The 288,358-nt window shown below is 37.8% G+C and overlaps 1 protein-coding gene, 1 long non-coding RNA gene and 1 pseudogene across 3 annotated transcripts; 1 reads left to right on the plus strand and 2 right to left on the minus strand.

Annotated features, from left to right (window-relative positions):
- Positions 1 to 29,981: 29,981 nt before the first annotated feature.
- LOC149237427 (iron-sulfur cluster assembly SufBD family protein ABCI8, chloroplastic pseudogene) lies at positions 29,982 to 30,610 on the minus strand (annotated as a pseudogene).
- Positions 30,611 to 81,129: 50,519 nt separating this feature from the next.
- Positions 81,130 to 215,517, plus strand: LOC149237428 (putative potassium transporter 11). 2 transcript variants are annotated; one of them, XM_089372653.1, is made up of 9 exons: positions 81,138 to 81,582; positions 82,094 to 82,319; positions 82,878 to 83,123; positions 178,805 to 178,855; positions 179,393 to 179,653; positions 179,771 to 179,823; positions 179,971 to 180,085; positions 180,173 to 180,427; positions 214,285 to 215,517. In XM_089372653.1, the coding sequence occupies exons 1-9, from the start codon at positions 81,442 to 81,444 to the stop codon at positions 215,316 to 215,318; spliced, it is 2,382 nt and encodes a 793-aa protein (XP_089228779.1). In that variant the 5' UTR covers positions 81,138 to 81,441; the 3' UTR covers positions 215,319 to 215,517. The 2 variants fall into 2 exon arrangements, with proteins under 2 accessions (XP_089228780.1, XP_089228779.1); XM_089372654.1 differs by lacking the exon at positions 178,805 to 178,855 and having other exon boundaries at positions 81,130 to 81,582.
- On the minus strand, positions 116,220 to 116,595 carry LOC149237429 (uncharacterized). The gene is made up of 2 exons (XR_016245267.1): positions 116,560 to 116,595; positions 116,220 to 116,416 (listed from the first exon to the last, which is right to left on the minus strand). It is a non-coding gene; the product is annotated as an uncharacterized LOC149237429 (long non-coding RNA).
- Positions 215,518 to 288,358: the final 72,841 nt, after the last annotated feature.

The following is a 288,358-nucleotide window of genomic DNA, read 5'->3' on the forward strand; positions in this document are numbered from 1 at the left end:
TGGCATTTTCAGGGGTGAAATGGGGCCATTTCTAAGTGCCACATGTCACCACTCATAGGGTGACACGTGGCAACAATGACGTCACCCAGCAAATCGGCAATCACATCTGTTAAGGGGAAAAGCTAAAGGTAAGGTGCCTGCGATTGCGATATGTGGGGGATCCTCCCGGATGCGATACGATATGTGTTATATTGTATAAGGATTTCACGCCCGGACTGTTGGCCCATGCTAAGGAAAAAGGTAAAGGGTCCCCCTCTCCTACAGTGCGATTGCAATGTCCTAGGTGGGCCCGATCCTACAGATCGGTGATCGTAGTTGTCTAGGGAAGAAGCTTAAGGTAAAGCATGGTAATGCGCCGATATGCAGGATTTTTCTTTACAAAAGAAAAAGGCTCCCAGACACAGGTCTGATGGCCTTAGTGCTTGAGGGCTAAGCCCCTGGTTCCAGCCCCGGTCATATGAGGAAAGCCACATGAGGGGCTATAATAAAGGGGGGCTAAGGGGGAAATCAAAAGTGCCTGTTTCACCTGTTTTAGAGGAAAAAAGCTCGCACCTGAGAGACTGTGTTGTTACACTATAATACATATCACCCACTACATCAAGGCACCAATAGTGCAGGACAGAGTTTTAATGGGAAGATGGGTCGATAGCTAAAGACTTAAATGGAGCATGGCGCAGCAATGGAGCAGTACACGGGACTCAGGAATATTAATGGCTCAGCATGGAGCCCCATCCCTCTACACAAAAAAAGACCGCAAATACGGGCACTTACAGTCGACCCAACCCCTACTCCACAGAACAAGGCATCCGAGTAGTAAAGGTAGAAGCGACGGGGTCAGTTGAGCAGCACAGGAGGCCATACCATGAGCAAATTACAGCCTGAAGCAGAGGCGATCACAGGATGGGCACAAAGACTCTTCATTTACTTTTCTGTCTAGTTATTTACTTATTTTTGTCCTGTAACATGCCTTCCTTTCAATGAGGCTTTTAATTCTGTAATGTTTTGGGCCACAAAGCCATCTCTGACTGAGACAGCTAGTCGACCTGACAACTGAGTCTAGACTAGAGATATTTTTTTGTAATGAATGTTCTTTCTCCCCTCTCCAGATAAATAGGGGAAAGCAAGACTTAACAAAGGTTCAAAAATTCTATAGAAAATACTACATGCCATTTTCAGATTATTTTTTCTTTGTAACTCAAATCTTTTTCAGAATATCAAGGATATGGTGGTGATTCCCCCTTCAATTATTACAATATGTGTTCCTTCTGTTAAATATCATTTTACATTCATCTTTCCTCTATGTATTCATGCAAATTATTTCTGCTAGAAATGTTTCAAGCTTCCTCGTAGATTTATTTGTATTGATATGTGAATGCAAGTGCCTGTAATTATATCACAGATTCATTTGTCTCAATATTGTTGATGCATATACCTGTGTGGGTTATTGAAACCATATCTTTAAATCTGCAACACATGAATTGTAACATTCTACCCCTCCTTCACCCATTATTTCTTCTTGCAACTCAAATAAGTATAGAAATCCTTAATGCCTCAAGGTCTATGTGTTAAGTGTAGGATGCTTGAAGCCTTATGCTCTATGGGATGAGTTGTTCCTTCTCTTTGTCCTCTATCATCTGCTTTACAAAAGCTTATTAAGTTGTAAGCCCTTGAATTACTCGGCCTCCACTATTTTTATGCATATTTCTGAGATCTGAACCTGTGAAGAAGTACAAGAAATCCATGTCTTATTTCTTTGGATAAATGAACCAACCTATTTCCTATATGTGTGTGTGTGTGTGTGTGTAGAACATAAGTGATGTCTCCAGTTTCCTGTAAATCATTTGAGACACACAAATCTAGATGTGCCCAGACACTGGTCTTGTAAGCAATTTGAGGTTGTCTCTGGGAGCCACCACAGAACCTACCCTCTTGCTTCATGCTTGGAAGAAAGAAGTCCTTAAGCCGAATTGAGGGCTCAACCAAGCCACACCTAAGGTTGCTCCTGCATGAGGAGACTTCTAAAACAAATGAGAACTAAATCTGAAATTACATCTAAAGCAATCCTACTTACTATTGCAGAAAAGTAAAGGAAACTAACCTAACTCGATGCCTAGGAGATAACTCCCAAATACCAAGTGCAAGAATTCAATTAACATGGGGATTTAACATGCTTTGAATGATGAATGCCCAATTGTTGAAGAATTTCTAACATCTAATATTATGAATACCATGTATGCTCTAATTTAGAAATCAACCTAATGAAATATTATCCATTAAAATGCAGGAATAGTTCATACAATTCAATGATAGCTAAATCGAATTAATGTGGCAAATTTCCGAGTAAATAGTTACTCAAAAATTTGATTAAGTACAATAGAAAATTGGAAATTAAAATAACAGATCAATGCATACACAAGATCGGGTAGTTGATCTTATAAACAATCATTCTCACAATTAACAAAAGTGTGCAATATGAAATAATTGGCACAGATATTCCATTGAAAAGAATGTGATTTGCATTAAGAAATAAAAGTACTTGGAAATATAATCAATAAAATCTAATTCCCTTGCTCTTTTTTTAATGGATCTTCAACAGTCCTTCCAAAATGATCAATTCTGCTAGAAAAAAGAAAAGTTGCAAAAGTGCAAGTTCTACCTCTCTAACAAAGGTTTAATTTTGAAAGGAAAACCCCCAATACACTCAAATCTAAGTATTCCTCTTGACCTACAACTCAAATTCCCCTCACAATAGTTCTCAAAGTCTCAAAATTTCATAAAAGAGGAACCCCTTCCTCCTTCTCAACACTGATATTTATAAATTACAAAAGAATCTTCAAAAGGAGAGTTGTTGAAATCAATTTAGATCCACCAATTTTGGAGCTACAAATCCTCTTTTTTTTCTTTGTTGGTGCAATTTCATTGCTTCAAATCCTTTGCTTCATCTCCTTACAACAATTCTCCAGCAAAAACCAATCAAAATTATAATTGAAACCAATTAAAATTGTACATGAAAATCACAATATCAAAATTGGGAAAAAAACTCTCAAACTAAAATCTAATTAAATAAATAAAACACAAATAAATGTGTGCTTCTCATTGATTTCTATAAAATATTCCTTGACCCAAGAAGGCATTCTTCGAACGAATTTGCAACAACAAGACTTTTAGCCAATGAAATTCCAAAACACAACTAGAAAATGGTTTCTTGTTGCAAATTTAGAGCTCCAACTTTTGCTAAATTTTATGCATATTAAATGACTAGATTGTTCTCCATAATTTTATCTTTCCAACAAACTATCCTTAATTTCATTTGGCTAAATAAAATTCAAGTTAGAGCCTTCCAAAATCTAGACATCAAAGATGTCAAAATGCTAGTAATTACATTTCTAAGCAATTTTATAAAAAAACGGTTTATTAAAACACAAAAAAAAATGCTAATAAAATTAAAATTTGAATAATAAAAATAAACTAATTAACATTAAAATCTATTTTATATAAATATATATAAAATAAAACAAATTTAATTAATCATAAATAAAATTACATAAAACAACATAGACAATATAATCGAACATAACATAAAGAATGAAAAATAAAACGTGACTCCTCCGAGATTAAACGAAATGGTGTCTTTTATTACGGTTAATGCGAGCGGAGGGGAGGGAGAGTTACAGCGAGTATAAGGGAAGTGAAATGTATGGGGAAGAAAGGTGGAAGAGTAAGAGAGTGGAGGAGGGGATTTATGTGGGACTTTCTTTATATTCTTAGGTTTTTTTAGTCTAACAATTATATAAGTTTCTCATTTAAAAAAGTCAGGCTTCTAACATTCGCGGATAGCAGCTAGAGATGGCTGTCCTCACTGTTGGTTTGATAAACTGAGTTTGATAGGTTTTTCCACCTTTTGAAAAAAAAAAAAAAAAAGTCAGGCTTTAGTTTAGTTTAATTAGATTATTTTTTTGTCTTAAAAATTATAGAAATTTCTGCAATATTTTGATAAAATCTGGCATGGATTTTTACAAATCTAGGTTACAATTGTCAAAATTCAAGATTTTGGCTGTTTTTAAGGTTTTTGATGGTGTTGAATCCATTTCCACCATCAAAAACATGATTCAAACATTGTTATTGCAATATTTCTAGAATTCTTTTTGCCCGAATTGTAGCCACTTTTAACTGTCCGGGCAATTCCTCCGCCTTAGTAGAGGACTTCAATATTTTTTTGTTGTTGTTTTTTTTAATTATGGGCCCAATGAAAATTATCCCATATGCGTTTTTTTTTTCTACGTAAAGGCTAAATCTATTAAAAAGAGAAAAATATTTACAGAGAGGTTAAGACCTCAGAGGAGGCTGTAGCCATTCCACAACCAGATATCTTGATAGACATATACCCCTGTGACAACAATCCCGGGATTGAGAAAACTCAAGACATGTTTTCCAGAGCCCTTACAGACAAAAGTGCGAACCAAAGTTGTGAACATCACTGCAAAACTATCGAGGACTATGGCGTTACTAATAACTGTTCTGCCCTGATAGCCATATACAAAATTTAGCAAAAACAATGGCTTTCTGAGCCATGACCTGATACAACGCATTAGACTATAATGGCTAGTATCGATACCCAGCCAGGACTTGATACAGAACAGAATTGACATAATCCAAAGAAGCATAGCAAAATGATATAAAGACCAGAAGGGAGACTGCCATCAGTAGGCGCTGTACCGTAAAAATCAAGCATGTTTCAGAGAGTCCGGAGCATCCTTTTCCACCTGGCAAGGAGAGCCCATCCACATGTCAACGGCATTGTCCCCATCTCCCATGTCGCCGCCACCTGGAGGAGCTACCAAATTCAGATTGCCGCGAGAAGGGTGATCTGGTTCGACCACAGGCAAATTGCGTTGAGCAGAATCAACTGGAGGCTGAGGTACCTCAGGCACATTCCCCGCTTCCTGCAAATCTTCACAATTGAACACAGTTCCAACCACGTCTCCCTGAAGCACACTGTCGTCCTGAGACTGCGACGGTGAGGTATGAACAGAGCTGCTGGGCTTATCTTCCTCCTCAGCCAAAATAACCGTAATGCTGGCTGAGAGAACGGGTTTATTGAGCCGACTGTGAAATTTGAAACGGGTGGTTTGAAAAGAGTTGTGCAGGAAGGGCCTGCCATGATCAGAGGACGGGGAAGCCGAAGCCAGCGGAATGATATTCTGGGGAGCAGGCTGAGAGACATGACCACGATTACCACTGGTGCCTCCACGGCGAGAAACACCACGGCGTCGCACCATCTTCAGAAAGACAGAGAGACCTGAGAAGGGGATTAAACAAGACCAGACAGAATAGGGCCAAGAGTGGGCGAACCAGGTAAAGAACAGACTCCGGATAAGCCCCCAAGCTGCCAGAGCAAAACAGGGATGCAGGAAAAATGGCAGACGGATATGGAAAGACCCGATGAGAGCGATAGCTAGAACCAGAAGCTGAGCCATGAATAAAACAGCCTGTGCGGGATCTCGAACAGGGCGCGCATTCATTATCGAATGCTTAACGATCAGCCTGTACCTCAATACATTCATATCAATCGCGGTGAGGTTGTGGGAGCCGTGCCGGATCGCCAGGTGCGAAGCCAGCTGCCGGCGGAGAGTTAACCCGCCTTAAATGCACCTCGGGAACACCCGCATCCGGGTTTATCCCATATGCGTTGTGCAAATAGAATAGGTAGAATTTATATAGCGAATGATATGGAATAACGACAAGGAATATGGAAAGGGTAAGCTTCATGTTGTGGTAGGCATTAGGTTGGTACCAGTCTAAGGGCCCGAGGTCGGCAAAATAACATTCTTGTTGGTTTGAATGTACAATATAATATAAATATTATATAGATGTGAAAAAAAAAATTGCGTTTATGTTTTTATATTTATTTGTTTACATATCAATATATATTTATATATTTTACAATATATTATTAAAAATATTACATATATAATATATATTTTTATATTATATTATTTATTTTTATATTTATATATTTTACATTATATTATTAAAAATATTACATTTATAATATATATAACATATATTTCTATACTATATTATTTAAAATAAAAGTAAAGTGTAATTAGTTTCTATACAATTGTTTATAATATAAGAGTATATGTGTTTTTTAATTACTAATTTGTCTCTTTTTAATGTAGGAATGTATCAAGCAATAAGAAAGGAGATGCCAATATATACACTCAAACACAAAGTATGAGATGATCTGGCAACTGAAGGTGCAATGTCACTTTTTTGTGACCATCAAGAGAATATTGTCATGAACTAAAATAGTGACCTTACAAGGAGAAAAGAGAGCCAAGAGATAGCAAACAAATCAAAAATCTAATGCAAGCAAAGAATTAGCCAAATTTAGTGAAGGATCCCCACAGATGTTTTGAAAATAGATAGGGGGGATGTGGCCACAAAATGTGGCTTAGAAAATCAACAAGTGAATAGTAACAACTATCATTAGATGTATCAGTGAAAACATTGTCAATAGAATGATAGCTACTACAACCACTGATTTGATTAGATTTGACATTTAGCACATAAGACTCTTCGTGGATTAAGAATCTGGATGAATCAAATGAAGGACTTCCTTGAACATTTAGAGCTCTAAAATGTTCCTCCTTGCATATTAAAAATGGGAAATTAAACAAATCATGAACAATGGATTCAATATTTCCATCTCCTAATTGTGAAACAACAGCATCTGTACCTAATCATAATCGTGGCGAGCAAGGTAGAGATCTAAAGGATTTAGAGAAACAACTAGTGTAACATACTCATCAAACATGTATGGGTACAATGAATAGTGTGTTAAAGAGGAAGGAGGATGTAAAGACTCAGGTGGGGAAACATCAATAACAATTGAATTTGATTCAAAATTCAAATTATACTCTGATATCAGCCTACAAAAACAACAGATCAACATGCATGTTATGCTCTGTGAAATTATTTGGACATCCATTGTCACCTAAGAGAAAACCTTAGTCATGACAGGGAGGCGAAGGTAAGAGCATCTCATGAAAAGATGGAGGATTAACTAGATCAACATAACTTTCTTCAACATCATAATCTAAAGGGACGGTAAACTAATACGGTTTTCATATTGACCTTTCCCTACTTCAATGGGGTTCACTAGTGCTCTAGAAGCATAACAACATGGTTCCTTTTCTTGCACAATTTCTTCATTACCTAATTCATTAGAAATAGAAATTTCAATGTTAGTACAAGAATCTATTCCATTGGGTAATGAAGATAGTGGAGGATGAGAGGAGCTAAAGGAAACCATCTCCTCTTCCAAGGCATGAGATTCCCTTTGAGTTTCATTAGAAACACAAGTTGGCATAAGAGAAGAAGAAATAAAATCTTGTTGATTTGTAGATGGAAAATTGTTAAAGTCATCAACCTTTAGTTCTAATTCAAACTTCTCTAGAGAAAGGTGAACCAATTTTAAACATTTTTCCCACAAATAATTCCAATCCACATCTCTCTTAGGAAAATTATAATAAATATTATTAAATCTACATAGAAAATCATCCAATAATTCACTTGGTTTCATTCTAAGCCCATTGATATTTTTGAAAAATTTATGGTAACTATATCCCTCAAAAGAAAAAAGGAACTCATCGATGAATTGTTGAATCAAATGAATAGAAGCAGATGGCAAAGTTTGAGACTATACTTTGACATGACCTTCAAATGTAAGAGAGAGAAGTCTACATATTACCACTTCATCCAATAAATTATTCAAGATACAACCTTCAAGAAATTGAGCAAGATTTCATGATGTAGAAATTTCACCCTCGCCATTAAACTTATCTTTTGACAAGAGACAAGTTTCGACAGAAGTTTGAGAACTTATTTCTCCAGAAACACAAGTCCGAACATAAGGTTCAGAAGAAGTCATTAGAAGACATAAAAATTAAACTAGGGTCATCTTGTCATCTGCCCTCCTTCTAGTGCCAAAAAGTGTTGACGGTGTTGGATAATCCGCCAACACTAACGGGGTCTCCTCGGTATGAAGTCGCAATAAGACCTTGCACTCTTTGGGATAGGAGCCCCATTTGGGATACCAACTCGACTACCACTGTGTCTGTGTTTTTCTCTTGGATATTGAATACAGAGAGTTGAATGTGAGACCAAGTGTAAAATGTTAGAAGAATGAGGACGAGATCAACTCTCCATTAATATCTTGTGAAACATAATATAAGAATACAACAACATAATGAGCAAGAGCATGCCTTAAGAAAGAACCAATACATACACATCGAGAAAGTGTTAGAAATTGACCGGAAATTAGTTCAACATCAACTTCTAGCACAAAATTGAATGAAGAGCAAAGATTCAAAGTAAAATCACAAGCTGTATGAAGCGAATTAGTTGATAAACATGTAACCAATGTGTAAACCACATGTATAAACAACAAAAGCATGGATATCCATTACAAGTGTCATTAACATGCATGAGAATCAATGCCATAAGAAGAAACATTCTTATTAATACTTCCACGCATTCAAATACATGTAGAATAAGCTCGTCAAAACCAAATAGTGGGATGAGAGCAATTCATATCATCTTCATAATATAGCACTAGCCTCACAATCCCTCCACCTATAAGCTACCAAGAAAAAATGCTTTCAGTTCTTCAAGCACAAAGTAGCAATACTAGTCTCGCTTAAGTGTTAAAAGTCCTATTGAATGATGCATGAGGTTACATTTATAGAAAAGAGGAGAGTGACCTTTCACCTTCTCCTATGACTCTTGGACTTCCCCAAGACCTTTCGACTTCCAATTAACCCTTTATCTCCCCTAAGACTTTCCGTTGTGCGTTGGTGCTTGCTTGCACAATGGTTAAAGGCAAGGGATCAAGACTAGGATTTGAAAATGCACAGTGCGCTTACATATGATGGCTTCCAATGCATTTGTTTGTGCAACATCTATCACATCGTATTATTTCAGCTTCTATCACATTCATAGAGTGTGAAAAGGCTCAGTCTCAATCGCACTATTGTTTAAGGCCCCCTTGTGTAGCTTAGTATGTAAGATTCATCGTATGCGAGCGCTAGCGCTTTGATATATTAGCATATTAGCGTTCAGTGAACCTTTTAAAGTCATGTTTGAAAATATCCATTTAACATTTGATTTAGGTCATTGTTGCAATCACAACGCAGTTGTGTTTGCACTTTGCATTTGGTGCAGTGCATCCTTTGTTTCAAACGTATGCTTGTAATGCATTTGTTTGTAATGGTTTCGATAACACTACACATTTCATAAGATTCCTCAACGCAGTGTTATATTGCTGCAAGCCGCTTGTTTGCATTATGAATGTGTCATTTGTATTTACTTTCCAACGTAACACTTTGGATATATTCAATGCATTTAGATTATCATATCCATCATTCCAATGGTGAATTTAATCTTTAAATATGACCTTTGTTGTGCCCTTTCATGTAGTGTTTGATATAAAGTTGCATTGTTTTGGCATTGCTCATTCATCGCATTAGTCCTCATTTCAACGCATTACTCAATATCACTTTTCATTACACCAAAATGTCATTTTGATGCCCCTTTTCTATTGTCCCCTTAATGCATTATCTTAGCGATTGATGCTACATGGGCGAACTTCTGAAATCTTTCATGGTGTATTCTTGATCAATGCCCTTTTACATTTTTATTGTATGGTTTCCTTCAAGTCTCCCTTGCACTATTGTGAAGGCATATTCGTGGTCACTACTATCACATTGTTTTTTGTTGCTTTTTGTTGGAGCCTCAAGCTGCCCTTACACTTTGATATATTATTTAATTTTTCATGTAAGATATAATTCCAACCCTCATTCTACATTGTATCCTTTCAAACCTATGGTGTTGTCACAATTATTAGTGCATTGATATACCATGCAGCGTTTAAATATCTTTCCAGCATGCACCATAATATGGAATTTCTTCACAATAGCATATTTTCCTTGGTTTATCTTCAATGCATTGCCCATTTGAATAGTGTAGCTTCCAATGTTTTAACGATGACCTTTCAATGGTTACCCAACACATTGTTTTAAATGTCTTCAATGCTACATTGGGTGGTATTTCGCTCTAATGGAAACTATCCCTGCAATTAAACAAATAAAACCCCTTTTATTAACTGAAATTTAAACAATCACATTCCTAAAGTGAACATTTATTCTTTCAATAAAGGGTTTCTTATGCAAGCTTTATGATATGTGGGTTACTCGTACAGTGAAAGCTACACATAGTTGTGGAGGGATGGCTGCTGATTAAAAAGGGAGTTTAACACAATGTGTCTATTTAGAGGCTTCAACTTTGAATGCAAGACTACATTTTACCCAAAACCACTACAACATTCAATCATGACATTGATATTCCAGGAAGCTTCTTAATATAATGGTGTAATAATATAACTAAATATGTTATAAATTCTCATGAGGGTCTGGGTTGGGGATGCAAATTCAAAATTGAGGATCAAGTCAAAATTCGCTTAGTCCCTCACTCGTAATCATGATAGTCTAGGTTTTCTTTAAAGATACATGGGAAAGATGACAATCTCATAAACCCTAATGCATTTGAAAAGATGAGGACCAAGGTGAAATATGGTTATCAACATAAGACACTTGCCTAACATTTGAAATGCCTCCCATGAATGCATTAGGCTAAAAAATGAGTTCCCTAATACATTTGATAGAATGATAATTAGGATAAATCGAAGGAATATGCATCATGAAGGCATAAGCATCAATAAGGTTTGATGAAAATGATTCATTGAAAAGCTTTACCAATTCAAAGACATAGACAGATCAGTTAGGCCTTGAGAGGCAAAGGAGGGGGGACCCAAAATTTAGATATGGTTGAAACTTTTTGGGTGTTGTTGTAGAGGCTACAACATGAAGGTAAGCTTCTAGGATTCATTGTATCCAAATTATGCATGATGATCGAGCCTGAAAAGATGGAAGCAATATAAAATCTCAAACTCCCTTGCAGTAAGAGAGAAATGCAGTCCTTTCTCGGAAAAATCAACTTTGTGAGGTGATTTATACCTAATTTTGTGGAAATAGTAAAGCCTTTGTAAGAAATGATTCAGAAATATGCAAATTTTAAATGGAAACCTAAGCAAAAATGAGGCTTTAAAAAATAAAAGAAGCGATCATTGAAGCACTAGCCCTTCTGAGTCCAGATTATAACTAAGATTTCATTTTATACACATTTTCCTTCGAAGAATAATATGCCATAGTCTTAACTGAAAAGGATCCAAAAGGTAATGAATTCCCGGTCGCTTTCATGAGTTCTGAACTCTAAGGGGGAGAACTCAAATGTCTAAAGGTTGAAAAAAAAGCCTTTCCAGTCTTTAGAGTAGTTAAACATTTTATACCATATCTTCTCAAATCAAAAACCAAAGTGATTGTTCCTTATCTTGCAGTTATAATTACCAATAAAAAATACTTAGATGAGCAAGGGAACATCAGGATGACATCGTTGCAAGAACATGACCTGCATATAAAGCCTTCCAAAACAATTAGAGGACAAGGTTTATGCAAGTTGGTAGTAGAAAACAAACATAGCTAGAATATTGATGAAGGATTGGAGGATGAAACATCCATGATTGAAGAAGAAAATTTCTACATTCCTGCCCTAACTAATTTATGGTATTATGAACTCAAGTATTATATTACTCATGGTTCGACCCCTACACGTCATTACTCCTAATAAATGAAGGTCCATAAGACTCAAAGATGCTTCATAACCACTTGTCAATGGGATCATTTTTTATTGAAATTATGATTATCTACTTCTCAAATGTTTATAGAATTATGATTTTGTTTACAATGTTGGATACTGCCAACATATAGAGGATCTACCCAATATGAGGTCCCAAATAGACCTCACATCGTTTGGTGTAGGAGTCCCATATGGAATATGGCTCAACTTCCATTTACTTAAAGATATGCCTTGGATTTAGTTGTTAGCGCAAGAGAGAAGCACACATGTGCTTTTGAATTAGCAAGTGAATGTGCCTTGTGAATGTTCGATTGCAAATGTATGAAGGTTCTTTTACTACAAAAGGGGGAGTAAAGTGAACCTCTAAGAGAGAAGTAATAGTACTACCCTAATGGAGACACACGTGAATGAGAAAGGCTCGCCTGACATCAAGTGAAATAGTTCACATAGATGTGAAGATCGTTATAAACATTACAACACATTTCCAATAGGTTAAGTATCAAAGTCACTGAAATAATTATATTACTTTTGTACATGTGAAAGAAAACATGAATCATAAAAATACAAAGAATAGTCTTAGAAACATCCACAATCCATGTGTGAAAATGTGTTGGCTTGAAAGGCTTCAAGTATTAAGAAAAAGTTCCAAGCACTAGTAAAAATGACTAATTAGTTACTAAAAAAACAACTAAAATTTGCATATAAACGACCATTTTTCAATTGGTGACCAATAGTAGCTAACTCACAATATCTTATAACGCGACCAACTTTTAGTCATTTTTAGCTTAGTCATTACTTCATTTCCTCAATTTTACGAACTAGTAGTATATTTGGTCATTAATTTTTCATTGGATTAGTCATTAATTGTCACAATTAATGATCAAATATACAACAAAATATATTACTATATGAATCCTCGAGAAAACCAATTAATGACCAAAAAAATATGACCAAAATGTTGGCCGTGTTATAAGATACTATAAATTAGCTACTAATAATCACATATATGCAAATTTTAGTCATCATTTGAAACCAATTAATGACCAAATAAATATGAATAAATTTTAGTCGTGTTATAAGATACCGTAAATTAACTATTAATAGTCGTATATATGCAAAATTTAGTCATCATTTTAATAAAAAAAATTATCATTTACAGTGGTCATTTATCTTTTTTTGATATTTTCATATTCATTATATAAATGACTTATTTAGTAGTTTCTATTCATTTCATTTAATTTAATTCATAATCATTATAAACGACTAATTTAGTCATATATTCATTTTATTCATGTTCATCATTAATTAATATAAACTACTAATTTAGTAGTTTTAGATTGATTTTATGTGTTCATTATTAATCAACATAAATTAATTAGTATGATTTTGCGACTAAATTTTAAAAAAATGTCATACAATGTGCATGTTTATCTAATATGATAACACAAAGTTACATATGTTAATTACAAGACTAAATAATATCAAGTGCAAATAAAAATAATTTCAACCATATAAAATTTATTATATAAAATATCAAGTATTACAATATGAGTTTCCAACTTAATATCAGTTGGAGTACAATTTACACATGAAATATTGTTTTATCATTTCAAAACATTATCATTATGTTGCCCAAGCATTTGTTGGGATGGGGTCCCCTAGGTCAGTTTTGGGGTTAAGATAACCCAAGTTTTGGTATAGTTTTTGTAAATAATGTAAAGTCTCCATGATTTGTGGATGCGGAGCGCGTAGATGAATAGGAGTCAAAGGGGTTTATCCCCTTGTTTTATGTAAAGTTTGAGTTGGTTTTGAGATTCACCCATGGTCTGTGGACCATGGCATTGTATGAAAAAGACTATAAATAGGTGTGTCTTAGAGAGTCTAAGGAAGGGAGGAAGTAGTATGAGGAAGTGACAGCAAAGAGAAGTGGGTAAGATAGAAGAAGAAAGGCTCTGTAGCTGAGTGCGCAGAGGCCTAGGTAGAGTCCGCAACTGAGTGCGCAGACCCCTGCAACTGTGTGCGCAGGGCAGTTTTGAGTCTGTAACCTTGAATTGAAGATCAATAAAGACAGTTTCCGAAGAATTATTGCGTATTTATGTTTATTCTTGTTAATGTTATATGATTTCGATGAATGATGTGTTTTATATAATATTGATTGAATGTTACGAGATTCTCTTGAATGAGTGTTAATGATGTACACAATGCATGTTTAAGTATTTTTGCAAAGACTGAAGAATTCTCTGATGTTTACTAATAACTTAAGCAAATCTACGCGAACCCTAATTTAGGACTACTCTTTGATGTGCGTAAGTAGACAAATTGATCGTTAAAGGTCCGCAAGGACTGATCATAGACCTTCACGAAGGTCTGGAGGCTATTTTAACAGAATTGCAGCAGTGTGCCCTAAGAGTGTATTGATATGTGCGAAGGTAGATCTGAGGTGCGAGAAGACATCACACTAGTCTATGGATGCAGAAACTTGGTTCTTTCATCCCCCCATACTGCGTTGGGTGAGACTGCAACCTGCGCTATGTAGGTTTTTGCCGAAAGGGCCAGTAATGTAGGGTTTTGTTGGTTGACGCAACTAACTCTAAACCTGGGTCAGGACCCCCTAATCCAACAAATGGTTATGTCGCCGGGACCAGAATCTTCTTGAAAGAGATGTGTGATGTTGCATCATTGGAATCCGACCAAGAAAGAAATTGAAAAGTGGTTGGATCAGAATCCACGCATGAAAACAAGAATCCACACCTGTCGAGTGAAGAGTGGTTGAACATGTATATGTATACAGAGATACACGAGATATTCTTATGCACTTTTCCCATTGAACTGTATGAATGATTAGCTAAATTAACAGACAGTCAAGGAAGGTGGAAGCTCAATAGTCCTATAGTATGGACTCCATAATTAGTGCGACGATTAGAAGCTTCTGAAAACAAGATTGTGTGGGTTGTTGATCATTGGGTCTATCGAATTCTGGGAGGATTTGTTACATAATTTGCAGTTGATACCTCGGTCATTTATAGTGAAGCGGAGTGGTGATTTTTCAAAGGACCACGAGGTAAGTATTTAATATCATTAAATACCTGAATTAAAATGATGTTATGTGAAAAACGGGTGATTCCATTACCTTGATGTTCAGAGCTACACGAAGTGGTCGATTCTTTAGAAATCGTGAAGGATCGGGACCGGAGTATAGTCCGTTGATTGGACCTCCTTTAAGTGACAACAAAGGGGCGGAACGGACCCTGCCATGAAGCATTGTTCATCTAATCACTCAGGGGATTCCTCGAGTAAATCGTCTGTCCACCCCACCTCCACCCCCACCTCCACTGCATACACCTTCGCCCACACCTCCACTTCCACCACCACCATTCAACATGGCGAACGCGATGAAGATGTTGATTTTCAAGGGCATAGGGAGTGAAGATACAAAGCAGTTTTGGTTTTTTGCGAATGTTGTATGGACAACGCAACAGATTACTAATGACAATATAAAGAAGGCACAGTTGGTTACTGCTTTGCAGGATCGCGCGCTAACTTGGTATATTAAGTATTGTTCTGATAATCCTCTTGCATCACTAGCAAAGACTAGGGTAGCTTTAAATAAGGAGTTTAGTAAGCCTAAGTCTAACTCACAGTCAGTAATTGGATTCAAAGAAATCATGATGAGGGTCGATGAGACGCCTTAGGAATTAGATCAAAGGTTGAAGTGTCAAATTCGAGAAGCTAACATGCAGCTCACAGATAGTTAGCATTGTGAATGGTTTATAGCTTCGCTTCTGCCCCACCTGAGAATTTCTTTGTCACAACAGAAGATAGGAACACAGGCAGAAGCCTTGGAAATCATGATGAGGTTACATGCATCACCTATTCAGGATGCAACCTTAGGGGTACAACAAATCCACTCTTAGTTATAGAGCTTACACTTAGAACTGCAGAGTTTGAAGAAAGACAAGGAGACTAAACCAGAAGAGTGCATGGAAGTCTCATGTTTGAAGTGCAAGAGCCAAGGGCGAGATAAAGACTATTGTCTAGTATATGTGAATGATATTAGAAGAGGGGGGTCGATTCCCCTGAAGGCAGAAGCCCTAGCAGGACCGAGTGTGGGGCCTACGCTATGGTGCACTATTTGTCAGGTTGTTGGACAACATGCGACGGCTAATTGTCATTTACTTCAAAAGTTCGTCCAGACACCACAGAAGTTGTTCTGTAACTTCTACAAATTGGTGGGCCACGATGATTGCCATTATTGCAGCTATGATATGATGATGGAAAGAACACCTACATACCAAATGCAAGTAGAAACTTGGCCTCCAGAACAGGGCGCCAGAGGAACGCATGGAGGTTATCAGGGTCAAGGACAGGGTCGAGGAGGAGGAGGACACGGTAGAGGTTGTGGTCATATCATCTGCTACAACTATTGGCAGTCAAGGCACTATGCACGAGAGTGTTAGAAGCAGACACGCTTGTTATGTCAATACTGCAGCCAGTTTGACCATACTATAGAAGAATGTCCGGTGTTGATAGCTAAGATGCAGGAGAAGAAAGCGCAGCCTCAGCAACCTATGCGGAACTTATAGATGATGAGAGCTAAGCCCCACGAGGAGGATCAAAGAATGAGTATAGTGTTGAGAAGTGGAATAACAACTAGCGATGATAAGGGTAAATAGCCTAAAGAGGAAGGATGGGTATGCAAAATGTCAGAGAAAGAAGATGGCTTTGATGTAGAGTGCGCTAGAGAAACATTTATGGAATCCAAGAAGAGCTTTGTTGAGGCCTCCCAAGACAAGGTGCAAGAAACCAGCGCGCCTGCAGAGGTTGATCCCTCTGTACTCACTACTTTTTTGGAGACTTGAATAAAACTATTGCGCGATAGCAAAGATGTGGAAGGCCTACAGGAATTAATAAATAAATGTGCCAATAAAGAGAAGGTCCCTGATGGACACCGAGTGGTCATAAAAATTGGCAAACATAAGGCATGAACAGGGTGTGAGATGAGGCTCACCGCGCAAATCGGTGATTATGAGGTGGACTGGATCATCTTGGATCTGAGGTTCGATGTGAACGTATTACCAAAACAAACATGGGAAAGAATGGGGAGACCTGCACTACAGTGGTCTCTGATTCAACTTAGAATGGTGAACCAACAGAAAATCATCCCCATGGGACGATTATATGGAGTAACCATTGATATAGAAGGTGCGAGTGCGATGGCTGACTTTGAGGTTATAGAGATCGTCGATGATAGTAATCCATACCCCGTGCTCCTGGGAATTGACTGGGCCATTGATATGAATGGGGTCATCAATTTGAAGAAGAGGACAATGTCGTTTGAAAGAAAATCACTTTGGGTTGTAGTACCGTTGGACTCTACAGAGGGGGTACGATATATTGAACTAGTCCGTGATTATGAAGAAAGTGAGGATGAACTAGATCAAATCTACAAAATAACAATGCGAGATCAGGACTGGATCAATCCGACGGTAGATGGATGGATTTCATGGGATCGGGAGAGTTCCTACACCTCTGATTCAGATGAAGAGTTGGAGCATTGGCATAATCGCTTGCATGAAGTATCTACACTGCGATGCAATATGATGACGAAGTTTCTACGCTGTGTTTCGTCAGAGGTAAGGAGACTACGCTATTATGATGGTTTAACTGATGTAGATATCATTTTGGATGAATTTGAGCGTGAATTCCATAAGGATCACCGCTTCCAAGCACTAGAATTGGCACTACGCACTATGCCTACATGATGGTGGTGAACTCATAAGGATAGCTTTGCTGGATGGCGAGATTATAGAAGAAGGATGAGGTTGCAGTTTGGGTGTGTTAACACCAGAATGACCGAGAAATATAATGGAAGGGACGATTCATGTGATCACCTAGCAAAATGGACTAAAGCATGGGGGACAGAACCGCAGCCAGAGTGGGTACACATATTTTTCCATACTTTGGATACAATTCCCATGAACTGGTATCTGGAAACGGAACTTTGTGAGGGCACGATGGAATGGGATATATTGAGGGAAGGGTTCTTATTGACCTTCAGCTTTGAATATGGCTTCGCAAGAATTGATGACGCACTACAAGATATTAAGGTGGTTATCTCCAGAACGTCACAAGAGCCTATGGAATGAACCCAACCAGATTGGAGCACCTAGTTGCGTCATGCGTTGGAATGCTATAATGTGACCGCTGAAGAGGAGGATGAAGATCTAAGAAAAATTAATATTCCAGAGGTAGAAGGACATCGCAAAGTCGAAGGCCCACAAATAGAAAACCCAAAAATATCTGCGTCATTGAAGACAAAGCAAGTAAACATCGGTACTGAAGCAGAACTGAAGTTCGCAAAGATTGGGGATTATTAGGACGACGCTACCGTGGAGAAACTTGCTGAGTTACTCCGCGAATACCAGGATATCTTCCCTACTAAGTTTTTGGATTTGAAGGGCATAGTTGGCGATTTGGGCGTTATGAAGATCACCCTGAAGCTGGACGCGAAGCCTATTAAATAGAGGTCGTATTGCCTTAATCCTAAATACAAGGAAAAGGTTTGCCAAGAGCTGGACAAGATGCTGGAGGTAGGCATCATAAAACCTGTTGAAGAATCTGATTGGGTGAGCTTGATGGTGGTTCAGGAGAAGAAACAAAAAGGTGAAATAAGGATTTGCATAGATCTGCAGAAGCTTAATGATGCGTGTGTCCACGACCCATTCCCAATGCTATTTATAGATGAAGTGTTGGACAATGTTGGAGGGAAATAGGTTTATTCCTTTACTGGTGGTTTTTTTGGGTATCATCAGATTAAGATCACACCTGAGGATAGGAGAAAAATGACCTTCGCAACAGAGTGGGGTTGTTTTCAATACACTATGATTCCATTTGGACTCAAGAACGCGCCTGCAATATTTTCCCGTGTAGTCATAGCAGTGTCTAAGGAGTTCATCCATAAGTTCCTGGAAGTATACTTTGATGATTGGACGGTGTTTGGATTAGTGAAGCACCATGTAGCAAGTCTACGCCTAATGTTGGATACGTGTCACAGATACCAGATCGCGCTGAACTTGAAGAAATGCATATTTTGTGTTCCTTTCGAGATCTTACTGGGTCATGTGGTGTGCAAGCAAGGATTGATGGTGGACCCTACAAATATGGCAGTAATAGTGAATTTGGAGGCCCCTAGGAATGTTAAGCAACTACACGTGACATTGGGGCATACGGGATATTATAGAAAATTTATCAAAGCATATGATCAAATTACTGTGCCCATGGAGAAATTGTTGAAGAAGGACGCAACATTATGTTGGGAAGAAGAATGCCAGCTCATCTTAGATGTGTTGAAGGAAAAGATGGTCACTGCGCCGATCTCGGTATCCCTAATTGGAAAAAGGAGTTTCACATACATGTGGATGTCTCTTGCATTGCATTGGGTGCAGTGTTAATGCAGGTCGGTGAAGGAGAAATGGACCATCCTATATCCTTCGCGAGTAGGAAATTATTGAAGGTTGAGAAGAATTATTCAACGACTAAGCGCAAAGGATTGGCCATGGTGTACATGCTGCAAAAATTCAAACATTATATGTTAGGAGAGCATTTCAAGATGTACACAGATCATTCTGACTTGAAATACTTGGTCAATAAGCCTGTGTTGGGGGGGAAGATCTGTAGATGGTTGCTATTATTTTAGGAGTATGACTTTGAAGTCATTGTGAAGCCAGGGAGGTTAAATACAGGACCTGACCATCTGTCATGGATCGAAATAGGAGAGGAGCCTAATAATCTAGAGGAAGGGTTTCCAGATGCGTAGCTCTTTGTGGTGTGCATAGTGGATGATCATTTTGCTGATATTATTCACTTCTTGACTACAGGGATGGCACCAGAAGGATATACAAGTCAGCAAAAGAAGGAATTAGTAGTGCGCGTGACAGATTTTTTAGTTATTGCGGGACATTTGTATAAGATGGGTACAGATGAAATATTGCGAAGATATGTGCCGAATTTTGGGCAAGATAATATTCTCACTAAATCTCATGGGGGAGTTGCGGGAGATCATTACACAGGTAAGGCAACTGCGCAAAAGATTTTACGCGCAGGTCTATGGTGGCCAACCTTACACAAGGATTCCAAGGTGTATTGTAAGGCATGTGATGCATGTTAAAGAACTGGAAGACCATCACAAAGGGATGAGTTGCCACTACATCCTCAAGTATCTTTGCAGTCATTTGAGAAATGGGTGATTTATTTCGTTGGGCCAATTCAGCCCCCGGGAAAGAAAACGGGTGCGCACTATATTATCACAGCGACAGAATATCTCACCAGATGGGTGAAAGCACAGCCGGTTAAGGATTGTACAAGGGCTATGGAATCAAATTTTTTGTTTGAGTATGTCTTAACCAGATTCGATTTCCCAAAGGTGTTGATGAGTGACAGGGGTATTCACTTTCTGAACGAGACGATTAGCGCCTTGACTGAATAATTCCAAGTCTACCATCAGAAGAGTACACCATATCACCCGCAGGCCAATGGAACTGTTGAAGCCTTTAATAATATTTTGGAGAATGCGCTTACGAAGATCTGAAACTCACAGTGGAATGACTGGGATGTACGCATACCTGCAGTACTATGGGCTTATAGCACTACTTGTAAGAAGCCGACAGGGCAAACGTCGTTCAAATTAGTATATGGGGTTGAAGTTATAATGCCGATGGAGTACATTGTGCCTAGTCTGCGCATAACAACTCTCACTGGTATGGCAGATCACGAGGTCTTGGAGGAATGGCTCGCACAACTGATGGAGCTCGAAGAAGATCAATTTTTGGTAGGATTCCACCAACAAGTACAAAAGGAATGTGAAAAAGCATGGCACGATCACCATATCAAGCTTCGCACTTTCAAGGTAAACAATATAGTCCTGTTATATGATAGCAAATTCACTAAATTTCTAGGTAAATTCCATATGCATTGGTTAGGGCCATATATTGTCAAAGAAATTATAGATGGAGGCGCAGTTCAGCTCACAAAGTTGAATGGGGAACCCTTCCCAAGAAGAGTGAATGGGAGCAGATTGAAGTTGTATACAGGGGATCCTTCACAATAATTATACGGCAGTGGGATAATCTTAGTGCTCCCAGCAGTTGCAAGGGTGTGTGGGACTATAAACTACACTGCCCAATTTGGAGAACAACGCAGTGAGCAGGCTACGCAGAAAATGACGAAGATACAACTCAGGAAGTTGCGCTCAGGAAGTTGCACCATGGGGGACGGTACCACGCAACACAACAGGGAAAGTGATTGTTGGAGTTAATGTTCGTGATTTTATGGCCAATAGATGGTTAAGAGAAGCAGGTTGGCGGAATTTAAGGCAAAAATATTTGAAGATCTACTTCCAAAACAACAATTATTATCAGAAATTTGGGGGAACGGTTAGATTTGAATTCAAAACTCCTTATAAATTGTGTGTGCCAGTCCAACAGAGAACACTTTGCACTCTCGGAATTGTTAGTGAATTTCGTTGTCTGTTGCCTATGAGCCAAGCGTTTTGGGAGGATTCATTGTGAGCCCCACGTTTGCTATGTTTCCTGCGATAAACCAAAAGTTTATTCTTGACAAAATGTTTGCACCAAATCCTATTGAAATTGTTAGCACTGGCGATGTTTCCTCTAAGACCATTGCCACGGAAGTTGTAAGTATGGAAGCTCCGGCTCCTGTGCCTATAGCGGCGAGGTCGCCTAGGCCGAAGCCTACCCCTCCTAGAGAAACCCAACCAGCCAAATCAAAGCAATCCACAAAGGACAAGTAGAAGAAGCTAGTGTCGGTGCACGCATCCCCAAGGAAGCATACAGAAATGCAAAAGCAGAAGACAGATAAGCAACTGGAGAAAGTAGTGGACCTGTAGGTAGAAGAAGCCCAGGGAATAGAAGATATTGATGTTGAAGGCATGGAACCCATAACAAGGCTACTCGAGTATATCCCTCCACGGAAGGGAAAAGAAAAGGTCACAAAGGACCCGGATTTTGAGAAGTTCACCATATCTATTCCCCTACTACCTGAGTAGGTTCCATTTGAAGGTCCTCAACTCGCGCAGATCCCGCTGTTGAAAATGGAGGATTGGGACCTCATAGATCACACTAGGTTTCCACACTTGGCAATAGACAAGTATATGAGAAGGGTCTATTATGCAGAATCAGGTGTTACAACGTTGGAAACGGAGGAATGGGTCCGTGGTGTCGAGCACTAAGGGTTACTCAATTTTCTATGGGTGCCACATTACCACTGCACCCCCATTAATATAATATGTGTGCGCCAGCTACTCACATTTGTGCATGATGGCTGTTTATGGCTAGGAGGGCCTATTCCCATTATAGACATGCTCATTCACAGAATCACGCACCTGCCTTATAAAGGTGCGAACTCAGCTAAGGATTTTGACAGAAGGACTGGGAAAAAGACCTCGTAGAAAGGATGAAGAGGGATTATGGCCTCCTTAAGAAGTCACGAGGGTATTCAATTATTTCTATAACAGACCCGACAGTTCAATTGGCTACCCATATTTTAGCAGGGAAGGTGATGAGAAAATGTTGTGCAGATGAGGTTCCAGCGCCAGCAGTTTCCCTTGGTGTGCATTGCACGAAAGGTGTATCGTTTAATTGGGCAAGATACCTCTATCAAGATTTCCTAGTGAACTACTGCAAGGCCCAAGATGAAACCAAGTCGTTTCACTACGCTTGGTTGTTACTGTCAATTGTGCTTGTTGCATGGAAATTGTCAGAGCATAGCCAATTTCCTTCCCTTAAGGAAGGATTATCAGAGGCGGCGCAATTCGCTTCCTTATGGTCTACAAAGGATGTCGCGCAGATTGCAGAGACGAAGATATTTTTGGTTCTTATGGAAATGGATCTTTGCATGGCTATTAATCAGCATCCGAGGTTGTCCCCAACCTTGTTCATGCAGCTGTCAGCCTACGTGGCATTCAAGGTTGACTTCCACAGAGTATACATCCAAGCACAAAAGGATCTAGAGAAAAAATGGCATGACTTTCCCTATTTCGTGACAGAAACGGATGTGTAGGAGATTGTAGCGAAATGGCTTGCAAAGTGGCGCACCCCGTCCAACTTAGCTGCTAGACCAAGCACAGGTGTGGGAAGTTCTGTTGCACATAAAATAAAGGAGGAAACTAAGCAGGTTACCCATACCCTAGAAGAACAGAAAAAGAAGCCACAAAAAAGGCTCGTGTGGAGCAAGAACGCACTGCCAAGGAGCAAGCAGAACAGGAACAACGCAAGTCATAAAAAGGTGACAAGTCACCTTCGCCGGAGACAGAGGAAGAAGAACTTTCCAGACAAGATGACGGAGGTGATGAGGGGCAGAGCACCCCATTTATTTTTAAACAACGTGGCAAGGAGAAACAGGGTGGAACACGGAAAAAGCAGAAATAAGATAAATCACAGGTTGATCTCATTGTGTTAACAGAAGGCGATCTTGATGAGATCAATGATAAAATTAGGGATACCACAACCGAAGTGTTGAAGAAGTTTGAGAAGAAATACATGTAGACGTTGGGGAGCATCCAAAAGGATCTGTGTGAGCTGCAGATCTAAGAAAGAAGAATATATGTGGGCACCAAATAAGCGAGTGCGAACCAAGCGAGCCTGGCAACCAGGACAAGCCAAGTAGCAGAGCTAGTAAGGACCCTAGACACCAGAACTATACCATTACCAGACGGGTCCATTCGTGCAAAGTCCGCTGAAAATCACATTATCCTGAGTACAATCAAGAATATTGGACTGAATATAGCGGCACTCTCCAATGAGACCCTCCACGCGCTGCATACAAGGGTGGCAGATGAATTGAGAACCAGGGAGCAGCACGCCTTCAACCTCATCAGTGAGTACAAAGTGAACAATGAGGAAATGTTCGATGAAAAGACATAGGCTTTGAAGGAAAATGAGGCACTTCAGACGCGTAGTTCCAGTCTGGAGTCAACAGTAGTAGAGGCATGCAAGACAGTGCCTGAGCTTCACATCCCAGAGGATGCACAACCAGAAACCAAAATCAGAAAACTAGTTGCTGGTGTGTGTGAAGCTAAAGCAGAAGTTGGACGGGTAACCTTTGAGTTCAACATGAAAATTGTAGAGCTGCAGTTGAATTTGCAGCCCATGACTCCACCTGAGGTATGGGATCATCGCAGAGCTGCAATAAAGGAAGGCATGGCTACCTTGGATGCCACAGTCACTGACTGTGTGACATTGTTTGAGCAGGCTATGGAGCTCGTGACCAATCTGCAGGAGGATCTGAACCTGCAGACATTGAACACAGAGGTAAGGGAGTTACAACAAAAATATGATGAAGTCAGGGCGATTGCGCGCTCCTTAGCACCAACGCAACGCCTTTCCAAATTACAGGAAGGAAAGCAGCTACTAGCACAGGTGGAGGAAGAATAGAAGAAGGAGGCCTTGCTAAAGGCCAGGTTGCAACCTTGGTTGGAGGAGGCTTATCAAGTCACAAATACCATTCAGGATAAGCTTAAAGGGTTGCAGCAGAAACAATAATGATGAGGTTGGCCGTAGAAGAACCAGCCACAGGAAAATTTATCGAGGAAGTCAAGCAGGAAGCAACGCAGAGCGCTGTCGAAGTTGCAATGATCCAGGTGGAGCTAGGGGATTTTTGTAGTAAGATCGCAATGCCGGCAGAGTGACACGAGGGTGAGTCATGATCTTTGTGTTGGGGGCCTACTGGGATGGGGTCCCCTAGGTCAGTTTTGGGGTTAAGATAACCCAAATTTTGGTACAGTTTTTGTAAATAATGTAAAGTCTCCGTGATTTGTGGATGCAGAGCACGTAGATGAATAGGAGTCAAAGGGGTTTAGCCCCTTGTTTTATGTAAAGTTTGAGTCAGTTTTGAGATTCACCCATGGTCCGCGGACCATGGAATTATATGAAAAAGGCTATAAATAGGTGTGTCTTAGAGAGTCTAAGGAAGGGAGGAAGTAGTATGAGGAAGTCACAGCGAAGAGAAATAGGTAAGATAGAAGAAGAAAGGCTCTACAGCTGATTGCGTAGAGGCCTAGGTATAGTCCGTAGCTGAGTGCGCAGAGCCCTATAGCTGTGTGCGCAGGGTAGTTTTGTGTTTGTAACCTTGAATTGAAGAGTAATAAAGACAGTTTCCGAAGAATTCTTACGTATTTCTGTTTATTCCTATTAATGTTATATGTTTTCAATGAATGATGTGTTTTATGGAATATTGATTGAATGTTACACGATTCTCTTGAATGAGTGTTAATGACATACGCAACGCATGTTTAAGTATTTTCACAAAGACTCTGATGAATTCTCTAATGTTTACTAATAACTTAAGTAAATCTGCGTGAACCCTAATTTAGGACTGCTCTCTGATGCACGTAAGTAGACAGATTGACCAAGGTCTGCAAGGACTGATCATAGACCTCCGCGAAGATCTGAAGGCTATTTTAACAAAATTGCAGTAGTGTGCCCTAAGAGTGTATCGATTTGCGCGAAGGTAGATCTGAGGCGCAGGAAGACATAACACTAGCCTCTGGATGCACAAACTTAGTTCTTTCATCCTCCCATACTACTTCGGGTGAGACTATAGCCTGCACTATGAAGGTTGATGCTGAAAGCGCCAGTAGTGTAGGGTTTTTTTGGTTGGCGCAACTAACTCTGAACCTGGGTTAGGACCCCCTAAACCAACAGAATTTCAAGTGAATTCACCAACTCTGAAGGCTTGACTATCAGTCTCTATGAGTGTGTCTTATGCAAGATATTGGCCCTAAGGGTATCACTAGACAAATTCTCTTCCCTCTCTCATTTTTCATTTGTTGCTCCAGTGTTATTGTTCTCCTCTTTCTTCAATTGTTGCTTCTTACCATCAATAATGAGTTCCTTTCCTGAAAATGAAAGAAGATACAATGCAGAGTATAAGACATAAAAGACAACAAATACTTGAATATAAAATAAAGTAGACTATAAAACATTTATATGACATATACCTCAACATTCGATAGTGGCCACTATGTGGCTAGATGGCCTATATAAACAAAACAAATAAAACGTCATCATAGAAAATAACACCTTAGTAACTTAATATTCAACCTTCAACAAAACCTTAGGCACAATCATACCAACTAAGTTACATGTTAAAAATATTAGGCAATAGATCACTTGTGAAAACAAATGGAAAAAAAAAATATCATTGTAAAAGATATCCTTATTGCTTGTTCTAAAAGAGTCATGTTCCTTAAATTTGGATATTCTTTTTCCCACAGTAAAATTTCCTCGCTATTATGACCTATGTTTTTAGGATCATGAGATTGATCCAACATCAGATTTGATTGTGGAGACAAAATGATTCAACTTTCCAAGATGAGTACCTTTCTTGATTGAATGAAGGTGCTAGTTGTGAGTAGTGTCAAAACCTTAGGGAAGAAAAACACTAAGGCCTAAGAAAATATATCACCACTTGTCCACTGAAAGAAAAAATTTCAATCCCACAATGGCCTCTGGGAGTACATTTCGTTGGATGGATATCACACTTTGAGAGATGATTATCTAATACAGTGAGAAGTGTACATATATTGTCACAATTCCCCTCACAGTCAGACCCTATAGTTGTGTCCTATAATATTAATCATATTATATTATTTAATTATAAATTATGACTATCAAATAATTATTAGTTTGAATAATTAGTCTGAAATTTCGTTTTAGGTATTTCTGTATACATGAAAATATTCGGAAAAATAAATAAATAAATAAATAAAATAAAATAAAATAAAAAAATAAAAAATAAAATAAAAATAAATAAAAATAAAAAATAAAAAAAATGGAGTACTTTTTGTGACTAGTTAATTTCGAGTGAATCTAAATAGACAAGAAATTATGGTGCCTTGGTGTTTCTCTAATGGTTATCTGCTCATTGTACCAATTTCTCCCATGTCCTCTACTGCTTTTGCTGAATTCCTCTTTGATGATGTCCAATGCCAATGCAATGGACATTTATCCTCAATGTTTTTCTGAGCCAAAGGGAGGATCCACAAGTAACAACCAAAAAGTAACCTGAAATATATTATTGGGGGCCAAAATGCAGTAATTATATGACAAGACAAGAAACACTACACCTTAATCATCTTCCCTTTAATATTGATTAATAATTTCTTTGCATGATCATGTAATACTAAAGTGTCAAGTAGGGACATTTAAAGTTAGTCATCCATCAATATCACCTTTGAGAGTGCTTAGTAGTTAATACTTCCTATTACACACACAGTATATCACCAACTTCAAGAATAGGAATATAAACACAACAAAAATGAAATTAAAAGAAATGCTAGGAAGTTGAATGCGACTAATCTTAAGAGTCAAGAAAATACCAACCCCTTCACATTAGCAAGGCATTCTTAGGCACTAAAACAGAAAATCCTTCCATTGTATCATTTTCACCTTTTCTTTAATTTCTTTAATTGAGAACATAACTTTTAGAAGAAAAAAAATAAAATAAACTAAATAAATAAAATTAATTAATTAATTAATATATATATATATAAAATAAAAAATAAAAATAAAAATTCATTGAAAAAGGTCTCAAAATCCTAACAAATGCTCAAGTGATTTTCGTATCAATTAAACGGAAAGGTAATTGTTCAATATGCTTTTAACTTGCAAATATATTGAAGAATATGAATCTTTCTCATCCCTTTCTCCTAATCAAATTGTAATCCGCGGGTTCCAATCAAATAATCAATTTTCCTCCAAGATAGTTAAGAGATCACTTTGGAGAAGGACTTCTAGAAGCATTGGGATAGTAGAAATGGAATTAACTAGGAGTAAAATGAAGCACTTTAGTGGGTTCTCCAAAATATTTGAACACAATTGAAAATGATTTTATATTCCCTCCACACATTTTAAAACAGAAACCATTCAGCTGCATCTCATTTATTTTCCACCTTTCTGTAATATGTAATTCTTTGAGCAAGAATAGAGCATTCATAAATATTGTCATGAAAGAGGAATCTTCATAATCCTAATAAGTTGGACTCTAACAAATAAACAATTTCATGTAGTGAATAAATCTTACATGGTATATTTTAGTGATTAAAATGACAACTTTATTCTTAATCTCATTACAACAAAAATAAATTCAACCCTAACTAGTTGGGATCTAACAAATCAAGAATTTCATGTAGTAAAGTAAACTTACATGGTAGATCCCAATTATTTGCAATGACAATTTTATTCTTGATCTTATTACAACATAGATAAATTCAAGAGTACATACATATTTCCTTATCTGAGACAAACTTTGAACACATTCCGAGATTTCATAGAAATATAATGATATGATTTACCTATAGGATATGAGAAAGCTATCTACATCTAGCACCCGTCACTGGACAATAGTGTTATTGAGACACCATCTCATGGAATTAGAATCATGTATATAGATAGTGTTATAGAGATACCTTGCAACACCTATTCAACACTACCTTCAAGCTTCAAATTCATCAATTGGTCTACTTTAATAGCAAATTCTAGTGGGATTTCATTAAATACAACCTGACAAAATCCATTTATGATAGCTGTCATTTCCTTCTCTGGATCTATACCCCTCTGGATATATAATAACTGATATTCCCCAATTTTTGAGGTACTTTCTTCATGTTCAACATGGGCTATTGGTTTCTTCACCTGGAAAAGGTTGCAAATATTAGATGTATAATCGAAACAAGCATGCAATTCAAGGTTGCTCCTAAAGTCTCTTGGGTGAATTATAATACACCATCTACTTAAAACATGATATATGGTAGTAACAAAAACCTACCCAAGATCCGACTTAAGAATTCAAAAGGTTGCAAATAGGAGATGTCTTAAACAATATCAACTATTTAATTATTTAATTGCATAATCACACTAAAGTAGACAAATCTTCAAAATGTTGAAAAGTGTGAAAAAAATGGAGTTGGAATATTATAGTTATGTAAAGGTAGATATAAAGATGTGAAATGTAACTTCTATCTAAAACATGTAAATGTAACTTATATAGCTACATGAAATGTAACTTCTATATAAGAAATGAGTTGGAATATTATAGTTACGTCAGGGTAGATATAGCTACGTGAAATGTGACTTTTATATAACATTCTAAATATCCTTTTTTTCAGTCATTTAAGAGACTAACATTTTTTTTATCTTCAATTAATAACTTAATAATCCACTAGAAATAGCATTGAATTGGTTCTTCACCAACCAAGGGGAAATTTTAAACCAGTGTGAAAATGCTTACTCATTCCCCTGTCATTCTGATATTTTATTTGTGTGCGTATTTAAGCTAGTGTAATGTAACTTCTACATATTTGACAATTTAAATGTAAAAAATTACCTAGATTGAAGTTATAAAATTAACATATGCACAATAAGATACAATATGCATGAGTTATAAGTAATATGATGTTTACATGTTATATCAAGACAAACTTTTTCTCATCTCATTAACTGTTATCTTATAGTTGGTGATGGATATAGCCTTTAAAATTATGAGTCATCCTTGTCATATCTTATATTTAATGATGGATATAGCTTTTAAAAGCATCAAACTTGTTTGTTATTTTATGTACGGTCAATTTAAATGGAAGTGCTCATAATTTTATTCAATATTATCTTGTACAACTGGAAATAAAATGATGTGGGGGTGGTGTTTCTAGTTATTTTCAAACTTGTTTTAATTACCTAAATTTAGCCTATTTAAAGTAAATAGTTGAACTCACCATCTTATCTTCAAGTCAGTTACTTTGCTTGAGGGCATCTTCATGACATCCACCATCTTTGAAAATTATGAAATATTATTAGTATCTTGCACTAAATAGACAATGTTGGCATAAAATGTTTTATTGTGTTTTTTTACTTCGTGTCACAAATTTATTGATATTTTATGATTCCTGGTTTTGATTTCCATGCTAAGACTGGATTCATCATGCCTACTAGGATTTTTAGTTTTGCACACATAATATTGCTCACTTCCAATTGTCTCAAATATAGAGAGTATGCACAATGACATGTAGTGACATGTAGGTGTCTATTTTAGTCAATGATATGCTTGATTTTTTAACCCATTCCAATCCTACCACAATGAAATTAAGAGAGACAAGGACACAAGGACTATCAATAAATGAAATTAGAGACTTTAGAATGCAACTCAAATTGTACCTAAATGTAACGATAAGTATTTACAACTGCCTAGTCACCGATGAGTATCGAATCACACTGTGAAAATTTCCTGGCATTATGAGAATTTGGTTGCACCTGCACTAATCCTCTATAGTAGTTACTTGACTTGCCTATAGATGTAATTTTAGAAACAATCCTACTCCTGAAATTCTCCCCTATAAGGATCATCTTTGTCCCCCTATTGATAGTTATTTTTCAAGGCAATAGAATAGAACTCACCAATTGCATCATCACCTTTTAAAACAATGCTTGAGTATTTACAGATGATTGTCGAACCAGTCTCTACTCAGGTCCACGAAATCCTTGATTTGTCTCCATCACACAAACCTCTTTTTGTAATAAAATTATAAATCCCACGTCTGCATTCCTCGTCCCCGACATACCAATTCTTCATAGTGGAATACTTTATTGTTGCTCCCTCGGTGCAATAGAGATCCACTACTGTGGCATGGAGATGATTGGTGTCATAAAATGGTGTAGTGCATCCTTCAATATATGTCACAGAACTCCTCTCACCTCACATAACTCCTCTCGTCTACAACAATAAGAGTCATCTCAAACTTCCTGGTCTCCATCTCATTCATCCTGGAATAAGTGTATATTTCCATGGGTGACAAAATGTGCTTGGGGATTTAATAGAAGGAGTTATCACTAAAAACAAAATACAATGCAGCATAATAGTTATCAGCAGGAGGAACAACCCTGCCAAGCTACTTCCTAACTAGATCAAGATACTCTCGAATTACCTCTTATAACAAACAAAAGATAACCTCAACTTCATATAGAGTCTACCTATGCATGGTAGCAATGAAAACATTACTTCCTAACTAGATCAAGATACTCCCGAATTACCTCTTATAACAAACAAAAGATAACCTCAACTTCCTATAGAGTCTACCTATGCATGGTAGCAATGAAAACACTGTCAAAAACAACATCTACAACAACGTTGGTCAATCTCTTCTTCTAGTCAAGGGCATGCCCAACTTTTGAAAAGTATCAAGCAGGTCAAGGTCCACCTCATCTAGGCTCCTCTTCTTCTTCTACTCTCTCTGTTTAGGTTCAGAATAATAGCAAAGATCTTGAAAATTGATGAGTGGGTAAAATTTATCAGACCATTTGGGTTCTTCCATTTTTAATCATTGTCTGTAAGCATTGAGTCTAAATTGCAAAAGCCATTCAGGTTCCTTCTTTTTAGCTGAAATTAACCTAAGATTTGGAGAGTTGTAAGGTTTAATGGATCTAAGTATATTCTACTTAAAATATAGTAACATGGTTTAAAAATGTAGGCATTGAGATCAAAATTTAAGGATGAAACAGAAAAAAATTAAGTTCATGATTACAAGAAATTTTAATTTCATGTAATGAAGTTTGAGGAAGGTCTAGTATTTTCATCCTACCAGAAAATTTGCTTGCATCACTCGATCCCTTTGAATTTGGGCATGGTAGAGTCCATTACACAAACAATCAACCACTAAAAAAAAAGGTGAAAAGAAAAAACAAAGTTTCATGCATTCTGACCCTAGAAAAGTTAAGGAGGAGTGAACTGATATGTACAATAAGGACATGCAAAATGCTTACTTGTCCATTATCTTTTGATGAATTGTTGGCTGCAATCAAGATCTGCATTATCATAATCATTAAACCCTTTGTACAATAAGGACATGCAAAATGCTTATCATAATCATTAAACCCTCAACTCTAGATGAAATTTATGCTTTGATCATATAAACACTCGAAATTTTTTACCCATAAGAACAAAAATCATCTTTAGTAAAAAGGAAGAACTCTCCAAAGTCCAAATTCATACCCATGTACAAATGGCCAAAATCTCCACGCCCAATGACCTTGCCCTTCCTCCATCTAATCATTGATGCCCTCCCAAGGTGTTCCATGTGCAAACTCCATCTAGGGTTCGAATCCCATGAAATCCCCTCCTAAGGTTTTTTTCATGCAAACTCCATCTAGGGTTCGAATCCCATGAAATCCATAGATCACGTTGATGGTCTTCCTTCTTCTGGAATTTCCACACAACTATCAACAAGGTAGAGAAAAATGCAGTGCTACATTGTGATGTTGTAATCTATAAATATTTTATTTTAACCTAGTGCTAAATTGGAAATGAAAAAGAAAAGAAATATTTATAATGGAAAAAATAAAGAAATATTTATAATATAAAATAAAATATATAAATTGAAATTGGGTTAAATGATTTATTTTTAATAAGACTTTGTTATTTTTGGGTAAGACGCTAAATTAAAATAAATAAATAAAAGGTTTAAAATGATATTGGGATGAGTGTAAACATTTAAATATGGCCACAATTAATAATAAAAAGTTAAATTAATAAAAATAATAAAATTCAATTTTTTATATTTTTATTTTGTTATTAACTTGTGAATAGGTTTTGTTACAATACCATGGGCCAATACCAACCATAACTTATTTCACAACCAAAATATTTTATAGCAATATGACAAGATGCTTAACCGTGGATATTCACCCTCACATTAAGGTAGATATTATTAACTTGTAAAAAATAGCCTTTGTTACAATACCATGGGTCAATACCATGGATTATCAATACCACATGCCCAAAAAACATAAATTATTTCACAATCAAAATATTTTATAACAATATGACAATATTGTTAACCATGAATATTCACCCTGGCTTTACCATGGCTATGAAGTTGTAAATTGGCTTTGTTACAATAGCATGGGCCGATAACATGTATACATTATTTTATTTTATTTTAACATGATTGATCCAAAATATAGGTTTAATAGTTTACAACCAATTAAGTTTTTATAATTTAGATAATATCTTAAACACAATACAATGTGATCAAATTTAAGAGAGAGTTGGAGACCGGGTGGAGAGAGGGAGGGAGATAGTGAAAAAGTTGGAGGGTAGAGAGAGAGAGAGAGAGAGAGAGAGAGAGTGATGGGGGGGAGAGAGAGTGAGGTGGGAGAGAGGGAGCGAGAGGAAGGAAGAGAGAGAGAGAGAGATGGAGTTGGAGTGGGAGAGAGAGGGAGGAAATAACAAAGACATAGAGAGATAGAGGTGGAGATCGAGAGGAGTGAGAAGGGAGAGATGGAGAGAGAGTGAGGGAGAGAGGAGAGGAGGGTAGAGAAATAAGAGGAGAGGACAGAGATAGGGAGAGAAGGGGAAGGGAGAGATATGGAGACATAGAGATGGAGAAGGACAGGGAGGGGGAGATAGTGATAGAGTTGGACGGAAGAGAGAGAGAGAGAGAGAGAGAGGGAGAGTAATTTGGGGGGAGAGATAGAGGGAGGTGGGAGATAAGGGATAGAGAGGAAGGAAAATAGAGATGGGGAGAGAGAGATGGAATTGGGGGGAACAAGAGAAGGAGGGAACAAGAAAAACATAGAGGGAGAAAGGTGGAGAGAGAGAGGGCATGACAAGGGAATCATGGAGAGAGAGTGAGGGAGAGAGGAGAGAGGAAGGGAATAGAGAGAATGATATAGATAGAGAGGAAGAGAAGGGGAAAAGAGATATAGACAGATAAGGGAAAGAGAGGGAGAGAGAGTGTGTGTATTTTTGGGGGTGAGATAGAGAGAGAGAATAACAAAGAGACACAAATACATGTTGGGTGTGGAGCCTGATTATCTTCTTTATTTAGAGGTATCACCACATTGGACCCCAGTTTGTAATGTGGCGGCAACACTGCCCGTAATATTTGTGCTGCAAAGGGGGTCCAGGGGGGGTGGCAGCGATCTTTAGGAGCCCCCCCCTGGTGGGGGATCGGGGGCAGCACCCCCCGAAGCCAAAAATAGATGTGAAATTGCCTTGTAAATGTTGTAATTTCGTAGTCAATCTGGGTTGTTCATTAGGCGGAGATCTGACGGTAAAAGTTATGTTTAATTTAGGGTTTTTTTCCCTAGAAGGAAACCCCTTGCTATATATGATGGAATTGTATTGCTTTTATGTAGATCTGTATTCTGAGTGAGAAAGAGAAAGGAGATTGTGTAAGAGCAAAGAGGGAATTACAACAGATCTGTTGTAGGTTGTATCTCTTCAGTTTGTTGGATAATATAAAAGGAAGGACTGGTTGTTTCTCCGTGGACGTAGCCCAAGCTGGGTGAACCATGTATATCTATGTCTCTCTTGTTTTATGTATTTTCTATGTTTATATTTTTGCAATATATTTTATGTGTTCCATTGCTCTGTAATATATAATTTCCTAACTGGTATCAGAGTCGAAGGTCTATTTGGCTGATAAACTCACAGGAATGAAGGGTTCCTGGTTCGAGTGAGAGAAATGACGGAAGATGGTAGGTTTAGGGTCGAAAAATTTAATGGCCAAAACTACCAGCTATGGAAGATGCAGATGGAAGATTATTTGTACCAAAAGCATCTCTACCAACGATTGAGTGGAAATACAAAGAAGCTGACGAGTATGACAAAAATAGAATGGGAAATTCTCGACAGAAAGGCACTTGGAACAATACAGTTGTGCCTAGCAGCGTCAGTAGCCTTTAATATTTCAAAGGAAACGACAACAGAAGTTTTAATGTCGACATTGGCCAAACTATATGAAAAACCCTCGGCCTCAAATAAGGTATTTCTTATGAAGCGTTTATTTAATATGAAGATGTTAGAAGGTGGATCTGTTGCTAACCATTTAAATGAATTTAATACAGTTACCAGCCAGTTAAGTTCTGTAGGGGTAACTTTTGATGATGAAGTTAGGGCTCTATTATTTCTGTGCTCATTTCAAAAAAGTTTGAATGGTTTAGTTATGGCCATTAGTAACTCTGTCTCTGGATCTAGGACTTTAAAGTTTGATGATGTTGTCGGTGCAATCCTTAGCGAGGAAATGCGACATAAAAGCTCCGGTGAGACATCAGGTAATGCTTTGACTGCAGAGACTAGGGGAAGAAAAATGGAAAGAGGAAAGGGCCCAGGATATTGTAGTAAGTCAAGGAAAGGAAGATCCAAGTCCAAATCGGGGATAGTGTGCTGGAAATGTAGGAAGAAAGGACACTTGAAGAAAGACTGCAAGTCTCGGAAGGGAAAAGAAGGAGACGCGCAACAAGAAAACAATCATGAAGCAAATGTGACAGGTGATGTGTTTCAAGATGCTTTGATTCTTTCATTAGAAAATATTATTGATGCTTGGGTGGTAGATTCAGGGGCCTCATTCCATGCCACACCTGATAGGAAACATTTTCATGATTATGTTCAAGGAGATTTTGGACAAGTTTGATTGGGTGATGATAAACCCTGTAAAATCATTGGAATGGGTACAGTTTTCATAAAACAACAGAACGGAAACCAATGGCTATTGAAGGAGGTAAGGCATGTTCCATATCTGAAGAAAAATCTTATTTCAAAAAGGCAGTTGAAAGGTGAAGGCTGTGTGACTACTTTTATAGATAAAACCTGGAAGGTCACTAAAGGAGCCCTGGTAATAGCAGAAGGAGAAAAGGTTGGTACATTGTATTTATGTAATGGTATTTCTAATTCTGTTAATGCTTTAACCTCAACAGGAGAAGATATGACATTGTGGCATCATAGGCTTAGGCACATGAGTGAGAAGGAGATGCAAATTCTTCACTCAAGAAATTTTTTGCCAGGTTTGAAGCATGTTGATTTAAAATTCTATGAGAATCGTGTTTATGGAAAATAGAAGAGAGTCAAATTCCTCAGAGTTGGGAAAGAAAATAAGAGTGAAAAATTAGAGCTTATGCATACAGGTGTATGGGGACCTACTCAAGTATCATCTCTCGGTGGCTCTCATTATTATGTTACTTTTATTAATGATGCAACCAGAAAAACCTGGATTTATTGTATTCGAAATAAATTTGATGTATTTGATACTTTCAAGAAATGGAAAGCTTTGGTTGAAAATGAGACAGGAAAAAGGTTGAAGTGTCTTAGATCAGACAATGGAGGTGAATATTGCAGCAAAGAGTTTGATAGGTACTATTCAGAGAATGGAATTTGCAGAGAAAAGACAGTTCTAGGAACACCACAAGAAAATGGTGTGTTAGAAATGATGAACAGAACAATCATGGAGCGTGCAAGGTGCATAATATTGCATGCGGGATTTCCTTTACAATTTTGGGCAGATGTTGTAGATACTGTTGTTTATCTAATAAACAGAGGCCCTTAAAGTTCCTTTGATGGTGGTATTCCAGAGGAGGCATGGACAGGTAAAAAGGTAAACTACTCATTTTTAAAGACTTTTGGTTTTGAAGCCTTTGAAGACTTGGATATGTTGTTAATGATTTTGGTTATCACTTTTATGATTATGAAAAACACAAAATTATTAGGAGCAGAGATGTCATATTCAATGAAAAGGTTTTGTATAAGGATCATATGCAGGAAAAGAAACAGGAAAAACTAAACAGAGAGTACACGGTGCTTGATGAGATCACAGAAAAAGTGAAGGTGCCTAGAGATCATAATGATCAACTGCCAGAACAACAACAACAACCACAACATCAATAAGCACCTCAAACACCTGAAAGTGGTGTTAGAAGCTCTACCAGGATAAGTAGACCCCCTAAACGATACTCTCCTTCATTATATTTTGTATTGTTGACTGATTCTGGTGAACCAGAATGTTATGAAGAAGCAGTGCAGGTAGAAACCAGGAAGAAGTGTGAGCAAGCCATGAAAGAAGAGATGGACTCCATAACACATAATCAGGCTTACGACCTATTCAGGTTGCCTGTAGGTAAAACAACATTGCAGAATAAATGGGGTTACAGGTTAAAGGAAGAAGATGAAGGTAGAAAAAGGTATAAATCTAGACTTGTGGTGAAGGGGTTTGCACAGAAAAAGGGTATAGACTTTGATGAGATATTTTCTCTTGTTGTTAAAATGAATTCAATTAGAACAATTTTAAGTCTAGTAGTAGCTCAAGATTTGCATCTTGAGCAGTTAGATGTAAATACAGCCTTTCTCCATGGGGATTTGGAGGAAGAGATATATATGTAGCAACCACAAGGATATGAGGTAAAAGGGAAGGAGAAACTAGTCTGCAGGTCGAAGAAGAGCTTGTATGGCTTAAAACAGGCTCCAAGGTAGTGGTATCTAAAATTTGAAAGGTTTATGTCTAAACAAGGTTATACTAGACGTCACTCTGATCATTGTGTTTATCTCAAAAGGAAAAATGATGGTAGCTATATTATATTGTTATTGTATGTAGATGAAATGCTTGTTGCAGGTTCTAACATGCAGGAAATAAAGGTGCTCAAAAGAAAATTGGCAAACTCATTTGCAATGAAGGATTTGGGTGCTGCAAAACAAATCCTTGGTATGAGAATAACTAGAGACAGAAAGAATCAAAAAAGAACATTGTCTCAGAGTGAGTACATAGAAAAGGTGTTGAAAAGATTTAATATGCAGAATGAAAAACCAGTTAGTATACCTTTGGCTAGCCATTTCAAACTAAGTAAGGAGGTGTGTCCTAAGACTCAGGAATAAATGGCTTATATGTCTAAATTTCCATATGCATCAGCAGTTGGAAGCTTAATGTATGCAATGGTCTGCACAAGGCCTGATATTACATATGCGGTGGGAGTTGTAAGCAGGTACATGAACAATCCAAGAAAAGAACATTGGATGGTGGTGAAGTGAATTCTCAGGTATTTGAGAGGTACCATAAATCAAGCATTATGCTTTGATGGTTCAAACATTGCTCTGTGGGGATATGTTGATGTAGATATGGCAAGTGATAGAGATAACAGGAGGAGCACAATAGGGTATGTGTTCACTGTAGGTGGAATAGCTATCAGTTGGGTTTCAAAACTGCAAAGTGTTGTTGCACTCTCAACAACGAAAGAAGAGTATTTTTCTGCTAAAGAGGCTAGTAAAGAAATGATTTGGTTACAAAGTTTTCTGGATGAATTGGGTAAGAAGTAGGAGTTGGGCAGGTTATACAGTGACAACCAAAGTGCCATACATCTTGCAAAGAACTATGCATTTCATTCCAAGACAAAACATATACAACTCAAGTATCATTTCATACGGTCAGTGTTGGAAGATGGACAGTTGAAGTTGGAAAAGATACACACTAGCCAGAATCCTATAGATATGTTAACAAAAGTTATAACCAGGGAGAAACTGAGATTATGCTCAGTTTCAATTGGTCTTCAAGTATGATGAAGAATATGAGAAACAACCAGGTCCAAAGTGGAGTCATTGTCCAACAAATGAAGCAGCGGTGGAGTTGCTATAATCAGTTTCCAAGTGGGAGATTGTTGGGTGTGGAGCCTGATTATCTTCTTTATTCAGAGGTATCACCACATTGGACCCCAGTTTGTAATGTGGCGGCAACACTTCCCGTAATATTTGCGCTGCAAGGGGGGTCCATGGGGGTGGCAGCGATCTTTAGGAGGCCCCCTGGTGGGGGATTGGGGGCGCTGCCCCCGAAGCTAAAAATAGATGTAAAATTGCCTTGTAAAATGTTGTAATTTCGTAGTCAATCTGGACCATTCATTAGGTGAAGATCTGAATGTAGAAGTTATGTTTAATTTAGGGTTTTTTTCCCTAGAAGGAAACCCCTCGCTATATATGAGGGAATTGTATTGTATCTATGTAGATCTGTATTCTGAGTGAGAAAGAGAGAGGAGATTGTGTGAGAGAGAAGAGGGAATTACAACAGATCTGCTATAGGTTGTATCTCTTCATTTTGTTGGATAATATAAAAGGAATGACTGGTTGTTTCTCTGTGGAAGTAGGCCAAACTGGGTGAACCACGTATATCTTTGTCTCTCTTGTTTTATGTGTTTTTTGTGTTTATATTTTTGCAATATATTTTATGTGTTCCATTGCTCTGTAATATATAATTTCCTAACAATACAAATATAGATATTATATAGTATTATATAACCAACCTAGATCCATATTAACCCTATAACTATCAAGTGCCGAGAGGGATCCAATCTCTCAAGGTGCAAACCTTTCCTCAAGTTTTGCACTAGAAAAAAAAGTTTGCACCTCGAGAGATTGGATCCCTCTCGGCGCTTGATAGATCCAGGGTTAATATGGATCTAGGTCGGTTAATATGAAATTAAAGTAGTTTTTATTTGATATTATAGTCTTAAAAATTAAAATTTCTCTTCAAATTAATTTCAAATTGGAACTAGATCCAATTAGATTCAATGAATAGATTTTTAAAAAATACATAAAATATTTTTTTTATTAAAAAATATATTTTTAAAATTACAAATTATTAGAGATAAATAATGCAAAGTTGGCTCACCTATACACCATGTGAGGATGAAGAAGTGTTTAAGGAAGGATAACCTTTCAACCAATATTTAATAGCCTTTCAATCCCCTATCACTTGTAAGTTTAGATTGCTTGACACAATTAAGATGACTAACATAAAAAATTGATTCATATTATTGTAGTACTTGTTAGGTAGTTGTACTTTTTTTCTTAGAATAAATTAGGCATTCATATTAGTCATTTTTAGTTGTATTACTTATTAGCTAGTCACATATTTTAACCCGTGACTAAATTAGTGATTTATGTTAGTTGTTTTTAGTTCGGTCACTTAAGATTGCTCATTTTTGGTAGTATTTCACTTGGAAAAGTTGTGGTGACTAACTTTTTTAGTCACCTAGTCACTAATTTCTCATTTTATACTAGTGAAATATTTGGTAGTATTTCACTTGGAAAATTTGTGGTGACTAACTTTCTTAGTCACCTGGTCACTAATTTCTCATTTTATACTAGTGAAGATACATAAATACAATGAACATCACTAGCTCCAATAGTGGAGCGTTAGAGCCACTACTTTCTCCCCAAAGTACTAATGTTGTCTTTGTAATGCTTTGTTGTAGAAGCCAAGGTTAAGGGTCCTTTACATGAGTAATTAGGATCCATTTATAACTTGAGGCATGACATTTCACATCCCCATGACTCTTGAATTTCCAACTCCTTATGACCTTTGGGCTTCTACAACCTTTGGACATCCAAATGACTTTTGGAATTACATATCACTTGGTATTTTATGTCCTTTGGACTTCCATGACTCTTTTGTCCATAAATGACTCTTGGACTTCCACTTATTTGTCTTTACAATGATTACATTATTACATCATAACTTCCACATCATCATGTGATGAAGACGTGATTTGTCACTATCCTTGATGACCGGGACTAATAGTGACTAATGACATAGAATTTCTTTAATCGAGACATGGCCACTACTCGTGTCTTCATTCTTCATGCGGCTACCAATCCTTGATGTCTTCACCCTCCAAAGGGTCTTTCATCTAATGGAGTCTTCAGGGTGCTTTGATCATCAATATTTCAATGTGTTCTTTGTTCTTCAACGCTCCTTTATTTTCCTTCTTTTCCCAGTCTTCCTCATGCATGCTTGTCATGTTTTTCCTGGAATAACTATATCTGCAATCACTCATAACAAGCAACCATCAGCCTGAAAATATCCTATTCTAACATTTTTTATGTTGATTTTATGTTCATGCCTAATCAATGCACTTAAAAGGAACAAGGAGTGCTTATGGGAACAAGGGCGCACTTTGAAAGGATAAAGGGTTGAAAGTAAGAGGCTACAGGCCTTGGCATGTGCTCATGCACTCAAAGGAAAAGGAAAACAAGGTAAGGTTCATGGCTCAAGTCTGAAGGATGAAGGAGAAGGCTTTGGGCTTCCCAAGTGCATTGTGCACTCAAAGTAGAGAAGGAGTTCTCAGGACGCACTCCTAAAGGTTGAAGTGGGAGGCTTTAGGCCTTTGTAGTGCGCTCATGTGCTCAAGAGACCTAAGAGGGTGCATGATGCAAGTCTGAAGGCTGAAAGATGAAGTTTCGTGCCTTCGAAGTGTGCACAAGCACTAAAGGGTCAAGGGACCGCATGGAACATTATGAAGTTTGAAGGGTGGATCTTAAGGTCTTTGCGGTGTGCTCATGCGCTCAAGGAGGGCGCATTCTTTTGGGTCAAAGGAGTGCACTCAAAGGAATACTTGGTCTCTCAAGGGCGCACTTCAGAATAAGGAAGGGGAAAATGTTTAAGGAACATGATTTTCACTCTTGGAGGGCATATGGCACACTTCCGAACAACGAAGGTTTCCTGATCAAGGCTTCAAAGTGCGCTCATGTGCTCTTTGCCTTAATGGGTTCACTTTGAAATCAAAGTTTGTTTATCTAGAATATAGGAAAATGGGAGAAAACAATGAGTTTAAACATAGAATCAAATGCGACACATATCAAATCATCAAGAAAACTTAGGAAATATTTTATAATGATAAGTAAACATAAAAACACCACTTTATAGACATTCCCCAAGCACAACAGGTGAAGTGTGTGCGCTACAACCAAAAGTGTCATTTTACAACAACAAATATGTTACAATCATGAAATACACCAAAGTTGTTCTAATCAATACGATGACACTTGAGAACACTCAAGAACATGTGAAACACATAGGATGACATGAAATGACACTTCACACAATGATAAAGTAGGCTCCAAAATTTGAATGTACTGAAATTTTGGAGGTTGTTGTAGTAGCAAGAACACTTGGCAACATAGTGGGCGAGCTTCAGTTTCTTTGTTTAGGAATATCTTTCAGTTAAAGTGTCAGTCCTTCAGGAAGTATTGATTCACCAATTAGAATCCCCCTACTTCCTCTTTTGACCAAGTTATACACATTGTACCTCACTTTCTTCGACTTGGTTGAACACACGAAAGATAAACCATATCACAATCATTTCAATCCAGGAGAGGGTAATGTACACAACAAGTTTATGATATTTAGAGTATGAGTTTTCATCTCTAGTGTTTCTTTACTGCCAATCAGCCTGGGAAGTGCCCCTATGGAGTCAGTTTAGGAGCACAAAAGCTGCTTCACTACTAGTAGGCATGTGTAGTACCCTAACGAAGTCATTTGCTTCACCTCACTATGCAGGAAGCATTTCCCTTATTTCACCCTATAGTTATTTATTTAATAGAATTTTCTTCGACACTTATTATTTTCAATGGGTAGAAGAGGGATCCCGACTTGTTGAGACCAGAGGAAGTTTCCTCTTCAGATAAGTATTTTTAATACCTTTGATATAGGTTTTCTCGCTTTAAATTTTCCCTTGCTCCTTTCTCTACTAGATTGGACAAGTGTTAACTCACAAGTAGACTTACACCAAGTTGAGTAGTTTAGATACTAGAATAGGTGTGGAACTAATAGGTTCCTTCAAGTTTATCATTTTGGACATATTGTGAATATGAGTGTGTCCAAATGAGGCTAAGTCACCTTCTATTTATATGTGACTTTGAGGATGAATAAACGTGACTTTTGGGCTTTTGAGCCTACAGAAGTTTGTTGGCCGACCTTGACAATTTGACCATAATCAAAATAAATTCATAACTTCATTTGTACATGTCAGAATTGGATGATCTTTAGATCAATCATACACCTCTCAGAGAGAGGAATCCAAGAAAAATATCAATTGTCATAAATAATATGACCAATGTGGAGTTTGGCCCTAGTTTCCAATTTTAAAAAAAGGTATATATTCTATTGCAAGTACTAGTTCTTCCAGCAAGCCCATTGAAACTCAAAATGAAAAACAAAGAATTGAGCTTTTCCATGTCAGAGTCATAACAAAACATAACAAAGTAGATACTCTGTTTGATAGTGGATCCCAAGCCAACCTTATTTTAGAGGCCATTTTCAAGAAACTAAACTTGGAAACCATTCCTCATCTTTGGGTTGGGTATGTGACAATGCACAATTTCAAGTGACAAGAAAATGCATACTTAAATTTGCCATCACTGCAAATTTTATTGATGCGTTAGAACTTGATGTAGTACCACTTGACATATGCGGGATTTTTTTTGGGAAGCCCATATCTATATGATAGGAAAGCCATCTTTCATCGCCATGAAAACAAGTATCATTTGTTTAAATATGGGATTGAATATATTATTAGAGCACATCCCAAGAAATTGAATTCGTCTCTTGTGAATGTTGGACAAATGAAGAGGCTTGTTAATGTTAGTAAGAATTTTGTACTATTGATGATCAAACCCAAAGATGATACTGAAAATGAAGCCTTATAAGGATGTGATGAAAAAATTAAATTTGATTTTGGTGAGGTTGTTAACACATGATATGATAAGATGTTTCAGGACCTAAAGGATTTCCTCCTAAAAGAGGAATCCAACATGAGATCCAATTGCAATAGGATGATCCTCTTCCAAACATTGGAATGTACGGGATGTCAGTTATGGAGAATGCAGAAATTAAGAAACAAATCCAAGAGTTATTAGATAAATGGGTCATTAGACCAAGCACATATCCTTGTGGGTCTCCTAATGTTTTGGCTCTAAATAAGGATGGTACATGGCGATGGCCATCACAGTGTGTGGATTTTGGAGCTTTGAACAAAATCATGGTAAAGAATCGTTATCCTCTTCCTTGCATTGATGTTTTGTTAAATCAATTGAAGGATGTTGTTTATTTCACTAAGTTGAACTTGCGAAGTGGTTACCATCAAATAAGACTTGTTGAAGGTGATACATGGAAAAATGATTTCAAGACAAAGCTAGCTTCATTGCATGCTTTGACAAGGGTGAAACATGTCTCTCAATGGGGAGGCAAGCAATAGAAATCCTTCAATGCATTGAAAGGTAAAATCAGTACAACATCAATTTTTGCGTCAGATCTTAATCAACCATTATAGATTCAATTGGTGAATCAGATGGTACAAGAACATTTGGTGAAGAGTCAAGCCAAGTACAAGGCTAGACATGATAAGTATCGTGTTGACCATAGTTTTCAAGTTGGAGATGAAGTAAGGCTTTGCATCAGCAATGAAAATCTCCAAGGTGAAGAAAACTTGAAATTGTGAGATCCTTATTTGATTGATATCAAGAAGAGAATGTTCATATTCCTTCAATAGAATATTTATTTCTTGAATATCTAAAATAATTGCAACAAGATATTATCCTTGACAGGGAAACAAGAACTTCAACAGGAGGGAACGTGGACTACCTTCGTGTGGTGCTAAAAGGAACAAATCCAAGCAAGGAAAAATGGATTAAGGTTGAAAGGGTGAGGGAACTGTACCCTCATCTATTTTTTGACTGAAAATGATCTTTTGGAGGTCCAAAAGCTTCCAGTGGGGAGGAGTGATCCAAGGGATCAATAAAGTGCTAAAAAATGAAAGTGTTCAAAATTGCTTGAAATTGGTGCCAAAACGTAGATCTCACCATCCTGAATCCAACACAACTTGAATCACTCAAAATTGATATTATATGCTCCAGATATCGCGTTTTGATCATTTTCCTAAACAGGTAAAAATTTTGTAGGTTGAAGTACAAGACTGCTGACTGGGAAGTCTGTATGATGACTGAGCAAGTTGATGGTGTACCTCGGGCCAAAGGTAGGTTGCCAAGTGGCTACACCTAATTGGTTCATGGCTGTCAATTTTTTATTGGATGATTGGTTTGCTTTGATGGATCAATGATTGGTGCCACATGGCCCAATCACGGGCTGCCACGTGGTAACCCAAAACAATGCAAAAATTTTTAAGGGTTGAGCTAGCCACCACTAGGTGCAAACCAATGACCTCAGAGCAAACAAGGCAGCACTTTACCAATGTGTTGTTGGTGGTTCTTATTAAACATTGTGGCGAATTAATATTTAAAGGTTCTGAAAATCATGTTTTGGGAATGGGGTTAGGGCTAAGCCCTGTCCCCCGGTCACCACACGCCCACAGAACCGAAGGCAAAGAAAATGAGGGCTCGAGGATTAGTCCTGAACCAAGGTCACACCACATGGCATATAACCAATAGCAGTGGAGATTGGCGTTAACGGGAAGGGGGCTTTGCATAGGCCCTAGGTCGAGATCTTATCCCTTGCCACAAAACCGAGCCCCAACGGATCTAGCACTAATGTGGAAGGGGGGTTGGGTAAGACCCGACCCTAGAGCACATGCAGAGTACATGACCAAGGAAGGAGGCTCCAATTGTTGAGAGGTGAGGTGGCTTGGAAATAGCCCTGGCCCAGGTCATATGTGATTGTCAGATCCCTAGCACGAAATCAAAAGGTGCTAAACAACCAGGTGCAAAAATTCAAGGGTCAGCCTAAGGTTTTGTGCGGCATGGAACCATGGCCAAAATATTCGAGGGCTATGCAAACGGGGGTGGGCGGTTAGCCTCGGCCCCTGAGTGCATGGACCCATGTGGTCCTATTTTTCCGCCATAAGGGGTCATTGTGCATTTAAACGGATCGACGATTTCCACCTGAAACGAAGGGAATCTCACCGACGCCAGGAAAAAATGTCGCTTCATGGTTCCTGGAATGGCAGAATTCGTAGAACAGTTAGACAGAGGAACCATTTTGTAGAGCAGTTAGCAGCAAAAATTCTCTAGAGCATAACTTTCTCAGTTTTTTGCCAAATTGAGCCCAACAAGAGCTCATCTTGGGGTTTTTGGGTGTTTTGGAGCCATTTGAGATATTATTTTTACATTCTAGTTATTGTAAATCCATGAAATCATAGATTTGAGCACTTAATGAAAGAGGCCCAACATTGGAAGTTGGACCAGGAGATGTAGCCTAGGAGGGGTGAACTCCTTTATCATTTTTTTGTCTTGTGTCACTGTGTATGGTATATTTGTCTCAATTTTTATGCTACAAACTGAGTTTAAAAACCATTAATTTATGTACTTTTTCAAATTGATTCATTTCCTAAAAGACATAAAAATTTACTTGCAAATTTTCCATAAACCTTCAAGTTTGTAATTCAGATCAGATATAGATTTGACATTGTTTTCCGGGATGCAACAAAATGATGTGTAACAAACTCTCTTTGATTCCCTTGGGGCTAGGCCCCATAATTATGGCTGACGTTTTAGTTGGTTTACTATCCTTGAAATGTGGTGAAGTACTTAGGGGTGTATATATATATATAACCAACATGCATCTATCGGAGAGGGATCAAATATCTTGAAGTGCAATCTTTTTTTCAAGGTTTACATTCTAGAAGAAAAGAGGTATGCACATAATGAGATTTGACCCCTCTTAGCCCTTGATAAATCAAAATTAAAATGAATGCACTTTTGCTTTCATACTAAATAAAACACTTTTCATGTCGTCAAAATACGTATATTTTATATACATATTATAAACACTTAAAATTTAGTATTACTTATGATATATATATATATATATATATATAGAGAGAGAGAGAGAGAGAGAGAGAGAGAGAGAGAGAGAGAGAGAATAGTTCTATAAATTTATAATGGTATAGATTTTTCTTTAATCTCAATTGAAGATATTATATTAAGAAATCTACACTTGGGAATGCAACATTATAAAAAGTAAAAATTTAGGTTATCAGGTCCTAAGTGTTCAAAACCATTGGTATCATAGTTTGATTTTGATAACACGACTTCCATATTATAAATCCTAGTAGTGTAAATTCTTCAATACAACCTAAATATCAAACAAAATTTAACTTCCATACAATACTAAGTCTAAGTATTTTGTTATTCTTCCACTTGGAGATTCACTGACTCCATTAAAGAAATTTTCCATATATACAAAAATGTCACTTCCCTGACAACTTTCCAATTCCAACACTCACCTCCATGTGCCATCCTATTATGGAATATATGCAAGTGACTCACCCTCTAATTTACAAGAAGAATGACAATTTCTAATGATGTCCCCTTATTTGTTAATTGGTCCTCTATAGAGTTTGTAACAACCCCTGGTTGATTTTCTATGTAAATAAAATAAGACCAAGGTCATGGGACATGTATTCCAAGTTGAATGGTGGGTGAAACACTTTAGTGGGCATCACTTTTGATTAATTAATGGCTATATAAATATGCATAGGCAAAGAGACGATAATTGAAATTTATTTATGCAAATAAAGGAAAATAGAAGAAAAGGGAGGTGAAGAGACACATATTTGCATGTAAGGGAAATTAGAGGAAAAATGAAGGAAAATGAAAAAAATAGAGGCAACAATGATTAAAAGGCATCAAAGGATCAGTTCACAGCTTTTGTCAGTTCAATTTTGGCTCTCTCATTTCATTCTCTCATACTCTTGCACACATAGAGAATTCTTGGAGCATTCTTGGAGCACTTTCGTATTCACTTGGTTTTGCAGAAAGAAGGAAAAGGAAAGCAGGGAGCACAAGGAAACAATTGGATCAACAACTACATTTTGATTTCTGCAGGTAACGGGTTGCATGCGTGATTCCTTTATGGTTTTTGGATGCATGGTATATGCATGTGATTCCTTGGTTATGTGTTGTCATTGGCATGGAGATTTTCATGGATTGATAGTGGTTTCTACCTTGCCTTGCCATTTTCTGGATAGCCATGGTGTTGTGGGTTTTTCCACTTGTTTTTTCAATTGGTACTTAGGTTCCCAATGGTTGTGGGTTAGAACAAACACTCTGGAAGTCCTGGAATAGTTTGAGTTGAGTTACTAGTTCTTGGAGCCGTAGGCTGGGACAAACGCTTTGGAGCCCTTGGTGCATTCAGTTACTAGTCTATGAGACTAAAAATTGGAAAAAATGTTCTAGAGACCTGGAAGTATATGGATTTAGTTACTAATTCCTGGAGCCTTGGACAGCTTGGGTAGAGATGGATCTAGTTGATATTAGTGATTTCCATACCGTAGAGGTGGAATCATTGTGGCTGAGGGTTAAGGTGGTTTGGCCTCTAGAAGCCCTAGTTGGTTTTATCTTGGTTTATTCCATGAGATCCCACATGTTGAAATATGGCAACAAGAATATTCCAATTTAATTTGTCCTTGAATTAAATTGTGAATTAAAATCGAATTTAGTCTTAACAGCTACTTGGAAATAATTAATTTATTATTTTAAATTAATTAGTTGGAGAAATTAAAGTTAGAAGTCTTTCTGAAGTCATGCAAGATTTATCCCTTAAATTAAGGAGATAAGATTGAGTTATGTTTGAGTTGTAATTAGTTAACTTAGTTTACTGAGTTAAGTTCAGTTAAATTAGTTCCAAACTGTTTGAGGAACTAATAGTGAGTTAACAGTCAGTTGATGCATGCATGCACTCAACTAGTGCTACTCCAGTTAACTGAAGATTCCCTCATCAGAAACTGATGCATGTCTATTCTAAGAAAGACCTAGTTGAGATTAAAGTCAAGGATAGTGTATTATCAGTTGCATGTGTTTTCTCATGGAGAAAACTCATGCATGTAGTCAAGGATTTATCCTTGAGGATTGCGCAGTTTTGGAGGAAGAGTTTTCCACTTGGTAATAGGAGATCATCCACAAGGAACAGCGCAATGAAATAGGAGCTTGGAGGGCAGAGAGGAAGGTTGGAGAGAAGCCAAGATTGCCTGTCAGCATCTGTGAGGATTGTACTAAGAGCTGGCTAGCTATGAGAGCTAAGGCTTTGTATAATTCCTATGTATTTCCACCATGTATGATATTACAATAGTGTGGGGTTTTTAGCTGAGGCTTTCCCCAAAGTATTTTCATGTGTATTGTGCATTGATTCTTCTTCTTCTGGTTATATTGTTCAGCTCGATATTTAAGCTTCCGCAAATTGATAGTAGAAGTAGGTTATAGCATTTTGCGTTGATTTATATCGCATTATCGAGTTAACCTACACAGATTTTTACACCACATTCATGCTTGGAATATGACATGGGGGTGATTAGCTGAAATAAGGATTTGTTTCAGCCCAATCTATGGTCGGGTGGTACGTGGAAGTCCCTAACTTTTTTGGAATTTTCATATTCTAATAAGAGTTATTTTAGTACTGTGATTTATGAATACTTGCACTAGTTATGATGTTGATATTATGGTTGAATTGCCATGCTTTCTATGTTGGTTATTTGTTGGATAAATGTTGGTTATATGATGTAATATATCTATGGATCTTGACATGTGTTTATAAGTTATTGAATGGTTGATGAATGCATGGACTAACAAGTGTTATTACATATTAGAATGTATATTTTCACAGCCATAAATTTGATGTAGATGAAATCGTATGGAATGTTGTGTGTTATCACTAGGTATACCAGTGATAACACACAACATTCCATAATATTTCATCTACATCAAGGGTTATTGTATCTATTTAGAGAGGGCTTAGAGGCTACTTGGTGATTCCCAAATGAAGACTATCAATTTATGATCAAATATGCATTCATGACCTGTAGCTTACATGTTTTGGATATGTTTGACAAAATTTCTGTTACAGAATAGGCATCTTTTGGTCAAGTTCTTGTTTGAGTTTTGATTGGATGGCTTTGTCATTACTTTTGATTGCATTATGGAAAGTTACAGGAAATTCTGAGAAGTGGTCTAGAGGCTAGCCTAAAAAGGTGGCACAGATCCTAGAACCACATGCTTAGAACTGGAAGATTTATGCCATAACTACATGGAAGAAGTCTTGTGCATGTAGTTGGGGCCTCATAACCACACTCTTGCCTTGTTGTGTGTGCAGTTGGGGTTTTAGGTTAGAGAAAAAGGGTTCCAACTCAGGGATTGATCACTTGGGGTGATTTTCTAGCTCCTGAGTGATTTTTAGTCCCGGTAGGATGTCAGTGAATGTTGAGTTTGTAGGCCCCACTTCCTTAACTCAAACTTGGAGGTCAGGCCATGCCATAGTGACACTCTTATCATGCTTACCCTCACAAGCTAGTGAATTTGGGTAAATGTGGAGGAGGCATTACAGAGTGGTATCAGAGCAGGTTTCATTCTATTTGGGTGATATATTGTACCACAGGGTGGTATCAGAGCTTCCAGATTCAAACACTTGGACTGGATGGGCTAGATGTGATTGTTATGCTTGCATGCTATTTGTTTATATAGTTGATATGCATGCATTGTGATAGCCATTGTTGCAACCTTATGTCGTCATGTTGATGTTGAGATGATTGATATGTTTATTTCATTATGTGTATATATATTATACTAATCTGGATTGATTGAGTAGACGAGATAACATCCCCTAAACTACACATTGAGGTTTGATTTTGATTACATCTATATTTTGTTTATCTAACATGGTATGTTTGCAGGAAGTAAAAGATCAAAGATGACGAGCATAATGGTGGATTATAGTTCATGTGACTCTCCTTATAGGTCAGTTGAGCAACAAGGAGATGAGTACTCTTCTGATATAGTAGATACTCTGAGAAGCTTAAAGGTAGAGATCAAAAGTTGTAAGGTAGATAATGACAGGATAATTCAATCACATGAAAGACTTACCAGAAATCAAGAAAAACAAGCAGAGGTCAATGCAGTGATCCTTCATAGCTTGTCAGGTTTGTAGAGACATGGAAAACCAAGAAGCAGTCATGGATATGAGTGTCACGGGCTATTTTGTCACATCCAATCAAATGGCCTCAAACCAAGATCATTCAACATCCTTTAACACTTAGCATTCATCCCCTGCAAAGTCTAGAACACCTTCTCTCTAAAAGGTTAAAGAATTTTGGGTTAAACAACTCAACATCCTATTTTTTGGCTCCGTCGCACTTTCCCTTCATGCAACTTGCAATGCTGCAAGTTGTACACATAGCATCTGCACTGACCAACACATGTTTCCTTCACAGTAAGTGTGATGGCTCTTGAATTTTGGTAAAAAAATAAAAAAATAAATAAAATAAAAATTGAATCTTCTCTTTCCGGAAGCTTCCTGAGTGGTTTTAACTATTTATTGTTAGACCAATATCTTGAAATCATGTAATTTAGGTCTTATCTCTTATCCCTAGGACTTATCCTCCCTCATATGTGGATATAGTTCCTATATTGGTAAATCCCAAACCATCCCATTTACCCTATAAATGAATTGCCTCCCATAGAGTTTGGGTTGGCTTTTGGAGACTATTAGTTATGCCCTCATGTTGTTGCTTTGAGCTTAGGGATCAATTATCCATCCATGCACTTGAGTTTTGATTGAAGGCTTGATTTGTGGCAAAGGAATGACAAGATAATTGGGAGACATCTACAAGGTCAAGATCTGAAAGGGTTGTATCTTCTCTTACATTCATTAATATAAAAAATGCTTTATGTTCCTATACTTATGTCTGATTTAAAGCATTTGTAGAAAAATGCCTTCTTGACTCATTGTTTATAGATGTTAGTATATGTTATTTGTATATGTTGGTTCTCTTTCTTGTTTTAGTTGTTTTGCAGGTTCCACTTATATCATTTGGAGTTGGAGCTAGAGCTTACAAGCAAGGAGAAGAGGAGATCTTGCATTGGATTCTAGGTAAGTCTTTCTTCCATATTCTAAACTCTCTAAGGAAAACATAAGTATTTTTGTCTTTGTTGTTTCTAGATCAAGCCACTAGATCTAGGGAGTTTGCTTCTATCCGTAGAAGGAAATTATCCACCAAATAACTTGGCGACTCCACTGGGGAACGATATGTTCCTTTAGTGGTTTCCTTTGCCTAGTCTTTTAGGACTTTTGAAAAATGCTCAATTTGACTTATTTAGACAGTTATCAATCTTAGGAAAGTAGTTTTTTTCCTTGCTTTGAATTATGTTTTGATTGTAGTGATTTTTCCTGAGTCTCTGAACTTATCAAAGTCTTTATGAAGCCGATAGTTTGTTTAAATTGAGTTTGTTTTCCTTTTTGATAAGAGTTTGCTTCATTTTTTCTTCTTATTGTCAATTAGGATTTTTTATCACTTGCCTTGATTGTTGATTTGATAAAAGACTTTCATTTTCAATTCCATTCTGTATGAATTCTTCTTATGCATTTCATTTGTCATTGCATCTGAAAATTGAAAAGGAAAGAAAAATAAAAAGAAAATCCTTTTCTTCATGCATTAGGGCTTTGAATTGAATTGGAATAGTACAATTGAATATATTAATTAGGAAGTTCGTGTTTTCTGCATCATTGTTTGAAACACCTTCCTTCCCTTAGATAGATATTCATTGAATGGAAAATAGTCTTTTTAATCATGCTAGCTGCATTATAGGAAGTTCAGGTGAATTCGTTTCATGAGCCTTGAAAGTGAAACTTAAATCAAGATCAAATTTAAAATTTATGAATTAACCAAAGGATCACTTGGAATATTAACGACACATTTAGTGGTCTAGGCTAAAAACGTGTTTCGACGTCATTAAACATAGGAGTTGTTGTTATTTTTCAGTGCTACATCTCGGGGATGATGATTGGTTTTCCACATACATTGGAGTATATCAGAATGTTCTTCCACGTACCTTTTGGTATCTAGGACGATTCTCCATGTACATTTGAGTATATCATAACGCCCCCATCATATGGTTATGCATTAAACAACACGCTTCCATGTACCTTCGGGTATATTTTGGAAGTCCCCACTAGGTTACAAATCCTACCATAGGTAACCAAGTTAGCCACCTTGTTAACTATGATACACCGAACACAACATTTGGGGATATTTCTTGCACGTGCCAACAATAGTATATTGCAGTTCACAATGGCTTGGTAATCCTTATATTCCTAGTTACACCTTTTTGTTTTTAATTGTGTCTTTAATTTCTAAGATCAATTAATCACTTGTGGGACAACATCCTCATCATGGAACAATTCCTTAGTGGATCTTAGGTTGAACCTGATGGCAACAGTTCTTGAGTCTACCAGTCAAGTAAACCCCACTAACGGGAATCCTGGTCCTTTTCCTCCTTTTGGAAATATTGGTGCTCCTTATATGGCTACGTTGTCCCTTTCCGTATTTGCCATAGGTTTAATAGTTTGGTTGTTTTCAGCCTCCTTGGTTCTAAACGTCCAAACTACTCCACAACCAAGTCCTCCACCTAAAAAATATCAACCTCATGTTGATCCTCAAGTTGACCCTTTGTCTTCTTCTCCCAATTTCTCTTCCTCCCATTCTTCTTCCTCTCCTCGTGAAAGTATTAGTGCTAGTAACCAGGAGGCTAAGAACAAGAAAAGGACAAAGAAAAAGAATCCAAATAAGCAAGGGGGCAACCAAGCAAACATTTTTATGAATGTAGCTAATGTCGAAAAACCTTCCAACCAACCTCGTAAAGTTAAATTACCTTACATGTTATGTAAGGGTGATCACCTTCTTAGAGATTTTCCTGGTATTCCTCAGGTATTAGAAGTGTGGTATGTGGGCTCATATAAGCCCTTGTCGTTAGCCTTTGGAGATCATGTTGGTGACCAATCATTGACTAGTGCTAATAAGGTCCATGAAAAGAAGGGTAAGGTTAATTTTCCATGTAATTTATGTGAAGGGAACCATCCAATTCACTTTTTCCCTTGTTTGGATGATGCCTCCAAACATTTGGAAACCCTTACTGCTTCTCAACAACAACTTCTAGCTGGTTACTGAAAATTTCCCCAAATCCTCCACTAGTTGATCAAGTACTTGACTCGAATTTGTCTTCAGCCAATCCCACTCTCTCTGAATGTGAATCCCATGAGTTTGTTCCCAACCAATAATTGGTTGAGAAAGCGATTAACCCGATCACACTTCTCTCATAGAGAGTGAACTTCATATTGCTCAAGTTCTTCTCGTTTCTTTTGATCCTACCAAACAAGGAGGCATTTCTCTCTTTGTCACGGAACACCCTACAAGTAATGTGGTCATTGCCTTTGAATTGAATCAATTGACAGAACCTCATCTCCCTTCTTACATTCCCTTCCAAATCAGGGTGATGTCTTGCGATAAGAATATATACTGTTGTAGATGAGGGTGCTTTTGTTAGCATTATGTCTGTGACCACTTGGAAAGCTTTGGGTTCCCCTTAGTTTGTGTCCACCGCTTCGAAACTGTTGGATTTTAATAGAAGAACAATCAAAATTTAGAGATCCTTCCTCAGTTTCATGTTACCATGGAAGGAAAATTTGTATGTATTGATGTTATGGTAGTCATGGGCCCCTTGGATTTCAATTTTCTCCTGGGGCAAGACCATGTTTATGTTATGAATGTTGTCGTGTCCACACTCTTTTGAGTGATGTGTTTCCCGCATGATGGAAAAATTGTGACTATTGATCAAATTTCATTCGTTGGCCTTGATTTGACTACCATTAATCCAACTTCCCTAAATGTTACAAATATGCAAGTGGTATATCCCCCACCATAGGACAATTATGTGGAAGCCTGCCCTATGCTCATAACTATTTTCAAAGAAGAGCCTCTCACCGATTACTCAACTTCTTTTGACCTTGATCCAGTAGGTGATATGGTACATCATTTACTGGGGGCATTGGAGCCTGATATTTCCATTAGATCCTTTGATACCTTCCAGAGCATTATTACCCCATATAATGAGAAACACTTGGAAACCATGGCATTTTGGGGGCCATGATCAAGATAAACCTATGAGCAAATTTCTTTTTCTTGTGTCAAGCTCGTTAAAAAATGAAACAAGGTTCTTGGAGAAGGGTTCCTTTTCTTGTGTCAATCTCATTAAAAAATGAAACAAGGCATTGACCGAGCATAGTTCTTTTACTTTGTTAAGCTCGTTAAAAAAATGAAACAGGTCACCCCGAGCATAGTTATTTTACTATGTCAAGATCATTAAAAGATGAAACATTTCACCTTGAGAATAATTTATTTTATGTTTCTACCTCGCATAAACATGAAATAACCCTATGAACATACTTCTTTTTCAGTGATAGCTTCATTTCATCCTCACATGATCCTCTTCCTTTCTTTCTGGTGAACACATTTGTATTAGTAACCAAAAACCTCTCTAAGTCCATGAGAAGAGTTGGAAGATGAAATGAAGCTGGGGGGGCATGCCTCTGCCATTATGTTGGGGTGAAATATATTTATCTCAAGAGTTGTTTTTCCTTTGTTTCAAGCTTGTGTAAAAATCAAACCACTCTCAAGCAAAGTTTTTCTCTGTTTCAAGCTTGTGTAAAAATGAACCTATTCTTGTGATTGCCATTTTTTACCAGCCTATTTTTGCAATATGAGCCTTGGTTTTCTCATTCCATTGTCACCATTTGATTGGATGATTATTCACTTTCACTTGGTGTTTTCCCCTTTCCTAAGGAACCACTACAACGAGTGGTCTTATTAGCCTGCCTCTTGATCTCTACGTGTTTTGAGCAGTTCCATCATGACCAGAACTAGTTGCTACCCTTTATACCACTCATTCCTCCACGTGGAGTCCTATTTAAGCTCTTTCCAGACTCCAAAAACATGAAAATATCGTCAAGCACTTGTCTTGTTGAACTCGTTAAAGTAAAAGAAAATATGTTTCCCCAATATAAGTTTAACCATTTTCTGGACAAGATAGACTATTTATGAAAAAGGAAAAATTTATTCGAACATGGCTAAAAGGTTCTCTTTGGTATTGTTTTACACCTTTTCAGGTCCAAGGGAATTTTTTTTAAAAAGGAACATCTTGGAGTTTTATTTTTCACCTCTTTTTCAAACTCTCTAAACATGAAAAAGAAGTCGAGTTATACCTTCGCTAGATTTGTAAAACTATTAAACAACATTGGACTCATCAAGCATGATGAGACCAACCACTTCTTCTCAGGGTTCATTAAAAATACTTAGAAGAATTCATCTGAAGGATGAACTTGTAGATCAAGCATATGTTATCCTCCCCAAGCTTGTCAAAAATAAAGAGGTACTAGCTAGAATTGGTTGGGAAGTTGGTAAAATAGGGCATCAAACCTATTAATGGTAGTGAGTGGTTTTTGAACATGACACTCTTTCACTTCATCTACATGACTACTTTGGGTTGGGGAATCTACTTTCCCCTCTGTTGATCACACCTTAACGAAAGAATTCATGATGGGTCTTTGAGTCAATGCTACCAACTCCATAAAGTGTCGCTAATATGTTCAAGAGAAAGTCCACCCTCAGTTAACATCTATTATAATATCCTTAATTCTTACTTCATGTATATCGATCATGAACCAACTATGCATCATCACATTATGTCACGAATCTTGATAATTGTTTCATGTTGTTGATGGGGGATACATAAAGGCCCTCCTGTGATGGGTCACTTCTTGTCAACATTAACTCATTATCCATGAAGTTGACTTAGAAACTCCCTTCGGCACCTTGGAGCTTGCATACCTCAATGGTAAGTTTCCTCACTTTCAGCGATAGGTTCTCATCATTGACCTTTGACTAAAAGATTTTGTGTGGTGTTCAACTTCAACTCATTTATTCACATTGCATATATTATACTGCAGTACCTTGAGATCCATTATCATTATCAGTGGTTCCTCTCGCATTTGTCAGTGGCTTACATCATTGGTTGGTAATCAGATGGTGTCTACCATGTTTGACTCCAACACATTTATTCACATTGTTAGACTCGTACTATCGAGTGACGAGGTAGAAGACTATTGATTTGAGGCTTCTGCGATTTATATTTTGTGTGGTGTCATCTTCCGGAGTCATTGCATTCATATTTTTGGAAATGACGTTTTGAACCATCCTCTGAGGTAGAAGACCATGGATCTAGTTTCATCCATCCAGGTTTCTATTTTAGAATTCATACAATATTACAAATTATGATGGCTATGACCATTCACAAATCTATCCAAGCATGGGTTCACAATCTATCATTAGTCGACGTGATTCTAATTCTTGTACATGTACATGTAAATTGGCTTTATGCTGAGTATGGGTATGCATACCTTAGTAATGATATCATGATGATTATGTCTTGTAACAAATAGTTGATGAGCTCGACCAATCTATTCTTGACCCGAACTTGTCACATAGTAAAGCACTTCAGTCCTTATAAGCCATTGCTTCTAACTTTGTACTTTAGGGGCAATCTATTACAAGTCATTTTTTCACATCCAATAAAATGGCCTGAAACGAGGATCAATAGACATCCTTTAAAACTTTTCATTCATCCCCTGCAAATCCTAGAAGATCTTCTCTCCAAAAAGTCCAAGAAATCTGGGTTAAACAACTCAAAATCCTAATTTTTGGCCCCATCGCACTTTCCCTTCATGAAACCTATACTATTGCAAGTTGTACACATAACATATGCACTGAATAGTGGATGTTGCTTTCACAGTAAGTGCGATGGCTCTTGAATTTTGGTAAAAAAAAATTAAAAAATTGAATCTTCTCTTTCTAGAATATTCCTGAGTGGTTTTAACTATTTACTGTTAGATCAAGATCTCGAACTCTTATACTTGAGGTCTTATTTTTTATCCCTAAAACATATCCTCCCTCATATGTGGATCTAAGTCTTAGATTGGTAAATACCAAACCTCCCCATTTACCCTATAAATTTGCTTCCTCCCATACAGTCTGGGTTGGATTTTGGAGACTTAGTTATTCCCTCATGTTGTCGCTTTGAGCTTGAGGATCCTTTATCCATCCATGCACTTGAGTTGTGATTGAAGGCTTGATTTGTGGCAAAGGAAGGACAAGATAGTTGGAAGACATCTACAAGGTCAAAACCTGAAAGATTTGAATCTTCTCCTACATTCATTAATACAAAAAGTGCTTTGTGTTCCTATATGTATGTATCATTTAATGCATATGTTGAACAATGTCTTCTTAAATCATTGTTTAGAGATGTTAGTATATGTTGTCTCTCTTGCTTTTTTTAATTGTTTTGCAAGTTCCACTTATAGCATTTGGAGTTGGAGCTAAAGATTACAAGCAAGGAGAAGGGAGATCTTGCGTTGGATTCTAGGTAAGTCTTTCTTCAATATTCTAAACTCTCTAAGGAAAACATAAGTATTTTTGTCTCTATTGTTTATAGAGTAGGCCACTAGATCTATGGAGTTTTCTTTTGTTCATAGAAGGAAATTATCTGTCAAAGAGGAAAGGACTAATGGGGCATATGGCAACAAGTTTTGATCAGGATATAGATTGGAAAAGGATGACACAATCAGAGGTGGAAGATGGTTGGATACCCCTGATATAAGAGGTAGTGGTTATGTATTTTATTCTAGTTTTGGTTTAGAGAGACATCATGGTCATCATCGCCATCATCCTTATAGGAGGAGTGAGAAGAAATACTTGCTAGATGAGTTCAAGAAATCCAAGCCTCCTATATTTAATGGGGATGTGAAGAAACCAGAAGATGCAGAAGCATGGCTACTTGGGATGAATAATTTTTTCGAGCTGCATGATTATTTAGAGAATATGAAAGCCAGGATAACTATTTTCAGTCTCAAGGGAAGAACAAACATCTGGTGGGAATATGTGAATCATGTCGAGGCATCAAGATAAACGAGTTGAGTTGGCATGAGTTCAAAAGACTCTTCAGAAAGAAGTACTTATCCGAGAGGCATTATGACATAATGTCCAAGGAGTTCTATGAGATTAAGATGGGATCTATGACAGATGAAGAGTATGCGACTAATTTTTTGGAGTTGTTGAGGTATGTACCATATCTTAAGGATGAGAAGACAAAGGTCCAAAGATTCATTAGTGGGTTTCCTTTAGCATTCAAGGATCAAATTGAGTATGATGAGCCTTGGTCATTGGAGGAAATCATTGGAAAGTTGAAGCATTGTTATGAGAAGTCTAAGTGTAAGTATGAGCCTAAGCGTGATTGGAAAGGGAATAACAAGACTAAAGAAAAGTTGGCTAAAAAACGAAGAAGACCTCAGGATGCAGGTGACAAGGAGAATGTAGCATTGTATAAGAAGTTCAATGCAGTTGATAGAGGAAATGGGTTTCAGAATGAGGAGAAGAACAAAGGAAATGAGAGGAAGCTTTTGTAGTGTTGGACTTGTGGTGGAGATAATCGTAGGAGAGATTTTCCACAACATCAGGGTGGTAGACCTTAGATTTATAGTTCTCAGGAGGCACATAAAGTTGGGGATGTCGGGCAAAGTATTCCTTGGATTTATGCAACACTTGATAAAGGTAGGCTGATCATGGGGCATCTATTATTGAGATGGAAAGTAAGATTTGTGCTCAAGTTGTTTCTATTTTTATTGATCCTGGATCTAACTATAGTTATATCATTCCTTACTAGGTGGATAAGTGTTGCATGAGTAAAGAAATGCATGTAGATACTTAATTGGTGTAGTTGGCTATAGGGACCAAGAAAAGAGTTCATCATTGGGTAAGATCTTGTGCATTTGAGTTGAATGGTATGCATACATCAACACATCTAAATGTACTTCCTTTGGGATCATACAATATGCTTTTTGGGCATGGATTGGTTATACATTCACATGACTAAGGTAGATTTCCATGACAAGGCTATTGAGTGCCTGGATGATGATGGAGAGAGGAGAATCTTGCAAGGAAAGAAGAAGCCTACATTAGTTAGAATGGTTACAACTAAGCAGGAAAAGTGCAGTTGCTGAAAGGGATGTGTATTGTTTGCAGTTCATATTTCTAGTGATAAAGGGAAGGAAGATGAGGATGATGAAGTTCTGAAGAAGTATTCGGTTTTGTTGTAGTTTCAGGATGTGTTTCCAGTAGAGATTTCAGATTTTCCTCCTCATAGAGAGGTTGACTTTTCTATTGAGTTGGTACCATGAGTAGCACCAATGTCAAAGGTGCCTTACATGATGAGCACTCCAGAATTGGTGGAATTGAATTTGCATATTAAGGGAATGCTTGATAAGGAATACATTAGGCCAAGTGTTTTGAAGATTACTATGAAGTATGAACTTTGTTCGTTACATTGGTATCAAAGCATTCCTATGAGTATACAAACTTTGTTTGTTACAGATAATTTTGGCCATAACCTTAATGCATATTACAATGGAAATAACTCATGCCCTGGAACAAAGTAATCGAGCAATTTAAAGTGCAATGGAAGCAATTTGGGCTCGATGAAGCTACATGGGAGATGGTTGATCAAATGCGAGCTTTATATCCTTCATTATTTGTTGGTATAAGCAAATGAGTTTTTGGTATATGTACATGTATATGGATGTTGTTGTAAATACTACAATGAGTTGTGTTATAAATCTCCAACAAGTGATATGTTTGTTTTTTTTTCTTCAGCAGGATGTTATTTTAAATACTGCATTGAGCTATGTTATAAAGGTCCATAGGCACTGTGTGTTGTTTTCAATGGTTGGTTGGTCATAGGTGTCATTAAACACTGAGGACGGTGTTCCCCTAAGGGGGAGGGATTTGTAACAACCCCTGGTTGATTTTCTATGTAAATAAAATTAGACCAAGGTCATGGGACACATATTCCAAGTTGAATATTGGGGAAAACACTTGTAATTAATTAATAGCTATGGAAATTGGCAAAGGCATTGGCAAAGGAAAAGAGGCAATAATTGGAATTTATTTATGAAAATAAAGGAAAATAAGAGAAAAGGGAGGTGAAGAAACAAAAATTCGCATGAAAGGGAAATTAGAGGCAAAATGAAGAAAATAGAGGCATCTATGATAAAAATGCATCAAAGGATTAGTTCACGGCTTCTGTTGGTCTAGCTTTTTCCAGTTTAGTCATGCCCCTCTCATTTCATTCTCTCATTCTCTCATACTCTTGCACACTTATATAATTCTTGGAGAATTCTAGGAGCACTTTGGTATTCACTTGGATTTGGAGAAGAAGCAAAAGGAAAGTAGGGAGCACATGGAAAAAATTGGATTAACAACTACATGTAGATTTCTTTGTAGGCAATAGGTTGCATGTGTGATTTCCTTGTTGATTTTTGAATGCATGGTATATGTATGTGATTCCTTGGTTATGTGATATCATTGACATGGAAATTTGCATGGATTGACAGTGGTTTCAACCTTGCCTTGCCATTTCCTGGATAGCCATGGTGTTGTAGGTTTTTCCACTTGTTTTTTTTTATTGGTGCTCAGGTTCCCGGTGGCTGTGGGTTGGAAAAACAAATTGGAAGCCCGAAAACATTTTGGGTTGAATTACTAGTTATTGTAGCTATAGGTTTGGACAAACGCTCTCGAGCCCTTGGTGGTTTAAGTTACTAGTCCCTGGAGTCGTCGTTGGAACAAACACTTTGGAGCCCTAGAAGAATGTGGGTTGAGTTACTAGTTCTTGGAGCCCTTAATAGCTTGGGTAGAGACCAATTTGGTTGATGTTAGTGTTTTCCATACCATAGAGGTGGAATCATTGTGGTTGAGGGTTGAGGTTCTTTGGCCTCTGGAAGCCCTAGTTGGTTTTGTCTTGGTTTATTCCATGAGGTCCTACATTCATTCTTGGAATATAGCACGAGGATGATTGGTTGAAAGAGAGATTTGGTTCAGCGCTATCTATGGTCGGGTGGTACGTGGAAGTCCTTGACTTGGTTTTAATTTTCATATGTTAATAAGAGCTATTTTCGTACTATGATTTATGGAAACTTGCACTGGTTATGATGTTGATATTATGGCTAAATTCCCATGGTTTCTATGTTGGTTATTTCTAGTTAAATGTTGGTTATATGATGTATTAATCTATGGATCTTGACATGTGTTCATAAGTTATTGAATGGTTGATGAATGCATGGACTAACAAGTGGTAATGTAGCTAGCTAGAGAGGGCTTAAAGCCTTCTTCGTGATTCACAAATGAAGACTATTAGTTTATGATTAGATATGCCTTCATGACCTGCAATTTACATGTTTTCCATATGTTTTACGAAATGTCTGTTATAGATTATGCATATTTGGGTCAAGTTCTTGATTGAGTTTTGATTGGATGGCTTTGTCATTACCTTTGATTGCATTTTGGAAAGTTACAGGCAATTCTAGGCAGTGATCTAGAGGCTGGACTAAAAATGTGACACGGATCCCGGAACCGCATGCTTAGAATTGGAAGATTTAGGCAATAACTGCATGGAATAAGGCTTGTGTGTGCAGTTGGGACCTCATAACCACACTTCCTCCTTGTTGTGAGTGCGGTTAGAGTGTTAGGTTAGAGAGAAAGGGTTCCGACTTAAGGATTAATCATGTAGGGTGGTTGTCAAACTCCTGAGTGATCTATAGTCCTTGTGGGATGCCAGTACATGTTTAGTTTGTAGGACCCACTTCCTTAACTTGAACTTGGAGGTTGGGTCATGTCATAGTGACACTCGTCTCATGTTTAACCTGGAAAGCTAATGAATTTGGATAAATGTGGGAGGAGGCGTTATAAGTTGTTATGCCTCAAAACATGAACCACTATGAAGTCATTGAATATTAAGTGAGATGGATTGGAGTAACCATTAAAATAGTATGGGAAACACTTGGGGGGGATTCAATATTTCATTAATTTTGAAAAAAATTCACTTTGTTAACGTTGAAATTGAATTCACATAACATAATCAATCATCCACAATATATGAACATAGAGATTAAAGTGAAAACCAAAATTTGAAGAAGAAATACTAAAAAATAATCTTTAATTAATTATTACAATCTCTTATGAGGACACCAATCCTCTGTAAGAACCAACTTACAAAAATTGTAGGCTCCAACTTGTCAAGGAGATGAAGGCACCAATCCTTAATAAGCACCAACTTACAGTAATTATAGGCTCCAACCTAAACTTAGCCTTCAATGCACTAGAAATTGGACTTCAAATCAGGATTGAGCTTGGCCTTCAAGACACCAAGACTTGGCCTTCAAAGTAGGCCTAAACTAGATCTTCAAATAACAAAACTCAACCTTGAAACTCGACCTTCAAATAATAGAACTCGTCCCCTGAAACTCAACCTTCAAACAATAGTACTCAACCCTAAAAAACACACCTAAAACAAACTAGAATCCCTTCCCAATAATAATCCCAGAAAAACACTTCAAAATATGTGCCAAAACCCTTCCATATAATGTTGCTTCAACTTGGCTTCACTTCACTTCTTCTTAGTTCATGAGGTACAAAATTTGGACCTACTCCTTTAGTCTCCTAAACATAGAACCAAATGCTTGAGTTAAGTGGTTATAAATTCTCCTTCTCACACTTATTTATAGTGTGTTTGGACATTGGTTTAGGGATGACTTGTCCACTGGTTAGGTAAATTGGTGTAATTAGCAAAATGTATAGTGAATATTCAAAAATTCGTTTCTCTTCAACCAAGATACATTAGAAGGCATGTCATATATTGCTAGAAAGGGCTCATAATAAGCTTTTGAATGATATATACTATGCTCCTATTTGAGCTATGTAATTAGCGTAAAAACACCTTCAAAGATAGGGCATCCAAATGGGACCCGCTTGTACTTTGGTTGGGTCATCTTAAAAAAAGATTCAATATCTCCTCACTCTTATGGGATTAGAGGGAGTTCCATATACCAGTGGAAAGGCATTAGAATATGTTATTTGATAATGTAATTTCCTCTTTCATTTGGATATCCTTTAACATCAATAACAACCATTTTCAACAACCTCCCCCTTTGTTATTGATGGAAACACTTTGATACTTGCTTCTTCCAATGACTTATCCCCCTATCCACATTCGCTTCATACTTATCTTCAACTTCTCCCCTTGTTTGAAATCTCTCCCACTTTAACATCAATAACAAAGGGTGCTCCCCTTGAGTTGGTGCTTCCTTTTCTGAGATAAAGGGGAGATCACTCCCAACTTTTGCCTAAGATATTCAAAAGTTTCTCTAGGCAGATGTTTGGTAAATATGTCAACAATCTATTATTCGGTGCTAATATATTCCATCTTGACATTCTATTCAACAACTTTTTCTTTGAATAAATGATACTTGATTGGAATATGCTTTGAATAGGATTTTTTGAGGTATTGACTACACTAGTGTTGTTTCAGAAAATAAAAATGGGTTGTTAATATTCCACTTTGATGTCTTGTAAAGTTTATTTCACGTAGAGAACTTGGGTCAACAATATGTTGTTGTTATGTATTTGGATTCAATTGTAGAAATATAAATTGATGATTTCTTTATGCTTGACCAGTATGTAAGGAAATATCCTAAGAAAAATGCACTCCCACTAGTGCTTTTTCCGTCATCAATGCTACTTGCCCAATCAACATATGTGTATGTTGTTAATGTGAAATATGTACTCTTGCGATACCAAAGCCCAAAATTGAGTGTACCCTTTAAGTATCTAAATAACCCTTTCATTGCTTGCATATGTAATTCCTTTGTTGTTTATTGAAACATTGTAACCATTCCAAATGCTTGCATAATGTTTGATCTTGAAGTTGTCATGTGTAGTAGTCTCCCAATCATAGATCTGTAAAGTGTTGATTTGACTTTAGGAGATTCATCATCCTTACTTGACCATCTTTTAATCATAGGGGTACCAACTAGTGCACATTCTTCTTCCAAAACACTTGAGAATATCCTTGAGATATTTGGTTTGTGCAATGAATATTCCTTCATTGATTTGAGAAACTTGTGGTTTAAGAAAGAAGGACAATTCTCTAATCATTGGCATTTCCTAGGAAAATCCATGACTCATATTATTGTTATTTCTTCCAAAGATGATATCATCCACATAAACAAGTGTAATTAATAAATTGTTCTCTTCCATATTTATGTATAACTTATTGTCAGGAATCCCTCTTTTTAGACCTTGTTGTTGAAGATATTGGTCCAGCCTCCCATACCAAGCTATTGGAGATTGCTTTAACCAATAAAGAGTTTCCTTCAATTTACACACAGTCTTTATTTTTGGACAAGTCAATATATTTTGGTTGTTTGATGTACACTTCATCCTTTAAGTCTCCATTTAGAAAGGAAGAATTAACATCCTTTTGATAAACTTTGAAGCCTTTTGAACATGAGAATTCCAAGAACATTCTTATTGCTTCTAATCTGGTGATTGGAGCTAAAGTTTCTTCGAAATCAATTCCTTTAATTTTTACATAGCCCTTACAAACAATTCCTACCTTTGTTTTTGATAATTTGTCCCTCTTCATTCATATTGTTTTTTAATACCCACTTAGTTCCAATCACATTTTTATCTTTGGTCGTGGCACAAGTTGCGAGGTTCCATTTTGTCAATTTCATTATATTCTTCTTCCATAGCATTTAACCAATATTGGTCCTTATTAGCTTCTCTATTTTGGATAGCAAAGCAAGATTGTGTTTTCTTTGCGAATTGTTCATTCTTCTCCAAGTTTGTATTCCTTCATCAACATATCCAATAATTTGGTTCTCTAGGTGATGTTTTTGCACAAATTTAAAAGTTTCCTTGGATGGAGACTGTTATTCCTTTGTATTAATATCTTCTTGGTCCATGTAGATGGTATCTTCTAAATTCTCATTTGTTTTTTATGCTTCTTTCTTTGTCCAAGCTTCATATATTCTTACATCAATACATTCCACAACTTTGCGTAACCTTTTATTGTAGTATTTGTAATCTTTCCTTCCGCAAATAATTAACTGAAGTTGGTCCACCTTTCCATAGCTGATATGGTGTCTTGTCACTATTAACTCAGAGTTCTACTCTATTCATGATGTAAATTGTTGCAACAACTGCTTCTTTCCAAAACTTATCTAGTAATTTGGCTTCCAACAACATTGTTCTCACTGTCTCTTGTAATAATATGTCCTTTCTTTCTATGACTCCATTTTTTTGTGGAGTTCTTGCAACCAAAATTTGTATCTTGATTCCATACTTCTCACATAATTGATTAAAATCATTTGAGGTAAATTCACTTCCTCTATCTTATCTTAGGAATTTGGATCTTAGATCACTTTCATTTTCAACTAAGGATTTGAATGATTTGAAAGTATCTAGTACTTATGATTTTGATTTAAGAAATGAACCACAAAAAATCCTAGTATAACCATCAATAAACAACATAAAATACCTTTCACCTTGTAGGGATGATTTTCTTGTTGGTCCACATAGATCTATGTGAACAAACTCAGCGGTCATAATGCCAAGAACCCCTTTATCTTGAAGCTCACTCTTGTCCATTTCTCTTGTTGGCCAGATGGCAGATGGCACTTTTTGATTTCAAGATTTTGGGCATATCTCTCACTACTTGTGTTTTGTTAATTTTTACCAAACTATTAAAGCTCAAGTGTCCTAGCCTTTTATGCCATAACCAACCCTCATTTGTGTTTCTAATATTACATTTTTCTCCTCAAATTTCATCTAAAATATATGCATTTCCTGGAGTCCTTATCACTCTTCCCACTACTCTTACTTATTTCACAATATTCAGCACAAAAAGTGGGATCACAATCTTGATTGCACATCTGGTAGACACAAAAGATTATGTTTGATTCCTTTGACATACAAAACATTTGTGCTTTAGTCTTACTATTTTCAAGGATTACAATACATTTTCCAATCATTTTTGTAGATCCATTGTCCCCAAATGACACATTTCCTCCTTTTTCTTCTTTTAGAGTAATAAATTTATTATGATCTCCAGTCATGTGTCTAAAGCACTTTATATCAACAAACCATTGACTTCAATTGTTTCAAGCATACATAAATAGTCTGCATTTTTCTTGTTGGTGGTTCTTCCCATTTTCTCTTCCAAAACCCTTCTCTTGATCTTGTAGGACAATCTCATGCCATATGTCCAAAATTGTTGAATCTATAGCACTCTACACTATACTTGGATAATGGTGCAAATGAATTATGATTTATGCTACCATAAGTATCTTTGATTCCAATGTATAGTACATTTTTATTTTTAAAGGTTTGATGAGACCCTCTTTCATAATCATTTATCACATAAGATTTACAATCTCTTGCGTGATGACTAAAATTTTTGCATGAAAAACAATGACCTAGAAAATTATTTTGATACATGGTTGAATACGGCTGCCTTCATGGAATATATCTTCTGAATTTAATCTACTTTAGAGATGATTCAAATATTTGTTAGTCCTTGTCACTTATCATATTGCTTCTTGCATTATGAATGGACCCCTTGAAAGCATCAACATAGCTTTTTGGTGTAGCAGTGTTTCCAGACTCCTCCCATCTCTTATCCTTGCTCTTGCTAAGATTGGAACTTTTAGGTTTTTCTTCAACTTCCTTATCTCGTGAGTTGGTGTTTTCATCTTCTTTGTATGAGGTCTCACCCATATAACCAAGACCAATATTGTCATATGGTGATATTTGAATGTTGAGAATAACATCTAAGGTTTGAGAGCTTTTCATGTTTTTGTTGAGCTTATCTAGCTCTTTCCTTAATGAGACAATTTCTGCTTCAAGCTTTTCACAATTTTCTTCCTTTTCTTTTAGCTAACTATTCAACACTTCTTCCACTCTTTTTTCTTCCTCTCTTTCAGTCTTGATGAAGATGATTTCCTTGGATAGTCTCTTGTTCTTCTTCCTGAGGTTATCAATTTCTTCTAATGCATTGATAATTTTTGCTTCAAGATCCACTATGCCTTCAATACTTTCTCCTTCTACTTTTTCTTTTTTCTCCTTTGATTTGTCTATGTTATATTCCTCATTTGTAGCTAAAAATAGGATCTATCTTATATCGTCATTAGAATCATATTCTTCTTCTTACTTCGAAAAATCATTATCCTCTTTGGAATATATATTTTTCTTTTTCGAATATTTTCCTTTGAAGACCCTTTTTTCTAAGTTCTTCTTCATCATCATTATCTTCCCTATAAGGACACTTAGTAGCAAAATGTCCTATCTTACCACAATTAAAACAGATGAGAGGTAAATTACCTTTGAATTTTGATTTTCTCTTTAGTTTTTTTACTAGTTGATCCATTTATGTATTAGATTCATTACTATAACAATCACCAAACTTGTATTTTCTTCAATTCTTATATGATTTGAATGTTGCTTCCTTATGTAATGAGTTTCCTATCCTAATTTTGTATGCAGTGAGAATTTTGTGAAGCTCATCCATTTTCAGATTATCCAAATCTCTTAATTCTTCTATGGCAGATACCTTGACATTAAAACAAAAATGAAGAGAAATTAATTTTTTGAACAACTATTGTTTCTTTAACTTATTCACCAAATACTTTGAGAGAATCAACTACTTCATCTACTTGAATAAAATAAGCAACACCATCTTCTTCATTATTCATTTCAAGGATTTCAAATTATCTCTGGAAAGTCTGAGGCTTTACCATCTCCCTCATAGTTGTTTATAAGCTTGTCCCATATCTCTTTAGTTGATTCACACTGCATAACTTTAACAAATTATGAATCTGACAAACCACTTAAAATTGAGTTCATAGCTTTTGCATTGGATACATAATCCTTCTCCTATCTTGATCAATTGGAGGAGAGGATGGGAGCTTATATCTATCTGTAACAAATTTCCAAACTTCAGCACCAAGAGACATTAAGTGCATTCTCATTCTTATCTTCCAAAATACAAAATTTGTTCCATCAAAGAAAGGAATTTTGATTGATTCTTATCCACTGGCGATGGCCCCCTATATTATCTTCTCCCAACTATTAGATTGTTCTTGAAGTAGCCTGATCTGATACCAATTATTGGAAATACTGGAGGGTGAATCAATATTTTGCCATAGTTTTGACAAATTTTCACTTAGTTAATCTTGAAACTTAATTCACATCACATAATCAATCACCCATAATGTATAAACATAAAGATTAAAGTGCAAATCAAAATTTGAAGAAGAAATACTCGAAAATAGTCTTTAATTTATTACAATCTCTTCTAAGGATACCAATCCTCGGTAAGCACCAACTTACAAAATTTTAGGCTCCAACCTATCAAGAAGATGAGGACACAAATCCCTAGTAAGCATCAACATACAATAATTACAAGCTCCAACCTGAACTCAACCTTCAATACACCAAAACTTGGACTTCAAAATAGGTTTGGACACGGCTTTCAATGCATCAAGACTTGGCCTTCAAATTATGCCTAAGCTAGACCTTCAAATAACATAACTTAGCCTTGAAACTCAACCTTAAAAAAATAGAACCTGTCCCCTGAAACTCTGCCTTTAGAATACAATACTCAACCCTTAAAAATAGACCAAAACAAACCAGAAACCCTTCCCAAGAACAATCCCAAACAAACTCTTCAAAAGATGTGCCAAAACCCTTCCACAAGAGGTTACTTCAACTCAAGTTTAGTTCACTTCTTCTTAGTTCATGAGGTATGAAATTCAAACATGCTCCTTTGCTCTCCTAAGAATAGAAACAAATGCTTGAGTCGAGTGGTTAGAAATTATCCTTATCATGCCTATTTGTGTGTAGTGTGTTTGGACACTGGATCAGGGTTGGTTGGTGCAACTGGTAGAATGTATAGTGAATATTCAAAAAATAATTTTCCCTCAACCATGAGGAGTTAGAAGGCATGTTATATATCGTTGAAAATGTATTGGAATAATATTCCCAACCATATATCCTATGCTTCTATTTAAGCTAAGTAATTGGAGTAAAAATTCCTTCAAAGATAAGGTATCCAAATGGGGCCTGCTTGTACTTTGGTTGGGTCATCTTGACAAAATATTCCATATTTCCTCATTCCTATGGAATTAGAGGAAGTGCCGTATACCGTTGGAAAGGTCTCATAATATGTTATTTATTTATGTAATTTCCTCTTTCATTTGGATATCCTTTGATATCAATAACAACCTTTTTCAACAAATAGAGCATAAGCCTTTGCTTGGTTGTTGGTAGCTTGCATAATACTATATGAAAATGATAATTCAACTTTCCCACTAAGGTACATTCACATTCCATGCTCCCCCCTATTCCCAATTATAATAATATAGATTATAATTTAAATGTCTTAGGAACAAGTTATTTTCAATCATTTAAATTATGATATAAGAAATAGGTAATAAAGTTTAAAATATGATTAAAAAAAACATTATAATTAGTAGCATTGATGATATCACTCATCAACATTGTTTAATTTAATTATGAAATCAAATTTCAATAATGACAAATTCGAAAATGTCATAATTGTAAAATACTTAACCTTTTTATAATATATTTGAGATTTATCTTGATAATAACAAATTAAAAACCATTAAAATTATAAAAATTTAACTTTCTTCTCAATGTATCTGAGATATGTTAATTAATTTATTTTTTCCATATGATAAAGCAACATGAAGCCATTAAAATAATATACTCAATATAAATTTATCACATTGTGAACTGAATTTGAGTAGGAATCCATTATTCCTCATAACCATCTAAGATAAAGCAAATTAACATTACTAAAAATATCATATAAACGTTATATTGTATTTTGAAATATAAATTGTTTCTTTATATTTTTGTATTTTATATATTTTTAAGTTAATCAATTTTGTTAATTATAATTATATATAATATGCCATAAATATAGTTAACATTGTCAATTTTTATAAATTAAGAAATCATTTTTTTAATATTTCTTTAATTATAATTTTATTATCAATATTATTAAAAAATAAATATCGATATTGAATAACATAATTTTATATAAACTAAATAATTAAAAGCAAAAAATATATATTTTATTTTTGTAAATATTTTAATATAAACTTTAAATACAATATTTAAATATCTATATTAGTAAATATATTTTAATATCAATTCCATATAATACATATAAAGGATGAAAGTAAGTATATATATATATATTTCATTCCATGCTTAATATAAAGTTTGATAATTAAAAATTTTAATATAAAACTATACATAAAATATTTCAATATATACAATTAAGTAGTATTTGAATATTATATGGAGAGACATTTCCTAGTGTGAAAGAAATATATATTTAAAAATATATTAATAACAAAAAAACAGTTTAATGTACGTAATATGTATCATAAATAAAATAGTTCACTATTTATATTGAATAAAACATTTCAATTTCAACTATCTATAATATTAGAAAAATAAATAAAAAATAAAAAAATATCTTATGTTAAAATTTTTCTAGTAGTTTAACTAATTTATGTTTTGTATTTTCTTTAGGGATATTTTTGTGTCAATTTTGTTGGAAATCTAGCAAGGATTTGATAGAATCCCAAGTTTAAGTTGTGTAGTCTACACAATCCTCGTGCCCAATGATATTTTCAAGGCAATGAATCCATTTACCCATTCAAAAATGCAAATTAAACAACCAAAAATTACAATCTCATGAAGAATTGTATCCATGTAACATTTTATCGGTGTGTTGCTCAAACTGAAATAAACGTACAATTCATTTCATGCTCAACATAAAGTGTGTGTGTGCGTGTGAATTCCAGAGTGATCAAATATCTTGAGCTGCAAATCTTTGTTCAAGTTTTGCATTCTATAAAAAGTTTGCAGCTCAAGAAATTTTATCCCTCTCAACCTTTGATAAATCCAAACAAAAATGAATCTATAATAGTTAGATAACACATTTTTACACTTATACTTTAATACTAAATGAAACACTTTCCATATGATCAAAATACATACATTTTATATACTTGTTAAACCAACATAAATTTAATATTACTTATCATTCTTTTATATATAAAATAGTTATATAAATTTATAATATTATAAATTTCTTTTTGAATTTTATTTGAAAATATTATATTAAGAAAATTACATTGGGGATTATGCATTACAAGAAATAAAAATTCAAATTATCAAGTTCTAAATATTCAAAACCCCTGGTATCATAGTTTGATTTTAATGATAAGACTTCCATATTATATATAAGTAGTATAAATTCTTCAATATAGCCTTAATATTAAACAAAATTTAACTTGTTTTTGGTGTTCTTCCACTTGGAGATTCATTGGATCTATTAACTTGATTTTAATAATAAGATTTCCATATTATAAATATAAGTAGTGTAAATTCTCCAATATCACCTTAATATTAAAAGAAAATTTAACTTCCACACAATGCTAAGTTTAAGTATTTTGGTATTTTTCCACTTGGAAATTCATTGGATCCATTAACCTCCATCTACCAGAATACCCACCCTGGCATTTACAATGACCCACCCTCTCATTTACAAGAAGAGTGCCAATTTCTAATAATCCCCTTTGTTTGCTAATTGGTCCACTATATAGCCCTTACGCCTAGCAACATGGACCGTTGTATTATGGAATTTGCGGATGACCCACCCTCTCATTTACAAAAAGAGTGCCAATTTCTAATAGTCTCCCTTGTTTGCTAATTGATCCACTATATAGTTCATATGCCTAGAAACATGGACTGTTGTGAAGTCATTCAAAATTGAGTGAGATAAATTAGAGTAACCCTAAAAATATAACATAAGTTTTTACTTGGTTGTTATGAAAAAGATAATTCAACTTGCCGACCAAAACATATTAGCATTCTATGTCCTCCTTCCATTTTATAATAATATAAATTATAATTTAAATATCTTTGCAACTAGTTATTTTTAATTTTAAAATATGATATAAGAAATATGTATTTTTACTTTAAAATATAATTAAAAAATATTATAAGTAGTGCCATTGAAGATATCAATGGTCAACGTTATCTAATTTAGTTATGGAATCAAATTTCGACAATTAAAAATTCGAAAATGTCATTACTGTAAAATCTTTAACCTTTTACCTAATATGTCGAGATCTATTTTGATAATGACAAATTGGAAACTATTGAAATTATAAAATATTTAACTTTTGTCTTAATGTATTTGAGATATATTTGTTGATTAATTTATTTTTTTCGTATGACAAAACAATCTAAAGTTATTAAAATAATATACTCAATATGAATTTGAGTATTATGAATTAAATTTATATGGGAATCAATCACTTCTCTTAACTATTTAAAATAAACTCAATTAATTTATTTTTTATATATTTTTAAATTAAATATTTTGTTAATTATAATTGTATACTATATATATAATAGATATAATTAACTTTATAAAGATTTATATATGATATAATTAATTTTATAAAGATTTATTTTAAATATTAGTTTAATTATGATATTACTTAAAATATTATAATTATTAAAATATATATTATATAAATAAATTAAATATAAAATAATAATATAGAAAAAATAGTGTGTATATATATAATTTTATATATATATATATATATATATAATGATATTTTTTAAAACTTAATATATTATTCTAATTATGATTTAAAATAATTATATATAAAATTTGAGAATAAAAGATAACTTTTTCTATTCATGTCATGAGTTAATTATTTTTATTTTTTATTTTTTTCCTTAAACAAAAATATAATTTTATTTTATAAATACACACGTGTGTATTCAATGGGATTTGCTTATATCTCTTAGTGAAATACAAACAAAGTTTCTTACAAGACTTAAACATCTAAAGATAATGATAATTGACTTATATAAGAGAAAAACAACCCTTGTGCAAAGGAAACTATCTTACATGGTCAAAACCCCAAAATAAACAACAACCCTTGTGCAAAGGAAACTACCTTACATGGTTAAAACCCCAAAATAAATAGCACGACAAAAATTATCCAAGAGAACACCAAAGAAGACCATAAAAGCCCACATATAATAAACCATAGAGTCCACACAAATGATGCTTCTGGGTAATCTCGCAGACTGAACTGTGAGAAACACAAACTCGGAGCAAATACATGAAGCAAGATGACGAACACACCCACAACATCTAGAAGCAAACGAAGAACTAGCTATAAGGTAGACCCGCCTGAAATGGTGATGATGCCAACAACAACATCTAGTAAGCCATCGGAAAAGTCTAAGGCACCAAACCAACAACGATGGCTACAGAAAATCCCCACCAAGGCCCACATAAATGACAAAATGATGAAAAACATACCAATAGAGCGAAGGCTACAAAACACTTGAGTCTCAAGTGAAACACAAAAAACCAGCTTCAACATCATAAACTAGAACTCTACAAGCATACACGGCAACAGGGAATAGAGGCCCTCAAGGGTTTCCCCTACCACCTTATATGTTATATATACATACACATAACAACGTGAAATAAAGACATAGAGTTTCTCCTACTACCATATATATATATATAATTTAAATTCATAAATTGTAAATATTAATATCATATTATTTTTTTAAAAATATTATATTTACATATTGATGATGATGATGGTTAATGTCCATTGAGACCAAACTTTGGTCTATCGCACCTAAAGAAACGAATTATTTAGTTTGATTTAAGATGATATCTAAATTATAAATATATTAAATAATTATAAATATATTAAATAATTATAAATAACTTAACTATTAAAGTAAAGCGATTGATATTTTTTATATAAATACATAAAATATAATATCATCTATATACACACTAATTTTGTTAATTAAAATTCATAAATTGTAAATATTAATATCATATATATTTTTTAAATATTATATTTACATATTAAATATATTTAAATTATAAATATATTAAATAATTATAAATAACTTAACTATTAAAATAAAGTGATTAATATTTTTTTATATAAAATATAATATCATAAATTTATTGACAAAAATAAAATAAAATATTTGAACATATTAAAATTGAATAAATAATTGTAATTTTTCTTTTAACAGTGAGAAAACTAACAATGAAAATAATCATTTATGATTGTTATTTATAAATGTAAGTTAACTTATCACCATTATTTATTGAAATGTAGTCCATCAAAAACAAACTTTCACTCTTTACCATTACCTTATTCCCTTAAAAAAAAACTAATTCTTAACTAAATAAAATAAAAATAAAAATAAAAAATATTAAAAAAATTATTAATCAAATTAAAATATATAACTAATAAAAATACAAAATCACCTTTAAAATGCAAAAGCATATTTTTAAAAATTAAATAATATATATCCCATAATCACAATAAAGGATTATATTCTTAGATATACTGCAAAAGCGACTTATTCTTATAATTAAAAAAAAAAAACCCCAAAAAATTGAAAACCTCATTCGAGAAAGGAAATTTAAAATTTAAACTAATTTTAATTAAAATATTAGAAATTATTTTAATTAATATAAAATATAAATAATAAATTAATCAATTTAAGGGGAGGTACACTACCAAAATTTATATATGTTAGTGATTTTATAAAGTGTGGTTATTCATGCGTGTAATATAATTTTCATTTTGATATATTGAAATTTTTTTCCCATAAATAAATTTAATAAAAATATATTGTTTACCCTATTATAATATTTAATTTATTTAATTTTAATTAAATAATATATATTATTAAAATAAATAATTTATCTTAATAATAAAATACGTTAGATAGTTCGAAATACGTAGACACATAAATTTTAATGTAATTTTCTCAAAAAATTTCTTACACTTAAAATATAAATTACAAAAACCTAAATTCTAATATAAAAAAATTATTACATTAAAAAAATAAAATTATTATAATAAAAATATAAATTAATAATTAAATACAAAATATTAATAACAAATTAATCAACTTGAATATAAGTAAAACAGGTTGGACACAACAACTCAACCTTCTAAACCCACCTAATATTCAATTGAAAATATTGGGATGCTTAATATCTATCACTTTTTTCCCAAACACGTTAAGGTCTTGAGTACACCTCTTAATAATACACAGAAAAGCAAAAACATATAGAGATGGGAAGGCATCTTGTCCATGTTCGTTCAATGCTAATTTGTCCCTACCTAGCCAAAGGGTCATGGCCTTCAATGTGGCCCCACTGGAGTAGAATAACTCAAAAAGAAACAAAATAGCCATATGAGCCACCCCTTTTATGCTAATTCCATATGCCTTTGGATATGGTTAGAGTCCTAGTCCATTTGAGAATCAACTCTTTATGGATATACATATTCACATTCACTCACATTTTGTATTCCTTTACTATGAATTGACCACATATCAATCCATTGCCTAAGCATTTCAAAAGTGCTAAAAGTGTGGAATGAAGTAAAAAACATGCAATGTTTATATTAGAAAAATTATGATACCACGTGGAAGAATAAATTCATGTTTACATTGACAATTGACAAGTGAATGTGTTTTAATTTGATTTTGGTTGTGGAGAAACACAGAGCTTTGCCTTTTTGTTTAGAGGTCATGGAGAATGTCATGGTAGGGTAGGGCATATATATATGTTTTTTATTTTATTGATTTTAATAAAATAATAAATATTAGGTTAATTGAGATTTTTTTTGGATAGTTCGGGAAAGGAATGAAATCTTTCGATATAATATGATAAATATTGACCATATCTGTATATTCTTTATATAAAATATATAATAGTATATGTATAAAAAAAATTTATATAAAACTAAAAAGATATATTAAAAAATTAATATATATTTTTTATTATTTTTTTTAAGTTACGGTAGTACTTTTCTTTTTTATTTATAAAATTAAGTTGTTTCCATATACAACAGTTTGGTGGCCTCAACTTGCCCATACGGAAAACCAAGTCTGTTGGCCACCTGAGTCTATTATACGCCATCCAATAGCAAAATTTTATTAGTCTTTCAATCCAAGCTAAGTAAACTGCACATCTAAAAATACTAATAATGTTCCAGTCTAACATAAAACAACTGAGGAGGAAATGCTATCCGCAAAAAGATCAAACTAAAAATTGCAAAGGAACTAATCCTTTCTGTCATCTTTGTCAGAATCCACAGTTGCAGGTGCTGCCGCCGAGTCACCTGGTGCTGGAGATAGCTTCATCAACCGTTGTTGGATCTCATCCAGCTTGCTGTCTTGCATAATCATGATGATTTGCAGGTTTTTCATATCCTTTTTAATGTTTGGCATCCCCTGGGCTATTTCTGCCACTTCACTCGCCACCTGCTCCAGAGCCCTGGCTAGTAGGCGCTTCAAAACCCAGTACACATGCAGGGCTTGCCTGTAAAGTGTCATCCGGCCTCTGGTGTGCCCTGGGTCGGGGATAATATCCCCCCATTCCTCCATCTCTGGTTCCGAGTCCTCTTCCATGACATTGTCTTCCATCTCCTGAATTAGCTAACGAATGTCAGCGTCCATCCCCTCTCTGTATGCACGCGCTGCTTCTTGAACAGCCGTCCAGATGGATTTCCTTCCTCGCCTCTGACTTGTTGGTGCCGAGGTCGTCAGATCGCTTCTACCTAGCTGGCTCTGACGTCCTCTGCCTCCACGACCCCTGCCTCTGCCTAGGCGAGCCATCTTCTTCTTTACTGCCTCCCGGATTTACGCTTTACCACAGAAATTCCCAAGGCCCGTGCTGCTCCGATCTCCTCCTTTCTTCGCTGCATACTGGGCTCTCTGCCCACCCTAGCCACCCTCATGAACCTCCTCCCAGCTGTCCTGTGTCCCATCCCACTACCGTCGTCGTTTCTTACCTCCTTTCCCCCCTCTCTCCTGCCACTTCTTTGCCTCGATACTCCCGCAGGCATGCAGGACGCCACCACGTCCGTTTGATCTATGATGAGGGCAGTTGGTGGCCGTCCTGACCATCCTCTCCCCTTCATTGTCCTTCTGTTCGTACGCTCCGCGTTCACCACCCCGATCGCGGGATATATTTTTTATTAATTTACTTATATTAAAATAGAGTAAAATATTTATAATTTTTTAATAGATTTGATTTTGCATGAGACACACCCAACATAAAGAAGACATATATTAATTAAATAATATATATATATATATATATATAGACATATATTAATTAAATAATATAAAAAATTAATAATTAATATATATATATATATATATTATTAATTTATTTATATTAAAATAGAGTAAAATATTTATAATTTTTTAATAGATTTAATTTTGTATGAGATACACTCAATATAAGGAAGATGTATGTTATTTAATTAACATAGAAAGAAGAAAGAATTTTTTTTTAACGTTTACGAGGCTAAATATAGCCTATGGGACATATTGCTTCTTCATTTGCTTGATGTATTCAACCTTTTTTCTATGAAGCTTCAAAATAAATGCTCCCAGCTTTTGGACAAACCCCTCGCTAAATAGATTATCCCAAGAGCTAGCTGCCAACATATCTGCATAACTTTCCCTGTTGTCTTTGAAGCCCTCACATTCTAAAATGAAATGTTTTTTTGTTTCCACTTTTTCGGAATAACAAAAAATGCATACTCTTTCCTCCCACACTTCCTTTGGCCTTTTCTAGCGCCCTATTTCACAACGAAGTTGATGAGAATTAGTCCTTAACTCAACAATAAGAATTTTGGCTCTCCAAGAGATATTGGCCTCTATGTATGCTTTTGGTTGATAACTATGAGTGGGATTAAACACTTCAATATAGTACTTTTTCTTTCTTCCTAGCTCCTTATCTCAAGTACGCTTGTGGAACTTTTTCGTAACAAAAACTTTTATCTCTTTGTTGTTTATGGGACACACGTTTAAACAAATACCCCATTTACTAAACCATTTATTATTTTGTTGCATCCAAGTTTTTTTGCTCTTGCACAATCTATCATTAAAGACAACCTTAGGCCATCTACCCTCTTCCATTTGCTTAATTTTTTAAAAATACCTTATGACTCGCACCATAGCAATTGCTTCAATAGAAGCAGTCCATGTTTCACTTAACAAGATAACATAAGGAACTGACTTTTAATCTTAAATTTGTTTGTAATCAAATGCTTCTGAATTATCTCAATTTTTCTCCATTGCATGTGGGATGTACTGTTGGCCCATAGTTCACAACCATAGAGAATCACCGAAATCACTGGAAGCCCCAAAAAGAGTTTGAGTGGTTTTCCAATCCTATAAATCTACGTCTCTACACCTATTTTGAAAAGCATAAAATGCTTTCCAACACCCCAAAGTTCTTTTCTTTCTACAACCATTCCAGCTTAGATTTTTGTGGAAGTCAATTCCGAGATATTTGTGATCCGCAACTTCTTCCAGAATGTTGCCTTCAAAGTAGAACTTATGCTGGTTATGTTTTCTTTTCTTAGAGAAAGCCACTACTTTCGTTTTGCTGATATTGACTTGCATCCCCACACTTCTACAAAAATGCTCAAGGGATGGTAAGTGCTCTTGCAAACCACGAGCCGATTTTAGCAATCAGAATAAGGTCATCTGCATACAAAAGAAGCCTTATAACAAACTTGCCCAAATAGATATCATCACCCCCTTGCGAATTTAACCACTCCTCAAGCTTGTCGATATATAAACCAAAAAGGGTAGGAGACACTGGACAACCTTGCTTGACCCCAATATCGCTTCTAAAACTTCCAGAAATGTCCGCTGAAGTTCTAATTTTGACTTTCACCTCCTCATACAGCCTATGCATAGTTGCTCTCAAAAGTTTAGGAACCCCAAGTTCCTCCATTCTGTGCTAAAGCTTATCCCTAGGAACTAAGTCAAACGCTTTTCTGAAATCAACAAAGCAACAAAAGACTTCTTCCTTTTTCTCCCAAACTTTTTCAATGACGTGCCTTAAAGTTATACAATGATCAATTGTGGAATGTTTAGGTCGAAAACCTGCTTTCCCTTTAGCACGCTTATCTCTTTCTTCTGCGCACTTGCTAATTTTGTTTTCTAGCATGCTTCCAAATAGCTTTGCAAACAAAGGGCTTATCATGATGGTCCTGTAATTGGAGGGATTATTGACGTCATTGCTCTTGAAAATAGGTATTGCTAGACTAGTTGACCAATCTGTGGGGAGTCCCTGTTTTATGATGTTGTTGAAGATTTTTGTAATGTGAGGTGCAAGAATCTTTGAGCCCTACTTTAGATATTATTCTTGGAGTTCAACTAAGTCTTTTGCTTTTCCAACACCCAACTTCTTGATACCCATCTCTACCTCTTGTACCGTGAAGAGTTTAGTATCAGTGTTGACCAGGGGGGAGGGTCAACTTTGGGAACCTGCTCATAGAGTTGTCTTACATAGTCAAACCATTTAGAAACTGTAATATTATTTCCAATTTGTATCCTTTTCAGTTGGAGCTCCTTCCAAAATAATTTAGGATTATTTTTCCCAAGGAAGATTAGTTCTTCCCTCCTTGAAACCATGAAATTGACCTTTTTCTTGCTTAATAACTGCTTGTAAGCTTTGAGCTTTATGTTATCCTTGTTTGGCTCTTTCCACATTCTCCTTGCCTTTTTGCATTCCTCGTCAAACCAAGCATTAACCGGAAAGCAATTTGTTTCAGACTTCTTAATTTTTGCTCTTTTGCACTTTGCAAGTGCGCATTGAATTAAATGTGTTAATTCATGACTATGAAGGCTGTGAATTGTAATTTTCTCTTTCTCGAAAAGCCTCTCTAGCGTCATTTTGAAGGTATTACAATTTTCTGGGTTCAAAAGAATTCTGCCCCGTGGGAGATTTTGTTGGACATGCTGAATTTTTGACTCTAATTGTTTCTTTCCAATCCAAGATAAACATAAATAAATTGGTTTGTGATCTGATTTCAAGTCCCACAACTGATTTCCAATCAAAACTTCCTCTATTTTCTCACACAAACCATGCGAGCAAATTACATAATCTACCACACTTGCTCCATTGTAAGTATTGCAAGTGAAATTACCGGACTTTGTCCATCTAGTCAAGCCATTACAAATGACTACATCAAAGGCCCCACATAGAGTAAGCAATTGTTCACCAAAAAAATTGTTAATTTATTTATATTAAAATAGAGTAAAATATTTATGATTTTTTAATAGATTTGATTTTGTATGAGCTACACTCAATATGAGGAAGATGATTGATTAGAGATATTTGTGATTGTTTTATTATAAAGAGATGTTGATTATATTTAATTTGCTATTAGGTTGAAATAAAAATCATAATTAATATTGTTTTTAGTTTTAGTTAGAGTGGTTACCAGTAATATTATTTTGGGTTTTTAAATTAGGTAATTGAAAAGGCCCTCCACTTGAAGAATTTCATATCTCATGTATACCTAATGATGTTTAAATCTTTGTTAAGCTATAAGTTTCATATTGTTACACTTAACTTAATTGCTAGTTACATAAATATTCTAAAATTGACTGGACAAGAAAACTTAAATCTTTGTTAAGTTATAAGTTTCTTAGGACTACATTTAACTTAATTGCTAATTTCAAAAATATTCCAAAATTGATTGCTATTTTTTTTTAACTAGTTTAACTTTTAATAGAAACACAATTTTCGAATATTTTCTTTTGATAAATGAATTTAAAAATAATGAACCATTCTTTGCCATGGTGCAATCTCAAGTATCTAAATACGATGCAATTTCAAGCATCATGCAACTTTAAAACTGATTTAAAAAGTTGAACGTCTTTAAAAAAAAAATGTGAGTGCTCATAACTGTTATGAGCTCAGGTCCATGAAGAAAAACTTCAACTCTTCGAATACTGGTGTTTAATACGTTACTGTGCATCGTTATTATAGACCTTTCTTAGATATGTCATACTCCGTCATAAACCTCAGCCACAATTATTAGTTAATTGATTGCTGTCACGATTTGATTTAATTTTTTGCAGCCATAAAAGTTTAAAAAAGGTAACTGATAAACCAAGACAGAATCCGAGTGGATTCATACCATCACGCCGGTGCGTTTGTGGGCCGGTTTAGTAATGGAAAGCGATGATTCGATCGATTCCCGCGGACCAAATTAACGGCCCGTGGCAATGCGAACACATACTATCGAGCCGAATTTGGATGATCATGATGATGATGGTGAGCATTCGTGAAGTTCAAGTTTGATTCCTTAGAGTCTCAGCTGCACGCTCTGCTGGCACATAAGAGTTGGGAGGCTTTTCATCATCCGCAAAGATGGAGATTGACCGTGAAACAGAAATGAGCGGTAGTTGCAGTGGCGGTGGCAGAGGGCGCATATGGTCTCTGGACCAGAAAATCGACGAGCCCATTAAAGATGCAGAGGCTGGACATGTCACAGCCATGGACGCAAGGAAGGTCAGTAAAAAAACAAAGTAAAATTTATGGTTGCTGCAAACTGGCTTAATTCTAACTCCAAATAAACTACCTACCCTCCAGATTAAAATAAACCAGAGGAGATAAATTTCTTAGACTACTGAATGAGCTCAGGTGACATTCAATTAAGTTAGGCATATCCATCCCTTGAAACAAGTACAGGGAAAAGTAACGAAGATGGTCTGAAACAGAAAAAGAAAAAAGAAAAAAGAAAAAAAAGTGCATTCAATGTGCACTAAATTTAGAAGATTCTTCATTTCCTAAATTAATGGATAGACTGAATCATTTACAAACCACAATAACTGCAATCTTTAATGTCATTTATAATCTTAAATTGTTTTTGCTGGAGTCGACTATTATTCACCCAGTACTGTCGTAAATTGCATATGCCTAAAAGGTTGTATAGTTATTATGAAGCCTTGCGTGTTAAATTCTTTGCCAGCAATTTTAAATATCAAAGCAGTAAAATCCGGATTCTGTATTGCATGTGCAGGAATTGTCAGCGTTTATGATTTTGCGTCTTGCATTTCACAGCTTTGGGGTTGTATATGGAGACTTGGGAACGTCTCCACTATATGTTTTTAGCAGCACATTTCCGGACGGCATCCAGGATTCTGAAGATGTGATGGGGGCTCTTTCATTAATCATATATACTCTTACACTAATTCCTCTTCTGAAATATGTTTTTGTGGTCATGAGGGCTAATGACAATGGAGAAGGTAACATAAGACCTTGAATCTTCTTTTCTTTAAAGGAAAAGGGAAAAATCTCATGGAGAACTTATAGGCACTTCCATCGAGTCATGCACACAACAGAAACAGCCAACCCAGGGATTGACCCTGAGACCTCATGCATAATGCTTAAAACACTCATCACTCAAACTAACTCACTAGAATATAAGACCATGAATCTACATAAACACTGCATATGATAAAATAAAAAAGTCTTGCATTTTTCAGGCTTAGTACAGAAATGTTGCTATCTCGTGTCCTGTGTGAATTTTGTACTCTATTAGACTTGGCTTCTAAGCCTCGTTGGGTGATTCTAATTTCTAATGAAACCCAATATAACTTTCCAGAGTTTTAGGTGAAACTTTATTTTAATTCTCTATATACCTTTCCAGAGTTTTAGGGAAACCATCATTATTATTCTTTTTATGAATTTCACTTCGCCTTTATGTCTATAAAGCTATCCTAAAAAGCCTCCCGTCTCTTGCTTCTTACATATAAATGCAATTTTATCAAGGGTCTGTAAGAAATTATGTTGTTGTGATGTAGGTGGAACATTTGCCTTGTATTCATTACTCTGTCGGCATGCTAAAATGAATACTATTCCAAATCAACACCGCACGGATGAAGAACTCACAACCTATAGCAGACAAACAATTAAAGATAAGTCATTTGCAGCAAGAACAAAGAAATGGTTAGAAGCAAAGGTCTACCGGAAAAATGCACTTCTTCTACTTGTACTGATAGGCACTTGCATGGTCATTGGTGATGGAATTTTTACTCCGGCTATCTCAGGTCATGCTTCTCTTATTTCAGTCGTAATGATTTACATTTTGTTCTTTATTTTTATTGGCTTGGTTGAGATTGTTCAACTGGATACTCGTCATTCCAGGTGGAAAAATGGTTGCATTGTTAACAATTTTCGCTCGCAAATATTAAGATTGAATCTATTCTTATGTCTTCTTGCAGTAGTCTTAGAATTTAGAATGGTGTACAACTCTTTCGATAAGGAGGGACTCTATTCAATACTAGAGGCTTTAGACTTATGAAGTCGATGCCTGTTATAAATTCAGTTCAGTGTAGAACCCTTGAGTATTATAGACATACATTGTCTTTTGATCCGATCACCACTTTAATAGGATTCTGCAAGTCCTAAGAGAGATGAAAAAGGGATAGAATAAAACTATATAATTTTATTAATGTCCTTGAAACATAGCCTATGGGAAATCTAAGCTGCGTAAACATTCCAAGAATAGCTAAATACTTGGAGATGTAATTAAATGATATACTTTCCTGGAAAGCTCGATGGAAAGACTTGCATTCTTCCAAAATTAGTGATGACATTGATTTTAGTTTTCACAAAGTTTGTGAAACCACTGAGTTGAAGCCTAAGTCTATCGCTGACAAATTAATCAACACATACTTGGCATTTCAGCGGCTTGAAATCTAGTCACCATATTTATACAAGCACAAAACTGAAATGGTTCATATTGATGAGATGACTAGGCTTCGATTTCTTGAGACAACCTAAGTCATTTCTAAGTGTTATGCATTTTTCACGCCTTTTGCATAATATACACATGCATGCATTATAATGTTTTTTCCACAAAAAATTTCTTTGGGAAAACTTTCTAAGTGCTTCTTCATTCATGAATGGTACATGGGGTAAATGCTGTTGAAGTACATGTACTCCCAACCTAGAGTGATTCTATTGGATTTGAACACATGACCTCTAAATGGTGTCTTCTTTGAAATTGGTTAGTTCAAACCGATTGAGCTAACATCAAAACATTTGTATAAATGTATAAAACCACAACAAAGGTGTAGTGTTACAAAATACTAGGTAAGTTTGGACAACTCGAGAACTTGTCAAGAGAGAGAGTGTGATAGAGACAGATCAGATGATTAGGTTGATGATGTTAAGGTCTCTTGAGTTTGATGGCCGAGGGCGAGGGAGGTGAAAAGGGCATTGGCTCGTTGTTGAAGTCGGAGTCCTCTAGAACCGTTAAGGGGTCTGATTGTATGATCCGGGGAAGAATGTACGAGCAAGGAATACTCCTAGTATTCAAGGCCAAAAGAAGGAAACTACTCTTAGTCCAAAAGGCCAAAAGGTTTGGGAGGTAGTATGATGGGCGGGAGGTACTCTACTCTTAGTCCATTTGGAGCTGATCTCTCTAGCACTCTAAGAATGCGTGGCATGATGTATAAACTGGTACTGTCAAGCTAGTCATGATAATATCGATAGGCCTCTTGGAGGGGGAGGCTGAGGAGAAACGAGGGGTCTCACCATTTTTTTGTTTGGTGCACTTTGGATCTCTACCCGTCGTTTGTGCTCCGATCTAATAATGACAAATGGGAAATATGAGATGATCAGTCTGGTCATCCCAAGGTGGGTCATGGCGTGCAAGGGCTGAGATCTGTGGCAGAAGATCTCCCTAATGAAGACGACTAAGCATCTCTGGTCTTGATACCAAAAGAAAGTTGAGAGGGGGCCCCTGAGTCCCTATAAAGGAAATGATAACATCCTCTGGTCTCATAGGATAGAGGACATTGAAAAATAAGATGCATCTTTGTCTTTGTCTCTTGAAGGTAGCACACCTAGCAAATCCTATTAGATTGTCGTATATGGTGATTTGTTTATATTTGGAGTCGATAGGAGCCAACCCAAAGCTGTCCTAAAGGGATCTTGAGTGAGTGCATCCAATGCTTGCGTGTATAAGTGGGGTGAATGACGATGCCATCTCGCAGCTCCAAAAAGTGCTCTTAGTAGCAGGATATCTTTGAGCCTAGATTTGATGAAGGCTGCAGGTGCGATATAGGTGATTTGAGTGTACAATCTATAGATGTCCTCTCTGATGGTTTGGTTTAGTACTTGTCTAGTTGACAAGAGATGGATTGACACATTAAGGGGGAATTCGAACGATGGAAGGTGCTCTAGGGAGAGAGTAATCGACTGGAGAAGCTGAGATGCCATTAAGAACCAACCTTGTGACTAATCTGAGGGAGGATCTAGAGCGGGAGCCTTCAAGGAGAAAAGTGCAAGATAGGGATACCTTTCCCTTCTCCCAATGACAGAGTTTGTAATATTCCTAAGTAGAAAATAACAGTAAATACCAAAAACATGAACTAGGAACAACAAATAAAATTTAAAGAACAAGCACCCAAATCAGAACACCAGAGAAAATGAGTAGAATAATTGAGCCATTTTATTAATAATGGAAATCTGGGTATATAATGAGTAAGAACAATGGAACCTAGGCTTGCTATGTAAGCTATGCAAAACCCAGGTTGAATATTGCTGACCCAAGTGTTGGAATGACTCCAAACTAGAAATGTGCACTGCCCAGAAAGTCTGCTGCTGGCTTCCTGAAGGAACAAGGATTTTTGCTTGAAATACTGCTCAGAAAATTCTGCAAAATTAACCCCGGACTCCTCACAAACCCACAAAAACCCATAGGCATAAATGTTTTGGGCTAGTTTCAGGTGACCAGGAAACCCTCAAAAAGTGCAAATGGCCTTTCCTGGCTAGCTGTACGAACTACAAGAGAAACTCTGCTGCTATATGCCCAAAATCCTCCACTGAAAATGCCTCCAACCTCCTCGACAAGATTTCCTCTGAAAACCCACTCTCTCTAGCCCTTAGCTCCCCTTGAGGCAGCTCCTCTTCCTCCCCCACTTACGCTTTGCCCAGGAAACTCTGCGCACTGCCAAAATGAGAGAAATTCGGCCCTCTAGTTCCCCTCCAACCCTGCAAAATGGTGTCAAAATTCCGGTCTCAAGGTAGGTAATTCCTTCACAAATTCCCAGATCCTCCAACCCACTACAACTGAACTAAATTGTGCCACACGAACTGCCTTTGCGCCCAGGAAGTGCGCAAAACTGGAAATCTTCTGCAAATGAAGCTTTGTGAGAGCTCGGAAATGGACTCCCAGAATTCGTCACTAGGGAGACATTCGAAGTTCTCCAAAATGAGGGTGGAATTCCGTTTGAAATTCTTATGCTAAACAACACTCCAACTCCTGTGCTGAACAACTCCAAAAGAGATAGTCCAAAGATGCCTCTTGTGGTCGCTCAGATTGTATAGGCATTGCGACAACCGCTCAGGGCGAGGGTTGCCACTCTGATCCCCGCCCACTCAATTCTAGTTGTCTCCCAACAACTGGCTATGGGGGGTAGTCCCTATGGGATGAGGTGAAGGAAAACGAGTTGGGAACCAATTCACTTGGGAGAGACGGATGAGTGGCCTAGCTACTCGGTTAAAATTAGCAAGAATTAAGGATTTAATTAGATTTAGAGATGAGACCAATACCTCATGGAGTCACAATTCTTGCTTATTACAAATTTAGAACAAGTAACTGGATGGACACCCACTATTTAATATGATAGACTAACCTATATGAGATGCAATTCCTAAGAGCTAGGTGTGATGCAAGGGTGTTGGTTAATTTTTGGATTAAATGCCTACCCTAATTTGAACCTTCCTTAACTGTTTTGAGAACCAATCTTTAGAGTAGGTTGTGATATGGAAGCCAATGGGAAGCAGACAATGGCCTGATTAACGATACCTCCCCTTGTGTTCCAACCACACAGTGCCTCCGGCGCTGCAAACATTGTGGCTTTGACGACTACAAGGTCACTGTGTTAACCACTAAGAAGGGTTGAATCCCTCAAGCTAATTGGAAAAGGGTTGCCCTAGGAGTCTATCAAGCAAGCTTATGCTTGGAGGTAAGTTATTAATGTAAACTAAGTCCTAAGATGCTTGTGCAATAGTGATGAGTGAAATTATCTTGAATTAAGATTAGTTTATGTTATTTAAGTACTTAATGTGAATTATCTTATAGCAAGAGTACTTAACAATGGTTAGATAACAATCTTAAAACAAGATAAGTGTTCAAGGATACAAGTGCAAGCTTCAACTATAGATTAATCCACAAGATGCTTAACCAATTTGTGACAAGAACTTAGAGCAATTTATCCATGTATCAATTAGCCCAAAAATTACAAGATGTCAATCACAATTGCCAAGATGATTCCAAACAAGATTATGTGTGATCTTATTGCTCAATACCAATTGTTAAGAGAAACTCAACTGGATTCACAAGATACCAATATGCCCAAGAGACTTATCACCAAGATGATTTATGATTTAAGTGCTTTAGTGAGTGAGCCTATTAGATGTGAAATATGAATTCTTATAGCACATAAACTCACAAGAAAAACACAATGTTAGCCACTTCCACAATGTAAATGCTAGGAACAAGTGACAACAAAATATAGAAGTATGAGAGCACTTATCCGCTTTATGTTCCAATGATCCTTTTATGAGCAATAAGTGACTATTATGACAATAGTAAGAGACTTATGACAGCAGCAAGTAAATTCGCTTTAGATATCAAATTCAAAGTGTATATGCTTGCCCAATGTCATAAAGAGAAACCCAACTACCAAATAAACTTAGCCAACTCAAGAATCAGATGTATTAGCCCTCTTAAGATGTATTTTGCCATTGTTATATCAGATCTGAAATGTTAATTACAGCAGTAAGAAAAGTGCATGGACAAACGAGCTATCAATGCTTGAACCAATGCCAAATTTAACCCAAAACTTGAAAAAATGTACCAAAATTGAAAAATCAAGTTTTTAGGGCTTTTAGAGTGTGTTATTCAGAAAATTTCAGAACTGATTTAGTGATTTATGCAGAAAATTCCAGCAAATAAAACTTTAGGTCTAGGCTAGATCCTTGATGCCCAAGTGGCCAAAATTTAGGAAAATACAAATTTTGTACTTTTGAGTTATTTTGACCAATTTTAATGTGATTTTAGGGTTTATGATATCACTGTTATAAACTGAAAATTACAGCAGTAATAAAACAATGAAAATTAGGGTTTAAACTTTAGAGAACAAAACCTAGGCCTAAGGCCTTGAAGATCCCTTGGTCCAAATTTGTTGAAACTTTGGGATGAAGTTTCCACCTGAAAAGTAGATTTTTTGAGGCCAAAAAACTTGCAAAACCACCAAGTATTTAGTCCAGAAAAATCAAAGATGAATTTAGGGCAGATTAGGGTTAAGGAGGGCTAACACTAGGCCTAATAGAGCTAGCGTTAGGTTAAAAACTGCCAAGGAGGGTCAACGCTGGAGGGGAGAGACCTTGGAGGGCCTAACAATCAAGGAAAAAGCCCTAAAGGGCTATCATGGGCCCCACAAGGGCCACAACCAAGGGTTAGAAGGAGGCTGAGGGCTTGGGGAGGGCCCTACGGCCTAAGGCCTAGAGGCCTAGAAAGGCTGCCACAAGTCCTTAGAGGGTTGCGGTTAAGGGAAAGGAGGGGAAAGGGAGAAGAATGAGGACCGAGGAGGAGAGGAGGGTTGATGAAGGGATTAGGAGGTCGAGGAAGGGGGACGGAGGAGAGAGGAGAGGGCCGAGGGCAAGGGAAGGCCCTCTAGGGCCTGCGACAAGGCATAGAGGGGAGGCCGAGAGCCATAGGGCTTACGACCAACCCTGAAAAGGGAAAAAAGGATGACGTAGAGGCCTAACTGGCTGATGCTGGGGCTAGAAAGGCTAGATCTAGGCCCGGGAGGCCCTAAAAAATAAAACCCTTGCTTCAGAACAATTTTCTCTTCCAGATCTGAATTTTGTTGTAAATTTTCCAATGGTTGGCCTTGCAAAAATTTCTAGAGACTATATCTTACCCTCAAGGGCCTAGATCTAGCTCTACTTCAGCGTCTTCTCTTGAGTTCACCTGCAAAAATGTAAATAAAACACCCAAAACACCCCAAATATATACAAAATCTCAAAACCCCAATTAGCGAAAATAATTTTACAAATATACAAATATACAAGGGTTTTGAAAAATAATTTTTTTGAGAAATATTTTTTTTATGGCTATTTTCTTTGATAAATGACTAAAACATACTTTAGAAACCCCATGCACACTATAACCTTAGCAAAGATTAAATCCACCACATAAATATTCAGGATCCAAGCAAAGTTGATCCCTGCCCACAGTTTGTGAACTTGGAGACCAAGGACTGAAGTACCTGCAAACACTATGTATTTATCTCAAGAAAATCCGTTAATCATATGGCGAATCAAATCACCTAAGATTAGCCCAAAACTATCAATAGAATGATTTTATCTCCATCTAATGAAAAAACATATCTTACCATTTATCAACACAACATAGGAAAGCCCATAGTTAGTACATACCACAAATCAATGAACATGGAACACCTTGAATTGCACCCCAAAGTCTTTATTATGATAGAAATAAAAGTTCCAGTGGGACAATAGTTTACACAAATGCTTCAACAACAATTTCTTAGCCAGAAATCAGATGGCTAGAGACTCAAATGACTCTCTAATTTATAGATAAATCTTCCAAGTGAAAAATAATGGCTAGTTTGCTTGATCCTTGTCAAAATAATCTCGACCATTGAAAAATACTTGATCATCTTTTAATCTTAGCCGTTGATTTTTTTTTGAGGAATTTTGGAATTTATCATTTAATTCCATTTTTATTAGCTCAAAATTAATTATTTTGAGCTAATTTCCTCAAAAAATTGACTTTGACTTAACCACCAAGGTTCAAGGGTCCAATTTTTCTTGAAATATCCAATATTCCCTTGGTGGAGGACCTCCAAAAATTAATTATTTTAAGACCCCAAATTTTTTCACTTGGAGAATTTAATTTTTCTAAGACATTTTAATTTGACTCTAAATTAATTAATTTTCTGGCTTAGGATTTAATTCTATTTTTCTAGAAAAATTAATTAATTGACACTTGAGGGGATTTAATGTTTTTTCCACCCTCTAATATTTTAACCATGGTGTCTAAGTATGAGGGACCATGCATTAAAATATTTTTTACATAAGATTTTTTACAATTCAACCCTCAAAGGGGGAATACCCGTTCGACTTAGACCCTCAGAATATATACTAATCAGCGACACAATATGATTTAGTAGACCAAGTGATTGTAATAAAATAATTTAGCCAATTAGCTTAAATTATTCTCAAATCACTTTTACATAAGACTCGACTAGAACACTAGGACTCACCTAAGACCTTGATTAAGAACTCCACCCTAGAATTGGGGTGTGGCTGGAAGGAAAATCTCTAACCGCCATCCGTGTTTAGAAACACAAATGAATCAGTGAGACGAAAAACCAACTAGGATGAAACTCTTGCCAAAATAATAGGCTTACCTAGGTTGTTGCATACATTCACGGTCTTACTAGCATCATTTACATTTTTTTTTCTCTGTAAAAGCTAATTTTATTAAAAGGAAGGAAAAATAAATTTACAATGAGGCTGCAGCCTCAGCCGAGAACAACTAAGTTCCTTATGGGAATCATAACTGCCCCATATTTGGGGAAACCAGTTTAGATTTACAAAAAACCAAGCTAATGACCGGGAGAACAACGACAAAACCGGAATGAAGTCTTGAGATTTCACCATCTGAAACAGTTGAGAAACAAGACAGAAAAGCCTAACCATAGAACTAGAAACAAAACCATAGACAACAGGACCTGACCAGTGAGCAACAAAACTCCGAGGTGGCTCTTGGGAGGCCACATGGCATTACGTTGGGAAATCCTGGTTAGGAGCCTCCTCGACAACTGGACACGCGTTCCCATACCAAATCTCGCCTTCCTTCGCCACGTCGCTATCCGCTCTGCCAGCTGGAAGACCCGTCGCCTGAGGGATGCCACTCGAGCTGCCAGCAATGTCCATCGGAATAGTGGCCCCATGAACATTGCCACCAGGAATTTCCGTAGCCGGAGGAGTGCCGCTTGAGCTGCCAGCAAAAGCCAACGAAGTTGTGGCTCCATGAACGCTGCCACCTGGGTGCCGAGTGTCGCCTGCAGTATCACCTTCAACATTCTGACCGCCACGCCTGGCTGCCCTGCCTTCATCCGACGGAGGCTGCTCAGAGCCCAGACAAACTTCCATTCTGTGAATGTTCTGAGGATGCTCTGCAGAGATAAGCGCAGGAGAACTGTGCTGGTTTTCTTCTTCAGAGAAGATGATAGTGATATTAGCTGTAATAATAGGCTGATTCAGGTTGCTCTGAACCTGAAATGATTCGAATGGAAGGCAGAGTGAGGATAGTGACGGCTGGGCGAACTGGGAGGGAGAGAGCTAGCCTGAGAAAGAGGTGGAGAAATAGGTGGTGGAGACAGAGCTTCATTGTGCGCAACCTGAGAGCGGGTGCTACCTCCTCGATCACCTCCTTTGCGACTCCGCATGCGGTGACGAACCATCGTGCTGTGGCGGATGAGAAGCTCAGGAGAATTGGGGGCTTGGAAGGAAAATAGAGAATACGTAGAGGGCTCCTGGGCAGGGTTCAAAGGGTAGTGCTTGGAATGGGAAAAATGGAACCCATTGCCAAAGGCACGACAACAGAGCAGGCAACAATGTTTTCCTGTAACAATTCTTTTGCAGGGAATTCCTGCTTGGAGCGGGCAAATGCTAAAGGATGGAGGGCAAGAAAATGGGTTGATGGGCACCATATTAAATTGATCTTCCTTCGTTTCTCGGCCAGAGTGAGCATTTAAGATTTTCTGCAGGCTGGCCTGCTCTCGCCTGAGGTGAGTCTGCAGGTGCCATGACTGAGCCTGGGATGGTGTGCTGGCCACCAGCTGGCTGGGCCGAGCGCCGTCAATCCATCTCCTCAGCATTAATGTTCTGGAAATTCATCCGCATCCGGGTTACTAGCATCATTTACATTACATAACTTGCAGAATGGGTTTATAATGACACATGAACTGCTGATAGATGATCCAATCCTGTTGAAAAAATCGGTACTTTCACTTCCCTGGAACTTTGACAAAAATTGTGCAACACCTCCAACATGTCTCTCTTTTGCCTCACGTACTCTAGGCCCATGCGTATCCCTTGGTGGCCCCCACAATCTCAAAGTGTGCCTCCAACACCAAAATTGCAAAAATGGCCATACTTAGTAAAATTTATGCAATTGTGGATATCATAATCTTTGAGAGATTGGTCTCGATGAAAAGATCAGAGTAAATCCATCAATACGGTTTGGAATTTGTTCAATAAAATAAGAGTGATGGGAGGATGAGAGACTAGTGTCTTTTCATTGGGCATATGGGGCCAACTAATGTCTCCCTTGAAAAGATATAAGTGGATCTAGGGTGATGACTAGGGTTTTCCACTACAAGCCTTAGAATATCCAACTAGTAATTTTACATGCTTCAAGATAAATTCAAGGGAAGATTCTCCACTATAAATATTTGTAGGGTTAAGAATAAAGGATATATCCAAGAGAAATATAGAGAGAATGCACCCTCTCCACTAGATAAGTACATTTTCACGTAATGATCATTAATAAACAAACCCAACAAGACTTAGAGAGGCCACTTGCGCAAGCAATCATGTGCATTCATAAACCCTAGTCATGAAAAATCCATAGAAATTGCAAAGTCATCAACAAGATAATCTCCTCAATGGGGCTCATTTAATCATCCATCCATAGCTCCAATGAAAAGATAAAAAACTCCAATAAAAGTTAAGAAATTCCAGAATTTTCTAAGGGATTTCTCCCCCGATCCAATGGTTATCTATGACAAAATAATGAGGAAGTGCATCTCTGTTTATAGAGAGATGCTCAACTTCCTTTACATCAAAAAATTAACATTTCAAGTAGAATCCCCTAATTTAACGTATGGACTGGCAAGAAACTGTCTTCTCTAATTGATTAAACCAAAATTCATGAAAATGGTCTATCCATGTCACTTGTGCAATGAAATCAACCCCAAGCGAAAGGTGTCTCCACAAATAATGGCAAGCAAGATGCATCTTCCAGCCTCCAAAGGCTCCCCCAAAGTCCTCCAAAGCATATAGATGTCCAACAAACTCTTTAATGCATGCTAATCAAGATACCCAAACCTCCTCCAAGTGGATCTGCAAGTCTGCAATGCCCAGATTTTCAATAATGCCATGGGTAATCCCACAAAAGGAGAAAAAACCTCCAATTTAGTTCATGCATGGTCCTTAGATCCACTCCAAAAGGTACATATCCTTTCCAATGTGAAAAACACTCCACATATAATGAATGCAAACCTCCAAATTAGTTGGCACACCAAGTATCCAAACGATCACTAGCCATATGTGTGTGTATATAATCTTGAACATCTTATTTTTTCTGAATAAGAAATATCTTTATATTCCATATGAGGAATATAGATGTTTCAGTCCTATAGAGACTCTCAGACAACAATGGTTCACAGCCATTATAATGATATACTTATTATTATCTCAACATGTCACATGTGGGAATTGAACTTGGGTGGGGAGGATAACAACATTTCTCCCAACCACCTGAGCTATATCGAATTGACAAGTATTGAACATCTTTCATATATATCGAAGTCTTGAGCACCTCCCACATTATCTCTAAAATAAAAGCTTGTGTCGAGATAGGAGCGCTCCTTTTATTTTACTGGCTGGCATACAGATTCCTTTCTGTCTACCTGTGTGTTTGCTTAGACAGGTGATCTTGTATAAACAACTTCTCTAAAATACCTCCTCTAGCTCATGGCTTGCAGAATCATATGACATGAATACCTAGGGCCCTAGAAGACTTGTTCCATAAATTGTTATTTATTTGCTTAAGGATTTTTACTTAATAGAGAGAATGTATTTTAGAGGAGAAGCTGCTTATACTAGATCATGTATCTAAGCGAACGCACAGGAAAAGGAATCTCTATACCAGCCAGCAAAATTAAAGGAGCACTCCTACCTTGACACAAGTTTTTAATTTGGAGAGCTCCTAGCATGATCATTAGTATCAACTAGTTCAGTTTCAGATCTGTATGGGTGCCACCTTTCTCAGAATCTGACAGGGATAAACCTGAACGTAAAATGATGTGACTGACATCTCGTTGACGTGTAATTGATTTGTTCTAAGGAGTTTCTGGAAGAAAACTGTGTTAAAACATTTTTAATGTCCACTTTTGACTTTTCAAGTCAACAGCTTTCTCCATGTGATTAGAGGTGACAGCATTATCTGCTGTGGAAAGAGGTGGTTCTGTGACCTGCTTGTCTTATTCAGGAAACCAAGAGCGGATAAATCTTGCCCTCATGGTGTTTCCTGTTTTTCTGAGTAATAAGTTCTTGTCTCATCCTTGTTAACATCTATTTGGCAAAAACAATTGTCATAAAACAAGTTCAAAACGTTCCCAACCTACTGAGCAGATTTCACATGTGCCGTCATCATACATAATTGTGGATAACATGACCGACTGGTTAATATATGGCACATGTACTGGTTGCCCTCATGCTGTATGAGGATCGGTTAGCATGTTCGAGTTATAATGACCAAAAAGATCTTGATGACACAAGTACCTCAACTTTCAAATGCAGTTAAGGGTTACTTTATGGACGCACACATTTTCCTACACATCACACTTATGGTAATTTTATTACTGGCCACTTCTCAATTGTGGGTGTTGTGATGTCTAGAGAAAAATGAATAGTACAAAGTGTATGTGTGTACCCCTTGGTATTGATTGATGGATTTTGAACACCAGAACTACTATGATGTCCCTTAGTGTTATGATTTTACATTAGCAGTGGGACTTGGTCTGCATATCGAGGATGTGTAGATTGCATAGCAAATGATCCCTTTGTCATATTGGTACTATGTGGTGTGAGCATGGTACGATTGTATGGTTGTTGCATATATTGATGGAGTGCTCAATATTGTCCTCACTGTTATATTGTTCCAGCATGGTTAAATTTGTTTTAATTTTTAACATGCTTTTATATGGTGGCGATCACTTAGGTTTAGCACTTTAGCTTCCTTAGATATATTTTACACATATCTGGCAGTTGGATATCATTTTGTATTGTCCTAGATGGATTGCTTGACTTTGACACATATTTGGAGGTTGATTACACTACTATAACCTTGATTACTCATTTGACTATGACAAGAACTATCGCTTCAGTACTGTTAAAATTGGCAACTAGGGCCAAACTCCACATGGGTCATCTTATTTATGACAGCTGATATTTTTCTTGGATTCCTCTCTCCAAGAGGTGTATGATTGATCTAAATATCATCTGATTCTGACATGTACAAATGAAGTTATGAATTTATTTTGATTATGGTCAAATTGTCAAGGTTGGCCAGCAAACTTATGTAGGCTCAGAAGCCCAATAGTCACGTCTATTCATCCTCAATGTTGCATATAAATAGGTGACATATAAATAGGTGACTTAGCCTCATTTGGACACACTCATCTTCACACTTCTCTCTCTCTCTCCTCATTGATTGGGTACAGATTTCAGGACCTCTCTCTCTCCACACGTCCAAAATTTTAGGAGAGCGAAATTTCAGGAGAGAAAATTTTCAGGAGACTGAATTTCTGGACAGTTTGACCAAGCGTTGACCAGCATGTGTTGACCTCCTTTGATTGCGTTTTTGTGAGGGCTATCTCTATTTGGGCAGGCCGCATTTTTGGGCATAGAAATCGAGGCTAAACGTTGACTGTTGACTAGCGTTGACTGCAGCTAGGGCTGACCGCAGGTGGGCTGTTTGACCAGACTTTAACTGGGCTGAATTTGACTGTTTTGAGGGCTGTTTTATCTTGCTGTTTGGAGGCTGAAGTTAACTAATGTTGACCGATTTGCTGAGGGTCAAATCTGCCCTGTTGACGAGCGTTGACTTTTCTGGTGAGGGCTCTTTTGCTGTTGTTATAAATTATCAGATTTGTAAATTGTACTATCTCTCTTTGCTGAACTATTGAAGACTAAAAGAAGTTTTGATCAAGGGTTTCCCCACATTGGGGTTTGTCCTTGGTTGGTGCCACATCTTGTGTTCTCTTGTCTTGGCTTGTTTTCCACTGTTTATGTTTATTTTCTATCTGCATTTTACTATCATGTTGATGTGATTGTTAATCTAAATATTGATATTGGGCTAATAAAGAAATTGAAGTAAAATTTCTCTAAAGCAGAGAACATATCATTGTTGCTTAAAATTAACATGGTATCAGAGCTGAGGTGAAGACAAAGCCCAAGCAAAAGTGAAAGATCAATCACCAAAGACAGTTGGACAAGGACAAAAGGTTCAATGGGTTCCTCATCCTACTTCCCGGTTGAAGACAACCTCCATGATAAATTTGACTATCATGGATGGAAGATGTCTCTTTATTGACCTTGAAAGAAAAAGAAGTGATGGACTATGTGAAGGGTAAAATCCCTGGACCTCCTTCAAATGCACTGGCTGCTGCGGAGACCAAGTACAATCATCAGGGATTCCATTGACAAGAGAAGATTATCAGGGATTCCATTGACAAGCATCTGGTGGCCTATATCTCCGAATTGAAGACCTCCAAGGAGATCTACGACAAGTTGGTTGGCATGTTCAAGGTTAGTAATGCTAATCAAATTCTATTGTCAAGAATAAATTGAAGGATATTAAGAAGGGCAAGGACGAAGACATTCAATCCTATTTCTTGAGGATTACTGAGATCAAGAATGATCTACTCTCAATTGGAGAAGTCATTCCTGACAGGGAACTTACTCTCACCACCCTTGGAGGACTCCCACCTGAGTGGTATGTATTTAGAATTTTAGAACCATCGTCCTCAACAATGATCGAATTCTAGGGTTTGAAGAATTGATGTCGAGATGCATTCAAGAAGAAATAAGAATGGTGGAGCAAGAAATGCCTTCTAATTGAAGCAACCCCGCTGCATTCTCTGCTCATGCCAAAAGGAGAAATAATGCAGGGTCTAAAGGTTATTTTCATGGAAAGTCTGGATCTAAGGGAGGAAGGAAGGGCAGATGCTTTGTTTGCAATAAGTTTGGCCACTATGCAAGGGAGTGTCCAAATAGAAGGGACACATCGCATGATGATGATCACAATCATTCCAGGGGCAACTTCAACAACAACGATTAAAGGAATGGCAGGTCCAATGGCAAAGGAAAAAGGAATGCGAGACATCAAGGAAATGGTCAACCCTCCAAGAAATCAAGGAACTCCATGTATGAAGAATCAAATGTTGTTAACAATAAGCAAAAAGAGTATTATCTTATATCGACCCTCTCCATTGCCTCTCTCCGGACACTTTGGGAAATTGGCTGATTGATAATGGAGACAAACTTGGAGATCATCCTTGGAGACGATGCCACCAATCCCGTGAAGGGAGTAGGGTGTTGGCATTATGATGCATGTGTTGTCCTTGATGGCAACTCACTTGTAGCAGAACACGTTAATGGTAACTAGATGACTCTATAGAGATATCAGAGGAGATGATAGAACAAAGATGAATATACAGGTCAGATCAGAAGTGATAGAATGATGGAACAAGATGATGGTTAAAGGCTTACAGATCAGAATCAGAAGCTTGATACAGGAAATTGTTGGTATTATGAATTAGGTGTTGTCCTTGATAACAACCTACCTGATGAGTTGTCCTTGATGACAACCTATTTGATGAATGGATTACTTGATAAAGGTATAAACAAGATGTGACAGAATGCATGGCAGTTGTGTTTACAGATGTGACAAAATGCAAGGCAGTTCAGAGGAATTAGTTCAGAAGTGATGTATGATGGCAACTCACATTATAACAAGGCAATTCATAGGTAACATAGTAATGGCACAGAAGAACAAGATGATGAGACAAAGGATTGCAGATCAGAATCAATAAATTGAGGAAAGAGAATGTTTTAAGTTGTATACGCTGTTTAACCTAGTCCAAGTAGCGTATACACGCGGGTTCATAGAATAAAAGGAGCATATACGTATGCACACAGTTTCACAGAAAGAAAAGCGTGTTATGGGATGGAAATTAAGGTTAAAGAATACCAGGGGTTCCTACCATGGTATTGGCCCATAATAATGAGTGCGGCAAAGAATATTGATCTCGTCAAAGAATACCATCGGCATAACTATGGTTTTGATCCGAGGTATTGAGAAAGGCTAAAACTATATAAGGAGTTGAAGATCAAAGTGTGAGAGCGTGCAAGTAATGAAAATCTTATGAAGAGTTAGATCAAAAGAAAATATGCATGTTATGGGTTATTGATGCTTTGCTTGATCTAAACTAAGTATGCACCTGAGTGCTTGATGATGGATGAGATCTAATAGATCTGAAATAATTTTGCATTAATGATGGATCAGGATCATGAGACTTGAAATGAATTATCATGTATGATCTGATAATGGATAGGATAGATCTTGAGTGCTAATACGTGTTTTATCCTGTATATGCTATGATGTTGGCATTTCTAAAGTCTTGAAAAGTTGCAAAGTTATAAGTCATTATTTGCAGATCTATATGCAGGTTCGCCTCGGTGAAGGCGTGTATACACGCGGATTCAACACTTCCAAGTAGTGTATGCAGAGGAAGGGCTTGTTGTTCAAAAATGATTGATCTATCTGATCGGTGTTGTTGTTTGTCAATGATGTCTTCATTAGATTTGAAGTAAAACTGATTGTATAAGGAGATTGAGTCTGGTTGACTGATTGATTGAGTAAGAAGGGTGATCTTTGCTACTATTTGTTTTGAACTCTGTAATATGACAGTAGATCTTTAGAATGTCTTTAGTTAGTACAGTTTTTGGCTCAGAAGTTTCATGATTCAGTTTCTGTAGAGGTATATGCAGGTTGGGTTACAGAAAGTAGTGTATACACACAAGTTGGCCTCATTGAAGTAGCATATACATTGTGATATATGATTTTTGAGGTTACAGTTGATTTTGGTTGGTTATGCAGTGTTTTGGGTTCAACTTTGTGTTCTGGTGACAGTGATCTGATTTTTTGATTGGGTTTCAGTGATTCGTTGATGTGGTTGTATTTGATGGTTGTATTACAGTTGTGGTGATTGATTTTGAGCTTCAATGTCACTGATGGGTCCAGTATGAAAATTCGATGAAATGTGGCCTACATATTGTGTTGATGTGTACCAGGAGTATCCAGTCCAAAAATTTATGAAACGTCGTCCCTAGAGGGAGAGTGAAGGTGGTAGCCTTCTGTAGGCCGACACCTACGTATTGGTAAACATATTAGCCATTATAAGAGCTAGGGGGTTGGAGCTCCCTTCCAGTAGCAACTGGAGAACAAGTGAAGGTTGTAGCCTTCTGTAGGTTGGCGCCTATGTACTGGTAAACAAATCAGCTAGTACAAGAGCTAAGGGTTGTAGCTCCCTTCCAGTAGAAGCTGGAGAATGAGAGAAGGTTGTAGCCTTTTGCAGGTGAGTGCCTGCATACTGGTATGAGTCTGCGCCAGTACAATATTGTAAACAACATTTTATTATATTAAAAGAAGACAGAGACAATAGTAGCAAGTGGTTTTCTCCCACATTGGGTTTCTGCCTTTAATCTTTGTGTTCATGTGTGTTTCTTATGTGTGATGGTTTATTTTGTTATTACAACACATGATTACTATTTATCTAATGTTTAAAAAAGGTACTGATGCACTGGTTGAAGACAAACATATGATGAATTAATTGAATCATAAGTTCATTAGATATACTCTAATTGTCTTAAGAACAGTCATGTACACACACATGTTAATTTCAGTAAAGTCGCGTATAGAAATCTGAATATGAAACGTGAAAAGTTATTGATTTGATAACATTGATTCATCCCCCCCTCTCAGTATTTTTCCCAACAATTGGTATCAGAGCAGGTCCTTTGGCAGAAGCTTGATCGCTTGAAGGAGATCTGTTGTAACAATGGGAAAGAAGCAAAAGAAGAAAGCACCTCAGAAGAAGAAGACATCTCAAAGGAATAGTGACAGCGGGAGAGACAATTGGCTATTAGGTGGAAGCAATTATTCAGATTCAGAATCACCTCAGATTGAAGATGAACAAGCAAAAGAATTATCAAGTACTAATTTTTGGTCCTTTGGTGATACATTTCTCTGTTCATGCAATATTGAAGATAATGAATGTGACAGTGAAACAACTGAATTTGCTCTTATGGGTGAAAGTGAAAGAAATATAATAGAGGCAGAAGTTAAAAGGCTCACAGATAAAATTAGAGATCAACAAGATCTATTTGACAAAAGGGAGTGTACTTACAAAGAAAAGGTTACTAGGTTAAAGACTCAGTTGGAGGAAGGTAACAAAATAAGGAAGCAGTACAAAGAAAAGGAAGATCAATGTCAAAGGCTGCAGGATGAAGTAACATCATTGAGAAATGAATTGAATGAAAAAGATAAAACAACCAAGGAACTAAAAGAAAGAAGCAGTGACTGTGAAGGTCTTGAAGTTGTGGTCGTCTCTCTAAAAGAAGAACTTGAAAATTCAAATAAGAAGAATGCAGAACTACCTGTGACCAAGTATGTCGTATATAGATATCAACTCATCTTCTTGATCTTATCAAGATCACCTTGATTCATAGCCTTCCATGAATCAACTAAGCATATGTCATATCTCCAAGCAGTAATACAAAGATCATTCACATCATATCATATGTATGTGAAAGCACCATAGTCATCATCTATGACCATAACATCATGATCGTAGCAAGAACTGTATGATCTTTCCTTAACAACCCTCAATATATCAACCATGTCTCTTCACTAGGGATTTTTCCAGCATCCCACATCTGATAAGCACCAACCATGACAATCAACATAAAGTAAGAAGTCATCATCATTATGTGACTAAGTAAGCCATGTCTCCAAATAGCCATGTCTTCAAATAGATATGTCTTCATGAAACCTGCAATAACACCATTCTCTTGGCCAATTTTCTTCATACAAGAGGATCTTTTATACCAACATCACAACTTAAGTAATCATCCATGTATCTAGCATAATATGTATCTAGCTTCTCATCAATGTAAAAAGCAAACCATGAGCTTACAGTCATTTTTCAAACTTTCTTGATACCATCAAAAGCAACAATCCTCAACCATGTGAGAGCCAAGAACTATACGAATCCTGTACCCTATGAAATTTATGTATCTTTGAAAGCTGTAGAAAATCTGCTTGTAGGTTAACCCGATAATGCAATATAAATCAAAGCAGAATACTATAACCTACTTTTACTATCAATTTGCGGAAGCTTAAAGATAGAGCTGAACAATATAACCAAAAGAAGAAGAATCAATCTCACAATACACATGAAAATACTTTGGGGAAAGCCTCAGCTAAAAACCCCACTATCTGTATTATCATACAAGGTGGAAATACATAGGAATTATACAAAGCCTTAGCTCTCACAGCTAGCCAGCTCTCAATACAATCCTCACAGATGCTCACAGGCAATCTTGGCTTCTCTCAAGCCTTCCTCTCTGCCCTCCAAGCTCCTATTTCCTTGTGTTGTTCCTCTAGGATGATTCACCTTCAACCAAGTGGAACACTCTCTCACACACTGTCAGAACTGCGCAATCCTCAAGGAATGATGCCTTGACTGCATGCATGAGTTTTCTTTATAAGAAAACACATGCAATTGATAGTACACTGTCCTTGTCTTTAATCTCAACTGGGTCTTTCTCAGAATAGACATGCATGAGTTTCTGATGAGGGAATCTTCAGTTAACTGGAGTACACTAGTTGAGTGCATGCATGCATCAATTGACTGTTAACTCTCTATTAGTTTCTCAAACAGTTTGGAACTAATTTAACTGGACTTAACTCAGTAAACTGAGTTAACTAATTACAACTCAAATATAACTCAATCTTATCTCCTTAATTTAAGGGATAACTCTTGCATGACTTCAGAAAGACTTCTAAGTTGAATTTCTCCAACTAATTAATTCAAAATTAATTAATCAATTATTTCCAAGTATCTGTTAAGACTAAATTCGATTTTAATTCACAATTTAATTCAAGGACAAATTAAATTGGAATATTCTTGTTGCCACATTTCAACAAAGGCATGATGACAACAACATAAAAGAAATGAGTGACACTTATCATCATCAAATAATGAAGTTGTGTACTCAAGCTTTGTTCTTCTCCTTGAACTTATGAAGATCACCATGTAAGCAACATGACATATGTACTATATGCATCATCAAAAAAATCATCCGAATCATCCATAAATATGATATGAATAACAACTATGTGGCTCAAGCAATATAAGTATCATCTGAGATTTCATCATAGGCAACCCCTGACTGCAGCATAGCATGATGTATACTTCAACAACATAAGCATCCTCACCATTGATAAGAATCATTATGTACCAAAGACTTCTAAACATTATGCCATCAATGCATTATTAGAAGCATAGCATATTCTCCCCTTAACCTGTGCCAACTGTTCATTGTTAGATCTGATCATTTTGCATATATCAGTAAGAATCATCAAGGCATCATCATCAACTAGTTATACATCAAGTCATTAACAACTTATGAGGGTCAAAATCACTTCTAAATAACATCCATAGACTGTAGTCATCAACCATCAAAACAGAAAAGACAATTGATAATTGTCTGAACCATATCAGACCCTTTTTCTGAGTCTGTCCCACTACTTCTTCATCAAACCAACATATACGCAACTGTGCAGTTTCTAACTCGCGTATATACGCGACTTGTCTTCATAAGATCTGCATATGAAAATTGGAACACTGAAATTTCATACTTTTAGTTTCCCCTGGGTCTGTTCTAACTGTACCTGATCCTAGAACATTTGTTGAAACATCAGTTCCAAGAATATCATTATCATGATGGTTCTTCATCAAAGATTCTATTTTACTCTTGTCTTTAGTCATGTGATGAGCACATCCACTATCATCTTCGTCTTCGAATGAGCAGAGAGCAAGATCACACCTTATCCGATCTTCCTTTTTTTATTCTTGGCGGATTCATCTTTCTAAGATTTTCTGATATAAATGTACTTATTTGATTGCTTACCATATTGTCTATGGTGATCCATGGACTTGTTCCTGCATTATTTTGCTACATGCCCAAACTTGTTACAATTATAACATCTTATATGTTTCATATTCCTTCTATAGCAATCAATGGCTTTGTGACCAAACATATTGCAAGAAAAACAATATCCCTTAAAGTACCTGGAAGCTGATGATCTTTCTGTGAGATGATTATTAGCTTGAAACATTCTACTTCTACACCTAGCTGCAACATGTCCAAAATTATGACAGATAGAACATTCAACATTATTCATCAGAGGAAAGAATTGATTAACACTTCCATAGTTAGGAGTAAATGATTTTCTTTGAAGACTTCCTTTCCTTGGTTGTTGATGGGGTTGACCTCTTATCTCCTTGTTGAGAATTTCAGATTTTACATTAGAATTCCTTGCCTCAGTTTGTGAGCTAGATTCACCTTTAACAATTTCATGAAAACCAAGACCAGATTTGATGGCAGGAGACCTTTGACTACTAAGAATATTATCCAAAATCTTAGTACTATCTTGAAATCGTAAAAGTTTATCCTTTTCTTCTAATTTACCTTTTAGGATATTTACCTCAACCTAATATTGCTCTTCCTTTTCCAGATACTGCTTCTTCATGATTTCTTCAACTTTCTTCCTTCTTCCACTTGTTGTCTTAATTTGAGAATACATCAATCTCCCAACCAAGTGGGGATACAAAGTTACATTGTCTTATCTTGCGAATTGATGATAGACATATATAGGTTGCTATTCTTGATGCTGCTGACAAATGCTTATGGTGCAGATCATATATGATGTATGATAGTTGCTGATAACTATCGTGGACTTGTTTAGGTTTTTGGTCCTTGTTATAAATGTCATGTATAACATTTGATGTAAAGGTCATGTAATGACCTATGATGTAATAATTGGCATATTCAGTCATGTACAAACTTTTGAAATTATGTTAAATATGTAATCCCACTAGGTTGGGTGGTTGAGTTGAATTTGTATCCCCACTTGGTTGGGAGATTGATGTATGTATGAGTCATTGGTGATAGGAAGGTCATACTCACATGGTTGAGTTATAGAGTCATGTTATTCTTTGAAAAATATATTTCTGCAGCATGTGCTCAGGGGGAGCATGGATAGTATAGTGCATCTCAACATGTACTAAGGGGGAGTTTGATTAGAGAATTCAGCATGTGCCTAGGGGGAGCATGATCAGTGTTCATATTCAACAGTTCAGATATGGAAGTCTTCATTTAACATTGGTCAGCCCTTTGCCCTTGATGTCAAAGGGGGAGAGTAGCTTGGTGTTTGGAGAGTAGCTTGATGTTTTGAAAAGCTTGGTGCTTGTCTTGATGTTATTTATAGGTTGTGGTGACCAAACACCAAAGTGGTTGCCATCAAGTCCAAAGGGGAAGATTGTTGGCATTATGATGCATGTGTTGTCCTTGATGGCAACTCACTTGTAACAGAACAAGTTAATGGTAACTAGATGACTCTATAGAGATATCAAAGGAGATGATAGAACAAAGATGAATATACAGGTCAGATCAGAAGTGACAGAATGATGGAACAGGATGATGGTTAAAGGCTTACAGATCAGAATCAGAAGCTTGATACAGGGAATTGTTGGTATTATGAATTAGGTGTTGTCCTTGATAACAACCTATTTGATGAGTTGTCCTTGATGACAACCTATTTGATGAATGGATTACTTGATAAAGGTGTAAACAAGATGTGACAGAATGCATGGCAGTTGTGTTGACAAATGTGACAAAATGCAGGGCAGTTCAGAGGAATTAGTTCAGAAGTGATGTATGATGGCAACTCACATTGTAACAGGGCAATTCATAGGTAACATAGTAATGGCACAGAAGAACAAGATGATGAGACAAAGGATTGCAGATCAGAATCAATAAATTGAGGAAAGAGAATGTTTTAAGTTGTATACGCTGTTTAACCTAGTCCAAGTACCGTATACACGCGGGTTCATAGAATAAAAGGAGCATATACGTATGCACACAAAGAAAAATGCATATGGGATGGAAAATTAAGGTTAAAGAATACCAGGGGTTCCTACCATGGTATTGGCCCATAGTAATGAGTGCGAGAAAGAATATTGATCCCGTCAAAGAATACCATCGGCGTAACTATGGTTTTGATCCGAGGTATTGAGAAGGGCTAAAACTATATAAGGAGGTGAAGATCAAAGTGTGAGAGCGTGCAACTAATGAAAATCTTATGAAAAGTTAGATCAAAAGCAAATATGCATGTTATGGGTTATTGATTCTTTGCTTGATCTGAACTAAGTATGCACCTGAGTGCTTGATGATGGATGAGATCTAATAGATTTGAAATAATTATGCACTAATGATGGATCAGGATCATGAGACCTGAAATGACTTATCATGTATGATCTGATAATGGATAGGATAGATCTGAGTGCTAATACATGTTTTATCCTTTATATGCTATGATCTGGGTATTTCTGAAGTCTGGAAAAGCTGCAAAGTTATAAGTCATTATTTGTAGATATATATGTAGGTTCGCCTTGGTGAAGGCGTGTATACACGCGGATTCGGACTTCCAAGTAGCGTATGCAGAGGAAAGGCTTGTTGTTCAGAAATGACTGATCTATCTGATCAGTGCTGTTGTTTTACTGCTATTTGTCAATGATGCCTTCATTATATTTGAAGTAAAATTGATTGTATAAGGAGATTGAGTCTGGTTGACTGATTGATTGAATAAGAAGGGTGATCTTTGCTGCTATCTGTTTTGAACTCTGTAATATGACAATAGATCTTCATAATGTCTTTGGTTAGTACAGTTTTTGGCATAGAAGTTTTATGATTCAGTATCTGTAGAGGCATACGCAGGTTGGGTTACAAAAAGTAGCGTATACACATAGGTGGGCCTCATTGAAGTAGCGTATACATTCTGATATATGATTTTTGAGGTTGCAGTTGATTCTGGTTGTTGATGCAATGTTCTGGGTTTAGCTCTGTGTTTTGGTGACAGTGATCTAACTTTTTGATTAGGTTTCCGTTTCAGTGATTGGTTGATGCAGTTGTATTTGATGGTTGTATTACAGTTGTGGTGATTGATTTTGAGCTTCAATGTTACTAATGGGTCCAGTATGAAAATTTGATGAAACGTGGCCTACATATTGTGTTGATGTGTACTAGGAGTATCCAGTCTGAAAATTTATGAAACGTGGTCCCTAGAGGAAGAGTGAAGGTGGCAACCTTCTGTAGGCCGGCACCTACTTACTGGTAAACATATCAATCAGTACAAGAGCTAGGGGGTTGGAGCTCCCTTCCAGTAGCAACTAGAGAACGAGTGAAGGTTGTAGCCTTCTGTAGGCCGACGCCTACATACTGGTAAACATATCAGCCAATACAAGAGCTAGGGGGTTTTAGGTCCCTTCTAGTAGAAGTTGGAGAACGAGAGAAGGTTGTAGCCTTCTGCAAGTGAGTGCCTGTGTACTGGTATGAGTCTGTGCTAATATAAGATTGTAAAAAACATTTTCTTATATTAAAAGAAGACAGACAACAACAACAGGTGGTTTTCTCCCACATTGGGTTTCCACCTTAAATCTTGGTGTTCATGTGTGTTGCTTATGTGTGATGGTTTATTTTGTTATTACAGCACATGGTTACTGTTTATCTAATGTTTGAAAAAGGTACTGATGTACTAGTTGAAGACAAACATATGATGAATTAACTGAATCATAAGTTCACTGGATATATGTTAGTTGTCTTAAGAATAGTCACGTACACACACAGGTTAATTTCAATAAAGTCGCGTATAGAAATCTGAATATGAAATGTGAAAATTTATTGATTTGATAATACTGATTCATCCCCCCCCCCTCTCAGTATTATTCCCAACATAGGGAATGTTACCCTTCAATTGAATCAAGGTAACACTATTCATTTGCAAGAAGTACTATATGTACTTGATCTCAAGAATAACCTGGTTTCCATTTCAGCCATGGAGGACAAATGATTCAAGGTGGCATTCATTGATTGAAATGTATGCCCGAGTTCAAAGTAGAGCATGAAGGTGTATGTTCGGGCTGTGTCGAAGGAAAACTTACAAGGTGACCATTCCCCTCAAGTAATAGCAAGACCACAGACATATTGCAATTGATCCACTTCGACATATCTGGTATGATGCCTGTAAACTCTTTGGGAGGATAATTATATTATCTCACCTTTACAGATGATTATTCTTGCAACACCTGGATCAAATTATTGAAGAAGAAGGATGAAGTGTTCACCTGGTTCCAACACTTCAAAGCCTTGATTGAAAATCAATTTGAGAAGAAAATCAAGATATTGACGACTGATAATGGGATCGAGTATGAATCCTGTAAGGACCATGTTCAGACTATGTACACATATTTTTTTTTTTTTTAAACAGCAATGGCAACCAGAAAGGAAACGCATTGAAATTCAAATTTATTTAGCACACATATTCCTGCTACTCATTTCAGGAAACATACCCTAACATTTTCATACCTTTAACTAAGATCAATAGTAATGAAATACATATGTACCGTTCACCAGAAGGCGAGACTCTGCTTGCTCTGCTGTTGCTGGTATTCCCTGGTAGATGGTCACCTCTGCGAGTGAATGATGACGCACTTGGTCCGAATGTGAAGACTCACCGGTTAACCTCCTAGCCTACTCCTTGGGTACTCTTCTTCCCCGCGGACCCCCGAGCTGCAATGGGGTTGTACAATGGAGACAAGCACTAGCTGGTAGAGGAGAGCACACCTTGGCTCAAGAGTCCCCTCTCTAAATCCTCTACCTCACCAAACTCACTATAGCTTCGTAACACAACATCTCATCCATCCAACAATAGGGTTCCCAAAAGTCCTTTTTCCCATGGCTTGCCCCTTCTTTTATAGGAGTCCTCATAGGTGACACTTGTCATGTCATGCATAATTAATTATTTTGTTATAATTCAATAACTTGATTATTCACCCACCCATGTGTCATTCTCACATCAAGGTCTCCCAAAATTATTTACTTAAATTTTTATTTAAAACTAATATTTTCCTCACCTCAACAAGATTCCTATTTCTTTTCCTAGTTGTCTCTTTATTCCCCCCTTTTATTCCTTAATTTGTGTTCATTACTTGAAGTCAATTAATGAGTCAAGATTTTATTCCCAAACTACTCCCTAATTTAACTCAGGTTATCTCCTAGATGGATATTCTTATGTTGGTTGTTGACACATGGAGCTTCTCTACATTTCTCTAAATTTAATTTATTATTCTCATTTTAATTCCCCTTCCCCTTTTTTTTAATTAGGTTTAAATTAGTTTAGGATTAATCTTTATCCTTATTATTATGTTTGTCTTTCCCCTTTTTCCTAATTAAACCACATAATCTTCCTAGTATTTTCCAAAATGGGACGGGTAGAGTTTTTAAGGTACTTTATTTTAATTGTTCCTATGATCCTCCTTATTCCAAGTTTTATTTTTGATTTAATTACATTGGTTTCAAATCATCATTTACCCTTGATGTAAATTTATCTAGTTTTCATTCCTTGCTTATATTTATTTATTATTATTTATTTTTAATGATTCCAAGGATGCCAAGTTTGGTTGTGCCCTTCAAGAACTTCCCTAAAAGTTCCAAGGGTGCCACACCTAATAGCTTATTTGTGATGTCAAGGGTGCAAGTTTGGTTGTGCCCTTCAAGAACTTCCCTAGAAGTTCCAAGGGTACCACACCTAATAGCTTTTTATTGTGATGCCAAGGGTGCCAAGTTGGTCGTGCCCTTCAAGAAATTCCCCTGAAGTTCCAAGGGTGCCACACCACTTGCCCTTCAAGCATCCAGTGATTACGAGGGGAAAGTATAGTGCAACGTCATCGACCACTGTCATCTCTTATGTTGCCTGCTATAGTGAGACTAATGGTGTCGGGGATCAAGGAATCCGCCTTGATGCGCGCCCCCCGGTAAAGTCCTCATGAGCGAACCAACTTTGGAACCTGCCCTCATGGCATCGTGATCTTCAAGGCGAAGGTGTTTCAACCCTTCCAGCCCAAGTCACGGCGGGAGTGCTAGTGGGTGATATCAGGGACTCTGTCCCACCCCTCCCATGTAGTTCCATCCACTTGTACAACCCCATCACCCCTATGTGAGTCATTCGGTCAAGCAACTAATCTGTGCCTGCAACCATTAATATATCATCAGAATATAGTTAAACATATATGGCAGATTCCAAGATCGACTTAGACTTTCACAGATAAAGTAATATAAATTTTCATCAAACCAGGTGTCATCAACATGTCATATGCGGGTGCCTCTGATGGTTCCCTGCCATACTCAATAATCATCAGTAACACGGTTTCTCAATGTTAGTCAATTATCATAATAGCATCATTAACAATTCCTGGTCATTCTCATCATTGTCCATTGTAAGTCTGAACTAAAGGAAGTAGGTAACATAGGGGACACATCCCTTATGGCTATCATCAATAATCATCAATGGAAACATACATATTAATTAAGCTATCAACATCGTAACATCGTAGAAATATACCTACCCATAAAATTTATCCTCATTATGCCTTTAGTAGAGCGCATACATATTCTTTACTACCCTCATCATAATTTCAAATAGAGACCACTTAACTATTAATATTGCAATCATCAGAATACTGATAGAGATACATAACCATTCATGCTACCATAATATCCATGGATAGCATTCATAAACATCACAACCATGAATATCTCAATCGCTAATAATAGTGTCATGGGTCCAGATCTTCAATCTGAGGTCCTCGAAGAATAGAGTGTCTAAGATAATGTCGTATCCGGGTCAGGAAACTAGAGTGGGCACTACATACACCCCCTCTTAACAATGGACTTCGTCCCGAAGTCCTTAGAACATAAAGGAGGAACGGCGACACATAATCTTAGGAACCCTTCCTGAAACTCTTGCCAACCTTCTGGTGGCAGGTTAAAATTTTCCCAAGGTATCTATAACACGAATTCCGTTATAACAGAAGGACTATATCTGGGGAACATTGCAACCCACTTTTTGTATAAATGTACAAAACATACATTATTAATAGTTACAGGAAGCGTCATTCATAAACTTTTCCAACAAAATCATCATAATCAAAATCACAACTATTTAAAGCAACAATTAATAACACCCACCTTCCTTCAAATGACAAATTGACTAATTTAGGAGAAATCTCTCTAGTTTTATTCCTTCAATCATGTAATTAAGATAGCAATAATTTTGTATTAACTCAAATTCATAGGGGATGCCTATGCCTTTTTCATAGGAGGAACTACCCACCTTAAGCTTGGACTTCAATATTTGTAATGGTCAATAATAATTGTGTTAATTATTGTTGATATTTCACCTATGACGTAATCCACCTTTGTTTACCATGTTCTAAATCTTCAATTTTGTTAGGAACTACAATCAGTACTTTGAACTAGTCACAATAGATGCATTTGAAGAACTTGGTTGTGGAGTGGTTGTATGTAGAGAATTAACACTAGATGAAAGTTTTTATATGTGTTCCTTTAAATCAATTATATATTTCTTTAGTTTGTTGTGATTCTTGAGTTCTATTTTTTTTTTTTTAAAAGCTCTAATATGAGTGATTTTAGATCACTTTTATTTTTCTCTAGTTTTCATGATTCTTGGCTTTGATTTTCTCTTCAACTTATCATGATTCTAATCAATCAATGATATGATTGTATTGAGTATCTACCACTTGCATGTCTCTAATTTGTCCATTCTAAATTGGCCTTTGGAGAAGAAATTTTAAATTTTGTAGTTTAATTATTGGTAGTTGAGTGAATGAGGTCTTCCATACTTAATTGTATGGTTTTGTCGTTCCTCAATTTTCTTAACAAAGCATAAACATTTTTTTTCTAAATATTCAAATTGCTCATATAATGATACAAAAATGGCAACACAAGGTTGAATTGCAACTATGTGTTGTGACGAATGGACAACAATATGATATGGCAACTATATGACATAGAAATCACATCTATTGTACAAACATGGAATGATGTTGGTGTATGCGTTGCAGAGTGATACAACAATTCCAATGCACGACAATTACATAGAGAACTTGGCAACATAATTTTTTAAATGTCAAGCCTAATTCTTCTAAATTTTTGCTCTTTTGCAATCAATTTTGCTTGAAATCCAATAGGAATTTGTTGGAATTACAAGTTATAGTATGTATAGATAAATCCATTTATGCATTCAAAAATGCATTGAAGTAACCAAAAAAAATCACAATCTTGCCAAAAATTGCATCACTAGATCCTCATGAAAGAAACCAAAATATAAACAATTAAACTATGCATTTTTAAATAACAGCGAATGAAAATAGTATATAAAAATCAACTAACAATATGGAAAAGAATATTTTTGTGTGATCACAGTGACAAGTATGGTAGAAATGACAAGTTCAATATCTCAAACTATCTTTGATACCAATGGAGCATAAAAGTCCATGATAAATTTCCTCCATGATATAAAGACAAAAATATAATAATATGTTGAATGAATAAATTAATAATGATGACATTTATTGTGAATGACCCTCATGCATATTATGAATAACCTTTATGCATATTATTTAGGAAGATATTTTTTTTAATTATTATTATTATTTATTATATTTATTTAATTATTTATTATTATTTATTAGGTTTATTTAGTTGATATTTATAGAAAAATATGAAAGAAGAATTTAATATACAAATATAATCTCAAAAATGTTATATAAAGAATTATAAAGAAATACTATATTTAGGATACATATATATATATATGGATTTTCACATATCCACATTAGCATAAGTTGCCATTAGGGATGATCGCTTTATATATCTTTATCTTTAGTGGTTCATCTTTGATTTTGGAATGATGGGATAAATTATGTGAAAATAATTGAACATTGACTCTTTAGTACCATATATTATCAATTGTTTATGTTATATAGCATGGTTGTTCTACCATCAAGACATGATTGATTGATGTTTTTCTAGAGCTCTAACCTAATATCTAACATCTTTAGCAAATTCCAATCCGACTCATCCACCAGTCCTAAAGATTCCTCTTATTTCCTCCATATATGGATGCTTACGCTCTCCCATCTCACTATTGCTAATGTGTTGTTCTCTGATATCCATTTAGCCAGCCTTTCATTAAACAGCTACACAATGCGAAAATCGATGTCAATTACCCGGTATAAGCAGAATTCAATCATTTTATAATATTAACCCATTGCTCTACTTTGCCTAGTTGGTAAATCGACCTGTTAAGCTTACTTTGAGGGCGTTTGTCCTCTAATTCATTTTCCTAGACACAATCATTACTAGATCATGTACTATCTGGACATGCATAACCACATTGTTATGGCTTCATATTACAATTATCAGCAGTACCTCAGAGTGTAGAATTGAACAACAGTAACATATGGGGCAATCTTTGTAAAATGAAAAGTATAATTACCAATCAGTAGTGCATTCATCCGTAATGAGTCAGCTTCCTTGTGAAAACATAGTCAATGTTGTCGTTATACTGATCAAGCTTGTTTATCTTCTCTATGCATACTTTCATCCTTTCTAACAGAGCAGGCATGGATGCAGCATTGGCAGCAAGTCTAGACTTGAGCACCACTATCTGCATTGTCGTATCCCGTTCTTCTTCTTCTGTCAACAATTTGGATATCCCTAGTCTCTTTTGTAAACTCTCTTCTGCTATAACAGAACTAAGTTAAAACGAAAGTTTTTCACTCTTGAAAATATAACCAAAGATACAGATCACAGGTTCGGATCGCCTCAAACACTATCACAAAAGAAGCCCATTGATGTAGTGGAAAAGCAATCACACTGTGACAGACGAAGCGAAGGTAAAAAGTGGATAGATCCACAAAGGCTTCTCTGACCAAACGACATTGTTAGACAAAAAGTAATAACTAAGTTGCAAATTTCATCACTAGAACCAACATTGATAACCAGGATAAGAAACCCACAGCGAAGTTTTACTGGAAGCATAACCACATAGGCGACATAGATGAATTCATGCGTGAAAGGGAAGCATTAGTGACATGTGTACTTGGGTTATCAAAATCAGGCATGGGAACATCCAGAAACACGCATTTCAGCCTCAATCTTAGAGAAGCTAAAGTTCCAGCAAAGATCTTAGAGGCCCTCATAGAAATTTCATCTGCCGACTCTAGAAAAGGCACCAGAAAGTTGGAGGCTATCCCGAGAGAGGACTGTGAGAAGTGATGCCAAAAAAAAACTGAACACCATCGAGAAAGACTTTCAGTTGATGGTTTCATTTAATTCAATATTTCCGAACACTCCTAATTTTATCTTATGGATCTTATATAAGCCCACAAATCACCTAGTACCTTGAATAAATTTGGAGACTACTGTTTTGTTTGGTTATACTAGAAATAATTTGCATGCTTATTTTGTCTACAATCCAGTTGAGGCAACAAGAAAAGCATGCCCTTTTTTTTTTGCATTATGTACAGCTGCCTTATGCTCTGCTCCCCTGGATCAAAAGCATGCACCCTAGAAGAGATGAATTTTTCACTCTTGGAATTCATCTAAGAATCCAGCACATAATGGGTTTAACACAGCCCTGGAAAAGTGGATTTATCCTCTGATTGAAATTGGGCAGAAGAAGCTTGTGGGTCTAAAGTTGCAGGCCTCGTGGAAACCAATAAAGCCTCCAGTTTATCCATGAACCACAAGAGACTTCAAAACTGCACCAAACGGCTTAAACCTTTACAAGCAGCAGAATCTATCTTCTGGCAATACAATACAAAAACACGAATATTCCCGCACAATTCTCAGATTGGTGCCATTTAATCATATATCGACAGCTGCAGGGTTTACTGTTCTAGAGACTCAACCTTGTCAACAATACTTTTATGCAAGGTGCTGGACAACTTACAACCCAGGTGTATGAGATATATAACTGCTACAGATTTTAAGTCACTGTGATAAGGTCGTATTACAGGAGATAGCTGCCCCTGGCTAGAGTATATCTGCTTCATGAGTCTGCCATATAGGACTATAAAAACTAAGATCACTAGGAACCCAAATCAGAAAGTCATATGAGATCATGCTGATGTGAAAATCTAGACAATTATGATCTGAGATCCGAGCTCACCATAATAACAGGTCTGAACTTGTTTAGCTCTAAGTCACTGATATCTGCGATGTGTTATACCACGAGGTTACAACAATACATATTAGACAAAGTGATATCTCTCGTTCATCATAACATGGTCGATATAGGTCACTGGGATGAAGACCATATAACTTGAGGAACTGAACATTGCCATTCATTTCGATAAGACATAACTTTAATTTGTACCATAAAGAGTGCGAGTCTCCAGGACAACAAAAGGATCGAACCATGGAGATTGTGTAGACATAATGAGTGAATGTCATGCCATTAGAGTGAACCATGATGATAATAGTATCAGGTTACCGTGGACTGGAGGATAACAAGGCATTAAAGAAATATAGCGTTGACTGAAGCTAGATATTTATAGACAGAGATGCAATGCCCATAATCATACTCAGATTCATGCTGCTGAAAAAAAGAAAAGTCTAGTTATATCGATGCTGTAGTGTCAAGAGCGGAACATGAATATCTAGATTCTATATATATATGTATATGTTGAGCATCAAATTTCCTGCAGGGGTGAGCGATATCATGGCATATCATAGAACCCTAAGGTAGTTTTGAAAATGAACTGCAGCGTGAAGCGATACTGAAGTCAACGTCTTGTAGCCAGATCGAGAGGCTAATTTGACCGGGAGCAAGAGTTTTTTCGAAAGTTCAAAGTCTACGGAGTGTGTAGATACCAAGCGGGCCAGAGATTTAAATGTGAGTCATAGAAACAGTGCAAGACAAGGATCTTAGGGGGGCGGAAATACTTTGTAACGTTGTGCTGAGACCATTTGATGAGTCATAACTATTATGAAACATGAACTTCGAGAAAATATATTTATGGTGAGGAGATGAAGCATTATACCAGGATCACTTATATATGATGCTGAGATTGCCCATATATAATAGTGCCAGAGTTATACTTGCCGAGATGAAGCCTTATAGAGACCATAATTCTATAACACAGATATCCAATACCGAGAATGGTCCTGAGAGTAGTCCATACATGTTTGGATCACGCTGAGATTTGCCAGGAGTTTCAAAATCAAGCCATCATCTTAGAGTGAGATGTGCCTCAAGGCCTCTTTAAATCAAACCTTTTTCTTCCAGGGAATGCGATTTCTGTTGCGGATGCGAGATCTCATCCAATGTGAGACCCATATCTGAGAGCAAGAGTATGGTCATAAGGATGAGAGATTCTTGAAGCGAGAGACTTGTAGCCAATAGCAAGTAGTATATATCTGGAACAGATTGACGAAGGTCTCAGGAAATGCAAATTCACAGAGAGAGGTTCAAGTCATCGTGCCACAAAGCAAGATCGCATCTTTGTGATGATCTTTTACGGAAAATCCTATTTGATCTGCGAACCACACCATTACCACAGATCATAAAAGAGCCATATAATGACATTATATGTATTGTCCTGAAGCGAGAGGGTAATGTTGAGCAAGAGTACTAAAATGGCACAGTCTCGAATCATAAAGTATGAGCTCCAGGAGGAATGCCACAAAATTGCTCCAAAATAGATGCAAATGACCTTAGAGGAATACGAGTCAAAACAAAACCACAGAGTTTGATCTTTTCGTAGTGATCCCTATTTTTCTTTGCAAGGGCCAAGAGAAAGAAGGCCACAAAGAATGTCAATAAACCCCTTTTTAGGTTGCCCTTTTACTCTTTCTTTGATCGCGGTACCTCCAATGGCATAGGGAACTAAACCAATACGAGCTTTTTCGGGATCTTTATAATGCTTCAGTATAGTGTTTGCAAATATCATTCCAGGACCTACTCCACACACTTTGTGTTTATCTATATCGGCATGCAAAGGAACATGAGCTTGCTCCCAATGAAGATGTGAGTTGAGCCTGAGAATTGAAGGGTGTGCTTTGCATTCTGGAGGAAGGAAATGATCCCAATGAGAACCATGAACTCCTCCCCTGCCCGACATGTTGCTCTGTCCTGAGAGAACGAAGATATCCATTTTCACTGCCTTAACAGTAGTAACTGTTCTTAGGCATTATATATAGAGCCAGATACGATCAACATTACATCCTGTCACATATCACGCACAGAGATTCAGATTTTTTTTTTTTTTTTTTTTGACAGCGAGCTAACAGTCAAGGGCATTTGGGTCAACAATGGGCTAAGCCGGAACCCCATCCGTTGGGCTAACATTATCCACTCTGTCAGCATACCTGTCGCTGCAAATTCTGGGTAGGAAGTCCGTAAACCGTAAGAATGGCCTGAGTTGATTTATGCCCTCAAATTTGTCCGAATCCGGCAAATTATAGATTTGAGTGATCCGCTGTTAGGTTTGTATTTCTGATCATCCAGATGGATTCAAAGATATTTAAAATCCCAAAAATGGTATTTATGAATAGATGAGATTACATCTTTGTCATAGCGAAACTGCAATTTCGAAGTTGGAATCAGTGCAAATCCTAGCATATTGTAAGATGTGTCAACTAACTAGGCTGGTGTTTCAGTTTTGAACTGCTATGGATAATGCTTGATGTCTCTATTTCTGATCTGTGACATAAATCCACTCCATTTCTGTCCATGAATTTGGATCATAATACACTATAGAGCTCTTAAAATGTTCCTAAATTGCAATTTTTTTTTTTTAAACTTGATTAATTTGATTTTAGAGAAATACCCACATAGCAAACAAAACTAGTTATGCATGCATGGGCCCATAGGCCTCAAGGGTTCAACTTGTGCTCTGATACCAAGTGTAAGGACCATGTTCAGACTATGTACACATTTTTTTTTTTTTAAACAGCAATGGCAACCAGAAAGGAAACGCATTGAAATTCAAATTTATTTAGCACACATATTCCTGCCACTCATTTCAGGAAACATACCTTAACATTTTCATACCTTTAACTAAGATCAATAGTAATGAAATACATATGTACCGTTCACCAGAAGGCGAGACTCCGCTTGCTCTGCTGTTGCTGGTATTCCCTGGTAGATGGTCACCTCTGCGAGTGAATGATGATGCATTTGGTCCGAATGTGAAGACTCACCGGTTAACCTCCCAGCCTACTCCTTGGGTACTCTTCTTCCCCGCGGACCCCCGAGCTGCAATGGGGTTGTACAATGGAGACAAGCACTAGCTGGTAGAGGAGAGCACACCTTGGCTCAAGAGTCCCCTCTCTAAATCCTCTACCTCACCAAACTCACTATAGCTTCGTAATCACTGCTCTCACAACATCTCATCCATCCAACAATAGGGTTCCCAAAAGTCCTTTTTCCCATGGCTTGCCCCTTCTTTTATAGGAGTCCTCATAGGTGACACTTGTCATGTCATGCATAATTAATTATTTTGTTATAATTCAATAACTTGATTATTCACCCACCCATGTGTCATTCTCACATCAAGGTCTCCCAAAATTATTTACTTAAATTTTTATTTAAAACTAATATTTTCCTCACCTCAACAAGATTCCTATTTCTTCTCCTAGTTGTCTCTTTATTCCCCCCTTTTATTCCTTAATTTGTGTTCATTACTTGAAGTCAATTAATGAGTCAAGATTTTATTCCCAAACTACTCCCTAATTTAACTCAGGTTATCTCCTAGATGGATATTCTTATGTTGGTTGTTGACACATGGAGCTTCTCTACATTTCTCTAAATTTAATTTATTATTCTCATTTTAATTCACCTTCCCCTTTTTTTTAATTAGGTTTAAATTAGTTTAGGATTAATCTTTATCCTTACTATTATGTTTGTCTTTCCTCTTTTTCCTAATTAAAGCACATAATCTTCCTAGTATTTTCCAAAATGGGACGGGTAGAGTTTTTAAGGTACTTTATTTTAATTCTTCCTATGATCCTCCTTATTCCAAGTTTTATTTTTGATTTAATTACATTGGTTTCTAATCATCATTTACCCTTGATGTAAATTTATCTAGTTTTCATTCCTTGCTTATATTTATTTATTATTATTTATTTTTAATGATTCCAAGGATGCCAAGTTTGGTTGTGCCCTTCAAGAACTTCCCTAGAAGTTCCAAGGGTGCCACACCTAATAGCTTATTTGTGATGTCAAGGGTGCCAGTTTGGTTGTGCCCTTCAAGAACTTCCCTAGAAGTTCCAAGGGTGCCACACCTAATAGCTTTTTATTGTGATGCCAAGGGTGCCAAGTTGGTCGTGCCCTTCAAGAAATTCCCCTGAAGTTCCAAGGGTGCCACACCACTTGCCCTTCAAGCATCCAGTGATTACGAGGGGAAAGTATAGTGCAACGTCATAGACCACTGTCATCTCTTATGTTGCCTGCTATAGTGAGACTAATGGTGTCGGGGATCAAGGAATCCGCCTTGATGCGCGCCCCCCGGTAAAGTCCTCATGAGCGAACCAACTTTGGAACCTGCCCTCATGGCATCGTGATCTTCAAGGCGAAGGTGTTTCAACCCTTCCAGCCCAAGTCACGGCGGGAGTGCTAGTGGGTGAGATCAGGGACTCTGTCCTACCCCTCCCATGTAGTTCCATCCACTTGTACAACCCATCACCCCTATGTGAGTCATTCGGTCAAGCAACTAATCTGTGCCTGCAACCATTAATATATCATCAGAATATAGTTAAACATATATGGTAGATTCCAAGATCGACTTAGACTTTCACAGATAAAGTAATATAAATTTTCATCAAACCAGGTGTCATCGACATGTCATATGCGGGTGCCTCTGATGGTTCCCTGCCATACTCAATAATCATCAGTAACACAGTTTCTCAATGTTAGTCAATTATCATAATAGCATCATTAACAATTCCTGGTCATTCTCATCATTGTCCATTGTAAGTCTGAACTAAAGGAAGTAGGTAACATAGGGGACACATCCCTTATGGCTATCATCAATAATCATCAATGGAAACATACATATTAATTAAGCTATCAACATCGTAACATCGTAGAAATATACCTACCCATAAAATTTATCCTCATTATGCCTTTAGTAGAGCGCATACATATTCTTTACTACCCTCATCATAATTTCAAATAGAGACCACTTAACTATTAATATTGCAATCATCAGAATACTGATAGAGATACATAACCATTCATGCTACCATAATATCCATGGATAGCATTCATAAACATCACAACCATGAATATCTCAATCGCTAATAATAGTGTCATGGGTCCAGATCTTCAATCTGAGGTCCTCGAAGAATAGAGTGTCTAAGATAATGTCGTATCCGGGTCAGGAAACTAGAGTGGAGAAGCTGGCATTAAGAGGGAGACTACAACGCCATACACTCCTGAGAAGAATGGTGTGGCTGAAAGGAAGAATCGCTCTATTGTAGAAGCAGTTCGTGCCATGATTCATGATCAAGGCCTTCCGAAGTTCCTATGGGCTGAAGCTGCAAATACCGTCGTGTATGTGCAAAATCGATGCACTCATCAAGCATTGGACTCCAAGATTCCCGAAGAAACACTGGTAAGAAACCTGATGTCTCTCATCTTAGAATTTTTGGAAGCCCCATATATTTTCATGTGCCGAAAGAGAAAAGAAGCAAATTGGGTGCATCTGGGAAGAAAGGAATATTTGTGGGCTATAGTGAAAATTCTAATGGATATATAATTTATGTGGTTGGTCAAAAGGAAGTTGAGAACAGTCATGATGTCACCTTCGACGAAGATATGGCCCTTAGGAAGATGAACAACCTTCCTATCCGAAGGAAGGACAAAGAAGTTGGCACATGAAATTAGGGTGAAAAAGAAGATGAAACGATGCCTGATATTGATGAACCTATGGATCCTATTGATCCTCCTCCTCATGAGCCTTCCTCCTCCAAGGGGAAACCCTCATGGCTTAGGAAGACTCACGAAGATGCCGAGACACACATTGCACCAAGGGTGACTTTCCGTGAAAGCAAGAAGCCGAACAGGTATCAAAGATATTTGACCACCATGAGCACTATCATTCAAAATGAGCCTTCATCATTCGAAGAAGCCGTGAAGCATAAAGTATGGAAGGATCCTATGAATGAAGAATACGATTCAATTATGAAGAATGATGTTGGGATGTGGTCCCTAGACCCCAGGACGAATTGGTTGTCACCTCTAAGTGGCTCTACAAAATCAAGCATGTAGCTGCTGGAAGTGCAGAAAAGTTCAACGCTTGCTTTGTTGCTTGAGGCTTCTCTCAAAAGGAAGGTGTAGATTATGATGAGATATTTGCACTTGTTGCCCGATACACCACCATCCGCTCGATCATAGCCCTTGCTGCCTCACAAGGATGGAACCTACATCAGATGGATGTCAAGACTGATTTCTTGCATGGTTTAATAAAAAAGGAAGTCTATGTGGAACAACCCGAGGGGTTTGAGGTTCATGATCGGGAATCTCATGTATGCAGGTTGAAGAAAGCTCTCTATGGATTGAAGCAAGCACCTGGGCTTGGTATGAGAGGATTGGTAGCTATCTGATGAAGCTGGGATTCACTAGAAGTGAAGCCGATCTGAACCTTTACTTTAAGGTTGAGAATGATAAACCTCTCATTTTGGTACTTTATGTGGACGACCTCTTTTTGACAGGTGCAGACCCTCTCATTCACAAATGTAAGAGGGAGTTGGCTTCTGAATTTGAGATGAAGGACCTAGGATCGTTGCACTATTTCCTAGGGTTGGAGGTCTGGCAAAAGGCAGGTGAAATTTTCCCCTCTCAAGGAAAATATGTTGTGAAGATATTGGAAAGATTTGGGATGGTGGACTGCAAGCCTGTGACTACTCCGACGGAACTTAACTTTAAGAAGTTATGTGGTAGTGCCGCTGGACCTGAATTGGGAAATGCTTCTGAGTATCGTCAACTCATAGGAGCACTGATGTTCTTGGTGAATTCCCGTCCGGACATATGTTTTGCAGTGAACATATTGAGCCAATATATGGCTAAGCCTCATCATATACATTGGATTGGTGCCAAGAATCTTCTAAGATATCTTCGGGGCACAATCACTCATGGACTAAGATACACTGCTGGAGACGTGAAGATGCATGGTTATTCTGATGTTGATTGGTTTGGCAGTGTGGTGGATCTCAAGAGCACTTTTAGATGCTGTTTTTCTTTGGGTTTTGCTTCGATATCCTGGATGAGCAGGAAGTAGAAATTAGTTGCCTTGAGCACCGCCAAGGCCGAATACATAGTTGCTAGTATGGCCTCCTGTGAAGTTGTCTGGTTAAGGAAGCCCTTAAGTGAGCTGTTTGGACATGTGCGAGATACCACCGTGATCCTCTGCAACAACCAGAGTGGGATCCGATTATTAGAGAATCCCATGTTTCATGATCGCTCAGAGCATATAGATATCAGGTACCATTTTATCCGGGATATGGTACAACGAGGAGCAATAAGGCGCCATCACATTGGAACTAATGAAAAACTCACCAATATTCTGACAAAGCCCTTGGGGAAGGTCAAATTCTTGGCCTTCCGAGAACAACTTGGAGTCGTGGAGAGACCCTCTTATGAGGGTCCTGTATGAGATGGACATTGAGCTCTGGGAGCTCCAGGGGGCTTGGGGTACTTCTTGGAGTGGTGAGCAACCATAGGGTGAGTGGTTTAGCCTTCCCCTAGTGGTTTGTTGTGTACAGGGTGAGTGGTTCATCCTTCCCTTGTGATACCCCTTGGCGACATGTAGGCAGGACGAGTGGTTCATCCTTCTCCTGCTGAGACATCCTACCCATGCAGTCTGGGACTCATGGGAAGTACCTCTCATCTGGCCAATGAGTAGGGAAATGAGGATAGGGACCATAGTACTACCGATGGACGCATCGTGTACTACCGTACTCCTTATGCTAGGATGATCGATATTGATCTGGGATCAATTGGAACTGACTTCGGGTCAGTAAGAGTGGTATGAGACACTCTCTTTTGATTGGAACTGACCCGATCTGGGATCAATTGGAACTAACTTCGGATCAGTAAGAGTAGTATGAGACACTCTCTTTTGATTGGAACTGACTTCGGGTCAGTGAGAGTGGTATGGCACACTCTCCTTTGATTGGGACTGACTTCGGGTTAGTAGAGTATGGTATGATACATTCTTGATCACTTCTTCTTCTTCATAGTTCAGCAGAGCAGAGCAGTGTAAAGCAGTGCATTGATGGCAAAGATAGTACAAATTGGCAGATGGATTTCTCCCTATTTGAGAGGGAGCGTTAAAATTGGCAGCTAGGGCCAAACTCCACATGGGTCATCTTATTTATGAAAACTGATATTTTTCTTGGCTTCCTCTCTTCGAGAGGTGTAGGATTGATCTAGATATCATCCGATTTTGACATGTACAAATGAAGTTATGAATTTATTTTGATTATGGTCAAATTGTCAAGGTCGGCCAACAAACTTATGTAGGCTTAGAAGCCCAACAGTCACGTCTATTCATCCTCAACGTTGCATATAAATAGAAGGTGACTTAGCCTCATTTGGACACACTCATCTTCACACTTCTCTCTCTCTCTCCTCATTGATTGGGTATAGATTTATGGGCTTCTCTCTCTCCACACGTCTGAAATTTCAGGAGAGCGAAATTTCAGGAGGCTGAAATTTCAGGAGATCGAATTTCTGGACAGTTTGACCAAGCGTTGACCAACATGCGTTGACCTCCTTTGACTGCATTTTTGTGAGGGCTATCTCTGTTTGGGTAGGCCGCATTTCTGGGCACATAAATCAAGGCTAAATGTGTTGGCATTATGACATAGATGTGGCGCTATGGCATAAGTGTTGTCCTTGATGGCAACTCACTCAAGTGGCAAATCACTGTTCAGGCTCTCAAAATGATAGAAAATGAGATACCCGCAGGTGCGCCTAACAAAAGCTGCGGACCCGTAGGTGCCCCGAACAAAAAGTGCGGACATACCCGCAGGTCCTCTGAACAAAAGGTGCGGACGTCAAATTCACTCACTTTCATGCAGAGAAGCGCGCGCACGTGGGAATTTTTATGATTGATCCATGGTATTTAGTCTGACGTTTTTGATCCTATGGTTTTGGTCCGTGGTATTGCATCTAAAATATTGAACCCCGGTTTTGGGTCCCTTGTATTGGCTTTCTATGGTTTTGATCCATGGTTTGAGTAAGGGCTTGCCTATAAAAAGGAAAGGAGATCAATTGGCTAGGCACTCATGTGTTGAATATCTTAAGACGAACAAGATCTGAAATACTTGTAATCGGTTGGTGAGTTATAGTTGAACCTGAGCATGAGAAGACTGATCAATTGAGGGGTCGTGATCTCTTTGGCGCATGATCAGATCTGTGGATCTGATAGTCTGTGGCATATTGGAGGACTGATAATTTGGCTCTATTCGGAGGTCCGTAGGTGATCCACAGCGCAGGTGCGGAGGTACGCAGGCAATTCGTAGCGTAGGTGCAGAGGTACGCAGTTCAGATACGGGTGCAGGTGCGGAGGACCGCAGTTCAGACACGGGTGCAGTTGCGGAGGTACGCAGTTTAGCGACAACTGCAGGTGCGGAGGTACGTAGTTTAGCAACAACTGCAGGTGCGGAGGTGCGCAGTTCAGCGACAGGTGCAGGTGCGGAGGTCCGCAGGATCGAGTCAGACAAAGTGCGGATATCCGCAGGATTATATTGGTGAAGTTGCGGACTTTTCTTGAAACTTATTTTAGCTGCTTTTGTCTATTACTGCAGTGTTCTGGGTTCAGAATAAGTGTCTGGTTACTGGTATTGTTTTCTGCAGTCTGAGAAGATAGTGGTTGATTCAGTAGTTGATTGTGGAAAGGAGATTGGTTGATACACATGTACTTGATGTTTGTTTGATGTTCATGGATCCAGTCTGAAAATTTATGAAACGTGGTCCCTGGAAGAAAAGAGAAGGTTGAAGCCTTCAGTAGGTGAACACCTACGTACTAGTAGCTCAGCTAGTACAAGAGCCAAGGGGGTTGTAGCTCCCTTCCAGGAGAGTCTGGAAAACGAGAGAGGGTTGTAGCTCTCTGCAGGTTGCAGCCTGTGTACTGGTAAAGGACTGCACCAATACAGAATCATTGTAAAAAGAAGTTTCTAATTGAAAGAAGATAGAGACATATTGTAGCAGGTGGTTTTCACCCACATTGGGTTTCCACCTTATATCTGGTGTTCTTTGGTGTGACTATCTGTTTTTCTTGTTCTTGTTCATTATTATATGGTACTGACATACAAATTAATGGTCAACATCTGAAGAATAAATTAAATTATAAATCTGGAAGGTATAGTGAAAAGAATTTGATAATACTGATTCACCCCCCCTCTCAGTATTATTTTCAACAAAATGTTGACTGTTGACTAGTGTTGATTGCAGCTAGGTCTGACCGCAGGTGGGCTGTTTGACTAGACTTTAACTAGGCTGAATTTGACTGTTTTATGTTGCTGATTGGAGGCTGAAGTTGACTGATTTGCTGAGGGTCAAATCTGTCGTGTTGACCAACGTTGACTTTTCTGGTTAGGGCTCTTTTGTTGTTGTTATAAATTATCAGATTTGTAAATTGTACTATCTCTCTCTGCTGAACTATTGAAGACTAAAAGAAGATTTGATCTAGAGTTTCCCCACATTGGGGTTTGTCCCTCGCTGGTGCCACATCTTGTGCCCTCTTGTCTTGGCTTGTCTTTTACTGTTTATATTTATGTTCCATTTGCATTTTACTATCATGTTGATGTGATTGCTAATCTGAATATTAATATTGGGCTAATAAAGAAATTGAAATAAAATTGCTCTAAAGCATAGAACATACCATTGTTGCTTAAAATTAACAAGTACCCTATCTCATTTTGGTCTTGTTCACACCTAAATGGTTGATTTATGGTATGGATATGGATATCTGAGGGAGCGCTCACCTTTGGGCACATATGTTGAGACACCCCCATACATTTCCTAGACTATTTTATTAATGGAGGATGGGGTCAATCCCAAATTCATGAGCTTGGTTGGAGAGGCTTTAGGAGGTTAGTTACTCTTTGGATGACATGGAGGAATTTGTTATGAGGACTGTTGCTGCAAAATATAGTAGGCCTTGGTGAGGTGTACGCCACAAAGCTATCACTAGACCAAGAGACAATAATGGGGTAAAACTCCTTGTTCTTTACGGATTTTCACCGATGTGAGGAGTCTTGGTATGTTAGGTCATCTAATAGATATTCTAGGGTTAGGGTACAAGGTGACACAATGAGGCCTTCTATAAGAAAGTCACAATTTAGGCTCAAGGCTCCAATAGGAGGCAATTCACTTTCTTGATAGAGGCCTATTAGATGAAGCACAAGACCAAGGGCTTGATTAGTAGGTTGAGTGTTGGGATGGCCAAAGGTCAAGGCAAGGAGAAAGGGTTTCCAACAATGATTTTCAATAAGGAAAAGGCACATGAAACCCTCAAGAAGCCCCCAAGTTGAAGCTAAATCCAAACTAGGGTTAGCTTAGGGTTAGTAACTAGCGCAAAGAAATTTATGGATGAAATTGAAGTGAATTCCTACCAAAAGAAGGGATTTTGTGGCAACCACTATCCTCTTGGAATTTAGACTCTCCAACTTTGGAAATTCCTCTTCCCTAGGAATTCGCCCCAAGCCCTCTGCTATGGGGATCCATGAAGTACTCTCTGCTATGGTGGAGGCCCATGGCTCTCAACGGCCACCCTACAAGTGCCAATGTGGCCCTCTAAAGGGCTTGGACCCCGTATAGGGAGACCAAACCCTAAATGGAGACCCACCTGCAATCCCGCATAAGGTCCAATGTGTCCCCTTGCCCTCCAATACAATAAATCATTAGAATAATCAAGTAAAAGAGCTTACAAATCATGGAATCAATGGGGCACTTCATGGTGGCATGCCCTTACATAGTGGCCTTTGGCATGTACAAGTGTCTACAAGCTCAATAAGGGGGTTAACCAAGGACCCTATTAGGTGGTTTTAGCCTTTAAAAGGGGTGACATGTCCATAGGGCATCCCTTAGGTGGTAGGCGACAAGTGATATAATGATGGTATGGAGTCAAGATCAGGGAAATATCCAAGCCACATGTCATGGTACAAGGGTAGCTATAATAAGGGAAGCCCACACCTAGGTATAAGAGTGTAGGAGGGAGCAAATTGTGGTAAATGAGTTACCCTGACCTTTGTTTTTCCATCCTTCTTCATATTCCTTTTGCCTTCAATTGATTTTTCTTCATAACTGCTCGGGGCTCCAAAGGATGAGAGCACGATCTTTAAGATGTAGCAGTAGGTACCCCCTTTTGAGGTGGCGCATCTCATTTCCCACTAGGGGTTGGGACAATCATGGGTTCCTTAATGTGCAAGGGGCTCATCTAGGGCCCATAGGAACCAGGGTGATGGCCATAAATAAGGGGTAGAGTTCATGTTTGGCTTTTGTCCACATGCTAAATTTGTGTGTCCCGATCATAATTTTTCATTTTGTGGTACATTTCCTGTTGAGAGGACAAATTATGTTTTCTATTTTCTTTTTAGCTGGATCAACCTCCAGGGCATCGTTCCAGGCCCGACCCAAGGTGTGGACAAGGGGAGGGGGAGGCTGACCCTATGTGGACCCAATGGACACATGTGGACTCGGATGGGAAAAGAGATGAATGGGGCTAAAATGAGCGGAGGGGAGTGATGTACATGGTGTTGGGAAGCAGGACCACGCAACCAAAATCGAGATTTCCCATGTAGTGCTACCCTAAAGTTAATGGCCAGTAAAGGAGATCCCACGGGACTAGGATACAAGGCTAACCACCAAATTGGGTAAAGGAGACAAGAGCACAGACCTAGCTCACTCTTTCCGCTGAATCCCCCCACCAATCCACGCCCAAAAGTATCCATGACAAATAAGGAAGATTACTCAACTATACTAATGAAAAGCCATACCTTCGAGGTCGAGAGGCCCACCTTCAAACATATGATTATAACAAATGAGCGAGGGGCCACATGGCTAGATCAGGTGGCGAAGATAATGGCACGTCAAGCTATCTAGTGGCTGTTGGCTGCTGGCTAAGGGCCATCTAGTAGAAATTTTTTCTCCTATGCATACTACCCATAGGTAGTGGGTAACAAGGACTATGCTATCTTAATCAGGTTTCCTGAGTAGTGCTCCTCCTATACCCATTGGGCCATTAGATGAGGTCCCACTAGACTAGAATGAAAAATTAACCCCCCATTTAAGGTGAGGGAACAAGATGACAAACCCCTCTTCCTTCCATGTTACCCCATAATCCATGTCAAATGCCCAAAATACAAACAAGCATAAGCACCCAATTGCAAAATGAATAAAGTACCTTTTGATTGGAAGCCCACCTTCCAACATGTGCTCTTTCCAAATGGGCAAGGAAACATACGAATGATGTAGGTGGCGAAGATATGAATGGCACATTGTCATTGGCTACTAGTGGTTGTCAGGGGTTGTTGGCTGCTGGCTGGAAGAGATGTTGGGAGAAAAGTTTCTCCTATGGGGTCACCCACTTTTGGTGGGTAACAAGGACTATTGCTTCAAAATCTAGCAAGCTCGGTGCAAAGCCCTACTAGGCAAGGAGCCAAACCTTATGGAAAGAAAGAGGAAGGGTTGCCACTGTTGCCTCAACAACCTTTTTCCTACTCTTTAGTGGGATTTAAACCACAAGGGAGGCTTCCCTAAATCACCTATAAGGATATTCTAATACTACTACTCAAGGTGATAAGTTTTTAATGGTCTTAAGTTAGATAGAGTATTGGAAAGGCCAAAGATGACCTAGGTTTTCTTTGCTAGGGTTTAAGTACTCTAAGCCTTGACCACTAGATGGGCTACTATAAGTTAATGTTTGGATGATATTCAATAATATGTCATTCAATGTCATATAGCAGCTTTAGAAAGGCCTAAAAATGATACTCAACAAGAAAGGGAACAAGACCTTTTAATATAGGTTAGGTTTAGGCTAGGGTATATAGTTCTATGGCTATTAGATATGCATAAACAACAATAAAAGGGGATGACGTCAACCCATTTAAGGTATATTAGACCATGCCCTATGCTAGATTTTGCTTATAAACAATTTATAGAGACAATTCTTAAATTATGAGCCACCCACATGCAATCAAATAATGCTTTTATGCATAAATTGGACCTAGAAACCCTAGTGGCTGCCATAACTATCTTCGACCAACACCTTATCCTACTAGGATTCAATGAAGTCTTAATGGCACAAATTCAAAGGAAGGATATTGATGGAGTAAGGGGGGATGCCTAGGGAATCCACTTCTAAAACCCTAGCTATTGCTCTTGTGAGGGGAGAAATTAAATATAGGGTTTACACATAAAGAGTTTCCCTATAGGCCTTAGAGGGGACAATTTTACATGCAATATTGAAGAAAAATTTCAGCAATGATAAAGCATTTAGTCATGGAACAATTGAAACCCTACTTTAAACATAAAACATGCAAAATATCAATAATAGACAATAAACTTACAACAATCCTCCACAAAAGGCACTTCTTTCAATCCTAGAACAATGTCTCCATGCAAAAATCACATCCTCTAGCAAGTCGCACCAAGAAAGATCACATTTTGTCTAATGTAGCAAAAAAGACTAGCTCACACTCTTTTAGAGAGGATAGAATCTAATGTGTGATGATAATAAAAAAAATGAGTCGAGGCTCTATTTTTATGAGACCTATCCCACTTATTTTTATAATAAATCAACTAATGAAGCCATATTGGCTAGTTTACTTTAAGTGTTCCATAAGAAAGTACCATAAATGCCCACAAGTGTGGGAGAAAACCCTCCTCAAGCATGATGTCATCCTCCAAATGAGCTCTATAAGCCACAAAAAGGTGTGATATGGGCTAATGAGTGCTCCATACTCCAAGATGTATCCCAAAGATCACGTGCAAGCCTCCATAGTGCCTCTGTGGCAACCAGTTATCTCCATGGTGCCCAATGTCATCCTCAAAGGAGCAAGAGGGGTGACGTGGCACTCTCTAACTCAAGTGTTGAGGCTCCAAAGTGATGTGCAAACCCTCCCTTGTCATCTCAAGGATGACCATCATCATCCGAGCTCTAAACTAGCAATGCCCATCAAACAGTGTAAAGGCCAACCTAGGGGCATCTTGGGTCCATTGGGCACATCATCAATATCTCCAACACCAATATTCAGGGGCTCAACGTTTCAGCATCTAGGGGTCCCTCGAGGTGTCAAGCATCATGCAGGTTGATCATATTGCCCAACTCTCTGTTTTGGATGGGCAACGCTACATGAAAAAGGTCATAATCTTTCTCTGCAATGGATAAAAGACCTCTGCTACTCTGTTGAGAAGATGGGGAAATCACCTCAAGAGCCTCTACTACTATGATGAGAACCACCTAACAAAACCCTTTCATGATCAAGTGAAAATCAACAACCATTAGGTACAAAAACCATAAATGCATCATAGTGGACCATACTTAATGTTAGGGGCATAATAATACTTCAGAAAAAGATCACCTTCAAATAGTTATCTAGACCAAGTCCTGTATAAGTTTTCCTTCCTTATGTTAGGGATGGCTTGATGGATAACCCTATTAAGTGTTTCCATCCCCCAAGTGTAACTGACAGGTCCCAAGTTAGCCCATCAATCCATAGGTGTGTGTATAGATGGTGATCATAGAATAGGCATGACCTCGGAGCAGGCTGCCATAGTCAAGTGACCAACTAATGGTGGTCCAACATCTTGAGTGTATAGCTGTAAGGAGGGAGCAATCGTGGAGGCATGATTACCTCTTTCCTCAACCTCCTTTTTCCACTCCTTTAGTGTGCTTTTTACATCTTATGATTATGCTTTGATTTGTTTCATAGCTCAGGAGCCCAAGCTTGCTTTTTGAGATTTGGCATTTAATACCCTTAATGATGAGGAAATTCGTCGCTCATCAAAGTTGGGACAATACAAGGGTTCCTTTTTATAGATGGAGCATCATGTGCTCAAGGATCTGGGTGATGGCTAATGAGGGGGGTAGAGCTCATGTTGGGCTTTTTCCCATGCGTTAATCAAATGTCCTAGTGATCTTTTACATTTTATCTTTTTCTTTCATGATGGCTTTTTTTTGCTTTTAACTTTCTCTTAGCTGCATCAACCTTTGGGGCAAATTTTTCTAGCCTAGGCTCAAGGATGAGGATGAGAGGGTGCTAATCCGCATGACCAATGACCACCAACCCGAAGAATGGAGATGGACTAATGGGAAAGATGGAAAGTGTTAAGTGTGGGATACCATGGACACGCTACTTCAATCAATGCCTCTCTAGTGGTTCCCTTCCTAGAACCTTAAGGCCTCACAGGAGGTCCCAATAGACTAGAGTCAAAGACTAACCTCTCTAGTGAAGTGAGGGAACAAGAATGTAGTCAAGATCGGTCAATCATCTAGATCACCTTTTGTTTCATATTAGTATGCACAAAACCTCAAGTAAAAGCACATGATTACAAAAGTGGTTAAAGTAGTTGTCGATGGATGAGCCAACTTCCTTCAAGAAGGAATGCCATATGGGAGAGAGGAATTTGATCGGAAAGAAGTGGAGGATCACTAGTATCATGTCATGTGTTGATCAATAGGGTTGTTGGCTAGCTGGATGCCCAAGGAGGAGAAAGATTTCACCTAGGGGTTACCCATTTTTGGTGGGTAACAAGGACATGACTATATTTGAATGGTGGTTATTCCTTAGACTACTTATTATATCACCAACTTGACTAGGACACTGTACCTTTTGTCCATGATTTTTTATTATAAGATTACAACTCATCCTAGTCATTCCCTTCTATCCAGGACAACATAAGAAAATTAATGACCTTTCCATCATCAAATATTCATTAATCATAAATTATAGGAAAAGAGAATCGTGGGGAAGCCCCCTAGTGGTGATTATAAATAATCTTAAAGTCAGGGAAGAGCATGCCAAGTTGACAGTGGGTACTCTTCCGAGTTCCACTTGTCTTGTCATTTGGTAAAGACTTTGTACCTATGGTGAGTGATAAAGTGGTAACAATACCAATCTATGGTTTCTTGTTAAATTTCTTACAATCAGACCATGTGCATAGACAACACATGTCATGATGTAGTCGTTGGATGCATCCTATAAACACTTGTAAGGGGAAATATTGAATATTTATTAATATTATGAGCTTGACACTCCCATCATTCCCTTTAAAAGTACTTAGTTCTTGTTATTGCAAAATATAGCACCCTAGTGTAAAGCCTCACTAAGCAACCTAGATTGAGAACAACAATGGGAGAGTTATCATAGTCAGATTAGCATCTAGTCCCCTTGTTTTTGTGGTCGGATGAGGCTTCCCTCGTAGATATTAGGGATCAAGTAACCTAATAGACTTAGGCTACAACAAGGTTCACCCAAGTATGCAATAATTGGGGTTTTGGATCTTTTAAAGTATAATTTCAAGAGAGCGAGTTCAAAGGTCTCTATTGATAAATCTAGAGGGCTTGGTTTGACCAATAGAGGCTCAAATAGGTTCCCGAAAACATGCAATGAAGAAATTACATTTTTCTGTTATACACTAGGGTTTCAATCAGAAATTTACAACATGCAAATATTTTATAACAACAAGAAAATAGCCTCGGAATCTATGGTAAACAAGTGAAAAATCAAGCTAATTAATGAGTAAACAAGAGAATAAATTACAATACTTTTCCTTGGTGTAAGACACATAATAGCAAGATAAACCCTAGATGTCAGACCTAATTTATGGCTGAAAAATGCATGTAAGAAATGTTATTCTCACTTTTTCAAATGAATGCATACAACTCCTAATCCTAGGATAATAATGTTTGTTGCCCTTTATCACACAAACCTAAGTGAGAAAAGCCCTTAACCCCACAAGGTGTGGTTGGTGGAAAATTAAAGCGATGGGGTTGTCACCTATTCCTAACTCTCTCCTAGGTTAGCTAAGGGGGGTGGTCCCTAAAGGAAAACTAAGTTAGAAGGTTTCTAGGAGATGTTAGAGTGAAATGGACTACCTTTAAGAATTATGAGCAAATATGATGTGAACAATATGAAATAAATAAACTTCAATAACTATCAACACACGAGATAATGATAAGGATATATAAAACCAGTGCCTTCAAATATTGCTTTAGGAATAAATAATACTTGCTCATAATAAAATGAATGTGCTTCAAATTGAAACACTAGCAATCCTATCAATCAAACAAAAGATGTTAGCAAGATATGATACCAATGCAAGATATAAAATATGCTTTCAAGAAATACTTTTAAAATATATGATCATTCATAAATTCAAAGCATGCAAGGAAGCAATATGGAAATGACTTGCAAAGGGAACAAGTTAGAACTTTACTTGCAAAAATAAATAAATGAGATGATACTTGCCTAAATAAAGTATTCAATTCAAAACATATTCATCAATGACAAGTACATGGATAATTTGCAAGTAAAATAGTAAAATGTATTAGCATGAAATGCACCTAAACTAAAGTTTGATGCAATTATCTTGGTTACTATTAATCTAAATGCCTAGTCTAGATGTAACCTTTTTTCCGACTGTTTTGAAACAAGTCTCTTATGTGAGTTGTGGAAGGGGTCCAAGAGAAAGACAACAATGACTATATTAACGATACCTTCTTTGGATTACCCAACACACACGATATTTCCGACGCTATAGAGACCGTGGCTCTGACGACTGCAAGGTCACCGTGTTAACCACATAAGAGAGTCTATGTCTCTCAAGTTGATGAAAGAAAGAGGTCCCAAAAAATGTCTTTCAACCAAGCTTATGCTTGGAGATAAATTAAATTAAGATGCAACTATACTAAAATGCCTAATATGGTATGCAATTAAGTTCTCGAAATAGATATTTGCAATGCTTTCAATATAACGGAAATAATGCTCAAAGTAAATTGCAAATATAAAATCATTTGGAAAAGGAAATTAGATTACTAAATGCTTTGCTTCAAGTAAATGGAAATGTGCTTAAGAAAAAAATAACTTGGATAGTTTCTCAAGATAATGCAAGATACATAAGCTTCATGAACATATAAGAATGTAAGTTACTCAAAATAATTGTTTTGATTAATGATAAACCAATAACCAACTAAATCAGTGAAGCTTGAAATTTATATGCTTGCAAAATGAACAAATAACTTAAAATAAATGAGTATGTAAATAATGAGCCTATTGTGAGGCCAACATGAAGCAAATGGTTAAACTAACTAAATCAACTTTGCTACTTGAAATGAGATGCTTTGCATAAAATAAATTGCTTCCAAAAGTAAGATTTAGAATTGTAATTCAAAGCTAAACTTGAAATGACAAAGTATGAAAATAAGTAACACAAGAAAATTTAGAAAATTAACTTGTGAAAGTGATGTTCTGTTAATTTTTAGGCATGCAAGATGGAAACTAAGAAAATAAGCTCAAAAAAAAACCACCCACATGTTCCTCCTTTTGCAAAAATGAGAAAATGTTGCCTTGGGTGAAAACCCAAGCTCCCACAAGAAAAACTAAACTTTTATTAGATGTTATAAGATGAGGAACTTTCAAGAGGTTTCAAGTAAATCTTCAAGAGGAGTCTTTACAATTAATGAGGTTTCTCATGCTCTAGATCTCTTCCTTGAAAGTCAAATTCAGAAAATGAAGTAAGTATAATGAGAAAAACTCTCAAGATTAAAGAAGTTAAGTGTCTCTTGATGCCCTACGGCTTGGCCTCCAAAGGTGAATGAAATGTTGCACAAAACAAGGAGCCAATCCTCTTCAAATGCCCACGACCTCCCCAAAAATCAACCTTGGAAAGAGTTGAGAGGTCCTACAAGGAAAAGTGTTAGAGTTTACGTGATCCTTCCTTGATGCTCTTATCACCAACACTTTACCTATGGGTTGCAAAATCAAGAAGTGTAGAGAGAATATGAAAACAATCAAATAAAATGCAAATAATATACAAGAAACCAAATCAAGTGACAAAGTGAACCCATCACTTGGTTTAGTTAATAAGAGCTCTTAAATAGCTAATATGAATCAATGAAGCACTATTTCAAAGATTTAAATTGTTAAAATAATTGCTTGTATACAAGCTATGCCCAAACGAATCCCTGCAAGACACTTTTCGTAAGATAAAATAAGTGAATCCAAATAACTAATGAGAGTTCCTTTGAAGGTGCTCCAAGAGTGGGTTGGTCTCCTAAAGACTTCCCCTCACGCTTGATCCAACAAATTTTTTTCTACAATACTCAAATCAAACATTAGTCCATATAGATTTAGATAAACAAACAATGAATTGAAATTTCTACAAATTTATTTGAAAATAAACTAGAACTTTCAAAATCTAGAGTCTATTTAAAAAAAAAGCTAATACAAGATAGCTTTGTACTAACAAGTATACAAGAATATATGGAAAATGAAATAATTCAAAGAATAGAAAAATTATATCAATAACTCATAATGCACCATGCTTCAAAGGAAGAACACCCATGAATGGACCCCCAAAGTCTTTTTATTAAAGCTCTTGAAAAGTATACAAAGTAGCAGCACTTCCGCAATCACAATAGCTAGTAAACAATGGATACATAGCTCTTATTATATAGAAGCTTGGGAGCCAACCCCAAGGCAAATGGTGACAATCCCAAAGAAAATGGTTGACAATCCCAAAGCACCTTCATGCAAATTTGAATTTCCCAAGCGGCATCAAGAATCCCTCAAGCAAAATTGAATTCCATAATGAAATGACAATTGTATATGGGTAGTAACCAATGTGGGGACAATTTCCCATAAAAATCTTTGCCAAATATTCTCCCAAATCCTCCCAAATGTGCATTAACTCCACAAATTCGAATTTCCCAGTTAAAAGTTGCTGCATTTATGTCAAGAAATTCGATTTCCTTGAGTGGGCCATGTATTTATGATGAAAGGTGTCAAATCATCCTCCAACTTGTCCTTTGACTCATTCCTTTGACTTGAGATAATTTCCAAGTCATTTCCATGTCATTTTGTTACATGGAGCAATTTATTTCTAGTTTAATTTATTACCAGATTTCCCACTAAACTTAGGAAAAGTGGGTTTTGAAGGTCTATAACACATTTTTAACCCCTCAAAGTCTACCATAGTAGAATGTTGAGTATGAGAGGTGTAATTTTTATTACTCATATTGCATACAACTTCTCTAGACATCACTTAATACATTTCATATACAAATGTTGTTCCAATTTTCGTCTTGCGGGAAATTTTAAAAATTATAAAATGACCCCTAAGACCTAATCAAATTCCACGAAATGTTTTGTGTGATCTAATATGGTAATATACAATGACCCTAGACATTAAGACTCACTCAAGGCCTAACCATCAAGTCGTACTCCGACTTTGGGGTTATGCTTGGAGGAAAAAATTCAATTAATTATTAAGTCCTCGTAAGGAGATGATAATTAACCAAGTAAAAGAAACCTCCCAAAGTAATACTCACTTGATGACAAGGTCCCAGGCCACTCGTGTTGGGTTGTGTTATATTCTTTCCACGACTAGCTCCCCTAGTGAATTGGGGGGTTAGAGGGGCGGCAGAGCCTCCTTTCGTTGCACCGATTGCGCAATGGTGGGGCGGTTAGATCCCCTCTACGGGGTCTGGGGCAGCGCCCTTGGGAAATTTTTTTGGACCCTATATTAGGTGGGCGGATCTACCTATGGTTTTGTGCATGGTTTTCGCACATGGTTTTGGGCATGATGGTTTTCGGTCCATGGTATTGGATGCTTTGGCATATATATATATATATATGTGTTGTAACATTGAAAGGAACATAATGAAAAATCAAGATGGTAGTCTCGGTTTTGGGATCCAGGGGAAAAACTGTGTATATGTGTTTTATGTGTTATGCTTTCGCATTATTTATTATATGTGTTTTAGAATTCGTATGCAGGTAATTTTTGTACGAGGTTAAAACCTGCATTTGGTATTGGAACTGTTTTGGCTTCAAGGGGACACCTTTGTTGCTGAAGGGTTTCGCTCGGGCCTGTGGTAGACCCTATTCAATGGGAGATCTGTGGGATCGATTCTGGTGGTGAAAGAAGATGGCGAGCAATGGAAAGATAGAGATCGATAAATTTAATGGTCAGAGTTTTGAGTTGTGGAAACTCAAGATGGAGGATCTGTTGGTGGATAAAGATCAGTGGATCGCTGTAGATCCGGGTACTAAACCAACAGGAGTGTCTGATGAAAAATGAAAGAAGTTGGATCGGAAGGCAAAGAGCACAATACGATTGTGTGTCTCAGATTCAATATTGTTGAATGTATAAAGGGAAACTACAGCGAAGGCTTTGTGGGACAAGTTAGGGACTTTGTACCAATCTAAGTCTCTGGTGAATAAATTGTTCCTACGGAAAAAGGTGACAGAGCATCTGAACGCATTTAATACTGTGGTAAGTCAGTTATTATCTGTTGATATTAAAATTTCAGATGAAGATAAGTGCATTAGTTTGTTGTGTTCTCTACTAGATTCGTGGGATAGTCTGGTTATTGCAATAGGTAGGAATGCAACTACCTTGCAGTTTGATGAAATAGTTTCATCCTTACTAACGGAGGAGATGAGACGGAAAAGTTTGGAGAGTCAGAATGGTGATGCCTTGTCTATACAAGGAAGGTCTTAGAACAGAAACAAAAATAAGTCATCGAGTGGGAGATCTAAATCTAGAGGGAGATCTAAATGTCCAGGAAAACCTGTAAAGGTGTGTTGGAAATGCGGAAAGGAAGGGCACTACAAAAGGGACTGTAAATCTAAAGCTCTTGACAAAGGAAAGGGATTTGATGATGCTCCTTCTGCAGAGGCGAAAACCACCTCAGATGAAGGTGAGGATGTGTACTTAGCTTCTTCAAGTACACATGTAGATCATGAGACATGGTTGATTGACTCAGGTGTATCCTTTCACTTCACTCCCCATAGAGAGTGGTTCTGCGAGTATGAGAAATATGATGGTGGTGATGTCTTCTTGGGGGATGACAGGAAGGCTAGAATCGTTGGTCGTGGAAAAGTCAAGTTGAAGTTGCAAGGTGGAAGGATTATAACACTTCTGGGTGTTCTGCATATTCCTGCATTAGCCAAAAATCTGATTTCTGTAAGCAAGCTGGATGATGCAGGCGTAAAAACAGTGTTCGAGAAAGATACCTGCAAAATGGTTCGGGGAGCACTAGTATTGATGCGCAAGTTCAGATTGGAACTCTGTACAAGCTGCAATGTAGCATTGTTGTTGATGGGTGCAACAATTCTGTGATTTCTAAAAGTGGAGCACAAAATCTAGTGGTCTTTGGAGAAAAGACCATGCTATGGCATCAAAGGCTTGGACATATTGGAGAGAAGGGCCTTTGAATACTTCATGGTAAAGGTATGGTAGAAGGTATGACTAATAGCTCTTTGGATTTTGATTTCTGTGAAAATTGTGTATATGAGAAGCAGAATCGGGTGAGTTTCCCCTCTAGTGGTAAAAGGACGAAACATATATTAGAGCTTGTGCACAGTGATGTGTTTGGACCTATGAAAGTTCCATCACTGGGTAAGTCTGTGTACTATGTATCATTTATAGATGACTTCTCAAGGAATACATGGATATATTTCCTCAAGAATAAATTTGAAGCCTTTGACAGGTGTTGTCGCACAGAGTGTCTAGGCACCGCGACAACGCTCATATCAGGGGCTGTCACCCTGATCCTCAATCTCTCCGTTTAAGCTGTCTCCCTACAGCAGGCTAAAGGGGGTAGACCCTATGGAAAAATGGATTGAAGAAGAACTAATTGGGAACCAACCAGTTCGGGAGACACAGCGAGGCGATCAAGTACTTGATTAAGATTTAGCAAGACTTAGGATTTGATTAGATTTTAAACGATTGATACCAGTGCCTTATGGAGTCAACGATCTTGCTAGGGAAATTAAGATCAAGTAATCGATTGGCAACTGTTGCTCAGATGATGAATATTTTATATGAAATGCAGATCCTAAAACTAATGTGAGATGCAAGAATCTTGGTTAATTTTAGTTAAATGCCTATTTAAATGTGAACCCTTCAATCCTTTCTGTGTTGAGCCTGATTTCGTAGTAATTGGTAGGGAGAATATCAAGAGAAGCACACTAAGGTGTAATTAACGATACCTCTCCTGAAATTCTAACATACTCGGTGCCTCCAGCGCTGCAGAGAACTGTGGCTCTGACGACTGCAAGGTCACCGTTTTAAGTACTATTAAAACATGCTTCTCAAGAAAAGACATATGGAGATCTATCTGTCTATCGACCAAGCTTATGCTTAGAAATAAATTTTATCTATGCAAAGCTAACTTATATGCAAATGCACCGGAAGATGAGATGAAGTTAGACTCGAGAATGGGAAAACACTTATGTTGCAAAAGCCCTCAATTACCCAAATGAAATGCTCTCATTTTTTTAGATGAAGACTTAGAAAATAAAGTCTTGAAGATACTATAGTTAAAACACCAGCTTATTTCAAATTTTCTTGATACAATTTAGCTCAAAGAGAACAAAAACAACTTTGCAATTCGATATCAATGTCAACAGATGCTAAAAAAAATACTCAGTTTATGAAACAAAGGATATGCATTTTATCACAATTCCATGACAGAGTACTTAATTTTCATAAATTAATTTTTAGGATAACAGTAAGAAAAACTTTATGACAACAGCAATATGACAATGAAAACAGTGAGTTATCAATGATATCTTTATGCAAAAAATTTACCGAAATTTTTCCAAATTTGCCCACATGAATTATCAAAATTTTTCATCCTGTTATGATGTGATTTTCGGAATTATATCAGATCTGATATACTTATTATAGCCAGCAATTAAAATATGAAATAAGCTTAATGATGAATGCCCAACTCAAGAAATTAATTTCTTTTAGTATTAGACAACTTAAAAACTAATTTTAGGCTAACCCACATGAAATTTTTCCACTGTTATATTTTAGACTTCAGAAATAGAATTATTCAGAGATAACAATGACCCAAAATGTAGACCTAGGCCAAATTCTTGATACACATCAAATACAAATGACTTATTAATGTATTTAGCAATTTTTTAGTTAATTTCAAACCACTTAGATGTGTTTTTCACCACTATTAGAAAGGTATATGACTGCTGTAGCAAACAGTGAGAAAAAAGATGGTTTAGAGATCAAACCCTTAGGCCCTAGGCCTTGAAGATCACTTGCCCAAGTTGCCAAAAAAATTTCAATATCTGAAACACAAATTTTTACCAAATTTTCTGCAAAAACCCACCAATGATTAGCTTCAGAAAATCAAATATTCAAATCAGAAATGGAGCAAGGGAATCTAGGGCCAATGAGAGCTAGCACTAGGCCCAATAGAACTAGCGTTGGGCTAGGAGAAGGCAGATCTGGGCTTAGGAGCCCCAAAACTTGAAACCCTTGTTCTGAAAAAAATTATTTTGCTTCAGATCTTCAGATTTATTGCAAAATCTTTAAGATTTTCTTGGCTGATTTCTCAGATCTATTTCTGCACAAGTGAAAAAAGAAAAACCCAATACCCAATATGTACAAAAATAGAGAAAATCCCAAAAACTCAAGTGTTAAAATTCAAAATTATGTTACAAAATTTCAGATCTACACAAGTAAATAATAGATCTATACAAATAATTTACAGATCTATCAGATCTGAGGAGTATGAGTCCAAATCCGCTCCCAGATATGATAATCTAAGGCTCTTAATAGCCAGATCTATCAAAATTTCCACAAAATATTTAAAAGATTTTGAAATTTTAGAGAGGTACTAGCCAAAAAGCACCCTGCAGAAAAAATATTATCGTTAGATAAATCTTGAAGTTTATATGAAGGAGGCTCTTCAAAAAATATGTGTTGAGAGTTGGCTGGTCCAACCGAAGACTATCCCCAAACGCTCAATGAGAACTTGAGAGATCTTCTGCAAACACTAGATCAACCATCAAATCAAGTAGAGAAATAAAACAACAATAAAATTTTGAAGAAATAGAGATCCTGCCATTTCAATCAAAATTAAAAATGTTACTTTAGATCCAACAAACTGAATAAGATACTTGTATTTAGATTATTCTAAGAGAGCTATTGATTGATAGTTTTCATATAATATTAAGCAGAAATTAAAACAATGTTATCATAAATTCATGAAGAGGAACACTACAGCACGTTGAAACCCCTAAGGCTTTTGCATTAATTCAAAAAAGTATACAAGAGAGCTTGAGAGCTTAGTACATGATCAAAAGATCTGATGATACTGACTGACAAATGACCTCCTATTTAAAGATAAATCCTCCAATGGCTAGTTCGAGTGATCCTTGTCAAAGCAATCTCGACTGTTGATGAGGATCAAAATTTCTTTTAATCTCATCCGTCGAAATTTTAAATATTGAGGAAATTTCGAATTTTTCAATTAAATGCATTTTAATTAATTCAAAAATTAAATTTTTGAATTAATTTCCTCAAAATTTTGACTTTGACTTAACCCCAGGGATCAAAGACATAAAATTTAGCAAAATAATCAAATAACTTTAGTCCCTGGACCTCTTAAAATTTAATTTTTTAAAGGACCCACGAATTTTGCCTTTGGAAAATTTAAATTCACTTAGGACCTAGAATTAATCAAATTTCTGGCTTAGGATTTTAATTAATTTTGGCCAGAAAATTTAATTAATTAACCTATGAGGGGATAAATTATTTTTCTAACCCTCAAGACACTTTACATCATGATTTTTACATTTTTTACATCTCAAGGGGAAAAACCCATTTACAAAAGACCCTCACAGACTACCCAGTTCTGCGACACAAATATAATCTAGCAAATCAAACAATTTGTAATAAAATAACCTAACCAAATAGTTAGGATTATTCCCAAATCACTTTTACATAGACTCGATCTAGAACACTAGGACTCCCCTAAGATCCCAGTGACAAAATCCATTCCGGCTTTGGGGTAAGGCTGAAGGAAAACTCTGCTGACCATCCGAGAATGGATTGGTGAGACAAAAAACTTCCTGGAATGTAGATCGTCACCAAAAAAGTAGGTTTACCTAGGTGATTACATACATGACACAGATTTGCTGAGATTATTTACATTATACACATGCAAACTGGGTTTACATTATAAGATGATCCTCAGGCTGATGATGATAGCTGGATGGCAGGAACACATCGATCAGGCGTTATCCCTTTTCCGAAAAAGGGGGTGTACTGCTATGGGTTGTTGACACGTAGTGGTCAACAACAGATATAAAGTATTTAAGGCCCTGATGGAAAACCAGGTAGAGAAGAAGATAAAGGTGTTGAGGATAGATAACGGTGGAGAGTTTTGCAAGAAGGAATTTGAAGAATTATGTAAGAAGTGTGGTATAGCACATCAGAAGACTACTCCATACACACTTGAGTAAAAAGGAGTTGTAGAAAGAATGAACAAGACGTTGATGGAAAGGGCAAGAAGCATGCTCAGTGGTGCCAGGTTAGGATATGAATTCTAGGCAAAGATAGTGGAGATAGCATGTTACCTGGTCAACAGATCACCTTCATCAACGTTGGAGGATAAGACTCCACAGGAGGTATGGATTGGGAAGAAATGCTCTCTTTCACATTTGAGGGTATTTGGATGTGATGCATATGTACATGTTCCAAAGGAGAAAAAAACAAAGTTGGATAGTAAATCTGAAAAGTGCATCTTTATTGGGTATAAGGATGGTTTAAAGGGTTATAAGCTTTGGAACCTAGTAACAAGGAAGGTTGTGTACAACCGAGATGTGGTGTTCAGAGAGGTGAAAGATGTTATTAAACATGAAGTCCAACCAAAGGAACCTGAAAAGATAGAGTTTGAGCTTGAGGAGGAAGAATCAGACTCTACAACAGAAGAGGAATCAGAAGATGAAGAGCCACAAACTCCGGTTGTGAGAAGATCAGTTCGAGAAAGAAGGCACCCAGAAATGTATAGTCCATCTGCTTTCTGTTCAAATTTTGCTTTATCTGTTATTGATGATGATCCTAGAACTGTGAAGGAAGCAGTAGATTCAGAGGATGGCAAACTTTGGAAAGAAGCCATGGTTGAGGAATTGGCATCTTTGCACAAAAAATGAGGCTTGGGATCTGGTGGAGCTGCTGGTTGGAAGGAAACCCATTGGCAGCAAATGTGTGTTCAAGAAGAAGACAAATGCAGAAGGAAAGGTGGAGAAATACAAAGCTCGGTTGGTAGCAAAATGTTATTCCCAGGTGCCGGGAATTGATTTTGGTGATATTTTTTTTCCTGTTGCCAAGGTAGTTTCTATTAGATTACTTTTATCTGTTGTTGCTGCTTTTGATTTTGAGGTATAACAGATGGATGTGAAGACAACATTTCGTCACGGGGATCTGGAAGAAGAGATCTACATGAAGCAACTTGAAGGCTTTGCGGTGAAGGGTAAGCAAGAACTTGTATGCAAGTTAAAGAAGTCTCTGTATGGGTTAAAATATTCACCAAGGATGTGGTATCAGAAATTTGATACATTTATACGGGGACTTGGCTTCACCAGAAGCAAAGCAAATCACTGTGTGTATTTTAAATTAATTGGTGATTGTGTTATTTATCTGGTCTTGTATGTGGATGATATGTTGCTGGTTAGAAATGACAAAGAAATTATTCAGGATTTGAAGACCCAATTGTCCCCCAAATTCGACATGAAAGATCTTGGTGCTGCAAACTATATTTTGGGGATGAATTAAAAGAGATCAGGCAAAGAGGAAGCTCTAGTTAAACCAAAGGAAGTATGTTGAGACAATACTGCAGAGGTTTAATATGCAGGATAGTAAACCTGTCAAGGTTCCTATTCCTGTAGGTGTAAAGTTATCTGCTGAACAGTGCCCCAAGACACAAGAAGAGGAAGAGGACATTTCCTGTGTTCCATATGCAAGTGCAGTCGATAACCTGATGTATGCGATGGTCTGTACTAGACCAGACATTGCACATGCAGTGGGAATATTGAACAGGTTTATGTCAAAACTAGGGAAGGAGCATTGGACAGCAGTGAAGCGGGTTTTCAGGTATTTGTGTGGCACTAGTGATTATGGTTTGTGCTACCAAGGAAGGCAAGATTGGATAGAGTATTGGATATTCGTGGCTTTGTTGATGCAGGCTGGGCTGGAGATCTGGATCAGAGAAGATCTACAAGTGGGTATGTGTTTAACCTATTTGGAGGTGCAGTCAGTTGGATGAGTAAGAAACAATCTGTAGTGGCACTATCAACTACAGAGGTAGAATACATGGTAGCCACTCATGCAAGCAAGGAAACAGTTTGGTTGCAGAGATTGTGTTCAAGTATGGGGTTAGTACAAGGAGTTATAAAGATAGAGTGTGACAGACAAAGTGCAATTTTCTTGGCAAAGAACCCTGCTTATCATTCAAAGACAAAACACATTAATGTCCAGTATCACTTTGTGAGGGATATGATAGAAGACAAAAAGGTGTTGCTGGTAAAGGTGGACACTTTGAAGAATACTTTAGATGCATTGACAAAGTCTGTGAGCTCTGAGAAGTTCTCTTGGTGTAGAGAAACAATGGGCGTTAGAGGGCTGGATAAATGACTAAGCTCTCCTGTGGAAAGAAAACAAGTGAGAGAATGTTGGGTTGTGTTAAATTCTTTCAACGACTAGCTCCCCTAGTGAATCGGGGGGTTAGAGGAGGGGTGGAGCCCCCCATTCGTTGCACCGACTGCATAACTGGGGGGGTCACAAGGGGGGCGATTAGCTCCCCTCTATGGGGTTTGGGGTAGCGCCTCGGGGAATTTTTTTTTGGACCCTGTATTAGTGGGGGACCTACCTATGGTTTTGTGCATAGTTTTCGTAAATGGTTTTGGGCGCAATGGTTTTCGGTCCATGGTATTGGACGCTTCGACATGTATATATATGTATTGTAACATTGAAAGGAACATAATGAAAAATCAAGCTGGTAGTCCTGGTTTTGGGATCTAGGGGAAAATCTCTGTGTATACGTGTTTTATGTGTTATGTTCTCGCATTGTTTATTTTCTGTGTTTTAGAATTCGTATGCAGGTAATTTCTGTACGGGGTTAAAACCTACAACCCGGGCCTGTTACATGACTTGACTCCTCATACTAGTATCACTTTTACATTGTCCCTGTAGGGATTGTGGAATTTGAGTATAACAGAAAATGATGAGAAGAAGAAGTAGAGTTGAAAAACTCTGGTGATATGATGGTATCTGATGGTACAAGCATCCTTTGGTACATCCTTGGGCATGGAGTCTTCAAAAAATCTTTAGGTGCCACTATAGTGGTTATGTTAAAATTGGCAACTAGGACAAAACTCTAAGTGGGTCATCTTATTTATGGCAGCTGATATTTTTCTTGGATCCTTCTCATTGAGAGGTGTAGGATTGATCCAAAGATCATCCGATTCCGATATGTATTCATGGAGTTATGAATTTATTTGTGTTATAAGACAATTCATCAAGGTCGGCCAGCAACCAAATATACCCCACATGTGCTCAACGTTTTAGTATAAAAGGAGATGACTTGATAGTCATTTCTACACACACTTCTATCTTGATTTCTCTCCACTTGTCTTGGGTTTTAGTGGAAGAGAAATCTAGGATTGGAAGCCCTAGATGTTGGAGGATTGAGGCTGCCCTAGCCACAGTCAAGAAGAAGAATGTTGCCCTAATCTAGAAGACGCAGTCAAGTGAGAAGCCCTACGCTACAAGGAAGGCAGCCCTAGTATATACGCTATCAAGAAGAAGCCCTAGCCTATACGCTGGCCTCTACGTAGCCAAGAAAGAGGCTACCCTAGACAACGTGGGAAAGAGACGCTGTTTGGGTGCTCTTGTAGGGAGAAAGGCCTAAGTTTGAAGCTTAGGGCCATTGCAAGAAGAGGCTATTTAGCGTGGGTGAAATAGGGTTGTTTTGAAGACATTTCAAGAAGACTGAAGGGATGAAAGGAGGTCGAGTATCTTGCTAGAAGGTCGAGGAGAAAGGGAGTTGTTTGAGGGCTCGTAGAGGGTGGAACAGTCCTCTAGAAAGGTTGCCGCAGGCCTGTTCTAAGGGCTGTAGGATGCCACTGTAATGAGAGGAGGGCAGAGCCATTATTAAGGGCTAGAAGGCTGCCCAGAATTATAGCGAAGGGGACAACCTTCCCTTGGAGGACAACCGCATTAATTAAGGGCAAATTTGGGCAGATTTTAGGGGCTGTTTGGCTGGGTGTGTAAGGGCTGCCAGATGCCCTAACTAGTCACCACATAAGCAACAGTGAAGGCAGCATTGGAACAACAGTGTTGTGGACAGCTAGGCAATGGAGCATGGTGGAACCATGATGCATGGACAGCAAGACAACAAGGTTGCCATATGCCCAAAACAACAGTGTTTTGGGCATGACTGTTAGGTACAACAGTGTAACAGTACAACTAGGACAGCTAGGCAATGGTACATACATATTTGGAGCAGTGTAAGTATGTTATGTTGCTGTAGGGACAACAACAATGCTCGGTTGCTGTAAGTATATTGAGATAACAAGCCGTGATGGGATAGCAGTACTAGCAACAATGATATTGTGCCACAATGTTCAATGGGACAATAGCATGATGAGACAGAACAATGATGGGACTGCCATGTCATTGTGCAGCAGTGGCACAATGGGACAACAAGCATGGACAACATGGTGCAACATGGCAAGCTTGGACAACATGGAAAGCATGGTGTAGTATGGCAAGCATGGACAACATGGATAGTTGTGGCAAGCACATGAGACATGCTGTATGACAACATGGTTCAACCATGGCACATGGGACAACAGTGTAGCATTAGGTGCAGCAGTCATGAGGTCCAGCATTGTGATGATGGGTGCAACATGGTGCAGCACGGTGAGGTGCAGCATGATGACGAGATGCAGCACGATGATAGGTGAAGGAGTCACCTTGGAGAATCAGTTGAAGCAACATGTCTTCAACTGATCTCATGTATCATCTTCTTAGAGATGATCTATGCTCTTATTTAGATAAGTCAAAGTGTTGACTTCTGTTGTAAATGTACTATCTCTGTCTCTCTCTCTCTCTGCTGAACTATTGAAGAACATATAAGAAGAATTGATCAAGGGTTTCCCCACATTGGGGTTTGTCCCTGGCTAGCGCCACATCTTGTGTCTTGTCTTGGCTTGTCTTCTGTGATCTATGTTTATGTTCTATCTGCGAATTATTTTAATGCTCATGTGATTGCTACTCTGGAAAAGATATTGAGCTAACTGTGAAAATTGAAAAAAATTGCTATAAGCATAGAACATACCTAAAATTAACATGGTATCAGAGGTGAGGTGAAGACAAAGCCCAAGCAAGAGTGAAAGAGCAATCATCGAAGACAGTTGGGAAAGAACAAAAGGATCAATGGATTCCTCATCCCTCTTCAAATTCACCAAGGGTGAAATCGAAACAGAGAATATTATCAGAATGGCGCAACAGAAGCTTCTGATGGCCTATCTAAAGATCACTTCTTTGGGAAGTCCGGATCTAAGGAAAGGTAGATGCCTTGTTTGTAATAAGTTCAGCCATTATCCGAAGGAGTGTCTGAATGGCAGGGACACATCACTAAGTGATGATAACAATCATTGCAGGGACATCTTCAATGATCGGAGGAATGACAGGTAATGCAGGTCATCAAGGAAATAACTGACTCTTCAAAGAAAGCAAGGAACCTTAGGTATGAAGAAACAAATGTTGTTTCTGATAAGATAAAGAAGCATTATCTTATATTGGTCCTCTCCTCCAGACTCTTTGGGAATCTGGCTTATTGATTGTAGTGCTTCAAGGCACTTCATCGGATAGAAGGGTGCACTCTCTAATTTGGTAAAGATGGAAACAATCGTGGGATTATACTTGGAGTCAATGCCACCTATCCCGGAAAGGGTGTAGGGAATGTTACCCCTCAATTATATGAGGGTAAATCGATTCATTTACAAGAATCTCTTTTATGTACCTGATCGCAAGAAGAAATTGGTGTCCATTTCGGCAATGGAAATCAAAGGTTTCAGGGTGGCATTCATCGATGGAAAGGTACGTGTTTGAAAATAGAATTTTCTAAGATGCTTTTACTCATGGGTTCAGGGTTGGAAATTTGTATCAAGTTGCAGGATGGTCCATTGGGGACCATGTTAGTTGTCACATCTCATCTATAGCACTGGAGGTCTACTTATTATGGGGCCCTACTTGTTGTGAGTTAGATGGTGACAACAATGCCTGAATTCAAGAAGAGAATGAAGGTACATGTCCGAGATGTACAGAAGGAAAATCTTACAAGGGGACCACTCCCCTCATGTAACAGGTCCATGGGGTTTGGAACAACCCAAGGGGTTTGAGATTCATGATCGAGAATCTCATGTGTGCAGGTGGAAAAGAGCCCTCTATGGCTTGAAACAAAACACCCCAGGCTTAGTATGAGAGGATTGATAGCTGTTTGATGAAGCTGAGATTCACTAGGAGTGAAGCCGATCCAAACCATTGCTTGAAGGTTGTGGATGATAGACCTCTCATACTGGCACCTTCGGAGGACGACCTATTTCTGACAAGTGCAAACCCTCTCATTTGCAGAAGTAAGAGGGAGTTGGATTCCAGATGTGGAATGGTAAACTGCAAGCCCGTGACTACCTCGAGGATCTTAACTTTCAAAAGTTATATGGTAGTGATGATAGACTAGATTTGGGAAATGCCTCTAAGTTTCATAAACTCATTCGCGCTGATGTTCTTGGTGAACTTCCGTCCGGACATATGTTTTGCAGTTAGCATGATGAGCTCATATATGGTTGAGCCTCACTGGATTGGTGCCAAGAATCTTCTGAGATATCTTCAGGGCACAATCTCTCATGAATTGAGATACACTGCTGGAAATGTGAAGCTACATGGTTATTCGAATGTTGTCTAAGCAGGCAGTGTGGAGGATCTCAAGAGCACTTCTGAGTGCTGATTCTCTTTAGGTTCTGCTCGATATCCTGGATGAGCAGGAAGAAGAAGACGGTTGCTTTGAGCACCGCTGAGATTGAATACCAGTGTTACTTGGGAGCGGGAGCGAATCCCGGAGCATTTTTTATATAATATATATATATTTTATATTTTTATATTTTGATACATGTATGTCAACAAAAACATGTAGAATTATGAATTAGATATAAAAAACATAAAAAAACATAGATTGAACCATATAACAACAAACATCTAGAAGTTATAATCTTCATCAACCACGTCCACAAGTTAGTAGCATAGTAACATACAACATATTGAGTCTCGTGATTCATCGATTTTGTTATCACTCAGATTTTCTTTGAAGTTGTTAGAAGAAGGAAAGGGGTCCGAGGCAGTGTTTTACAACTCGGACTCGGAATCCGACTCGGCCGAGGATCGACTCCGACTCCGACTCCGACTCGGTAATGACTCGGCCGGCTCGATTTCAATGACTCGGTCGTTGTAAAAAATACATTAAATATTTATTTTTTTTATAAAAAAACATAATTTTAAATATTTTAAACATAATTTTAAAGATTTTCATTCAAGTTTCCAAACACACAACATTATAATATACATGGAAGACAACATACTGGGTCCAACACTGCATCTTGCACTTCTTCCCATCCTCCAGATCTTCCCGCTTGTCGTTCTTTTGGTCATTTTAGAAGACTGCTCCTAGGGCTACCAAAACTGCCCTAACTCTGACAAATCAACTGTTCTTGTCACTTTGCTTTGGGCTTTCAGATTTTCCCATCTTGTCAGTAATCTGGTTGCTCCAGAATGTTGTTCCTAGAGCACATCAACAACCCACTGATCTGCACTTTTTCTGCTCCAAAAGTCAATTCATGAGGTACTGCACAAAGCCCATCTATTGCAGACTTCATTGAACTACGACATCAAACCATTCCTTACGCAGTCCACTGATCTATGGCTTAATGACCAACCTATTCAACTCTGATTTGTCAAGTATTGTACTTCAGGGCGCACATAAGATAGCCCTCACAACACATCAAATCATAGTCCTTAAGGCTTATATAACTAGCCCACTAACTGTCCCTCTGCCACTCCAAATTGACAGTCCTTAGGGCACAATGAATGCAATTGCCAATTTCTTCAATGGTCAGGTCTTCAATAAGACTAGAAAGTCCTCTTGGATATGTAACACGCTTCCTTGTCATCATTTTGCTGCCAAACCCTAGGTAGGCCTTGCAATCCCACTAATATGAAAGAGACAAAGAGCATATAGACAAGAAACTAACCAAGACCATCAATCAAGGAGGAAAGACCACAAACCCTACTTAACTTTACCAAAAAACAGCAAAAAAGTGAATTTAATTCATAAAATACGCTGCCCAGCCGTGCTTTTAATGACTCGGCCGAGTCAATACTAACCCGGCCGGGTTGACCGAGTCAGCTATGACTCGGCCGAGTCATTGGATGACTCGGCCGAGTCATAGCTGACTCGGTCAGCCGAGCCGGGTTGCTGGCCGGGTCAGTGTTTTGGGGTTTGACTCGGTCCGAAACGGCCGTTTCGGTTTCAACTCGGCCGAGTTGTAAAACAGTGGTCCGAGGTAACCACAAACCAACTTTTTAAGTACAAAATCTAGCCAATCTGTACTCAGAGAGGGCTCTCTCTTTATGATTTAGCTTTGTTTATGGGATATTAGGCTAGTTATGAAAGCTTGCAGGGTTTTGATTTTGTTTGGTGGTGGAATTCAAGAGCAGATGGATAGAACAAGGTATTTTAGGCCATTGGGCTATGGAGTCAACTGAAGATGGCTTAACTGGATTAGGTTGATTTAACAAAGGAGGGTTTTACAGGGCAAGATAGGTAAACAAAAGACAAATGATAGCTTAAAAGGGTGAAATGGTCTTGAAAAGGAGGAAGGGCAATTAAGAATCCTTCAACAAAGTTCAAGATGAGGGAAAGTGGGTGCTCATTAACAAAAAGCAATTAAGAATTCTTTGTTAAATGGTCACAGTGATAAACTATGAAAGCAGGGAGCAATTAAGAATTCCCTACCTATAATAGCTTGGAAGAAAACATTAAGAAAATAAATGATTTTAAAGACAGAATGCAGTAAAGCTCTTTCTGAAATATACCTTTTCGTTTATCATTTAGATATGAAACACATATGAATATTTAATAAACCAGCAAAACTGTAAAAACATAAGATATAGAATACTAATGTATCTTGTAAAAGTCCTTTGCTTTATTACTTTGTCCAGCCAGCCATACAATAGTTATTCAACAACACTTCTATTCCAAAATAAAGTGTCTACATAAATGTCTAAGAATCCACCCACAGTACTTCGAATAAGGAAGTACTTATACAAAATTTACATCAAAATATCTCCTAACTAAGAGAGATATATTCTAGGAAAACTAAATATCTTTTACATGAATGTAGAGACAGATAGTCTCGAAAGTAGAAACTGAATGTGAACTGCTTGTTTGTTGTCCCTGTTTTTGTTGAAGGAGCTAGAGGCAGGTCCTATGAATATGCATCTTGCTGTCTTGCTCGTAATTCTGTGTTGGCTGATTGATTTTGGCTTTTCACTGATACTCTTTACCTGTTTACCAAATTTTTCTATGGTAAATACTTCAATTTATTTCACTTTTTACCATGGTAAATCATAAGATGTCTGTCATGTTGGTCCACCAATCATCTCTCGGTATTCTTGTCCTTGTCAGTTTTCTGTAGATTTCATCTGCTTTTGTGTATTTTACAAAATTTGGTTGCACTGGAAACAAGTGCCTCACTTCATGCTCAATGTAAAAAAGGTTCTCCAGATTGTCATAGAGAACTTTCCCTCTGGGCAATGCTTTGGTTGCAGATGAACTGGCCTGATTATTAGCTTGCTGATATAGTTTGTTGACATAATCATCCTGATACATTAACTTGTCATTGATGACTAAAGGACTTGGAAGCCCTTTACTTTGTAAGATGCCAAATTTCTCCATAAACTCATCTATGTCTTCTTGCATATTTTGACATTTGCGTTCCAGGCCTTGCATTAGACTCCTTTTGGTCAATACTTTCTTTATTTCGAGGATGGTAGCAGTCCTATCCTCAATGTTTAACTGTTCCAATTGATGCCTATTTCTACTATTTAGAAAGTTTATTAATCTGATAGCTTCTTCAGGCTTCCCTCCTAGTTCTTCCTTGGTTTTTTCAATCTCTTGAAGAGCAACTTTCACTAAGTCAATTTGTTCAAAAATGATTTGAATTGATGACCAAATATCATTGATTGAATTGATGATATTGGTCCATAATATCTTTTTGATATTAGTCAAAGGCTTTTCAAATGTAAGATCTTTTTCCAGTGTTTTAACCTGTTGAGTCAAGCCTTTGTTTTTTCTCACCTCTTCAGCAAAATTGAATTTTGATACATCATATTTTTGCTCTAAAGTAATGAATTTCTCTTTTACTTTTTGCAGTTCAGTGACTTGGAGCTTCATTTCCTCCATGGACTTGATCAATTCTTCTGTGCTCTGATTTGAGGTTCCTGCCTGTGATGTACCTGTACCTGTTACTTCTATAGTTGTAGCTGTTGCCAAAGGGACATTTGGTGCTAAAGCAGTTGCCAATGTAGAAGGGACTACTGTAGAAACCATTGGCACTACATTTTGAGGCTGGGTGGTCGACTCACTCTGCCTGCTTTGTAGTGTTTTCTCTAATTCTTGCTCTATCTCTTTTAGTTGCTCATTTAGCTTAAGGACCAAGTCCATAAGCTCCTCTTCATTTTTCTTCTCAATCACTTCAGCAGTCTGAGGGTGAATGAGTGGTGGCAATTTCAACTGCTTTCTCAGTGCAGCTATATCTTCATTATTTTTCTTTATTAGGCTCTCTGTAGCCTTGATATCCTTTGGGTTGTGGCCCAACTCAATAATCAAATCCTCCAATGATTTGATTCTGTTGTCCTTCGCCTGTGAGGAGGCCTTTTCTAGTTGCAATTGGGCAGTAGTGTTGTTCAGTGAATTTTGCAACCTATGTGCCATCATTGCCTTGCTTGTCAGTGTAGAATAAACCATTTCCCCTGTTTGTTTATGCAGTTCTATCTGATCTATGGGGTGGATATCTTTAGCTAAGACCTCAAAATCAGTCTTGAGGTAGTCTGCAAGTCACTTAGGCTGCTGTACTATGGGCTTTAGAAAGCTCATCTACATTTTGCCTTCTTTGATGTCGTAAGCTGACATCAATCTGGTTTGATTTGTAGGGGCCATCTTCAAGTATTGAGTATAAGTTTGGGCCTTCAGCTGCTCATTCATGGCCTTTATATCCTTGAATTTTCCTTTTATGTCTATGAACTTTTTATATGAAGATCTGAAAGATGAAACTTCAACACTCTGTTGTCTTTCAAGCTCTTGTCTTTGTGAAGTGGAAGGTGTCCCACCTGTTGGGAATGTATGTAGACTGTCTCCACCTTCTTTCCTCAAACTCCCTGTTGTTTCCTCAAAGAATTCTTCCTCTGAATATGGATTTAGCCTGTGCCTCTTAGCACCAGGCTGGTCTGAAGGACCACTGGCAGGGGTAGCTACTTCCCTGTCTCTTTTCAAGTTCTTTTCCTCATTCAGAGGAGTTTGCAAAACGGGGGGTTTCCCATATTAACCTGAGCTGGATGAGGCTGTGGTGGAGCTTGTTCTTCAGAGATTTCAGGCTGCTCTGACATCTCTGGTTGTTCTGATGCTGGAGTACTTGTTCCCTGGTCTTGTTCCTGTGGTGGTTCTGCTGGGGGTGCACTAGTTTCCTGTGTGTGCCTTTGAGAAGTCTCTGCTGTAGAGGCACTAGGCTCTGGTGTTGGCCTTTGAGTAGATTCAACTGGTACCTATTCACAAGAGTCTAGGTCAAGTCTCTTTTCTAAGTCTTTCATCACATTCTCTACCTCAACTTGATCACTATCCATTTCAACTAGAGTTCCTTCCCTCCATTCATCCATATTTTCATACTGCTCTATTTCAGGGATTCTGTGATGGATATATGGTGACAGCTTATGTTTCATTCTCCTATCACAAATGAAACCTTGTGGATCATATCTCCAAGCAAAGCTTTTCTTTAGTCTCATTTTTTCTATAATTTCTTCTGCTCTTTTCCCTGCTTCCCTATTATTGCAGACAAATGGGCCTAAGTGGTCTTTAATCCTCAATTGTGCTTTCTTCTTTGCCTTGGTAAAATGAATTTGATCAGAGTTTAACATTTGCCTATAATATTCCAGGGCAAACAATCTCATAGGAACATACTTAGGCAATTTGAACGGAGGGAGTTCACAACCATAAATTTGGATTTCTGTGTGATTCTGGTATAAGTACCAGTCACCTATCTTGTACTGTTTTGACAGCTGAAGGATTCTTTTGATTTCATCACTTATCCTAGGAGGAGGATTTCCTGTTAGCATGGTGGTCACAGGGTGGACAAACTGGTCAATGAATTCATTGTATGAATAGGGACAAGTATGTGAATAGTGGAAGATGGAAGTCCAAAAAATGACTAATCTGGGATTACCCTTTGTATCAAGTTTATTTACAGAGAATGGGAACTTGTCAGACTGATAGTAAAGGAAAAGGTGATATATGACTGTAGAATACTTGAATACCTTTTCATTTTCTAGCCTCATGAACTGGTCATGGATTTTCTCAGCAATGAAAGCAACATAATTATATTTGATAGCAGGAGGCTGACCAGGGGTAAAAATGGACATTAAAACTAGAGTCAATTCATCCACATACTCACTAGTATTGAAACCCATGACTGCAGCTATCATATTGACTATATTTTTGCCTATCTCTGTGAAGAAAGATGCAAGATAGGGAGGAGGATCTTTGGGTTGATGCTGTTTATTCATAAAAGTCTGGCAAAGGCGACTGAGTTTAGACTAGGACAATTTAGATGATTTCTCTAGTAATTCTCCAAGGGAAATGGGGGTGAGGTCTTGACTGGGCTGAAACTGTAGCATCTCATTGATTGAATCTGCAGTAATTGTGAAGAGAACAGTTTGATTGGGGGACATTATTGCTCTGAGGGTGGGATTATAATTGGCATGACATTGATGGATAATGTCAGGGAAAATGTGCACAGAGGGGAGCATGTACCTTGGGAGATTTGATTCCCAAAGTCCTATGGTATCAGAGCCATTCATGTAATTGTCCCGGCATTGACAAAATACTTTCAAGGAGCTTTCTTCAGTTACAAGGTCTTTTATTTGAAAATCTTTATCTGCTAAGGGTAGATAATCCAAATCTCTATGGGGGGTAGTGATAGGAGTTATATTGAGGGCCACGGGGGTTTCCATTTCTGGTTCTTGTGGATTCAGATAGGAAAATGGGGTTTTCAAGTAGAATTGGTGAAAATAGAGGGTCCTGGGAGTCTTCAATTCTTAATTCCGCAACTGAATTATAATGAATTTTGGGTTTTTCAAAGTAATCACAGAGGAAATCAAGTATTTACAGGGTTTCTGGAAGGAAACTGGTAAATACTTGTTTTTCAGTGATGGGCAATGGAGTGCAGGTTCACTGGGTGCAAATGGTGGACTGGAGCGGCGTCGAACTGCAAGTTTCAGGGTGGCTGACGGTTGGTGTACGAGCTGGTCGACTTCAACGTTCAGGTTGCATGCATGAATTTTCAGAATAAGGACAAAAAACTATTTTAACTTTGTTTTTATGCAAAGTCAAAGCTTTTGGCGGGTTCGTGATATGGACAGGTGGCGTCAGTGGGGAGGTGACTTGATGTTTTGTCTTTAGCGGGAGGCGGTAAGCGGGTTTCATCGCACCGCTAGTGGAGGGTAAGTGGTATTTGGGTGAGACCGCGCGACACGTAGCATAGGTACTATTCATGAAACCGCTCACCATCGCGCGCTAAAAGTCGACCGCAAAGGTCCATATGCGCAATGACCGTCGGATCTATGGGATCCGATCGGACGGTCGTCGGGGAGCTGAGGTGACTGGCAGATACAGAGGGCAGGCCCGATATAAATTAAAGAGATTAATCATATCGGGGTTGATTCGATTGGTTATCTGAGTTATTAATTAGTCCAAATGACGTAACTAATCCTCATTAAATGGTGGCGGGGTTGGGTTCTTAATTAACTACGGATTAGTTAATTAATCCTGTTTATTTATTTGTTTTATGGTTATATTTAACCGCTGGGTGGAATATGTAATATTTGGGATTTATATAATAATACGAGCGTGGGTAGTGTGTTTTCAGGAAATAAATAATAATATTAATTAGTGGTTAATATGACTTTATGGAATGTGAAATGTGCGCTAAGTTTAAAACATTTTGATCATACACATTTAAAACTTAGGCTAAGTGAATATGAGGGTTTATATGGAGAGTGTTTTATTTTCCCTAAGTAAAATAGAATTTTACTTAGGAAAAGCTTTATTAGGGAAATGAATAACTTATGAAGGGGGGTGAATATTGATGAAGGGGCTTAAGCACTTAGGCATTATAAATTATTGGGCCGAGGGTTCAGTCCCTCCAAAAGTCAGAGAAATGCTATGAGCCCCTCTAACTTTGGTAATTACCTTTAGTACTTAGGGAATTGGTGAAGATTTTTACGGGAATGAGTAGGGAAGTTAATTATTGTGACTTTGAATGTTGATGTGCCTTTCATGTGATACATGCCTTTGCCTAGTGATGAAAGTTAAAAGATTTAAGCATTTAAACTTAACATTCACCACACATTTATTCTTCAACCATCATCTACTTATCCTACCTATTTTATCTTAGCATTTTCACTTCTTTATTAGGGTGCACTTAGACTGGCAAACCCTTTTTCAAACTTTCTTTTCTTTTACATAGTGATACCTATCTAAATCTACACTTATTACATCCAAGGGCTTAGATTAAACTGTTGAGCTCCTTTTATTCACTCTACCTATCTACTTATCTGCCAAGATTAAACTGTTTGGTCAGATCTTTATTCTCTATATCTAAAACATGAAATTGAAAACATGGAATAACCAAGATTAAACTATTTGGTTACCATAGATTGTGGCATAAGTGACAAGCTGCACACAATCTTTTATTATACTAAAGTAAAAAAGTAGTGGCATTTAGACTTGCACACTTCCTAGTCTTTTCTTTTTGTTGGGGTTCATTTTCTTTCATTTTTTGACCTCTTTTTATTCTTTTCACTCTTTTATTCTTTTTCTAGGGTATATCCTCTTTACATTTTTTAATTTTTTGATTTTTTTACAAATGTGGAAAGCCTTTGCAACAAGTAAACGTATGAACATTGTTGGAAAATTTATTGGGCTTAAATTGCTGCATTAAATTATCGACCAGGGAAACTCGTAAGCTTGTGATGATGCCAGCAAAATATATGCAGGAGTAGGCAACTAACACTATGTCTAGCTAAATTATTTACGATTCAATATAATATGCAAGGGAAGAGGCTCCTAACTAAGGAGATCCTGGTTGTCCTTCCCTACAGTATCATAGAGAAATCATTGATTACATAAAACTAGACACTTGAAATGAAGACAAGAGAATGAACTTTAATTGTTGTTCAGATTCAAAGAGAGAGAAAGACTAACTTAGTCTCTTGATTATCCTCTCATGTACTAATCCAAACTAAACTAAGATTCATCCATAAGCATAAGAAATGAAATAACTTGAAACTTAAAAGCAAAAGAATGAATTTCAATTATCATGCAAATCAAATAGAGAGAGAGAGCCTAACTTAGACCCTTGGTTGTTCCCTCATATGCTGATAAGACTTTAATTTAAAACTCATTCACCAATCACAAACAAATCCTCAAACATCTAAGCAATTAAATGAAATAAGATCTAATATGAAATAACATGTTCCTTTGATCCTTCTAGAGTGAGCTCAATTCTCCTAAGAACAAAGTGACAAGCTATTCCATATACTACATTAAGGCAACTTATATCTAAAACTACATAATGGAAATATATGTACAACTTATATCTAAAACTACATAATGGAAATATATGTAAAATGAAGCTTTATTCTATTCCATCATAAGTTGGATACAATGCTCCAAGAGTCCTCCCTTTGGAATGGAGGAGGTACTCTTATTTATACAATGAGAAGAGATAACAAACTCATAATGATGATCCACTAATCTCTCTTTAGTTCCATACATTTCTCAACCATCTAGACACATAACCCTATCCTCCATGATCTCCTCCATGAGGTCCATGATCTTCTCCATGAGATCATGATCTTTTCCATGAGGCTTATCTTATCAAATTCGAATTTGATCATTCAAGGCCACATAAAGATGCCCTGGAAGCTTCCTTTGTACCTACACATGTCAACAAACTCATTCTAATTGTTAGGTATAAGTATAAGCATATTATTTTCTAAAGTTTAGCCATAAATCCACTTAAAAATGTTAAGAATTAATAAACTTTGGAAAAGCATAGTTATAACCCAATAATGAGGTAAATGTAATGATGTGGAGGTGGAATGGAGGTGACATGAAGGTAAAATGTGAAAATATTGGTGAATAATGGAGTGAAAATAGGGACCATTTTGAGGCCCAACAAACATATTTCAGAGTTAAACCAAGTCAATCATGATATATGACACCTATTGGTATAGGGGCATAACAAATCTTAAAGTTTTAAGCTTTCAAAATTCAATATATAACATTTATCATCATTGATCACCAAAGTTGTATTTGTAAGCTAAGTGTAACCATTACAACAAATAATATCTAACATGAAATGAAATGTTATAAAATGAAATGAAACAACTTTCAACTTTCATGAAGCATCATATTCATAATTCATTACTAATGAGTTATAATTGCCAACTTCAAACTTAAATTGTCATATATTGTTTAAAAAACTATCATAATAAATATGAAAGAGTCAATAGTTATAAAAACTACTAGAAACTAGAAAAGACAAGTAAATCTATTTTCTATTGCTTATGCTTGGGCCTCTTGCCACCACGAGAAATGTCTAATTTTTTAGTCTTGGTGGAAAATCAAGATCTTTGTCATTAATATCACCCTCTAAGCATTAATATCCAGAGGTATCTTTGTCATTACCTCTGTATCTGTATAGAGATCTTTGTCATTAATATCACCCTCTAAGCATTAACATAAGATAGAAAAAGCATAGCATGTCAAGTCAAGATTTTGTTTGAGTGATGCGTACATTTTTAGGAGGGTCATGATAGAGGAGTTCGACAACCAATGTCACTAACATCAAGGTACATAGAGGGATTGGTGCTCTTGATTAAATACGAGTTCCATACCCTAATACATGACAAAATTCAATGGAAACATTGCAATCCTCAAATCCTGAAAAACTGATAAGTCTGCTGGATTTTGAATGAAATCTAAAATTCTACTTTCTCCATATGAAATCCAATGAGGTCGGAACCACTCTCAAACATCCCGAGTCATTTCATGGTAATGTTAAAAATTTAAGTAAAAGGATGAAAATGAAGATCAAGGAGAATGTCACTTTTACTTTAAGAATTTAACATTACCATGAATCGCATATCAATACTAGGGCCATAGGCTTGATCATTAAGTTGCCCCACTCAAAACTTATTTGTTTCGTTGAAAAAATATTACGCTCCCGAAAAGGCAGGGAGCATTTTTTTTTTTAGGGAGCGCGCTCCCGAAATCGCTCCCCTGTACAATAATGTAGAGCTTTTACAGAAAGTAAAGTGATGGGATACAAAGTGGAGATCCCTGACAAGGGGAACCACGAAAGCTTGTACAATAATGTAGAGCTTTTACGGAAAGCAAAGGGAACCCACGAAAGCCTGTACAATAATGTAGAGCTATTACGGAAAGTAAAGTGATGGGATACAAAGTGGAGATTCTTGACAAGGGGAACCCATGAAAGCCTGTACAATAATGTAGAGCTTTTACGGAAAGCAAAGTGACGGAATACAAAGTGGAGATTCCTGAGAAGGGGAACCCACGAAAGCCTAAACTTATTTATTAAAGCTTTGTAATAAAGCTTTGTACTAAAAGTTATATACAGAGGACCCCCAATAATTACCATTCTCCTTTAGGACTGCGGTCTGTATCATAGTCACTGATGTCAGGACTAGAATCATATTCTTTGACAAACCTGTCTAAATCCAATCCTGGTAGATTTTGTAACCATGGTGGTTCGCTACCAAAGCTGGCAGAAAAAGCAGAGAAGCCCATGTATGGATCTAAAGAACCTGGAGGGATGCCCACTTCTCCAAAGTAATTTAGTTGCATTCTAAAAGAACCATCTTCAAGCTCTATTAGATCTATACCTTTGTACAACAAATCAAACTCAAATATGTCATATCTTTCAACCCCATCTTTCATGTCCTGATGGAGAATTGACAGAGCTGTAAACTGAGTTAGCCTTCCCTGGTCTTCTTTTCTTGGAGCAAATGAAGCCATTAGTAGATTCATCCAGTTGCTCCAAATACAAAATGGGGACACAACATCTTCACAATACATAATTATGGAAACTCTCTCATAAATTCGGGCTGTCTGAAGAATACAGTAATAATCTGACCAATTCAATGCTGGGTCAAAAATGTATACAATTCTTCTGTATGGATGCATAACTGACCCAAAATAAATATGAACATTATTTATATTGGCAAGAGGAAGACTGTAACCCATCTTGGCATCAATAGAGCAAAACCATTTCTCTATAATAACCTTTTGAATTTCAGTGGGCAATCTTTTAATTTTAACCAGAAGGCAATCTGTGCAAAATGAATAATGACATTGGGGACATAATTCAACACAAGATTTTTTAGAGGATGAGCTTTCTCCAATCTCAAACTTCTTGATTGCCATTTCTTCTGGTTTATCTGATCCTTCTCTTGTCATAAGATCAACAAGATAATTTTCTTTGCCTACTTTATAAATTATATCAAAGTCATATCCATCTAGCCAAAGAGCCCATCTCATGATTCTGGAGTTACCTTGTTCCAGAAGTCTTTTGTTTTGGAGCATTCCTTTCATATGCCTGAGGTTAGTCTTCACTGTAAAATGAGTGCTCTTAAGGAACAATTTAAATCTTTTAATTCCTTTCTTTACAGCAAGAATTTCTTTGTGTGAAGAAGGGTAATTTAATTCTGGACTAGAAAATGTACCTGAAGTATAAGCACAAACTTCTTCTCTTTTCCCATGTTTCTGTAAAAGGATTGCCCCCCAACAACAATCTGATGCATCTGTTTCTAGTATAAAAGGAAGATCTTCTTGAGGAAGAGTGAGAGGTGGTAGCTGCTCAATCTTTTGCTTGATATTTTTGACTGCTTGAGTCATTTGATCAGACCAAATGCTTCCTTTCTTTAAACGTTGTTGTAGAACTTTTGTATCTTTTGCTTGTTCAGGATAGAACTGTCTTATATAATTCAAGCATCCCAAAAACCTTTGTACAGTTCTGATGTCTGGGAGAATATCAGGAAAGTTAGCTAATGAACGTAGAACATGAGGCTGTAATTCGACTTTCCCCTGAGATATAAACAATCCCAAATATTCGATACGAGTTTTGGCAATTATGAATTTATCAGATGAATTAGAGAGGGCAAGTCCATGTTGATGGACTGTTTGATAAAAAATCTCTAAATGGCTTTTATGTTCTGCAATATCTCTGCTATACACAAGAAGATCATCAATATATACAATAATAAAAGAAAAATCTTTAAAAATATCTTCCATCCTTTTCTGAAATTCTGAGGGAGCATTCTTCAAATCAAAAGGAATGACAGTCCATTGATACTGTCCTCCTGGTACCACAAAGGCTATTTTGTACCTATCCTCTGGGATAATCCTAATTTGCCAAAATCCACTTTTCAAGTCAAACTTGCTGAAAACATTTGCTTTAGCAATTTTGGATAAGAGTAACTCTTTATCGGGGAGAGGATACCTGATCAGCATTAGCGCTTCATTTAAAGCCTTGTAATTTATAACCAATTTCTTTTTCCCTCGTTTTTTCTCAGAGTGCTTGTTGACATAAAATGCAGGACAAGCCCATGAACTTTTACAAGGTTCAATAAGCTTTCGGAGCAACAAATCTTGGATTTCTTTATTACACAATTCTTGTTCTGAAGGGCTCATATGATTTGCAGATGCTTTCTGAGCCATAATTGTGCCTTCTTTTTTGAATGGAAGAGAGACAAAATATTTCTCCCTTGACCAAAATGCATCAAGATGATCAGAAGTACAATCTTCTTTGATTTTTTGACTAATATCTGCAAGAACAGTAGCACCATGTGTATCAGCATGCTTAACAATTTTCTGGATTTTACTTAGATTAGCTAGAGTAGTCTCTTGATTAAGAGCTTCATCTGGCTTAATCTTTAGTGTATATCTGTTCTTGGCTGGTACTGGAATCTTACTTCCCTGTACATTAAAAATGATTAGATTTTTGTCAATTGTAATGGGCATGAACTTTTTCATAAAATCTTGTCCTAACAATATATCTGCCCCTGTATCATAATTAAACAAAGTCACACAAGCTTCTGTTGCTCCAAGCAGTAAAGGAAAATTTGGGGCAATATATGAAATCTGGATAAGCTGTTTATTGATTGCTCTAAACTGAATTTGAGTGGGCTTCCAGTAGTAAGCAGGGATTGCTTTGTATTTACAACAGCTACTCATAGCACCTGTATCAATCTGGGCATCTAGAGTATATTCTTTATATCTAGGGACTTTTATATTTACAGGAATTACCATCCTATCATCAATCCCACTGATATCTTGGATATTCTCATTGTTGGCATGATTCTATGTGGTCAAAACTGTTTGAGAATTTGCAATAGAGAGAGAAACAAACTTGGAATTTAAGTCATCTAATTCTTGCATTTGAACTTTGATTTTGTGTGCAAGATCCCTCATCTATGCCCTATCTTCTTTTAAGATTTTTTCAACCTAGTGAATCTTGTCCAATATTTGCTCTGTAGTACTGGTGGACAAAGGAGGATCCCAATCTTGGAAATCTTCTATTTTAATAGAAGTTTGAGGGAGATCATTTTTCAAATGATCTATTTTCTCTTGTATCCTTCTTCTGGGTATGAGTAGACTGGGATGTAGAGATGCTTTGTCTCTTTCTAATTCTTCCACCTGCTGTTTAAGAGTAGAGAAAGAGAACATTAAGCAGTCAGAGATATATGTACAATCACTCTGATTATCTTCTAAACAAATTTGTCTGAAATCTTCATCTAGATTTGAGGAACTGTCTGTTTGAGTAACAGAAAAGCATTCAAAATCATAATCAGACTGAGAAACTAGATCCCATTCTGCTGGATCATGTGCCGATTTAAATATAGAAGAAATTTTATTTTGAATCTTTTTCTCTCCTCTATTGGGACAATTATTTGCCCAATGACCAAGCTTACCACAAATAAAACATTTTGTTTGTTTGGTTGGCTTATTCCTCTTTTTGAATATAAATCTAGATCTTTGCTTTGGAGATGAGTATCTTCTCTTTGATCTAGAGGAATATTGCTTGGTTTTGCATTGACATTTATCAATTTGGTTTCTTTGAGAACCCTTCTTGGAGGTGTTCTTATAACATCCAAAATGATATGTCTATGAAAAGGAATCACAAATAATAGGACTGAAATGTCACTGTTTTTTGACATTTTTCTTGGTCTTATATGATGCACATTCATTCTTCAATATTGTGAGGATATGTTGATGCAGTGCCGCTAATGATAATGTATCAATAGAAATATCCTGGGCCAAAAGTGACTGATGAACCAATTCTGGAATCTTACCAGGCATAGATGCTATATAATGCCTAAGATATGCAGTATTATGATGATCAGGAATCTTATAATACAAATTCTACATGGTGCAATAATATTTTGATAGGAGATCCAAACTGCACAATCTTTGACTCATAAACATCTCGACGAAGTGCTTATTATCAGAAGATATAACTCCCAAAAATTCATGGGATAGAGCCATCAGTATTGCTTGTAGTGGATCATCACTTTCTAGAATTTCATTATGTTCATCTTTTTTGATAGTTTCCCACCACAGTCTTGCATTTCCAATTAAATTCCAGATGAGGAGAATTACTATATCTTTCCATGAAGCTTTTGTATCAGCGTTCTTCTGAGAAGCCCAAGAATTTATCTGTTGTAACAAAATAAGGGTTTGATCTCTTGTTAAACAATCAAAATTTATAAAGAAAGTACTCCCCTGCTTATCAGACCTGAAAGTAGAAGATGGATCATAGCTGAATTCTGTAGAGGCAAGATTCTGTGTCCATGTGCTAAAGTGACTGTTCTTTGATTGTGAACCAATGTCAAGTCCTATTGTTCTTGCATTTTTGTTTGAAAAATTAAATCTTTCATTTCTTTTGTTCTTTGGGGGATTTGATGATCCTTCATCTCCTGACTGACTTGCCATCTTGATTTCTATAATACAGAAATTTTCAATTTTTTGTTTTAGTAGATCTAGCTTTTCTCGTGCTAAGCTAGTGCCTTGAACTAAAGCAGATAGCTCGCTATCATTTCTATCCATCATTTTAAGTGAGAGTTGTTGTCAATTTCCAATAGCTTTGGCCAATGTGAATTTTGGGCCTTCTTCTTCTAGCTTAGAATAATTAGGAGGGCTGTCAGATTTGACTATAGATGCTTCAAAGCTAGTTACAACTCTACTTATTACTCCTAGTTGATCATTGATTATTTTGAGCTGGTTTTCATATATGTCTTGAGAAGCATTCATAGTATCAATACTCTGGTGAATTTATCTGACATGTTCTTTGACTTCAACCACTTCCCTAGCTAAGTCATCTATATTATGGGCTATGCAAACTAACTGATAATTACCATAGTTTTGCATTTTAGTGAATTCAGAGGGTTTTGGATCTATAGCTGTTCTATAATGCAAAAACTGAAGATCACTTTGAACAACACCATCTTTGAATTTATGTGTGCTATTACTTGGATCTAATCTTCTTTCTGGTAATTCCATTCTATTTCCTGGCTTCTCTTTGGGAAGGGAGATCATACATAGATCTCTTGCTGGAGGCATGATACATTCAGGACAATTTGGATGCTGTCCTAAATGGTGAGTTGTTACCACTGTTTGGTATTGTTTTTTTTGTTTTTTCTTCTTTATCTCCATCGCAGTAAATGCAGTCTGCTAATGGATTGTTCTTATGCTTATCCAAATACTTAGAAACTGGTGATGAAATATGTACTTGGCGAGGTAATCTGGAGGAGTGACTTCTAACTAACTTTTTTTGCGAGGAGTCTGATTGGAACTTGAGACTTGTACTACCATCTGGTCTTTTTATAGTCTTTAACTATTTGGAGGAAGTATCGGCCAATTGTGGATATTTCTGTGACATCAGGGTGTATTGACTATTCCATTTAGATGGTAAACTTAAATCACAAAACCCTACCTACAAGGGAGTTGTGTTTCCAGGGCCAACAATAACACCTTCTTTTAATGCTCTTTGTGACAAACTAGGATTAAAAGGAGGCATACTTGAAGAAACAAATCGAATACATACATGTGACTGTAACTGAGATATCTGTGATTGGGGAGCGGTGTCATAATCATGAAACTGAATATATGCTTGCAGAAAATCATTTATATATGGGTTTGTTAATGACACTTGGTATCTAGGAACCACTGAAGACCAGACTGGACCATTATTTAAGGGGCTTTGAAAACCACCAATTAAAGCATCTTCAAACTTAGTGTTTGGTGTCAAGAACACAGATAAGACATTAATTGTTTAAACTTGGTCTGACTAGAGGGTTGATACCAAATTGAATGAGTCCTATGTGAATGTATTTATATCCATGATGCAAACCCCATTCAATATCTTCTTTTCTGATCAAAGGAATCTGATAGACACTCTATCCTACTGAAACTGGAACATTTACAAAAGAAAACTTGAAGAGAGTAGCAGCACGAAACTGGAAGATGGGTAGCTTGTAAATTTTATTGGTTTCGATTGAAGGCAATTCCCAATTGGGTTGGGCATTGAATTCTTGTTCAACTACTTTATAATCAAACAAAACATCTTTTTGATCATTAGTAGTATACTTAGTTAACCATGACCATCTTTTCTCATGAGCTGCTTTTCAAGATTCAGCTGAGAAATCAAAATTTGAACTACTAGCCATATCGATGAGAATAAAGGAAATAGAAACACTTGGTGGTAGAGCAACAGTAGAATAATTTGCCCGACGCCCTAACACCTATCCTTCGGCAACAACGGGACTTATCGCGGACTTACGAGCTCCAGATGGTTCTTCTACGCACAGATTCTTCTTTTCCTTCACTCCGAAAGAATAACAGATAAATGCTTGGGCTTTTCAGAAGAAAGTTGATACAAAATATTCATGGAAAGATATAGTAATTCTCCTCACCTGGAATTTAATTGGAAATGCAAGACTGTAGTGGGAAACTATAAAAAAAGATGAACATAATGAAATTCTAGAAAGTGATGATCCACTACAAGCAATACTGATGGCTCCGATACCAAATTAGATCAACAACAAACGCAGAGATTCTATTACATGCAAATCTCTGTAGAAGAACCATTTATCTATGAGATCCCGATGGTTCTTCTACGCACAGATTCTTCTTTTCTTTTTTGATCTAAAAAGATGAACATAATGAAATTCTAGAAAGTGTTGATCCACTACAAGCAATACTGATGGCTCTATCCCATGAATTTTTGGGAGTTATATCTTCTGATAATAAGCACTTCGCCCAGATGTTTATGAGTCAAAGACTGTGCAGTTTAGATCTCCTATCAGAATATTATTGCACCATGCAGAATTTGTATTATAAGATTCCTGATCATCATAATACTGCATATCTTAGGCATTATATAGCATCTATGCCTGGTAAGATTCCATAATTGGTTCATCAGTCACTTTTGGCCTAGGATATTTCTATTGATACATTATCATTAGTAGCATTGCATCAGCATATCCTCACAATATTGAAGAATGAATGTGCATCATATAAGACCAAGAAAAATGTCAAAAAACAGTTACATTTCAGTCCTGCTATTTGTGATTCCTTTTCAGAGACATATCATTTTGGATGTTATAAGAACACCTCCAAGAAGGGTTCTCAAAGAAACCAAATTGATAAATGTCAATGCAAAACCAAGCAATATTCCTCTAGATCAAAGAGAAGATACTCATCTCCAAAGCAAAGATCTAGATTTATATTCAGAAAGAGGAATAAGCTAGCCAAACAAACAAAATGTTTTATCTGTGGTAAGCTTGGTCATTGGGCAAATAATTGTCCCAATAGAGAAAAGAAAAAGATTCAAAAGAAAATTTCTTCTATATTTAAATCGGCACATGATCCAGCAGAATGGGATCTAGTTTCTCAGTCTGATTCTGATTTTGAATGCTTTTCTGTTACTCAAATAGACAGTTCCTCAGATCTAGATGAAGATTTCAGACAAATCTGTTTAGAAGATAATCAGAGTGATTGTACATATATCTCTGACTACTTAATGTTCTCCTTCTCTACTTTTAAACAGCGAGTGGAAGAATTAGAAAGAGACAAAGCATCTCTACATCCCAATCTGCTCATACCTAGAAGAAGGATACAAGAGAAAATAAATCATTTGAAAAATGATCTCCCTCAAACTTCTATTAAAATAGAAGATTTCTAGGATTGGGATCCTCCTTTGTCCACCAGTACTACAGAGCAAATATTGGACAAGATTCACCAGGTTGAAAAAAGCTTAAAAGAAGATAGGGCACAGATGAGGGATCTTGCACACAAAATCAAAGTTCAAATGCAAGAATTAGATGACCTAAATTCCAAGTTTGTTTCTCTCTCTATTGCAGATTCTCAAACAGTTTTGACCACACAGAATCATGCCAACAATGAGAATATCCAAGATATCAGTGGGATTGATGATAGGATGGTAATTCCTGTAAATATAAAAGTCCCTGGATGTAAAAAATATACTTTGTATGCCCAGATTGATACAGGTGCTATGAGTAGCTGTTGTAAATACAAAGCAATCCCTGCTGACTATTGTAAGCCCACTCAAATTTAGTTCAGAGCAGTCAATAAACAACTTATCCAGATTTCATATATTGCTCTGGATTTTCCTTTACTCCTTGGAGCAACAGAAGTTTTTGTGACTTTGTTTAATTATGATACAAGGGCAAATATATTGTTAGGACAAGATTTTATGAAAAAGTTCATGCCCACTACAATTGACAAAAATCTAATAATTTTTAATGTACAGGGAAGTAAGATTCCCGTACCAGTGAAGAACAGATATACACTAAAGATTAAGCCAGATGAAGCTCTTAATCAAGAGACTACTCTAGCTGATCTAAGTAAAATCTAGAAAATTGTTAAGCATGCTGATACACATGGTGCTACTGTTCTTGTAGATATTAGTCAAAAAATCAAAGAAGATTGTACTTCTGATCATCCTGATGCATTTTGGTCAAGGGAGAAATATTTTGTCTCTCTTCCATTCAAAAAAGAAGGCACAATTATGGCTCAGAAAGCATCTGCAAATCATATGAGCCCTTCAGAACAAGAATTGTGTAATAAAGAAATCCAAGATCTGTTGCTCCGAAAGCTTATTGAACCTTGTAAAAGTTCATGGGCTTGTCCTACATTTTATGTCAACAAACACTCTGAGAAAAAACGAGGGAAAAAGAGACTGGTTATAAATTACAAGGCTTTAAATGAAGCGCTAATGCCGATCAGGTATCCTCTCCCCAATAAAGAGTTACTCTTATCCAAAATTGCTAAAGCAAATGTTTTCAGCAAGTTTGATTTGAAAAGTGGATTTTGGCAAATTGGGATTATCCCAGAGGATAGGTACAAAACAACCTTTGTAGTACCAGGAGGACAGTATCAATGGACTGTCATGCCTTTTGGTTTGAAGAATGCTCCCTCAGAATTTCAGAAAAGGATGGAAGATATTTTTAAAGATTTTTCTTTTATTATTGTATATATTGATGATCTTCTTGTGTATAGCAGAGGTATTGCAGAACATAAAATCCATTTAGAGATTTTTTATCAAACAGTCCTTCAACATGGACTTGCCCTCTCTAATTAATCTGATAAATTCATAATTGCCAAAACTCGTATCGAATATTTGGGATTGTTTATATCTCAGGGGAAAGTCGAATTGCAACCTCATGTTCTACGTTCATTAGCTAATTTTCCTGATATTCTCCCAGACATCAGAGCTATACAAAGGTTTTTGGGATGCTTGAATTATATAAGACAATTCTATCTTGAACAAGCGAAAGTTACAAAAGTTCTACAACAGCGTTTAAAGAAAGGAAGCATTTGGTCTGATCAAATGACTCAAGCAGTTGAAAATATCAAGCAAAAGATTGAGCAGCTACCACCTCTCACTCTTCCTCAAGAAGATCTTCCTTTTATACTAGAAACAGATGCATCAGATTGTTGTTGGGGGGCAATCCTTTTACAGAAACATGGGAAAAGAGAAGAAGTTTGTGCTTATACTTCAGGTACATTTTCTAGTCTAGAATTAAATTACCCTTCTTCACACAAAGAAATTCTTGCTGTAAAGAAAGGAATTAAAAGATTCAGATTGTTCCTTAAGAGCACTCATTTTACAGTCAAGACTGACCTCAGGCATATGAAAGGAATGCTCCAAAACAAAAGACTTCTAGAACAAGGTAACTCCAGAATCATGAGATGGGCTCTTTGGCTAGATGGATATGACTTTGATATAATTTATAAAGTAGGCAAAGAAAATTATCTTGCTGATCTTATGACAAGAGAAGGATCAGATAAACCATAAGAAATGGCAATCAAGAAGTTTGAAATTGGAGAAAGCTCATCCTCCTCTAAAAAATCTTGTGTTGAATTATGTCCCCAATGTCATTATTCATTTTGCACAGATTGCCTTCTGGTTAAAATTAAAAGATTGCCCACTGAAATTCAAAAGGTTATTATAGAGAAATGGTTTTGCTCTATTGATGCCAAGATGGGTTACTGTCTTCCTCTTGCCAATATAAATAATGTTCATATTTATTTTGGGTTAGTGATGCATCCATACAGAAGAATTGTATACATTTTTGAGCTAGCATTGAATTGGTAAGATTATTACTGTATTCTTCAGAAAGCCCGAATTTATGAGAGAGTTTCCATAATTATGTATTGTGAAGATGTTGTGTCCCCATTCTGTATTTGGAGCAACTGGATGAATCTACTAATGGCTTCATTTGCTCCAAGAAAAGAAGACCAGGGAAGGCTAACTCAGTTTACAGCTCTGTCAATTCTCCATCAGGACATGAAAGATGGGGCTGAAAGATATGACATATTTGAGTTTGATTTGTTGTACAAAGGTATAGATCTAATAGAGCTTGAAGATGGTTCTTTTAGAATGCAACTAAATTACTTTGGAGAAGTGGGCATCCCTCCAGGTTCTTTAGATCTGTACATGGGCTTCTCTGTGTCTTTTGCCAGCTTTGGTAGCGAACCACCATGGTTACAAAATCTACCAGGATTGGATTTAGACAGGTTTGTCGAAGAATATGATTCTAGTCTTGACATCAGTGACTATGATACAGATCGCAGTCCTAAAGGAGAATGGTAATTATTGGAGGTCCTCTGTATATAACTTTTAGTAAAAAGCTTTATTACAAAGCTTTAATAAATAAGTTTAGGCTTTCGTGGGTTCCCCTTCTCAGGAATCTCCACTTTGTATCCCATCACTTTGCTTTCCGTAAAAGCTCTACATTATTGTACAGGATTTCGTGGGTTCCCCTTATCAGGAATCTCCACTTTGTATCCCATCACTTTACTTTCCGTAAAATCTCTACATTATTGTACAGGCTTTCGTGGGTTCCCCTTGTCAGGAATCTCCACTTTGTGTCCCATCACTTTACTTTCCGTAAAAGCTCTACATTATTGTATAGGCTTTCATGGGTTCCCCTTGTCAGGAATCTCCACTTTATTTCATATCATATTACTATTGAAATCTTTAGGAAAGATTCGTAGTAGGGGAGATGATCTTTGGGAGACCTCTTGGTTTCCTATATATGGAAGCAAGAACCTTTGTCCAAGACATCTTTTGTTTTACGGATATTTGCATGTAATAGAAGCTCTGCGTTTGTTGTTGATCTATTTGTCTACCTATGTTAATCTATCTGTGTTGTTGATCTAATTTGGTATCGGAGCCATTAGTATTGCTTGTAGTGGATCATCACTTTCTAGAATTTCATTCTGTTCATCTTTTCTGATAGTTTCCCACCACAGTCTTGCATTTCCAATTAAATTCCAGGTGAGGAGAATTACTATATCTTTCCATGAAGCTTTTGTGCGTAGATAGATTGTTCTTCTATGTATATTTGCATGTAATAGAAGCTTTGCATTTTTTTTTGATCTAATTTGGTATTAGAGCCATCAGTATTGCTTGTAGTGGATCATCATTTTCTAGAATTTCATTCTGTTCATCTTTTTTGATAGTTTCCCACCACAGTCTTGCATTTCCAATTAAATTCCAGGTGAGGAGAATTACTATATCTTTCCATGAAGCTTTTGTATCAGCTTTCTTCTGAGAAGCCCAAGCATTTATCTATTGTAACAGAATAAGGGTTTGATCTCTTATTAAACAATCAAAATTTATAAAGAAAGTACTCCCCTGCTTATTAGACCTGAAAATAGAAGACGAGTAATAGTTGAATTCTGTAGAGGCAAGATTTTGTGTCCATGTGCTAAAGTGACTGTTCTTTGATTGTGAACCAATGTCAAGTCCTGTTGTTCTTGCATTTTTGTTTGAAAAATTAAATCTTTCATTTCTTTTGTTCTTTGGGGGATTTGATGATCCTTCATCTCCTGACTGACTTGCCATCTTGATTTCTATAATACATAAATTTTCAATTTTTTGTTTTAGTAGATCTAGCTTTTCTCGTGCTAAGCTAGTGCCTTGAACTAAAGCAGATAGCTCTCTATCATTTCTATCCATCATTTTAAGTGAGAGTTGTTGTGAATTTCCAATAGCTTTGGCCAATGTGAATTTCAAGCCTTCTTCTTCTATCTCAGAATAATTAGGAGGGCTGTCAGATTTGACTATAGATGCTTCAAAGCTAGTTACAACTCTACTTATTACTCCTAGCTGATCATTGATTATTCTGAGCTGGTTTTCATATATGTCTTGAGAAGCATTCATGGTATCAATACTCTGGTGAATTTTTCTGACATATTCTTTGACTTCAACCACTTCCTTGGCTAAGTCATCTATATTCTGGGCTATGCAAACTGAACAATAATTATCATAGTTTTGCATCTTAGTGAATTCAGAGGGTTTTGGATCTATAGCTGTTCTATAATGCAAAAACTGAAGATCACTTTGAACAACACCATCTTTGAATTTAGGTGTGCTATTACTTAGATCTAATCTTCTTTCTGGTAATTCCATTCTATTTCCTGGCTTCTCTCTGGGAAGGGAGATCATACATAGATCTCTTGCTGGAGGCATGATACATTCAGGATAATTTGGATGCTATCCTAAATGGTGAGTTGTTACCACTGTTTGGTATTGTTTTTTTTGTTTTTTCTTCTTTATCTCCATCGCAGTAAATGCAGTCTGCTAATGGATTGTTCTTATGCTTATCCAAATACTTAGAAACTGGTGATGAAATATGTACTTGGAGAGGTAATCTAGAGGAGTGACTTCTAACTAACTTTTTTTGCGAGGAGTCTGATTGGAACCTGAGACTTGTACTACCATTTGGTCTTTTTACAGTCTTTAACTGTTTGGAGGAAGTATCGGCCAATTGTGGATATTTCTGTGACATCGGGGTGTATTGACTATTCCATTCAGATGGTAAACTTAAATCACAAAACCTTACCTGCAAGGGAGTTGTGTTTCCAGGGCCAACAATAACACCTTCTTTTAATGCTCTTTGTGACAAACTAGGATTTAAAGGAGGCATACTTGAAGAAACAAATCGAATACATACATGTGACTGTAACTGTGCTATCTGTGACTGGGGAGCGGTGTCATACCCATGAAACTGAATATATGCTTGTAGAAAATCATTTATATATGGGTTTGTTAATGACACTTGGTATCTAGGAACCACTGAAGACCAGACTAGACCATTATTTAAGGGGCTTTGAAAACCACCAATTAAAGCATCTTCAAACTTATTGTGTCTGGTGTCAAGAACACAGGTAAGACATGAATTGTTTAAACCTGGTCTGACTAGAGGGTTGATACCAAATTGAATGAGTCCTATATGAATGTATTTATATCCATGACGCAAACCCCATTCAATATCTTCTTTTCTGATCAAAGGAATCTGATAGACACTCTGTCCTACTGAAATTGGAACATTTACAGAAGAAAAACTGAAGAGAGTAGCAGCACGAAACTGGAAGATGGGTAGTTTGTAAATTTTATTGGTTTCGATTGAAGGCAATTCCCAATTGGGTTGGGGATTGAATTCTTGTTCAACTACTTTATCATCAAACAAAACATCTTTCTGATCATTACTAGTATACTTAGTTAACCATGACCATCTTTTCTCATGAGCTGCTTTTCGAGATTCAACTGAGAAATCAAAATTTGAACTACTAGCCATATCGATGAGAATAAAGGAAATAGAAACACCTGGTGGTAGAGCAACAGTAGGAGTAATCTACCCAACGCCCTAACGCCTATCCTTCGGCAACAACGGGACTTATCGCGGACTTACGAGCTCTTGATGGTTCTTCTATGCACAGTTTTGGGAGCGATTTCGGGAGCGCGCTCCCGACTTGCTCCTACCCGAAGCGCGGATTGGGAGCAGGATCGAGGGGGGAGGCGCTCCCCTGCAACACTGCTGAATACATAGCTACGAGTATGACCTCGTGTGAAGCTGCCTGATTGTGGGAGTTCTTCAGTGAGCTGTTTGTACACATGATGGATACCACCGTGGTCTTATGTGTCAACCAGGGTGGATTCGATTGTTGAGGAATTCCGTATTATATGATTGCTCTAGTATATAGACATTAGATACTACCTTATTTGGGATATGGTATGTCGATGAGCGAGGAGGCTCTATCGCATTGAGACTGATGTACAAAGTCGCAGACATTCTGTCAAAGCCCCGGGGAAAGGTCAAATTTGTGACTTTCCCAAATGACTTGGAGTCGTTGAAAGACCTTCTTATGAGGACCCTGCATGTTGCATGCATTGAGCTCTGGGAGCACCGGGGGGCTTAGGGTACTACTGGAGCAACATGCGACCATAGGGCGACTCACCCTCCCCTAATGGTGCACTGTGTACAGGGTGAATGGCTCAGCCTTCCCCTGTGATACCCCGAGGCGACTTAGGGACAAGATGAATGGTTCTCTTGTCGAGGCATCCTACGGTCTACCCATGCAGTGTGGGACTCGTGGGAAGTACCTCTCATTTGGCCAATGAGCTGGGAAATGGGGTTAGGGACCATAGTTTTACTATTGATGGACGCATCGTTGTATCTACTGTACTTCATTGATTTGGGATCAATGTAACTGATCTAGGAACAATATGAGTGGTTTGAGACACTCTCTTGTGATATTGATCTGGGATCAACAAAACTAACTTCGAGTCAGTAGAGAATGGTATGAGACATTCTCGATCAATTCTTATTCTTCATGGTTCAATAGAGCAGAGTAGTGTAGGATACTGATGGCAGAGATAGTACAGTCGGACATATGGATCAGCGGATGGAGTTCTCCCTAGTTGAGAGGGAGTGTTAAAATTGGCAACTAGGGCCAAACTCCAAGATGGTCATCTTATTTATGGCAGCTAATATTTTTCTTGGATCCCTCTCATTGAGAGGTGTAGGATTGATCTAAACATCATTCGATTTCGATAAGTATTCATGGAGTTATGAATTTATTTGTGTTATAAGACAATTCATCAAGGTCGGCCAGCAACCAAATATACCCCACATGTGCTCAATGTTTTAGTATAAAAGGAGATGACTTGATAGTCATTTCTACACAAACTTCTATCTTGATTTCTCTCCACTTGTCTTGGGTTTTAGTGGAAGAGAAATCTAGGAGTGGAAGCCCTAGACGTTGGAGGATTGAGGTTGCCCTAGCTGCAATCAAGAAGAAGAACGCTGCCCTAATCTAGAGGACGCAGTCAAGTGAGAAGCCCTAACGTGACAAGGAGGGCAGCCCTAGTATCTACACTGTCAAGAAGAAGCCCTAACCTATACGCTGGCCTCTATGCAACCAAGAAAGAGGTTGCCCTAGACAGCATGGGAAAGAGAGGTTGCTTGGGTGCTCTTGTAGGGAGAAAGGCCAAAGTTTGAAGCTTAGGGTCGCTGCAAGAAGAGGCTATTTGAAGCTTAGGGTCGCTGCAAGAAGAGGCTATTCAGCGTTGGTGAAATAGGGCTGTTCTGAAGCCATTTCAAGAAGACTGAAGGGATGAAAGGAGGCCGAGTATCTTTCTAGAAGGCCGAAGAGAAAGGGAGTTGTTTGAGGGCTCGTAGAGGGTGGAACAGTCCTCTAGAAAGGTTGTTGCGGTCCTGTTCTAAGGCCTATAGGATGCCACTATAATGAGAGGAGGGCAGAGCCATTATTAATTGCCAGAAGGCTGCCGAGAATTATAGCGAAGCGGACAACCTTCCCTTGGAGGACAACTGCATTAATTAAGGGCAAATTTAGGTAGATTTTAGGGGCTGTTTGGCTGGCTGTGTAAGGGCTGCCAGATGCCCTAATTAGTCATCACATAAGCAGCAGTGAAGGCAACATTGGAACAACAGTGTTGTGGACAGCTAGGCAATGGAGCATGGTGGAACCATGATGCATGGACAACAAGACAACAAGGCTGCCATATGCCCAGAACAACAATGTTTTGGGCATGACTGTTAGGTACAACAGTGCAACAGTACAACTAGGACAACTAGGCAATGGTACATACATATTTGGAGCAACGTAAGTATGTTATGTTGCTGTAGGGACAACAACAATGCTGGGTTGCTGTAAGTATATTGAGATAACAAGCCGTGATGGGACAACAGTACTAGCAGCAATGATATTGTGCCACAATGTTCAATGGGACAACAACATGATGAGACAAAACAATGATGGGACTGCCATGTCATTGTGCAGTAGTGGCACAATGGGACAACATGGTGCAACATGGCAAGCTTGGACAGCATGGCAAGCATGGTGCAGTATGGTAAGCATGGACAACATGGATAACTGTGGCAAGCACATGAGACATGCTATATGACAACATGGTTCAACCATGGCACATAGGATAGTAGTGTAGCATGAGGTGCAACAGTCATGAGGTCTAGCATTGTGATGATGGGTGCAGCACAGTGAGGTGCAGCATGATGACGAGATGTATCACGATGATAGGTGAAGGAGTCACCTTGGAGAATCAGTTGAAGCAACATGTCTTCAACTAATCTCATGTATCATCTTCTTAGAGATGATCTATGCTCTTATTTAGATAAGTCAAATTGTTGACTTTTGTTGTAAATGTACTCTCTCTCTTTCTCTCTCTCTGCTAAACTATTGAAGAACATATAAGAAGAATTGATCAAGGGTTTCACCACATTGGGGTTTGTCCTTGGCTAGCGCCACATCTTATGTCCTCTTGTCTTGGCTTGTCTTCTGCAATCTATGTTTATGTTCTATCTGCAATTTACTTTAATGCTGATGTGATTGCTAATCTGGAAAAGATATTGAGCTAACTATGAAAATTGAAATAAATTGCTCTAAGCATAGAGCATACCTAAAATTAAACAGTTAATAAGGTCTAAGGAAAATAATGCTGAAAAATGATAAATTTGTTGTAATCTAACCCTAATTTACCCTAGAAAACATAAGATAAACATATATAGTTTTTTTTTTTTAAAAGGGATTCGCATAAGAGATAAGATTAGCGCTTTTCTCAATCAAGGGATAATGGAGTCTAGGACTAAACATCTATGGAAGAAAAGAGATGGATGTGGAATGAGAAAGAAAAACCTGTGTTCTTCACACCTTTAACCCTAGCACCTTTCCATCTTCTTTGGAGATTTAAAGGGAGGAAGCTAAACATAGGTTCCTGAAGAGAAACTTGATGAAAATATTGTGCAAGTAATCACCAATAATCATCTAAGAATCACCTATAATCATCTAAGAGATAGAACCATCCAACCAACAACCTCCATAAGCAGTTCGCTCAACTAGTCCTTCACAATGCACAAGAGAGAATCTGGTTCATGTAGATCTCCAAGTGTGACAATGAATCAAGAGAAATCGAATTCTCTCTATGTATATGAGGGAATCCAAGTCAATTTTCTCCAATTTTAGGCTAAAATCCCCAAAATAATAATAAATCATGATTATAGGTTAGATAGGTTACAAGCGGACCCCTAAAGATAGCTAAATCAATAATAAAACATAAAATTATGCCTCAATTTACCCACTCATGTGAGTTAAATTCCTTCCAAGGGTGATGTCATTCTCCAAAAGGTGTGTTTCTATATCAAAAGTGCAAAGGATATCTCCAAGGGGTGCATCTCTTCCCAAAGGTCATATCTCCTCATCAAATGGATGTCAAATCATCAAGCAAGGCTCTCTCAACCAAATTTCATCTACACATTGGCCATGTCATGAATCCAAGCATCATAAAGGGGATGCCATAGTGCTAGGACATGATATCATCATGGAGAATAATGTACCAACCCCTCTAGAGGGGTCTCATGTCATCATCATCAAATATCCTCAGAAACAGGGTAACATCCATCAAGTAGGTGCAATGCTAGTTGGGGGGTGTCCTCTCATCTCTGGGGCACATATGCTCTCACGGTAATGGCATGGATTTGGAGGGAAACATCCAAGGTCTTGGAGGTAGGTGAGGAGGTCATCAATTGTGCTATGGCATCCCAAGGTCAATGCTCATGGATAGGTGCCCAATGTCCTTTATCAAAGTGCCTTGTACAATCATCAAGTGGGGCTAGATGTCCTCTTTGTAGTGTTGGAGAATCATTATACAATCCCTTAAGGATGGAAGTTATATATGGGAGCAACACATCTACACATACTTGTGGAATCAAGTGGGATCAACATCATGGGTGCACAAATCATAAGAGTATCAGACTGGGCCATATTGAATGTTAAAGGTATCAAAGCACTTCACAAGAGAAATCATCTTCAAGTGTCTTCTGAGATTATGATTTGTAAAAAAGTTACAATGCTTAGGTATGGGAGGGTTATTACAAGGCCTTATTTGGTGTTTCCAACCTTGAGGGGAGGAACAATTCCTAGGTCGACCCTTTCAGAGGATAGGTGTGAAAGGTGTTATGATTTGGGGTTTACTTCATGAGTGGAGTTATAGTCTTATGTTAAGTTATATCAACCCATTTTTCCATGAGCACCTTTGTAGAGGAGTGCTTAGCAATGATTGAGATACATTTTCCAAGACATCTATTTGCCCCTTTTTTTTCTTTAGATAGTTTGTTTCCCAAAGTTCATTGATTACATGTAATGATAAGATAACACCTTTTTGTGACGGGCAGTTTATTGATTCATCGTCGTTGGGATGTTCATAGAGAGTTCCTTTTACTTTGATAGGCATGATATAGATGGATATTCTCATGGACGATTGGAAATATAAGAGGGGGTAGAACTTAGGTAAGTATTTGGCTTTTACTTGCTTTACATCCCCTGCCATTCTTTTTCATTTTAACATTTGGCTCATGCTCTTTCTTTTTTATAGTTGCATCATCCTCAGATATATACAACCCTTTCTTCTCATAGGGCAAGGTCAATCGTGAACTAGCACAAATGACTGACAAAAAGTACTTGAAAGATGGGACAATAGTACAAGGGAACGATGAAAAAGGTTATGTATAGAAATCATGGAATGCTACCATCATTAGATCCTCCTATTTGTGCCCCTCCTAGACAGTGAAAGAAAGGCCTCAAGGAAAGTCACATTGGACTAGGGGAAAGTGATAAGTTATAACCACCAAGGTGAAGAGAGGGGAAAAAAGTACAATTAATAGCTGTCTATCATCCAATTCAACCTATGATCCATACTAGAATGCACTTAAACATTAAATAAAAGCACATGAATACAAAAATGGTTAATGTACCTCACAATAGTTGACCCACCTTCATCAGATGAGCAGGCTAGGTGAAAGGATACACTAGACGGACAGTGGATGAGTGGCAACTGAGGCTGGCTATATGTGGATCATGATAGGGCTGCTTGCTGGAAAGTTGCATCATAGGATAATTTTTTCTCTCCTAGAGTCACCCAGACATATGGGTGGGTAACAATGCCTACAACCATTTTGTACTTCTGTATCTAAATAATGTGATTCGGCTCTCCAAAATAAATGGGTTGGATTTTAGAAAAGCACACATTCAAGGTAGGCTTGATGTTACATTCTTCGTTATCCTTGGATCTTGGTAGTACATCCAAAATTATGTTAGAAAGTTAACACTAGACTTTATAAGATATTATACGTAAGGGGTTTTTTTTATCTTTTCTTATTCCCAGGCATCAGTATATAATATATATCATTATTTGGGACATTATAAAACAGCACAGTTGGCGTACTCATATATTTGTATGTTTTTTGCAGTCCTTTCCTCTGTTGGTGGTATCAAGGTAGATCATCCTGGAATGAGCACTGGTAAGTGGGCTAGAATTTCCCAAAATTTAATGCTTGCTGCTTACTATCCTTCTTTATGGGGTATGGATATCTTCTTATGATTTTTTGTTTTTGTTTTTATAGGTGGCATCATGTTCTTATTGCTATTTTTTATTCTTATTCTAATCTGGCACTATTATCGACTTTTCAACTTATGTCTCATTTCAAAGCTGTGACATTTTCCTCAGCATGTCAGACAAGATTATATTCACTGGAAGAAAAGAGAAATGATTAAACATAAGAGATTGTTGAAACTAGAGTCAAAATAAGAAAGTTATACTTGTAGCTTCTCTCGTGTTTCAGTCTGCCTCTGTGCCTTATAATTCTAAAATTACATACCTACAACAATTCAATACAACAAGCCTCATCAAGTGACTACCTAAAAAGAACTGTAAAAATGACAAATTTTTTTCAGGGATTGAACTGTTTTTTTGTTCTGTTAATGTTTTTGAAAATGGAGGAAACTACAACTCTTTTCTAGAATTTTCTGTAACACTAATGGTGTTTATTTTCTTGCAGCTACAGTTGTGGCTCTTGCAGTGGTCGTCCTGGTTATTCTATTTAGTGTGCAGCATTATGGCACAGACAAAGTTGGATGGTTATTTGCACCAGCAGTTCTGCTTTGGTTCCTATGCATTGGAAGTATCGGGGCTTACAATATATGTAAACATGATGCACAAGTCTTGAAAGCTTTCTCTCCAGTTTATATAGTGCGGTATTTCAGAAGAGGAAAGAAACGTAGCTGGGTTTCTCTAGGAGGGATTATGCTTTGTATAACAGGTAGTTAATTGTTTCTTGAGAAGTAATTCATTTCTTCCTCTAGATGTTATTTCAGCATGATATTTTGTATGCTGTACAGTGCGGCTTTTCTTGCTATGAACTTCATCGGTATTGCAGGTACAGAAGCATTCTTTGCTGATTTGGGCCATTTTCCAACCTTAGCTGTTCAGGTAAGCACTAATATATTTGGTTGTCATATGAAGAGATCCTTCTCTATTTTTTGTTTTTAACTGTTTGATTCTTCTACCTTTATCATGTTCTTTTTCTGTTTTATTTCAGTTTTCCCTTGATGAAAAATCAGTTTATTGGTTACGCAGATTGCATTTACAGCAGTTGTGTTTCCGTGTCTACTATTGCAATATATGGGACAGGCTGCATATCTTATACATCATCAAAGCGATGTCCAAGAAGCCTTTCATAAATCTATTCCAGGTTGGTTTTTTACATATACAAACTAATAGGTTTTTTTAGCAAATGATATCAATTAATTTTGGTTGAGGGTTGTGTGTTGTACTGCAGCCCTAGCTTTTTGGCCTGTGTTTGTAATTGCAACCATGGCTGCTATTATTGCCAGTCAGGCTACCATATCTGCAACCTTCTCAATCATCAAGCAAGCAATTGCACTTGGTTGCTTTCCAAGAATGAAGGTCGTTCACACATCAAAGGACTTTTCTGGACAGATTTACATTCCTGAAATTAATTGGATTCTTATGGTTCTTTGCATCATAGTTACTGTTAACTTCGACAGCACACCTCAAATTGGAAATGCATATGGTAAGCTTACAATCTTTCTTATCACCCTTGCTATTAAGGTGAGTGGCCACACCTTGTCTTTTCTGTTTTGGAGGTCTTTGCAATTACCATCTACCTGTATGAAAATAGCTAAAACTTAAGACAGTCAGAATTTCATGAGATAACCTACAAAGAAAGAGATATGGTTACTTTTTTGTTTCCCCTCCTGTTAAATTGAAACCTTAATTAAGGATTCCACCCCATCTAAGTATCTACATATCTACACTCGTTCAGGGGTTAGAATTCTGTGTTGTAGCTAGAAATAACATTGTGTTAAGAAGCACTGTAGGTTGTTCTCCAACACATAATGGGATCAAGAAACCTTTTATGTAGAATAATCTCTGACATTACAGTCCAATATTGATTCTTCTAGTTCTTACTACCTTGTGCTGACTGTTTCATTCCACTTAATTTCCTTGAAAATGAACCTGTTTCATTCCACTTATTTTCCTCGCCTTTGTAATAACAAAATTCTCGTCAGTCTAGCAAATGCCAGATTATAGAATGTCCATCCTAGGTGGGGCCATTTATCTTATTCATCTTATAGATCCATATCACTCAAGCTAAAAACTACCAGATGGCTTCCATTCATTTGGTATTCAAGAATAATTTTCTTTTTTATTTCTGATCACCCTCTATCGTCATTTAACCTTGAATTTAGTTAGTACCTACCATGGGTTCTTCTTAGACATGGTATTCTTTTAACTGTTAATCTTTCTATTAAACATTACAATTACAATCTAATAAGAAAAGGGTGGCATGGTCCATTAAGAGGCTGTGGTCCATTATGAAAAAATTACTTATTAAAAGTCTGCAATAGCAACCAAAAATGACACATACCATAGGAGCGAACAAACCATTAAGGGGAATGGTACCCCTTATTTTGCATGAAGGCCTATACGTGAATTTTTTCGGTACCCTTGTGATTTTTATCGCAAAGAGATTTGGATGGCTAGGGTTTTCAATTAGTTCCTTGGATTGATGATAGCATGGATGATGATGTGCTAGAGGATTTGACGATATGTTGCTTGGTATACTTGATTATCATGAGAGAGATAGCATTACACTTGAACATGTGATGTTCTGGTCTCCCCTCCTTGCTAGATGATGGGACATGAGGATGTATGGAATCTGGATCCCTTGGTGAGACACCCTAGCATTTTTGGGGTAAGTGGACATTTAGTGGCATCTCCATTTGATTGATTTCATCATAGCATACAGTGCTTAGCATGCACTTACTTTCTTGCACATGGTTTGTTACTTGGATGAGTGGGTATGAGCTTCGTTAGAAACCCTTTTATCCAACGCCCTAGACCTTATCAGTGACGTTTACACATGGATGGTTTTTTATGAGATGGATCATGGTCCTATGTGGAGTGCTCCCTTTCTTTGGCTCATACATGGAGACATATGAATATTTGATGAAGTCATCCCTTTCTTGATGAATTGTTTGATCACTTGGATAATTTGTCATGGTTGATGAGTATACATGGCTTGATTTGACTCCCTCCTCCATGGATCTAGCATGTTGCACATTATTTCATGATGGATTTATTCCTTTCTTTATGGAGCTATTCCTTGGCACGCTTATGGAAGAAATATCTTGCACACATGTTGGAGCATAATCCTAAGTTATCAGTGGATGAGGGGCCACCCCATTATTCATGTAATTAGTTGAACATTGATGACATTCCATATATATTCTTCATGGGTTTGATTCTTTGTTTTATGGATCCACCTTCTTAGTACTTGATTTGAGGAGGATGTCGAACTTTCTTGGAGCATTATGGCACACCGATCTATTTTATGGTTGAAGACATCCACCTTGGGTGATGCCACTAGTCTCCTGAGGAGGTTCTTCATGGTTTCATACCCTATTTTGAGGAGACATCCATCTTGAAGAAGGTTGCTTGCACTCATGGTTGAAGATGTACATTGAAGATCTCGGTGGCTCCAAACCCTAGAACAAAGGTCTTCATTGAATATTTTGAAGGTGGCCTAGCTTTAGGAGCAATTATCTTTTGACAAAGTACTCATATTTCCTCCAAGTCAATGCCATTAAATGCAAAATGTCTATCGGATTTTCAAAATGTGGTCATAATAGAAATTCCAACAAAAATTGTAGTTATGGTGTTTTCAAAATATGATGTCAGAAAATTCTCACCTCATTTTGACCACTTGTTTGAAGAATGTCCCACCTTTTTTTCTTGAGTATTTCGGATATTTGGGGGTCATCGTTGATGTGTGCTCATGGTAAAGAGTGCCCTATATTTTGAGGCCGGATGGACCATATTTTATGCATCTATTTGAGGATCTCCACCTTTTGTAATCTTCTTGATGGGACGTCTCACTTAGAGAGTCTCACATGCCACTTTATGAGGTTCCTACTTTGTACTTGCATACTTTGAGGAGGATATTTCAAATTGGAGAGCTATGCATCTACCTTGTAGTAGATTTAGGAGGTTTTTGTTTCCTACTCTAAGGAGTTGGTTGTGGATCTGTCCACTTGGAGGCCTTTGGAGGTTAGATGTTGCACTTTTGACTCATCTCATGCCTTGTTTGATGGAGACATCCCACTCTCTTGGGAATATTTTTGTTGGAGACTTGTACTTGTGGCTTTACCGCTTCATTATTTTATGTATTGTTGATTAATTAGTTGGAGGAAATATTTCTTTACTCCTCGGGCTAAATCCATGGTTTTCAAATGAGATATTATTAGTTTATTGTAAAGGAAGTTGAGCTAGACTCTATATAAAGAGTAGCCCTTCCTCATTTGACCTCATGTTTGGAATTTTGGAGCTTCCCCTCCTTGGAACTTAATAAACACATCTTTCTTGGAGCATCTATGATGTATAAGGGATTTTTCTTTGTTGAGAGCACAAATATTTGGGTGCTTAAAGCTTGAAGTGGTGTGGTTTCCTCTATAGAGGAAAGACTAGCAACTTGATCCATCGATGGGTAAATTCTACCACTTCTCAAGGAGTTTGGCATGTGTAGTAATACCTCTTCTCAAGCGTTTTTATCATAGTTTGATGTGTAATAGTTTGCTTTATATATCCTCTAGGAATTCTAGTAAGCTCATTGACTTCATCTTCTAGGATATAGTTGAATTCTCTTGTTAAAGATGGATCCTTTAGACCCTTCCTTGTAGAATTTTTGCACTATTTCCAGTAAATTTAGGGTGTAGCTTAGAGTGGAGGTAATTTGTACATTAATTCCATTGCTAATTCACAAGAAAATAAGTCCTCTTACATAACCCCTTGACTCCATTTGCCCATGTTTTGATTGGCACTTATCTCCACTTCCTTCCATCACCTTGTTTTTTAATTTCCTAAATTGAAAAAAATATTGTTTTACTAAAGCTACTCTCATATAACCTTTTGCCTCATTGCTTGGCTTTATTAATCCTACTAGGGATACCCCCTCTTGAGCTAGATAAGATCCAACTTAAAGTCAAGAGGACAAGTTACTTAGCTGACAATGGTGATAGTCCTAGTATCCCTCTTAGGTTGCACCTTGTGGACTACGACTTTTATCATCGAGTACAAGTTATGAAGTAACAGGTACAATCCTTTGTAGTTGCCATTGTCTCAAAGATATTGAACAAATGTTAAAAGAAGAAAAATCCCCCCAATCCAACCATCTCATTAAATGGAGAGAGCTACTCTTTAAGTAGAGTGAGCTCCTTCTTTCAACAATAAAACTTTCTCAACAATCTCATTACTAAAAATAGCAATGATTCGTTGAGATCCACTTTATTTTCCAAGAAGAAACAATAAAATATGTTAGATTTATTGTTACAAACACTCCCTATATTTTAAAGACAAAATTATTTGGTAAATGTATAAATGCATTTATTGATAAATGATGGATAGAATCATGATAATACAACAATCCTCGTGATGGTTTACTTATAGCATTGATTGGTCATGAGGCAAAATGGTACGTGCCTCTTGACTTTTCATTTAATTAATTAACTTATTATTATGTTTATAATATTTCCACCCTCTTAAGGAATGCTTTGTCCTCAAATCTAGCAAATATAATTTTCTCTATTTGAGCACATTTCTGTGGTGGAGTGAAGCTTATTTGTTTTTATGGGTTTGACTTCATTTGCTTTTTGAATGTTGATGAGGTTCTTGTGTTAGGTCCCTATAATACTAGTGATTACCCCATTACTATTGTAGTTGTATCCCTTATTAATATTGTTGTGCCCCTATTGTCCCCATATTTTTATTACTGTGCCCCATAGAATCCCTCTATTGTTATTTTTGTGGCTTTATATTATTATTGTTAGGTCGGCTGGGTTATATTGTGACTCCTTAGACTCCTATATATAGAAAGGAGGTTTTGTCATTTGCATCATCCAAGAATTGCTCATTTGTGTAATGTAAAGGAGGTTGCCCCCTCGAAGAGGCTGAATTCTAAGGTGTTGATCTCTCTTTTCTATCTTTTCGTGAGTTGGTTTCATAACATTTGGTATCAGAGCTTTGGATTCTAGGGTTTCGCTGCTCCAAAAAGGTCATTGTGGCATTTTCGCTATAATTTTTTTCTGCGACGTTTCAGAAGCGAAAAAAAAACCCATTTGAGAAGAATCGTACTGAACCTCAAGTCCAAATTTCAGAGCTTTTTGCGCTATATTTGCGGAGATATGATCTGAGGAAGTTGGTCTTTTTACAGACTCCTGAATTACATTCCAAACAGGTGACCTGGGGAAAATCGTCATAACTTTCTCTCTAAGCATCGGATTCAAATTTTGTAAGAAGTTACAGAGAGAGGACGGACTGTAGTTTCTTGTATATATTTTTCAGAGCCAAAGGTTGAAAAAGTGACACGTGGCACTTCATACAATTTTACTCTTCTAGAAAGGTCTATAATCAGGTCATCTTGGGAGATTGTGCATAACTCTTCCTTGGAGAACCCAATTTGGATAAGACTGGTGGCATTGGAAAGAGGACATAGAGAGCTACTACAGGTTACAATTTCAGAACTGGATGATTCGAAATTGCAGAGATACATCAGATTCAATATCAAGCTTCTACAAAGTGAAAAAAATGTGTGATTTTTTTTTTAATTTTTGCATAAGCTTGGTTTGAAAAATTAGTTTGAAGGAATTCAAAGGGCATATTAAAGCATTATTATCGGTAATTGATGTCCCAAGGAAAGAAAATGCAAACACCTAGTAAGCAACCTGAAAGCTCTAGATGACTCATGAAGAAGAGGAATAAATGCAACATGATATATCAAAATTACGAGACTAAGTGCAACAAGTGTCACTTGCACAAAAAGCAACAGAATCTAAGATAGATGGTTTAAGGAAAGATGTAGAAGCTAAGATGGATGGTTTAAAGAAAGGTGTAGAAGATAAGATGAATTGTTTAAAGAAAGGCGTAGAAGCTAATATGGATGGCATGGAAGCTAAGATGAATGGCATGGACGCTAAAATTGATGGCATGGATGATAAGATGGAAGAATTGAAGATAAATATGAATAAGTTGCTACAAGAAATGGTCACTAATGGTGAAAGGGTAGTAAAGGAAACTCATGACGAGAACAAAAGAAATGTTAATCATGATTCCATAGACTTTAATGCTGGATCAAAGACCCACCATATTCCAAAAATCAATATGAGGAAGTTTGATGGCAAGGATCCCGCAACATGGATATTACAGATGGAGCAATTTTTTGATCTCAATAATGTGCAAAACACATAAAAGGTACGTATTGCAACTTTATATTTGGAACCAAATAAGTTTGTATGGTATCAATGACTTTTCGCTCGTAAACAAATTATCACTTGGGCAATTTTTACAGAAGAATTGACAGCACATTATGAAGATACAAAAAGAAACATTTTTTTTAGCCAATTGATAAGTCTCAAACAAAAGGGTTCAATAATGGAGCACATTGAGGAGTTCCAAAAATTGAACATAAGGGTAAAAGATATTCCAGAGGAGCATAGGATTGATGTGTTCATAAGGACTTTAAAGGATAATATCCAACATGATGTTCGCCTTTGGGAACCTGATTCATTAGAGAAGGCATTCAGGTTAGCAAGAAAAATGGAAAGCAAAATTATGGCAACCAAGAAGCATACCAGTCACAACTATAAAGATGGAAGTGTTGTTACCCCTAGCCTTCCACAACCTATAAGGTTGACACCACAACAATTGCAAGAAAAAAGAGCAAAAGGGCTTTGTTACAGTTGTGATAACAAATACACTAAAGGTCATAAGTGTGCTGAGAAGAAATTATTCTACATATATTGTGAAGAGGAAGAAGAAAAGGAGCAAGAAAGGTCAAAAGAAGAGGATATACTCCAGGAACAAAGCCTAAATAAAGAAGAAATGAATCTGACCATATCTTGTAATGCATTGGCTGGAATTACCACTCCTCAAACCATCAAGATAGAAGGACAAATCAAGAAGAAAAAGGTAATAGTGTTGATTGATTCAGGAAGCACCCACAATTTTGTTCATTGTAAGGTAGCAAAAGAATTGAATTGCTTCCTATATCTAGCGCTAGAGTGTCAAGTGCTGGTTGCAAATGGAGGAACGATAAATTGCTCTGGAAAGTGCCATAATATCAAGCTATCCATGGGAGAATATGTATTGACTAGTCCAATGCTTTCCATTCCAATGGGAGGTGCTGATGTTGTACTAGGAGTCCAATGGCTACAATCCTTGGGTACAATAACTTTTAATTTTCAAGAACTTTTCATGAAATTTTTTGTGGAACGAAAGGAAGTTGAATTAAGGGGTATTGCAGGGAAACCATGAAATATAATCAGTTCTAACGGTATGACAAAGCTTCTAAAAAAGGAACAAAGAGGTGTAATTGCACAATTATGTTTGCTAGATGTTTCCACATCGGAATCATCTATTTCTCCAGATCTCCAAAATGTCTTGGACAATCATTCCAAGGTATTTGAGACTCCCAAAGGTCTCCCACCTATTCGTGATCATGATCATGCTATTCATCTGATTTTAGGAAGTGTTCCTCCAAACATCAGGCCGTACAGATATCCCTATGCCCAAAAGAGTGAAATTGAACGTATGGTTGCAGAAATGCTAGAGGCTGGTATAATATAACCTAGTCGAAGTTCTTTCTCTGCTCCAGTAGTATTGGTGCACAAGAAGGACGGATCATGGCACATGTGTCCGGATTATAGGGAGCTCAACAAGCTCACTATTAAAGATAAGCTCACTATTATCCAACCAGATTGGATAAACGAAGCAAGGGAGGAATGGAAGAATGATGAAGTGTGGGCACTTATTCGAAAGTTACAACAAGATTCCAGTACATCTAATACATTTAGCTGGCAAAATGATTCGTTATGGTACAAAGATCGCTTATACCTCTGTAAGAATTCGCAACTCAAACAAAAGATTCTTATGGAATTGCACACTTCTCCCTTAGGAGGGCACTCAGGATTTTTAAAAACTTACCACAGGGTTAAGAAGGAATTTTTTTGGGATGGCCTTAAATCGGATATTCAAACGTTTGTGGCGGAATGTTTGGTTTGCCAACAAAATAAAGTTGAAACAATTAAGACCCCGGGTCTATTACAACCTTTATCCATTCCAAGCCAACGTTGGGAGGAGGTTTCAATGGATTTTATCATAGGTTTACCCAAGTCTGAGGGAAAGAGTGTCATCATGGTGGTAGTTGACAAACTTACCAAGTATGCACACTTTTGTGCATTATCACATCCATTTAAAGCCAGTACAGTTTCTACTGCATTTATGGAAACAATTCAAAAGCTACATGGAAACCCAAAGATTATTGTAAGTGACAGAGATCCCATTTTCACTGGAAATTTTTGGACAGAATTATTTTCTTGTCTTGGTACTCAGTTAGCTCATAGCTCATCTTATCATCCTCAATCTGATGGGCAAACTGAGATAGTAAACAAATGTTTGGAAGGATATCTTCGTTGCTTTGTATCTGATAAACAGACACAATGGGTCAAATGGTTGCCTCTGGCTGAATGGTGGTATAACACTTCCTTCCATACAACAACAAAAATACCCCATTTATGGCACTTTATGGATATCAGCCACCATCCATCACATCATATTTAAGAGAAAATTCTAAGGTTCAAGCAATGGAACATCACATCGAACATCAACAACAAGTCCTCCAACTCTTAAAGGATAACCTCGTGTTGATACAGAATAAAATGAAACAATAGGCAGATCAACATCGCAGTGAAAAAAGTTTTGATGTAGGTGATTGGGTATTCCTACGGCTACAACCATATAAACAAATGTCCCTCAAGCAAGCTAAGAAGGATAATAAATTATCACCAAAGTATTATGGTCCATACAAGGTGTTGCAAAAGATTGGTACTATGGCATACAAATTGGAGCTTCCTGCAGCGTCTCAAGTGCACCCAGTTTTCCATGTTTCATGTTTAAAGAAGGTTATAGGCGACAAGCTTCCAGTTCAAAGAATATTGCCAGAACTTGACGAGGAAGGAAAAATTATATTGGAACCGGAAGCAGTCACAGAAACAAGAACTCGACAGCTACGAAATCAATCAATTTCGGAGTATCTCATCAAGTGGAAGAACTTATCCGCTGAAGATTCCACATGGGAGGATGAGAATTTTATACAGAAGCATCCAGAACTACTCAAGTGTTGAGGACAACACTTTTTTGAAGGAGAGGGGCATGTTAGGTCCCTATAATACTAGTGATTACCCCATTACTATTGTAGTTGTATCCCTTATTAATATTGTTGTACCCCTATTGTCCCCATCTTTTTATTATTGTGCCCCATAGAATCCCTCTATTGTTATTTTTGTGGCTTTATATTATTATTGTTAGGTCGGTTGGTTTATATTGTGACTCCTTAGACTCCTATATATAGAAAGGAGGTTTTGTTATTTGAATCATCCAAGAATTGCTCATTTGTGTAATGTAAATGAGGTTTCCCCCTCGAAGAGGCTGAATTCTAAGGCGTTGATCTCTCTTTTCTATCTCTTTGTGAGCTGGTTTCATAACATCTTGTGTATTGTTTTCATCTTCTTGAGAGTGGAAGTTTCAACACCATATAATTTATAATGTTGGCCTTGCCAATTAAACTCCGTGAGTTGTTCTTCAAGGTTTGTAGTATAACTTCCCAACTGCATCAACCATTTTGCACCTAGGACTATATCCATCTCTTCCAACTGTAGAACATAGAGTTTTGTTTGTATTTCTAGTTCCTAAATTTGAATTGAAACTTTATGACACTTTCCTACTTTGAATTTTTGTCCATTAGCGAACATCACAATGAGGTTCTTGGTGGGGTACACAAAAAGGTTTAGTTTTTTAGCAACAATAATGTCTAACAATTATGAGTACTACCGCAATCTGTGAGTATTGTGACATTTCTTTGTTATGACTCGTTTAAGCTTCAGAGTTTTAGGTTGCGGTTCTCTTGTCATAGATTCCAGTGGAATTGTAGGCTTAACTATTTTTTCTTGGAGACTAGGTTCTTTGCTGCCTGAGGTGTGGTGAAACGTATTTTGTAGTCAGTGGTTGTATTTGGTCTTTTGGATTAATTATTCTTCCTTGAAGTTCATTTTCCTCTTTTCTATTTTGTTGGCCATGTGAGATTGAAGCTAGTGATTCTTTTTGCAATGTTTCTTCATGGTCTGAGTTTGCATTATATGTTATAATGATTTCATTATCTAACTTCTGTATTTCTTCTTTCCTTCCATCCACTTTTAGTAGCGTAATTGATGAGCCTCAGTATTGCAGCAAGGACGCTGCAACTCCTATGGCTACCAAATTTACTTTATCAACCCAGGGTTTCGTACAAACTTGGAGGTGACAGTGCTATATACACAATAGATGCAACATTCTACTCATGTCACTTCTCAATTGGGGCGCTAGACCACTAGGGTTTCAGATCAGTCTTCTATTGACTAGAAGGAGTCTGACCATTGACAGTGAATGTAAAGCTAGTTCTAATGCAGGAAAGTAAATGCTTGTCTATTTAGGAAATGAAATTTGCTGAATGATAAATGCTATCAAATGCCATAAATCATCTAGCTAGGAAATAACACAAATTACTTGCAGAAAAGAACTAGGCTAACTGTGCAATTGATCATCTAGCTATTTGGACTATTTGGACATGGGAAGTTGTTCTATCATTCTATGATTTATATATGCATGCACTAACTATTTCATTTTGTATTTGCAGAAAAAGAGTCTTTTAATTTCTAAATTCAGAAATGTAAATGCTATGCTTATTTTGTTTGATCTTGCAGGGGGGAAAGGTATGGGAGAGCTGATCTCAGGTGGCAATGATAGGCATGGAATCCAATATGAGGGCCTAACCTACTCTCATACTAGCATTTCTGGTCAAAACAGGGTCAAACAGGCTGCTACAAGAGATCTTGTAGCTGCTACAGGAAACTGCTACAAGATGTCCTAGTTTGCTATAGGATGTCTTGGTTTTCTACAAGAAGTTAGCTAAAAGCTTTAGGAGGGAAAGAATGGTGGAATGAGGTGCTGGAGAGATGTATGACAGTGAGAGAAGGTGTAGGGAAGGTGCACATTGCTCGAGGCTAAGCCCAACACTTTAGGGAGGTTGGATTTGCCTGAGGTGGCTACTCATGGTGGTTGCAAAACAAAGATTTGGAATATGGGCTAGTATGCCTTAGTAGAAGGTGGAGAAGACTTAGGTGAAGCTGGTTGGATGAGTTCCTCCATGCAAATCAACAATCCCTACAACAAAACCTGTTTTTCTCTTCATTTATGCATCGCTACATATCAACATGGAAAAGATGAATTGAATTTGAGAAAGATGATCTATCTATTTCTAATGACTAGATCTATGAAATGGAATGCCTTTTTAAGCTATAACAAACTCAAGAAACAAAACAACAACTGCAGATGCTTCCAAGAAATCATAAACAGTGATCTATCTAAAAATGAACCCTAAGCTATGCAATGACCAAAAGACAACTCTGTTTTTGGGGCTATGAGAATGGGACCCTCTAATCATGATCCCATGAGGGAGATGAGGAAGAGGCCACTGTCACAAGCTTTTATGGAGTACCTTCTATTGATTTGGGGTAGCATCGGATGTGCTCTAAGCTTCAAATATTGCAAGGAGGCTTGGGCACATGTATTCCAAAGAACCCAAAAAGTGTTTTGGGAAATTCCACCCAGAAGTGATTTTATTAAAATAATTAATATTTTTAATGGGGTTCCTAAGTCTAAACTTAGGAAAATTAAAATATTAATAGGTATTAATCTAATAAGGGGTGAAACTTCTAGAAAAAGACACAAATCAAGACAAAACGATCTGAGCCTTTGATTATGATTTAATCTAGGCCGTTGGTTGTCCAATAGGAAGATATAAGAAGGGGCTTGAGGGTCATTTGGAAAACACACTGAGAGATCAAGGAAATTGATTTTTCTGAAGTGAGAAGTTCTCAGGAAGAAAATCAATTGAGGAGATCTCTTGCAGTTGAGGGGTAGGGATAGTAGCTTCCAGAGAGAGAGATTCTCAGCTGGAGATACATCAACAGAGAGAGGCAAAGAGTGATCTAGTAGCCTTGATGTAGAGTCTGACACAGGGCCAAAAGGGCCACGCAGAAGCAATGCAGAGGGAGAGAGAGAAAGTGTAAAGTCAGAGCAGAGGGTCAATTTTAGCAGCCGGAAGCGGGGTGTGAGACCGGGAGGCTGAGAGCAACGAATCTAGGCTACTGATCGATTCCCCAGTTGGGTGACGCTGTGCTTGAGAGGGTTGACGTTGGGACAACGTAGAGGCAGCGCAGAAATAACATAGGTCCTGCCAGGGGCACCTCATCCAACAACCAGAATAGCCGAGACTTTTTCTCAGTGATTGTGTGAGGTAAACTCACAACGCTTCTTCCAATATTTCTCTTTGTAATTGAATAACCCTGTGAGGTATTCAGTGATGTATTCAAAATTTTCTACTACTTAATAATAATAAACCCTTAGAGCTGCTGCACCGGTTCTCTGGCATTGGGTTTTTCCAGGGACTTTTGTCCCAAAATAACTGTGTCCTATGTGTTTCTATTTTCCTTGCTCAGTTTCTATGTTTTAGAATCATATTTAATTGGTGTAGGCTGCTTTAGTAATTTACTTCAATGTTTCAAGAAGAAATCTGAAATAAGCTTGTAATGTAATTTACAATCTAGGTGAAGTAGATTCAGTTGGTTGCAGTAGGATTCTTGAGATTGTTAGGTCTAGGAATTTTCACATGGTATAAGAGATGTTGATGTGAAATAGGAAAGAGAAGATCTAGCACTGAAGCAAGGGCCAACTTGCTACAACAAGTAGTAGTTCGAATCCCCTGAGGGATTGCGCAGTTCTAGCTAGGAGGGCTATATTTTCGTGGGTGTTTCTCTCTGAGTGAGCCGACAGAGAGGTAAGATTGTTGGATCGAGAATTTTTCGAGGCAAAGGGAGCCACGCAGAACCTCAGCGCAAAGCTAGAGGGAAGCAGTGTTCTGCAAGCTAAGTGCTGGGCAGAAAAGCCGTCGGAAGGAGGAAGCAAATCACATAGTGAGGGAATACTTCCTTAGTGATTTCCTGCCGAGGAAATAACATTTTTCATTTGCTGGGCAGCAGAGGAGCAACAACTTACCAGCTCCATCAGGGAGTGCGTAAGATAGCCTAGGAGCTACGCAGCAGGGAGAAAAAGCAATCTATTCGATAGTTTTCGGAAGATATGGCAACCAATGGCTTGAGGGATCATAACAGGTTGGACGAGGCTTCCAACTATGTCATTTGGAAGGATAGAATGTCTTTCCTTCTAGATGAGAATGCCCTCAAGACGTATGTTGATAGTGTGGTAGCTATCCCTGCGGATGCAGATCCGCTGAAGAAGTACAAAACTGAGATGGCGAAGGCGAAGAGGATGATCCTAGATGGAGTCAAGGATCACGTGGTGTGCCATGTTGCTAGCAAAGGAACCACTAAGGAGATGTGGGATGCCTTGGCCACATTATATCAGGGATCTTTCGAGCAGGGAAGATGTACTTAGAACAGAAGTTGAGATCTGCATAGATGTAGAAGGGAGAATGTGTGGATCCATTCCTCACAAAATTGAAGGAGACCCATGATGAGTTGTTGGCAGCGGGGCACACACCTCAGGACTCAGAGTTAGTGAGACTAGCTCTAAATTTTGTCTCGGATTAATGGCAAGTCTTTGTCTAGAGTATCCTAGGAAGAGCAAGACTGCCAAATTGGGACGAGATGTGGGCAACTCTGAAACAAGAAGAGTTGAGGAGAGACCTGCTCAAGGTCAAACTTGATGGGAGCAACAGCGTTAGTGGGTCCAAGCCCAAAGTAGAGGAGGAGGATAACGCAACCCTTGCATCGAAGGAACAACAAGGGCAATAGAGACGAAAGGACGCCTCCAATGTGAAGTGCTTCAGATGTGGTGAGATGGGCCACTATGCATCCTAGTGTCCTTTGAAGAAAAAGGATAAGGATGAGAAGCATGATCCCAAGGGTGCAGCTGCAAAGATCAAGCAGGAGGAGTTTGCCATGACAACCAAGATACCTCCAGGAGGGAGGTGGTCTGATATAGAATTGTAGTTCGATATGTTGATTTTTGGGTAGCATCGGATGTGCTCTAGCTCCGAAATTTTGTGGAGGGGCTAGAACACATGAGATATCCAAGACCCAAAAATCGTTTGGAGAAATTCCACCCGGATTGTGTTTTATTAAAATAATTAATATTTTTAAGGGGGTTCCAAAGTCTAAACTTAGGAAAATTAAAATATTAATGGGTATTAATGAAATATGGGTGAGAAGCTTCTAAGAGATGAGGATCAAGTCTAATTTAATCTTAGCTGTTGATTAGAGACTTAATCTTGGCCATTGATTTCTCAACAGGAAAAGTATAAATGGAGGCTTGGGGTCAGTTGGAGAAGACACACCGAGAGATTGAGGAAATCGATTTTCTAAGATGAGAAGTTCTCAGGAGGGAAATCAATTGGGAGATTTTGCAACTGATGGGCAGTGATAGTTTGGGAATACAGACAGAGAGGCGGAGAGAAGCTTGTGGAGGCAGTGCAGGAGTCAAGAGAGTTGACGCTGGGCCAGTCTAGGCCCACGCAACCTTGACCCAGAGCCAAAAGGGCCAATGAAGAGGGAGAGAGCTGCTTTCCATGCAGAGTACCGGAACTACCGAAAACTACCGGAACAGCCGGGGAAAGCTGACGTAGTGGGCAAAAGAGCTGATGCAGATCCTCAAAGAGCTCCACACAGGCCCACACAGGTATTGCGAAGGGGCAGTGCAATTGTAGCCAGGGCCATCTAATTTTGCTGCTGGATCAGCCGGAATCTGTTGGGTGAAGTGAGGTAAAACTCACTCAAGTTTTCCGCCATTGTATTTCTCTGCCACTGGTTTGTTGGGAGAGCAACCAACATTTGTATTAAGAACTTTTGCTTAATAATAGAAAACCCTCAGAGCTGCTACACTAATTTTTCTGCATGGGTTTTTCCATGGACGTTTAGTCCAAAAATAAGTGTCCTTTGCATGATTGTCTCATTTATTTTTCAGTTCTTGATATGTATAGTGGTGTAGACTACAATGTATTTACATTAATATTTTCTGAACATTTCTGAAAATAACTTGTTAAATGAAGAATACAAGTAGGTGATGTAAATCAGTTTTCTGTAGTAGGATTTCTGACTTGTTTGATTCAGAATTTTTCACATGGTATTAGAGCGATTGCAGATCAAGGAGAACTGAAGCCATCGGCAAAAGGGTAGAGGAAAACCTGTGCTAAAGACAACTGTCCTGAGAGACAATGCAGTTTTTGGCCGAGAGAGCAGAGGAGGGGTGACGTAGTCACCAAGGGAGGCTCACGCAGATCCTGTGTCAGTCTGTTTGTGTGACACTATTGCTACAGAGGGCGGCGCATTGATTGCTGGGCCAGCGCAGAGACTGTTGAGTCTTGGTTTTCCAGTTGCCAGGCTAGAGGTGTTGATTTGGGGTAGCATCAGATGTGCTCTAGCCATAAAATTTGGTGGAGAGGCTAAAGCACATGAGATCTCCAAGACTCGGAAATGGTTTGGGGAAATTCTACCTGGTGGGAGAGATATTAAAATAATTAATATTTTTAATGGGTTCCTAAGTCTAAACTTAGGAAAATAAAAATATTAATGGGTATTAATATAAAACTGGGTTAGAAGGTTCTAAATGACATGGATCAAGCCAAATCTAATCTTAGTTGTTGATTAGAGATTTAATCTCGGTCGTTGAAAGACTCAACAGAAAAAGTATAAGAGGAGGCTTGAGGGTTAGTTGGAGATACACCAAGTTGATTAGTCAGATCGAATTCCTGGAGCGGGGTTTGCTGAGATAAATCGAATCAGTGATTAGAGTTGCAGCGAGGGGCAGTGAGTGCATAGTAGAGAGGCAGAGATAGTGTTGGAAGACCAACGCAGAGGCAGAGAAGGCTACGCAGAGCCAGTAGGAGCCACGTAGAGGGCTAGAGGGATTGTGCAGAGGCTACTAGGGCCTCCGTGGGTGATGCAGAGGGCCAGAGAGCCAGCGCAGAGCATTAGAAGGCTGACACAGAGGGTTCTAGGTTGACGCAGAGGCCAGGAGGGCTGACGTGGAGCCTCAAAGAGGCGTTGGAGAGATTTTCGTGGAGCAGACTTGCCAAATATTTGCTTCCAAAGAGAGGTATTACTGCCAGATTGATTTCTCTATTGGGTGAGCTAGTTTGGCACCCAGTTGTACTCAAGAAGAGCTGCTTAATAATAAAACCCTCAGAACTGTTGCACCAGTTTTCTCGCGTTGGGTTTTTCCGGGGAAGATTGTCCAAAAATAACGGTGTCCCTTGTGTGTTTGTCTATTTCTTTCAGTTGATGATCTATAGATGGTTGAGACTGCATTTGTGTTTATTTTCAGTATTTATATGGTTAAATAACTTGTTAAGAAATTAAACAAGTAGGTGAAATAAACCAGATAGTGCAAGAAGAATTTCTAACGGGTTAGACTTAGAAATTTCAACATGGTATCAGAGCGTTGCAGATCACAGGAGAGCTGAAGGCACCAACTGAATTAGAGAATTTGCAGCAAAAACAACTGTCCTGAGAGACAAAAGTTGTTCCTAAGCAGAAAACAACAGAGAAGGGGTGACACAGAGGGCATGCGTCATCATTTCGAGCCAGAGAAAGGGTTAGTGCAGAACCAATGAGAGGAAAAAGAGGCTCACGAAGAGCCACGTCATCTTGCTCAGCCAAGCAGGAGTGACGCAGTTGGCTAGAGGAGCGATTCAGCCATTGTCGAGATTGCGCAGAGCCAAGAGGCTCAGTTTCTTCAGCTGCTGGGGCCTAGGGAGCTGTGGGTAGATTGTGGATTATGAGGCGGGCGGAGTGTTGTTGTTGTCGAAGCAGAACAATACCTAACAGGACAGAACCAAGGTAGAGGGAATCGCTACCAGGGTGGATTTCTAGCCAAGAAATCTAGATCAGTATGGCAGGAGAAAAGGGATGGGAGAGGAGCAGTTCAATAGTTGGCAGGAGGATTTCCAGAGGGAAATCGAGACTTAGAGGGAGTCGAGGAGAGGATTTCCAAGAGGGAAATCGAGACTCAGAGGGAGTCTAAGAGAGAACTTCCAGGAGGGAAGTAGAGACTCAGAGGGAGTCGAAGAGAAGAGCGGAGATGACAATGAACGGATTGAGGGATTAGGACAGGTTGGACGGGGCGTCCAACTTTGTCATCTGGAAGACCAGAATCCTGTTTGTTTTGGATAGACATTGCATCAAGGCCTTTGCCTTGAGAACTATGGCTATCCCAGTCGACCGAGCTGATAACGAAAGGTATGAGGATGCAATGACTAAGGCAAAGTGCATAATCCTTGATGGGGTCAAGGATCATGTAGTTCAGCATATTGCCGAGAAGAATATGACAATGGAGATGTGGAATACCTTGACAACATTGTATCAAGGCATTTCCGTGCAGAGGAAGATGCTATTGGAGAATCAGTTGCGGTCATATCAGATGCGTAAGGGGGAGCAGATAGATCTATTCCTCAGCGGGTTGCAGGAGATCCAGGACCAACTTACTTCCATAGGGGCCAAGCCTGATCAGGAGTTAATGGTGAGGATCGTCCTGAATCCAGTCTCCAAGGAGTGGGAGACATTCGTCCAAAGAATTTTGGGCAAAGCGACTCTTCCAGGATGGGAAGAATTGTGGGCAACTCTTCGCCAGGAAGAGATTAGACGGCTGACCAAGGCAGGAAGTAGCAGCAAAGGAGGTCAAATCAAGAAAGAGGAGGACCTTGGACAAGACGGCTGACCTTGGACAAGTGGTTTCCCATGGGTTAGTCTCTACCTAGGGAAAAGTGTCCAAAATAATTCTTTTCCTAATTGTGACTTTATAAAGTGAAAGTGACTTTATAAGTGGTACAGTCAATGTTAAATTATAGTGAAAAGTGACTTTAGACATAAACTACAATGTGGGTACTTTATTTAATGGGTGAGTTAAAAAATAGAAAGTGAGAATTAAATGCACATTTATTCTCATCCCTTGATCTAAATGAATCTGAACCATTAGATCTTAGGGTTGCCCAAAAGTCATTTAGGGAAACAAAAGGGGGAAAAGAAAAGAGAGATTGCATTCATTCTTCATGAGCAGATTGGAGAAAGGAGGCTGAGAGCTAGAGAAAAGTTCTGAAGGAGAAATTTGTTGCAGCAAGCTGAAGGAGTGATTTCTAGGCAAAGTTGGGCATGGAAATCAAGGCATAGAAGATAGCAGAAGGTACAGTACGAACAACATTGAATGTTCTGAGCTGCACGCTGTTCAAGAGAAGTTTTTGAAAAAAATAAAATTGAAAAAAAATCTGTACAGTCCGTACGGAAATCCGTACAGTCTATACTGAGTTTGCACAGTACAGTCCGTACAGTCGTATCTGTACAATACATATTTTCAGCTTCAAGTTGGCACAGAAATCAAGGTAAAGTGGGCATGGTTTTCAAGGAGTTTTGGGCTGAAGAGATAAGTTGTATTTTGTCATTTTGTTTTGTCTGCAAATGTATTTTTCCTAAAATTGAAAGATAAATAAATTTGAAGAGCTCTCTAATAGGTTTTCCTCGAAGAAGATTGAAGGGGTTTTGCCTGGGTCTAAGTTGACCAAAAATCTGTGTATTTTTATGTGTGTTGCTCGTTTGGTTATGTCCATATTTATTTTCAGCATGTGTTGACAGTCCCATGTGTTTTAATTTGAAAATTTTATTTTCAAAATTCTATATGTTGAATGTATGTTTATGGGAAAGGGCATTTAACTGAATGGGAGTGATAAGGTGAAATTAAAACCGGGTTGGGGTTGTAGGAAACTTTTTTTTAGTCATTAGAATTCAATAATTGATGTTTGATTAAGAAAATCTAGGGTTTGCAACAAGCCCTAGTGGAAGCTAGTCATGTTGTTGACTAAGCTGTGATTGGTTTTGATTGTTAAATCTCATGTATGAAATCTAGGGTTTGTATGAAACCCTAATTCTGAAAGTTGTTAGATACTTTGTAGATCTATATTTGTTTGAATTGTTTCTAGGGTTTGCTATATGTTGTAGTAGGTATGTCATACCGTTGGAAGAAACATTGAAACCTTAGATGTAATGAAAATTGTTATGATGAAGTAGTCTAGGGTTTATGATAAAGTCCTTAACAAGATGTTGAAGAATATGTGTCTCTTGTTTGTAAGTTTGGTCATCTGATATATATATATATATATATATATATATAAAGTTGAATGCTTCAGTTATTTTGATATGGTTAACTTCATGCTTCTATAGATTTGTTTGTACTTGCTATCTAAGCTGTGCAGGTACGTGATCTTCAAGATAGTGAAGATGTTCGTAAAGAAAAGTTGATGTGATAAGCATGATGTGAATGGTGATGATAACTCTGATGATAAGGATGGAAGCTATGAAAGATTCTCCGATATTGTAAAGAAGTAGTATAACTCCTTAAGTTAAGAGGGAGCTTGAATGAAAGAAATCTCCCTAGATTGAGAAGGAGCACAGATGAAAGAAATCTCCTTAGGATAAGAGGATGGTTGAGCATATTCCTTGTACAGGAATGATTAGATCCTCTCTGATTAAGAGGGAGTGACAGTTATGGTTCTCTACTTCATGTGTCATGCACTAGATCAGGACTAACAACCATAAGTTTTAGTGAAGGTCATGAATACGAGAAGAAAATTGGAGAATGCATTTTGAAAAGATGCTAAGATAAGAAAAACCAGATTGATTTATGAAATATGTTGTTGCATGAGACGTAGGAAAGGAAGCTGCATGATTGAGGAATCTTATGTCAAGATTCATTGGGAAATCTCTAAGTCCTACTATGGAAAGTTGAGAAGCAACATCAAGTTGTCTAGAAGATCCCAAAGGTTTGTATTTGATTATGTACATTTGAAAGTGTATTACTAATTGTGGTTGGGTTTGTACAGGTAAATCTCTCGAAGTTTTGATAGCATGCTGGTTATCGATCAGTTTGATCAGGAGAGATTTGTTGTCCTTGATCTACTAGATCAAGGAGTGTTGAGGCTTTGTGAGTGAACCATTGCCTGGGAGGACATTTGGCCGACACTTTGTGTTGATGTCTAGGTCTTGAAGTTGGGAGGGTGGTGTTGGTCATAGAGCTCTCACCTCAGATACACACCTGGATCCTTGGGTTGATGGTTAGTAAGTAAGCTTGATGGTACCTAGAGAGGCTGAAAGCTTGAGTCCATCTTAGTCCCACTTGGATAGATTTACCTGATCAGGAATCTAGTTTGTGGCATTATGGTGCCTAAATTGTTGAGAGGCCAATGGATAGATTGCCCTGGACAGGAATCTAGTCCATGGCATTGCGGTGCCTAAACTCTTCATTGTTCATATAGTTTGAGATCTTCCATTATATTTGTATATTATGAATACCTCCCTAGTTAAGAGGGAGTGTTGAAGAATGTAACTAGGTTCGGTCTTCATAAATGTATTTGAGTCATTATGTAATGTACTTGTCAAAAGAATAAAGAGATTTTTTTTATTATTGTATCAATGACTTATTAAAGCATGGGTTTCATGCTTGGGTCATCATTATATTAGTCAAAGTCCCCATTGTGGACTCCTAAGATTAATATTGAGTCAATAGAGTCATTGTACAATTAAAGAGACCCTTCTTGGGCTTTGGAATCATGTAAAAAGGTTTATTATTGAATAAAATATGATTTATGTAACCTCCAAACCAAGTCGGCCTAATGGACACCTATTGGACCTCACCTGGATCCTATAAAAGGAAAGAGATCGAATTCAGTTGGAGCATCTCATCTCAAGTTAGTTCGATATCTCTCTAGAAGCCAGAAAAAGTGCGAAGTGGATCAAGGAAGCCAAAAGGAGTGCGAGTTGGGTCAAGGTCAAAGAGAAGGAAGAAATCAAAGTTTTGGTGCTACTCTCTCTCTTTCGTGCCCTAGTTTGGGAGATCGAAGTCTTCCAAGTATTGTTGTTGCTAGTTGATGCCTGATGTCATAAGTTGCTGCATAGTCGAAGTTGCTGGGGTGGAAGTGTTGCTACAAAGGGGTTGAAGATCTGGAAGGGCTGACTCAGTGTGGAGGGAAGGTTTGGTCTATGTCTAGTTGAAGAGTCTCAAAGAAAACTATTGAAGGAAGAGAATTTTTTTACTAGGTTTTCCCCTCGAGGGGGGTTTTGCCCTGGCATAGTGCCTACATCTCGTGTCTTGTATTTTTGTGATCTTCATACGAACATAATATGGTAATTGCTTGATGAAAGATAAGATAATAAATAAGTAAAAGAAGCCAACATAACTCACAATTAATTATCAAGAAATAGGAATCAAACCCTAATCTACTGGCATGGATTTCTCAACAAAGGTCACCTCCGTGATGCAAAGGCTAGCCACTCGCGTCACTACTCAATGTGGCTTAACGAATAAATCTAATGACTGCATATGATCAACCATAATATTGTGTATGCCATGACAAATATAACCTCCACAATATATATTCATGAGCCCAAATGTAATAGAAAGTGTTGTTTTAGCCCATGATTTGGTCGATCACAATAAAATATTATATACATGCCTCCACATGTGCCATCTTGAGTCTAAGGTAGTGCTCTATATAAAGGTCGATACATCTCAGAAGGAGATGACCCCATCAACACATAAACTAAGATATATTCATGCATAAACATATGTGTAAATAAGGTAACACAATATGCACTCAAATAAAACATGATACCACACTCATCCCACTAATCAAGAGTTTGTTGTGGGAAATGCACCACCGCAGCCATCAAAGAGCTAGATACGCATAACCAAGTGTGAAACCAATCTACACATGCACAAAAAAGAGTGCTCCAACTAGTAGGTGTTCCATGTCACCAATAGTCAACCCCTTGGTGGGCTAGATCCATCATATATAAGCAAAGTTGTAGCACTCTCTAGACATGATAAGCAATATACCAAGAACACCATGATTCTATGATAAGTTTCATGAAGCAAAGTATAAGCACCATCACTAAATACCCACTAGCATGCCTGTGAAAATTCCTAAACCCGGAATCCCTACTGCAGCAAACTGATTTTACTTCTCCTACTTGTTAATCCATACAAGTTATTCATAGTGTTCTATGGTAAATATCAAAGTAAATACAATTGCAGCATTCACTATTTAAAATAATATGCTAAAACAAGAAACTGAACAAGAAAGAGATACAACACACATCTACGCAGTTATTTTTGGACAAATGTCCCTGGAAAAACCCAATGCAGGAAAACCAATGCAGCATCTTTGAGGGTTTTATTATTGTGCAGTATTAATTTCTGAATACAACTTCTGGATACCTTCTTGACACTTAGTCCATCCTGCTACTACTGATCTGGGCTCCCGTAGCAAGGTATTGATTCGAGAGGTGGACTCCTCAAGGATCTTGCCCATCTGTAGCTCTTTTCAAACTACAACTCTATATCAGCCCACCTCCCTCCTGGAGGTATCTTGGCTGTCATGGCGAACTCCTCTTTGATCTTCGCAGATGCAACTTTCGGATCATGCTTCTCATCTTTGTCCTTCTTCCTGAGAGGACACTGTGTTGCGTAGTGACCCATTTCACCACACCTGAAGCATTTAATATTCAAAACGTCCTTCTTCCGCTTCCATTGCTCCTGTAGCCCCTTGGATGCAAGCGCTGCATGCTCATCCTCCTCCTTGGGCTTCGACCCACTGCTACTGCTTCCGTCAAGTTTAAAGTTGACCAAGTCTCTCCTCAACTCCTCTTGCTTAAGAGCTGCCCACATTTCATCCCAATTTGGCAAAGTCGCCCTGCCTAGGATACTCTGGACAAAGACTTGCCAATCTTTGGAAACAGAATTTAGGGCCAGTCTTACCATCTCGGACCCTTGAGGTGTAGACCCCACAACTGCTAACTCATCTCGGGTCTCCTGAAGCTTCGTGAGGAACGGATCAATGCGTTCCCCCTTCTGCATCTGTATGGATCTCATCTTTTGCTCTAGGTACATCTTCCGCTGCTCAGAAGATCCCTGATACAACATAGACAATGCATCCCACATTTCCTTAGCAGTCCCTTCACTAGCGATGTGATAGACTACATGATCCTTCACTCTAGCGAGGATCATTCTCTTGGTCTTCGCCATTTCTCCTTTGTACTTATAGAGCGGATCTAGATTAGCGGGCACAACCACCACGCTGTCGACGTAGGCTTTGAGAAAATGCTCATCCAGAAGGTACAACATCCTTGCCTTCCAGATTACATAGTTGGATACCCCATCCAAATTGTCTTGATCTCTTAGTCCACTAGCTGCCATCTCTGCCAAATAGAAAGTCGAATGACCTCCTCTCTCCTATGCGTAGCACTAGACTGGCCTACGCACTCCCTGCTGGAGCTTGTAGATATGCCCCTCTCCGTTGTTGCTCAGCTAGTGAGAATTCAGACTCCTTGGCTGGAAGTCCTCTAAGGAAGAATTCCCTCAACCGTGTCTCTCTCTTCCCTCTGACATCTTTTCTGCCCAGCAACTCCCTGTAGAAAAACTGCGTCCCACCAGAAAAACCCCTCTTCACTGAATCCTCTGCTGCATTGCTCCCTTTACCGTTGACAGATTTCGATCTGGAAATCTTACCTCTCTGTCGACTCACTCAGAGAGGGATTTAACACGAAAATCTATCCCTCTTGGCCTAAACTACACAAACCCTTTGGGGATTCGAATTACTGCCTCTGCAGGAATTTCGAATTCCCTTCTTCCTTCATGCTGGGTCTTTCGGCTCTGTTCTTCTTGCTTCACCTGCACCTCTGATACCATTTGAAAATTCCTAATCTGGAATCCCTACTGCAACAAACTGATGTTACTTCTTCTACTTGTTAATCCATACAAGTTATTCATTGTTGTTCTATGGTAAATATCGAAATAAATACAACCGCAACATTCATTATTTAAAATAATATGCCGAAATAAGAAATGGAACAAGAAAGAGAGACAACACACATCTACACAGTTATTTTTGGACAAATGTCCCTGGAAAAACCCAATTCGGGAAAATCAGTGTAGCAGCTCTGAGGGTTTTATTATTATGCAGTAGTAATTTCTGAATACAACTTCTGGATTGTTGGAATTTCTAAGTCTATCAGTCAGAAATTCTTCCTGTACTATCTGATTTATTTCTTCCTACTTGTTCATTTACTTAACAAGTTATTTACCAGGTAAATACTGAAAATAAATACAAGTACATTATCAACACATATAGATCATCAATTGAAAGAAACATGAACACAAGTGACATAGTTATTTTTGGACTAATGTCCCTGGAAAAACCCAATGCGGGAAAACCGGTGCAGCTATCAGAGGGTTTTATTATTAAGTAGTTTCAGAATACAATCTGGGTGCCAGAAATGGCTCACCCAACAGAGAATGCACTTGGCAGTAGTACCTCTCAATCAAAGACAGATATCAGCAACAATTTTCCCCACGAAATCTCCCAGCGTCAACCTCTAGGGTCTGCGTCAGCCTCTCTGGCCCAGCGTCAGCCTATTTGGCCCAACGTCAGCCTCTCGGGGCTCTGCGTTAGCCTCTACATCTCCCACATTGGCCCTCCTTAGGCTCTGCACAGCTCTTGGTTGCCCTCTGCATGGCCTCTGGCTGCCTCTGCGTGACCTCTGTAGAAATTTTGAATAATATAACACTTATTCACAGAGATTATCCTGATTATACACTATCTGCGGAATGCATGCATAATACATAACCTCCTCTACGTTGATCATCAATTTTGCGGAATTAAAAACAATGAAACATCAATCGCATGCGCACATTAACACAGTATGTACTGGGGAAAGCATACAGCCGAAAACCCCCAACTATCTGTATATTATAATGATAGAGAACATGTAACAATACATAGTACAATACTCCTCACAAGTACTCAGTGCTATCTCCACCTGCTACACACAAACTAGCTCAGATATGAATCAAGTCACAGGTTCAAATCTCCTCCGCTGTCTGCCTGCCTCTACTGCGCAATCCAATGTGAGAATAGGAATGATCCAAGCTCGTTTTCCTTGGATTGTACTGCGCAATCCTCATTGGCAATCTCAATCACTGATTGTGCAAATCTCATGCACAGCTATAGTCACAACTGATAGTAGTCTCCACCTCTAACACCTGTCTCCACTGAACTGTCCATGCACTGAGTTAACTGATGTATTCTTTAGTTGATTTATGAGTTAATAATTAGTGAATTAATTAATAATTAATTCACATCACTCATCACTAGTGTATTCTGTAGTTAGACTAAATACAACTAGTTCAACTAAGTCAAACTGAATACAACTCCATCAACTCCTCAATCAACTCCACCAAACTCAATCACTTGAGTTCTAACTGAAGTCCATCATGCAATAGCTCAACTGACCCATAAGAAAAACGTATTTCCTTCTGGCAGTTGCATGTGCTACATCCGTAGCTCGAACTCAAGTGCTCCAAGAGGATAAGATAATGTTTATAGTCCAAATATTATTAAGAGCTAATAATATTTGACTGTTCTATTTTTAGACTGGCAGTCTAAAAATAGACTCCGCCCATATGTCTAAAAATAGAAGTCCATCTATTTTTACCAACATGACCAATCATTCACAAATAGCATCCTGCAACTCATAGACCATGAACCATATGTCTAAAAATAGACATAGTATAAAAATAGACTTTGCGCCAAAAATAGCCTGCGGGCCCACTTAGTGAAGGCGACTTCTTTTCACTAAGCTCCATCATCTTGTCGCATTTTCAACACTCCCTCTCAACAAGATATGGATTATCTGCAACCCCTATCCTGCAACTCTGGAATGTTCTGCATGCAACACATTTGCCCGGTCCACTTGCTCCAACAACACTTGGAACAAAAACACTCCCAACTGACCACTCTGTTGGGCTAGGAACATACTCTGATGCTGAAGCTCTACTTGCTGCTGACAAGTGCTCCCTCTCTGACATTTGCGCTACTGCAACATCTCCATGCATCTCGCACCATTGCACACTTCTCTGTGCCACCTGGCATTGTGCAAAACACTTGTGCCTCTCGCATTGCTGCAGCATACTAGCTATGTGCTGTCCTGGGATTCCCTACACTGTCGCTCTCTCTGCCGCTCCATCTGCATCTGTCTCTACCCAATCAGTCAGTTCCTGCTACTCCACATCGGGGCTCTTGTAGCAAGGTCTCATCCAAGAGGTTGGGTACCTCAAGGATCTTGCCCCTCCTCCTTGGAACGATCACTCTATATCACTCCACTTCCTACTTGGAGGTATGGCTGCATGTGATCCCTCAGCCCACCTAGCTCGAAGTTTCCCCCTACTGGAGGTCTCTGCATGAGTAGATGTCTCTACTCGATCTCCTCTCAGCTTCCCTTATTGTGGCTGCTCCACAACCTCCTGAAGCTGCTGCACCAATCGTGGCTCCTCCATAATCGTCTGAGACTTCTTCTAGCTCTGCATGTTGAGAGGTAATATACGCTCCCTCTCAACCACCAAGTCTCCATCAGTTGCCTCGCTGCTCAAGGCTTTGCATGCATCTTGAACCTCAAGAGCATACAGGTTCTTGACCCGTGAACCAATCTGCTTCACCTGTCTAGTGATGATGTGTCTAAGGAAAACCTTTCCCTTACTGAAGACTACATCATAGCCTCTGTCTTCCAGCATCGCGATCGACACCAAGTTTCTCTCCAGTCCTGGTACATACTTGACATCGGTCAAGGTAAGGCGAGCTCCATGCTCCCTCTGAAAAATAACCGTGCTTACACCTGAGACACGATACTTCTCATCATTACCCATTGCTATGAGTATCTGGAGATCTTTCTCCTCCAAAGAACTGAACAAACTCTTGTCACCGATCATGTGGAAAGAAGCTCCACTGTCAAGAAACGAACCACTTCCCACCATGGATGAAACCATGTATGCAAAGAGTGTGAAATCCAACTCAAACTGTGAAGCAAGTGCCTCACCTTCAGATCCTTCCCCGGATCCTTTCTTGGATTTTCTCCGTGGACAATTTGCAGCATAATGGCCCACGTCATGACAACGAAAGCTTCGCACTTTCGATTTGTCACCCTTCTTCCCATCATTGGAAGAACTGGATTTGGAAAGAGAAACCTTCTCCTTCCCCTTCTTTGCTTTGGCAGCCAAAGCGCAATTTTCTTCATCAGATGCCTTTGATGAAGATCCGTCCCTGGTATTCCGCCTGATCTCCTCTTGCACAAGATCAGACCAAAGTCTCTCCCATCCTGGCAATTTCTCCCAACCATTGACAGAGTCCTGATAGGAATGCCAACTCTTCGGAAGACCAAGGAGAGCCAAGCTCACCAAGTCCTCATCATCGACAGTCACCCCCACACTTCCCAGCTCATCCCGGCATTGGGTGAACTTCGTGAGATACTTGGGCATACTGTCTCCATTCTCACACTTAATGTTTCAGAGTTTATCCTTGAGCGCCAACTTCCTCTGGTCACTCTTGCTTTGGAATAAATTTGTCAACGCTTTCCACATCAAGTATGGAGAAGCGTTTCCATGCAGGCTGGATACAATGTGATCCTTCACGCCTTCCAACAGAATCCTTTGACACTTTGCTGTCTTCTTTTGCCAAGCCTCAACGTGAGCAGCATCAGTAGGCTTTTGGACCTCGGCCTCTATGAACTCCTTCAACCCATTGTCATCTAACATTGCCTCCATCCTGTCTTTCCATGCAATATAATTCGAGCTGCCTTCAAGAGCATACTCCAATCGCAATCCGTTGAAAGACATTTCAACTTTGACACCAAGAAAACACTGCTGCAAATTCGAATTCCACCAGCTCAAAACTCAACCGCTGCTGATCTAAAATTCGTGAGAACAAAGTATTTCTTGTACAGATATTGACTGTATGGGCATTCACCGGATATCTCACCTTCCAAAAGAAGGATGAATCCAAAGGCTACCTGGCCCGATTACAGACTCTGCCTAAAGAAATAAAATGTAAACACTTTCTGAATAATAGATCTGGTGATCAACTCTGCTCTGATACCATGTAGAAATTTTGAATAATATATCACTTATTCACAGAGATTATCCTGATTATACACTATCTGCGGAATGCATGCATAATACATAACCTCCTCTACGTTGATCATCAATTTTGCGGAATTAAAAACAGTGAAACATAAATCGCATGCACACATTAACACAGTATGTACTGGGGAAAGCATACAGCTGAAAACCCCCAACTATCTGTATATTATAATGATAGAGAACATGTAACAATACATAGTACAATACTCCTCACAAGTACTCAGTACTATCTCCACCTGCTACACACAAGCTAGCTCAGATCTGAATCAAGTCACAGGTTCAAATCTCCTCCGCTATCTGCTTGCCTCTACTGCGCAATCCAATGTGAGAATAGGAATGATCCAAGCTCGTTTTCCTTGGCTTGTACTGCACAATCCTCATTGGCAATCTCAATCACTGATTGTGCAAATCTCATGCACAGCTATAGTCACAATTGATAGTAGTCTCCACCTCTAACACTTGTCTCCATTGAACTGTCCATGCACTGAGTTAACTGATGTATTTTTTAGTTGATTTATGAGTTAATAATTAGTGAATTAATTAATAATTAATTCACATCACTCATCACTAGTGTATTCTGCAGTTAGACTAAATACAACTAGTTCAACTCAGTCAAACTGAACACAACTCCATCAACTCCTCAATCAACTCCACCAAACTCAATCACTTGAGTTCTAACTGAAGTCCATCATGCAATAGCTCAACTGACCCATAAGAAAAGCATATTTCCTTCTGGCAGTTGCATGTTCCACATCCGTAGCTCGAACTGAAGTGCTCCAAGAGGATAAGATAATGTTTATAGTCCAAATATTATTAAGAGCTAATAATATTTGACTGTTCTATTTTTAGACTGGCAGTCTAAAAATAGACTCCGCCCATATGTCTAAAAATAGAAGTCCATCTATTTTTACCAACATGACCAATCATCCACAAATAGCATCCTGCAACTCATAGACCATGATCCATATGTCTAAAAATAGACAGTCTAAAAATAGACTTTGCGCCAAAAATAGCCTGCGGGCCCACTTAGTGAAGGCGACTTCTTTTCACTAAGCTCCATCATCTTGTTGCATTTTCAACAGCCTCTAGCTGGCTCTGCATCAATCCTCTCCCGCTTCTGCGCTGATGTTCCCGGTACTATCTCTGCCTCTCTACTATTGTATTCACTGCCCCTCAGCTGAAACTCTGATCACTCCTTTGATTTCCTCAGCAAGCCCTGCCCCAGAAAATCGAATTCTTGATCAACTCAAATGTGTTCTCCAACTGACCCTCAAGCCTCTTCTTATACTTTTCTTGTTGACAATTCAACGATCGAGATTAAGTCCCTAATCAACAGCTAAGATTAGATTTGGCTTGATCCATGACTTTTGAACCATTTTAACTCAGTTTTATATTAATTCACATTAATATTTTATTTTCCCAAAGTTTAGACTTAGAGACTCCATTAAAAATATTAATTATTTTAATATCTCCCAAACTGGTTAGATTCTGCCCAAACCATTTCTGGGTCTTGGAGGTCTCATGTGCTTTAGTCTCTCCACCAATTTTCAAGGCTAGAGCACATCCGATGTTACCCCAAATCAACATGGATGCCTTCCCGACAATCTAGTTACAGAGAATATAACTAAGAGTACTCTTAACTAACAATGGTTCATTAGTTAAGAGTACTCAATGGTGCTTTAGTCTCTCCACTCTAATGAGAGTGCTTAAGAGCACTTTCATTAGTTAAGAGTGCTTTAGTCTCTCCACCAATTTTCAAGGCTAGAGCACATTCGATGCTACCCCAAATCAACATGGATGCCTTCCCGACAATCTAGTTATAGAGAATATAACTAAGAGTACTCTTAACTAACGAATGGTTCATTAGTTAGCAAGGGATGAACCATTGGTTCCAAATTAGTACTCTTAACTAACGAATGCCGATGTTTTCTTATAGACAATTATTCGAAACTTTACTACATTATTCTAATTTTTTTGCCCACCAAACCTTCACGAACAAGGACAGCCTTGGCAGATCCCAATATCATAGGGATGATCATTTTAAAGTCCTACAATTGCAATTATATGGTTTTGATAAAGTTGTAAATAAATAATGTAATATTCATATTTCTAAATTTTAGGATCCTAACCTAACAATATTTATAAGTTTGCATCTATATATGGTGGCTGGCATGTAATATTGATTTTCAATTTATTTGTTTCCATTATTATATGGATATTGCTACCAAGCTATATGAGAATCTTTAGTTTAGTAATTAGATTGTTTTCAACGTCAAATATGTTATTTATTTAACTAATATTGCCAGTTATGGCTTCCAACAAAAGTTTTGGCTATTTTTCCCAATTTTCAGGAAAATCTAGATGTCATGGTTTTTCCTAAAAATTGTTATTTTTTTTTGTACTCTTTCTTATTTCCCGTTTGACATTGTGAATTTTCATGATGTTGCCAATTTTCCGATGATTTTTTCATCTATGGTTCTAACACATATTTTAGATAATTATTGAAACATTGTTTGTCTCTGTTACACGAGAACCGCTCCCTAGAGGTGGGAAACCCGTTCCAGTGGTTCCTGCACTCCCGGAAGCTTTGGAACTGTATGGGAATGTTCCCTTTTCTGTGGGAGCTGCAATGGGAGCTTGGGAAAGTTCTGGGAGGTTTGAAGACTCTTTTTTTTGGAGTCCCTGCGTTCCATGGGGCTGGGGAATACAAAGCATGTAGACAAATATGTTGAACTTCCCACAAAACATGAGGCTTTGTTGAAACCTTCGCAGGAAGAAAGGCCAAAGACATCCTTAACACCGATATCCTTAATTGAGAAACTGGAGCAATCTCTTGATGGTTTAAGGAAGCGTGTGACACCTCAATGTAAGAGCGATATCTGGGATGTCATGCTGATGAGTTATTTTTGTTTATGTATATGTATCACAGAAGATTGTGTGCATATTGTATGCGGCAGTCAATGCTTAACCATTAGAGTCGCTTAACTTTTTCTCATAAGAATAACTAGAAAAACATAGGTAAAATTGTTCCTTTGTATTTTTAAGGTAGATTGTTTCAAATACTGGTCATGTGTCAGAGCACTGATAATGAACTTGACATGTTAATATTTTATATATATAAAAGGGAGAGACTCAGGAAGAGAGACACCCAGAGATTATATTTATATATAAGAGAGATTATATATTTAAATTGATTTTAATATTTGAATATTTTGATTTAATATTAATTTTGATTATTATATAATTATATATTTTTCATTTTTATATTTTTAATTTTTTTATTATATAATATTACCGTTCCCGATTAGCCGTTTCCTGTAAATTTTGGGGAAACCTCTAGCCATCCCCGACACCCGTACCCAAGTTCCCAACGTTCCCACATTCCAGAAACTCATGCAACATCACTATTTGTCCTTTTTCTAGATTTTTGATAATTCTGTTTTTATTGTTAATTATTTGTATTTTTGTCAAAAACGTGTACACTTGATCTTATTTCCATTTGTAAAGAGTATTTCCCTAATACATTTGGGAAAATGGTTTCAAATATTATGTGCTAATCACGTATATATCAATGTTCCACCAAGACTCCTGGACGGGGAGATGCGGGTGCAGGGAGTCGCACAAGGGGGACGTGTGGGAGTACCCTCAAATTTTATTGAAATTTAGGGGGGATGTCGGGGGATATAATTTTTTTTCCTTGTATATGTATATGTATATCTATCTATCTATATATATATATATATATATATATATCAAATTCATATTCAATAATGGAAGCATAAATAGAATGATACAAACATAATTGAATTAAATAATGAAATACATTGATCCATACTCATCATTCTTACTAATGCATACATTATTCATCCATAAACCATGAGATTCAATAATGAAATACTCTGATCCATATTCATTATTCATTATTCACCATTCTAGAATCTACATTGATTTAAAAATTAAATTCATCATTCTAAATCCTAAATTGATTTAAAATTAAAATTCATCATTTATCATTCTAGAATTTAATTAGTACTAAGCAAAATAGACTATAATAGATACTGAAATCTAAAGACTGAAATATTAAATTGATATAACTAAAACTTAAAAACAATGGAGTAACGAGTCTAAAAGTCACTCTAAAGTACACAGAGGGCTTGGTGCTCTTGATTAAAGACTAATTCCATACCCTTGTACATGGAAAAATGCAATGGAAGCATTGCAATCCATCAAATCCTGAATTCCTGAAAACCTGTTAAGTCTGCTGGATTTTGAGTGAGATCTAAGTAGGGAAAAATTGTCAAATACTAGGTTTTCCCTGTCATAAATCATTCTTTACAAGCAAATTTAAGGGGGGGACGCATAGACCATTTTGAGGGGGGATGTCCAGGCGTCCCCCTTTTGGGGAGTCGTGTCCCCCACACTGGGGAAACGGCCCCCCCTGCGTCTCCCCGTGTTTCCCCAAAAGGGGCATGTGGGGAAACGTTTCCCCAGACGTCCCCCTGTCCCGGGTGCGTGGGGTGCGAGGGGTGTGCGCACCCGACCATGGGGGACGTGTCCCCGTGGAAAACTGGTATATATATGTTGTTGAATTTTATTCCTATATACCATCTAATCATATTTACATACTAGCTATAGAAATTAAACATATAAAAAGTGAAGCTGATAAGAAACCTGATTTAATATCCACTGCGTAGCAAGTTGTTTCCAAGGGCTCTCTGACAGTATGGGGAAAGGTTCAGCAACTGTGGACTAAGGCATCATTTATTGCAGGATTTGACATTTCTCTTTCTTATTGCATCTCTTGATCGACTTGCTTTGGGGTTCGATATGCAAGGTTCAATACTGAGGCAGTATAAAAACATTAGGATTGTTTCTGCTTCTTTGGATATTACACGTTAATTATTTTTGAACTATGTGACTTGGTTGTCAAGGAAAGGTTTTTATTTTAAACATTCTTATGAAGTAACTCACATATCTAAATGGTCTTTTACTGTTGATTTCAGAGTCTGTACACACACGATTACAGCGCAGCAATGGCACATACTTAAATACAATAGTACACAAGAAATTACGTGGTAAAACCATGACAAATCGTGTGTGTACACACTCTGAAATCAAAAACTTTTGGTTTGTAGAACAGTCAGAATAACCACAACAATAGGTAAATATAATTTTACATTTACATTTTCTTTTATTGTTTGTTGTCATATTCTAAGATTTACCTGTATATCGTTATCCCAAATTGCTGATTTCTAGGAAGTTGTTTTTGCAAGTTCAATTTACAGAACAAGATGAGATGAACTCAAGTATCCAATATTTTCTTTAAAACTCGTAGTTGAATGATGCTTAAGGATGGGAATTCCGAGTCTAACCACCAGAAACTTTGTGCCACCAATACTGAATAAAAGCCATTTGCTAATTCCCTCAGCATATAAGATATATTGTTTGTGGAAGTTATACAGCATCTCAAACAAATTTGACCAAGTACTTAAAGTCTATGGGACTGACTGTGTTTGTAGGCCAGCAATATATGATGATTGTTCATTCTAAATGATCATGTTAAAATTTAAAGAGAAATTGTGGTACATTGAAGAATTGAGAGTAAGAGAAAACTAATGTATTATAAAGAGATCATAAAACCCAAGCTTGAATGTCGTTATTTCCTTTCTACTGTAAGCAGCTTATAGAGGAAAAGTAATATTGCTAAAATAAGAACACATGCTCACGAGTCAAAAGGTTCAAAGTGCAACTGGGTGCTGGACTATACCTGAAACACCATGGAAAGAAAGAATATGTAATTTTTGTGATACTAAGGTGGAGGATGAAAATTACTTTCGACATTAGGTTTAATTTTCAAGCCATTTGTAGTACAGAAAATCTTTTTAGATTATTAACTTGTCAAAATAAAAAGTAGCTTAGAAAACTTCTCTCCAAGCTTTTTTATCATATAAACATTAGGTCGAAGCATGTTAATTAAATTTCAATTTTATTTTCTTAAAGTCTGATAGACCAATGTTGGTTTATAGTGGACAGGTCATAGTAGTCATCATCATCGTCAGTGTTGTGTTTGGAGCTGAAGTTTGATGTGTGAACTGTATCAGAGAGATTGGTCCTCGAAAGACAATTTGTCTTTAAATGTGTTTCTTCTATTTTCTTCTATTTTGTAATTTTGTCTTAAGAAAGTGTGTCAGGGATTATCATATCAATGATCATTTCTTGCTTCTGATTAGTTATTGGGTTGTTTGTAAACAGGTACTGCAGTTATAGGTGTTATGCTGGTCACAACACTTTTGATGGCTATTATCATGCTTGTTGTGTGGAGGAGTAACTGGTTGCTAGTTTTACTATTTACTGGTTTCTTTTTGTTCATTGAGCTTGTATACTTCTCATCTGTGTTATTCAAGGTCGACCAAGGTGGTTGGGTTCCACTTGTGATTGCCGGTGTATTTCTTATTATCATGTATGTCTGGCACTATGGTACAGTCAAAAGATACGAATTCCAAATGGAGAGCAAAGTTTCGATGGCATGGATTCTGGGTTTAGGCCCCAGCCTCGGTTTGGTTCGAGTTCCAGGGATTGGCCTTCTATATACAGAACTTGTAAATGGAGTGCCTCACATATTCTCACATCTTATTACTCATCTTCCTGCTATACATTCTGTTGTTGTATTTGTGTGTGTAAAGTATCTGCCCGTCAACACTGTTCCACAAGAAGAACGTTTTCTTGTTAGGCGCATTGGGCCGAAGGATTTCCACATGTTTAGGTGTGTTGCTAGGTATGGTTACAAAGACTTACATAAGAAGGATGATAATTTTGAGAAAACGCTCTTGCATAATTTGTCCGTATATATCCAGCATGAATCACTAATGGATAGTTTCTCAGATTCGGAAAATTGCAGCTTATGTGAAGTCTCTCTACAGGCACTCGCTTTAGACACAGAAAATGCAAGTCAGATGTCTTTAGGCATGGTCTCAGCAGATTTATCACAAAACTCAGTTGTGTCTGAAATATCCCTACAACAATCAGGTCTGCATGTCAGATTTAGTGTTCCTAACGCTAGAACTGTTGATGATGAATTGCAATTTCTAAATGATTGCAGAGATTCCGGTGTGGTGCATATTCTGGGTAATACTGTAGTAAGGGCAAGAAGCGAATCTGGCTTGATGAAGAAAATTGCAGTAGATTATATCTATGCTTTCCTTAGAAGGATATGCAGGGAAAATAGTGTCGTTCTTAATGTTCCTCACCAAAGCCTCCTAACTGTAGGCCAAGTCTTTTATGTATAGGGAGAAATAACAATTTTATGTGATTAACTCTTGATGTGCTCAGAGTAGCATGTACGGACGGTACATTCCAGTTCTTGTACAGGAAGTGGCAAAGCCTTTGAAAGAGGTTTTCATTTGGAATTGACAGCTAAACATCTTGGAGTAAAATGAAAATTTCCTTGTGGATTTGTGAGCAATAAGGTGCTGCTTTTTGAGTTTATTCTTTATGTTAACTTGTACTCTTTTGCATTTTGATGTGGAAACCTGGTTGTAAATTAAATACGCATGTTTAGCCATCAATAAGATATTTATTTGATTTGGAAAATTGGCTGTAAATTAAATAAAAATAAAAATGAATAAATGATATTTTAACGTCCACGAGATTAAAAATAGTCTATGGGATTACCAATGTCTTGTTTTTCGCTTTTTGCAATTCAATCTTTTTCTTACTCAAATTGATGATGCGCTGACCCAACTTTCTAACAGTCTCTTCACTGAAAAGACAATGCTAAGGATTGATGCTAACATACTGCCATAACTGTCCCCGATGTCTTTGAAAGCATCACATTCCAAAATGAAATGTTTATCTGATTCCATTGCCCTAGAAGTGCAAAAAGTACACCCCCGTTGTTCCCAAGCTCTTTTAGGTCTCTTCCATCATCTCGTTTCACACCGAAGTTGATGTGAGTTAGTTCTTAATTGAGCAATAAGAATCTTTGCTCTCCATGGAAAGCTGACTCCAATGTACTCTTTTTGTTGGAGATCACAAGTGGGGTTGAATTCGTGAACATAGTACTTCTTCTTTCTACCCAACTCTTTTCCCCATATACCGTTATGAAACTTTTCTATAACAAAATTGTTTAACTCCTTGCTATTTGTGGGACATGCATTGAGGTAAATATTCCATTTTTACATCCATTTGTTGTTTTGTCTCATCCATGATTTCCTACTTTCACTCATGCTTTCATTGAAGATAACTTTAGGCCATCTACCTACTCCCATTTGCTCAATTCCTTTTAGATACCTTATAAGACACACCATAGCAATTACTTTGGACACTGCTCCTGTTTCACTCAACATTATCTCATAAGGAATCGAACTTTTTATTTTGAACTTGCTCATGATCAGATGTTTTTGGATTTTCTCAATTTGTTTCCATTTTGAAATAGGGACGCTGCTAGCCTACAATTCACACCCATATAATATCACTGGACATTCTAGGAGTTTAAAAAGCACTTTAATCATTTTCCAATCCCATAACTTCGCCTCTCTAAATTTATTTTGAAGTACATATAATGCTTTCCACCTTCCTAAAATTCTCCTTTCTACAATTCTCCCAATTAAGATATTTTATAATCTCTCAAATAAGACTTTCCATTTTGAAGATGAACGAGCCAAGTAGCCAAAACACCCATTTGGTAGTATAAATATTGTCGCGCTTTATATTTGTCGTGCTTTATATTCACCCATTTGGTAGTATAAATATTGTCGTGCTTTATATTATGCCCAAAGGAACAACTTTAAGTCATAAGAAACAAATTTATTTCCTTTCGTTGTGTTAGAGAGGTAATGGTCTTAATGATAAAGAAAGTTGTTAATGGGTAATTATTTTCTATTATTGTTGTTCATTTATATTATTACAAGTTAATTAAAAGAATAATTATAATAGTTTTGTATTAAAAATTTATGTTAATTTTTTTAATAATTTTATAAATGAAAATATTTTTATAGTATATTTGTAAAGATAATGATCTTGCTATTAATATAATGGTTAATTAATTGTGAAATACATTTGATGTTTTATTAAACAAACGTATGAATAATAAACACTCAAAATAATTGTGTTTGAAATGATCTTTGTAACTTTAAAATCTTCTCCTCTCTCGTTTTAGATCCCCTCAATCAGTTTTTAATATGTTAACATGATATCACATCAGAAATTCTGAAGAAATATTTAAATAAATATTGGACAGTCTGTAGAAATATTTAAATTAAGATTGGACTGTTGGACTTGATTGATGTTCACGGGCAATGCATGTTAAAATAAAGTTTATTTGTCAAAAGGGTTTTCTAAAATTTACCAAGTTTAATACTTTCAATAATTTAAAATGTTTTTCAAAAGTGGAAGAGAGAACATAAGAGACGTCATACTGAGGGTAGACTAGATCCCTAGACCATGACAATCAGAAAGAAAATGGGTAGACCAAATTCTCCATACCCAAACAACGATGCCATAACCACACATGAAGAAAGAGGCCATAGACACATCACAACCCTACAAACCTAAGAATAGACTCCTTGCCACTGACACAATATACTCAAAGCCTCGATGTAGAGGGAAATAGAGGCACCCACATATCAGAAATGTAAAGAAGCGACCCACACTCACATATAGTGAGAACCCAACACAAAAGAAACGTGCCTAATTCAACAATGTGCATATATAGTAGCCTATAAGATTCGTCTAGGCAAACGGGCTTATGCAATTGCATACTGACTAGAACGATGCATGTATAGATAAACACGCATAAAGAAATGAATGAACTAGACACAACCTAGGATGCATGAGACTAAAGATAATGAAAACACGTAAGTATATATTTTTTGAAGATCATTTTTTGTTTTTGAAATTTTGATGCAACATAAAGAGCAGAAATACACAAAATGATTTGGTTGTTCTCTTTCTGAAAATGGAAGCTGTAATGGTCATAACATCTAGTGACACTTAATGCCCAAAAACATTCAATAGGACTGAGCCCAGGCCCATGTGGTCAGACGAAATTTTAGATTCGCAAAATAAAAATGATGAGGCTAAACTCAATTATATGACTAGTTGCATCTAATTCCAGTTTGCATCAACCTTGACTGAGCAATGCCACCCAAAGAAATATGGGATGAATTGAATGAGTTGATTGGATCGAAGGCATTGAATGCCGAAATTTCATTGAAACAACATTCTTGAGGTTCAAAATGATTAGTGTAGTGAGTAAGTATTCCCATATAAATGATTTAGGAGCACTGATTAAATGAGCATTTGTAAATGTCTAAGGAGAATGTGCAAAATCCACACTCAAACAGTTTGCCTACAAATCATGGAAATACAAGGTGGAAATCCATTTGCCTACAAATTATAAAGACATTGTTGGCTTAGTGGGCCCTGACCTAGGTTCAAATTTAATTGCGCCAAACAAAACCCTACACTACTGGCCCTTTCGGCATCAACCCACGTAGCGCAAGTTGAAGTCTCACTCGAAGCAGTATGGGGGGATGCTGGAACCAAGTTTCTGCATCCAGAGATCAGTGTGATGTCTTTTATTGCCCTAGATTTGCCTTCGCGTAGATCTATAAGCCCCTAGGGCTTAGTACAACACTTCCTTTAAACGGTCTCTAGACCTTCACGAAGGTCTATGATAGGTCTTTGCAGACCCTTAACAGATGAATCATCTACTTACGCGCACCATAAAATAACCCTAGATCTGAGCTCGCATAGATCTACTTAAGTATTTAATAAACATAACATAATGTATTATAATCTTCACGAAAGTATTTAACATGCATTGCGTACAGTTATTACAACTTATCCCATAGAGTCACACATCAATAGATCATTATTTCATAAAGACATTATTCAATCACAACATATATCGCAAACATAAATAATAGAAGTAAACAGATAAACACAGGAATTATTCAACAGTCTTCTTTATTGATCTTCAATATGGTATTACAGACTCAAAACTTCCTTGCGCACTCAGCTGCAGGGGTCCCTGCATTCAGCTGCAGGGGTTCGCGCACTTAGCTGCAAACACTACTCTAGGCCTCTGCGCACTCAGCTGCAAAGCCTTTCCCTCCTCTATGACTCACTTCTATGCGCTATCTTCTATCGACCCATTACATCCATCATCATCAGATTATATCTTAGACTTTCTAGGACACACCTATTTATACCATCCCATGGTCTGTGGACCATGGGTAGATCTCAAAACCGACTCAAATTTACATAGAAAAGGGGCTAAAACGCCTTTTATTCCTAATTACCTACGCACTCCGCATCCACAAATCGCGGAGACTTTACATCTTTTACCAAAATTTACATCAAAACTTGGGTTTTTAACTCCAAAACTGACCCCGAGGACCCCATCCCAACATACAACATTCACACTGAGTCAAATACATGATATGTTTCTTAATGGCATAGGAAAGTGATTAATCCAAGAGGAAACTCATTATGAAAATGCTATGTTTATAAGGATATTGGAAAAATGTAACATACCCAATTCTTTCTGTTTTTTTGAAAGCATGACATATTTCTTGAAATCACCAAATTCTCACCAACTTCTTGCTTTAATAACACAATATAATGTACAAAATTATATTATCACTATAGCCAACATTCTTACAAGTTATTCATGGATAATTAAGCTATAACCAACATTTTTGCATGCAATTCATGGACACTTACATAATAACATTGACCCTAACCGATTAATTCATTGCCCATGAGTACAATCAACCATCTCAGCATGTGAAACAAAGTTATACTCATACATTAAATAAATAAAACTCATACATGAGAAATTGCAACAACAGTCATATACATTTATAGCAACCTCTGTTAGCAACTCTCTTCCAAAAATATATTTACGATTCTCATTCGAATTATGGCCCCTTCTATGAGGCACATATGCTCAATTCCTCTTATTAACATAATTGGAAAATAATATATAGTATAGAGACAAAATTAAGTCCTCTATACTACAATAATGGTTGTGAAAAACTCTAAAACTATATAAGATTTTCACAGAACAACCCAACATGCAATCCTAAGCTCCAATGTACACCTCCAAACTTGCAACTTCCAATGTACTCACTTATTCCTCAAACACAACACTCACCACAAGAAGTAGTATCCAAAATATAAACAATACAAATCAATAGCTTTATTGTCTTTAGCGACACTTAGTAAATAGCTTCATGGGAACATTTTTGCATCCAACCATAAGCACTAGTGTGAGTAGGTGCCACCTTTCTGCCAAGAAATGAAATAATAGGAAATTTACCAGCTAAGACTATGGCTACTTCACTTATTCCAAACAATTAACTAAGTTTAAGGAATTCTACCTTATAGCCCATGGTTATAACAATATTTATATTCAGGGATGCCACCCTTCAACCCATTCATTTTACAACAATCCTACATTTTGGCTTCTCTTTCTCCCTTAGCCTTGTACAACACGATCCATTTCATTGCTATACAGTCCCCTAGGCCATCCCACTTCCCTCTAGTGCTTCCATATAGACTAGCTAGGAAAATCTCTAATGTTGGAAGCTAGGGGATCTTTGGTTTCTATCAGTGTATACCAATAGTCTAATAGCATATCAACATGGTATCATTTCTCCTCCATGGTTTAACATACTAGAATTATTTTTCTTCCCACCTATTCGTTTCTCAACATATCCCAATGAAATATGCCCCTTGCACACTTGAATGGTAGCCTTCTCCATGGCTTTTCCCTAAGGTTACAATTAGCCAACATCCTGCATGAATACCTGCCATGCATGAGTGATATGTGCCCATCCCTAAAGCACATAAGACAAAAGGGTATAGAGCTTGGGAACCGTGTGTCCTTCCCCAACTTCTAACATATTTGATACCCTATATGTACTTTCAAGATATTAGGTACTTCTTGAAACCACCAATTTCATTCAAAAATTGTATCTTTGATACCTTTCTTCATTTCCCTGCTATTAATTAATTAATGTGTATAGGCATAATAATGCATACTTATGCAAGCAAATTAATCTTGCAATCACAATGGAACCATAAATAATAACTATAGGCTTACACATGCAAACATGTTTGAACAAACTAAAAAGTAATAAAATCCATGATAGAAATAGATTTAATTTAGCACAATCTATAGGTACATTCATGAACACTTACATGTATGGAAATTGTACACCAACTAACTGCAGTGGGACATTCCACCAAAATGTAGGCTATTGGTTGTACCAATTCTCTCTACAACAAAGGCCACCCCCGAGCTGAGGATATGAATCCGCAAGGGTGAACTTTTCCTATGGCTATCTCAAATTTTCTTCTCATAATCCAATTCTCAAGTTCATAGTCAATATTTACACATATAGTAGTCCCAATCCATAGTTATAAGGCACTAGCCTTGAATGGATTCGAACACTTTTGTGGCATGATCATCTTGGAGATCATTTCTTAGCACAACTGGGCATGATAAAAGGTTGATGGCTAGAAAAGTCAGTTTTGGAGTGCACTGGCCCATTTCCAAGGCACATCATAAACATGTTAGGCTCCCTTTCTCAAATTTTGTGCACCACAGACCTTCGCAATTTGCACTAGTTAAACACATTAAGAGAAGCTTGGAAGGGAACCCAACAAAGAAAGGTAAAGATTGTTTCCATATGAAACCTCATCCATAGTCATTTACTTTGCATGAAGGACAAAAATGACATAAATAACTTCATTGGTTGGGGTGCTTAGGTTACATGTAAACCAAAGGAGATGGGAACCCCACACTTGGGGGTTGAGAGAGATGACAAAACTTCCTTTGGACACAAGTATCTATGGACCAAAATCTGTTGAAAATGCAACAAGAAAATCATGATTTAATTTTCCCTTGAATTAAATTAGGAGAAAAATTGTAATTCCACATCACAAGACAACTTGTACGAGGTAACTAAGTTGATTTTACATAGTTGGATCATTTAATTCGAGTTGAGGGTCTAACTTGAGTCATGTAGAGTGTCTCCTACTTTATAGGAGCCCTGGTTGAGTTTATTTTGAGTTGTAATTAATTAATTCAGTTTAATCAAGTTAAAGTCAGTTAAACTAGTTCTAACTGTTGGAAGAACTAGTAGGAGGTCACACAGTGGGGTGCTGCTTCATGTGTTCAACCAGTGAACTGATGATTCAACCATAAATAACTCATGCATGTCAGATCTGAGAGTTACCCAGTTGAGATTGGAGTTCAAGGGCAATGTACTACCAATTGCATAATCATCCAAATTGTATAGGTGGTGCATGCAGGAAGAGGAAGGCCTATGAGGATTGTACAATTCCAATTGAGGAATTTCCCTAATTAATAGGGGCTAATTCCCAAGGAAAAAATGCAAGGAAATAGGGACTTGGGCAAGCAGAAAATTGGCTAAGTATTGGCCTAGGCTTGTCTAGGAAGCTATGATACAGATAGGGATAATGCAGAGGTTTCTCGGGCTTGAGCAGAGCATTGTAATATTCTCATATTTTCCGACTAATGCAATATATAAATAGCAAGGGTTTTTAGCTGTGGCTTCCCTAGGAAATCATTGTGTAATGTGTTGATTGAATTCTGCTGATGAGTAGAGTACATTCAAGTCTATTTCTTTAGTAAATTACAATTAGCAGTTTGAATCTACAAGGAATTTTTACATGGTATCAGAGCTGAAATCACACTAGAAGAGGAGAATACGAGTTTGTCTTTGCAGGTGAAATCGAATTTGCATGATAATTCTTATGAGCTTGCAAGATGTCATTCTATAGATTGAGACTTGAATATGCCCTTGAGGGTGGTTCAAATTATATTGCTTGGAAGGACAGGATGGAGGCAGTGTTGGAAGACAACTGGATGAAGGAATTCATAAACGGTGATATTCCTAAGCTTCCAACAACAGATGCTCAGGATCTCGAAGAGTGGAAGAAATGTGTTGCAAAGGCGAGAAGGATCATACTAGAAGGAGTTCGAGATCATATTGTATTGAATCTCCATGGGAAGGATACACCATATGCAATGTGGCAAGCCTTGATATACTTTTTTCATAACAACAATGACCACAGGAATCTGGCACTTAAGGACATTCTTCGGAAGATCAATATGAAGAAGGGCGACACAATACCACAATACTTGAGTAGGTTCACCCAATGTCGGGATGAGCTTGGGAGTGTTGGTATTACAGTTGCTAAAGACGATCTGGTCAATCTAGCACTTCTAGGCCTTCCCAAGAGCTTGCACAACTACCAGGTTTCGGTAAATGGGAGGGAGCATCTACCAAATTGGGAGCTTTTGTGGTTTGACTTGGTGCAAGAAGAGATAAGGCATAACACTAGAGATGGAACCTCATCTAGGTATGATGATGGGGAGAAATGTGCCTTGGCTGGAAAGGAAAAGAAAGGGAAAGGAAATAAATTTCAATCCAAATGAGATTCTAGTTAGGGCAACAAGAAGAAGGACTCATCAAAGATTAAATATTTTCACTGTCATGAGCTGGGACACTATGCCACGAAGTGTACGCACAAGAAGGAAGACAAGAAGCCCTTAGGAGAAGCAGCAAGTGAAACTCTTGCTTCACAATTAGAGTTGGATTTCACCCTCATTGCATGCATGGTGACATCGGTGATGGGTAGCGTGTGGTATCTGGATAGTGGAGACTCATTCTATATGATGAACAACAAATAATTATTCAGTGACTTGGAGGAGAAGGACCTCCAGATGCATATCGAGATGGGAGATGATGGAAGGTATAACGCAACCGGTATCGGCACATTTACTTTTCAGAGGGAGTCTGGTTCTCTTCTCACATTAAAAGATGTCATGTATGTTTAGGGTCTGAAGAAGAATTTAGTTTCAATTGCTATGTTGGAACACTGTGGCTATGATGTGATATTTAACAAAGGAAAGGATTTTCTTTGTCACATAGATACAAGAAAAGTAAAGCGGATCAGGGTTTGGGTGAAGAACCTCTACAAATTAGATGTATAAGATTGTGTAGTATTGAGCACGAAAATAGAGAAGGTGCAGAGCCAAGACATCAGAGAATTATGGCATAGGAGATTTGGCCATTTGCACCATGGAGCCTTGAAGATCATGCATCAAATTTCTATAGGACTTCCCAAGGGTGCACTAGAGCAACGAGATACATGCAAAGGGTGTACACTAGGGAAGTACACCAAAGCCACCTTTCATGATAAGGACAATCGAGCGCAAGCGATCCTTGAAAGAGTTCACTCAAATGTGTGTGCATTGTTCTCGACATCCTCCATGACCAAGCACATGTATTATGTGATATTTGTAGATGATTTCTCACGTAAGTGTTGGATTTTGTTAATGTAGAAGAAAGATCAAACATTCTCTAAATTTGTGAATTTAAAGCACTTGTTGAGAAAGACACTGGAAGGAAAGTGAAGGCTCTCAAGAGAAATAATGGTGGAGAATATGTGTAGAGTGAATTCAAGAACTTTTGTGCATTAGAAGGCATTCGATGAGAGTTAATAGCACTCCATAACCCAAAACCTAATGGGGTGGTTGAGAGGAAGAACAAAAGTATTGTGGGATCTGCACGTGTGATGTTGCATGATCAGGGCCTACCATTGCACTTGTGGGATGAAGCATGAAACACAACTGCATATGTGTAGAACGAGAGTCCTCATCGGATTCTTGGGATGAGTACACCAAAAGAAGCATTTTTAAGGAAGAAACCAAATGTGTCACACTTCAGGATCTTTGGTTCATCAATTTACTGTCATGTTACCAAGGATGCAAGGAAAAGGCTAGAGCTGACAACTGAGTTGGGCATATTTGTGGGGTACACTGATACACCTCAAAATTATTGGGTGTACCTTCCATCTCACAGGGTGAAATTTGTTCGTAGAGATGTGAAGTTCGATGAACGAAAGGCCATGAGATGTTCCCTTGAGAGGGAGATTCAGTTGCATGGAAATGAGGAGCTTTTGGCTCCAAAGGCATAACCTCAGGATGATGTGGAGCAACCACATGCATAGGAGCAACCATATGCATAGGAGTCGAGAGTGGAAGCACCCACTCATGCAGAGACATCCATAGACGGAAAGAAGCGCACCAGAGAAGCTGATAGGTTGATGCATGATGATAGAGATAATGTGGGAGCACTCACATGAAAAAGCATGTAGAGGAGGTCACCAGATAGGTACAATGGCTACATCGCTTTAATGAGTGAGAGTGTAGAGATTGAGCCATCTTCATTTGAGGAAGTAGTGCAGCAACCCATATGGGTTGATGGCATGGTAGAGGGGTATAACTCCATTATCAGGAACAATTCTTGGGAAGTTATCCCAAGGCCGGAGGACAAGTCAATGGTAGGTTCCAAGTGGATCTACAAGGTGAAGCAAGCAACATATGGGAGTGTCAAGAAACATAAGGCCAAAATTGTGGCCAACGGGTTCTCTTAGGTGGAGGGAATTTATTACGAAAATATCTTTTCTCCAGTTGCAAGGTACTCTTCAATCAGATCTATTCTATCACTTTCAGTGCAGATGGGATGGAAGATACATCAAATGGATGTGAAGACAACCTTCATCAATGGAGTGATTGAGGAAGAGGTGTACTTGAGCAGTCGGAAGGATTTGAGACCTTGAACAGAGAGTCACATGTGTGCAGACTAAGGTGAGCGCTGTATGGATTGAAACAAGCACCCTGCGCATGGCACACCAGGATCGACAACTATTTCACTAGGTTGGGCTTAACCAAAAGTGCAAAAAATGCAAACCTTTACCATATTGTGGTTGGAGGTAAATTATTGATTATAGTATTATATGTTGATGATTTAATTCTAACAGGTGATGAGAAGCTAGTCAAAACTTGCAAAGAGGATCTTGCAAGAGAATTTGAGATGAAGGAACTGGGGGTTATGCATTATTTCCTTGGTATGGAAGTATGGCAAGGATATGAGAAATTGTTTGTCTATCAGGGAAAGTATGCCAACGAGATACTGAAGAAGATCCACATGCAGAGTAGAAAACCCATGGAGACTCCTCTAGCATGGAATTGGAGGAAGGATGATTCTATTTTAAGTGAAGTAGTGGATGCTACTATTTATAGGTAGCGTGTGGGTTCACTTATGTATTTGGTGAACACACAAGTGAACATGTATTTTGAAATTAACCAGCTTAGTCAAGCAATGGCTAAGCCAACCAAACTATATTGGAAGGTAGCTAAACATGTGTTGAGATACCTCAGAGGCACCACTCAATTTTGTATTTGGTACATACGGACATAGGGAGTGAAGATTCAAGGCTTCACAGATGTAGATTGGGCATGAAGTCCATCAAACAGGAAGTGCACATAAGGGGAATCTTCAATATTGGGTCAACAATAGTTTCTTGGTACAACAGGAAGCAGAGATCAGTTGCACTCAGTTCAACAAAAGTAGAGTACATGACTGCTAATCAAGAATCTTGTGAGGATATCTAGATGAGGAACATTCTTGTTGGGTTATTTAGTTAGTGGATGGGTCCTACAGTGATTTACTGTGACAACCAGAGTTGTATCAAACTCTATGAGAATCCACTTTTTCATGATCGGTCTAAGCACATCGACATCCAGTATCAACATCTACGAGATTGTGTGCAAAGGATAATCATGTTGCTGGAGTAAATTCCTATAGAGGAACAAGATGCAAACATATTGACTAAGGCGCTGTTGATCAGGTGCTTAGTATTTAGCTCAAAAATCAAGGTTCTCAGATTGGATCAAAACCTGAATGACCGCGTCCGTCTCAGAAAAAATATCCTAACACAACTCGTTTCGTTGAAAACCAAGTTCGTATGAGAAAGTTATTGTGTTTTGATTGCTTTCCTAAACATGCGAAATTAAAAAAAAAAGCCTAGTCACTGCACTATCAGTAGTTCGTACTGTTGACGTGGCAGGTGACAGGCATGGTCAATGATTGGTCAATAGTGAATCAGGGATGGACAAATGTTAGCATTTGGTTGGGTTGTACAGTGGTGAGTTGTCATGTTTTTATTGGTTTGATTTTAGACCAATAGAAGAATTCCATGTGGCAAGCCTGGAGGTCACCACGTGGCACCTCCCAAGGGTCAGATTGGATATATATGTTTGAACAAAATTTATTGGCAGAAGTCAGGGTTGAACCCACGACCTACCGCCTACAAACTCTATGCCTTAACCGTCCGCTCTACACCATGGCACTTAACCATTTTATTCGTGGCATATATTTAATTTGTATTGGAATTGGGGTTGGCGGTTAGAGGAGGGCCAACCTGCAGGCCAACCCTCCCCTCCATGTGAACACAATGCTTCAAACCACAAGCGGTCACAGTTTTTTAACCCCGGCGGCTACATAACCCTCCACTCCAACGGTTAAGAACTCCCATGTGAACGCAACCTCCAATGGTCAGTTAACCCAATGACTATCCAAACCACAACTCTAAAGGTTAGCATGTGAATGATGAAGCATAATGCTTAACAGTTAGTTGGCTCCGACGGTGCCGATAGACCCTAAATGCAACGTTTAATGCAACTTAACTGTTCCATGTGAATAGGCCACTATTGCTGCCGAAGGTTACGGTGTTGTTAGTGCTAATCTGATTTTGAAATTAATTAAGTGCAGTTAAGCCTTAATTAAGTATGAGTTTAAACTGGCGGTAAATTCGGCGATGCCCCTAAATTCGTCTCTACCACCAATTTTAGCGGCGCTAACTGGAGATGTTCCAGATTTAGAGGAGAAAATGTAGGAAAAGACTGACTGAGCTTAGAGAAGTCAAATTTCGACCAAATTGAGTTCAGAAAGAGGTATTCTTGGCTAATTTGGAAATTCTGAACACATTGGTGTAGGTATCAGGAGCCATAGAGCTTTGTAAACAAATTTTTTGCTACATTGAGCTAATACAGAGGCCCAAACCATGGAAGTTGGACCAAGGAGATGTAGCCCAGGAGGGGTGAAATCCTTCATCAAAACATTGTGTTAATGTGTCTCTTTGGTGGTTTGTTGCACTGTGAATGTTTTTTGTTCAATATTGTTTTCTGAAGCTAATTTTCTCATCAATGTCTTTTAAACTTAACGAAATTTATCTGATCGTATGCACAAACAACTAAGGAAACCTCAGCACAAGAAGCAATAAGCATGCACATGTTTATAAATATGTAATTGTTATTAGCACATAAAAACTAATCATACAAAAACAGATCAAGTTGGTATCAGAGCAAAGGTTGAATTGCTTGATTCCTTGAGTTTGTGCAATTAGGGTTTTAATGGTTGCAAGATTGTGATTCCTACAAGGTTAGAGTTGCAGAAAGGAGAAGGGAAGCTATTGGTTGCAACTCTTGAGGTAATGCCTAGAAGAAGGAGAGCCACAAGGCCACAATCTCCACCACCCAAAGTTCCAATTCTAGTTGCACTTGAAACTCCTCAAGTTTTGCCTTCAACTGAGATTGAAGAGGTACAAGCAGTACCAATTTCTGAGCTTGAATCCATAGCCATTATGTCTGGAGAAAGAGCGCTTGAAGTTCCCTCTTCAGAAGAGAAAGAATTCAAGAAAGATTTCTATACTTTCACTGAGATGGTTAAAGTCCTTTATGAAGAAAGGAACACTAGAATGGTTGGAGAGAGTTCTAAACCTCCACATGGAGAAGGAAGCTTATAGGAAAAAAAAGATGAGAAGAAGGATTCCAAAGGGAATGGTGGAAAGCCACCTCCATCTCCACCATCCTTATCATCTTCCTCATCATCTCCATCATCTCACACAGCATCATCTTCCACTACCACTATTGAAACTGCTCATACTCATTCAAAAACCCCAAAAGGAAAGACTCCATTACTGAAATTGGACATAAAATTCGAACTTCCCATGTACAATGGAGAGGTGAATGCATAAAAGTTGGACAATTGGATTTGATAGTTGGAGGTATACTGCAGAATTCAAAACCTTCAAGAAGATGACATAAAGATCCAGTTGGCTTCATTGAGGCTAGAAGGAGTTGGACTAGTTTGGTGGGAAGCAAAGACTCAAGAGGAAATGAGAACCCATGGTAAGATATCCATTACTTGGGTTGAATTTGTTTATGCAATTAAAATACAATTTTATCCTTTATCCTATATGCAAAAATCCATTATGAGTTGGCATAATTTTAGGCGGCTTAAAGGCCAAACAATCCAAGATTATACACAGGAGTTTAAGAAAAGGGCTTTGTTGTTAGGAGTGAATTTGAATTCCCAAGATACACAGCTGAAATATATTGGGGGTTTACATTCCTATCTGAGACATACTATTCTTACGTTCAATCCAAACAATTTAGATGAGGTATGTGTGCAAGCCACACACCTTGAATCTAGAGGAAAGAAAATTCAAGAAGATTGTAGTAAGAGGAATCCATTCAAGGGTAAAAGGGTGGAAAAGGGAAGGGAAAGAAAAATGAAAGTGTGAAGAAATAAGGGGATAAAATCACATGCAAACACTATTCCAAAGAGGGGCATGATGAAGCCCACTATTGGAAATTGCATCCCGAATTAAGGCCTAAGAAACAAAACAATAAGGTTAAACAAAAGACGACCGCTACCACACAACATGACCTTGGTTTAGATTATGGTGATGAGACCAATATTTTAGCCATGGTTACAAAGGGAAAATAAACTGTTGCAAGCACTAGTTCATCACATAGTCAAAACAACACTCCAAATGAAGAGTCAAGAATAGAGTTGTTTCATGTTAGAGTGATTTCAAATCGTACAAAGATTGATGCATTATTTGATAGTGGGTCACAATCAAACTTGACTTCAGAAGACTTGGTTAAAAACCTAAACCTTGAAACTGTACCTCATCATAAGCCATATCCATTGGGTTGGATAGTAAACAATTCAAACTTACAGGTTACAAGGAGGTGTTTATTCAAGTTCGCCATTACTAAAAAGTTCATTGATGAAGTTGAGTTAGATGTAGTTCCATTTGACATCTCAGGAATCATTTTGGGTAGTCCTTATTTGTATGATAGAAAAGCAGTATTTTATGGGGTGGAGTACACAGTGAGAGCCCACCGCAAAGAGCTAAAAATTTCTTTGGTTAATGTAGGGTAGATGAAGAGACTATTAAATGCAATTAAGAATTTTGTGCTTCTCATGATCAAGAAAAAGAATGTTATTGATTATGAATCTTTTGAAGGTTGTGATGATAAAATGAAATTTGATTTGTTTGATGTGGTAAGCAAACATGGTGAGATGTTTCAGGAACCAAAGGGGTTACCTCCCAAGAGGGGATTTAAGCATGAGATTCAGTTGCAATAGGATTTTCCACTTCCAAGCATTAGCATGCATCGCATGTCTATTATGGAGAGCTTGGAAATCAAAAAGCAAATTCAAGAATTGCTGAACAAGGGTATGATACACCCATCTACTTTGCCATGTGGTTCGCCCATTGTCTTGGTGCCAAAGAAGGATGGAACTTGGCACATGCGTGTGGATTTCTGTGCATTGAACAAAATCACGGTAAATAATCATTATCCACTCCCAAGAATTGATGATTTGCTTGATCAGTTGAGGTATGAAAAGTATTTCACTAAGTTAGACTTACGAAGTGGTTATCATCAAGTTAGGATAGCTAAATAAGACATTTAGAAAACTACATTTAAAACTAAACAAGGATTGTTTGAGTGGCTTGTTATGCCTTTTGGTCTTACAAATGCTCTAGCTACTTTCATGAGAGTAATGAATGATGTATTGAGACCATTTCTAGATGATTTTGTCATTTTATACTTAGATGATATCCTCATATTCAGCAAGTCAAGAGATGAACATGTCATGCATGTAAACAAAGTACTTGATGTCTTGAGAAAAGAACAATTGTTTTTAAATATGTTGAAGTGTGAATTTGGAAAGACTTCTTTGGTGTATTTGGCACACATTGTTGGAGGAGGTGAAATGAAGATAGATCCCTCTAAAGTTGAGGTCATTCTGAATTGGCCCAAGCCCAATACAGTTACAGAGGTAAGAAGCTTTTTAGGGGAAACATAATATTGGAGAAAGTTTATTGCTAATTTTTCTTCCATTGCAGCTCCATTACATGCATTGACAATTGTCAAGAAAGTCTTCCATTAGGGAGATGTACAACATAAAGAATTTGATGCTTTGAAGCAAAAGATAAGTTCAACACCGGTATTGGCACTTCCGGATCTTAGACAACCATTCGAGATTCAATCGGATGCAAGCAATTATGCCATGGGAGCAGTTCTATTGCAACATGGTAAGCCCATTTCATTTCATTTTGAAATATTTAATGGAGTTGTAACTAACTATCCCACATATGACAAATAACTTTATGCATTGGTACAAAGTGTTAAGAAATGGAAGCACTATTTGATGGGGAAGGAGACCATCATCCATACCGACCATCAACCATTGTAGTATTTACAGTCACAGTGAAAGTTGCAGTAGTCACGACATTTCAGATGGATGGGTTTTCTACAACAATTTCATTTGGTTATCAGGTATAAAAATGGAATCTACAATAAGGTAGCTAATATGCTTTCAAGGCCTATTGTAAATTCATTTGTTATACTCAAGAATAATTATGTTTTGCATGAAAGTTACATAGAACAATATGCAAATGATAGAGACTTTCAAGAAGTATATGAAAGCTTTAGTTAAGGAAACCAAATTGAAGAGTTGGATTATCATGCACATAACAATTTGTTGTATCACTTGGGCAAGTTGTGTATTCCACAGGGAGAAAGAAACAATATCATAAGGGAGGCACACACTTCATTGATTGCTAGACACTTTGGTGTAGGCAAGACAATAGCGAATATTCAAAGGTATTGTTATTGGCCACACATGTTGGATAATGTTTCTCGTTTCATAAGAGGATGTTCTTTATGTGCTACAAGTAAGCCTAGCAATAGGAAACTTGGTTTATACACTCCACTTCTGGTACCTTCACGTCCATGGGAGAGTATATCAATGGATTTTGTAGGAGGTCTTCCATTGTTAAGGAAAGGTCATGATTACTTGTATGTAGTTGTAGAAAGTTTCAACAAGATGTGCATAATAACACTATGTAAAAAGCAAATTATAGCTGAAAAAACAACTCATATTTTCTTCCAAAAAATTTGGTTTCATTTTGGTCTTCCTACTTCTGTTGCAAGTTATCGAGATTCTTGATCTGTTGGGAATTTTTGGTCAAATTTGTGGGACATGATGGACACAAAATTGAAAAAGAGTACAAACTTTCACCCACAAACAAATGGAAAAACCGAGGTGGTCAATAGAATAGTTATTCATCTTCTTAGAGGATATTGCAGCAAACATCCCAAGTTGTGGGATGAACAGTTGCATTACATACAACATGCATACTGTTAGTGTCAGTCTTTCCAGCCTTCCTCCAGTGATCAAATGTGCTCTTACAAAGTGGTCTCAAAGTGTCAAGGTCAAATTTTGTCATTTCAGTGAGTCTTCAAGCAAAATTTAGTCACTAGGCATTAGGTCTAGGCTTTGCCCAAATGTCAGTCCATGTCATCATTCAGCTGAGCCTATCATCATTCAGAGGGTTTTCATTATCATGTCAGTGTCTAATGAGTCTTTTTACAACTTGTTCATGCTTCAGTTGTGCCTAGGCAAGGTCATTTCCCTCTCTTAGGGTTTTGAAGGAAATTTCTCTTGGGCGGCTAAATAATCAGCAAAACTCATATCCTGATGTTCATACACCTTCCCCTATCCTTAAAGTACCTTATTAAACACTTCCCATCCCTTAGATCCGCCAAATTCCTCATTTTTGCACAAACCCTAGTTTCTAGCTACAACCTGGCAATTTTCTAGGTTGGGCATGTGTTTTGCCCTTTTGGACCCCTTCCCCTCACTCAATCACTGAGATTCCACTTTCCCCTGCTTCCTAACATCCCTCCTCACTCCCACAAATTTCCCCAAGAATTTAGAAGCCCCCTATCCCCTTCATCTTGCTCCATTTCGACAAAATTCCTTGCTTCACACATCGGGACAAGTCGCACTCAAATGATGTTCCAGAGCAATAAAAGATGAATTTTGGAAAATTGAGAGAGGTTTTTTCTCATAACATGCCAAAGAAGAAAAACCTCCTTCACTTTTTTCACAGGTGTCATTGTTTGAGAGAAATGTCAAGAATACCGTTGCCTCAGGAGAATCAAAGACACCTCTGGAATGACCTTGGGAAAATCAATTTTTCTCCTAGCTGGGTTGGCCAAATGATTTTCTTGATTGGTAAAATGATAACTAGACACAAAGAGATTTCCAATGAGCTATCATGAGATCAATTTGGGGTTGAGGAAGGCATTCAAAAGTTGACTGCAACAGCACTCTTCCTTGAGGTAGCCTCATTTGGCACTTTTTGACCAGTCTTGGGAGATTTGATTTTTGACAGGTCAAATGAACTCCAAATTGAAAACTTCCAGTTGGGTTGGAAATTAGACTCAAAGACCTTTCCAACGAGCTATCATGCGCCCAATTCTGACACCGGAAAGGCTTCCAAAAGCCTCCTGCAAAAGCGCGACCCGTTGGGAGGTGCGCGACCCGTTGAGAGCCCTCCTGCAGTGTAAAAAATCAACGTGCGCGACCCGTTGGGAGGGGCGCGACCCGTTGAGGATTTCTCCACAAAAACTTGCCAGTGAGCTGCCAAGTGACCACAGACTTGCTCAATCTTCCTCCAAATCATCAAATTTGTTTGAGGTAGGCCTTCTACACTTCAGTTGGTGGTTTGTCATGATTGATGGCTCTCGTGTGCAAAAGTTGAATTGGGCAAGTGGATGAAATTTTAAATGGCTCCTCAAACATGTCAGACACTGAAACATATGAGCAGAGTGATGACCATTCATCATCTTCAGAGGTTCAGGTACAGAGGAGGCCACATAGAGGTGGAAAAGGTGGCCATCACAGGAGAGAGGAGCCTACTTCTTTGGCAGGTCTACAAGCTTGTCCTTTGGCAGTTTCTTGCTTTCAGTACATGTCCTGTTATGAGTTCTTTGTCTTGCACTTGCATGAAGGACATGTCAACCTTGCCGGGGTGGATTTCACTTTGACACCCGAGGTGATTGCACAGGCTACATGGATTCCAAATGTTGGGGAGATATGAGAAAGTCCTTGATGACCTATGGAGGACTCGAGGAGACCGAATCTTGAAAAGAAGGAGGCCCGATGACCTATTGCCTGCTGATCGGGAGTCATTGCTCATTCAAGAGAATGCTCACTTGGAGAGGCTGTTGGCTAAGGCCAACCAAGAGAAAAAGCTGCTAAGGAACATGAAGAATCACTATTGGGCGAGGATGTATGTTTGCAAGGCAAAAATGAAAATGTTCCAAAGGAGGTTGACCGAGGCACTAAAACGGAGAAAAAGGCCAAATCCACTCCGTATCTTGGTTGAGGCATCCCTCAAGGCTCATGGCACTAACTAGCATCATCTACAGCACAAATCCCAAAAATTTTGGAGAATTTTGGGTAATTTTGGTATTTTTGGGAAATTTATAGGTTTTGGCTTCTCAACGGGTCTCACCCCCGGTGAGACCCTTTGTCATCGTAACTCCGTTTTGCAAAAACTCAACATTTTTGGATTTTTCAAGCAAAGTTACACATGCCTATGGATGGAATTGAGTTTTTATGGAGTTTTGGGCCTCCAAAAGGTCAAAATACAGCCAAATTTTGACTTTCTGCCCCTTTTTTGAGCTGCAGAAGTAGTCTTGGGAGAATTGACTTTTGACTGGGAAAATGACCTCCAAATCCAAAAATTCCGGTTGGGTTAGAAAGTAGACTCAGAGACCTTTCCAACGAGCTATCCTGCACCTCATTCTAACATCGAGAAGGCCTCCAAACAGGGCTCCAAAGTGCGCGATCCGTTGAGGAGGATGTGCGCGACCCGTTGAGGGAACTTTGCCAGTTTTGACCAGTTCAGCCCATAAATTGCAGTTTAGCTCCAGTTTGACTTTCTGAGATCGATGGTGGTCCTCTTGAATGTACTTGTGGCACTTTTTGGATACTTTTACTCTTCTTTAACTCTTCTAGAAGTTTCTTGAATGTAAATGGTAAATATTTAATGTATGGATAGGTTTCCTAGCTTATAGAGGAAAGTTGTTTTGACTGCCTATTATCTAGTGCTCAGTTTAGAAGTAGTTGAAACAGCTCCTAGAAAGGGGAGCTCGACCCCTAGAGGTGGGGAAAGAGGTTAGATCATCTATATTATGCACTCTTTTGCTCATTTTCATGGTTGGACTCTTGAGGGAGAAGCTATCATTGTATTATCACTTGTATCTCTGCAATTTTTGGCTAAGGAAGACCAGGGTTTTGCAGTCATCTTTGGGATTCTTGTGGACTCATGTGTTGATGGTGTGATACTCCATGTTATTGTAAGCTTTGTTATGTGATTCATTTCCTTTCTATACTGCTGCATATTAAACAAATGAAGTGATAAAGTTAGAATTCATGCTTGCCATGCTCTGCTTTTAAATTTGTTTAATTTCTATGTTTTCTGCTGTCTAAAGAGAATTCAAATCCATTGTTTGCTCTCTTTAGCCCTCTCATCTTTCTTCTTAATCATCCCTTTCAGCTAAAGACATCAATACAGGTTCCTACCTTGCCCCAAAGACCCCCCTGCAGAAACTGTGTCCAATCCCCGCACCCTAAATTGCAGCTCCTCAATTTGCCACCAAAAACCCCAAAAACCCCCAAATCAACCTTCAAATCAGTTTACTAGCCTAATATCAGTGTTACCTTGTTTGGTCATCTCATCCTATTGAAAATCTACCGAGATCGACCGGAGAGAGCCTTCTCCTGCCCCGTAGGGCTAGCTACGAGGCTGAATGGTTTGATGTAGCCTTGAGGTTTACCTTTCTCAGCCTGAGGTGAAATATCAAGCGCTAACATACTGGCGACCATACTGGGGAGAACAACTGATCGTTTGCTCATTGACGTGTTATTTCATAAGTCTTAGACGGAGCCTGAAGTTACGCCAGGTAGCCTTCGAAAACGCTCTTGTTTTACATCAGCGTTAGTAGATAAACGCTGCTTTAGTCAATCTCCGTGAGCTTGTGAACGTAGCGCTTCATTGACACTTTACCCCAGTACATGTATCAAGTTCAGATCTGATTTTTGATGGTGAACAACGATCAGACACTTGACAGGCTGAAATCATTCACTTGGCGACTCTAAATCATTTTCAAGATCAGATCCAAAGACTCCACTGGAGGATGATCCCGACCAGCAGAAACATGAAAGGACAACATGGACATATCAGGTATTCAAGTTGGAATTTTATCCAAGACATTTTGTTCTTTTTCATAAATTATTTCTTCTCTTTTCCCAAGAATGTCAAGAAGGCTTTGCAAAGTATATTATGCTTGAGAAAAGATCCTCAGCCTGCCGTTGATTCTTTCCCTTTGAAGATTGTGAATACCAAAGATTTGCATGCTTTTGAGCTTGATCAAGATCCTTTTTCCGAATTTTGTGATGAACCTATACTTGCTGTACATACCCCTATACCTTGTAAAATTCCAGATCGGTATAAACCTCTTGTTTTACCTTCTGTTCTTCATGCTTTTCCCAAAAACTATGATCTATACTTGCCGATGTTTGATGGTGAATGTAAGCATGTCAACGCTGAGCAACATGTCCAGAATTTTGAGAATTTTCTAGATCTTTTTGAAGTTGATGATGAAGATGTTAGTATAAGGCTTTTTGCTCTTTCTTTGCAAGCCAAAGTGAAGAGTTGGTTCAAAGCCCTGCCTGATGCGAGCATCTCAGATTTCCAGCAGTTCGTCAAAGTTTTTCTCGATAGGTGGATGATCGGACAAAACCTTTTCTTGATTGTAGAAGAGTATAACCAGCTGAAAAGATTGCCAGGTGAGACAGTACAACAGTTTTCGGCCAGATTTAATCAAGTTTATTATTCGATGCCAGTTGATATAAGGCCTACTCCTAGATCTGCTCTCTTACACTATCCGGGTGCCTTTGATCCGGAGATGGAGTTTCAGCTGAGAGAAAAGAATATTGCAACACTTCACGAGATGCAAAACAGTGCAGTAAGTGTAGAGGCTCATCTGCTGATCCGAAGGGCAAGGTTGAAGGAAGAAGAAATGAAAAACATAGATCCGGAAAAATCGGCATCTTTAGAGGTGAAGCTTGACATTTTGGTAAGTGCCATGGAAAAGATGATGGACAAGATCAACACAAGAAATGCTTATGATGTTCAAGATCATGGCTCGCTGATTGAAGAAGAACAAGTTGCTGATCCAAAACATTTTGTTTCTTACCCTAGTTGTCGTAGTGATTGTTTTATAGATCATTGTGAAGAAGAGAGAGCTGTTGATATGATGTGTATGTTTGATGATGATTTGCCTCATTATGATCAGTATGATGATGATTATGTTCTCCAAACAAACGCTAATCTTGCAGATGAACCAGCAGCTAGTTTGTGGGAGGAAAAAGTTCATTTTCAGCAGCTTGAATACAATGTTCAGCCATCACATATCAGCTATGACATCGATGAGGAAAGTGCAGAAAATTGGGAAGTAAGTGAAGGATCTTTGCCTCTTTGTTTTGATTCATTTCAGTTCATCAGGGACAACTTCCATGAAATTAGGAATCAGCTGTCAACAAGTCTTGATCTAGACCATCTTGAAGGGAATAAAAACCTTTTTCAAGACTTCTCATATTCAGATTTGCAGCCCCCAAATGCCATTGGTTGTCAAGTTGCAGGTGAAGGCATGGAAGTTGACATATTTGATCAAATGATACAAGAAGGTTCCCTACCTTTTTGTTTCGAATCATTTCAGTTTTTGAAGGGGAGGTTGTATAGTAAATCTTTAAATGGACAGCCTATAACAAATCAGCAATCTCTTAGTGTTAATGTTGAGGATGAGACAGATAACAAAATTCTTGAGCAGCCTATAGCATCAGATTTGCAGCCACCAAATGAACTTGAAGGGCAAATTATAGATGAAGTTGTGGCAGCCGAAATACCTGATTTGATGATACAGGAAGATTCTATACCCTTTTGTTTTGAAGCATTTCAGTTTATAAGGCAGAATTCTCATAAAATCTCTCAAGAACAAGATGAACAGCTAGAAGGATGTCATACATTTTCAATGGATACATTGCAGCAGTCTTTTCAAGTTTTTCATGATCCAATAGCTGATGTTTTGGATGAGGTTTGCAGTCAAAGTCTTTCTCCATTGACCACATGTGAGCTTGAAACATGTGCTGATATGAATTTGATCCAGCAGTCAGTTTCTTTGTCATTTTCAGCAGAGGTCTCGTCACAAGGCTCAGATCACAATTTGCATTCATATGAGGAAACGAGAAGTAATCCATTGGATGAGCTAAGTTCCAGTGTGCTTGAATTTCAAGATCCTTATGCAGTGTTTTTGGAGGTGGATAGAGAATTCATATCATTCCACGGATCTGTTTCTAAGTTGTCATGGGAGTTGCCTTTCAGTAGTTCTCTCTTGTTATTCATAAGCGAGAACTTGTGGAGAATTCGAACAGTAGATTGGATGCTTGCTTGGTTACATTGGTTGTTTCATTTCACTTGACCCGGTGATGTATGAAACTGTTAGAGTAGGTTGTGATGAATAAGCTCCCCTTTGAGCATCATTTTCAGTTTGTCGGTTGTGTTTAAGTGTTGAGTCAGTTTTTAGTTGAGTGAGAGTCAATTTGTGTTATCAAGTCATCATTTTTCAGCCATGCAATTCAGCTTGAGTTTTTGACTCCATTGCCCAATGGATGAAGGCACTGGTCTGCTCTCCCAGAGGTCTAAGGTTCTTGGCACCTCCAAGGAGCTACCATCCCCATTGGAGCCAATGTTAGTGTCAGTCTTTCCAGCCTTCCTCCAGTGATCAAATGTGCTCTTACAAAGTGGTCTCAGAGTGTCAAGGTCAAATTTTGTCATTTCAGTGAGTCTTCAAGCAAAATTTGGTCACTAGGCATTAGGTCTAGGCTTTGCCCAAATGTCAGTCCATGTCATCGTTCAGCTGAGCCTATCATCATTCAGAGGGTTTTCATTATCATGTCAGTGTCTAATGAGTCTTTTTACAACTTATTCATGCTTCAGTTGTGCCTAGGCAAGGTCATTTCCCTCTCTTAGGGTTTTGAAGGAAATTTCTCTTGGGCGGCTAAATAATCAGCAAAACTCATATCCTGATGTCCATACACCTTCCCCTATCCTTAAAGTACCTTATTAAACACTTCCCATCCCTTAGATCCGCCAAATTCCTCATTTTTGCACAAACCCTAGTTTCTAGCTACAACTTGGCAATTTTCTAGGTTGGGCCTGTGTTTTGCCCTTTTGGACCCCTTCCCCTCACTCAATCACTGAGATTGCACTTTCCCCTGCTTCCTAACATCCCTCCTCACTCTCAAAAATTTCCCCAAGAATTTAGAAGCCCCCTATCCCCTTCATCTCGCTCCATTTCGACAAAATTCCTTGCTTCACACATCGGGACAAGTCGCACTCAAATGATGTTCCAGAGCAATAAAAGATGAATTTTGGAAAACTGAGAGAGGTTTTTGCTCATAACATGCCAAAGAAGAAAAACCTCCTTCACTTTTTGCACAGGTGTCATTGTTTGACAGAAATATCAAGAATACCGTTGCCTCAGGAGAATCAAAGACACCTCTGAAGTGACCTTGGGAAAATCAAGTTTTCTCCTAGCTGGGTTGGCCAAATGATTTTCTTGATGGGTAAAATGATAACTATACACAAATAGCTTTCCAATGAGCTATCATGAGCTCAATTTGGGGTTGAGGAAGGCATTCAAAAGTTGACTGCAACAGAACTCTTCCTTGAGGTAGCCTCATTTGGCACTTTTTGACCAGTCTTGGGAGATTTGATTTTTGACAGGTCAAATGAACTCCAAATTGAAAAATTCTAGTTGGGTTGGAAATTAGACTCAAATACCTTTTCAAAGAGCTATCATGCGCCCAATTCTGACACCGAGAAGGCCTCCAAAAGCCTCCTGTAAAAGCGCGACCCGTTGGGAGGTGCGCGACCCGTTGAGAGCCCTCATGCAGTGTAAAAAATCAACGTGCGCGACCTGTTGAGGATTTCTCCACAAAAACTTGCCAGTGAGCTGCCAAGTGACCAAAAACTTGCTCAATCTTCCTCCAAATCATCAAATTTGTTTGAGGTAGGCCTTCTACACTTCAGTTGGTGGTTTGTCATGATTGATGGCTCTCGTGTGCAAAAGTTGAATTGGGCAAGTGGATGAAATTTTAAATGACTCCTCAAACATGTCAGACACTAAAACATATGAGCAGAGTGATGACCATTCATCATCTTCAAAGGTTCAGGTACAGAGGAGGCCACATAGAGGTGGAAAAGGTGGCCATCACAGGAGAGAGGAGCCTACTTCTTTGGCAGGTCTACAAGCTTGTCCTTTGGCAGTTTCTTGCTTTCAGTACATGTCCTGTTATGAGTTCTTTGTCTTGCACTTGCATGAAGGACATGTCAACCTTGCCGGGGTGGATTTCACTTTGACACCCGAGGTGATTGCACAGGCTACAGGGATTCCAAATGTTGGGGAGATATGAGAAAGTCCTTGATGAGCTATGGAGGACTCGAGGAGACCGAATCTTGAAAAGAAGGAGGCCCGGTGACCTATTGCCTGCTGACCGGGAGTCATTGCTCATTCAGGAGAATGCTCACTTGGAGAGGCTGTTGGCTAAGGCCAACCAAGAGAAAAAGCTGCTAAGGAACATGAAGAATCACTATTGGGCGAGGATGTATGTTTGCAAGGCAAAAATGAAAATGTTCCAAAGGAGGTTGACCGAGGCACTAAAACGGAGAAAAAGGCCAAATCCACTCCGTATCTTGGCTGAGGCATCCCTCAAGGCTCATGGCACTCACTAGCATCATCTACAGCACAAATCCCAAAAATTTTGGAGAATTTTGGGTAATTTTGGTATTTTTGGGAAATTTACAGGTTTTGGCTTCTCAACGGGTCTCACCCCCGGTGAGACCCTTTGTCATCGTAGCTCCGTTTTGCAAAAAATCAACATTTTTGGATTTTTCATGCAAAGTTACACATGCCTATGGATGGACTTGAGTTTTTATGGAGTTTTGGGCCTCCAAAAGGTCAAAATATAGCCAAATTTTGACTTTCTGCCCCTTTTTTGAGCTGCAGAAGTAGTCTTGGGATAATTGACTTTTGACTAGGAAAATGACCTTCAAATACAAAAATTCCAGTTGGGTTGGAAAGTAGACTCAGAGACCTTTCCAACGAGCTATCCTGCACCTCATTCTGACACCGGGAAGGCCTCCAAACAGGGCTCCAAAGTGCGCGACCCGTTGAGGAGGATGTGCGCGACCCGTTGAGGGAACTTTGCCAGTTTTGACCAGTTCAGCCCAGAAATTGCAGTTTAGCTCCAGTTTGACTTTCTGAGGTCGATGGTGGTCCTCTTGACTGTACTTGTGGCACTTTTTGGATACTTTTACTCTTCTTTAACTCTTCTAGAAGTTTCTTGAATGTAAATGGTAAATATTTAATGTATGGATAGGTTTCCTAGCTTATAGAGGAAAGTTGTTTTGACTGCCTATTATCTAGTGCTCAGTTTAGAAGTAGTTGAAACAGCTCCTAGAAAGGGGAGCTCGACCCCTAGAGGTGGGGAAAGAGGTTAGATCATCTATATTATGCACTCTTTTTCTCATTTTCATGGTTGGAATCTTGAGGGAGAAGCTATCATTGTATTATCACTTGTATCTCTGCAATTTTTGGCTAAGGAAGACCAAGGTTTTGCAGTCATCTTTGGGATTCTTGTGGACTCATGTGTTGATGGTGTGATACTCCATGTTATTGTAAGCTTTGTTATGTGATTCATTTCCTTTCTATACTGCTGCATATTAAAAAAATGAAGTGATAAAGTTAGAATTCATGCTTGCCATGCTCTGCTTTTAAATTTATTTAATTTCTATGTTTTCTGCTGTCTAAAGAGAATTCAAATCCATTGTTTGCTCTCTTTAGCCCTCTCATCTTTCTTCTTAATCATCCCTTTCAGTTAAAGACATCAATACAGGTTCCTACCTTGCCCCAAAGACCCCCCTGCAGAAACTGTGTCCAATCCCCGCACCCTAAATTGCAGGTCCTCAATTTGCCACCAAAAACCCCAAAAACCCCCAAATCAACCTTCAAATCAGTTTACTAGCCTAATATCAGTGTTACCTTGTTTGGTCATCTCATCCTGTTGAAAATATACCGAGATCGACCGGAGAGAGCCTTCTCCTGCCCCGTAGGGCTAGCTACGAGGCTGAATGGTTTGATGTAGCCTTGAGGTTTACCTTTCTCAGCCTGAGGTGAAATCTCAAGCGCTAACACATACAACAGGGCAAATAATTCTTCCACAAACACATCACCATTTGAGGCATGTTATGTGTACTTTCCAAGATTGCCATTGGACTTCATATTTGAGAAAGATGTCACCATCGATGGTCACAGTGACATCGATAAGAAAAGGAAGATCATAGAGAAAATTCAGTTGATACATCACACAATGCAAGAACAACTTGAGAAAATTCAAAGCAGCTATAAGGCAGGGCATGGAAAATACTGGGTTGATCACAAATTTCAAGTTGGGGACGAAGTTTGGTTATATATTAGCAAAGAGAGACTTCAAGGGGAAGGTAAAAAGCTTAAACCAATCTTTTGTGGTCCTTTTAAAATTCTGGAAAAGATTGGTAACAATGCATTTAAGCTTGATTTTCCTCATTATATGCAAATATACTCTGTTGTTAATGTTGAGAATATGAGATTGTTTGAGCCTCCTTTGATTGATGACCAGGGAGAGCATGTTCAGCTGCCACCAATAGATTATTTCTCACCAAAATATCTAGATGAGCTTCAACAAGATCTCATACTTGACAAAAGAACCAGAACTTCAAAGAGAGGGGATGTCGAATACCTTAGAGTGGGACTCAAGGGACAAAAGACTTCTTAGCCAAATGGTTGCAGACCGAGAAGGTGAGGGAGTTGTACCCTCACCTGCTAAACAATTGATAGTATATTTTGGGGTCCAAAAGGCTTCTAATGGGGAAGAATGATCAGGTGCTCAGTATTTATCTCAAAAACCAAAGTTCGCAGATTGGCTGGAAACCTAAACGACCGTGTCCATCTCGAAAAAATGATCCTAACACAACTAATTTTGTCGAAAACCGAGTTCGTATGAGAAAGTTATTATGTTCTGATAGCTTTGCTAAACATGCGAAATTTAAAAAAAAGAAGGCCAGTCACTGCACTGTCAGTAGTCCATACTACTGACGTGGCAGGTGACTAGGCATGGTCAATGATTGGTCAACAAAGAATCAAGGATGGACAAGTGTCAGCATTTGGTTGGGTTGTACAATGGTGAGTTGTCACGTTTTTATTGGTTTGATTTTAGACCAATGAAAGAATGCCACATGGAAAGCACGGAGGCCACCACGTCACACCTCCCAAGGGTCGGATTGGATATATATGTTTGAACAAAATTTATTGTCTGAAGTCGGGGTCGAACCTACGACCTACCACCTGCAAACTCTATGCCTTAACCGTCTGCTCTACACCATGTCACTTAACCATTGTATTCGCGACATATATTTAATTTGTAATGGAATTGGGGTTGGCGGTTAGGGGAGGGCTAGCCCACAGGCCAGCCCTTCCCTCCATGTGAACACAACGCTTCAAACCACAAGCGGTCACAATTTTTTAAACCTCGACGATTACATAACCCTCCACTCCGACAGTTAAGAACTAGCATGTGAATGCAACCTCCAACGGTCAGTTAACCCAATGAATATCCAAACTAAAGCTCCAACTGTTAGCATGTGAACGATGAAGCATAATGCCTAACAGTTAGTTGGCTTCGACGGACCCTAACCACAACGTTTAATGTAGCTTAACCATTCCATGTGAACAAGCCACCATCGTCGCCAAAGGTTACGGTGTTGTTAGCATTAATCCGGTTTTGAAATTAATTAAGCGCAGTTAATCCTTAATTAAGTATGAGTTTAAACTGGTAGTAAATTTGGTGGTGCCCCTAAATTCGGGCCTGCCACCAATTTTACCGGCGCTAACTAGATATGTTCCAGATTTAGAGGAGAAAATGTAGGAAAAGGCTGACTGAGCTCTAGAGAAGTCAATTTTCAACCAAATTGAGCTGAGAAAGATGTGTTCTTAGCTAATTTGGACATTATGAACACATTGGTGTAGGTACCAAGAGCCATAGAGTTTTTTAAATAACATTTTTTCCACATTGAGCTAATATAGAGGCTCAAGCCATGGAAGGTGGACCAAGGAGATGTAGCCTAGGAGGGGTGAACTCCTTCATCAAAACATTGTGTTAATGTGTCTCTTTGATGGTTTGCTGAACTGTGAATGTTTGTTGTTCAGTATTGTTTTTTGAAGCTAATTTTCTCATGAATGTTTTTTAAACTTAAGGAAATTTACCTGATTTTATGCACAAACAACTAAGGAAACCTCATCACAAGAAGCAATAAGCATGCACATGTTTATAAATATGTAATTGTTATTAGCACAACAAAACTAATCATACAAAAATAAAGCAACTGTCAAGAGGAAAATTAGAGTTCCATAGAGGCAAGAGTGGGGTATCTAATAATCCCTTTCTTGTTGAGAGGGTGTGTTGACACCGCAATAAGAAAATCCTGATTTAATTTTCCCTTGAATTAAATTAGGAGAAAATTTGTAATTCCACATCAAAAAATAATGTACGAGTTAACTAAGTTAATTTGAATTAGTTGGCTCAGTTAATTTGAGTTGAGGGTCTAACTTGAACCATGTAGAGTGTCTCCTACTTTATAGGATCCCTAGTTGAGTGTATTTACATTATAATTAATTAATTCAGTTTAACTGATTTAAAGTCAGTTAAACTAGTTCCAACTAATGGAGGAATTAGTAGGAGGTCAAACAATGGGGTGTTGCTTCACATGTTCTGTTAGGGTCCTATAATATAGGTAATCAAAGTTTATCTGTTCAGTTATTTATTTTGGGAATCTACTTATAAACTTTAGCTTATAAATTCAACATGTATTATAGTCTAAATTATTTTTGTACGAAGGTCTCAAAATTGTTCAAGTCATTGAAAATATGTGTGTCAAAAGGGGTCCATTAGTCTTGATTTGAACTGTAAGGTCCCTAAGGGGTCACTAGTGATTTTCCATGAGTGTCTTGTCACAAGTGAATGTTGGCACTGATGTCAATCAAACTGGCAAGAATGTGTGCTACAGTGCATGGTTAAGAAGGATTCCTATTCTAGCTGCAGGTTTCATGTAGAGGATCATCATTGTGGGTGTGATTTATGCTATCCAAAGAGAAAATTAGCAGAGAGGTTTTCAATCATTTTCCAAGTAGAACAAGGACTCAAAGTCTACATAGTACCCTCTCCATTAAAAATTGCTTTGAACATGCTTTCCAATGGTATGTGGAAGTACAAAAATGGACTTCTAGATCAAAAGATATGGCGTGTTGAATTTTAAGAGTTTGAAGCCTTTGAAAGGAAGACATATTGGAGGTCCAAAGCGATATCGGTGATCAATGATTGGAGGTCAAGCACACATGGCAGCGTTAGGGAAAATTGACGATCGCATGTCACAAGGTCCTACGTATCGGCAATCAACAATGATATAGGGCACACTGCATATCGCATGTCAGAAATCGACGAATCAGAGGAGTGAACACTTTAAAAGATTGCAATATGCAAAGTTGCGACGGGAAAAAGTGCGATAGTGTTAAACCGTCGGGAAATGCCGAAACAAATTTACAAAGGAAATTCATTGCAAAATCAAAGCAAGACATTCCTTTTCTCTCTCCTCTGGCGGGATGCATGGCACAATATTATTGGTTCCGATAAGGGACACATGGTGGAATATGATTGGTTCCGATAAGGCCACATGTCATCTAACATTAGCATGACACAGCGGTACAAAAAACACATGATAGGAAGTTTCAGTTTTTTGAGGGGTCCTAAGGGGGGGAATAGGGTGACATGTGTCACCACTCACAATGTGCCATGTGGCAGTGATGATGTCATGATCGGAGTTCACAAGTCAGAGGTTGAAGGATATTGGCATTTTGTAACGTGTACCACTTGAAAAAGTTCCAATCAGAGGGAGCTCCGATAGAAGGGCTAACATGCGGTCATTGAAACTTAAAGAATCAAGGGCTAAGCATGTATCAAAGGAAAATCACTCCCAACAGGAGCCTAAATGCCTTAGCACCTCAAGGCTAAGCCGATGGTCACAGCCCTTGGTCCTATGCAAAGAAATCTAGGAAGGGCTAAATTAAAAGAAGACAGGACAAATCAAAATTCATGATAAATCACGTTATAAAGGGGTGCCAATAGGATTGACCCAAGAATCACTAGCCCGGTTATACAAAAGAACCAAATCTAAAGGAGAAAAGCACAAGGAGTTAAAGAGTATAAATGAAACAATAAGGATGAAACAAGGCGGAAAATTCTCCAATAGTGTAATATTTGGAAGTGTTAGAAGATGAATGGGTCGGCAGTTGTTGAAACACAACAAAAAGGGGAATGGTAGTTTGAAAGGACAATCGACAATTTGTGCGGAAAACAACTAAAGCCACTCCAGTTTTAAAGGAAAATGATCGACATTTTTGAACCAATTTCAAGATTTAGAGGCTAAGGATTTTCCATCAGAATTAAGAAGAGTGAAGGAGCAATTTTTATGGATTATTATAGAGGGACCTGTTATGATAGCAAAAATGCTAAAATTTCAGTTAGGAACATGTTCTACTTTCAAGGGAAGCAGTTGACCAGATATTTCTTTTTCCCAGATGCAAGAATATTTTCCTATATTTATTCTAGGGCATACATTATATATTTTAAGTTTATTTTTGCATACATGAACTTGAGAGATACTTAAAATATCTTTGTTTTTGTAATTATGTAATGACTATTATTTTGTAAAACTTTTATGTAAAGCACTATACAAATAGTTTATGAGTATGTAAACAAGGTTGGATTATGTATGATGAAAAGGGATCTGCATTGATGTAAGTCGTGGATTGGACTCAAAGTGATCAATTTACAGAAATACAGAGAGTTTTGTTCCAGGATTCCCGTATCAGACAATTGGTGACGTGCTTTATTATGTTAAATTGTTTCTATCTTTAGTTTCCATTTGTTTTTCCCTCTTTATTGTTGCAAGAAGATTAAGGGTCGAATTTTCTTAAGTGTACTCCGCTCTGGATTGTTAGTAATATCCATGTTTTCTTTATGATGTTAAATATATAATTCATCTCAGTATGCTCTATATTTGATTGAACTTTAATCATATTCATCCTATTCACCCCAGAGGCACTCTATAAGATCCAAAAGTTTTCCTATCCTGCCCTGTTACAGCTACTCTGTCATTTTGTGATTGATTACCCAAAGGTTCATGACTCCATGCCCAATGGAATTTTCTAGCATCTTTCAACCAAACCTTTGAGAAAAAACCATCTCAAAATCAAATAGCTAGCCTAAAATCTAAAGCAGAAAATCTAAATCATATAGAGAGATCCCTCTTTGAAGCTGGAAGGGATAGATCCCAACTTTAAAAGTGGTTTTGTGGTTATCTTTGTAGTTTTATTCCTCATCCTAGGAAAATTACGAATTGATAACATTATGGCGACCATACTGGGGAACTAACCTAAAAACAAAAGATTTTCCTCGTAAATATTAATTTCAGAGCTCCAAAGCTATTTCCTGTGGGTGACAGTGAAGTAGAAGCTATTTAGGCTGATTTTTCTACCCAAAATTTGTACATATACCTATCTATAAATCATCTATTTGAAGACCTGGATCCTAGGAAAATCTACACTAGATCCCACCCAGATCCTAACCCCCTTGAAATTGTGAATAATCATGAGAAGCTGTTCTGAAGAAGAGTTTTACAGAGAGCTAAGCAAGAAATAATCCTTTTCCAAGAGTTATTTCCCTTCCAAAAAGTTTTATAACTGTCGAGGATCTTGAATTTGACTTACCCTTTGAGCATAGTATTTTCAGAAACAAATTAGAAATCTTTGTCCCTGAGCTAGTCTTTGATGAAAATATTTTGAAATCTTATATCTTAGCACATCAACCTGTCGTTTCAGATTCTGATAAAGATGTGATAAAATAGTTTGAAAAACTTGAATATTTGGTGACTAAATTGAATCATGTGGTGGGCTCCAGTATTGCAACAATAATGCTGCAACTCCTGGAACTCCCTTCTTTAATTTTATCAATCCGGTAGTTCGTAACAAACTTGGAAGCGACGGTGCTGTATGCACAAGTACTAGCTCTTGCCGCAGCTGTCACTTGGTCAGCTAGCACAAGTCCACTAAGAGCTTAAGCCAACTTCTATGAGCTCTTAGAAGAAGCTTTTTAATTGATGGATGAAAGCTAACTCGAAGGAAGCTAAACTCATTGCAAAAAGAAACTGAAAGCCAAAAAGAAACGCAAACCCTAGCAAACCCTAATTCTACCAGCTAGTCCTACTGACGCAAAGGAGAGCATGCAAACTACTGAAAGAGATGCCATTACTTCTATGAAGGTAAAATGCAAATGTCTAAGCTATCACTATCTGAAGAAAACATCTTTTTGTATTTTTGATTAAGTTATTAGAATTATCATGCATGTGCTTTTAACTAGCTCTTCACTGTGCAGAGGTGGATCAAGGAGGAGAAGTGCTTGGGAAAGGTTGGGAAGGTACAGAAAGGGTCTAAGTGGTCCCTAACACCCTTCTAGAGAGTCTCACAAAGTTTGGCTACCAAGAAACCGTGTTTATGAGCTTCTACAGGAAGTCTGCAGGGGTTCTACATGATGTTCAGAGATTTCTACAGGATGTTCTGAAATTCTTCTACAGGATGTTTCGAAATGGGATTTTTGAGGATGGGTGATTGATGGAAGATGCATGGATGGTTATGGAGGTAGGATGGGGGTATGAAGTGACCCAGGAACTGATGGATGGAGTGGTGAGATGATATGTGGAAGGCTGATTTGGCTTTAAGGTAGTCGAGACAACAATGGAGAAGAAGGTAGGGTTACGTGGGCAAGAGGATGGGTGTGAAGCGAGAAGCCTAGATATGGGATGAATCAGATGGCTCTGATGAAGCTTGACCATGTGAGTGAGTGATAGAGATGCCCTGCATAATGCACATTCAACTGAATCAATGAATTCTTGCAAACAAACTAAGTCCTAGCTAACTTAATCTAACTGTCAATGAAATGAATAAACAGCAGCCTCGTTTGGAAAGAGAACCATGTACATCACGTGAGCAAGAACATTCCGAAAGATATAAATGCATGACAAACTCCTACCAATTGATTCCCAAACATAAAAAGCTACTTTAACCAACAAAAACAACCAAAATAACAAAGCAAGATCTAAAGAGCAGGTTTTATTTTAAGAACGCAGCAAACACACATAAAGATAAACAGGGGAGGTACTGGGCGCTTGAGATGGGCCCAACCCCAAGAGCTACAGCCTCCCAAGAGAGATTTAGAGCTGGTGCAAAGCTGAATTCATCTTTATTAATCAAGAATGAAGAGTTACATCAAAACTGTCCACAAGGAGAGCTTGAGAATGAGCTGAAAGCAAAGCTAATCTATTGCATACAAATCGAATTACAAAATGACTACAACAAGGTTATGAAATGACTAACTACTAGCTACTATCTACTGGCTAACTAGCTAACATCCACTGGCTACACTGGCTAACTGGCTAACCCAAAATGAGGCCCTAAGCCTTCTTATTTATACAAATTGAGGACCCAACAGTCCTCCTAAACTTTAGGGACTCGGCTGCCCAAAACTTGGAGTTAACAACAATCCTACTTGACTTGCTTGGCTGCCCTTGTGCTGATTGATTCGGTGGCCCTTGAACTCCGAGTTGATGGTGGAGAATTCGAGGTAAGGGCCCATAAATGAAGGGGACACCTTCCTACAAATCTTCTTGCTTTTTCTCCCACGAATTTGGCTGCCAAGTGCTCATTAAGACCTTCAATTTTGTCTCCAAGTTGACCAAAAAGGCTACACAAAGCACCCATTAGACTTGTTGGCATAATGACTAACCAAATTCACTCTATTAACATAAATATAATCAAAAACATGCAATAAACTAATGAGAATGGTGGATTAAGTCAAATTAGGAGGTTGAATGAGCCCAAATAATTGTCCATTTTTGGGGCTCATCATCACCCCGCTACTGAAAGTGTTGCTCATCCTCTGATCAACCAATCTCTCTCCTCATCTTTGATGGCCCTGGTGGCCTCCTTGGCTAAAATCTCGGCCGATTTCTCCTTTGGCTTCCCTCTTTTCAAACTTCCTGTAGAAACAGTTCGCTGGCTTCCTGTAGAAACAGTCCTCTGTCTTCCTGTAGAAACAGTCTGCTAACTTCCTGTAGAACCAATTTTCTCTGACTTTTCTTGCTTGGTTGGGGGTGCCTTCTCCTTGAACTATGCTGCTGCCTGAAAGCTGACGAATCCAACACAAATGGCAAGTCTAATGTATTATAAAAGCACACAAGTACAATGAACTGCCCGAGAATAGATATTGCATGCTAAAGCTGGATGGGAAAAAGTGTTTCCAGGCCTTTAACTGAATCAAATGACATTCTTAATCTTGGATTTGAACTTTGCTAAAAATTGATAACAGAAGCAGAACAGAACATAAGATAGATCAAGGGCAGAGAAAATATGACTTGCTCACATATCACTGCTATGAATCAGCATTTCCCTTCAATCTGAAATTGCTTCATTGAGATCTTGATCTTGCTATGAATGTAATTATGCCAAGACTTCCAGCGCTGAGACTGAGGTTGTCCTCAGTCTTGCACCATTATTACATCATCTTGAGACCCTCACTGTTGCTTCTTTATCATATCCATGAAGTCTACCTGAAGGTTAGATCTCCATGTGTATCTAAACTGTGATTGCAACTGTGGAATTTTATTTCAAATACCCATTGAGAGATATCAAATTACAGTTCACACTGAGGTATGCAGGCTAATATAAATTGTATGCTAAGATCCTTGATCATAGGACAGATCCTTCAACTTCATCTCTTTGATGAAAACACTTGCAGGTTGACAAGATGATGTTCATACATATTCCTAGGTTTATACATCCATAGATATTTCCTTTAATCATAGGTATGCTGAGTATCACATATATTCGTTGTGATATGTCTAGACAGATCTGAATATAGATCCGAGATGTAACCCTTGTTGTTTCTGCAATATATATACACAGTCTTCTCTATCCCTCAACTGCAAGTTTCACAGTAACAATCCTTCCATCAATGGTTTTGTTTGGTTCCTCACGGGCTCACTTATTAGCCTCCATAGTCTTGAGAGTCACAAATGCAAATCCCTGGTTGGTTGCTTCCCTGCAATGCTATAGAGCTCTATCTAACCAACGCCAAGAGACCTTTCAAACAAGTCACAGCCACAGATGGAAGTCTTTTAGCACATCGTCCAATTGCAGAGACTGCATCTGCGGCAAACTTTCTATCTGGATCCCTAATATAGTTCTGAAACTCTAGCAATATTGTATGAATAGATGATTCCGTTGCAATGAGAGACAAGATCTCCAGCTTGATTGCTCGCATATGGCATGTATCAGAAGATTGAACAAAGAAATCTTCAAAGAATGGCTCAAATAAGGAGGGAATTGCTGCAACAAATGTTGCCAGATTTGATAGTACCACATACTGTGAGTCATAAGAGGACCTAAGAAGGAACAAAAGCAGCTTCGCAATTCTTTTCACATCCTTGACTGGAGCCATAAGCCAATGGACTCCAGCAGCAGCAACAACGACCCCACTGTTTTGACTCCATAACAAAGGCAATGTGCATTGCAATAGAAGTTTCAACTCACTATGTAGCTCAATAGTAGGAGTAGCATCATCTGAATCCGATGAATCATTGGTCAAGGAAGTCGTCCTTTATAACTTACGTTGATCATTTCTCAAGTAGCTTGAAACGAGGCCCTGTCCTTCCATTTTTTGAGCTTCCTCTACGTTAGAGGCACTGCTTCTGCCATATCCGTGGTTCATAAAACCCTCTGATGAACTATCTGAATTTTCTGTTTCGATGTTTTAGTCTCTTTGAATAACCTGAATTGAATGCGGCAGACATTTTTGAAATTCCATGTTTTGCAACAGCATAACGTAATAAAATCTCAATCAAGATAATCTGGCCCATATGAACTGCTGTGCTATCATGAACTGCAGTGGTTAACTGTGTGTTCATTGTCTGTAATCTCATCCATCAGTTGCACTGGAGTTTAGACTACCCACACTATCCGTGTTTTTTAGGTTTCACGTGCATGACTGACCCATGCATGCTGCGTGACTTTCTCGTGAGTGCTAGAGAACTGGGTGTCTTGCTACATTCATGGCTTAATTTCACCATTCCATTCGTTCATGTAATGCTTAGACTAGATTCATGCAATAGATGAACAAGGTTTAGTCGCGTACCTGAAGTCAAACGGCTGCTTGTGAAGCTTTTTGCTGCTGCATGCTCATGTTCTGCTGCTGCATGCTTGGATCCTTTGGTTGCATGAGGGCTTGGCTGATGATTTTTGATTTCTTTTCCTTGTGCAGGTGTCCTCTGACCAGATCTAAGCTGCATGCATTTGTTTCCACGTTCAGATTTGCACGTTCAGGCTGCTGCTGCTGCAATGTCACAGAACCAGAACTTGTTTTCGCCATTTCTCCCAAACGGTAAAGCGGATCGATCTGAAACTTACTGAGCATGTTTCTATCATCATGATGCATCTCCCATAGCAAAATCGTGATCAATGGATGCACGGATTTCGAGAAAAATGGAAAATGGCTGAATATTTCAGAGATCGATTTCTCGGAAACCGTGCATCAGAATCGGCTGAAACTGCTTGGGTAGGTTACCATCACTCATATGCATATCCCCATGAAACAGGTTTTGAAACGGATGCACGGTTATGGAGAAAATGCAAAAATGGCTGATGGTGATGGAGGCTGATTTCTTGGAAACCGTGCACTGGAATTGGCTGAAACGGCTCAAGCATGTTGCCATCACCCTTTTACAATTCCCCATAAAACGGTTTGTCAAATGGATGCATGGTTTTCAAGTTATGGCAAAAACAAATTCTGTTTTATGTGTTTTTGCTTCAAGGCACTTTGCATGTGTTTGCATGGAAGGGAAAACTGAGCTTGGGCTGTGATGCAGGTATGGAGATGATGGAGGAGGAGTTGGAAGATTGCATGAGGGCTTCTGAACCCTTGAGGAAGCTACAATGTTCGCCAAACCACTTTTTGAAATCCATGTCTAGTTTCCCACAATTTCTACAGGAAGTTCCTATAGAAGCACTATGAGAAGCACAATGAGGTGGAAAAAATGATGGAGAAAGGCAAGGGATGGACACACAAGTGCTTGTAGGCCTAATCAACAGATTCCCACCATCAGATTCACTTTTGAAATTGGATTTGGCTCGTCCAAAGGTTCTATAGGATGTTTCCTGTAGAAATACAGAGCTTCCTGTAGAAGGCACAAGAAAAATTCCTTTAACCTTGATTTGAGTGCTCCTCCTGTCATGAAACGTCCTTCTTGCAACCTGCAATTAGCCAATGGAATTAGTTTTATTTTTCTTTTTCTTTTTCTCTTTTTTTTTTTGAAAAACAACCAAGGCGCCTCATGGAGGTTTTCACCCTAATTGCCTGCCCTGGGCGCCTCCAAGGGAGGTTTTCACCCAGAGATCTTATTCCCTTTTATTTTCTCCTTTTTTTCCAACCCATTGACCGCCTCATGGAGGTTTTCAATCAATGAGCCAATCTAAGGCGCCTCCGAGGAGGTTTTCACCTTAGATTTCTATTTTCTTCTTTTTTCAATTTTTTTCTTTTTCTTTTTTCTCTTTTTTTTCTTTTTTTATTTTCTACCCTACCCTACCCTACTTGAGAAGCAAAATCGTTCTCAAGTATAAGAATACTTCCAATGGAGCCATGTGCACATCGAGATTAGAGACAAAATGATGTGGAGGCTCGAAATGCATGCTTGGATAGGTATCCAGATCTCAGAGACCAAATGATCTGACCTTGAAGGGATCAAACATAACTGAGGAAGAGAGTACTGCTGCAACTTAGTGACCATCTGAAACCATATCTCAATATAGCTTTGATATCCATGGTCCTTTTGCTGATCTGGATCATTTTTCATGTCACCTTCTATCATGACATTCTCATCTTCCTCTTTTTGCCGATCTTTCTCTTGAATACAAGGAAGATTTGATGGTAACCATGAGGAAGTTTTCTCGATCTCTGATTTTGATCTCTTCTCTTCATCAAGTGAAACCCATGGTTCTTTGATCTCCTCTTTTGAATCTTCTTTTGTTGGATGTGATCCTTCAATGCTTTCGAGATGATCTCTTTTTTGCAATGCTTTTCTTGAGCTATGGTGAAGATCATTGAGCTCAAGAGGAGTTGTTTGCATATGTGGTGCCTCAGATTTGCAATGGGGTTGAGCTGCTCCATTGTATGGCCTTGAAAATCGTACGGGTAGTTGAGTGGAGGTGTGAAATTGAGATGGAGATGGATGACATTGTGGTTGGGTAGGCATTTGGGGTTGCCTTGGTGGAGGAGGAGGCGATGGTTGTGGATGAGCAGGTGGTGGAGGAAAATGAGCGGGATGAGAGTTGTACTAGGGCCTCCACTCCTGATAAGGTGCATTCCACTGAGGTTGTGGCTGAGCATAAGAGTGAAATGAATGAGCAACTGGTTGGGCATAATATGGATCTAGGAAGGAACAAGGAGAATATGACCAAGGAGGAGGTGTAGACCAGGAAGGATGAGCAGGGGGACCCCAAGAAGGCATGAAAGTGGCTTGATAGGGGTCATAATAGGTCTCGGATGTCCCTTGCAGTTCCTGCTGGTAAGATGTAGGTCCATGCGGCCTCCTTTGGTTCATATAATGGAGTGGTTCAGTGGCTCCTTTGGCTCTCTGATATGCAACTTTGAATCTGGGTAAGGAAGTGTTGGCATTATGGCTAAAGTGTTGTCCTTGATGGCAACCCATTCAGGTGATAGATGTCAGCAGCAGAGATTGATGATCAGCTATCAAATATTGAAGAAAATAAGGGGTACGCAGGTACACCTTGCATAAGGTGCGTACACGCAGGTCAGTGTTACATAAAGTGCGTACATACCCGCAGTTATCCCGTTCAGGAGGTGCGTACCTCCAGTGCACACATTTCAAGGCAAAGAAATTCACATGTGGGGTTTTCTTATGTTTTACTCTTGGTATTTAGCCGACGGTATTGTGTTATTATGGTGTCGGCTCGTGGTATTGATCCATGTTTTAAGGAAGAGCTTTCCTATATAAAGCAAAGGAGATCATTTGGCTTGAGCATGTTTTTGGTTGAATATCTTATGAGGGCTAGATCTGGTCTAGATCTAAAGAAGGCGAATCTACTGATGGACCGAGATCTCTTCGGCGCATGTTCAGATCTGTAGATCTGACTGTCTGGGTTATTTCTGAAGTCTTGAATTCATCTATGCCCGAAGGTACGCAGGTACAGTGAGAGAAAAGTGCGTCGGTACGCAGGCACAAAAGGGTTTCAGGTGCGCCGGTACGCAGGCACAGAAGGGTTTCAGGTGCGCCGGTACGTAGGCACAGAAGGGTTGCAGGTGCACCGGTACGCAGGCACAAAAGGGTTGCAGGTGCGCCGGTACGCAGGCACAGAAGGGTTGCAGGTGCAGAGGTCCGTAGGCAGTTCAATGGACTCAGAGCGAGGCACGCAGGCTAGCAGTTGAGCAGGGTGTGTACATAAGCAGGCTAGCAGTTGAGCAGGGTGCGTACTGTAAGCAGGCAAGCAGTTGAGCAAGGTGAGTACTGTAAGTAGGCCAGCAGTTGAGCAGGGTGCTTACGTAAGCAGGCGAGCAGTTGAGCAGGGTGCTTACTTCTCTTAAAATCTTTGTTTATCATTGTTGTGTTCTGGGTTTGGTCCTATTATTGTTGATCTGGTTACTACAGTTGACTGGGTGATTCTCTTATACTTGATGATTATTTGATGCTTATGGATCCAGTTTGAAAATTTATGAAAAGTGGTCCTTGTAAGAAAAGAAGTAGGGGGTTGTAGCTCCCTTCCAGGAGAGACTGGAAAACGAGAGAGAGTTGTAGCTCTCTGCAGGGTTGCATCCTGCGTGCTGGTAAAGGATTGCACCAGTACAAAACCATTGTGAAAGGAGTTTCTAATTTGAAAGAAGATAGAGACATATTGCAGCAGGTGGATTTCACCCACATTGGGTTTCCACCTTACATCTTGTGTTCTTTGGTGTGACTATCTGTTTTCTTTTGTTCATGCTCATTATTTTATGGTACTGACATACAAAAACAATTCAAAGAACAAATAAAGAAGATTTATTAAAAGAATTAGATAATACTGATTCACCCCCCCTCTCAGTATTATTTCCAACAATTGGTATCAGAGCAGGTCCTTCAGAGAAGCTTGATCGCTTGAAGGTAGATCGTTCATCATGAGCAACTACGAGAGAGAAGCATCAATCATGCCACCGGTTTTTGATGGGACAAACTTTAATTATTGGAAGGTAAGAGTTACTGCCTATCTTCAATCTCTTGGTACAGAAGTTTGGGACATCGTAGAGACAGGCTACGCTTTTCCTTCAGCTACTCCTACAGATGCAGCCGAGAAAAAGAAGTATGAAACAAATGCGAAAGCAGTCAGTACTCTATTAGGATGTATATCTCAATCAAAATTCATGAAGGTAATGCACTACAAATCCGCAAAAGAGATATGGGACAAAATTGTCACGAGCTATGAAGGAGATGAACAGGTAAAGCATGCTAAACTTCAAACTCTCAGAATTCAGTATGAGACTCTCAAAATGTATAATGATGAAAGTGTGGCTAACTATTTTCTTCGGGTAGATGAGGTTGTTAACTGTATGAAAAATTTGGGTGAAGAGATAAAAGAGGCTATTGTGGTTGAAAAGGTTCTAAGATCATTGTCCCCCAAGTTTGAATCTAAAGTATCTGCAATAGAAGAAAAGGAAAATCTACGAATTCTTACTATGTCTCAGCTACATGGAATTCTAATTGCTTATGAAATGAGAAAGGGAGGTCCATCAGACAGAAGAGAAGCTGCTTTCAAGGCATCAGGCAAAGGAGATTATTATGAAGCGAGCCACGTCCCAGAAGAAGAGGAAGAAGAATCAAATTTTGTCAGAAATCTTCAAAGGGGTTCTGGAAGGTTCAGAGGTAAGTTACCTTTTAAATTCTTTGCTTGTGGAAGAGTAGGTCATTATGCTGCAAAATGTCCTTATAAGGATAAAGGAAAGGAACCTGCTAGATGGAACAAGAAACAGAATGCAAATAAGAAAAGCTACTACACTCATGAAGATAGTGATGGTCTATCAAACAGTGATGAAGATGAACAAGGTAATGAATATAAGTTGTTAATGGCATTTGAAGATGATGATTATATGGATGCTATAGATGTGGATAACCTTTATGATGAAATTACTAGACTCAAGAGATGTATAGAAGAAAAGAACATGATCATTGATACTCTACAATTTCAAATTGATGAAAAGGAAAAACATCTTGAAAAATTAGAAGGTGAAGTTGTTGGTCTTAGAAAAGAGATTGAGAAAACAAAAGCTATTAATCTCAAGTTTGTCAAAGGATCTGAAACTTTGGATGAGATTATCAATGTGCAGCGGTCTCCACTAAACAAGACAGGTCTGGACTATAATGGAGAAACTTCTCAAGCATCCACCTCAAAAAGTTATCTTGATGCAGCAAGAAGAAATGAGCAAAAGCACAATGAAGATCATCAGGTAAAGCAGGGACGAATTACAAACAGAAACTATCAGGGGCAATCCATCTTAAGGGTGAACAAAAGCTACAACCAGCCACAGGTAAAATCTTCTCAATTTGGTTCAAGAATAGATGACAATAGAAATTACAATCAATTGGCTGGTAGATTTGATAACCACAGAAGTTTCTTCAATGGACAATGCTTTTCTTGCCATAACTTTGGTCACAAAGCAGCTCAATGTGTTGCATATAAAACGATCATGATTAGGGAAGCTCAAAAACAAAGAAGTATGACGAGGATTACAAAAAGGACCTATAACAACTTTTCGGTTCTTGAAAATGAAGTTGAATGTTCTATTTGCAATAACTTTGGTCATGAAGACTCTGAATGCAGGAGCAGGTTTCAGCAGAAAAAGGAACAAGCCTCAAGCACCAAAACATGGAGAATAAAGGAACCTCAAACAGAAAGATGTGGGATAGCATTTTATGCAGAGGGACAGGAAAATCTATGGTACATTGACAGTGGATGTTCGAAGCATATGACAAGTGATAAAGAAAAACTTGAGTCTTATTCTACTCTAGAAAAGGGAAATAAAGTCTCTTTTGGAAATGATACTCCTGCAACTATAAAAGGAAAAGGCATTGCTCAGTTAAAAGAAAAGGTCAAGGCTGGAAATGTTTTGTATGTTGATGGATTGAAGCATAATCTTCTAAGTGTCAGCCAGATGTGTGATCAAAGAACCGAGGTTATATTCAGATCAAATGGATGTCTTGTTCGTGATCTTGATACAGGTAAAACAATGATCAAAGGCAAAAGAACTCCAAATAATCTGTACATATTTGAAGAAGGACAACAACAATGCTATCTGAGCAAGGATGATGAGCACTGGTTATGGCATCGGAGGTTGGGACATCTAAGCTTTTCACAAATAAGGAAAGCATGCAAATATCAGGCAGTTCGCGATCTTCCAGATATCAAAATTCCTGACAACACCATATGCAAATCATGTCAGTTTGGAAAACAAACCAGAACTAACTTTCCAGAGAAAGAAGGATCAGCTAGCATGCCTCTTGAGCTAGTACATACAGATACATGCGGTCCTTTCAGGAAAAGAACACCTCGAGGAGAAGAATACTTGATATTATTCATTGAAGATTTCTCCAGGTTTGTCTGGTTAGGACTTATGAAGCACAAAGATGAAGCATTCGAAAAATTCAAATCCTTCAAAGCCTTGGTTGAAAATGAATCAGGTCACAAAATTAAGTGCCTCAGATCCGATAGAGGTGGAGAATTTACTTCAAATGAATTTTTCGATTTTTGTGAAGAACATGGGATAAGAAGAGAATTATCTATAGCAAGAACTCCTCAGCAAAATGGAGTTGTGGAAAGAATGAACAGAACAGTCCAACAAATGGCTCGTGCTATGCTTGATGAGTTAGGAACTCCTGCAACTTTCTGGGGTGAAGCTGCACATGTTGCAGTTGTTATTCTCAATAAAACAAATGTCCGGGTGAACAACACTCAAACTCCTCATGAGCTCTGGAGTGGTAGGACTCCTTCAGTAAAGCACTTCAAAATCTTTGGGAGCAAATGCTATATCAAGAATACTGATGAGCAGCTTGGCAAACTTGAACCTAGAGCAGATGAAGGCATTCTTCTTGGTTACTCTCCACATAGCAAAGCATACAAATGCTACAATAAAAGACTTGGCAGAATTGTTGACAACATTGATGTAGTGGTTGATGAGAAGGGATACATTCCTAGGCAAATAAATCATGAAGACATCGAAGAAGATGAAAGCTACCCCCAACGACAGAATGATGAAGAAGAAGAACCTCAAGAAGAACCAGAGGAGCAAACAAGAATAGAAGAAAAGACTCCATCCAGATATGTTCAAAAGAACCATCCAGAATCTCAGATTATGGGGCAGAAAGAAGCAGGTGTACAAACAAGAAGAACAGTTGCAGAAGCTTCAAGCTATTTGGCATTACTCTCCTCTACTGAACCACAAAATGTGAAAGAGGCATGCAAAGATGAATGTTGGCTGAAAGCAATGGATGAAGAACTTGAGCAGATCGAAAAGAACAACACTTGGGAGCTGGTTCCTAGACCAAAAGATAAGAATGTTATCGGGACAAAATGGGTCTTCAAAAACAAATTGAATGAAAATGGAGAAGTAATTAGAAACAAAGCCAGACTTGTTTGTAAAGGGTATGCGCAGCAAGAAGGAATAGACTTTGAAGAAACCTTTGCTCCTGTTGCAAGACTTGAGGCCATCCGAATGTTCCTTACTCTCTCAAGTTTTCAAAACTTCAAAGTATTTCAAATGACGTGAAATCAGCCTTTCTGAATGGAGACTTGGAAGAAGAAGTGTACATTGAACAACCAGATGGGTTCATTCTTGGAAATGATCCAAATCTTGTATGCGGATTGAAAAAGGCTCTCTATGGTCTCAAACAAGCTCCAAGGGCTTGGTACTACCGTTTGGACAAATATCTTCATCAACAAGGCTTTTCAAAAGGATCGGCAGATAGCAATCTTTATATAAAAGTTGAAAATGACAAATTTCTAATACTTGTTGTGTATGTAGATGACATTATTTTTGGGAGCAATGAAGAAGCTATGAGTCAAAACTTTGCCTTGGTCATGCAGAAAGAATTTGAAATGTCCTTGCTAGGAGAACTGACATATTTCCTTGGTTTGCAAATCCAACAAAAAGAAGGAGGAATCTTTTTATTTCAAACCAAGTATCTCAAACAGATTTTGAAGAAATATGGTATGGAAGATGCAAAACCAGTATGTACACCCATGGTCACAGGATGTAGCCTCAGTGCAAATGATGAATCTGCAGCAGTACATCAACCAACCTACAGATCTATGATTGGAAGTTTACTTTATTTGACAGGTACCCGACCGGACATCATGCATGCAGTTGGAATAGTTGGAAGATTTCAGGCAAATCTGAAGGAGACTCATCTTCAGGCAGTGAAGAGAATTTTCAAATATCTTCAAGGGACTCAAAATTATGGCTTATGGTATCCTAGAGATACAGATCTTACACTTCATGCTTTACAGATGCAGATTGGGCCGGAAGCGTGGATGCCAGGAAAAGCACAAGTGGTGGTGCGTTCTTTATGGGTTCCAGACTGGTATCTTGGTTCAGCAAGAAACAGAGTTCGATTGCCTTGTCTACAGCTGAAGCAGAATATGTTGCTGCTGCATCTTGTTGCACCCAACTCCTTTGGATGATGCAGACTTTGCAGGATTTTCAAATCACTTGTACACCACCAATCCCCATCTTATGTGATAACACAAGTGCAATCAGCATCTCAAAGAATCCTGTTATGCATTCAAAAACCAAGCACATACCAATCAAGTATCATTTTCTCCGGGAACAAGTGCTTGAACAGAAGGTCAAGTTGGAGTATGTTCCTTCTAAGGAACAAGTTGCTGATATTCTCACCAAACCATTGCCTAGGGACACTTTTGAATACCTCAGGCAAAAGCTGGGGGTTGTTGATGCATCATCTTATTGCTGAACCTCTTCTCATTGATGGTACAGGTTCAGGGGGAGCATATAATGCATTGTTGGCATTATGGAGGATGTGCAGAAGGAGATCTTGGAAGTAGCTGCAATATGTCTCTATCTCTTTCATGGTGGATTATGGTTCTTCGTTGCAGATCTGGTTCATATTCAGGGGGAGCATGTTCTTAGGGGGAGCATAACCCTTTGCCCTTGATGTCAAAGGGGGAGAATGAAGCTGAAGTTTTGAGGTTGCCATCAAGTCCAAAGGGGGAGATTGTTGGCATTATGGCTAAAGTGTTGTCCTTGATGGCAACCCATTCAGGTGATAGATGTCAGCAGCAGAGATTGATGATCAGCTATCAAATATTGAAGAAAATAAGGGGTACGCAGGTACAACTTGCATAAGGTGCGTACACGCAGGTCAGTGTTACATAAAGTGCGTACATACCCGCAGTTATCCCGTTCAGGAGGTGCGTACCTCCAGTGCACACATTTCAAGGCAAAGAAATTCACATGTGGGGTTTTCTTATGTTTTACTCTTGGTATTTAGCCGATGGTATTGTGTTATTATGGTGTCGGCTCGTGGTATTGATCCATGTTTTAAGGAAGAGATTTCCTATATAAAGCAAAGGAGATCATTTGGCTTGAGCATGTTTTTGGTTGAATATCTTATGAGGGCTAGATCTGGTCTAGATCTAAAGAAGGCGAATCTACTGATGGACCGAGATCTCTTCGGCGCATGTTCAGATCTGTAGATCTGACTGTCTGGGTTATTTCTGAAGTCTTGAATTCATCTATGCCCGAAGGTACGCAGGTACAGTGAGAGAAAAGTGCACCGGTACGCAGGCACAGAAGGGTTTCAGGTGCGCCGGTACGTAGGTACAGAAGGGTTTCAGGTGCGCCGGTACACAGGCACAGAAGGGTTGCAGGTGCGCCGGTACGCAGGGACAAAAGGGTTGCAGGTGCGCCGGTACACAGGCACAGAAGGGTTGCAGGTGCGGAGGTCCGCAGGCAGTTCAATGGACTCAGAGCGAGGTACACAGGCTAGCAGTTGAGCAGGGTGCGTACATAAGCAGGCTAGCAGTTGAGCAGGGTGCGTACTGTAAGCAGGCAAGCAGTTGAGCAGGGTGAGTACTGTAAGCAGGCGAGCAGTTGAGCAGGGTGCTTACGTAAGCAGGCGAGCAGTTGAGCAGGGTGCTTACTTCCCTTAACATCTTTGTTTATCATTGTTGTGTTCTGGGTTTGGTCCTATTATTGTTGATCTGGTTACTACAGTTGACTGGGTGATTCTCTTATACTTGATGATTATTTGATGCTTATGGATCCAGTTTGAAAATTTATGAAAAGTGGTCCTTGTAAGAAAAGAAGTAGGGGGTTGTAGCTCCCTTCCAGGAGAGACTGGAAAACGAGAGAGATTTGTAGCTCTCTGCGGGTTGCAGCCTGCATGCTGGTAAAGGACTGCACCAGTACAAAACCATTGTAAAAGGAGTTTCTAATTTGAAAGAAGATAGAGACATATTGCAGCAGGTGGTTTTCACCCACATTGGGTTCCCACCTTATATCTTGTGTTCTTTGGTGTGACTATCTGTTTTCTTTTGTTCATGCTCATTATTTTATGGTACTGACATACAAAAAAAATTCAAAGAACAAATAAAGAAGATTTATTAAAAGAATTAGATAATACTGATTCATCCCCCCCTCTCAGTATTATTTCCAACAGGAAGGGCACTGATCTGTAGGATGGTATTCTTCACAGACAAAACACACTTCTATGGAGTACAATGGACATTCGTTCCTAGGATGCTTTCTAGTGCACCTAGGACAAAAAATGACCAAAGCCCTCTTGGCTTCCTCTTGCTTCTGTTGGATCCGCAAGGTATCCAGTTGCATGGCAAGAAACTGCCTCATATCACTCTTGAAATCTTTGATATGATTTTCAAATTCATCTTTGGACAAGATGTTGCTCCCAACATTTCTACTTGTAGCCATTTGCTCCAGAGGAATGTTTTCTTCTTCTTCTCCCCTAGAGGTTCTTTAAATATGCCTTGATGTCCACCCAGGGGTTCTTTAATCACATCCATCGAAGAAGAGAGAACATTGGCTGTGTGAAGCAGTGGGGGTGTTGTGAAATCATTTTTCTAACTTATCTCTACTCCTACAAGGCATGAAAGGAAATCTTTTTGATTGATTTTTTCTTTTTTCTACTTCTACTTGCAAAACTGAAATAGATTGAACTGCAACTAACTATCTTGCTAAAATGAAAATGCGGAATTGAAATGAAAGCAGGAAAGGACTAATCTATTTTGCTCAAATGAAATTGCAGGAATGAAATGCTAGTCTACGCTTGCGGAATTGAAATGCTAATCTACGCTTGCAGAAATGAAATTGCGGAATTGAAATGCTAATCTACTTTTGCATAAACGAAATTGCATAATGGAAACGAAATAAACTACTTAGAAGAAGATTGTAGTGGAAAATAGAAGAAAAGCGACAATCACCAATACTCTGACGCTTCCCCGGCAACGGCGCCAAAAAGATGGTGGGCTCCAGTATTGCAACAATAATGTTGCAACTCCTGGAACTCCCTTCTTTAATTTTATCAACCCGGTAGTTCGTAACAAACTTGGAAGCGATGGTGCTGTATGCACAAGTACTAGCTCTTGCCGCAGCTGTCACTTGGTCAGCTGGCACAAGTCCACTAGGAGCTTAAGCCAACTTCTATGAGCTCTTAGAAGAAGCTTTTTAATTGATGGATGAAATCTAACTCGAAGGAAGCTAATCTCATTGCAAAAAGAAACTGAAAGCCAAAAAGAAACGCAAACCCTAGCAAACCATAATTCTACCAGCTAGTCCTACTGACGCAAAGGAGAGCATGCAAACTACTGAAAGAGATGCCATTACTTCTATGAAGGTAAAATGCAAATGTCTAAGCCATCACTATCTGAAGAAAACATCTTTTTGTATTTTTGATTAAGTTATTAGAATTATCATGCATGTGCTTTTAACTAGCTTTTCACTGTGTAGAGGTGGATCAAGGAGGAGAAGTGCTTGGGAAAGGTTGGGAAGGTACAGAAAGGATCTAAGGGGTCCCTAACACCCTTCCAGAGAGTCTCACAAAGTTTGGCTACCAAGAAACCGTGTTTATGAGCTTCTACAGGAAGTCTGCAGGGGTTCTACAGGATGTTCAGAGATTTCTACAGGATGTTCTGAATTTCTTCTACAGGATGTTTCGAAATGGGATTTTTGAGGACGGGTGATTGATGGAAGATGCATGGATGGTTATGGAGGTAGGATGGGGGTTTGAAGTGACCCACGAACTGATGGATGGAGTGGTGAGATGATATGTGGAAGGCTGATTTGGCTTTAAGGTAGTCGAGACAACAATGGAGAAGAAGGTAGGGTTACGTGGGCAAGAGGATGGGTGTGAAGCGAGAAGCCTAGATATGGGATGAACTCAGATGGCTCTGATGAAGATTGATCATGTGAGTGAGTGATAGAGATGCCCTGCACAATGCACATTCAACCGAATCAATGAATTCTTGCAAACAAAATAAGTCCTAGCTAACTTAATCTAACTGTCAATGAAATGAATAAACAACAGCCTCGTTTGGAAAGAGAACCATGTACATCACGTGAGCAAGAACATTCTGAAAGATCTAAATGCATGACAAACTCCTACCAATCAATTCCCAAACATAAAAAGCTACTTTAACCAACAAAAACAACCAAAATAACAAAGTAAGATCTAAAGAGAAGGTTTTATTTTAAGAACGCAGCAAACACACATAAAGATAAACAGGGGAGGTACTGGGCGCTTGAGATGGGCCCAACCCCAAGAGCTACAGCCTCCCAAGAGAGATTTAGAGCTGGTGCAAAGCTAAATTCATCTTTATTAATCAAGAATGAAGAGTTACATCAAAACTATCCACAAGGAGAGCTTGAGAATGAGCTGAAAGCAAAGCTAATCTATTGGATACAAATCGAATTACAAAATGACTACAACAAGGCTATGAAATGACTAACTACTAGCTACTATCTACTGGCTAACTAGCTAACATCCACTGGCTACACTGGCTAACTGGCTAACCCAAAATGAGGCCCTAAGCCTTCTTATTTATACAAATTGAGGGCCCAATAGTCCTCCTAAACTTTAGGGACTCGGCTGCCCAAAAATTGGAGTTAACAGCAGTCCTACTTGACTTGCTTGGCTGCCCTTGTGCTGATTGATTCGGTGGCCCTTGAACTCCGAGCTGATGGTGGAGAATTCGAGGTAAGGGCCCATAAATGAAGGGGACACCTTCCTACAAATCCTCTAGCTTGTTCTCCCACGAATTTGGCTGCCAAGTGCTCATTAAGACCTTCAATTTTGTCTCCAAGTTGACCAAAAAGGCTATACAAAGCACCCATTAGACTTGTTGGCATAATGACTAACCAAATTCACTCTATTAACATAAATATTATCAAAAACATGCAATAAACTAATGAGAATGGTGGATTAAGTCAAATTAGGAGGTTGAATGAGCCCAAATAATTGTCCATTTTTGGGGCTCATCATCATGCCGCTTAGAAACCATTTATAGATCAATCAACTACTTTTTCTTCTTTTGCCTCATCATCAACCCCTCCCGTGGTTTCTCTTTTCACCATTGTTCCCATTTCATCTACCATCCAGACTCCTTCTATACCAACTAAACAAGTCATAATTCCACCTTCTTTACCACCGCTAACATCTAACACAACTTCTGTTTCATCCTCTTCTCATATTCCAGTCATGGAAACTCATTATGCTCCTCTAGTTTTACCAACATAGCTGAATGCCATGCCCTGGACTTATGGACGATGTATACCCCAATTTGATAGCATTGGGCCTATCACATCACAAAAACACATAGACAAGACGAATGACTTCTTAGATTTGGAAGAAGTTGATGACGATGATGTGAAAATGAGGCAATTTGCACAAAGTTTGGGTTAGAAAATGGTTTAGGGGATTGCCAACAAGTAGTATTGCATATTTAGAACAATTTCACCAAATTTTCCTTTCAAGATGAGAAGTAAAAAAGAACCCTCTTCAGATCCTGGCAGAATATGAGAGTCTAAGGAGATATCTCGACGAAATAGTTCATGATTATATCACTATATTTAATAATGTTTACAATTCTATTCCAGCAACAATACAACCTCCACCAAGGCTAGAATTAATCTGATTTCTAGATGGATTTGATGGTGATATGGCTAATCAATTGAAAGATAAAAATCCTGGTACCCTAGAATAAATGCAAATAAATGTTGTTAGTGTAGAAGCAAATTTGTTAGCCAAAAGAGGAAAGTTAAAGGCTGAAAAAAGAGTGACCATCAAAGAAGAAACTTCTTCTTCTTCATCAAATGAAAATGTAGACACCTTAGTTAGAACGATGGAAAGAATGAGTTTGAATGCCAGGGCCCCACCAAGAGACCTTCAAGGGGGTCCAAATATCATAAATCCTAACTTTAGAAGGACTCAGCCCCAAATTAAACAAAGAGATCAAAGAGCCCTAGCAGATCAACTGCAAATCAGACCTCATTTTTAGGAGAATTATGCAGATGAAGAAAATGAGATAGAAGATGACCTTGAAGAGAATCAAATTAATCTTTTTGGGGAAGGAGAATTAGATACTATTTTCTTAACCAAGGAGGAACAAGATGTGCTCTTGTTGTCACAACAAGAAGTCATACTTGCAGAATTAGATGATTATAAAAAAGGCTATCAAAATGCTATTATGGAAGTGTAAAAACAATACAATTTGAGAAGAAAGAATGCTACAAAAAACCCTCCCAAGAAGATTCAAGTTGATATGCCTTCCACTAGCCAGACAAAGGATGATTCCCAAAAAAAGGTTTTTCAAAAACAAGATGTAGGTGTTAAAGAGGTAGAAAAACCTCAACATTCTTTCATTATTGAAAATGAATTAGCCAAGGTTAAAATTTCTATTCTTCTGACAGAAATGATTATCAAGAATGTGTGTAGAACTCAAGTCATGAAGGCACTAAAGATAGGGGAGGGAACATACATAATTAACTTAAGCGATGACCAATCTAAATTATTATTTGGACCTGAAGTTGAAGGGAAGTCACATGATGGTAATGTGCCACCATTTTATGTTAGTCGAAACATTCATGAGTACATTTTTCACAATTCCATGTTTGATTCTGGTGCTTCGCACAATCTCATTCCTAGAGTCATTATGGAAAAGCTATGATTAGATATAAAACTACCTTATAAAGACCTTTACTCTTTTGATTCTAGCAAAGTAAGATGCTTAGGTCTCATCAATGATTTATGTGTGACTCTGGCCCAAATCCCAGCAAAGAGTGTGGTTATGGATATTGTAGTCGCTAATATACCTCCCAAATATGGAATGCTATTATCAAGATCTTGGGGGGAAAGTTACAGGGTACCTGTTTGGCAAAATTATAGACTTATAATTTGACAAACATAAATTATCAACCAAGGGTAGGTAACCTTGTGAGATGCTACGCAAAATATATGCCGGCGAATACTTTAAGTTTTTTCCTAAATGAAATCACATACACACATAGCCTCAATATCCATTTTTCCCATCAACACTTAGCAACAAAAGCTATGGAGTGTATTTAATCATCCCTCTAAATCTCTGAAAATTGATGATGCTGATCAGAAAAAGATAATAGATCAATAAAAAAATAATTAAATCAATTCAACAATTTGCAATGTAAGATTAAAGCCTACTCAAATACTCCAAACATTTTCATCACATAAGTTTCACCATTTAATCATCTCACATGTGCTGCTACAATTTAGAAAACACGAATCAAAAGTTGTGTAATAACTCTATCAACTCATGAAAATAATTAAAATAACACAATCTGCAACTATGGGAGTTGTGAGTAAAGGGGGCCCTCCCTTACAACTCCTTCAACTGCTAAAGGAGTTTACACAACAAGATTAGCATAACATGAACTTTGTATTAATTTGAACAAGTATTACAGTAGTATCAAGGTTTGGTATATTAGCCTCCCTTTACAAATGAATCATAAAAGTATTTATACAAATATAGAGGCATAAACTTGCCCAAATTAGGAAAACTGAAATACTGCAACTATCTACTAATAATAACTAGAAAAGACAATAAAACTAAGCATGCTAAGTTTGATCCATGACTTAAAGCATGGAACAAACTGATCTCGTTGGGTTGCAGAGGTTGTTTACCACTATGGCCATCCATGAGAGGTATGGAGATATGGGTGGTTTCAGTGGCAGTTTTGAGGCATCCAATAGGACATCATCCATGTAGATGGATTTCTTGACAAAAACCATGTTTTCGTTCTCTTCGAGGCTGATCGGAACATACTCAACCATCAAGATCACTGCAGGAAATCAGAGTAGTTACAAGAAATTAACGTATCTACAAGAAATCAGTGACTCTGCAGGAAATCACGAAACTACTTCGAAAGATGGTCAATCTGCATAGGATTCGATAAGCACTCTTGAAGTTGTAGATAATTCGATTAGGTATCATTTAACTTTAGAAATGCTCAAGAATGAAGTGAAATAATATTTTTGGGACTAATTTGCATACCTTACAGCCCAAAACACCCTTTTGGTCAAAACACATAGGATATGGAAAAAAGAGAGTCATGAAAGGTCAAAAAGAGTTCAAAATAGGTGGGGGGGGGGGGGCGCAAGGCCTTAGAACATTATAAAAAATGGACAAAATCGGGACTCAACATCTCCCCCACATCTAGCTCCTTGCATGTCCCTTATGCAAGCAAAAATGTTGCACATAAGAACAAAAATTCATTATGTGCTCTATGTTGTAGCTACTACAGGCATGTGATCCAGTTGCGCCCTGCTGGACTCAACTTTTTGAACCCAAACTTGATATTCTTCATTCTTTTTCTATAGGTTCTCGATATGAGCCTGGTTTTTCTTCATGACTTGGCATGCCTTCTGATGCTTCATTTTCCACTCCTCTAGTTCTTTCTGCAAACGTAGGATGTTCTCCTTTAGAGTTTCGTTTTCCCTCCAAAGAAACCATTCAGACACAGTGAGCTTGGTGATAGCTTCCTCCATGTCCTTCAGGAACCACTTATTTTTAGAGGTTTCCTCATCCCCATGCTTCCATTGAGAGGACTGAGGCAGACTTGTTTCTTCTTGCTCTCTGCAACCATTGATTGTTTTCTCCCCACTTTCCTATGGGCCTTGGAAAGACGCGGTCTCCAACTCCTCTTTGTCAACAAACACAGTTGAATCGATCTTTACTTACTTCCCCTTAGACAAGTCTCGGGGCTTCTTATCCTTCTTCTTAATTTCAATTTGTTGTACCTCCTCCTTCGGAGTTTCCTTTATCTCCAGCTTCGTTGCCTGGCTTATTGTAAAATGCCTAGCAGGAGCATGGGTACCTTTTGACATCTTAGGCTTCTTCCCTTTAGTTTCACTGATTACCACCACCTCCTCATCTTTCTTAACCTCCTATGTCAGCTGACCATGGGTCCGAGGTTTCTTCCTTGACCTCTCCACTAGCTCCATCTCTTGGGTTTCCGGTAAATCGGGCTCTTTCTCATCACCCACAAAGTAATTTTCCACTAAAAAGTCTTCCCATGTTTTATTCTGTTTCTTCAAAACCTCGGTCACGATAATTTTAACAAGACCGTGATGATAGAGGTTCGTCTCTATATGTGACACCCTCTCCTTGGTAGAAGTAGACATTTTTAGCAAAGACATTCTAAGATAATATGGAAAATTAAAGGACATGTCTCGGAAATGGTCAAGGAGATGAATATGAAACAGGAAAGTTAACCCAAAACGAACTTCACATGTGATATACTTTTGCAAGAGAAACAAAAGACGTTGGTACTTACTTCTAAGGAAATCCTATGTTATCCCCTTGCTCCAGTCCGAGTCTGCATGCTCTTTTCTAAGGAAGGGTGTGCACTTATCCTTGTTGAATTGTTGGTTTTTAAACCAACACTCCGCTTCCTGTGAAATTCCACAAGCTCAGGCTACTTGTGCCCTGTCACCATTTAGGTTTAGAGCAAAATATTTTGTCACTTCTTAATTATGCCCGCTAAACTTTAAGAATAGAGGCAACCATCCCGCCTTTTCCAACCTCTTCTTACTTTGTGGGTAAGCGTTAATTAATGTTGGACCTTGAAGTTCGAATCTGACGACGGACCACATTTTCAATAGTGGCTAGGAGTGGGAGAGAGCAGAGTTCAATCATTTCACTGATATGCCTTTGAGACCAAGTGAGATAATTCAAACTCAATAAGAACAAGAATGTTTTATTTTAGGAAAGGTGTAGGGTAATAAGGAAACATTGAACAACATAGAACATGATCATGATTGCCATCATGATCCGTTCTGCGGGATAAATGTTGGGAAGATAATCGAAATAATAATTAGGAATGGGAACTCATGTTATGACACAACGACTCATCACTGCCTTATTCCGTGAGGGTGGTCATGACTCGTATTCATGCAAATTCAAAATTTTTGTACCATTACCTTTTTACCTTAAATATTCTGACACCAAACCTACCTACTCAATCTTATCTTATAACGGTCGAGTACCTTGGGTGATGGATGCACTGGCTTTGGAATCATAAATCACCTCGAAACAATATCATGTGCAAGATTGCGTAATTACATAGCCTCAAATAATAATGAAGATGATCAGTACTTGCCAGATTCTTTAAGAAAATGTTCCACTGGAAATTTGTTCTTCAGGAAATAAGTGCTTTGCTGTAGGAAATGCAACTGCTGAACTTCTCTGCAGGAAATGCAACTTCTGAACTTCTATGCAGGAAACCATGTTCTCTCCTTTCTTTTATAGCTTACTACACATGAATATAGGTTCTGAGGTCGAATGTGCAATAATCTCATTGGATTACTAACCATTAAGGTCAGTTGTTAACCAATGCGAGGTCCATCACCATTAATGAAAGCGAGGACCAAGGTACCTCTGATGCATCCTATCAGGTGTGAATGTATGAGCTATTGTCGAACCCCCTGTAGGATCCAACAGTCAAGGAGCCATGATGAATTTCCATTTCTGTTGACGAGATAGCCTATCATTCAGGTATACAAGCTTCGAGCTATTGTCGAACCCCCTGTAGGATCCAACAGTCAAGGAGCCATGATGAATCTCCATTTCTGCTGACGAGATAGCCTATCATTAAGGTATACAAGCTTCAAGGCATCAAAAGTATCTAATCTTGAACCTAGATAATTTGCTGATGTCGATGGGCCAAGATTGTTGGAAGGAGGGCCTTAAGAGATCCCACATCAGTCCAACACGAGAAAACCAAAAATTAATTGAAATACATAATTTATTTTGAGGATCCAAAGGATCTACTGTCCTGTGATTTTAATGAGCCCAGGGTAGTTCATGCTCGCTAGATTTCAATTTTAGAGAGTCTGAAATACTGAAAAAGAAGACTCCAAGGGGGCTCCTTTTTCGTAATTAGTCTATTGGGGTTGGAAAAAGGAATAAACCTATACCCAATAGACATTCCTTTCATGGTTTACTGAGCACGAGAAGGAACAAAGTAAGCTCAATTTATTATGGTAGAAAATCAAGAAGAGGTAGTGAAAGGAATGACTCCCTTCTCCACCATTTCCAGCTCTTTCTTCTTCACAATCTCTTCCACAAATTCCTCCTTAGATTGGGGCTTCTGATATAGTTTGAGTCTGTGCCCATTCACTAAGAAGGTAACATTTCCATCATCAATTGTTTTAACTTGAACAGATCCATTATCAAAAACTTTTTCAATTTCATAGGGGCCAAGCCAATGTGTGTTAAATTTCCCTTTAAAATTCTTAAATTTCGAATCAAACAGCAATGCCCAGTCTCCCTCTTTGAACTGCTTTTTCTTAATGTATCTGTCATGCCATCTAGCCCGTTGTTGTTGGATTAGATCAATATGTTGAAAATAATCTTGCCTAATCTCATCCAACTCATTAAGCTGCAGGATTCTCTGTTGCTGTGCTTCATCAAGGTTTATGCCCAAATCTGCTGCCATCTTAAAAGTTTTGATTTGAAATTCAATTGGAAGTAAAACTTGTTTTCCATACACCAATTCATACAGAGAGAAGCCAGTGGTGTTTCTCCATGTGATCCTGTAGGCCCATAATGCCTCGGAAAGTCGATCAGACCAATCCTTCTTATGTAATTGCACTGTCTTAGTCAGGATTGTTTCCAACACCTTATTTGTTGATTCCACCTGCCCATTGGCCCGTGGATGGTAAGGGGTGGATTTTTGATGGGTAATATGATATTTCTGTATAATTCCCTACACAAGCTTTGAGACAAACTGAGTACCCCGGTGAGTAACAATTTCCCTTGGTACTCCAAATCTCACAAAAATATCAGAAAAAAAAAATTCTACCACTGCCTTCTCCGTTGCTCTAGGTAGTGCTATTTCTTCCACCCACTTTCTAACATAATCGGTACAAACTAAAATAAACTTCTTACCTTTGGACATATGATTGATGGGACCTACAAAATCAAGAGCGCACCTCTCAAATGGTTCTATGAGAACTTGTGGCTGCAAAGGCATTTCATCCATTTGAATAGGTCACCCTATCCTCTAGCAGCTGTCACATTTACGAACATACTCCTTTGCATCTTTGAAAAGACTTGGCCAGTAGTAACCTGAGCGAAGGATCTTATAGGCTGTCTGCTTATCTGCAAAATGTCCTCCATAGGGTTCATCGTGACAAGATCTTAAGATATCATATATCTCATCCTCTCTAACACACCTACAAATAATCAAGTCAGGTCCGATGCAAAAGAGGTCTCCTTTTACCCAAGAGTAATCAACATTTTTTCTAATAATTCTCCTTTTCTGACTAGATGAGAAGTAGGGTGGTAACTTTGTTGTAGCAAGATAATTGGCCATGTCTACAAACCAAGGTGTTTTGATAGAAATAACAAACAAATTCTCATTAGGAAAGTTATCATTAATAGGAATATCCTCACCTACATGGTTGAGCCTAGATAGGAAATCAACTACCTGATTTTCTTTTCTTGGCCTGTCCAATACCATGATATCAAATTCTTGCAGCAGCAAAAGCCACCTAGTAATCCTACCATTAGTGACTAGTTTGTTCATGAGATATCGAATAGAAGAATGATTAGTATGTACAAAAAATTCATAACCAGTGATGTAATGTCTAAACTTATTAATAGCGTAAATTACAACAACTCTTTTTTAGTTACGGTGTAATTCAGTTCTACAGGAGTTAAATTTTTACTAACAAAATAGATAGCATGGGTTATGAGATTTTCCTTTTGGCCCAATACCGCTCCTATAGCTGAATCATAGGCATCAGTGGAAATATGAAAGGGAAATTTCCAATCTGGACCTCTCAAGATAGGTGCTGAAGAAATTTTTTCCTTGAGTGTATCAAATGTAGCTTGACACTCATCACTCCAATGAAATTCAGATTCTTTGGTCAATAATTTAAACAATGGCGAGGCTACCTTTGTAAAATTCTCAACAAACCTTCTGTAGTAGCCTACATGTCCAAGGAAACTTCGAACTCCCTTTTGACTGGTTGGTGGGGGTAACTTTTCAATTACTTCGATCTTAGCCGGATCAACTTTAATTCCTGTAGCAGAAACATGATGACCCAAAAAAATACCCTCAGTCATAATCATAATTTTTTTTCATTACTCAATGAAAGATTAGTTTCTCTACATCTCTACAAAAATCTCCTAATATTATGTAGAGCTTCTTTAAAAGTATCATCCATTACTGTAAAATCGTCCATGTAAACCTCTACGCAATCATGAAAAGGATCCAAGTATCACCCTTTGAAATGTGGTTGTTGTGTTGCATAAAACAAATGGTAGGACCTTATATGCATAGGTTCCCCAGGGACATGTGAATGTCATCTTCTCCTGGTCCTTTGGAGCTATCCTAATTTGGTTGTACCCATTGAACCCATCTAGGAAAGAAAAATACCTCTTCCCTACTAGAGTGTCCAACACTTGGTCTATAAAAGGCAAGGGAAAGTGATATTTTAATGTAGCTTTGTTTAGTTCCCTATAATCCACACACACTCGCCATTTACCATTATTTTTAGGGACGATAACCAGTGGGGATACCCACTAGCTGTCTGAAATAGGATAAATGAATCCTACATTTAACAATTTCTACAACTCATTTTTTACAATTTCTCTCAAAGCGGGGTTCATTCTCCTTTGTGGTTGTCTCACAGGCTTGGAATTTCCCTCTATGTAGATATGATGAATGCATGTATCCGGGTGAATACCCCTCATGTCTATGTATTCCCAAGAAAATGTATCCGAAAAGTCTTTCAATGTCTGAATTAATTGTTCCTCTTGTTCAAGAGTCAAGGCATAATTGATATTTAGGGTTTTTCCAAAAGAAATTTCAATTACCTTACCTCCACATTCAGTCATTGAATACACAAGAAAAGCAAATAAGAGGGCTAAATGTAATTCATCTGCTGTATTATATTTATAAGAGTTCTGCAGGTTAGTAATGATATCTAGATTAGGACTAGACTATCCTTCTAAATGTCGTGAAAAATCAGGATTAGAAATATGGCAATTTATCAATTTTTCCTTTGAATTTTCCTTAAGGCTCATGGCTTGGGCTAGTGTCAATATTGGGTGAATAACTTTTGAATTATGTTCTTCATCATTCCAATAGGTATTTTATGATTTTAGGAGGGGTTTGGCAGGGGTTACAGGTTGATGTGTTTAGTTTTAGCCCCATGAGCGATGGTCATGTTTCCAGATCTACACCCTATGTAGGCATAATCCGTAACCAATCAAGGTCTCCCCAAGATCAAAGGATGCCCTTCCAAGTTTTTCTTAGGTTGAAGAACATAGAAATCTGCAGGGTACTCCCAGGAATCCAATGAAATGACAATGTCTTCTAATACACCCTCTGGCTTTACCTTAGACCTGTCTGCTAATTCTAACATGGTAGGAGTAGGAAGTAAGTCAAAGGATCCTATGTGAGATAATGTCTCCATTTTCATCACATTGATGGATACACCTAAATCGATTAGAATGTTTCTTATCAGATACCCATTGATAAAGGTGGTAACCACAGGGATTCCAGGGTCTGCATATTTCTCAGTAACAAATCCAGTGGACATAAGACTTGCAAGTTTTCCACCTACTTGAATTGTAGAAGGTTCCTTCTTCTGTCTCCCTGGTTTCTTGGTACATAGCTCCCTCACTGTTTTGGCATAAATAGGGATATCCTTAATTTCTTGCAGTAACGGGATCTTAATGCATACATTTCTCAGTTCAGACACAAGATCAAACTTGGGTTGTTTTATTTTCATCTCCAACCTCTCTGGAAAAGGAGGCTGGATAGTATGAGACGAGGAAGGTTCTTGTGACTTTGGAATGGTTTGTTCTGCTAGTTCTGGTGTGTTTTCTACTTCAGGTGTATCCAGAGTGTCTTCCTCTATAATCTCTTCAATTTTTCTGGGCTGAGTCACCACTTTTCTTGATCTGAGTTTGATTTCCTACAGCGACACAGGAAATTCCTGCAACACAGGAACAAAAATTTCCTGCAGAGGTTGTGGTGCAATACAATAGGTAGGAAAAGTGGGATAGGTGGCCACTCCAATATTGTGAGTAGATTGGACAGCTTTATTGTTGGGATTGGATACTGGCTGGGTAGGAAGTTGTGTGGGTCGTGGTTGATTTGGTGGGGTAGGCAACTGAAGTTGTTGCTGAACCATTTGTTGTGGCATGGGTTGTGGTGAATAAAAGTTTTGAGGGGGATAATTTAGTGCAACAGGGTAAGGAAAATTCCCCTACCAAGGTTGTTGTGGAGGCCAGGGCTGCCAGGGCATTGGAATGTTCCACATCTGATTCTGGGCATAAGGAAATTGAGAATGTTGTTGTGACATACCTGTAGGACGTGGTTGCCATGGTTTTTGAGGTGCCATTGCATAGAGTGCATTGACAAATTCTTGATCTACTAGATATGCTGCTTTAATCTCTAGAAGAGGACACTGATCAATGGAACTATCAACCTCACAAATTCGACATACCTCTATATTGTCTGCAGGACACTCCCTCAAGGGATGTTTTTTTATACACTTGGAGCAGAATAGAACCAAGGCTTTCTCCACTTCCTCCTACTTCTTCTTAGCCTAAAAAAAATCTAACTATGAAGACAAAGTGCTAAGAATGTCATTTTTAAAATTTTCAAATAAGTTTCCCATTTCAACTCTGGTTACAAAGACCCTGCAACTGATTTAGTGAATATGGAAGAAGTATCTCTTGATCCTTTTCCAAACTTAGAATTTCCCCTTGAATATTGTTGGTACAACTCACACACATCATCACAACTTAATTTTGATACATCACCTGCTCCCATCAAGTTAAAAACTTCAAGAGATTCCGATCTTGTAGCTCTCAGTAAGATTGTTCTCATGGTTTTCTTATTCAACTCATTCTGTTTGGATCTTTGCAAATTATACTGGAATCTTTCTAGGCTTTCTTCTCTTTCTGGGTCATGCCAAAGATTTTTTCCCTGATGTCCCTGGTTTTACAATAATCCTGGTACTTTTTCAAGAACACCTTCTTCATTTCATCCCATGTCGAAATGGAATTTTCTGTTAGTCCCATGAACCATCTAGGAGCTACATCTTTTAATGTGGCAGGAAACAACTTCAACTTTTGAGCATTTGAAGAATAATCATAGCTTACGCACAAAACATCAAAATCAAATACAAAAGCATCGGGGTCTTCACTAGAGGTACCACAAAAATTAGGCAAAGCAGAGGGAGGAATGGTTTTCATCTAACTGGTCCCAACAGAATCACTGATAGGAAATTTGAATGTAAATGGTTCCTCTTCCTTCTCCTGATGGTCCCCATTTTTAGTACCAGTACCCTCTAAATGAGCCATATTTAGTGAAAATGGAATGGGACGCTGGCAAACTACAAATCCTTCAGAGTCAACTGTCTGGAACTCCTCTTCAGGCTGACCACTAAGCAAAGACGATGTCCCCCTAATAAGAGGAGATTCTTGATGAGCAACAACAGAGGATTCTCTGTCAGAAGGATTCTTCTTTGCTGTGGGGGTATTGATTTGCTTAGGACCAACAGTTGATTCCTGCTCAGAACTGTCAATCCTTTGTTCAAATTCTTTCTCCCTATCGGTTTATTAGTGAACGAAGTGGTGCTCAGACCACCACTAAAAGTACTTGAAAATTTATATTGGCCGCTATTTTTTTTTTTCAAAACTTCTACTTACCAAACAATCAGGATGTGGCTTTGGCGAATTTTGATCTATCTAGGTGCATAGGCCTTACCCCACGTCTTACCACTTTGACTCCCCCAGTCCTGAAAAACTTAAACAAAAAGAAATCATACTAAAACACTTTCAGTATCATCCCTTAGCACCTCCTTGACAACAACACCAAAATGTTTGGGCAAATTATAGACTTATAATTTGACAAACATAAATTATCAACCAAGGGTAGGTAACCTTGTGAGATGCTGCGCAAAATATATGCAGGCTAATACTTTAAGTGTTTTCCTAAACAAAATCACATACACACACAAATTCAATATCCCTTTTTCCCATCAACACTTAGCAGCAAAGGCTATGGAGCGGATTTAATCATCCCTCTAAAGCTCTAAAAATTGCTGATGCTGATCAGAAAAAGATAATAGATCAATCAAACAACAATTGAATCAATTCAACAATTTGCAATGTAAGATTAAAGCCTACTCAAATACTCCAAACATATTCATCACATAAGTTTCACCATTTAATCATCACACATGTGCTGCTACAATTTAGAAAAGAGGAATCAAAAGTTGTGTAATAACTCTATCAACTCATGAAAATAATTAAAAGAACACAATCTGCAACTATGGGAGTTGTGAGTAAAGGGGGCCCTCCCTTACTCACAACTCCTTCAACTGCTAAAGGAGTTTACACAACAAGATCAACAGAACATGAACTTTGTATTAATCTGAACAAGTATTACAATAGTATCAAAGTCTGGTATATCAGCCTCCCTTTACAAATGAAACATAAAAGTATTTATACAAATACAAAGGCATAAACTTGCCCGAATTAGGAAAACTGAAATACTGCAACTGTCTGCTAATAATAACTGGAAAAGACAATAAAAATAAGCATGTTGAGTTTGATCCATGACTGAAAGCATGGATCAAACTGATCTCGTTGGGTTGCTGAGGTTGTTTCCCACTATGGCCATCCATGAGAGGTCTGAAGATCTGGGTGGTTTTGGTGGCAGTTTTGAGGTAACCAATAGGACAACATCCATGTAGACAAATTTATTGAAAAAACCCATGTTTTCGTTCTCTTCGAGGCTGACCAGAACATACTCAACCATCAAGATCGTTGCAGGAAATCGGAGCGGTTATAGGAAATCGGCGTATCTACAAGAAAACAACGACTCTGTGGGAAATCACAACCTGTCTGCAGGAAGTCACGAAACTGCTTCGGAAGATAGTTGATCTGCATAGGATTTAGTCAGCACTCTTGAAGTTGTAGATAATTCGATTAGGTATCATTTAACTTCAGAAATACTCAAGAATAAAGTGAAATGATACTTTTTAGACTAATTTGCATACCTTAAAGCCCACAACACCCTTTTGGTCAAAACACATAGGATATGGAAAAAAGAGAGTCATGAAAGGTCAAAAAGAGTTCAAAATAGGGGGGAGAAAGGCCTTAGAACATTATAAAAAATGGACAAAATTGGGACTCAATAGTACCTTGCAGATGGACATGACATATGCAATTATTCCTGTCTTTGGTCACTAGAGGAGGTTGTATAGGGAAGAATTAATGAAATATATGGTAAGAAACTAAGACAAACCTAATAACTACCCACTTTATTCTGTGTATTCAGACATGGATTCTTTCATTCTATACAATGATATATGTGTAGAAGAAGAAGTGTCAGATATGAAAAGTAAATCAAGAAAAACAGAGGATGTGAAATCAAATATTGGAATAGAAGATTGTTGGGCCTCAAATATGCCCAATTTTCCACTATATATTACCACCATTCATAACATAAATTCCTATACGTTTACAGTCATTCCGTACCATAATTCCTCAACTTGTCGCCAAATCACATCTTACACCTTGTGGTTGATTATCATTAGTTTTCTTAGCTTTTCTATGATTAGAGATGATTTTGTCATGATTTAATAATGAAGGTTTTTGCCAAGTTCATTTGCCACAGGGTTCCATTGCCAAGCTTCTTCACAAGTCAATTAAACTAGTTGCTACAAGTTGAGTATGAAATAAATTCTTATATGTGAAAATATCCAATTTGGAGTTTCGACATCTCGACATGCTTCCAGGGAAAACCGAGGAAGGTTATTGTCCAAAATGATGTTATAACACCTTCCCATGAGTTAAATTGCACCCAGGTCACACATGTGGGTCTCTAGAAGAAAATAAACAAATTTTCTCAAAATCCACATAGTTTTCAAACTACCAAGTTTGACCTTGATTTGGGTGCAATTGGAGGTGAATTTGGAAAATATGAGAAAACGTGGTCTTTACCAATATAAAAAATTATCTATAACAAAACCTATTCTCAAGATTGTGTTTGGTTCAAAAGTCACACGCGAGTCTTTAAGGCCGTTTCATAAAAAAACATTGTTTTTACAAAATTCTAGAATCTTGCAAAACGAGCCAAACATCCAACTTTGGGCATGCTTTCTAAGGATATGGAGTTGAATAAGACAAATATAAGAGAGGTTTTTGTTGAAAATATGACGAATTAGGTTCCCTCCAAACCATTTTCCAAAATGCACCATGGTTAGGAAGATATGCCAATATCTTTGAGGCCAATTTGTTAAAAATATGAAAATTTTCAGAATTAAGAAAAGCCTTGTAAATTTTATAAATTACTTAGCCATGGCCTGTGGGAGAAAGAGGAGAGACCGTAAGATTATTGTAATCAAGTTGTGTTATATCACAAGGGCTGAAGAAACGTATGTACAAGACTTACGTTTGATCATTGATACAGTTTGATTTAATAAAGTTTGATTTCTGCCCCGAATTTTCAGTGAGTGTTATGGTTCTTTCTGGTTTCTAAGTGTTGATTTAGTTTAACTTGTTCCAGGTGTGGCAAGGGCTCACCATGACCTGTGATCAAGTTCCTTCATTCGATTAAACTTTGGGATTTATATATTTTGTGTAGATTGGTTTTCAGATTGAAGATCTATATTTGTTATGAGAATTGTGTTTTGTATATAGAGGTTTGTGTTGTTAGCTTGAAGGACAATTGCTTCTTTAATTAGCGTTGTTAGATTTCGTTGAAGGTTTCATTTTTGTGCTTAAGTAATGCTTGTAGAGATAGCATCCAATTGAATTCTGGTAGCGAATATAATGAAATTACTTACTAGGTGCTAAGAAGATTAACACATTATTCTGAATTAGACATGATGCAATATGATTGATGCTGTAACTCAGCAAGGTACATGACTGAAATGAGAATTTTGGTACAGGTTTAATTGTCACTGTTCAGTATAGAACCTGTGATTTCTTGTTCTCTGCTAAGTACAAAACTGTTAAGTGTTAATTATTAATTAAACTTGTAGCGTTACTTCGAGCCATTGGCATAATAAAAACATGATCTAATTGAGAATTGAAGTCCCGATCCTTTTTGGATGTGTTGATATCATTGGTATGAAATATCTATTTATGGATTATATTGCTTAGCTTCTTCTAAACATTTGCAGGATTGAAATTCCTATCGATTTATTGCATGCGTCCTAGGACTAGGCTTGGATTGATTGTATAATTCTACATTCTATACTTATACAGATTCATTCTATTTTTAAACAGAGTGATTTCATACTTGAACATGCCTTGTAATATCATGTTTATGTAAATGGACAGCGATGACATGATGACATATTGATCGCTGTAGTTCAGTTTTGAGATCCAATAGAGACGAAGTGTGGCTGAATTTAGAGTTGTAGGTTAATGCTTTCCATAAAATAGATTTTCCGAGTTTGATTTCCATGATTTTAAATTAGAACGAACTTCGATCTTTAGATCCTTTAAATTTGAGTGTGTTGACATAGCTAGTGAGAGGCTTGTTACTTAGTTTTCTTTTGAAGTTTTCCAGAATCTAATGTTTATCGATATCGATCGCCGGACTTAGACTTAGTGATTATATTTGTTGGGTTGTCTATTTCCTTTAATTTAAAATCGCTTGAATTAGAATTAGTTTTGTTTAAGATTGAAATTAGAATATTAGTTTTGTTTAAGATTGAAATTAGAATAATCTTGATATTGAATGATAATTAGTTTTGTTTGATTTCAGATTTCTAAAGTTTATTGTTTGAGTTACAGTTAAGTTTTACTTGCATTGAGATTAAGTTTGATTGATTTACTTTACTTAGATTGAGATTAAAATTGTTTATTTTCATTCTGTACTTAATTCAGAAATAGGAATTTGATGTTAATTTAGGTTAGATGCTCTGATCCCGCGTTACCTGCGCTTGCGCCTCTAAGTCTTACGACCCCAGATTGATAATTTAATGTTGGAATTATAACACATATAATTTCCCCAATAAAGATGAAGAGGATGAAGCCCTATGGAATATGGATTTCGATGGGGCAGTCAATAAGGAAGGAGAAAGGGCAGGTGTTTGGGTCTTAAACTCAAAAATAGGCATATCAAAGGGATATTCTTACAAGCTTAATTTTCAATGCACCAACAATATAGCTGAGTATGAAGCACTTATTTTAGGATTGCAACTTTTGAAGAGGTCAGGAGCTAAAAGGATTTTTGTACATGGTGATTCAAAACTCATCATTAATCAGATTAAAGGTGAGTACTTAGCTAAACATCCTAGGTTAAGGGCCTACAAAAATGTTGTCTTATATTTTCTGCAGTTTTTTCCAGAGTATCAATTATCTCTGATTCCTAGGAGTCAAAATATATTAGCTGATGCACTAGCTACATCAACGAGTACCTGTAAGATTCCATTCCATCTCAATAAAAAATATGAGATTGAAGTGAAGCATAGACTAATTGTCCTTGATAATATTAGATATTGGCAAGTGTTTGGCAGTGATAAACATGTAGATTTTTTTTTTTTGCAGTTAAAGGAAGAATTTGAGAATGTACATATTGATATGGATAACAGTGTTGATAAGGATACAAATAAAACAATGTTGAACCAGATCAGTGAGGAATCAGAGGAACTTGAAATCCTACAGCTGAAAGGTAATTTGTTACCAAGGGTTTGGTGCCACTAGAAGAACTATTTGATTTTAATGATGTCACTAAAAAGCCCAAGATAGAACCTGTAGGAGCCGAAGTTGAGGACTGTAATATAGGTACTGAAGATAATCCAAATATTGTAAAGATTTCCAAGTCTTTACCTCCTGAAGAAAAATAGAAGTACATTGATTTATTGAAAGAATATTTTGATGTGTTCGCATGGGGATACGAAGATCTAAAGGCATATGATACCAAAATTATACAGCATACTATTCCCATCAAAGAGGACCAGAAACCTTTCATACAAAAATTAGGGAGGGTGGATCTAGATCTATTACCCTTATTAGAAAAAGATGTTAGAAAACATTTTGATGCCAAAATCATTGTACCTTTGAGGTTTTCGAAATGGCTATAAAATATGGTGTTGACAAGGAAGAAGACTGGGGAAATAAGATTATGTGTGGATTTCCAAAACATGAACAAAGTTTCTCTCAAAGATAACTACCCTTTACCAAAAATGGATCATATTTTACAAAAGGTATTTAGTTCTAGCATAATTTCTTTGCTGGATGGATTTTCAAGTTACAACCAAATTCTTGTGCATCCAGATGATCATCACAAAACAACTTTCACAACACCATGGGGAACCTTCATGTATGTGAAGATTCCATTTAGACTTATGAATGCAGGAGCCACTTTTCAGAGAGCAATGAATATTTCTTTCATAGATGAAAATGATCAATTTATTGTAGTATCTAAATGACATCACTGTGTTCTCCAAAGCGGATGATGATCATCTGTTTCATTTAAGAATAGTTTTTGAGAAATGTAGGAAATTTGGTATTTCCTTGAATCCCAAGAAGTCTTTGTGTGGTCTAGAAGAAGGTAAACTACTTAGTCACATAATTTCAAAATATGGTATCCAAATTGATCCAAGTAAAATCAAAGCTATTATGAAAATTGATCCACCTAGAAACAAAAAAAGAAGTGCAGTCTTTTATTGGTAGAATAAATTTTCGAAGGAGGTTTATTCCAAATTTACTTGAGATATTGAGAGTTATTATGAACATGCTGAAGAAGGACAATGAAATGGAATGGAATGATGAAGCTGAAAGATCATTCAGTGATGTGAAGACAACCTTGACCTATGCTCATGTTCTTATTAGCCCAGATTACACCAAAGGCTTCATTATTTTTTCCTTTGCTTCAGAACATACTATTGCAGCAGTATTATTACAAAAAAACAAGGAAGGACATGAACAACCTATAGAATTTTTTAGCCGAGCTTTAAGAGATGATTTGTTGAAGTATAGTATCATGGAAAAGTAAGCGTTTTCTTTAGTAAAGGCCTTGAAATATTTCAGAGTGTATGTATTACATTCTCACATAATTTCTTATGTTCCAAGTGCAGTGGTAAAGGACATCCTCACGCAGACTGATCCAGATGGAAAAAGGGAGAATGGGTAGTGATGATTTTCGAGTATGACATGGAAATAAAGCCTACAAAAATTATCAAAGGTCAAGGATTAGCCAAATTAATGGTTGAGTCAAACTTTGATGCACTAGATATCAATTTTCTAGTTGCTCTTGATGAACAAGAGGATCTGGCAACTCCACAAGTATCAGAATTTTTTTTCACTTCTCCCTAGTACACAGATATTATTTATGTTCTACAGGATTTACAAGCTCCACCTGGTTTGACAAAAACCAAAGCAATATTTATCAAAACGAAAGCTATAAAGTTCTGCATTTTAGATCAAGCTTTGTATTGGAAGGATGCTGGAGGAATGTTGTTAAGTTGTTTGTTGAAAGATGAAGCAGATAAAATAATGGAAGAATTTCATCAAGGTGATTGTGGAGGACATCTTTACTAGAAAACCACAACAAACAAAATCCTAACAACTATTTTTTACTGGCCTACTTTGTTTGCTGACGTTCATAAAAGGGTTTCATAAAAATACTGAGAGTTGATTTTAGTCGAGCTTTAAGAGATGCTTCATTGAATTATATTATCATGGAAAAGCAAGCTTTGCTTTAGCAAAGGCCTTGAAATATTCCATAGTGTATGTATTACATTCTCACATAATTGCTTATGTTCCAAGTGCAGTGGTAAAGGACATCCTCACGCAAACTGATCAAGATGGAAAAAGGGGCAAATGGATAGCAATGATTTTGGAGTATGATATGGAAATAAAGCCTACAAAATTGATCAAAGGTAAAGGATTAGCCAAATTAATGGCAAAGTCAAACTTTGATGCACTAGATATCAATTTTCTAGATGCTCTCGATGAACAAGAGGATCTGACGACTCCACAGGTATCAGAAAATTTTGTCACTTCTCCCTGGTACACAAATATTATTTATGTTTGACAGGATTTACAAGCTCCACCTAGTTTGACAAAAACCAAAGAAATATTTCTCAAACAGAAAGTTGTAAAGTTCTGCATTTTAGATCAAGCTTTGTATTGGAAGGATGTTGGAGGAATGTTGTTAAATTGTTTGTTGAAAGATGAAGCAGATAAAATAATGGAAGAATTTCATCAAGGTGATTGTGGAGGACATATTTACTTGAAAACCACAACAAACAAAATCCTGAGAGCTGGTTTTTACTAGCCTACTTTGTTTTCTAACATTCATAAAAAGGTTTCAACTTATCATCAGTGTGAGATTTTTGAAGGCACGAGAAAACTCTTACCTTTACCTCTAAAGCCTATTTTAGTGGAGGTGCCTTTCCAGCAGTGGATTTTAGATTTTATAGGACAAATCCATCCAAGTTCTTCATCTCAACACAAGTGGATCCTGACAGCAACATACTACTTCACCACATGGATAGAAGCAGTCCCAACCATGAAATTTTCAAATTCTATAATCATACAATTCATTGAATGTAATATTCTCTCCAGATTTGGTTGTCCCCATAAAATTATCACAGATAATATTGTTGCTTTCAAATCTAAAAGGATGGTTGATTTATGCAACAAATATCATATAGTATTAGGAAACTCTACTTCTTATTATCCTCAGGGAAATGGGTTAGAAAAATGTTCTAATAAGAGCTTAGCCAACATCATAAAGAAGCCGCTGTAGGAAAAAAACAAATCCTGGCACAAGAAATTGATAAATTCGCTATGGGTGGATAGGATAAGCACAAAGAAATCAATTGGCCCGGATGTCACCATATCAACTGGTATATGGAATAGATGTAGTTTTTCCTACTTCCCTAGGAATTCCAGTTCTAAAATTGTTATGGGAAGTGGAAGCAGAACCAAATGATACACAAAGAAGGATCAACCAAATGATACATTTGCAGCAGACCAGAGAAGAAGTACATAGTAATGCACATACAATTCAGAACTAGATCAAAAGAATTCATGATAGGAGAGTTAAAGTAGATTATTTCCAGCTCAATGACCTTCTTCTAAAATGGGATGTCAGGAATGAGGAGAAGGGAAAACATGGAAAGGTTTACAATTTGTGGAAAGACCCTTACAAGGTTGGATATTTCCATGGAACCAATGCATTTTTATTAGAGGATATGACTAGAGAAACACTATCAAGAGGACTTGTTAAAGGCAGGTTGCTCAAAAACTACTTCACCTAAGTTTAGCTGATCACAAAATACATCATTGTAAATATCATTTTATTATTCCAAATACTGTAGGTGTGGGTGGCTATCATCAGAAATTGAAGCCCAAAGTGAAGGCCCTAAGTTTCTGATGAATTGTTTCTATATCTATGTTTTTCAATTTATAGATATTAGTTTCAGTTTTTGATGATGAAATAATTTCCCAATGGAGAAAGCTACTAATCTACGATGTTCTTGACTCCTCATAGGGAGGGTGTCATACCCATTGGAGAGACTGTTTGGGTCCTATAATATAGGTACTAAAAGTCTGTATGTCTAGTTATTTATTTTTGGAATCTTCTTGTAACGTTTAGCCTATAAATTTACCATGTATTATAGTCTAAATTATTTTTATACTAAGGTCTCAAAATTGTTCAAGTCATTGAAAATATGTGTGTTAAAAGGGGTCCATTAGTCTTGATTTGAACTGTAAGGTCCCTAAGGGGTCATCAGTGAGTTTCCATGAGTGCCTTGTCATGAGTGAATGTTGGTACTGATGTCAACCAAACTGGAAAGAATGTGTGCTACAGTGCATGGTTCAGAAGGATTTCTATAGTAGATGTAGGTTTCATGTAGAGGATCGTCATGGTGGGTGTGATTTCAGTTACCCAAAGAGAAAATGAGTAGAGAGTTTTGAAGTCATTTTCTAAGTAGAAGAAGGACTCAAAGTCTACATCGTACCCTCTCCATTGGAAAGTTATCTAAACAAGCTTTCCAATGGTATGTAGAAGTCCAAAAATGGACTTTTGGATCAAAAGGTATGGCATGTTGAAGTTTAAGAGTTTGAAGCCTTTGAAAGGAAGGCATATTAGAGGTCCAGAGCGATATCTATGATTAGTGATCAAAGGTCAAGCGCACATCGTAGAATTAGGGAAAATCAATGATCGCATGTTGGAAGGTCCTAAATATCGATAATCGGTGATGGTCCAGGGCACATCACATATTGCATGTCGATAATCAGGGCATTAGAGGAGTGACCACTTAAAAAAATTGTCATATGTGAAGTTGCGACAGGAAAAAGAGCGATAGTGTTAAACTGCCGAGAAATGTCGAAACAAATTTATAAAGGAAATTCATCTCAAAACCAAAGTAGGATGGGCCTTTTCTCTCTCCTCTGGTGGGATGCGTGGTGCAATATGATTGGTTCTGATAAGGGACACATGGTGGAATATGATTGGTTCTGATAAGGCCACGTGGCATATGACGTCAGCATGTCGTGGTGGTATGGAAGACACGTGGCAGGAAGTTTCAATATTTTGAGGGGCCCTAAGGGGGAAATATAGGGTGACACATGTCACCACTTACAATGTGCCACGTGGTAGTGATGATGTCATGATTGAAGTTTGCAAGTCAGAGGTTGAAGGGTATCGACGTTTTGTAACTTGTGCCACTTGAAAAAGTTTCGATCATAGGGAGCTCCGATAGAAGGGCTAGCACACGGTCATTAAAATTGAAAGAATCAAGGGCTAAGCGCGTAACAAAGGAAAATCACCCTCAGAAGGAGCCTAAATGCCTTAGCACCTCAAGGCTAAGCCGATGGTCACAACCCTTGGTCCTATGCGAAGAAATGTAGGAAAGGCTAAATTAAAAGGAGCCAGGACAAATCAAAATTCACGATAAATCACGTTATAAAGGGGCATCTATAACATCGACCCGAGAATCACTAGTTCGCTTATACAACAGAACCAAGGCCAAAGGAGCAAAAAGCAAGGAGTTAAAGAGTATCACTGAAACAATAAGGCCAGAGTAAGGTGGAAAATTCTTCGATAGTGTAAGATGCAGAAGTGTTAAAAGATGATTGGGTCGACAATTGTTGAAACACAGGAAAAAGGGGAATGGTAGTTTGAAAGGTGAGTCGAAAATTTGTGCAGAAAACAACTACAACCACTCCAGTTTTAAAGGAAGAGGATCAACATTTTTGAACCAATTTCCAGATTTAGAGGCTATGGATTTTCCATCATAATTAAGAAGAGCGAAGGAGTAGTTTTGAAGGATTATTACAGAGGGACCTGTTATTATGGCAGAAATGCTAAAAATTTAGTTTGGGACCTGTTCTACTTTCAAGGGAAGCAGTTGACTA

This window comes from Pinus tabuliformis, chromosome 8 (genome assembly GCF_031772625.1).
Source record: "Pinus tabuliformis cultivar Carrire ecotype Pingquan chromosome 8, CPIR1, whole genome shotgun sequence".
Lineage (NCBI taxonomy): Eukaryota > Viridiplantae > Streptophyta > Pinopsida > Pinales > Pinaceae > Pinus > Pinus tabuliformis.

Coding starts and splice junctions, on each gene's coding strand:
- LOC149237428 (XM_089372653.1), top strand. CDS start 81,442: ATGGAGATTGACCGTGAAACAGAAATGAGCGGTAGTTGCAGTGGCGGT. Junction 81,583..82,093: donor CAGCCATGGACGCAAGGAAG/GTCAGTAAAAAA, acceptor TTGCATGTGCAG/GAATTGTCAGCGTTTATGAT. Junction 178,856..179,392: donor TCATCCTGGAATGAGCACTG/GTAAGTGGGCTA, acceptor ATTTTCTTGCAG/CTACAGTTGTGGCTCTTGCA.